We start from the raw sequence: 288,358 nt of genomic DNA, 5'->3' as shown, positions 1-288,358 counted from the left end.
CGACGTTTTGCCGTTGGCATTTGTAACTACAAGCGGCGGTCAGTCGACAAATTGCTGGTGGCTTCTGACATTAGAGTTGTAAGGTTACAGACTTGGTTGGTTGTTTGCTAGACGAAAAGTGATTCCGGTTAGAAAGAAAAAAAATCGTTAAAGGCGTGAAGAAAAGGTTACATAAAAAGGCGTAAATTGGCGATTTCAGGTTAAACGCTTGCAAAACAAATTCCATAGACATGCGTGCATACATACATATATGTATAAGTAGATATATACGCATAAGTATATATGTATGTGTATCGGAAAGCGTAGAGCGAAGCGAAGTCTGGTAAAAAACGGCGAAGGCCACTGCTAAAACTACGATTTGAATGCCTTTGTTGCGCGTAAAGGGCTAAGTAAAGGAGTTTTCGGAGGAAGTAGTTGCGGCATAAAAGGGGAAAATGTGCAATTTTTAGTATTGCAAAAAATCTGAAAGGATTTTTCTTGCTTTTGTTTCGTTCGATTTTTTACTTTTACTTAGTCGTCTATTTCGCTGGAAGAGTTATGAAATTTTACGTAAACGCTTATAATCGCTCCGAAGGATGTTGGCGCATATTGGGCGAATGGTTTCTAGGCAAGATTTTTATTACCTACTATCTTTGCCTAAAAAATTATCCTTCGAAGTTGTTGATTGTATGTATGTGAAATTGACGATTGGTAAACTGGGATGCCTGGTGTTTTTACTTGGAATTTGTATTAGGCTTTTGTCGATAAGTTAACTTCTTACTGAGTACCCTTTACATAACATTGCATAAAATCCGGAGAAAGGAGTAAAAAGAAATATTAGTGATGCTTATGTTTTCTGCGAAGGAAAGTCTTTGCTTTGTAGTATTTCTGGTATCTTAAACAACAACAATGCAATTTTTGCGAAAGTGACAAATGACTTCCTGATGCAAGTTTGCTTAATTTCCTCAAGAATAGTTCATTCAACTGGAATTGGCGCTTATTGAAAATTAATATTCGTAAAATTTTGCGACTGTTTTTAAAATAACTAAATTTTTACTAAACCTGCGGAAGTTTGTAACCCTTTGTGTGCCATATCGACAGAAAAAAGTCAGTCAATCGGAAGAGACTCTGATGATTACGAAGATGGGGGAGGTGGTGGTGAAGGGATGATAGATTAAAAAAATAAAAAAAAATAAATAATTGGCGCGTACACTTCTGTTAGGTGTTTGGCCGAGCTCCTCCTCCTATTTGTGGTGTGCGTCTTGATGTTGTTCCACAAATGGAGGGACCTACAGTTTCAAGCCGACTCCGAACGGCAGATATTTTTATGAGGAGCTTTTTCATGGCAGAAATACACTCGGAGGTTTGCCATTGCCTGCCGAGGGGCGACCGCTATTAGAAAAATGTTTTTATTAATTTTGCCTTCACCGAGATTCGAACTAACGACCTCTCGGTGAATTCCGAATGGTAATCACGCACCAACCCATTCGGCTACGGCGGCCGCGGATGATAGATTAAGCTATTTTAAAATCATTAAGGGGTTAGGGGTAGTCAGTATTTCAAAAAATTGGATTTATTTTTTCCCCCATTTTTTTAAAGTATAATATTTTAAAAATATTGTCTGAACATTTGAAGTGAATCCGACAAATACTTTTCAAGTTATTCAACAATTAATAAAAGGCGCTCGGGCACTCCGGAGCAGATAACAAAACTTTCAATGCGGTTTTCTCAAAACTATATTTTTTGAACTGGTGATCACCGTAACTTAAAAACTGCTCTTTAGATTTCAATAAAATTTATACTGCTTTTGAAAAACATAAAAACACGTGCCTGAACGAAGGATTTTTTTTTTTAATTTCGATTTTTTTAAACAATTAATTGTCGTTTTTTCTAGAAAATCAGAAAAATATTGCCTGAGGCCGCCATATTGCTAATTTTGAAAAAAAGCTTTGACCAGGAACAAAATAATAAAACTAATTTCTTTTGTCCGATTGATTTTAGATGAATCTCCAAGGACTTGTGATGATCACCGCAAGGCACTTCTGGAGAAACGGGCTCAGCACAAACAGAGACAACTTTTACAATTATTAATTTTTTTTTTTTTTTGAAATTTTGCTAAAGTCAAGTCGAAAGATGATTTATCATTGCTATATTTTTATTTTTGTAAAATAAAGCAATTGACTAGCAAACAAAAAATAATGAAAATCAGCATTTTTTCGGGACTACCCCTAACCCTTTTTTAAGTTAGTGCGTTGAAAGTTACATCCCTAGCTGACTTCCACTGAAAGCTTGGGCGCATTTTGTCCAGTGGAAGCAAAGTAATTGCATCCAAAGTATCAGTATGTTTGTGTCATCGGTACAAAAATGAGTTTCGAACAGAGAGCTAATATGAAATTTTGTTTTAAAATCGGTAAAACGTTTACCGAAACATTTGAATTGATGAAAAAAGTTTATGGCGATGATTGTCTATCTCCTGCTAGAGTTCATGAGTGGTTTACACGTTTCAGAGATGGTTGTGAGGGGACATAAATGACAATGAACATACGGGTCGCCCAAAATCAGTAATCACCGAAAACTCCATCGAAATTGTTCGTAAATTTAACCACAATGAATCGAAATCATCGTTGAAATTCATGGAATTGGAGTTGAATATCTCCAAAACATCGATTTATCGCATTTTAACTGATCATTTGGGCTTACGAGAGGTCTGTGCACGTCTCATTCCGCACAAGTTAACTGAGCACCAAAAATTGCTCAGAATTCAACATTAGAAATACCTCATTAAAGAGGCGAGAAAGGACGAGAACTTCCTTTACATCATTGGAACTGGTGATGAATCGTAGTGTTTCCATCATGAACCTGAAACTAAGCGTCAAAGTGCCGAATGGAAGGCCCCAGAGGAGCCAACACCCAAAAATCGCGTTTGGCGAAGTCAAAAATCAAGTCGATGCTCATTTGTTTTTACATATCCAAGAAAATTGTCCACAAGGAGTTCATGTCAACGGACAAAACCGTCAATGCAATTTTCTATCTTGGCGTTTTGAAGCGTTTGTTGCATCGCATTCGTCGAACTCGCGCTGAATACCGCGAAGGAGGAGTCTGGCGCTTATTGCATGATAATGCACCACCTCATCGATCCACTCTTGTGGCTGAATTTTTGACTAGAAATCGCATTTTAACCATCAATCACTCACCGTATCGCCTGATTTGGCTCCTGTGATTTCTACCTATTCGGAAAATTGCATTTGGTCATGAAAGGAAAACGTTTTGCGTCCATAGAGGCTATCCAAAAGGCTTCTACCGACATCCTGAAGGACATTCCGGATTCCGGTCAAAGACCTTAAACACTATTTCGAAAAGCTTTCAGATCGCACAAAACAGTGTACCGAGGCCAGAGTGGAGTATTTTGAATAAATAAACTCGAAGTTATCAGAACAAATCTCCTGTTATTTCTATTTTAGCTCAGTCTTGTTTATTTTAGGCTTCACCTTGTATGATACACACATAAGCTGTTCCACCTTATCATACGCTCAATCGTGTCGTTTAGCTACATTTAGACGAGTAGATGGTGTATTATGATATCGCATATTCAGCCACATATATATACATACATATATAAGTATGTACATAAGTATATATGTATATATGTATGTATGGATGTATGTATGTACCCACGGCATTCCAAAATCAATGAACACACATTGAATTCCTGCCACTGACTCTGAGTTTTATTGGCTTCGCTGCTGGTTCACTAAAATAGCAATATTCGCAAAATTGAAAAGCCTCGACAGCGAAATGACATTAATTACACATGCACCCCCACCCGCCATCATTCACACATCTATTCTCACCTCTCACCATTATTTGCAGGACAAACGAAAAAGGGCAGCGAAAACTGGTGCACATTCTATGCGTTTTCGTAGTGCTAAGAAGTTATAGGAGCAGCGTAAATTGATTGTATTTTGCGGTTTTAAGTAGCGCCCGATTGTGAACTGCAAACGGTGAGTGGCATGCCAGTGCGGAGCGGGTGCTGTGTGCGCGTACGTGTATATCAATTTATTTTCGAAATCACAAAGCATTAATTTCAATCAATTAATTTGCCATACACAACCACATACATACATATGCGTATATTGACGTACATACAATTGTCGCTGTAGATTAGCGCGATTGCTTGGCACCCCTTTGTGCGCGTAGATACAAATCCGTTGATTTAACCCTTGGTAAATTGGCATTGTTGGACTCTTCGTGTTGTAGCTTATATTGCACTAACTGTTGTTGTTGTTATTATTTGTATTGTCGCACTGGTGTTGTGGGTGTCATTGTTATTATGCAGCAATTTACGCGATTAAATACTGAAAATTGTCGAGGTTAATTGGGCATTTCATTGTTTTGTTTTGTTTTGCTTTTTTTCGCATTTCTTTTTTGGTTTATAATTGAATTGTTTGAAATGTATTATTGCCACAATGATGCCAATAATGTTAAGTGTGGTAATTACTGCTCTGGTGTGTGGCTGATGAGATGACGCCAGGTGTTCAATTGACCGATATATCTGTGGGCATACGAGGTGCTGTGTAGAGGATATAGAGCGGTACAGATAGCAAACGTCCTTCTTGCAATGCAGTTAACTGTGCAGTTACTGCTTGACAAAGTATTTGGATGGTAGGAGATCCATATAATCTATAGAATCTATTGAAAGGCATCATTGCCAAAAATATTTATTTATTAAAAAAAAAAAAAAAATTATTGCATAAATACATAAAACGCAGCATTAACATCTTGGCCTACATCCGCATTCAAAATTGTTTGAGGTGCTTCTTATTAATTAATTGACCTTTTTAATCCCTTTCGTAAATGTTCCATTCCCAAAATAAAATTTGTAAAGGCAAATCAACTACACGGTGAAGTTCAAAATAAATGAGACTGAGCTAAAATAGAAACGTTGATAACTTCGAGTATACTTATTCAAAACAGTCCCCTCTGCCTCGATACCCTGTTTTGCGCGATCTGAAAGCTTTTCGAAAGAGAGTTTCAAGCCTTTTAGATGACTTCTACGAACGCAAAACGTTTTCCTTTCATGGCCAAATGAAATTATCTGAGTAGATAAAAGTCACAGGGAGCCATATCAAGCGAATGCGGTGAGTGATTGATGGTTAAAATGCGATTTCTAATCAAAAAATTAATAACAAGAGTGGATCAATGAGGTGGTGCATTATCATGCAATAAGCGCCATACTCCTCCTTCGAGGGATTCAGGGCGAATTCGACAAATGCGATGCAACAAACGCTTCAAAACGCCAAGACAGAAAATTGCATTGATGGTTTGGCCCGTTGGCACAAACTCCTTGTGGACAATTCCCTTGGAATCGAAAAATCAAATGATCAAAATCTTGATTTTTGACTTCTCCAAATGCGATTTTTTGGGTGGTGGCTCGTCTGCGGCCCTCCATTCGTCACTTTGACGTTTAGATTCAGGTTCATGTTGGAAGCACCAAGTTTTATCACCAGTTACAATGTTGTAAAGGAAGTTTTAGTCTTTTCTCGCCTCTTTAATGTCTTTCGAATGTTGACTTCTAAGCAATTTTTGGTCCTCAGTTAACTTGTGCGGAATGAAACGTGCACAGACCTCTCGTAAGCCCAAATGATCAGTTAAAATGCGATAAATCGATGTTTTGGAGATATTCAACTCCAATTCCATGAATTTCAACGATGATTTCGGTTCATTTTTTGATAAATTTACGAACAATTTCGACGGAGTTTTCGGTGATTACTGATTTTGGGCGGCCCGTATGTTCATTGTCCTTTATGTCCCCACAACCATCTCTGAAACGTGTAAACCATTCATGAACTCTGGCACGAGATAGACAATCATCGCCATAAACTTTTTTCATCAATTGAAATATTTCGGTATACGATTTACCGATTTTAAAACAAAATGTGATATTAGCTCCTTGTTCGAAAGTTATTTTTATACCGATGACACAAACATACTGACACTTTAGACGCAATAACTTTGCTTCCACTGAACCGAATATCACTGGAAGTGAGCTAGGGATGTGACTTCCAACGCACTCACTCATTAAAAAGATGGTGCCATCAAAAACATTTCTATGACACCAGTATTGTTTATTTTGGACTTCAGCTTGTACATATATGCCTAAGGAAGGAACGCATTTGCCTTCATTGAACTCCCAACGGTATACTTTCGGAGGTTTGTCATTGCCTGCCGAGGGGCGGCTCCTATTAGAAAACGCTTTTTCTTAATTTTGTTGTTTCGCGGAGATTCGATGCACCAACCCATTCGGCTACAGCGGCCGCCGACCAAAAAGTGATACGCCATATTTTATTAAAAATAAGTTAAAATGATTTTAACTATGTTAAAAATTAAAAAAAAAAAAACAAATATATTTCTCTGGTTTTTTTTTTGAAGTTTGTAATTTAAAATATCTAATATGTGATAATTTAGATAAATGCATAAATTTATTTTTTATCATTGAATTTATTAAAAAGATAAATTGGTGTTTTTCGTTTAAGTCTCCTCTTATTGAATTTTTCTTCAGCAGGAAGCTTTTTCATCGTCGGATTTATGTGCGTCCGAATTCTGCTTATACGTCTTCTGCTCGCGGTTTGTATTGCTTCGTCAACTGTGTCGATGTTTAAGTCGTGGTGAATACCAGCGTTTGGCTTTTGTCCTTCTTCACCTGATCTTTCCAACGCAGAGGAGGCCTTCCTCATGCTCTGTTACCACCAGCTGGTACCGCATCGAATACTTTTAGAGCCGGGGTGTTTGACGACGTAATCTAACCAGCGGAGCCGCTGGATCTTTATGCGCTGCGCTATGTCTACGTTGTCGTAAAGCTCATACAGCTCATTGTTCCATCGCCTACGATACTCGCCGTCGCTAACGTGCAAAGGTCCACAAAACTTCCAGTGTTTTTTTCTCCAAAGGAGGCCTTATCGGATGTCGCCATCATCCAAGCTTCTGCGCCATACGGTAGGACAGGCATGTTGAGAGCCTTATAAGGCGATACATATGTATGTATGTATACGAGTATGTGACTCTTCTTATTTTCCTCCTGACTCGTGCAAAGTTCTCGCTTACATCCGGTGCTAAAAGCCATCTGCCTCTGCATTTGCGGAAACAAACAACTATTCCACAAATATACACTCATATATGTGCGTATGTATGTATGTACATATATACAGACTACTTACAAACTACAACACACTTGAATGACTTAGATACTTATTTAAAGTAAAACATCGAATTACAACAAATTAATAGCAAAATGAATGCTAATGCAATTTTACTTAATTGCCCAACTTCTTAGTTCGCATACTAAGATCTGCGGCGTCCATGGGACAAGATCAAAGTGACGACTTAATTGAGCGATCACTTAACAGCTCGACGCCGATCAGTAACAAGACCACAAATTTAAACATTTCGAAAAATGTATTTACATACAAGTTTACACGCAATTACATGCCTACTGTGGCAATGAGGCAACTATAACAAGACCACTCACAAACAGCCGTCAACATATTAGATCGTACTTCCCCTCATAAAGGCATACTTATGTAAATAGAATTTATAGCAGCCGCATGATATGCCACTGATCATTGCCACTGCTGCTGGAGCGTTCTGTCTCTGTGTGTTTATTATTGTTGCATTGGCCTGCTAATTGGTTCTTAAGTAGATACGGAACCGACGTTGACGTTGTGTGGCGACATTCATGAACTGCGGCCACGCACACACACGCACCCAAAAGCCATCCTGTAGCGAAGCCAGTATAGCTGGCGAACTAGCATCTCAAGTGGTTTCCGATGGCTTTGTAAACAGACGACTACTTGACTAATTTTTATGTGCCACAAACTCACAAGTGGCGGCTATGGGGCATCGCTTTTGTGTGGCACTATAGTAGCTGTGTGGCTGGCGCTACGGAAGTATTTTACATATTTCTGTGTGTGGGCAAGCATTTCCACTTACACACACAAGCCGCAATATTTCATGTTTATGAATAATGCATTGGCTGCAAAATAAATGCTTTTAATGCACTAAATGGAATAATTAAAATGCATGAGCCATTTTTATTTGATTTTGTTTGTCGAATTAAGAGACGAAATATGTCATTATTGGCAGTTGAAAGCAGAGGACGTCATTTGAAAATTGAAAGATGCTCTTATTTAGTGTTTTGAGGACTCCTCGTACACTATATGTGTATGTATGTATGTTTCATTTATGCCGAAGGAAAGACTTTCCTGTCATGTGACAACTTTACAATAAAATCTTGCGCGCATTTTGACAACCCCCTCTGTCTCAAATGCAGTTCAGGCAGCCGAAGCCAAGCGTGGTAAATACAAACCAACATCCAAAGGAGAGCAAAACAAATCCGAGTTGATTTAATTTCTACAACAGCAACGAGTTTCCAAAAAAAATCCAAACAGGGCGTAGGCAATAATAAGAATTTACGTAGGTATTGAAGACTATAACTTAGTAGCTTTTGAGCAAGGCTGGACATATTTGTTGAGCAGTTATTTTTTATAAACAGAAATTAGTAGGTATTAACTGGTCATAACTAATAAGTTCTCGTGCCTTGACTTCATAATAGGTTGAACAGGTTGATTTGTAGTCACGTATAGACCAGTTCGGTCCATAGCGATTGACTTCATAATCGATTGCATAGGAAAACATCTATGTACTATTGCTATTGAAACCAAACTAGTAAACTCCTGTAAGGAGGAGATCAAATATCTTGGGTGAGCAGGTAGGATTTCTCTAATCTGGGTTCCAGGACATAGGAACATAGAGAGAAATGAAATTGCAGATGATCTTGCCAGGAAGGGGACTGAATTGGCCTCGAGCTTTCCTAGCCGGTCATCTGCACCCCCTGACAGTTGTTAAAGGGGAACTGCATAAATTATATCTCAGGAAAGCGCAGAAAAGGTGGAGCTCCATTCCTTTCTGTGCTATTTCGAAAACGCTTTGGCACCAATACGATATACGAAGGACTCAGAAAGTTCTTTGGACTCGTCACCATTCAATTTCCAAACTCGTAGCTGTGTTTACCGGTCATTGGACGATCGGTATACACGCGTAAAAGCTTTTTTTACAATTTAGCCCCCATTGCAGAAGCTGTGGGGACCTTTCAGAGAAGGAGCCTATTGAGCACTTTCTCTCTAAATATCCGGGTTTGACAGCAAGACGATTAAGGTTACCGGGTGCTTCTTTCTTCAACAGCCTGGGGCAGTACGCCAACCTAAATCCCATTAATTTTCTCCATTACATAAATAAGCACAGAACCGTGTGCGATGGAAGAGTCTTGTCGAGGCCCTATGCTCCCGAGAGGAGTGAACAAGGAAAAAAAACATAAATAACTCTGGCTGACTGTAGATATCTGAATTTTGGAGGTCTCATAATGGTATCAAGCCGGCGCTTTAGTGCCAGACCGGTACTTGAAGCGTTTCACTTACCTACCAAAGCTTCATAAAAAAATTTTGAGAGGCTTCAACGCTATTATCAAATATTTACAGCTGTTGGGTCACTGCCAAAAATCTATTTTCTAATCTAAAAAAAAAGGAAAAGGGGAACTACATTCTTTATTATATCAGGGTTTCCTCCACAACGTTAACTGTTTTCAAACAGAAGAAACTTATTCATGGAACTTTGCAACAAACTCTGTGCTGAGACATGTTTGATAGTTTCACATTGGAATTTGAGTGTTAAGTAAAATCTAATATATGTACTGTAGGGACCCCCCACCCTTCACTTTTCCGAGCTCGGGAAATTTATCAGGCTGGAAAGAGGTCTTAGCCGTTACTTTATGCACAAATAATAACTCCCAAATAGTCACAAACTGGAGGGTATCCGACAAGAAATCCTTTTCGGACCATAGTTGGATTCTCTTCGATATGAATCTCAAGCTGGAGAAGCCGAACCGATATAGAAACCCTAGAAAAAAAAAGAAAAACCATAACGTCAATTTTAAGACTTAGAAGAGAAAGTAAGAGCTTTCGAAGCTTCGTTGACGAAAGGGCCTGAAGCTTCATGTCCTGCCGCATATGGCAAAACAACCTCCTCAGAAAAATGACAAGAGAAATCTTCAACATCTGCTAAAAACACAAGTGCGCAAAACCCTACCAAGATTGCCTTAGGGAATACAAGAAAGTAATCAAAGGAGCTCAGACAGAAGCTTGGAGACATTTTTGTAGCTCCATCGAGTTAACCAAAGATACGGCCAGACTAGGTAAGCTTTTATCCAAAGAGCACTCCTGTCCTTCTTTGTTGAGGAAAGATAACGGAGAGAGAAATAGAATTGCTTAGTCATTGGCTTGATATGAGTTCCCGGTCATAGTGGTCCGGGAGCCAGGGGTCATTTTGACCTCATCATTTTCTGCCGACTAATTTTAACACTGAAGGCAGACGCCATCCAATGGATGACGAAACAAACCGATAGCGCAATCCATTCATTCATAATACCTGTTATTGGAGAACCCTTTAGTTATAAAAGCGAACTTCAATGGACATAAAAAAGTTATCAATTTCATCAGGAAAAAATGCAATCAAATCTCCAGCAGTTATTTTTTCTACATGCAAAGGAGTGCCTCAAAGCATATGCGGCCTTTTTGCTGACAGATAACGCATATTTTTTATGATATACTTTCAGCACTCAAGATGATTTTCCGATGAAACCAGGAACTTCAATGCTCTAAACGTTATTATCACTCACTCGATATGGAAAAAATAATTAAAAGTGAATTTGTATGTAAATACAAAATTGTTATATCCTTATTGAGACTCCATTTATGAACTATGTTTGAGTATTTCTTCGCTTTTTTCCAGAAATAAGTAAAGTGCTCATCGTGCGCTCAGGCCAACTTATGGTGTACAGCGATGAGGCCCACTTTTGGCTTAATGGCTACGTCATAAATAAGCAAAATTGCCGTATTTGTACTGAAGAGTAGCCTGAAGCCATTCAAGAACAGCCATTACAGCCATTGAAAGCAACAGTTTGGTGTGGCCTATGGGCTGGAAGAAACATCGACATATATTTCTTCAAAGACGGCCATAAAAATCGTTAAGGGGACAATTTTTGAATTGAATTGAATTTTGAATTTTTGAAAAAAAAAAAATTTTTTTTCATAAAATGTTAATATAATCCTTTAAGAATATGTAAAAAATATTGTAGAACGTAAATTAAAGTATTTCTTATATTATATTATAGCTCGTCAACCGTGACGACTCTATTCTTTGCGTTCGAGCGCTGGGCGAGGTATAGTTATTTCAAACTTTAGACGCATTTTTCTCAAAACTATATTTTTCAAATTGGCGTACACGATAACTCGAAAAGTTATAGACCTATATCCCTGAAATTTTGCACACGTTTTTTTTATGATATTACATTCTATGTGAATTTACAATTCGAAAATATTTCAAAAAAATATTTTTTTCGAAGCAAAAATAGTAGGAAACTTCGCGCTTTTTTTTTTGAAGCATTTTATTTCGCGAATTTTTTTTTTAATTTTTTAATTCATATAGAAATTAATAAAATAATAAAAAAAAAACGTTTGGTCTTTTGTATTCAGGTCACTGACGCCGATGCTACAATGCTCTCCGATTCAGAAGCCCCGCTGCGACTTTACTGAAAGAATTGAGTGTACATCCGCCGTTTTAAATGATTAAAATAAAAAAAAAAAAATATTTAATTTTAATGTATAAATAAACGAGTGACGAATACAATTTTTACTTATGCCAACGTTTTGCCAATAAAAAAAATACACATTGCATGGTGAGATAAACATTTATCAGCGATTCAACACGCCAACAAACGATTCGTTTGCAAACAACGACAATCGTTTTTCAAAAAAAAACTTCCCGACACGCTTCAACATTACCTTGTTCCAGAATACAGCCCTTTGGCACACCCCTTTCGCTCTGTTCACTTTAGTAAACGCACCTATACATAGACACATCAAATTTTTCATACATCCAATGTCCTAGAATGGAATTTTGAGAATTCATAAGCCTCCTTTAATTCTTTCAAGTCATGGTCGTAACGTTTGAGAAAAGTAATCTCTTTGCAAGGTAAACATATAAACAAATACAAACAAACAGATAAACAGATACACGAAAATCCCATTTAATATTTAAGTTTTGAGTTAACTTTATGCACCGATTAGCCGAGCTAAACGCAGTTAAGCCGCTCAATGGCCCTCATGCCTCATACCTCGCAGATCGCTCGCTCCAGCTAAGAGTGCAAAAGCATATGCAAATTCGATTATTCTTCTTCAGACGTTCATAATAGTCATGAATCCTGCGATTAAGAGCGCATTATCCTTACAATGGAACTCACCCCTTTCTTTTAACCAAACATACACTGGAGTTATTTCGAACGGCCATGACGATTACTAACATGGATTTAATCCTTTCGTTTGCCACTCGTCATGAATTTCCGTATACCTAAATAACTGCGAAGTATACAGGGTGGTCCATATAGTGGTTATATTTCTAATAATATGTTATTTTGACGGTAACAACGCTTTCCCGCTAAAAATCTTGTCAGAAAGTCAGCATCATCTCGCCGTGAAACGAAATATTGCAAAGTCAATGTTGTGTAGCCCTAAATGGCGCCTATATTGAAAAGTAATCAAAATCGTATTTTCTGACGAAGTAACTTCTCAGCACGGCGACTAACAAGCAAAACTTTTGAATCTGAAAATCGAAATCTGAATCGAAAACCCGTCACGTAAGAGAGAATATATGACAAAAGCCGAAGCCTTGGCAGGTCGTTAATAGCTGAAGAGCGCAAAGAAATCAGATACGAGAGTCTATCTAAATGGCAAAGACGCCGGGATATAACAACCAAAGGGAGATGGACACACCGACTCATTAGCAATGTGCAGGCATGGGTCGATAGAAAACATGGTAATGTCGACTTTTATATGACGCAGTTCCTGACAGGACATAGTTGTTTTAAAGAATACCTCCACAAGTATGGCCACGATGATGGAGTTATATGCTCATTTTGTGCCAAGGCTAATGAAAATGCGGAGCATATTTTTTTCCATTGCCAAAGATATAGTAAAGAACGACAGTTTTTGGAGAACCAAATAGCAGAACCAATAACACCGGACAATGTTGTTCCACACATGCTACAATCAAAAGAAGTATTGGATTGTATCAAAAAACTGTCAGCGTTCGTACTCAATGATTTGAGACAAATGGAGAGAAGGCGAAAAAGCGAAAGCATAGCACTAAATAGCTGAAATTCCATAGTAGTAGATGTAGTAACTTTGCCTGTAGTAGTAGATTTAGTAACTTACGGTTGTGCTGTAGGACCACTTTCTAGATAAATTTATTTGGATATAGGTAAACTGACGATACCAGACATAGAAACTTACCTTTCTGTGGAATGGACAGAGACATGGGGGGTGGGGGAGTACTGCTATGAGAGGGGTGGCTCTCTCATCAGATGACCTAATCAGTGGGTGGTAACAAGCAGATGCTACCTTCGACGGATTGCATCAGGACAATAACGGACGTTGAGTTTACTGCTCCAACCGCCTCCCGACGAATACTTAACGGTTGTACCGGGGGGATCGGTACTTGGAAGGTAGGAGGTTTAGTTCGGGTTAAAGTCCCACACTGACGGGGTTAGGCTTTCGATGCTTCCTCCTCGTACAAAAAAAAAAAAACAAAAAAAGATTAAAAATTCGGTGCGGATTTTGAATGTTGGCAACACTGACCCATTTTGCTTTCAAAATGTCGCCTTTTCGGTTAACGGTGAGCACTACGTGGCCTCAAATTGAGGGGATGAACTTGTACGATCTTTGGTTTCCTCAGCATGGCGCGCCAGGTCACATTTGATGTTTTGCGCCCCAAATTCGGTAAACGTGTCATCAGCCGTTTGGCAATGCCACGTGGTAACCTCGGAACTGTTCGTTAGGATGCCGCGAAGCACCGATGTTAAGCCATTCCTAAGATGGAGTCAGAAATCGCCACCAAGGTCTTGCAAAACTGGGTTAACAGAATGCGCTACAGTGAAGCCAGCTGAGGCAGCTACATGAATAAAATCATGTTTCATAAATAATGGGAATATTTGCTCCAAAAAACTAATAATAAAAAATACCAAGCAAATTTTATTTTTGTTCCCTTTTTGATTTAAAAAAAAAAAAACTGTATGGACCGCCCTGTACATGTAAAGGCCTAAATTAGCACAGACAGATGCTGGAACTGATCGTTTCATTTGAAATGCATCCTTCACGCTCACCAACGCTGCAAAATGTATGTCGTATATTTGTTGGCAGCATGTAGAAGGGGTAACGCCCACGTGGACGCGCCCACACGCCTCTGGTCGACCGATCATTTTCAATATTTGCTAATCCGTTTATCCCGAAAATGAAGTCAAACATTTAGAAGGATTAGTAGTTGGCAATTTTCGCAAAAGGCTAAACAAAGCCAACACCACAGCACGCCATGGAAAAGGGGTAGGCGCACGCAAAGGATTGAGCGTGTTGAGCAGTTTATTGAGCCTTTGGCCGCAGTAAATGAGCGTCTAGTTTTGCTCGCATTTGCAAGTGCACGAAGCGTGGAAGAAATTCGCATGTCCAACAATACAATTGATAGGGTTACTAATTTTTCAGCTACTTGTCGTTCAGTTGTTCGGATTGTTCGGACGGCTCGGTCGCAGCGGCATTGTTCAAGCGTAAGGATGTGGTGATGTCTTTGCCGATTCGTATAAGAAAGGGTGCACGAGTATTGTGGACAAGGTTGATGGTAGTGGCAAAGGTCGATGAGAACATGGAATTGCGAGAAATATTCAAGTTATTTGATTCTGGGAAGCTATTTGATGCGATTATTGAGTTAATGCTCAGCTGTGTTTGGGAAATTTAATTGAATCGAAGGTAGAAATTAATTAAGAGTGGAGATGTATAAATTGTCAGATATTCATTTACAAATGTTTATGGTTTCATGTGACGAAGAAATTTATAAGAAAATTTTCACTGTTAAAAATAAATAAAAAGGTGGTTGATATAAGTGGGCGTTTTTTAGTTTTTTTTAACCCTTTATTATTGTCTCTATTTCAACTTAAAATATTTAAAATTTTTCTTTCTTTTTGGGTTTCAATAGTATTTAGAAGCCAATACCACTATATATGTACAGTGATTTAAAAAATGAACTCGTTATTTAATTATATATTTATTCATTCTTATTCATAAAATTGTGACACAATTTAAATCTGCAGGTCAGTTGGTCGTTCGCGCTTAAGTCTCCTCGTCTCGGTTTCCTCTTTTAGTTGGAAGTTGCCGAATTTCCCTGTTAGAATGTTCTAGTAGTCGATTTGTGTGTCTTAAGCTGTTGTTGCGTATCTCTTCATGGACTGTTTTTACTTTAAGGTCTCGATGGTTATTATAGAAGTACATATCTTATTTTGCATTTGTTGTAGAATTTTTATATTTGTACTGCTCGCAGTTCCCCAAAACTCTGAGCCATATTTCCATATGGGTGTTATAATTACTTTGTATATTAGTATCTGATTTTCTAGTGAGAGCGTTGAATTTTTCCCCAAAAGCCAATGAAGTTATTTAAACCTAGTCTTGATTTCGCGTCGTTTTTGTCCAATGTGTAACTTCAAGTTAAGTTTATTGTCTATAATCATACCCAAGTAGTTTGCCCTTGTGTCGTGGTGGATTTGTTTATTCTTTATGAATATTGGATTGCATTGTTTTTTTCTCTTGTTAGTGTATGTGACGTGGGCGGTTTTATCTTCGTTGTCAAGTATTTCCTGAAGTTTATAAGCAGCCGTTCTTGGATCTTTGTCTGTTGCTATCAGAGAGTTCTTAGTTGCCGGTGTATGGATATCAGCTGTATAAAGAAGGTAAAGAAGCGGCCCAAGGACAGTACCTTCCGGCACACCTGCTTCCATTGTTAGTATATCAGAATACTTACCTTTGAATTTTACATACAATTGTCTTCCAGTTATATAACTTTTCCATAATTTGTAGTAGTCTGTTGGTAAATAAGTTAGGAGTTTTTGTAGAATTCCTGCGTGCCATACTGTGTCAAACGTGCCATACTGTGTCACACGTTCGTTTTTTATCGATGTCCTCAAAAATGTTGTTTGTAACTCTGTGAACTTGCTGGATGGTGGAATGTTTTTGCCTGAATCGGAATTGGTGGCAAGGTATTATTTTGTCCTTTTGTATAATGGGATCGATTCTGTCAAAAATTAACTTTTCAAAAATTTTTGATAATACTGCCAGTAGACTTATAGGTCTGAACGAAGTTACTTGCGTAGAATCTTTGCATGGTTTTGGCATTGCAATAATTTGAGCAATTTTCCATACTTTTGGGAAATATATCAAGTTCAATATTTGATTGAACAAGTTCCTTATATAGATAAGCCCCTTCTCTGGGTGTTTTCTTAAAATTTTTCCAGTTATTAGGTCGTATCCTGGCGACTTCTTAGGATTAGTTCTCTTACATATGCATTGTTTTATTTCTGCTAATGTAACATTTTTTGGTTTGCATGGATCTTTTTTTCCGTGGGTCGGGGAAAGGTTTACATTAGGCGTATTGTTGGTGAAAGTATTTTTGAAGTGTTTTGCGAGAACTTCAGCCTTGTCAAGATTTGTTTTAGTCGAGCCATCAAATTTTCTGATAAGTAGTTTGTATAAAATTTTATTTTCGTTTATTTTGTTTGCAGCTTTCCATAGTGAATAGTTTCATAGTGGCGTTCATCATTTTGTCATTAAAATAGGCTATCGCACTATCGATTTTGTCAAAGGTCTTTAAGCTTATTTTATTGTTAAGTTAACGAATGACTATTTCTCTAAATGTATCCCAGCAAGTTTTTTTGTTATATATGTTTCTATTCGAGGATTCCGTCGTATATGAGCTCTGATATATCACTATTATTGGGGAATGGTCAGATGACAATTCAATTAATGATTTAATTGACTATCTTCATCAGAGAACGTTAAATATAGAGAATTCTCACGAGCTACGAATAGTGTGAATTGTCAAAAATGAAGTGAAACCGCGAACACTATTTCACCTCGCTTAACTCGACAGCGGGGAAGTTCTTAACAGGGCTGATTACAGTGAATTATGTACAAGTACATTGGCTCTGCTCAGTTTTTGGTTTCTGTATGAAATCAAATTGACGAATGCCGACGGCATTTTGCAAGGCATTTGCTTGTGCATTTTTATGTTCCCTTGGTAAACGAAAATTTATTCAATTTGTATTTTCAAACAAAGGTGATGAAGAAAAAATGATTGAATTTATTATATGCGCCAAATCAAATCAAAGTAACTTTAATATTTTGATTTAATTTAAAAAAATACATTATAAAACGGCCTCTCACATTTTGGTATGTAAAAACTAAACAAATTTGATGAAAATTTTTACTAATTTTTTGAGTCGAAATTAATTCATAGCATACAAGTGTTTTGGTATATCGACATATGTATTTACATTTGAACATGCATTTATTTGTTCCTTTGGCAAACCAAATCTTTTTCAATTTACATTTTATTACAGGGAATAATAATATACATACATTTGTATGTATGCATTTTCTAGATAGTATAAAACTTTAAAATAAATAAAGGAAAACTTCAAAGAAACGTATTTGCATATATGGGACAACTAAATTCAATTGCATCTTTATTAAATATGTATATGTTGCACGCATATGTGTGCACTGAAGCAACATGACCTACCTCACGAGCATCGCCTTATATTTCATGTAAATAACCTAATGATCAAATTCCTGCCTCACAAATGCTAAAACAAATTTCTTTTGAATACTCATGTACATATTTATATGTGCGTATGTACACTTGGTGCCCATATCCCTTCAAACAAATCAAAAAATTCTGTATACAAAACGCTTCCTTACCAGGCACACAGGAAGATGGCATATGCAAATATAAATATTGAATTCAAGCAAAACAATGCTTATTAATATATAGAGTGAGAGCCCGCGACGCCCAGACCTTCGTTAAATTATAAAAGTTGGAAATTTTTCTATATACGTCTCCTATACAGGTATAAGCAAACCCAGATTATTAAACCTGGGTCGCGGTGGCTTTGGCAGGTAACAGGTAGTAAAGGTGAGTAAAATTGAGTGTCAAATTTGTAATAGTATAAAGCTTAGTTTTTATACATTTCAACTTACAATCATATCAGAAACTGCCTCGTCCATTGGCGGACACTTAGGGCGGAAACAACCCCTCCCCAGACACCCTAACATTCTAATTATTTATAAATCTACTTTCGTCATAGTATAAAATCTAATTTTTATATATGTTATTCAGAGATCTATAAAAATATTGTTTTCACAATCCCCAGACAGTTTTGATGGTTTCCCTATCTTCCCAGACATAATGAAGTCCACTCCAGGCGTGAGCGCGATGAATATATATGTACATTGGTGCGAGTGAAATAGCGCGATTGGTCTACGGCGATCTTTTTCTGCGCATCAGCTGTCTTATACTCTGTATAATACTCCGTATTGTATATTATTGTAGTGTGAACTGTTATACGTACAGCAAGCGTTTAATAATTTATTTGCAAAATTTATTATAAAATAAGTGGTCTAGTTGTGATAAAGTGTTGTCATGGAAACGGAGGAACCGGAAAAAAACAAATTAAGTTGTTTTATTTGTAAGAAAAGTGAGGGGAAATTAATATTGCTTTCTGAAGAGACATTAAAGAAGTGCCGAACTGTTTTGAAAGTCAGAAAAAAACACAACCTTAAATATGCGAATGTTATTTTGCCTGATGAATATACAGATGGAGGTTATCACCGGGAATGCCATAAAACATTCACAGGCGTTAATAAACAGTACTACAATTCGGAGCCTGCAGATTTAAAAAAGAAAAAAAGAGTAAACAAAGAGTCGATTAGTGTAGACAATTTATCTCCAGATACACCGATAGTACCTGAGTTCACTACCGAACTCGCAACAAAATCTCCAACATCATCAGAACAAAATTTATATTCTGAATTGATAAAGCTCCAGTGATGATTCGACCATTTGGATGCTGACGGGTACTGGAAACAATGTGAGGTACGTGAATCTAACAAAGATACACGCCCAGTTAGGAGAATCCATTTGCCGAAGCTTGCCTGGTTTCCACGCAATAACAGGGTGCGATTACAATCCGGCATTATTTAGAAAGGGAAAACTAAGACCTTACAAACTATTAAAAAAAAAACGATGAATTCCAAAAAGCTTTTATAAAGTTCGGCGAAAATAAGTTAATAGAGGACAGCAGTGAACAGAAGAACATTTTCAATAGTATTCAGAAATATATATGCAGTGTATATAATGTTCGGAATGCAATTGATGTCAATTCTGCTCGAGTTCAGATGTTTATAGACTCATACAAAGTTTCCGACATTAATGAGGCTTTCAATCGAAAAAAATTGAGAAACTTTGATGCTAGCAGTTTACCACCTTGTGAAAATGAGCTACTACAGCATTTTTTACGAGCTAATTATATTTGTACGATTTGGAACAAAATTTATATTCTGAATTGATGTGAAATCTACTTCACATAAACCTGAAAATAATGGCTGGGTACTGGAAAATGATCAATACCATTTTAAATGGTTTGAAGGAGATCAGCTACCTACTTATGTCAGTGATTCTCTACAAACTTTGTCAGGTATGTTATAATGTTCACTGTTTATGAAGAAATTATCAACCATTCATAATTATTCTAACTTGCTTTAATTATTACAGAAGCTGATGAAGACGATGACATTCATGAGGACAAATCCGCAGAATGGAGTAGCGGTGATGAAGATAATCGAGATACCGACGAGGACGATGAAGTTGATTAAATATTTTTTTTGATTTAATAATAATGTTTGACACATTATATTTTTACTTTGTATTGTAATGGCTATAATTATAAATATAATTGAAATCTTTTTCGATTGGTTCAATTACGATCTAAATTATTCTCTCTCCTTACAGTAAAACTAACATGCATACAAATTTATCTTCTTAACTTTAAACTTCTAGAATTTTACCATCAGCTGTCGATTTTTCGTATTTTTTTCTGCACAATACTAGAAAAAATTTTCGATTGATATTTACAACTTTCGTAGATCTCCACTTGACTCAATAAAAATCGCATTATTGTATTGTTGATTTAATAATTTGTTAATATGAAAATTTTTCTGCCTTCTCCTTTAAAAATTTACTATTTTTATCTGTTATAAATGTATATAATGAATTTTCTTGATAAATTTAGAGAACAGATCGCACTATTTCACTCGCGCCAACGTACATATATATTCATCGCGCTCACGCCTGGAGTGGACTTCATTATGTCTGGGAAGATAGGGGAACCATCGAAACTGTCTGGGGATTGTGAAAACATTATTTTTATAGATCTCTGAATAACATATATAAAAATTAGATTTTATACTATGACGAAAGTAGATTTATAAATAATTAGAATGTTAGGGTGTCTGGGGAGGGGTTGTTTCCGCCCTAAGTGTCCGCCAATGGACGAGGCAGTTTCTGATATGATTGTAAGTTGAAATGTATAAAAACTAAGCTGTATACTATTACAAATTTGACACTCAATTTTACTCACCTTTACTACCTGTTACCTGCCAAAGCCACCGCGACCCAGGTTTAATAATCTGGGTTTGCTTATACCTGTATAGGAGACGTATATAGAAAAATTTCCAACTTTTATAATTTAACGAAGGTCTGGGCGTCGCGGGCTCTTAGTCTAATACATATATGCACGTACATACAACCGCACACACAGGGCATTCGCTTTATTCCTCAAAATGCGTATGTCGTTCAAAGCTAAAATTCTATGCCTAGCGACTACAAGAACAAAATGCAGTCATAGACGCAGGCGTAGCGGCCATCATTCTAGTTGCCATAGCGCTGAACAGTCGCGGCGGCGCCGAACAGTTTCAACTATTGTACTGTGCAACAAAAACTCATCTTCAAAAAATTCATTGATAAATTCGAGCTCATAGTTCTAAGAGCAAGAACTTTCATTCATAAAACGAGCCGCCCATATGCCAATTTTCTCGACAATTCGAAAATAGTCAATATTGGAATATTTCGCGTAGAATTATTTGCCAATATTTGATAAATCCTCAATTTTTGTCAAGTCGAGTGCCCGCGGCATCGTACATATGTATGCAAAAATATATGTATGTAAATATGTCTTTCTAAATGCTCGACAGCCGCAGCTGCTGTGCGTCAAGTGCGCGCATGAGCATACAGTATAAGTATGTTAACTGATAGTAGGCAAATAGTTAATTAGTAGATTACTTTACGTATGTAGTTTTTCAATTGATAAAAAGTGCACAAAACATATGCATATATCTGCAGTTAGAAACTTACTCTGAAATCAGAGCATTTGAAGATGCCTGTAACATTTCAAGCTTACTGTACATACAATGCTGTGCCAATGAATGTGCGCTGCGCCTATGAATGCGCGCTGGATTTCTTGAGAAGTTTTACCGTTTTATCTTGTGCTGTGGCTGGTGAGCATACATACACACAGCATATACATATGCGCAAATGTATATAAATTCACAAATTTACATTTGCATATGCCATCTTCCTGTGCGCCTGGTAATGAATCGTTTTCTATAGAGGATTTTGATTCAGTTGGAAGGGATTCAACAAAGTTTTACAGACACCAGACAGACAGACATAACATATGTACATAATTTGGATGATTTGGAGAAATTCAAATATATAGGTCATATTAAAAAGCTACCTAGCATTCTTTGCTTCTAATCACCAACAAATTCTTATCGACTGCTGCTAAATTTACATAATTCAGCCCCTTACTGTTAATTTTTGTTGAAAAATGTGTCTGTGGTGAAATTGTCTTCGCGAGACGAGTACCCCTCGAAAATGAACACTTTCCTGTCATTAAGACTTCTCTATATTTAACGTTCTCTGTCTTCATGGTTAACGTTTTTAGTTATAAAAAAGGCGATCAGATCTGGAATTTTTTTTGATCAGTTCCGGTCGCCACTAGTAAATTATGTCCTTTAAAGTGGGTGTTAGACATTAAAATAGAAGGTCTTATTTGTCTCTGTTGCAGCATTATTTAATGACAACCCATTCTCTCAGACCATGAAAAAGGAACTTTTTTGTTTGGAATATTTTTGCAAATTTAAATTACCTTATTTTAGTATAGCTTTTTAAGAAAATACACAAAAATATATTTTCTTCAAAAAAAAAAAACCATGGAGTGTCCAATACTTTCAGGGCCGGAACTTTTGCATCCATTCGACCGATGTGACATAACAGGTATTTAAAATATTTGTTTTTGCATTTTTTTGTTGCCAATGAAAGTATAGAATCTAAAGAATATTGTGTAAAAATTTCAAGTTGATCGCAGCAAAGTTGATAAAGTTACTAGTACCTGATCGTCCCTCGCTCTAGGGCGGGTTTCTACAGCCGCAAAACTTTAAAGTTTTTCTGAGACTTCTTATTTTTGCAGTCCGTGTACGCTGTAACGCAAAATCTACTAGACCAGTCGTTTTGAAATTTTGCAAAATAGTCCTTCAAATAATGCACCAGGAATTCATGGGAGGGCCTTATTTTCTTTTTAATAAAAAAACGAAAAAAATCAATCCCGAGATACCTCGACAAACATATATATGTAGTACAGGTATCCCTTGTATAACGCGGTCTTATACAACGCGGTTTCGATATACCGCGATTTGGAAAAATTAGGTTTCAGTACAACGCGAAATTTAGGCTTATATAAAGCGAAGGGGAAAATACATAATTATAAAATCTGGTAACACTAATTTGCGTAGCACATATTTATAATATGTAATGTATTTTTAATGTAAACCGGGAATTACCCTTTTTTGCCTTCACAACATGTGTGAGTATACCAGGCATACTTACGGCATATATATTTGTACTCTTCTTGCTCATTAATATTTATTATATTATCAGTACAGTGTGAACTTTTGTGGGTATCAGGTGTTTAATAAGGAAACAATTTTTCTTTTTAGAAATTTAATACATTTAAGTATCAGCATAAGTTATAATATATTTGTGATCGAAGATAGGTATGTATGTAAATTTCACTCTGAAGCGCATACGAGAGGGTTTAAGTTTGGTTGAGAAAATGAAATCTTTCTTTACAACTAATGATCCTTCGCTGGAGAGATCCAGCAAAATAATAAGGGAAATAGATATTAATCTAGCACCTTATTACGAAATTGAAAAGGAGCTTAAAAAAACCACCCACCAAAAACTGATAACAGATTTTGCAATTATAAAACCAGTAGAAGAACCACAAGGTCCCACAACTAGTTTCTTATCCAATAGCGAAAACTATGTTGAAGAAATATCTTCTGATGAAGCTATTGCTCCCCCAAAACGCCCACGTGCAAAAATCTTTGAAGACAGTGAAACAGATTAATTACCATATGAAGTTTGAAGAACAACAATAAAGTTTTTAATAAACCTTTAATTTGTTTTAGTTTGTTTTTAAATTTTTTAATGTTCACATAATTATTTAAATTTTGTTTTTTGAATTTGGAAATATGTATGTACATATGTATTATTATTCACATCTTGTGTTTTTAATTGTATTGTATAAGAAAGTCTGAACTTTGGTATTGAGTTGAAATATATGTGCATCTGCTATTTTGTATGTATTTTATTTAAAAAAACCTATTGGAACATAACCCCCAATTTTATATGAAAACTGTGCTTTAGATAACGCGGAATTACATAACGCGCAATTCTTCTGGAACGTAACTATCGCGTTATACGAGGGATACCTGTATATATATATATATATTTTTTTTTTTTTTGCTGCAGATGATTTAGTTGCCAGTTATGATGTACGACGCAAATTGGCTGTGAAGATTCACGGTTACTTCAAGCGCGCGGAGGCATTTTGCCGAGCGTAAACACGAAAAAAGAAAATCAGTAATGGAATTCAAACGTAGTAGTGTGATTGCATTATATTTGGCGGGAAAATCACAGCCACCGATTGTTCTTCAGCTCGAGCACCTTAAAATAAATAAAGTTTCTGTTTATCGCACCATTACTCGTTACAATGACGCTGGTAGTATCGCGAAACGTCATGGAGGTGGCCATCAAAAGACTGCAACGTCACGTGAAATGGTTCAAAAAGTGAAGAAGCGACTTGAGCGAAATCCCCGAGCCTCGACGAATTGCCTATCAAATGGCGAAAGAACTGAAAATATCTGACCGTATCATCCGCCGCATACTGAAAAATGATCTAAAAGTCAGGCCTTACAAGATCTAAAAGGTGCATGATCTCACACCAAAGCAGGAACAAGTCAGACTTGAGAGAGCGAAGGAGTTGCTTCACTTGGCTGAAAGCGGTCAATTTCCGAACATTGAGTTTTCTGACGAGAAAATTTTTCAAATTGAGCAATTCGTAAACTCCCAAAACGATAGGATTTATTTAACCGATTTGACGAGAATTTGATTGGCCAACAGGAGGCAGCACCCGCCACAGGTAATGGTTGGGCCGTTGTAAACGCAGATGGGCACTCTCCAAACGTTTTCATTGAGCCTGGAGTCAAGATAAATGCGAAATATAATATTATCGGGAAAGTTTTCTGGAGGTTACTTTGAAGCAGTGGTCAGACAAGCATTTCGGTGGCAGGCCATAGACGTTTCAACAGGACTCGGCACCGTCTCACAAAGCTCAAGTGAACCAAGAATAGCTAAAAAACAATGTTGGGAACTTCATAACGTCCACACAATGGCTCTCAAATTCACCAGGCGTGAGTCCGATGGTTATTCTCCTTGGGTCATTTGGGAGAGCAAAGTCCGAACTAAAAGATTCACCAGTCTCGAGGTGCTGAAAAAAGCCATGATCCGCGAATGGGCCAAAATACCTGCAAGTCACATTCGGGCAGCTTGCGATTCGTTTCTGGACCGTCTCAAGCCCATAGTTAAGGCGAAAGGTGGTCATATCAAGCAAAAGTAAATTGATTCTTAATTTTGTATTATTTTCACACATTTAATAAAAGTGATTTCCCAAACTAAATGTATGGGATTTTTAATTGGTTACACTTCGAGTGCCGGACCCTACATTTGTTGTTTTGAAACTTATTTGTTTTGTTATTATGGCGAAGTCGTACATTTTTCATTTGTTGGAGTATGTTGTATTTGATGTTGTTGCAGTTGATCTTCGTGAATTTTCATGTTCTGTCCAATTTTTCTATCTTGCAGCTGTGTAATCAGTGGAAAGCTCTTCTACTAATTGAAATAAGAACTGTTTTTGTTGTATAATATTTGTATTCCTGGCGTTACTTTGTTTGGAGCGGACATTTACTGTATATTTTCTGCACATTTGATCCGCCATATCACCTAAAAATTTTATTTTGTTATAAAAATGAATAGAGTCCAGTAACACTTGGGAGTCGGGAGTGGAGCATGGCTACATGATGACTTGCAAAAATGGTATACAGACGGATTCAAATGCTCCAGGGGATAGGAGCAGGAATAGTGGGACCGAGAGCACAAGAATTTTCAAATTGTACAGATACTAGAATTTTCTATTCGCGGTTTTTCGCTGTAATGGAAACATAGTGGAAATCGTTTCCAAATGAGGGTTCGAAAAATTGAAATACTTCCGAACAGTCAATCAGTCCTCAAAGACTTAAATAACTTTACGTTCAATCCAAAAGTCCTTATAGAGTGTAACAGTGCACTCAACAAAGTGGGGGCACTTAGTCTGGCTCCCCTGATTTGGTTACCGAAGGACACAAAGGGAACGAGAAGGCAGACTTTTAAGCCAGAAAAGGGGCCGAAGGGGCATTTATCGGCTTTAGCAATAACAACCAAAAACAGGAAACCAAAAAGTGGGCTCAAATAAAAACCAAGGAATGCTGGAACGGTACAAACGGCCTTAATCACTTCAAAAAGTTCCTGAACTTTAATACCAACGGAGCAAAATCTGCTCTAAGGCTAGACAAAAAGGACCTCAGATTACTCTGCCCTGTTATGAAGAGGAGTCCGTGGAGCACTTAAATACCAATTGTGAAGCATTAGGTCACTGGAGATACAGAATCCTGTGCTCGTATCTTAGACTAGATTTGTGGGAGGTTGGACAAGTCCAGGCACTCAGTCAGGAGACCATTATACTACACCCGGATATATTTCAGTAGAAATAATAGAGAGATAGGAAAGATAAAATGTGGGTAGTAAGACGGAAAAATTAGTCTGAGGTCACTCTTCCACAAATCCCTTCGAATCATTTATGAATCTTAACAGATCCGGAAGAGGAAGAGTATGAACTTTATCCGTACTCAGTATATCGCAACCCAATATCCTAAGTCTGATATGCTCACCACAGACGTTTTGCCCTGTGACTACACCCACCAGTACTCCCAGGTCCTTTCTGCTGAGTTTTAGGAGAAAGGTCGCTATTTTTCTGTTTGGTTCTTTCACAAAGCACTTGGCTACTTTGCACAAATTCAACCCAGACCAACGTCCTCTATGGACAGACCTCATAAAGTCGTCAATCCATAGTAGAAAGGGTTCAGGGCCTAGTGGCATACTTGCAAAGCCTTCATTGAACATTTTATCAGCTAACTCGTTACTTGTAATACCAATTGTCTAGGCACCCAAATAAGACTAACTTTGTTGTGTTTTGCAACACTGTTCAGTTTTGTCTTGCATTCACCGACTAACTTCGAAAAGCACGGTGGGTTAGCAAAGGCTTTCAGTGCAACTTGACTGTCACTACAAAGTCCAATACTGCTACCCCGCCACTTTTTCTCAATTATCCTGTATGCCACGTTCAAGATGGCATAGACTTCCGTAAGGAATACCGTGGACATCTGTCCTGTTGCATAGGAGTGTTTAGTGTCTTCGGCTAAGTTCGCATCTAAGGCTCGTATCTACTAGAGGATGAAGACTTGTAAAGGCTCCCCCCTAAGAAGCTGGTTCGATTCCTCGAAATACTAAATAATTGAAATTAAGCACTTAGGGGTGCACAATAGATCAGTTTGGACGCAGTGCATAAAGGTTTTAGCCTAACCCGTGCAACCACTCCCATTACCATTGTCACGTTCAGAGATATCAATTGAAACTTTTAGGAGATGAAGGATTGAAATGGGGAGACGCAGGATTGAACCAAACGCTTCCAAACTTTTTTAGAACTCCAACTTTGACAAATGACTTTTTGTGTAGGTAAAAAAAATATCAATACGATCAGAATAAAGATACATAAATACATACATACATACATATATTATAGTGACCTTCATTTTCCCAGCCAAGTGTATATATCTGCATGAGAATGTATTTAGTATTGTATAGAAAATTAGGTTCATAATGGATTGAGCCATCGTCAAAACAGCTGATTGTTATTTGCGTTTTTTTTTGTAACTAAAATATTCCCAAAACCTTAGAGACCTGTACACAAAAGTTACCGAGCTAATAGCCTGCGAGATTTGCGCGAAGCAAACACTTACTTAAACTATTCAAGAAATTAACAATCAATGACCGTCTAAAATGAAATTTCTTACAAAATTCACAACAAACATAAATTCATAATAAAGCAGAAGTATAACCTCTACTAAGTACATTCATATGCACACACACACACACACACACTTACATAGCCGTTTAGTAGTTTATTGAGGTTTTCCTTCGGCATTCACGCTTTGAATGCTCACTCAGGCTCGTAAATTTGTAAAGCCTACTGCATAATTCCCAATAAATGGGTAACAAAATTGTTGACTACGCAACAACAACAAATGTACGTAGAGAATTCGAAAAACTCGCACATTAAAGTTGCAGTTCGCGGTTACTAACCACCGTAGAAAATCACCAACTGTACAGGGACCCTGGTCAGCGCAAACAAGTCCTGTTCTCGAGTCCAGACTTATGAATTTGAAGGTTTAGCGTTGCTGTTTGGTGCTCTTGGCATCTTCATGTGCATGTAATGACCTGCATTCATGTGGCTGCCACGGCGCTGCACCAGGGCCGGATTATCCATAAGGCAGTGTAAGCAATTGAAAAGGGGCGCCGCGCGCTGAGTAAAAAAAAAATCGATTGAAAATGTTTCAGTGAGTGTCCTTAGAAAAAGACAGCTTCCAAGATGTTTAAAGCGATTTTGTTTTTGGAAAAGTTAGAAGAGTTAATACTTAAACATATTGCAAAGGGTGATCAATTTAGAGGTATCGGACTTAAATTGAAGTAAAACAACGAAAATTCAAATTGATTGGGCAATTTTTGGTACAAAGGGTGTCTTTTATATTTCGGGATTAGAGAACAAAAACAAATTTTATTCATCGAAAATCACTTTATTGTTTTTCAAAATATTCTCCATGAAGATCTATACGCTTTTGCATGCGTTTGAACCAATTGTCGAAGCACTTTTGCCACTCTGAATGAGGTACCTCCACAACCGCTTCTTCAGGTGTCGGAAAACGTTGGCCTTTTTACGTACGGGAATAAAAAGAAGTCATTCGGTGCCAAGTCAGGACTATAAGGCGGATGACCCATTAACTCGATGTTTTGGGTGCTCAAAAATGCAGTTGTTTGAGCCGATGTGAGAGAGCTCGCATTGTCCTGGTGAAGAGTGATCCGAAGTGCTTCATGCGATCCTTGGAAGGCTTCGTGCGCGAACAACTTTTGTTGGATTTGGCTCATCTTGAAACACCCATACAGTCGACTGCTGTTTACTTTCGGGCTCATACGCGTAAATCCATGATTCATCACCTGTCACGATGTCATAGACGTGTTTCGAAGCCCCGCGATCGTATTTTTTTAACATTTCCTTCGACCGATCGACACGAGCCTTTTTTTGAGCGATTGACAAACGTGTGGGATCCAACGCGAACAAATTTTTTTGATAGTCAAATATTTATGCAATATTGAATGTATGCTGGTCCCACTAATGTCTAAGATTGTCTCAATCTCACTGAACTACGACCACGATTGAATTCATCATACCATAGATAAACACTGGTCCTTGATGGAGCTTCATCGCCAAAAAATGAATTAAGTTCATCCATGCAATGTTGCTGAGTTAATCCACGTCGAAAGTTGTAAAAAATAATCGCTCGAAAATGTTCACGATTTAATTCCATTTTTGGACCGAGATGAATCCTTTAAGTTACTGTAAACAACACAAATAGCGCTGGTATTTCAAAACGTTTTGAGTACGTAAAAGCCAAAAAATGTCAAACTTTGCGATACAGCTGTCAGTTGCCAGATTGCAACACCAGGGTTGCCAAATCCCGAAATATAAAAGGCACCCATGGTAATGGTTGTATGGGTTAGGCTAAGGACTTTATGCACTGCGACCAGATTTATCTATTGAGCGCCCCTAATTACTTAATTATTTAGTATACCGAGGAATCGAACCAGCTTCTTAGGAGGGAGCAATTGTAGGTTCTGAGGTTCCTGTGGCCTAATGCCTCACAGTTGGTGATTAAGTGTTCCATAGACCTCTCTTCATCACAGCAGAATCTGCAAAATCTATTGTATTAAAGTGTCAAAGTGACCTGTAAGTGCTCCACAGAGTAATCTTTTGTCGAGGTTTGGAGTAGGTTTTACTCTGTTGGTATTAAAGTTCAGGAACTTTTTGAAGTCATAAAAGTCGTTTGTGCCGTTCCAGTATTCCTTGGTTTTTATTTGGATCTATTTTTCGTTTTCCTCTTTTAGGTTGTTTTTGTTAAAGCCAATAAATGCCCCTTCGGCCTCTTTTCTGGCATAAAAGACTGTCTTCTCGTTTCCTTCGTGTCCCTCCTGTCCTGGTACCTAAATCAGTGAGTCCTGATTATGAGTGGCCGGTTTGTTGAGTGCATTTTTACACTATATTAGGACTTTTGACTTGAATGTGCAGCTATTCAAGGCTTTGAGAACCGATTGGCTGTCTGAAAGTATTTTAATTATTACTTTCTCGACTCGACTTTCTCCACTGTTTCCATTATGGCGAAGAGCTCCGCATAGAAAATCTTGGTATCCGTACTTAGTGTTAGGGATTTGTGTGCTTTAGGCCCCAGTATTCATGCTCCTACTCCTTGGAGCGTTTCGGGTCCAGCTGTATACCATTTTTGTGCGTCATCAGTCAGCCATGTTGGATTGGTGTTCCACTCTTCCCTAGACGGAAAGCAATCTTTATTATTTTATTATTTTTGTCTAGAACCATTCAGGACATTTATTTTTTAAAGATACGCCGCCTTGATGGAACCTTTTAAATGTTGGCCGTAACTGCGTCATAATTCAGGCATCCTTAAACACCAATTTTGAATGACTCGCTGAAGGACTTCGGTTGGTATCCCGTGAATAACTTTAGTAATGTTGGCTTCCAATGCTTCAATCGAAGCTGATTTACTCACAAAGCATTTAGACTTTACATACCCCCACACAAAGGAGTGATATCACACGAACTTGGTGGCCAATCCACTGGTTCCAGACGTGAGATAAATTGCTCAGCGAAGCGACGACGCAGTAAAACCATGGTTTCACAGGCTGTATGGCAGGTAGCGCCGCCTTGATAGAACCATGTTGGAAACGTTGTGGAGATCACGGGCTCCAATTTCTGGCATCAAAGAGTCCTTTATCATGCGGCGACTCGCCACTCACTATTATATTGGCACCAGCTCGTCTTCGAAGAAATATGGACCGACGATTCTTCCAGTCGCTGCTTTTCAACGGATGTAATGGCTGTTCTTGAATGACTTCGGGTTGCTCTTTGGCTCAAATACGACAATTTTGCTTATTAACGTATCCATTAAGCCAAAAATGGGCCTCATCGCTGTACAGCATTAATTGGTTCGAGCGCGCGATGAACACTTTTCAGAGAGCGTCGATTTTCGTAATACAATTTTACGATTTGTAAACGTTGTTGAGGCGTAAATCTTTCCATGATGAAATGAATAAAAAATTATGTACATATTTAGTTTCGTAGTAGTCACGCGTGATCTGTCAAAAAAGCGCTATTGGAAAAAGTACCTACAATCTGATCGCCCTTTACACATACTCGTATATAGCGGTTACACCCTTTATTGGTTATTTTGCCGAGCTCCTCCACCTATTTGTGGTGTGCGTTTTGATGGGATTCCACAAAATGGAGGAACTTATAGTTTTAAGTCGGTTGTATGGTTTTTCATGAAGAGTTTTTTCGTGAAAAAAATACACTATTAGAAACAACTTTTGGTGCTTCATGCACGGAGCTTCGAACATGTGCACTTGCGAGCGATAGTCACGCACCAACGCATTCGGTTAAGAGGGACAATATGGTGATTAATTTTGCGCCCCCTTGTACTCACATGTGTGAGAGAATGGCACTCAGGCTCAAAAGCCCATTGTATTTGACGTTCTGGAAAGCCAAAGGGTGTGAGTCAAGGATGAAAGATGAGAAATGACAGAGAGAAAGAGATAGGAAATAATAGAGAGAGGTACCTTATGATCAGAAAGTACCGGGATTGTTTAAATAAAACAAAACAGAGTTAAATTTCAGGAAAATTTATTTTATCTCCTTCAAAATATGACCCGTCTGAAGCAACACCCATGGGCCAACATTTAACCCAGTCCTCCATGCACCCCTGGTAGGCCGACGAAGGAATGGAGTTCAGCTCCTTCGTCGCATTCTCTTTGAAATCTCCTTCCACGAAGTGGTAACTTCAGCTTGGGAAACAAAAAGAAGTCGCACGGGGCCATATCAGGTGAATACGGTACTTGCACGATGGTATTTAGTTGGGTTTTGGTCAAATAATCCAGCACAATTTGGGCTCGGTGCGATGGCGCGTTATCATCATGCAAAATCAAAGAATTGTTTGCCCACATTTCCGGCCGTTTGCGATGTACAGCATCTCTCAAACGCTTCAAAACGGATAAATAATATTCTTTATTGACTGTCTGGCCCGATGGAAGGTACTCATGGTGCACTACGTCTTGGCAATCGAAGAAAACAGTCAACATCATCTTCCCGGTTATTTTCGATCATTGGGTACCGAGATATCTAGTCCTGCAAAAATTGTCCAGATTCTTTGGCCAATATGCAAATATCCTTCAGTTTGAGAGAACGAATTTTACTGATTCTCATGGCATCGGAGCCCAAAATTCGTAGTCTTGCCCTAGCAAAGGCAGAACACTCACAGAGAAAGTGCTCAGTGCCATACGCCTCCTCTAAACAAGACCGGCAAATCGAGTCATCAATGATTCCTATGTTGGTCATATGCTGACCCCATGGATTGTGTCCTGTAATAATACCGACTATCAATCGAACGTCTCTCCTTCCAAGTTTTATGGTAGTAAAGATAAATTTTAAGGGCCGATGTTGAATGGAACCACACCTAAACGTCAAATTTTTTTCTGCATTTGATTTGACATTTTTCAATTTCAGACTAACTCAATTTGAACCGTGGAAAGATAAACAATCGAGCAATGGTCAGAGTGGTGGCAGGAAATGACAACAGGCAATGACCAATTTCACCTCAGTGGATTTCGTCAATAAGCAGAATTGGCGCATTTGGGCGAATGATAATCCAAGAGTGATTGCCGAAAAACCAATGCACCCACAAAGAGTGACTGTTTGGTGCGGTTTATGGGCCGGCGGCATCAATGGGCCGTATTTTTTTTTTTCCAAAATGAGGCCGGTCAGGCAGTTACTGTGAATAGTGTTCGCTATCGTGAGATGATAACGAACTTTTTATGGGCCCAATTGGAAGATATGGATGTGGACGATATGTGGTTTCAACAGGACGTAGCCACTTGTCACACAGCTAACGAAACAATGGCTCTTTTGCGCGAAAAATTTGATGGCCGAATAATCTCACGTTGCGGCGATGTCAGTTGGCCGCCAAGATCATGTGATTTGACACCGTTGGACTTCTTTCTTTGGGGTTATTTAAAAGAAAAGGTGTACGTCGATAAGCCAGCAACAATTCAAGAGCTAAGGGATGAGATAATTCGGCACATTAACGGCATAGAACCTGAATTATGCCTCAGCGTCATCGAAAATTTGGACCATCGGATGGAGGTGTGCCGCCGAGGCCGCGGTGGCCATTTGGCCAATATTTTATTCTATATATAATTGAGCCATACCAATATTATCATAATAAAGAGAAATGATCATAATTTCCTAAAAACAATGTTTTTTATTTAAAATCAATACCGTCCTTTGAAACTTAACCACCCTTTAGAAAGTTTGACAGTTTTCTGTTCGGACTTGTCACAAAACACTTTGCAGTTCTGCAGCGTTCCAGATCGGACCATCGCTTTTTATGTAAATTGCATACATAGTCGCTGAACCAGTTTATAATTCCTGTATAACTGATTCCGATTTTTGGCTTTTATCCCTGTCGGGTAACCGCTGATCTGCAGCAATCCAATGATTGGGCAATCCATTGGCAATTACTTACTTATTTTACTACGCTTTGCTTACGTAAGCTTGCAGTTTTAACTCAAATTCACTAGTAGCACTTTGTAAATCAAATATTCTTAAATTTAAAGGGTATCTTTTATTGATTACACAGGCCAACAACCAAAAAACTTTTTCGATAATTTTAACTAAGGTTTTAAGGTTTCTTTATGCTGAAAACGAATATGACCTTGAAAATGCTCCAGCACGTCAGGATTTTTGGCAATTTGAGGTTAAAAAGTCAAAAAATGCAGATTTTGGCCATTTTTTTAATTTTTTTTGGGCAAGGTAAAGTTTTTTTTTAATTTTCAATAACGGCATCACAAAGTACTAGTCTTCAGCTTTAAAATCCATTTTATTAAATATTTTTACGATTAATATAAAAAAAGTTATTCTATTTTGAATTGGAGACTTTTAGAAATGCAAGTTCAACCTTTCCAACTCTCTAACGCCCCTGTAAAGGGAGAATTCAAAATAATATAACTTTTTTTATATTAATCACAAAAATATTTTTAAAAATGGATTTTAAAGCTAAAGAGTAGTACTTTGCGATGCCGTTATGGAAAATTAAAAAAAAAAATTTACCTTGCTCAAAAAAAAAATTTAAAAAATGGCCAAAATCTGCATTTTTTGACTATTTAACCTCAAATTGCCAAAAATCCTGATGTGCTGGAGCATTTTCAAGGTCATATTCGTTGTCAGCATAAAAAAACCTTCAAGAAACACCCATAGCCGTTTTAAAAGCTGTAAAAAAGCGAGATTTTGTTGGCCTGTGTTATCTTTATTTTGAATTGTGCTGTGTACATTTTTAATTAATTGATTCCTGTTTTATGTAATAAAAATGTTTTAGAATTAGTAACCCAGTGTCTTACTAAGGGAGCTGACTTGTCAAAGTTGTTTTTAGAGTTGTTTAATGAGCAACCTTTGAATCATCGCATTTTATTGCATTTTATAAAACAAAAATATGCACGCTTTCCTTTCATTTGTTTTACTATTTGGAGTCATGGCTTACCCTGGGGATCCAGTAAAAAAATAGCATAAATATGAATGCAATTGAGCTGTGGTAGAAAAAATTAAGAGGCCCCTAGCATTGCATTGGCCAAGTAGCCCGACATGATTAATCCACTCCTGCGCCATACTAACAACACACACACAATGTGCAGCAACAACAACCAAGACAAAACATTGCAAGCCCTCAAACGCGCAGTAAAACTATGCAGAAGGTTAATAGGTTGTGTACTAAAGTGATTTTCAACAACATACCAAACTACGTAAATTTGAAGAATGAAGATTTTTTTCTGGAATTGTATGTGCCACTAGCATCTTTGCGACGCGTATCTTCGTTTCGCACGTGTTTAAACGACCAGGCGTGGGTAGAATGAATGTTATTTTGACGAGCCACTGTCTTTATTCCCCCGGCTGACGACCGGCTTGTTTGATGATACCCAGGTATGGCCATTTGGTAGCAATGAGGCCATTTACACATTTCTGGTTATAAAGTCGTTAATTCGATTCACACAAATTAATCGCAATTTGCTAGCGTTTGTTTGTGAATATTTTCACATTCGTAGCAGCATCTGCACTTTGTGCGCGCCTGTGTATGTATGTATGTATGCATGTACTCGTATCTAAGAATACTATGCAATTTGCATGTGGCTATAGAGTAATTAAGAATTAAATGGAAATCGGATATATTTGGAGGAGCCCGCATTGCAGTGGTGCGCATAACCAGGAGCATACACCCGTTAATTGCGGGTGCCGCCTGCTGATTCTCGAAATTCCTAAAGAGTTAACACAAATGACAAGAAGACGTGACATCTTTTTATAGTCGATTTTTGCTGGAATTTATTTGGTTTTCACACACTGGCTGCATGTTTTATCTACAGCTTCGAGTATTCGTTTCGTTAGGGAGTGTGAAGCGACAGAGACGGTGACTACTAATTTTTCCGCAGTTTTTTCACAAGTTGCTTAGGGCGGGAGCGGCCGTTGATTCTGCCTTAAAATATTTTGGAAACAATGTGAAGCAAACTTTAAACAGCCTAAATTACTTTGGGACATAATTCTGTATTTTTTTCAAGTACTGTAAAGAAAAGCTTTATGTTGTGTTTTCAATGAAACAACTCTTTTTATTATGTGTGCAACAAAGCTCTCGCATTTTTTTTATGAAAATACAACTTTATTCTGTAAAAAATGATTACAAGTGAATCATTGAAAGGTTTGCCCATCGCTGGCTACTACTTTTTCCCACCTTTCTGGTAGATCTCGTATGCCGTCGCGGTAAAACTTTTCATCTTTCGAGGCTATCCACGGATGAAGCCATTGTTTGATGTCTTCATATGAATGGAACTGCTGGTCAGCTAGACCATGTGTCATTGATCGGAACAGGTGATAATCGGACGGCGCAATATCTGGAGAATAAGGCGGGTAGGGTAGGATTTCCCATTTCAGTGTTTCCAGGTAGGTTTTAAAGGGTTTGACAACGTGAGGCCGAGCGTTGTCATGCTGTAGAATCACTTTTTCGTGCCTCTCCGCGTATACGCCCACTTCTCGCGCAGTGCTCGACTCAATCGCATCAATTGAAGTCGATACCGATCCACAGTGATGGTTTCGCTTGGTTTTAACAGTTCATAATAAATAACATCAACATCCCACCAAATACATAGCATAACCTACGCAGCGTGAATATTCGGCCGAGGCGACGACGTAGAAGCATGACCGGGCAGTCTCTTTATTTTCTTTGGATTGCTGTAATGACTTTTTCATCACCCGTCAGGTTGCGATGAAAAAACCCCTTCCTTTTTTGCCGCTGGAGCAGTTGTTCACAGGCGAGAAAACGACCAGGAACCCAATTCCCCTGTTTCTGAATCACACCCAAAGCATGCAATCGCTTGGAAATGGATTGGCGGGTAACTCCTAATACTGAAGCAAGCTGTTCTTGCGTATGCAATACCTCCAATTCAGCATCTTCGAAGGTTTTTGGCCTTCCTTCACGCGGACGGTCGTCAACATTAAAATCACCATCTTTGAAGCGACGGAACCGGAATCAATCTCGGCACGTTGTTTCACTTAAAGCAGCATCTCCATAAACTTTTTGTATCTCTCGATCTGCTTCAGCCGCCGTTTTTTCCGCATGAAAGAGGAAAATCAACACTTCTCGCAAATGACGATTATTCGGCACAAAATCAAACATTTTCACAAAACCAAAAGTATATGATACCAAAACAAAATCGCTAAAGTGTCGGTTCTATAAGAAAAACACAATTTTATGGTTTGATATGCAGTATTCAGTATAGTCTCCCTGAGTATTATCAATACACTTGTTCCAACGAGATTCCAATTTATGAATTCCATCCCTGAAGTGAGTATCTGGAAGGGCTGTAAAATACGCTTCGACAGCTGTAATGACCTGATCATTTGATGAAAACCGCTTTCCACGCATGCGTTTTTTTAGGTCTGGAAACAGATGAAAGTCGCTAGGATGCGAATCTGTTGAATATGGGATTTAGCCATTGTCAAATTGCTCTTGTGACACCGTGGTTTGCCCTGATGAAAAATATTTTTTTTTTTTTTGCAAAATGGGTATTTTTTCACGATTTTTTTTCTTCAGTTGGTCTAAAAAGTTATAATAATATTCAGAATTTATGGTTTTACCTCTTTCAAGTAATCCATAAACGCAATTTCTTTCGCTTGCCAAAAAACTGATGTTAACCCCTTGAGTGGAAATGACGGTCCTCGCCCGTTAAGATTCTCTGTACTAAATTCGAATTTGACGGGCGTTGCCCGCAGTATATTTTAATGCTTAAAATCATATGAAATTCTTTAACTTGTAAAAATAAAAATATTATTGTTGTTGCACAAGGTCTTTTTTATATTCTAGCTAAATTGTCCTTAATAAATGGTGCTTAAGTTTCAAGGGCCGATGTTGATTTTGAATAAAATACAATTTTTTTAAGAAATTATTATCGTTTCTCTTTATTATGATTATATTGGTATAACTCAATTACGAATGGAACAAAATGTCGGCCAAATGGCCACCGTGGCTTCGGCGGCACACCTCTATCCGATGGTCCAAATTTTCGATGACGCTGAGGCATAATTGAGGTTCTATGCCGTTAATGTGCCGAATTATCTCATCCTTTAGCTCTTGAATTGTTGCTGGTTTATCGACGTACACCCTTTCTTTCAAATAACCTCAAAGAAAGAAGTCCAACGGTGTCGTTGACGTTTAGGTGTGGTTCACATTCAACATTGGCCCTTGAAATTTAACCACCCTTTATAGATAATGGTTTTAAGAGTTTTTTTTTTTTAATAAATCGATGATAATTCCACTCATAGAACTGCGCTGAATTTAATTGTGTGCACGCGTACTATTCTTCAAGATTTAATCGTGAGGCAAGAGGTTAATACCTTCTTGGCAAATTTCTGGTCACGAACTCGTTCCGGAGACGAAGAACCAGCCTCTTGTTTTGATTTATAATCGTGATGATAGACTCAAGTCTCATCCAATAGTGATGAATCGGCGCACAAAAACAATTTTACCTTTTCGAAAACGCTCTAAATTTTGCTGAGAAAGTCACATTCGAATGTGTTTTTTTCTTCCAATATTAGCGAATGCGGCACCCATTGTGCACACAGCTTTCTGAAACCCAATACTTCAGTCAAAATATTGTTTACACTGCCCAATGTGGTGCCTAGAGTTTCTACAAAATCTCTGTGAAACACTCGACAATTTTCCAATACGAATATCCTGTATTTTTTCCAATATCCTGTATTTTTTTTTCGATTTTCTTCACGTGGTTCGTCTTCTAGGCTTGTTCGTCGAGTTTTAAATTCAGCGACCCATCTTTTACTAATTGATGGCGAAAAGTCCTCACACTATTTCAACATTCGTTCACTAATTTCCTTTGCTCTTAAAACTTCCAAAAATAAAAATTCAATCACTGCACGATACATGATTTTTTCCACTTTAGAAAATACTGTGACAAGTCGATACTAAATGGCCTCGAACCACAAAACTTATTGACCAACCTACTACAACCTTACAAATCTCAGTATTTTCAATACAAATGGTTATATTAAGGCAATATTATTAAAAAACAGTGGTCACAGAATTTATTCTTACACTCACGCACGATTTATACAAAAGAACAAAATTTGGATATATTCGTAAAAAATAATATTTGTATTCAATATTTAAGGAACAAAAACTTCCAAATTTATTTCTGGAGTTAGAGAATTTAAGGCAATAACGAAATAGGGCACAATTTTAGGCAAAACTATTATTCGTACATTCCCACATAAAGAATATTTTATTAAAAAAATAATAGAAAAAACGAGTGTCTAGTACTTTGTTGGGCCGCCTTTAGCTTTAAGGGGGAACGCCACTGTGAAGGGTAAAAAAATAGTCGAATTTTGGGAATTTTGTTTTGTAAGAAGGACTGATTATTCGAGGATCGGACAAAAAGCAATTTATTATATACTAGCAAACCCGGCCCCCTTCGCTGGGCACACTAAAATAGAATAGATATGGTTTAGAACAGAAAATATATGGTTTTCATATTATTTATTTCTTTATTCTTTATTCAAGCGCTTTGGCATAAACAATATTTTTTGTTTTTCTATTTGTTTTTGAGTAAATATAAAATATGAATTGAAAATCAGGAAAAAAGAAGATTGTTTTTAAATTGCAAATCAACGCATATGAATAACTAAGAAACAATCGTCTTTTTTCCTGATCATCCATGAATTTTTCGTTTCAATTTATATGTTTTAGTAAGCATTGGAGCTTTTTTAACCATTATCCATTTATATTTTTCAAAAAAAAAAACGCAAAAAAAATTTTTTTCCATGAACACATAATTTCATTCGGATTTCACATTAAATTCTCAAATTTTGTAAGAAATTATTCACTGTTCCAAAATCCACTCCAAAAAAATTCACAAACAATTTTTACATGTTGCACTTACGTTTTTTCCTTATGGCATCCAAATCAGAAAGAAATATTGACACATTGTAACTCACACTGTCAATTTGACAGTTCAGTTCCGCCCCAAGCGTTAAAAAAGTAAGCGACATTATGGCTGGTTCAAAAGAACGCTGTACCCGTTGCCACTGCTCCGAATTACAACCAAACTTTACGAAACCCATTTTCAATACTTACTTAACAATGTGCATAAGTTTGGTTTAATTCGGTGCAAAGACACGGCGGGTCCACATTTTGGCATATATTTCGAGACCCTAGTCATCAATAGGTATGAAAATTACCCCGTATTAAAGCACTTATCAACAGCTTTCATTTTATACCCATATTGTACATACACAACCAAAGGTTACCCGGTCCACGTTTTGACCTATATCTCGAGACCCCAGTCACGGAGCGGCATGAAAAATACTCTGTACTAAAGCATTCACCAACAGCTTTCATTTGATACCCATATTGTACATACACATCCGAAGGTTACCCGGGTCCACGTTTTGACCTATATCTCGAGCCCTATCCACCAATAGGTATCCAAACTATACGGAAACTATTTTCAATACCTTCTTAACAATGTGTGTAAGTTTGGTTTAATTCGGTGCAGACACGGCCGGTTAGCGAACACACACAAAAAGTTGACTTTATTTTATATATAAGATTTTTTTCAGTTTGTGTCCGAAAAATCCAAATATCTTACGGAACCCTATCTTTTTCCAAAATAAAATGTAATCCATGTTACTCTTGGATAATGTAGTTTTCGAATGGTGAAAGAATTTTTAAAATCGGGCCAGTAGTTTTTGAGCCTATTCGTTACAAACAAACAAACAAACAAACAAACAAACAAACAAAGTTTTCCTCTTTATAATATTAGTATAGATGTATTAAACTATGTTGATTTAAATTATTATTAAAAAATATTGAAAATTGACAAATTTATGTAAATAAACGTAACGAGTTAAAAAAAATGACGTCATCTGGTGGCAGCGATACAGCAAAGAATAATCATCTGAAATTAGAAACCCAAAAATTGTATTATTCTACACAATAGTGGCTATCGTAGTACGTAGCCCTTTGTTTTTTTTTTTTTTTGTTTTTGACAAAATGGTGGGGATTTGAATTTCGATGTGTGTTTTTCACCATTTCTTTGATTTTCAACAGGCCCAAAAAAATATTTATTTTCAAAATTTCGAAAATCGGCTGTGTACAACGATAGCCGATGCGATAACAAAATTAAATTTTTGAAAAAAGCAAATTAAAATTGGTACATTAGTCTTCGAGAAATCGTTGCCACCGTATCAAAAAAAAAAGAAGATGTTTCGAGAAAAACGCGGTTGAAATAAAGCTTCGTATCGCAAGCGCTACGGTGCCGAACCGAGAGGCGCTCACTTAAGTGCACATAGAATCGGGAATAAAGCGAATTTCGCTTTAAAATTTTTACCACATTTTCCTGAGTAGTTATACTAACAATTTATGCAAAAAAACAAAAATCGATTTGTTTGAATTTTCACAGTGGCGTTCCCCCTTAATAACTGCTTTCAAACCTCGATGCATACTTTACCAATACCTTGGTTTCATTAGCTGGAATTTTCTCCCACTCAACACTTAAAGCGCTGTCTTTAATGACGCCTTCGATTTTATTTTGTGCTTTCTGATTCTGCTTTCGAAGAGCCCAAAGACATACTCAATGGGGTTCAGATCTGGTGATTGAGTTGGAGTTTTAAGCTGCTTACGGTGGTAAATAAGCCATTCTTGCAAGAGGTAAGATGAGTGTTTTTGGTAATTGTCTTGTTGGAACTAGAACCCTTTAACATCCAGTCCAAGTTTAACGACACTGTCATGGATATTATTCTTCAAAATGTTTAAATACAGATGTTTGTCCATTTTATTATCAATAAAAACCATTTTTCCTACTCCATATGCAGCTATGCACCCCTAAACTACTACATTTCCTCCTCCATGCTTAACGATAGGAATACGTTTTTTTTTCATTCCGTTCTGTATTTTCTTTTCGGCAAACTTTTGGAGGCCCATCTGATCCGAAAACATTAAATTTCGACTCATCACTGAATAGGATGGATTCCCAAAAATAATCTGGCTCTCTGGCGCTGGAATCAGCTATATAAATGCATTTGGCGAGCTCCAATCTTTTCTTTCTGTTAATATCTGAAATTTAGGGCTTGCGGCGTGCCGCTCTGCTATGTTAACCAGCGTTTTGTAGACAATTAGGGACTGTTTATGGGCTTACTTTTTTATGCAAAGACTCTTGAATATTTCGGCATAGTATCGTGGAGGTTATTTTGGGATTTTTGCGCGACTGATGCTACTATGTTGTGTTCCTAACGTGAAGTCGATATTTTTCGCCTTCCGGCCTGGTGGTGATTAGCTTCCAATTTACCAGTATTAACGTAATTTACCAATTTTTTGGCCGATTTCGCGCAGAGACTTGTTTTCCAAGTACAATTTAATAACCGTTTTACGCATTCGGATTTTGTTACAGCAACAATATCATGAGCTGAGTGTGTACAAATAAATATTTTGCAACATTTTGCTACGTCTGCCTGCTTTTCTTGGAACCCTTCAGTATAAGTTGAAAGAACGGGGGTTTTGTTTGCGGCAATTCATTAGGAATGTAACAATCTTTCAGTGACCCAGAAGAAATATATTGTCACAGCAAATATTTTGCGTAAAGCTAAAGCTTTTTACGTACTACGCAGGATGTGCGAATGAATTGTTTGACCACTGAAAATACATAGGCACTTAGTGCTAATTTCAGAACTGGTTAAAATTACGATAAATCTAATGGTGCATTAATTTACCCTTTACCATTTTTCTTTATTTATAAGAAATATTTAAACGTTGACACCTCTTATCCGCCTCCATTGCCATACGTTACTATGTATATTAAGAATTCTGCGAACCGTACGAAGAATGAAAAGAAGTGGGCAGTTCCTCACATTATTTTCACAGCTCGCAGAATATTGAATACAGAATTTTGTAAAGTAGAATTTTGATAATTTTGCAGTATAGAATTTCCAAATATTTTTTTGTTTCTTGAGATGCTGGGCAACAGGAAAAACGCGCGCAAATTCTACTAGAAAGTTCGACTGCTTACAAAAGATTTTAAGACCGGGGCGTTTTCCCGAAGGAACCTTCCGCTTCCCGACCTTGACGAGGTAAGAATAGGGATAATGCGGCTAAAGAACAACAAAGTTAACGGACTGCCGGCTGAGCTATTCAAACATGGCAGCGAGGAGCTGGTAAGGTGCATGCTTCTATGCAAAATATGGTCGGATGAAAGCACGCCTGTCGATTGGAATTTAAGTGTGCTCTGCCCAATTCATAAGAAAGGTGATTCTGCAATCTATGCTAATTACTGCGGGGTTAATCTTCTAAGTATCGCCTATAAGGTTCTATGGAGCGTATTGTGTGAAAGGCTGAAGCCCACCATCAACCAACTGGTTGATAAGGTCCAATCATGGCTTTAGACCTGGAAAGACCACCATTGAGCAAATATTCACAATACGCCAAGCCTTGGTTTTCATGGGGTTTTCCCAAGACTTGAAGAATCTTTTTGGCGATTTTAAAGCTGCATTCGACAGAACGAAAGGAGTTGCCTATAAGCGGCGATGCATAAATTTGGTATCTCCACAAAACTACTACGACTATGCAAGATGACGTTGCTCAATACCACTAGCGCCGTCAGAATTGGGATGGACTTCTCCGCGCCGTTTGATACTAAACGAGGTTTCAGACAGGGCGACTCGCTGTCGTGTGACTTCCTTAACCTGATGTTGGAGAGATTCGTGTAAGCCGCAGAACTTATAAGAGCGTACAATTGTTCGGCCTTAACATCCACGCAGCTAGTTCTGCCTTTTCCAAAGTGAATAAAGGAGCAAGGCCATTTACCGATAAATTATTTTCTTTACATATTTGTTCACTTTAAATATTTGAATAACACGTTTTAAGTATTTTTATTTATTTTATTTATTTCTCCAAAGAATTCCTATAAGTTTTTCATGAAAAATTGTTAAAGCCGTGTTTCATTAGAAATCAATAACGCCGATTTCACGAATTTACAAATTTTGGGCAAATTTCGTGACTACGTCGGAATTGATATTAGAATTTTTTCTGACCTTGCCACGTCAGGATCTCCGCAATTAAAAATAAACTTGTACCTTGTACCTACCTTGGGTACAACTTTTAATCGGGGAAAAAACTGACCTCAAAGGAGGCTTATGAAAATGGGATGGTCAGGGAGTTTTCACCAATAAGGACGAGGTTTTCTGCAATCATGAAATTATCAAATTCAATTCAAAGAACCTGCTCGTATATTATAAAAAGAAGCGGCGCATATTTCTTTCAAATTCTGGGGTGACCACTATTTGACACAATTTTTTCATTTGGTGCACGGGGATTCGAACCTACGCCCTTCCGAGTGGTAGCGATGCACCAACGCAATCGGCTACGCCGGTCTAATATAATATACATACATACTAAATAAATAAGCTAACATCTTTCCTCATTTCCATTTCATTTTCATATCCATTTGATATTTTAGAGCACCGACTTTCTTCAATTCGTCCGGGTTATGCGATTTCTATCGATTATTCAATATTTCTAGTTTTCTTGAATAAAATTAACAAACAAGCGAACATTTCTACGCACTTTCAGACAGAAATAAAAATTTAAAACGAATGAGAAAATCTGTCTAGCATTTGCCTTTCCATTGTGACTTCCTTTTTAAGAACTAAAAATTGCAAAAAATTCTCTAAGTAAGTAAATACCTAGTTTTCAACCACGCATATCTTTTTGCTGTACTAACAGCAGTCACCTTTTTTACTAAGCGAGGTCAATTGCCAGAAGCATTTTTTCTTCGAACAAAGTTCCAGGAAAATGACAAAAAACAAAATGTCACATTGAAACGAAAGCAGGACAACCAGGATAACTATAACTATGACCGCAGCGCTCGACATGGGTAATATAAGTAGGTTTTTTCTTCTTCACCAGCCACTACAGCAACGCCATTTTTTTATTGTGCTAAAAAACTAGTTAACTTAGCGGAGCGGCATTTCCCAGTAGCCAGCAACGCCGTTGGCAATGGTGAATTGGTAAAGTCCGGCGAAAAACGGCTTTGTTGTTACTTTGCGTAGATAAAATGTGAATAGTTTCATTCGCAGAAATGGCCATAAAGAATCGTCGCGGTGCTAAAAAAATTAGAAGTGCTCATGGCGTGCAAATGCAAACAAAACCTCAAAGAAAAAGAGATACACAAAACTGATTTCGTTTTTTAGAATTTGGTGTAACCTCAGAGTCAATGAAGGTACGTAGCTAAAAAAAACTAAAAAAAAAAATAAAACAAAAAACTAAAAAATACAAAATACAACAAATATTGCAATGTGCGCATTTTACGCTGAGTTATTTTTTTAACAACCGCGATTAATTTGCCGCATAAGGAAGCTAGGAAGAAAGCAGTTTATGTGTGTGTGTGTGTGTGTGTGTGTGCACAAAAACCGACCTTCCACCAATTGTGTTCGTAAGTTTCGTCTTAAAATGTTAAAAATGGCAGAAGGTCAACACAGCAAAAAACACAGAAATAAATAAATAACTACAACTTAAGTATGAATAAAAAAAGGTAAACGTAGATTTGATGGATTTGTTGAGAGCTGTTGAGAGTTGTCTTTCTGCGCTGTGACACCAAACGGAGGATGTGGCATGCAGTAGATGTCCGTGAGTCAAACCGCAATAAAAATCAATATCGGCTGGAATTTTTCACAATCGGTGGCATGCAGGCACCGGAACATGCTAAGGGTCACAATTCTCTCTCTCTTTGGATACGCCACACCAGTTTTTTAACAAAGCGTTTTTTGTTCTTTGTTTTTTCAAAATCATTATTGAAAGTTAAGCAGTTTACTAAGTCAATGTGAATTAAATGTATACAAAATATTGAACTTTTTTCCGTAAATTTTTCGAGCGAAACTATTTTATAGGCACAATAGCTGATGCGCGGCATGTGAGCGGCCGAAAACGGAAAAATATACTAGGAAGCAGCAAACTGTTTCGGTACAATCGTATATGTGCGCGCATATGTGCAAGGTACAGTTGGTGGAATCCGTATTCGTACACTGACTACGTTTTTGCAATGAAACTATGTATGAATACGGGAGGATGGTTCCACATGTAAAAGTCCACGCAAATGGGGAAAGTTACTGATCGCCATTCACTTGGGAGTGGCCACGACGATTCTTCTGCATATGGTTCAAGTAGCTCACAACTCCCGGGATTAGCCCAAGTATCCTCCGGGTAGCTTCCGAACATCCGTTCGGGAGTGAGCTAACGTGAGAAGGCGAAACATTCCAGGATAGCTGATTGTGCGCTGGGTTTGGCATCCGCCACTGTGTTTTAGATGTACGTACGATAGCCGCTTATGCGATTTTGGTCGAGTTTAAAACGTGCTAACCGGCGTCAGTTGGACACACCAAGTGTAGCCAAGTTCTTCTCCACCTGATCTTTCAAACGCAGAGAAGGCCTTCCTCTTCCTCTGCTAACATCAGCTGGTACCACATCGAATACTCTCAGAGCCGGAGCTTTTGAATCCATTCGGACGACATAACCCAGCCAACGAAGTCGCTGGATCTTTATTTGCTGCGCTACGTCTATACCGTCGTAAAGCTCATTCAGCTCCATCGCTTGCGATATTCGCCGTTGCCAACATGCAAAGGTCTAAAAATCTTCCGTAAAATCTTTCTCTCAAACACTCCAAGCAAGGCCTCATCGGATATTATCATCGTACACACTTTTGCGCTATACGTTAGGACGGGCATGACGACAGACTTGTAGAGTGTTAGCTTTGATCATCGAGAGAGAATTTTACTACTCAATTGCCTACTAAGTCCAAAGTAGTATTTGTTGGCAAGAAAGATTCTATGTTGGATTTTAAAAATAAAAATAAACGAAGTATCTTACAACCTCGAAATCATAACTGTCAACAGTGACGTGGGCACCGATACGCGAGTGCGTCGACTGTTTGTTTGATGACAAGAAGAACTTCGTTTTGTCATCGTTTACCACCAGACCCATTTGCTTGGCTTCTTTAACCAATTTGAAAATGGCAGAACTACGTTCTCATAAAAAATTGTGCCTAAGCGATTAAGTTCTGCTGCTCGTACGATCCTCTCCAACATCAGGTTAAAGACGTCACACGACAGCGAGTCACCCGGCCACAGTGATAAGGTCCAATAAGTTGGTTGATGGTGGGTTTCAGTCTTTCACACAATACGCTCGCTAGAATCGTATACGCGAACTATAGAAAACTAATCCCGCGGTAATTGGCACAGAAGGCAGGATCACTCTTCTTATGGATTGGACAGAGCACACTTAAATTACAATCGACAGCTCCTCGCCACCGTGTTTGAATAGCTCAGCCGGTAGTTCGTCGGCTCCCACGGTTTCGTTGTTCATTAGCCGAGTTATCGCTATTCTCACCTGGTCATGGTCAAATAGCGGAAGGACAGTCCCGTCGTCACCGATTGGGGTATCGGGATATTCATATTTTCTTTGGCATGCCACTATTTAGCAAGTACGAAAGTGTTTCCTCCATAATGAAGCCTCTGTCTGTGTCCTTACAGGAGAACACCCCAGTCTTGAAACCTTCCGCCAGTGGCCAAACTTTCTAGTAGAATTTTAAAAGCGTTTTTCTTTTGAACAAAGAACAATAACTAGGGGAATGCGAACCTGCCAGCTAACGCACTTGTGTGAATACCTACCTTAATCCTGCTTCTAGAAATTGCAAGATATCTGTTTTAGATTGGGCGCTCTGTGAGACAGGTAAGTCAAATATTATATATTGAACCTGATTCGGAAATATGTTACACAGCTGAGTCGAGGGCTGCGGATGGCAGGACTGGTGCGGCGCCTTGGGGATGAAGATTATTTCATGCAAATGTTGACCGCGACTGCGCTTCAAATGGTCCATCCGCTTAGTCCAATTTTGGCATACTCTTTCCAATGTTTCGGCCGGTATCTCACATATAAATGCTTTAATGTTGTCTTCCTATGCGACAATTGAAGCAGGCTTGTCTGAATAGACATGAGCTTTAACATAGCCCCACAAAAAATAATCTAAAGGCGTTATATCGCACGATCTGGGTGGCCACTTGACAGGTCCCGAACGTGAAATAAAATGTTCACCGAACTTGCCTCTCAACAAGTCCATTATTACGCGTGCTGTGTGGCATGTGGCGCCGTCTTGCTGAAACCACATGCCATGCAAGTCAAGCTCTTGCATTTTGGGCAAAAAAAAAGTTGGATATCACTTCGCGGCAGCGCTCACCATTCACAGTTACGTTACGATTCGCAGCATCTTTGAAGAAGTACGGTCTAATGATGCTTCCAGCCCATAAACCGCACCAAACTGTGACCTTTTCTGGATACATTGGTAGCTCTTACAATTTTTCTGGCTGATCTTCACTCCAAAATCGACAATTCTGCTTATTTACGTACCCATTGATTCAAAAATGAGCTTCGTCGCTGAACACAATTTTTCGATAAAAAAGTGGATCTTCGGCCAACTTTCCAAAAGTCCATTCTCCAAAAATTCTGCGTTGCGGTAGGTCGTTCGACTTCAATTCTTGCACCAGCTGTATTTTGAAAGGCTTCACACCTAAATCCTTTCGCAAAATTTTCCACGTTGCTGAGTAACAGAGGCCCAATTGCTGCGAACGGCGACGAATCGATAATTGATGGTCATCATTAACACTGGCCGATACAGATGCGATATTTTCTTCAGTTCGCACTCTACGTAAGCGCGTTGGTGGTTTGATGTCCAATAAATTTAGTCACAATGGCTCAAATAGCCGCTTCAGTGGGTGGATTAAACTGACCATCAAATGGAAGAAGCGCGCGATAAACTTTCTTAACAGAACACGCATTTTTATAATGAAATACAATGATTTGCAAGCGTTGTTCGTTTGTAAGACGATTCATGGTTAAATTATAGGCCAAACTGAAGATGTTTGACAGTGAAACAAAACACGAAACGTGCGTCAGCTGTTTAAACCAACTGTTTAAAAAAATAATAGCTAAAAAATCACCCGTTATATGCCCCTCCATTTGTGGACCAACATCAAGAGGCTCGGCCAAACATCTAACAGAAGTGTACGCGCTAATTTTTTTTTATGGTATTGACGTCAAGTGACCATCGCAAAGTCTTCTAGCAAAAATTACTTTCATATAAGAAAGTGATGAAGGATGCATGAAAAAAATTCAGAAAAATTGTTCGTACTAATACGAATTTTATAAACTGTATTGGCTTAGGAAGAAACTACCTAGCAGACATTTACTCATACCAACAACAACCACTCTTGCCCGTATATACTTAAATATTTTATATACAAGTTATTTACAATGCTTGTGTGCGACGCATGCGCTCAAATAGAGCTCCACTGCTGCCTTATGTCCCTTGCCTGTTTCTTCCCAAACCAACTGCGATTGCCGTGACTGACTGTCCGCCTGGTTGACTATATGATATATATATAGCCCTGCTGCTGTCTACTACTGCGGGCTTTTGGGAAAATGGTAGCAATCAACGCTTTTACCACACCATTGATTGCCGCAATCATTTTATTTTCATTAGTTTGCCGCATACCAAACACTTTTAACAGCATCGCCAACTTGGTCGAACAATGGGTTCGCTTTCAGTTGGAGCAGTAGCGACTGTAGCTGCTCTTTTTCACTATATTATTCATTGCTTGTCCATATGTGGGAATACATAAATATGTATGTGCACAATACTCTAGTATTTATATGCGTTGTGCTCATTTTTATTGCATTCGAATTTACGAAATTTAACAACATTCGTTTGCCTTCAACTTTGTACAGCGGATCATTTCAAATGACTGTGAAAAGTTTATCAACTGTCCATTTTTGAATTTCATGCACCGCAAAGCGAAGCTACGCGGGACTATTCATTATCTTCGACATTTACATGTGTCCAGTGTGTCAATTAAATGTCAAAATAACCCTCAAAAGCAACTTCTCTCGCGTGGCTAGACAGGCATTCAAATTTAACTAATCGTTCATAGCAATTTGCCATTTGTCAAGCTACTGAATGCTGAAAACTCACCACTGCCCACTCAATCTGTTAAGCCCATGTGCCATAACACATGTTCATATGGAAATTTCTGTATCAGGATTACCTCATCACTTTATATGAAAATCTACTGCCATATACACCAGCGCCCCTTCGTCACATTTGCATCGCCATTTTGCCTCCTTTTATTACTGTTCGTTGTTCATTGTGCCGCCACAGTCCATTGTTGATTGTTTTTACTATTAACTCCGATTGCCTTTTCCGCGCTTATTAGTTGGCCTTTTGTCTGCCATACTTTTGACTTGCTTCAATTTCCAACGCCAGCCCATTCATTGTCTTATCACATTTGTCCGGCTACCCCTCTTTTGCTCTCCAGCCGATTAGCCAGCAGCGCTCTCATAAATAAAACGACGTAAGCGTTCACATGTTACACACGTTCCATCACACACAAACACACACACACAGGCACATGTGTGCGTCTGTACATTTCGCAGCCAATTTATTCGTACAATTTTTGCACAATTTTCATCCAATTTTATTTTGATGATCAGCGATTATCAGCATTTAGCATCTAACAGTGAACATTCATTAGATTTCGTTCCACCAGCTGAGATTCAGTCGAGAGCCGAGGGCAGAGTGAGAGCCAACCCTAATAACAATAAAATGTTGTTCCCCTAATTTGATTTTGCCGACGATGATTCGATAATTCGTTTCGCTCGTCCGTTAAATTTTATCATACGAAATTATCGCAATGCTATGCGAGTTTTTGGTAATTCAGTTCATACTTATATTTGTATGTGTGTATGTATGTGCATAGATACAATGTCCCATTTGAATATTAGCAATGCCCCAGTTAATTTGAGTTGAATTCTTTTTTGTGAGTGGTCTCTGCGTACGAAGTTGTGGAGATTTTACATTTATTTTTCTTTATTATGCCTGCACTGATGGCTAACTGCGTTCCCACGAACACGACTTCGGCGATCAGTTGTTGTAGGTGTGAAAATTAAGCTATGGGTGCTTTCAGTGAAATTTTCACGATATTCAGTGGTACAAAGATTGTTACTCATCCAGCTCCCTTATATGGTTGGAAAAATTAAATATTATACATATATACGTATATACATACACACACATTTTTAGTATTTAATTATATTCCTATATGTGTGTAGATTTGAGATCTATCTAATTTTCTATAATAAGAACTTTCGTTTCGCAAAATTAGTTAAGGTAATGTAGTAAATAATCGTAATAATACTCTGCATTCCCTTATTAAGTCTCGCTTTCGCTCTTGTTTGTTCGGTACAAATTTTAAACTAACTCTGCGATGAATTTGATAATGATGAATTTGATAACATTTCAATACGAGATAAGAATTAGTCATCTAGGTGGTGCTGCGTTGATTTTCGACAATTTCTCAATGTCTTCAGCAAAAAAAAAATTTTCAAAAATCAATACGGGTTTTGATCGACTTGGAACTTCAACTTTATTGTTCTTTACTTATTTTTATATCATTATTCTTCTTACTCTATCTTCGACATTTGACTTCAATCTGAGTTTTCTGTCTAATATTAGTCCTAACAGTTCATCACAAAATGAAAGTGCCGGTTATATGTAACAGCATAAAGAAATCGACATACATATAGACACAGGCGTAAATATACTAAAAGCTCAGTATGCCCGTCCGATAGCTTGAGCAAAAAGTATTATATTCCCATGAAACTTAGTACAAGGTAATTTGGTATTGAAAATGGGGGAAATCAGTTAATAAATACGCCCACCTGCCATATAACGGTAATCAATTAATATTAAAATGATATCTCTGTTAAAAATTAAGCAAGTAGTAAGTCATATATAGTACAAATGATGAGCCAAAATAAAAAAACATAAATGAAAAAGACTCCAGTAAAATTTTGAAAAATAGTCGGTGGGCGCGCCCATTTTAATGCGTTTAACGACTTTGAGAGCCAACGTAAATACATATCATTGCGATCGATGTAAAAACACGCCCACTTTTTATATGCTAAGACTAGATTTCTTTCGTCCGGCTGATTTAATTTAAAAACTTTTTTCATTTTAAAAATTAACAACTACCCAAAATTAATGTTGCTGAAATTTGCATAGAAATCTAAGGTTTGGTTCAGACCGAATGTAGCATTTCCTTACTGTTTTGTCGCATGCACTTCTAGTTACCCATTTTACGGCTCGCAATTTCGACCGGAATCAGAATGCTCGGAGCATTGTTTAAAAGTAAGAGTATACCTATGTGGCAAAGTATTTGGCGGCATCAGTCCTAATAGATTTAAGAATGAGAATTTTCCTAAAATCGTAGCGAAAGGTAATGACCAAATCTTTTTCTATTTTTTACTACTTTTAGTTTGTTTTGAAAAGGTCAACCTAATATTCATCTTTTTATAATGCCTTTTTGCTCTATCTTAATCTCTGGCAGTCACCCCTCGGCAGGCAAAGTCAAACCTCCGAGCGGATTTCTGCCATGGAAAAACACCTCATAAAAAACCATCTGCCATTCGGAGTCAGCTCAAAACTGTAGATCCCTAAATGCCAAAGAAGCTTCTCTCTAACCCGAATTCTAACACTAGATAATCAATTATCTGTTGTGCCAGTAATGAATGAACACTTTTGAATGGGACCGACTGAGTTTCTAGGCATTTTTCTAGAAAACATATTCTTGCTTTTATTAAAAGTGATAAAGACCAGTTTATATATAGATTTCATATATAAGATACGCATACATATATATTTATATATAAATATATTAAATATTACGAGTATGCACACTCTGAACAGTCACAAACAAGAAATAGACTATTCTATTCCTAGACTTACCTTCCAAGCTCTTCAAGACAAGTATCCCGTCAAGAAGGGAGTGCCAGACACCAAGGCCATGGAGAAGGGGGGAATTAAATTTTTATACAGATGGTTCCAAGCTAGACGATAAAGTTGGCTATGGAGTATTTTCGAAGGAATTAGGACTGGAACTATCCGTTCGACTACCAGACTACTGCAGCGTCTATCAGGCAGAGGTTCTAGCTATACAAGTAGTGGCTACATATCTAAATACGCATGCCGTACCAAAAAAATATATTCACGGATAGCCAAGCGGCCATTGAATCAATGAATGCGGCTGTACTAAGATCGAAGGTTGCACAGGAACGCCGTGCAGCCCTAAATGATATTAGCGACGTATTCAAGATCAGCCTTATTTGGGTTCCGGGACACAGAGATATTGACGGAAACTGTAGAGCTGATGAGCTAGGCAGAAAAAGTACTGCTCTTCAACTGTTCCGTGATAAAAGTACCATTGCAAAACCTTTGGCCACGAGTAAACTAATAATAAAAAAAAACATTACCCAAGAGGCCAATAGATCATGGAGAGATGAAGATACATGCGTAACAGCTAGGCTACTATGGACGCAAATTAACAAGAAAAGAACAAAGGAATTGCTTAGTCTCTCAAGAGATAAAATCTCGAAGATCGTGGCTTGTCATTGGCTATTTGACCGGTCATTGGCTATTTGGCAGGCATTCCTTGAGACTAGGAGTTTTCTCCCATGAATATTGCAGAAGTTGCAGAGATGAGGAATCATCCACTATGAGTTGCTCCATCCTGCTCGAACGATTGATTCTACACTTTACTGTCAACAACTGATGAGATTGAAGCAAGCAATCGAAAAAAAAACGGCCAGAACTGATCAGCAGAAAGGGCGTCGTCTTCCATCAGGACAACGCTAGGCCACACACATCTTTGATGACTCTGCAAAAACTGGGAGAGCTTGGCTGGGAAGTTTTGATGCATCCACCATATAGCGCTGACCTTGCACCATCGGACTACCATTTGTTTTGGTCAATGCAGAACTCCCTTAATGGAGTGAAGTTGGCTTCAAAAGAAGCCTGTGAAAATTACTTGTCGCAGTTTTTCGCCGAGAAACCACAAAAGTTTTACACTGATGGAATAATATCTCTAGAAGAAAAATGGCAAAAGGTGGTCGACCAAAATGGCACATATTTGGTTTAATAAAGTTCATTATAAATATAAAAAAATGAGTTAAAGTTTGATTAGAAATGCGAAAAGACTTTTTCGACTACCCAATATAATATATATACAAGCACACCCCTGATGGCGATTAATTTCAAAAATATTTATTTCAACATTTCCTCATTCCAATCAATCAATCCCAAAAACATAAAGCTTAGTAGCAGCTGCTCTGGCATGGTAAATCATCAGTTTTATGATCATCGAATTTACGAAACAGTTTAATAAAACACCTACAAAAACGACACACCAACAGACAAACTAAAAGCAAACAGCAAAAAAGAAAAAAAAAAAAGAAAAATTAAATCAAAAATCAGAACATTATTATCAATTAGTTATTCAACTCTAATTTTAGCATCTTTATTGAGGCAATTGACGAACAGCGTTCAGTTATGACACCTACGCTCTTCACTGTTATTCGTATTCATGGGAATTCGCTGGCACTGGCCTCTGATCGTCTACCGGCTGATGATCGGCAAATGCCGCTTGCGCCTTTAAGTTCTCAGGCCTCATCACTGGTCTTTACAAGTCATTGGCGACTCATCGGGCGGTGGTGGATAAGTGTTTGCCAGTGCAACTGCCGCTGCCGCCGCCTGGGCTGTTGCTGCTGCTTGAAATAATGTGATGTGGTGTGGTGGTGGAGACTAATTTTATGATTGCGTGATAGTCAAACAAAATTAAATTTTATTGGGGCCTGATGTGAGATTATGAGTTGCTTTTTAGTCGCACCATGAAAACCACTGTGAGTATCTTTGTAGAAATTTAATGACTCAACGTGGACAAACGATGGACTTTATTGATGGACTGACTGATGAATGCTTTGAGGTGTGAGTTATTGCGGTGGAGTAAAAAGGATTTTTTCAACTGCTTTCATATTTTTTTAAATAGTGAATTAGCACTTTGGTGCGCATCTTTTGTTTGTATGCATGTATGTGTGTGTGTGCGTGTATTTATGTGCGCAAGCCTCCTTCCTATACAATGCTTGTACAAATTTATTTGTGTCTATTTATTGTATTTGCGGCATTTTTAGCATACAATTCATCATTTGTTTCTAGTTTCTCGATTTTTGTTGTTTCTTTATGTAGTTTCCAGTTATGTCAGTTAATGTACCGCACAGACGAAGTTTTTTGTTCCCAGTTTAAGTGATTTTGTATAGATGTTAAGCAATTCATTAAGGGTCATAAACTTTGTGAAATACTCCACCAGTAATACAAAAAACCGAGGTAGAGAAAATTCCAAAAACAACTGAAGCTAAAATGGGCATTAAGTGATTATGAAAAGCCAGTAAAAAATATACGCAGCAGTATAGAAATCGGCAAAGGGTTTGAACATTTTTAAAGGTGTCAAATCGCTTAATTGAAACATTCTTCGAAAGATGTTTTATGGCGCGAAAACAAGTACAGATGTTACTACTTTCTGTTACGATGATACGCGCAGCTTTACTTAAACAAAAAATATTAAAACTTATGATTTTTATTGCAGAGGTTACGATTTACTTTTGAGCGAAGTAAGATCCATCGAAACCGCTGGATCTTTATTCGCTGCGCTATATCTATGACGTCGTATAGTTCATACAGCTCAAAGAGAGATTCCCTTTTTAACTTTCTTTAGATCTACGCGACCTCCGAAGTAATCTGAGTAGATCTTGTAGTGCCAAGGAGCCAAAGTGGTCGCTTCTTAACACATCAGTTCCAGAAATCTATAGCCTGATTCGAGCGAAGGCGGGGCAGACGCACAGAAAGTGGTCAGCCGTCTCATCCTCTTCTCCACATGCTGGACAGAGTGCACTGTCTTAGATGCCCACCTTTCCATCTGCCTATAGAAAGTGGCCCATCATCAGTCCAACCAGCTGCCTACAGTCCCTTCTGCTTGATGACAGGCGGATCTGCGACAGTCGGTCGGGCATGACAGGTAACATCAGTTTTGTCCATCTGCAGCGTCTTTCAGTCTGCCAAACTCGCTTGTGGGTTAGAGTAACCAGTTTGCTACCCGTGGCTTTGATGGCTGCAGGAGGGAGTAGCAGAACGGGCTCCGGGCAAAGTTGGTGTAGTTATCTCTTCCGGCAAGCAATGGCAAACCTCCCAGTGTATTTCTGCCATGGAAAAGCTCCTCATAAAAAATATCTGCCGTTCGGAGTCGGCTTGAAACTGTAGGTCCCTCCATTTGTGGAACAACATCAAGACGCACACCACAAATAGGAGGAGGAGCTCGGCCAAACACCCAAAAAGAGTGTACGCGCCAATTATATGTATATAGTTATCTCTTCCAACCTTTGGGATGAAGACGACCTTCACCATCCTCCAAGAGCGTGGTAAGATTTTCTTCAAGGCTGCTTTCACGGACTCAATCTAGTCTGGGCAACTTGGGGCGGCCTCATCCACCACAGATCTGGCAACGTACCAGTCATGCCAAAAAGGTGTAGCAGCTCTGACAACCGCCTCTATCAATAAGGGCTGTTGTCGGCTGACGCTTATCTGATTACCAGGAAAGTGAGATTCCATCAGCAAGCTGAGTGTGTCATTTTGCCACTCCGTGAAGGAGCCATCAGATTTCCTAAGTGACCCTAGCTTTGCAGTTCGCTCCCATTTCAGGATCCTAACCAATTTCGCCGTGTCACTCAGATATTCAATACCGCTGCATAATTCCCTATAGGAGGCTCTTTTCGATTCCCGAATAAGCCTCCTGTAGTTCTTCTGAACATCACGGTGTCGCTCCCACTCCTCAGCAAGGTAAGTCTTGAGGGCCTGGTTTAGAAGTTTTCTTGACTCACGCCTCAACATCTGGAGTTCTCGATTCCACAAAGGTGACTCAAAAAAATCAAACCGCAGTTGCTTGTGCCTAGCTGCATGGCCCGTCGTCTGGTTGATATTTCTTCGTTTCTCAGCAACATAGGTAGCCATAAACGCGATATTCTCGGCCGAACGACCAGTCTAGTAGCGGCCACGTCCTGCAAAGTCTCGTGCGTTTCCAGTTTTTTCGAGTCAAATAGATAAGCGCCAAAGCCTTTGCCTTGTTGGTGCGACACGATGAGGAAATCGACATCAATATTCATGCTGACCAAACACCACCTACCGATTATTGATCAAAAAGTCGGCAGAGTTATTCCACGCTCTTGCGGAGCATAGCGCCGCATTTTTTGTCTGTTTGCTTACTACAGATGTCTAGTTCACAAGTGTCAAATATGACTGAAGTACAACGCCAGCGGGTAATTAATTTTGTAGTAGTTAATATTCCCGTACAAGTGGATCTTTCGAAGGATTTCAACAGTGAATTTGCTTAAGGCAGCTCTAAATACTAGGGAGAGAGTTTACCTATGCCTCAAAGGGATACACTCACTAAAAACAAAAACTTTTTAACAGAATCGCCTGAAAGTTTAATATGGCTACCGCCAACATCAATGGTTATCGCCCGTACTAGAATCGTATTATTATTTCAATTATTTCGTATTATTTTGATTAAAAAGTGAAAAACGATTTTTAGAGTGTCAAACTCAAAACCGCGCCATTTTGTCAAATGTTTTTTTTTTATTCTAGTAGCGGGACATAGCTACAGTCATACTGATTAATAATTTGTTTGCTTTGTGTTACAGATAAATAGAAAAGCCAAAATGGACAACACCGTTCAGGTCCGATTTTTCGGGAGGGTCAACTTCAACGCCATTTTTAAAATATTAAAATTACAAAAAAAAAAATATTTTGTTTTTCAATTTTTTATGTAAGAAGAATAAAAAGCTTAAAAAATTTTGAATATCGTATTTCCCTAAATTTTCGAGCTCTAGACCACCGGGACCCCTTAACACGTTGGCTGCCACGTCACACGTTTTCATGTGACACGTAAATGTTACCCTGAGGCCACGTCACACATTTTTGTACATTTTAATATGGAATTTTACATAGAATTTGGATTATCTGGCCTGTGATGAACATTTTGGTGTATTTCCCATGGCCGTTGTGTATTTGTTGTAAATTAAAATTTGTCTTTTTATTAATTCTTTTAATAATTAATTCATTTATGAATAAAACAAATACAAAAATATATATGTATGTAAATTCAAATGGAAATCAGTAGAAAAACAATCAACTTAAAATTAAAAATTCAATTTTTTAATGGAGATCAGTGCAAAAATTAATTTTTCTGGTGGGAATATTTAGGAAAACTTTCTACACATAGTTGCGGTTTATTGGGCAGTAGGTGGTGGTCCTTTTCAAGCTCTTTCTGGCTGTTACTCTATCAGCAGATTTTTTTGACATGGCATAACACAATACACAAGCACGCCTTATTGTTTTTCCGTTGTCGTCCTTTCTTTTTTCTATAAAATGTTTTCCTTTTGTTATGGGTTCTGGAGACATGAAGTCCAACAAAGCATTTGAAGTCTCCTGCCGGAACTTGGTTATTGAAATTTGTTTGTTTGTAGCCTTTTTATATATTATAAAGGCATTTACGACAGACATTCCTAGTAACAGTTCAAAAGCCACTTTGCGGTACCACTTAACACGTCTTCTGAGAGTGGTGGCGTAGGCGGTCATTTGATCGGATATATGTATCAACACCTAATTTGGCTTTGTTGTAATCAATAACAGCAAGAGATTTTTCAAAAGCTCGTTGCCTTCGATTCCTGGTGGAAAACTAAGTAATATAAACCAAAAATATCAAATACAACTCAAACCCTACAAAAAATTACTGTCGCACATTTTCGTGCGACGTGGCCCCACAACATGTTTTATGATCTCCCAGGCCATGTCGGACGAAAATGTGCGACACAAAAAAACCATTATAACTACAAAATTAGCGACCAAAATAAAGTCGCGAGTAGTTAAAACTTATTTTTAGGCACTTAAAAACAAAAAAGAACATAAATAAGTTGTTGGCCTCAGGTGACCAAAATTGTTAAATGACATTGATACTGAACGATCAAAATTCTAAAAAGGCTTTGGCAGCTAACGTGTTAAGATAACATGTCGTGCGTTCCAGGCGTTATGGATTTCAGCACTTCATTCAGCAAGCAAATCCCATGACTGAGTAAGCGCTGAAGGCCACAGCGTCTAGAACGCGTGGTATGGAGTGCCAGCTTTAACTCTTTCACTCTTCGATGTGACACTTACTTTTAATGTAACTCCCTTTCATTATCTACGGTGGCTGCCAAACATCCATACTTGCATACTTTGCATAGTTGATTAGCGAACACATCTGTTAGCTGTTAAACAAATAAATAATTTAATAATTTTCGCATTACACTTACTTATAGATGTCAACACCTTCCTTGCAATGCACCCCACTTTCAACTACCAGCAACTGCAAGTGAGCACATTCACACACACACAAAAGAATCCCGTCCACCCTTCCGGCAATTCGCCTCGTCAGCCTACCGCCACATCCTTCTTGCATGGCAATAATAAATATAAACAAACAAAGCAAAAAAAAAGTTCAAAGCGAAAATGAATAAACGCACATCATTTAGTAATAAACTTCTGCTACCTTTTTGCCATATTTGTTTAACTGGTTGTGTTAGTGAGCTCCTTTCCCGTGGCGCATAATCCCACATGATTAATTATCGCAATCTGATTTGGAAGTTACATATCAGCAACTTGTCGGTTGGTAATCTCTGCTAAGCTTAACAAGCTCATCCAAACACATGCTACCGCCTATAGCAATACAATTTACAACAATGTTTTTGACTTTTTTATATCCTGCCAGCAGCGCACAGCGGTCAACCAACCACCACAGGCACTGCTTTCACTGCGCGAAGAAAACGTGTGTGGATGTGTGTTTGTATGTATGGGGCCACCGCCTTTTTATCTTTAAAAATTAATTGTCATAACATTTGTTACGCTGCTATCCTTTTTTATTACATTTTGATATTGTCGTGGTAATTGCTATTGTTGTTGTCATCGTCGTCGTTGCATGATTGCTGTTTCTTTTTTTTTTTCAAATTACCGACAAGCAATTCAATTTTCACACTTTTCAAGTTGCTCACGGAGCGCCTGAATTGTATCTGTTGTTCCCGCGGGATTTCCCACCACCACACCAGCGACATCCTCACCTCAATTTCCCCTGAAACACTTCCTCTGCCTCAACGCCTTATCTCTATTATTAAGTAATAAAATTCTGCCACTTGTACCCTTAGCGAGAAGGGGGTGCAAGTTATACGCCACTAGTGTTGGTGAAAAAATGAGCAGACCATTTTTTATGGTACTCAACCTGTCAAAACAAAATTTGATTGAGCGTATACACAAACAACACCACCACACAAGCCCTTATATGCACACAAAGCTGGACGATAAATATGCACTCACTGCACTCAATTAGCTGCTTGACTCTCTGACGCTGAGCAGCTCTGATATTCTTATACTTACATGTGGTATGTGTGGATGTATCCCCGAGTACCAGTCCCTTTGTTGTGAAAGACTTAATTCATATATGTGCATGCATACGTACATATACACACGTGTATATTTACATATTTATTAGAGACAAATGCTGAAGCACTCCCACCCTTTGCCAACGTAACTTCAGCTCTTTTAGTTTTTTATCGCATGATGCTGGCAATTTAGTTTGTCATTTTGTATTATAATATGTAAGTATGTGTGTCTGTATACATGCTTATGTGTAAGTACGTGTTGATAATGATTCTGTAAGTTGAAGTTGTTGTTTGGTAATGTGTATTCATGGATTGAATTAACTTGTGGAAATCATATGCCAGGAATGAGTTTTCAGGAAAACAGCCAACACCCTATTTTTGGGCTAATTCATTATTTTTGAAAATAGTGGAAAATTTATATTACATAATTTACACAAAATACTCATTATTAAAAACTGAAAACAAAAACATTACTACATACAGCCATGGCTAGAGAAATAATGCACCTATAGTTTTCTTCTATTTATTTTATTCTTATTTCGTAGAAGATTCACTGATATTCGCACATACAGGACTCCCGACCATGATGAGGAGAGAATACCAATAACGCGGCTAAAGAACAACAAAGCCGCGGGAGCTGACGGACTACCGGCTGAGCTTCTCAAACCTGGCGGCGAGGAGCTGGCAAGGTGCATGCATCAGCTTCTATGCAAAATATGGTCGGATGAAAGCACGCCTGCCGATTGTAATTTAAGTGTGCTCTGCCCAGTCCACAATAAGGGTGATCCTGAATTCTATGCCAATTACCGCGTGATTATATATACTATATATAATTGGCGCGTACACTCTTTTTGGGTGTTTGGCCGAGCTCCTCCTCCTATTTGTGGTGTGCGTCTTGATGTTGTTCCACAAATGGAGGGACATACAGTTTTAAGCCGACTCCGAACGGCAGATATTTTTATGAGAAGCTTTTTCATGGCACAAATACACTCGGAGGTTTCCATTGCCTGCCGAGGGGCGACCGCTATTAGAAAAATGTTTTTCTTAATTTTGGTGTTTCATCGAGATTCGAACCGACGTTCTCTCTGTGAATTGCGAATGGTATTCACGCACCAACCCATTCGGCGACGGCGGCCGACGGATTAGCCTTCTAAATATCGCCTATATCAAAATCGTGGTTAGCGACTACAATGTCAGAGTGGACAAGGAACCGATATTTGGTGGCAGAGTCAGAAAATTCAGTCTAGAAGACGTAACATGCGCTAACAGAGTGATGCTGATCGACTTGGATTCGGAACATCAAGAACGATAAAATATTTACAAGATTACGACCATCAGATAGGCCGCGACGTGACACTGGTGCAGTTGCATGAAAGCAATGTGAGATTGCAAGCAAGAATGCAAGATGAAGAACAAATTCTACAAACAGCACTCGAATAAATTGTGATGTCACACACCCACCAATTCTGCCAAACTCACTGAGAACGGAATAGCGGTACGAGATGGGCGCCACTTTTATATTTTCAACATCGTGAAATTGAGCGTTGTTAAATTTTTTGAAAAAATGATTAGCGAGCGTATTGTGTGAAAGGCGGAAGACCTTCAACAACCAAATGATTGTTTTTGTCGATTTCAAAACTGCATTCGACAATTCGAAAAGGAGTTACCTGTATGCCGCCGTTGTCTGAATTTGGTATCTCTGCAAAAATAATACGGCTATACAAAATGGCGTTGCTCAATACCAGCAGTACCGTCAGAATTGGGAAGGCCCCCTCTCCGAGCCGTTTGATACCAAACGAGATTTCAGATAGGGTGGCTCTCTGTTGTATGACTTCTTTAACCTGATGCTGGAAAAGATCGTGCAAGCCGCAGAACATAATCGCTTAAGCACAATTTTTTATAAGAGCGTACAAAAACGGTAGTTCTGCCTTTTGCAAACTGGATAAAGAAGCAAAGCAAATAGGTCAGGTGGTGAACGAGGACAAAACGAAGTACCTCCTGTCATCAAACAAAAAGTCGGCGCAATCGCGTATCGGCGCCCACGTCACTGTTGACAGTTATGATTTCGAGGTTGTAAAAGACTTCGTTTATTTAGGAGCCAGCATTTACAGCGATAATAATGTCAGCCTTGAAATCCAACTTAGAATTTTTCTTGCCAACATGTGCAAGGCAAATGAGTAGTAAAGTCCTCTCTCGACGAACAAAACTAACACTCTACAAGGCTCTCATCATGCCCGTCCTAACGCATGGCGCGGAAGCTTGGACGATGATAACATCCGATGGGGCGTCCCTGGGAGTGTTTGAGAGAAAGATTAGAAGATTTTTGGACCTGTACACGTTAGCGACCGCGAGTATCGTAGGCGATGAAACGATGCGCTGGATGAGCTTTACAACGTCATAGACATAGCGACTTCGTTGGCTGTGTCTTGTCATTCGAGTTGATACAAACGCTCCGGATGAAAAAAGTGGTAGCCCGAACAAATACTTCGAATGGTAGTTCTTGAACATTCGCATTTAATTAGCTGTTCAAAAACTTCAATACTATTTTCCTAGCTTAAGATTTGAGCGTTCCAGTAAATGACTATAAAGTTATATACCTATGAAATGAGGTTTTCAGCTATTAGTCCATAGATGTCGCTAGGAGTATTTTTAAACCTTCCCAAATGTATTGTTTTTTTCGACTGTCATCTGTCAACAATATTTAGTTCATTGTTTGTTACGTTTCATACAATAATGCATTTTTGGCGCTCTTAAAAATGTCGAATTTCGTGCCTTCAAACTACAATACGATTTGCGGACATCGTGAAACCACTTGTGAAATGCTGCTCTCCCGGTTCAAAAGGAAGTCTTTTTTGCATCGAATTGTTACGGGTGATGAAAGATGAGTGCATTTCTCCATTCCCAAGCGTAAACGATCGTATAGTGCGCCCGGCCACAAGCCAAAAACAACGGCCAAACCAAATCGGGTGGTATGATTTGGTACGAGCTATTAAAACCAGGTGAAACAACAGTTGACGGTGCACACTACCAACGACAATTGACCGATTTGAACAGCGCTATACACCGAAAACGCCCAGAATATGCCGATCGGCGTCACAAAGTAATTTTTTTTGATGACAATGCACCGCCATATCGAACAAGAGCGACCCGTGAATTGGTGGAGACGTACGATTTGGAACCGCTGGTGCATGCGGTTTACTCACCAGACTTGGCGCCTTCCGATTATCATTTGTTTGCATCGATGGGTCACGCACTTTCCGAGCAGCTCTTCAATTCTCACGAAGAAGCCAAAAAATGGCTTGATGATTGGTTTGCGGCCAAAGACGGCCAATTTTTTTGGCGCGGCATCCACAAATTGTCTGACAGATGGGAAAAATACGTCGCTAGCGATGGCTATTATTTTGAAGATTAAATTTGTAACCATTTTTAGTTAATAAACGTTTGAAATTCAAAAAAGAGTCTCATTTCATAGGTATACATTTTATCATATCATCACTGGAAATTCTCTTCAATAAGTTTTCTAAACCAAGCAGGTTTTTACAGTACTTACCCTGACTAACTTTATGTATAAAAGATTTTATGATAAAACATAATGAACGGGAATGTATTGTGAAAGTGCATTAAAACCATACTTTTTGTATGAGATTTTGGTTTTGAATGGCGCGTCCACTTCTGTTAGCTGTTAGCTGAGCTCCTCCTCCTATTTGTGGCTTGCTTCGTGATGTTTTTCTACAAATGAAGGGACCTACTGTTTTAAGTCGACTTTGAACGCCGGATATTTTTTTTTGTGTGAGGAACTTTTTTATGACAGAAATAGAGTGCAATTGCCTGCTGAGGGGCGATTGCTATTAGGAAAGATTTTTTCCATCATTTGGGGTTTCATGACCGGCGTGCACCGAAACCGTGCACTACCGAATAGCAGTCATGTACCAACTCTTTGGTCTACGTCGGCGGCTTAGTATGTCAATGAAATGAAGTTCGCAATAAAATTTTACAACAGAAAAAATATGTACAGAAATACAAACCACTTTATCCTTTTTATATATACGTGCATATGTCCCCCACTTTACAGATGCACACACTTACATATGTGCGCCGCATTTAAATTCTAAAACATACATCTCACATTTCTTCCGAAGTTATCATTTTGCCAATCAAATGTACAAAAATAAATTTGACTTTCTGCCACATAGCCAAACATTTAATACAAAAAATAGGAAAATAAAATAAGTAGATTGTTTTGATTTCTGTTATTATCTTTACTAAGTCGAAAATACACATTCACACACACACACACTACCCAACTGCGTGTGTTCGCTAGGCAGCGGAGTGAAGCAATAAAGCAACGAGGACATTTTATGGATTATGATTTTATGATATCTCTATTATGACAATTGGCAGAGGCAAAAGATGCAAACAGATGCGAAAGAGGCAAGACACAAAAAACCAACTGAAAATAGAGAGACTGGCGACAATTGTGATGAAGAATGAAAAATAGTTTTTCTTAAGGCTGAAAAATCACACAGAAGAAAAGCTTAACCCATATCAGGCAGCAAAGCAGGTTATGTATTTCTATTTGAATCTTGGTCAGGAGTGGGATAAGCTAGTAAACTTTAAAGAATGCATGAATTTTTAGCAGAAATCAGTGATGGCATGAAATGGAGAGAAGAAAATCTCGAAATAAATTTTTCCTGTTTTGTACAAAATTTGAAAATATCCATAGCACTCAAAAATGAAATGGACTAAACTAAACTTTTCTGACTGTGCGACCAAACATCCGTTCCTTGTCCACTCTGGCATTGAAGTCGCTAACCACGATTTTGGTGTGCATTCCAGGCACTCATAGACCCAGTCTTTGATCGCGTCATCCTTCATTTGCGTCGCAGTAAGGCACAAATCAAAGATCTGTGTGAGAATCTCGCTTTAATGCAGATTATTGCTATATGCTCGATCACCGGCGTGAATAAAGCGACGAAGTCTTCTCCCATCATAAATCCGCCACCGAATTTACGCTTCTTTTGAGCTCCTAGCGTAGGAGACGCCGTAAGGCCTCACTTTCTTCATACTTTACCTCATTTATCACAAGCTGTGGATGGTGGTGATGCCAACCTCTGCTCTTAAAACACACAATCCAAGCAGACAGAGATAAATACCTCATTTGGAGACTGAACGTTCCAGGAACATATCCTCAAGTCAGTGTTCTTATACCGTTTTTATTATTTATTATTTTATTAGCAAGTACAGGACTCAGACACAATTAAATCCATTGTACTGCTCTCAGATTCCCTTTTAATTTTCTTTAAATCTACCCGATCTCCGAAGAAATCTAAGTAGATTTTGTGGTGCCAAGGAGCCAAGGGGGTCGCTTCTTAACACATCAGTGCCAAAGACCTCAAATCTGATTCGAGCGAAGTGGTCCGCTGTCTCATCCTCCTCTCCACTTGCTGGGCAGAGTGTCTTTCTGAGATGCCTACCATTTTCATGTGCTTCTCCCATGGAAAGTGGCCCATCAACAGTCCAACCAACTGCCTACGGTCCCTTCTGCTTAATGACAGGAGGATCAATCGGTCGGACAGGACAGGTAACATCAGCTTACTCGTAGTCCACCTGCACCGTAGTCAGCCTGCCAAGCTCGCTTGTGGGTTGAAGAAACTCGATTGCTAACCTTGGCTTTGGTGGCTGGAGAAGGGAGTGGCAGAACGGACTCCGAACCAAAGAAGTTGACCGCAGAGATCATTCTAGTCAGAGATCTCGTTACCCGCGATACTCACGTGCCCCGGGACCCATATAAACATCAGAATATTATGCCAATCGACATAGTTTAGCCTGGATTTACAGGACTCGACTACCCCTGATGTGGTTGGGGAGCTGTCTAAAGCCACCGTTTGCCACAGTTCTAAACAAAGGAGGGGCGTCTAATCTGCTTATGCTTTGTAAATCTGTATCTTTCCACTTTCATCCCATTATGCTGTATAAAGTAAATAATCGACTGCAAACAAATTAATAGCCAATAATCGATTGGTGTGTAAGCAATTAAAGAAAAGTAATTTTTAACAATTAACTGTTTAAATTTCTCATTTGCCGTAGGAAGCTGTGATATGTAATTAAGTGAACTGCATATCTCTGACCGCTGGGGTCCATTCGAGGCACACGTAATGATCAAGCTGTGTAAGCTGACACGTGGCAGTCGAAACAGAATCAATATTTGATTTGTTTGTATGAATACCCACAGATATACATACGTACATATATGTATGATTGTCCTTGATATTTCAATGTATGCATAATTTTGCAACGATCGCCAAAACAGCTTGCTTTACTTACATTTTACCCTTGAATCAGAGAAGCCTATCCACGGCCATGCGTCTTAGGCCAACAGCGGAGGAGCAGTAATTTGTCGCTCTCATGCAGTGCATGTCAGCATGGACCGTGTGGATGGGTCTGGCTACATATATAGTTATTAAAGTTATAGAAAGGAGCCACAGAATGTTGAAAATTTGAGTATGCAATACAATACTCTTTGTGTGATCCCCTTTAAAGATGATGAATCAATAAAAGTCATCAATAATCGGTTATTTGATTAATTTGTAACGTAAATGCAAAGTGGTACTATTGATATTTTTCTATTATTTATTTGGTGCCCACCGTATCCGAATTGGCTTGTGCGTGATTTCTATTAGGTAGGGCAAGCTTTCAAAACCCACTGTGCGAATGAAATCATACCTGTCAAACAGAATCTTTTTTGTTGCAATTAGGAATACTTTGGTAGTCCCAAAGGTTCCGTGTGGAGTTGCCTGTCTCCCATCGGACGTGCCCCCAGGTGGCGGATAGGGGAACGCTCAGCAGATATGCAGAGTAGGTGGGAAATGAAATACCCCTCGCGGACCAAAACAGGCAACCCAAAAATTATAGAAGCGTCTGACTCATATTCAGCGGCTCTCTGGTCAGCGTCTGTTCTCCACGTAAGGAACGGCTGTACTAATCGCTAAACGCGAACAACGGCTGGGGCTTTGAATCTCTGCAGGTCTCACAAAGCGCTCAAAGCGCGTAGTCTTCAGTGACCACGTAGGTTGGGTTGAGATGGCTCCCCATTAGTTACGGCTTGAAGTCTGGCTCTGAACTCTAGACCCCATAAGAGCCAAAGTCAACCCTCGCATGGCCTCCCTGTTTACATGGATAACACTGTGCGACAGTGAAATTATACTTTTATGGAGACCTAGTTCAACTTGTAGGTATAGTAAAACTAAGAAAAATGGTATAGGAGAAATTTCCAATAGACCCCCAAAATCTCATTTTATGGCCATAAAACCGTTTTTCAGTAGGTTGATGTGAAAAATAACTCCTAACTTCGCCAATTTCCATCCGATTTCGAATTTGCTTTTTTAGTTCGAAAGACAAAAACAAGCCTTTTTGACAGTGTGTTGACATTTTTTCTGAAATGACAACTGACGGGACTGTAGACGGAAGTATTTGGAATTTTTATATTTTTTCTCTATTTTTTCAACTTTGACATCATTTTTACGATATTATCCGATATTGAGGATTTTTTTCAGTACCCTATTGTTATAGTAAATTTAATTTTGCGTCAAATGAGCTATATTTGACTGTAATTGAATTAAAATTAATAGAGTTGTGAGAGTTTTAAGATTTTATTTTTTTTTTACTAATTTGGTATGTAGGTATAGCTTACGCTAAATGGGAATAAGGACGTGTTTTGATGCGTTAGTATAGATACGTAATATTTATTGGAGTGTATATGTATACATAAGAGTACGCTGTACTGCATACAACAGAACTGGTTAGAACTTACGAAAATATCTGACATATTATAGTACTTTTTTTTTCAATAGAAATATGAAAAAGCTCACACTGTACATTGATTAACAAAAGAAGTTTGTTATTATAATTTAACCTTATTAAAACGTCAAAGTTTTATTGTTTGTTTCATTGAAATTTCAGAGATCTAAATCAAAACGTTGCCAGAAAAGTCGAATTTCTCAATATTCTCCGATGATGTGGCATCATCAGCCTTATCATAAACCAGATGATTGTTATTTTTATAAAACGGACGTAAACGGTCATCATTACAAAACTCGAAAGCACATAAAGTATGCTGATGTTGCAACTCATTGCTGATGATGATCAAACTGATAACAATAAACCTGATGATGAAGAGTACTTTCCGTCTGGTTCTAAGTCTTCAGAACGACACATTGTATCAAATTCAGATTTTCAGGATCTTTCTTGTGATTTACTTCTATCGGGAAGACAATCTGAAACGCTCGCTTCTCGATTTAAACAATGGAATTTAGTTGATGACGACTTAAGATGAATGATGATGATCGAATTTCTTACAGAGAAGTATTCAAAACTGATGAAGAGAATGACAAATGTATCGTACCATACTAAACTCCAAAGGGCCGTTTCCAATGCATTTTTAAGTTTGGAACCAGTTCCGTTGTGTACTGCACCGTACCGCGCCGTACAGTGCTGAACTGCACAATACTCCAATAAATATTATGTGTTTATAATGACACTTCTTATCATTTTCATGCTTCGAAACGCATACCAAATCTCGTAGTAAAAAAAAAGAAAAAATCTTAAAACCCACACAACTCTATTAATTTTAATTCAATTCCAGTCAAATATAGCTCATTCGACGCAAAATTAAATTTACTATAACAATAGTAATACTGAAAAAAATCCTCAATATCGGATAATATCGTAAAAATGATGTCAAAGTTGAAAAAATAGAGAAAAAATATAAAAATTCCAAATACTTCCGTCTACAGTCTCGTCAGTTGTCATTTCAGAAAAAATGTCAACACACTGTCAAAAAGGCTTGTTTTTGTTCTTTCGAACTAAAAAAGCAAATTCGAAATCGGATGGAAATTGGCGAAGTTAGGAGTTATTTTTCACATCAACCTACTGAAAAACGGTTTTATGGCCATAAAATGAGATTTTGGGGGTGTATTGGAAATTTCTCCTATACCATTTTTTTTAGTTTTTCTATAGCCACAAGTTGTGCTAGGTCTCCATAAAAGTATATTTAATTTTTTTTTTTTGTCACACTGTGTAACATGAACAAATTTAATACAAACAAAAACTCAAAAACCATCAATGATGGAACGCATGTACCTGATGTAAACAGAAATGTTCACTCGCCGACAGGTGAAGCTGCAAACGCATTTAAGAGGAGCTCTGTGATTAGTGACTATAGAGAATACATGTTTGGCGAGTTACCCATGCCCACCGGTAGCCAGCGTCGCGGAAACAGAATAGCAGCGCAATCAAGTAGTATCATTGGTGCCTTGGTCGGGACGCCAACATCAAATCTCGGCAAAAGTGATTCTACAGAACAGCCACAACAGAAAGAAAAACAGAAGACGAACAATGAAGTGCAAGGCATTGCCACAGCGCCCAAACCAAATCAATTGTATGAGCTTGTCGAACGCTTAGGCAATGAGATAGTCCCAAAGGTAGCGTTCTTGGTCATATCTTGTTTATACTTTTCATTAATGTCGTTTTCCCTTGTTTCAAGTAATCGAAATATTTACTCTAGCAGACGATTTGAAACTTTTGCGTAGAATCTTCTCTCTATCGGATACATTCACATTACAGGAAGACTTGAAAGCTCTGAATGACTGGGCTCTGCAAAACAAACTATGCCTTAATACTAGTAAGTGTTATCACATAACGTTTCAAAACGGACTTGCCATGAGTCCCCTTCCCTCAATTTATTATGTTTCAAATACAACTCTTGCCTCAGTTAATTGAATTTTGTAATCTTGGTGTTATTTTTGATTCGTCTTTTATGTTCATTTTCCATATTAACTTGATTATTTCGAAGGCATATGCCAGCTTAGCTGTTTTGGGACGCTATGCTAGTGACTCAAAGACTCTTTCACTAGAAAAATCGTACATGGTTTGATTGAAAAGTAATGAGCCTAATTTTTTTAAGCAGATTTATTAAACCTTTTGGCTTATACAACTAATATTCTTCAAAATAGGATCCTCGAACGTCAATACACCGCTGGTAGCGGTCCTTCCACTGCAAGAAACATTTTTTAAACTCATCCGCCGGAATCGCGTTCAATTCGGTTGTCACAGTTTTTTGGATCGTCTCGATGGAGTCAAAACGCCTCCCCTTCAACTTTGTTTTCAGGCGCGGGAACAAGAAGAAGTCCGGAGGGGACAGGTCTGAGCTGTAGGGAGGGTGGGGAAGCAACGAAACACCCATCTTGGCCAATGCAGGGTGCAGAGGAAGGCGGTGTGCGCCGGCGCATTGTCGTGATGAAGGGTCCAATTGTTGACGAGGTCGGGCTGAACCCGGGCGACGCGGTTTTTCAGCCGAAGGAGCAATTCTTTGTAAAATGCCGCTATTACAGTGCTTTCTGGAGGTACGAACTGTTTAGCTTTACGCAAAGTTTGATCGAGTAACGTTGCTCCAACGATCGCTGCATTTTCGCCACTACAAAATCCTAACACACTTTTAAAACAGATTTCACGCGCGGAGCGATGTTGACTGCACCGCTGTTGCCAGCGAACTGGGACCGGTTTCTAGTGGAAGGTCCAACGATCATTTTCCACCACCAGCCGATTCGGTTGATCGCTTGACAGACGCTCCGCGCGGGAAGGCTCATTACTTTTCAATCAAACCCTGTATATTAGTCTGTTCGAAGTTGGAGTATGCCTCCGTCATCGGGAATCCAATGTATTCCTCATATTATCTTAATATTGAAAAATGTTCAATGCAAGTTTGTACGCTTTGCTCTTTTTTTTTGGTGGGTGAGATAGGGTTCAAAATACCTTCGCGCTTACTGCGACCTTCGTCTATTGCGTCGCCACTAAAACGATCCCCCCTCTCTTTCTGGGAAGACACCCTTCCCGGAACTGTTTCTATATTACTTCGGGAGGGCCCAGAACGGCATCCATAAACGACCAATTCCATTCACCCACTTCTGGGTCCACTATGTATATTTGTAGCCAGCTTTCGTGCTATAGGCGCGACTTCTTGTGCCTCTATCTGTGCGGCTTTGCTTTGCTGCACTGTGTTGAGGTCAATCTTTTTTTTTCGTAGTACGTTCTCGATGTATTTCTTTACCGCGTTCCAGCTGTCCTCACGTTCGAGCATTTTGATCAGTATGTTGCTCGACGCGATGTCGCCAATTTGCTCCCTTAGGGCATATCTATCCGCGAGCCAACTGTCACAACTAAAAAAGGGGTGTTTTTAGCGTCATCGTTCAGCGCTTCGCAGTATATGCACTTGGAATCGGTTACGGGCATCTGCCCGCTGATCACAAAAATTGATGCGCCTGAGACAGTGCGGTAGGCTGAGGCAACTCTGAGTGCCGCTGTACGTTGCACAGCCTCCACTGCATCGCGCTTGGCTATGCAGTTTAGCGCATTTCCCATACTTCGCTGCCGTACGGGAGAATTGAGTTCATGGGCGCCATGATTATTCTTCTTTTGCTCTGTGGGCCCACCGATGTTTGCCATTAATCTACTTAGCTTTCCCGTGACCTTTGCTGCTTTGGTAGTCGCATGCCATATTTGGGCCCAGTCAAGTTGAATACCTAAGTATTTCACTACTTTTTAGGTCACCAGGGACGTGTCGCCTATTTACGTACTGACCTCGAGTGGCATGTGACCTCTGTCATAAGGATGACTTCGGTTTTATGTTTGGCGAGTTACAGTCCGTGGTCCTCAAGCCATATTTTCGTCCTTATCATAACTTGGTTCAGGTTCCTTCTAGCGTCCTCAGTGTCCCGAGCTGGTATGAGCGCCGCTATATCGACCACGTATCCCACTAGATATGTATCTTCTGTCTTTTCTATGCTCAATATCTCGTCGTAGCTCAGATTCCAGAGATCGGGGCCGAGAATAGATACTTGAGCTGCGCTAGACGTTATCGCTTTTGTTTGTTTTATGGCCATTTGGTGTGTCGTGTAACAGTTCACGCTCACTCAGGGAGCTCTGGAGAATATTTAGTACGTATGCAAGTATTCGAAACCTTTCTCGTAGCGCCTTTAAAATGTCTATCCATGGTAGACTGTTAAAGGCGTTTCGTACACCAATCGTTGTCAGGACGATGATGCAGTTAGGATAGTGGCGTCTGTGTTGAGCGCAGCTTACCACCTCCTCTATTGTACCATGGGTTGATTTTCCGCGTCGGAAACCATATTGTCTTGCTGGCAAACCTCCTGCTCTCTCAACAGACTCTACAAGCCTGCGATGTATGAGTTTCTCAAGCGATTTCCCGGCGCTGTCCAGCATGCAAAGCGGACGCCAGGCTGACGGTTGCCCTGGGTCGCCCTTACCCTTACTGATCTGCGAGAGTTTCTGTATTTCTCACAGCTTGGGGAGGTTGCTTTGAACATCTTTGAGCATTGGACCAGCACCTTAAGTTTTAAACTTTGTGCAAGTAAAAAAAAATCCACGAATTTTCATAAACATTTCAAACTTTTTAATCATAACCTTGAAAGTGGCTCCAAATTCGAGTTGATTTTGCACAAATTTTTTTCTTGTGTGTCGGTATTAGGTATTTTACCCATATAAAAAATGTTGAGCACTCATTGCAGTTACGGAGAAAATGTAGAAAAATATGCGATGATGGATAAAATGCCATTAGCAAAAAGGGAAACAAAATTTTGCACAATTCGACGCCTTTCTACAACCACTTCAAACTTGCACTTACCAAATTTCAATGGGTTATAGCCATTCCTGGGTCCTTGACTTGAAACCCGCAAGGAACGAGAATTTGGCAAAGGACTATCCGCAATGGAACTGGAAAATCGTTTAATGAACTGAGATTTATGTCTATAAATACAAAAGTTTGGAAAACTTTTGTTGAAACCTTAAGCTCCTAAAGGAGTATGGAATAATAATAATAAAAGCCATAGCTGTGCCCCTTTGTTCCTCCCTGGAACCATAGGAAATAATAATAATAATAATATTAAACCACATATTCGAAATTCTTCTGAAAATTCTTTAAAAAAGCTTTCACTTTTGATAGAAATTTGCGGAATTTTTCAACTTGTATCTGCATGGTTTTTGTAGTAGAATGAAATATATTTTCATTAAAAAAAATTATTAAAATTAAACCTTGTCAATAAGTCCCTGTCAATAAGTCCATACTAGAAGACCGCCATTGTTCTCCTTCGTCATTGACTAACAGATCGAGCTGGACAGATAGCTTCATTAACGCCCATTTGTAGTTATTGTCGCCACTTAATGGCTTGGCTTAATCAAACCTGAATTGTTTTAAACGGATTACGCGACATTAGCGCTTTCTTAGGTAAGCGAAAATTAATCACGAACTGCCTTTGCCGATCTGAGGAATATCACGGGCAAAGTGAGATAGAAGATTTAAGTTTAGAAGAAGATTTATGTGATTTACTTGTTCTTTGTTGGTTTATTAGGAGTTCATTTTTTTGTGTTCGAAAAAGAGAAAAGATTTTTGGAAACTTTGTAATAAAATTCATAAATTCATTTAAATTAGTGCTAAAATATTTGCAGGTAAAGTTTGAAAATAGAAATCACGAAGAAGATTTAAGCAACCTAAGTCGCTTTGTACCGCCTCTGTCGATGTGAGCTTCTGCCGCAAAAACGTTGCGAAAATCAAAAAAATGGTATGTAATTAACGTTTTTTCTGAAGATTATGAAAAAAAAATTTTTGATTAAGAATTTAGGAGGTAGACCCGCTTTGGAGGTACAACCGCTCAAGGTTGACAATATTTCCACACGCACAAAAATCTGTATTTTTCTTCGTTTTTGCCATCTTTGTATCAGGTCAGTCCATAAGTTTACCCATAATTTCACTTTTGTACGGTTTTTGTATACAAAAAACTATTCGCGGAATATAACGGAACTGTTTATATTTTCTTTGATATATTGTACATTCAACAAGAGATTTTAATCGCTTAATTTAAAAAATAAAATGGAATCTTCGAACGCGTATAAGAGGCATATTTTGTATTTTTTTTATAAAAGTGGTAAAAATGCAACAACTGCTGCTGCAGAAATAAACACTCTTCACGGAGAGGATACCGTGAGTGTAAGGACTGCGCAAACGTGGTTTTCAAAATTCCGAAGTGGTAACTGGGGCGTTGAGGATGCCCCATGCGCTGGTCGTCCTGAAGTCTTTAACTCCGACGCCTTGCTCGAACTCATGGAAGTTGAGCCAAATTTGACAGTCGATATGATAGCTCAGAGGTTAAATTCATCGCATGGAACAGTTCACAGGCACCTGGTTCAGTTGGGAAAGGTTTCAAAGCTGGGAAAATGGGTTCCGCATAGACTTTCCGTCGCCAACCTTCGGCAGAGAGTGAATGTGTGTTCTCAACTGCTGCAACGGCTTGAAAATGAAAGTTTTTTGAACCGTATCGTTACTGGTGATGAAAAATGGTTCCTTTACAATAATCCTGTTAGCAAACGCCAATGGTTAGATAAAGATGAAACACCAGAACCGACTCCTAGAGATGGCCTTCACCCTAAGAAGATTTTTCTGTCTATTTGGTGGAATTTGGCCGGTATTGTTTATTATAAACAAGCTAATCCGCTATCAAACCTGAATGAGGCACTTAACAAAAATCTACCGTCTTTAGTAAATAGAGGCAAAGTTTTGTTTCACCACGACAACGCAAGACCTCATACCGCAAGGCAAACATTAGGCAAGCTGAACGAGCTCGGATGGGAGCTAATGCCGCATCCACCATACTCTCCGGATATTGCACCTTGTGATTATCACCTTTTCCATGGACTTCAATCCCATATAGTAACAAGAACTACTCCTCAAAAGAAGCTACAAAAAGGGATATCGAAGCGTATTTTAGTTCCAAGGGCAAACAATTTTTTGAGCAGGGAATTAAAAATTTGCCTAAACGTTGGGAAGACATTGTAAGTAACGAAGGAAAATATATTATTGATTAATAAATACTTTAAACATCTTTTTTATTAATTTTAAAACCACCTTTATAAACGCACGAACTTATGGACTGACCTGATATTTCCTGAGGCCGCCATATTGTTAATTTTCAAAAAAAAAAAGCTTCGATCAGGCACAAAAATAACTAATTTCTCTTGCCCGATTGGTATGGGATGTTGTTGTTGTTGTTGAGGTGGTTGAACATTTCTGAACTGAAATGTGCCTAATTAGTGACCAGCACCGTTTTACTACCACTATCTCGTGTGATGATGATGATGTTTTTTTTTTTTTTTTTTTTTTTCTTTATTAATTTTTTTTTTTTTGTTTTTTTTTTTTCGTTTTCAAGTCAGATCCATTTAGTGAGGTCCAAGTATAGCAGCAAATCCTTTATCTCGATGTCTGAGATCTCCTTAATTTGCTGTAGGAAAGGCTTACCGAAGGATCTGAGTCGTGCCCTGACTACTCCCGGACATTCACATAAATAGTGGAAAAAACTTTCCTTCGCCCCTTCCACTTGACAGCTTCTACAGATAGGATTGAAGGGTAGATTGAGTTTAGCTGCATGATCCCCTACTTTCCAATGTCCTGTAAGAGTTGCAGGGATGCGTGAAATGTTTGGCCGAAAACATCCTAGCAGGTCATTTGTCCTTTGGATTTTGTATGACGGCCATGTGTTTTTTGTTGTAATACATGTAGGTATTTGCTTCCATCTTCTTTCGGCTAAAGCATAATAGTGTAAAGCAATGGATGCTTTTAATGTGTTCAGTGGGGTGGAGACTGCCACCGCCTCTGCTATGTCTAGTGTCGAACCCTTTCTTGCTAGCTCATCCGCTATCTCATTGCCCCGTTCCTATGACCGGGAACCCATATCAGAGTAATTTCAAGCCAAAGGCTGAGCAGTTTCTACACTCTACACTGTAGGGCCAGTTTGGATGAAATGTAGTTGGAGTCTAAGGCCTTAATAGCTGCTTGACTGTCCGAGAAGAAAGCTACTCTTGCACCAACTTCCTTGTAGAGTTCTAGGGATTTGCATGCTTCTCTGATCGCTAAAAGTTCTGCCTGGAACACGGTGGCATAATCAGGAAGACGAATTGATTGAGATAGGTTGAGTGGCTCCGAATGGAAGCCATCTGAATCTCCAAGGACTTGTGATGATCACCGCAAGGGACTTCTGGGGAAACGGGCTCCACACAAACAGCAATAACTTTTATAATTTTTAATTTTTTTTTTTTGAAATTTTGCCCAAGTCTAGTCGAAACTTGATGTATTAATGATATGTTTTTATTTTTGTAAAATAAAGCAATTCTAGCGTCAATTTGTCTGAATTTGAATTATTGAAATAAAAGATCAGAAAATTAAACCAGTAAGTGCGTAAACGGTTCTGGTAAATCTGATGAACCGATTGCATTTAAGCAAAATTAGTGCATCAGCTTGATGTCAGCATTTAGGTCAATCTGCCGCCATGGGCTACGGTGAAGGAAAACAAGTGAAAAGTTGCTCAAAACTCTTTCTGCACTATAAAGTTTAGTTTATGGTTTTAATACGTTAACATTGTCCTTAAGTCGTTGATGTTTTTTGTTTTTTGTTTGAGAAAAGTGATGTTTAGTTTCCTTCTTAACACACAATTTCATAATTTCAAAAGGCAATGGAAATTCGCTGATAAAAGGATGCCTATAAATAAAGCGTTTTTCAGTAAGAGCGCTTGAACTTTTTTTTTTGAATAAAACTCAAACGGTTTGACTTTTTTAACTAATTTTTTTTTTATTATCGAGTTTGAACATATACATTTAAGTATGAAATTCGATTTCTTTTGTATGACCACCGCGTGCACGTTTTACGAAGTCCAATCGTTGAACCCAATTTTCGACCATTCTTTTGCATAAATCGGCCGAAATTCCAGCAATTTCGCGTTCAATATTGGCTCTGAGCTCACAAATCGTCGCCGGCTTGTTACTGTAGGCCAATGACTTCACATAACCCCAAACAAAATAGTCTAGAGGGGCGTCAAATCACACGAGCGCGGCGGCCATTCGACCGGTCCATTTCTGGAAATAATGCGCTCATCGAACTTACTCTTCAACAAATCAATTGTAGCATGTGCTGTGTGGCTTGTGGCCCCGTCCTGTTGAAACCACATGTCGTCTAAGTCCATACCATTCAATTGCGGCCAAAAATAATCGTTTATCATGTCGCGGTATCGATTTCCATTCACAGTAACGTGGCGATCGTTCTCGTCAACGAAAAAATATGGGCCAATTACGCCGCCGGCATGTAAACCGTACCAAACAGTGATTTTTTCGGGATGCAACGGTGCCTCGTGAATCACGTATGGATTGCTTTCTGCCCAGTAACGCATATTTTGCTTGTTGACAAAGCCATTGAGCCAAAAGTGAGCTTCATCACTGAAGATGAACACACTGAAGAAGAGCAACACTGAAGAAGAGCAACAGAACGATTATTTTCATAAAAAATTTCCACGATTTGCAATCGTTGCTCAAAAGTGTAGCGTTCCATGATGAAATGTATACTAATGAAGTTTACAAATGACAAGCGAAAAATAAAAAATATTGCGTCGTTCGCCGTCCCTATCGGAAAAAAGTTGAAGCGCACCTATTGAAAAACGCTTTAATTCTATTTTTTAATTTATTTTTTTTATTTTTTAGCGGCAGGCCAATCACCCACCCTGTCAGAAATGAAATACATTAGCGAAGCCAACGCAAGAAAAGTCTTGTCGAGGCCCTATGCTCCCGAGCGGAGTAACAAGGAAAAAAAATAAAAAATAAAATAAAATAAATAATTTCCAATAGCTTTTTAAAAAGTTTTCCTTTCGAGTAAAAGACATATTTTTTATAAATGACATGAAAACCATTTTAATAAATTTTCTTTCGTCTTTCACAGACACATACGCACATTCACATCTACAATATTACAATTTTACTTACATATATACAATTTCTCTAGCTTAAAATTAATAATAATTTTACAATACAATAACTAAGTGCATTATTTACAGCCATTTAATACTAAACTACGATAATTTTTGGAGTAACTTTTTTTTGTTTTTAATTTCTTGGTATTGCGGATTATATTTTTATACCAGCGCACTTGTGTTCCAGCGCTAGATATACACCAAAATGCTCAGAATTGTAAGAGAAGACGATTGGTCAGGTGTTACCGCAAATATACTATATAAATATGAATTTATATATGTATTCCTATCCTTCCGTTAAGGAGCAAAGGGCCGTACAATAACTCGAGCAAAAATTAATATATTTCAATCAAGCTTAGCGCACGCTTTACTCTATGTTCAAAATATGTAGTTTAACATTCCATATAACAGTAATTTTCAAAAAAGAAAAAAACCTTATACTTCCTTCTAAACAAAATTACACAAATTTAGCACAAACAACGAACCTAAGAAAGCACCTGGACACTAGTAAAATTATGAAAAATAGGCGGTGCCGCATTTACTCTCGACCCCATTGAAGCCCAACTTAAATATTAGTGAGTTCAAATAAAAACCACGCCCACTTTTTACATATTAACACTAATAGGCCTGTCACAATGCGTCCGTTGCGCTCGTTGCGGCAACGAAATTGGCTGTGCGCAAAATAGATTATTTGCTACGTGTTACTCGATGTACAGGGCCTTCGATTCAAATTGAGATAATCTATTTCGCGCTCATATATTTGCCCATTTTGTCAAGCCAATAAATCACCAATCATATGTCTGATGTTAGAAGATATAACTGCCATTGCCCATGGGGTTTCTGGCCCAAATTAATTATCACTAAGATGTGCGCGGTGGCTTATAAAGTTCGCTTCGAAGCGAACTTAGCCTTCCACACTTGCTTGGTTTAACTTTGTTTGTCGCTTTCTGTGTCGCCATAAATAATGTTTGAATTTTTCTGCTTTTAATTTTTTCCATAACTCATTATTTTATTTAAATTTCTTCTCATAAATAAATTACTAGTTCACTAAATAGTGTGGCTCAATTAAAACACTAATAACACTTAATGCCAGAATTGACTTTTCACACACAGCTTCACAATTCGGCTACATAAAACATACGTATAATATCACAGCACTTTTTATGCTTTCTCAGATGGTTGGCTTTTAGCCCAGAGCTGCCCACCATCCTTCAAGTTTTCTATACACATGTGGTCACATAATTAAGTCACTTTATCTTTTGACAATTTTTGGAAATTTGTTAAATTTTTATGAATTTTGTATAAACTACGGAACTTTGTTTTATGAGGTTTTTTGCTGTACAGTGAACTAAATTGTTTTTTCTTTTTTTCAAATTAACGAAAAGAAATTTAGCATGAGAACTATTGCGCTTATTGTTTAAAGTTAAAGTGTCTAAATTATGTGAGCACATACATCCACCCATCCCTCTTAAAACTCGAGTTCAACTTAGTTTAAGTTTCCGTTTTGTAGGGCTTGAATAACTTTGGTTTAGGCTCTGCGATAATGGTTTGCGTGGGCGAGAGCGAACTTGCAGAACGTTTGAGACTATTATTATTGCTGGTCATCAAAAGACCATCCGACTGTGTGGGGCTGCGGTGGTGATTCATTTCATTGATGCTGCTGGTGGGCAGCGTTGGCGTTGTCATGGCGCTTTCGCTGCGGTACAAAGTGTTAGCCGTCCTGGTGTTGCTCTCAAGTGCTACGCCAATAAATTCAGCACCACTGCTGCCGCTGGTGGCTGGAATTGCGACGGTGGCTGGTGGCGAGCGATCAAACACTTTGGTGTGGTCCGAGCCGTCGGGACTCAGCGAAAGTGTAGAGGAGTGTGGCGAAGCGGACGATTGCAAATCAAATGGCGGTGTGTGTTGCTTTGAAGGTATGGCCACCAATGGCGCATAGCTCTGATGTGGCGCCATTGCAGCGTTCAACATGCTAGGATATCCAGCGGCAGTGGCTGCAGCCAAGGGACCATTATGCATAACGGCAGCAACTGCTGGAGCGGACGTGTGTGCTGGTATGCCGTGGTGATGTGGTTGCATTGGTGGCGGCACGGGACGCACGGGCAATTGATAGGGGTTATAGCGGTAGGGCGCGTAATGACTTGCCATTGGCATGACAGATGCGGCTAGCATAGGATTCGCACCTGGCGGCGGATAGGTCGGATAGGTTATGCCTACACTGTTGGCGGCGGCTTGTAGTAGCGAGGCGGCGAATGCGGGATCAGAGTAGACGGCGGCGTAGGGCCATGCGACGGCAATGCGTTGGCGCTTGTCTTTCATGCGTCGATTTTGAAACCAAACTTTGATTGTTGACTCGGGCAGGTTAAGTAGTGAGGCCAATTCGCAACGACGTGGACGGGAGACATAATTCTCTTTAAAGAACTCCTTTTCAAGACGTGTAAGTTGATCGCGTGTGAAAGCGGTGCGGTATCGTCGTACCGAAGGATCTGAAGGAATTTCGCCACTACTCGTGCGACCATTGCTCAGTGACGTATCGGGGCTGGAGTGGCATTCTATAAATTAAAAGAAAAAAAATTTGTTATATTGCTGCAGGTGATAATATTTTGAAATATTTTCTATGAAGAATTTTATTTCTTGTCCACGCGAACTTACCATTTGGTGATGGTGGCGGAGTCGATGATTTCGCGTACTGCGTGGCAATTAAATCCACCACTAACGGCTTTTGATCGGCGTTGTCGTGATGATGTGACGCATGGTGCGCGTCCATATTGTAAGGTCTATAGCCTTGCATATTTTCGCTATGCAATTTAAGAGACTTCTGAAAAATAATTCCGATTCGGTAAAAGTTAAGTGCTGCTTAAGGCATTCGATGCGTTTTTTCGTTTGTGTATTTTCCGTTTTCGCGTAGTAACGTGCGCTAAAACTTTCACTATGTTTACTTGAGCTCAAATGAAACTAACTGAGTCAATGCAGTGCCTTTTATAGCTACTCGGAGAGCAACACCAAGAAGTATGTACTTATGTACATACATATGTAGGTATACATTTCAAGCCAGATGCTCACTATTTGGCATGCGGGCGTTTTTACTCGTAAAACACAACAATGGCCGCAATAACCACACTATAGCAACAAAATTTACAGAATGTACCTCTATTGGTCACATTTATGTAGCAGACAAGCGCATACATACATGCATATACATACGTACAATATATAATACAAAAGCAAAGCCAGCACCAAAAAGAGAGTAAAGTAGCACAAAAGAATAGCGGCGCAGACAAATTACGCTGGCAGAGGTAAGTATGGTAAGTATTTTTAGTGCGTCAATGTGTTGACTTTGCGGTTTGCCATGGTATTTTTTTTGCGCTGCCGGGTGGATGATAATGCGACGATGACGGCAATTACGATTTTCCGAACAATTTTGATGAGCAAATTACCGAAGGCAAGCCGTGTGGGACATGAGTAAAATGTGATAATAATAAAATGGAGAATTTCAAAAACAAACTGGTTACTAATATTGAGATATAATTTAGATTTAACATGAAATTGAAAAAGGGATGTTAGGTAATTTACTAGAACTAAACTTAATTAAGTTGCTTAATAGCATTAAATATTAAAAAATAGAAAAGAGAGAGAATCGACACTGCGTACATAGACGCGCATTGCAGCATCTGGGGTAAATGTGCACTCCCAAAATAGAGTTGCCGCACTTTCATTTGTTGATGCCCTGCAAATTGCTAATTCATGTTTTCGAAGTTTCTTTGAAATTAAGGCTTTGGAATAGCAAGAATAGCCACGAATAAGAGCAGAGTTTTGGTTTTGTTTACTGCCAATCTTTTTTCAGAGCTCACCAATTGTAAATATTTATCAATAGGGCACCCGAAAAGTAAAGATAGAGTTTTTAATACAATTTCAAGCATGTTAATGACATTTGTTAAAGCCAAAAATTTCCAAATTCATTTTCATTCAATTTTGCTATTTTAAGTGATAACTGAAAAGTACAGAATTCAGAAAAAAATTGTCTTAACATTGTTACTGATTTGCTGAATACTTCCAGGAAAACATGAATATTAATATTAACTTCAAACAAAGGCTCCCTTTTCAAACATGAAAGTACAGACAGACAATAGAAATCTAAATGTTTACTAGTTGTGCTCGCCGAAATTGCAGTGGTCTTGAACCTTTTTCCATTTTTATATATTTGGCGCAGGCAACAGCTCTACTAATTACCTCATTATTTGTAAAACATATTTCCTTTGATTTTTCCAGTGTCGCTAGTCTGTGTCTTCAATAACTTCAATCCTTTGTGGTTGTCGCATTATCACGCGCCTACCTGCAAAAATTCGCGAAAATGTAAAAAGATTCGAAAACAATAAATCACCGGCGAGTAAAACCGTACCAATAAAAATTTAGATTTCAAATAGTTCATATAAAAAGAGAACATAAATGTTAATCTCTTATTGATTCCTGAAAATATCCAGGTTGTTTGTATCTAAGCGCTGTTGCTGCTAGCTCAATATTTAGCTCAAATAAAACTCTGAAGCAGAAATATTCCTCTGTTAGTTTGAGTTTCTACTTACATTTACAGCCGTAGCCGATTGGATTGGTGCGTTGCTACCATTCGGGAGTGCATAGGCTCGAATCTCTGTGCATGAAACACCAAATTATAGAAACAGTTTTTCCTAAAAGCGGTCGCCTCTAGGCAGGCAATGACAAACCGCCGAGTGTATTTCTGCTATGAAAAAACTCCTCGTAAAAAAAGCATTCGCCGTTCGGAGTCGGCTTTTTTTTAAATAAAAAGTTAGAGCATCCATAAACTATAAAAAAGACCATTTGAAAGTATTTTCGAACATACAACCTATGAACACTACATTATTTTTTCAGTTATGTTTTCATTATAACCCTGCAAAAACGCATAAAAAATGCATCTAACAAAGTAAGAACGAACACTGCTCTAGTAGCAGCTAAGGGAGTGGTAGTAGCGCAACAGAAATAACTTTTTTCTATCATTTTGGTGTTTAATGCGCGGATATTAAAACCTGCGCACTTCCGAATTGTACCACGCAGCAACTCATTCGTATACGGGGCCACTTGATATTGCAGGTTTAAATAACAAAAACACATAGTGAATCTCATCTGCAGCTTGAAGTGGTTAATCCAAATATAATTAGCCGCTTTTGGTCGTCATCCTCTAATCCGAAACCCTTTTTTCGTTTCTTCCGCCTGTTTGGTTAGATTCTGAATTTTGATTATTTCTCCAAGCCTCTGCCGTGAGGCATACGTATGTTATGTTCATGTCTGTTATGTGAATCAAAACTATTTGCTGTTTGCAGCAACAATATGAATATTTTTTTTTTTATATTGGATAATTGAATTATTTCTCTGTTTTAAAACTTTTTTAAGAAATTATAATATATATTACTTTTTTATTGCTTTTATGTTGTAAGAATATGAATTAAAAAAGAAAATATTTTTTTTTTTGCAAAAATTATTTTTTTTTTATAAATTTATTTTTTGCAAAAGAATTTTTTAATTTTAATTTAGAATATGTGTTGCCACCATAATTTTGATTACCCTATTTAGAAAATCTTTTTTTTTGCAAGAATTATTTTTTTTTTGTAAATTTTGTTTTTTGTTTGCAAAGAATTATTTTTTGTTTTAATTTTTTTTTTTTTTTGTAAAAGAATTTTTTAATTTTAATTTAGAACATGTTTTGGCACCAATAGCTCATATTTTATGGAAATTTGTTTATTACACCAGTGGAAGTATTGTCGAAAGGTCCTTGAGATAAGTTATAATAAATAAGTTGTAATGACACTTACAAATTAAAGCCATTTCACTGATATACATAGGGATACGACAAGACAACGATCCCAAGCATACGTCTGGTATTGCAAAAACTTGGCTTATCTGGAACTGCCCACATGCAGTACAGACACCTGCACAGAGTCCAGATCTCAACGTTATTGAGAAATTATGGTGAGTGCTGGAAAATAAAATAAGAAACCACAATATTTCGAATGCTTCTGATCTGAAACGGACACTACAGGAAGAATGGGATAAAATTAGTTCCGATTATACAGTAAAACTTGTAGGATCTATGAATTCCCGATTAAAAGATACACTGAATCTATCCGCTTTGTATTACCCCTACTAAGTATTAACATTTATCTTGAAATCGAAATATTAATGTGTTTATGTTTTTTGAATACTTTTAATTTAGTGCTTTTAATTTAGGCTGTGACCTCAAAACTGTAACTGAATTATTTTAATTTGCCTATCTTTTTTATGAAGAAACATTTTTTGTTTTATTTTTGTTATTAAATTAAACATGTTATTTAACAATAAAAAAATGTATATAAGATTTTTTTCTGTAATGGAAATACCACAAAATATATTTGATATTTTAATAATTTTTTTTTGGCTGCATCAAATAAGCTGTGAGTCACTATACATAGAAATTTGGGTCCCTACTCTTTTTTGCAGATAATTTTTCGCATTAGAAATGTGCTCAGAAGTTTGTTATTGTTTGCCGAGGGGCGAACATAATTAGAAAAATAATATATATTTTTTTTTATAATTGGCTTCGGACTCGGACTCACCAAACGGTATTCATGTATAAGCCCATTCGGCTGTGGCGATCGCTTTATTGATTAAAAGAGGAAAATGATCGCTCATGCAATTCATGCAACTACGTATAAATATGTATCTAGACATTTTCTACGAAGGTAAGGAAGTTTTAATATGATTATATTTGGCTGAGAGAGCCGACATACTGGCCTACAGATATAAAAAAATAACCAGATTTAATTGATTTATGTACTCGTACTATATTGTTAAAAATATTCCCCAAACCCATCTGACCATTACGTGATGTTTGGAGCTATCGTCGGATCATTCACCACTTCTAATGGCAATTCTTGGAACTCTACGCCAACAAACTTTTACAGGACTATATAATAATAAAACAGGCTGGAATTATTTTCGACAAAGTGTGGAAGCACAATTGACTATATATATTACACTAAAAACGGAAAACGAAATTGACTCAGCAATAGCTTTTTGCAACGATATCGATTCCCTTTCGACACCAACTATAAAAATTCAACAAAAAAAATCTATTCCAATACATATCACACAAAAAATTCAACAAAAAGGAAACTCCGTGAAAAGTGCCGAAGATAAGGCAAAACTTAACAAATCAACAACTGAATTAAAAACTTTATTAAAACAACACCAAGATAAAAAGCTTGAGAATTACATTCATAACTTGGGGGCCATGGCAGTTAACAATTATTATCTATGGAAAGCAACTAAAAACTTAGTCAAAGTAGTTCCACATAAACCTCCCATCAAAACACAACACGAAACTTGGGCAAAGACCAATAAAGAGAAGGCAAACACACTAGCTGAACACTTTAAAACAATATTCTCAAACGAAAAAGACAATCAGCACATTGAGAAAGAAAATGAAAATGACAACCTCAGCTGAAATCAGATATCATTTGAAAAATCTGAACAGTCATAAAGCACCGGGCCACGATCAAATAAATGGTTAAATACTAAAAGAACTGCCTAATGTAGCAATTACCTAAGTATATACGACAAATATTTAACAGCATATTAAGGACACAATGCTTCCCACGCCTCTGGAAAGTTGCACAAATAACGGCAATCTCCAAACCTGGTAAAAATGCATCAGAAACGACATCATATCGTCCCATCAGTCTCTTGTCCATTCTTTCAAAAGGGTTTGAAAAAATATTCTTTGCCAGATTAGACAAAATTCTGATAGAAAAAAATATAATAGCAAGCCATCAATTTGAATTTAGACGACAGCATTCAACTGTACAACAAGCCCACAGAGTTATAAACAAAATACTAAATGATATGGATAATAAAATATTCGGCATATCTATCTACCTGGATATTGCAAAAGCTTTTGACAGGGTGTGGCATAAAGGCCTACTGCATAAGCTAAGCAAAATAATACCACAGAATCATTTCAGCAAAAGTTACCTGGAAAACCGACATTTTTTTTATAAAATTTGGAGACGAATGCTCAAGTATGATGCAAATGACAGCAGGTGTACTTCAAGGTAGTGTCCTAGGGCCTTTATTGTGCCTGATATTTACAGCAGATATACCGATCCCAACAACAAAAAATTGCATGATAGCCACATTCGCGAATGACACGGTTTTAATGGCATCGGATAAAATAGAAAAAAACGCGTCTGACATTCTTCAACAAACAATAAATAACATGGTTCGATAATAGAAGTCAACAAAGATAAAACGATACAAGTAATATATACAAACAGAAAGCCTAAGAAACACAAACTAACTAACAAAAAAAACAATGAAATAAAAATCCTAGTGCAAAGTACATATCTTGGTATAACTATAGATGAAAAACTAAATTGGAAACGACATATAAGAAAACATATTAGAAAACAAACGAAATGAAATCAAAAACAAGTTCAGACAACTATGTATACTGGCTGCTGGCTAAAAATTCACAACCAAGCCTTAATAACAAAGTAGTGATATTAAAATCTAGAAATCTGGGACACAGCAAAAAAAAACCAATATCAAAATAATTCAAAGGACCCAATCTAAAATACTTCGAACAATAACAAAAGCAGGCTGGTATATACCAAACGACGTGATCCACATCGACCTCAATATCGAGACAATAGATGACACAATTAGAAAATACAGCATTACGCATATCCAACTACTAATAAATCATCAAAATGAACAAATGCGCAAACTACCACAAATATTATCAGGATACCATAAGAACAGAACAGCAAAAACCAAACAGGTACGAGTGTAAAGATTAAAATTTGTTTCATTAATTTTTTTACAAATTATAGCACATGAGCATTTCGATGAGGACTCCAATCTGCAATCGCTATGGACCTAATTGGGCTCTGCGTGGCTTCGACCAGCCAGTATAACCTAACCTAACATTTTGAATTTTTCCTTTTTTGCTTTTGAATGTTCAATTTTTTATAGTATAGCGTAAAACTATAGCGCATTTTCTAACAGAAACGAAAATACAAGCTTCAAAGCTTAAGCAAATTTAAGAAATATTTTTCAAATTTTTCAGCGCAGTTCGACGGGTTTTACTAAGAATTTTTATACAAATTTTTGGTGTGCTGTTTTAAAGTACAGGTATATTCAATAATTCTTTCCAGGACATTTTTTTTTTATAAGGAGGAAATGCGTTACACCGTCAAGCGGGAAATAATGTGAAAAATTCATCGCATCTTTTAGCAATTTCAAAATTGCACTTATTTACACTAAAATTTAATAGCCTATAAAACTATACACCAAAAACCTTTTAGAATTTCTAATTAGAAATAGTAGAATTGCGATGAAAACTTTGTCGAATATTTTTTTTTTAAATTTTTTTTTTTTGAGTTTTGTGGCATTTTTCTAAGTTTTGTGAAAAATGGGAAAATTAACTTTGTATGGTTTTTGTTTGTTAATGCCCTGCGCTTTTATACAAAAATAACGAGATGTATAAGTAAATTACTTTCGACTTGGTTTTCGAACGGGTATTTTTCCTAGAATGCTTAGCGGATGTGTCTTGTTTTGCGTCATTATTTTGCATATTCCTCCAAACGGGCATCGTAAAATGTTACACAAACAACTACAAAGTGATACAAAATAAGTTTCATGAAATGTGTGTTGAAGGTTTATATTATTTAATTCTTTTTCTGCGCAAATTGCCCAATTTGTTCATATTTATTTTCTTGAGTTCGGTTAAAATTTCCACGTATTGTTTAAATTAAAATGATTCAAATTGACATTTTGCGAATTTATTTTCGCATTTTATGCATTTTTTTAAAATCACATAGCACTGCACTAAATGCACCAACAACTACACTGCCTTTAATTCCTGTTTTCGTTATTGATGCGATATTAAATGCGCAAATATTTTTAAATCATTTTAAATCACACTCAAAAGCATTTTCCCCGGCAAAGTGAAAAATTAATAACGATTTGCGATCACTTTAATCAATATAATAAAAGCGTGACTTGCACGAATAGAAGTCAAAGAGAAATTAGAGTTCCAGCTGCAGCGAATTTGGCACGGCTGCATTTACGCAGTGTTGGGTGGCGGCGAGCTGATCAAGTGACGAATATTAATTTTAAAAATGTATTTTAACAAGTGCGACATTTTTGCGGGAATACATATATTTTTGTAAAACATAGTTCGATTAAGGAGACAGATACCTGTAAAATTTCGAAAAAAAACAATTTTTTTTTTGTTTCATAAAATATTAATATAATCCTCCTAAAAACTTTTAGAACGTAAATTTAAGTATTTCTTATATTATAGATGGTCAACCGTGACGACTCTTTTCTTTGCGTTCGAGCGCTGGGAGAGGTTGAATTTTCATGTATTCAAACTTTAGATGCGTTTTTCTCAAAACTATATTTTTCGAATTCGTACACGATAACTCGAAAAGTTATTGACCGATCTCCCTGAAATTTTGCACACATCTTTTTTATGATATTACTTTTTATGTGAATTTACAATTTTTCGTAGGAAAATTCGCCACAAAATTCATTTTTTTAAGCGTTTTATTCCGCGAATTTTTCCATCAAGAACAACGTAATCATTTCAGCGCCGCTTTAACGTTTCAGTACCATTTTTAAAGAACGATTTATCATTTCTCTCAAAATAGGCCCCAATTTCAACGATAACCTCTTCATTCTAGCGAAATTTCATATCGGCGAGCATATTTCAGGACTGCACAGTCTGCAACAGTCTTTTTTTTTTGTCGGAACAACTAGCAAGTGCAGCACTCAGACACAATTAAGCCCATTGTACTGCACTTGGATTCTTTTTTAATTTTCTTTAAATCTACCCGATCTCCAAAGAAAACTGAGTAGGTGCCAAGAAGTCAAGATGGTCGCTTCTTAAGACATCAGTGCCAAAGACCTCAAACCTGATTCGAGCGAAGGTGGGGCAGACACATAGGAAGTGGTCCGCCGATTCATCCCCTTCTTCACAAGCTGGTGAGAGTGCACTTTCTAAGATGCCTCTTTTCCATGTGCTTTGACCATAGCAAGTAGACCGTTATCAGTGCAACCAGCCGCCTACAGTCCCATCTGCTTAGTGACAGGAGGAACTGCAACAGTCGGTCGGACATGACAGGTAACATCACTTTAGTCTAGACCCGACTACAATGACGTGCACATGCATCACCATCTACCGCAAGAGGTGTATTAGTCAAACAATGAATTTTACCTACGAATACGTAAATAAGTTGAGCTTCACCTAACGGACTTTTTTCCGCTGATTTTCCTTTTATCTCTGATTGTTCCCTTTGCTTGTTCTCTTTGTGAAGAAAAGCCAAACTGAAAATACAGTTGCAGTCTAAGCGATAAGCGATCCGCGCTCTCATCGCGCTCTAAGAACCAAAAGCTACACAGTTACAGGGTTTGATTGAAAAGTAATGAACTTTCCGCGCGGAGCGTCTGCCAAGCGATCAACCGAATCGGCTGGTGGGGGAAAAAGATCGTTGGACCTTCGTGAAAGCTGTTTTAAAAGTGTGTTAGGATTTTGCAGTAGCGAAAATGCAGCGATCGTTGGAGCAACGTTACTCGATCAAATTTTGCGTAAAGCTAAACAGTTTGTACCTCCAGGAAGCACTGTAAACGCGGAATTTTACAAAGAAGTGCTCCTTCGGCTGAAAAAAACACGTCGCCCGGGTTCGGCCCGACCTCGTCAACAATTGGACCCTTCATCACGACAATGCGCCGGCACACACCGCCTTCCTCTGCACCCTGCATTGGCTAAGATGGGGGTTTCGTTGCTTCCCCACCCTCCCTACAGTCCAGACCTGTCCCATCCGGACTTCTTCTTGTTCCCGCGCCTGAAAAGAAAGCTGAAGGGGAGGCGTTTCGACTCCATCGAGCCGATCCAAAAAACTGTGACAGCCGAATTGAACGCGATTCCGGCGGATGAGTTTAAAAAGTGTTTCCTGCAGTGGAAGGACCGCTACCAGCGGTGTATTGACGCTCAAGGGTCCTATTTTGAAGAATATTAGTTGCATAAGTCAAAAAGTTTAATAAAACTGCTTAAAAAAATAAGGCTCATTACTTTTCAATCAAACCCTGTAAGATTAAGAGAATAAATTGTACTGCAGACATATCTGGAGCTTTCGAAAATTTAACAACCGCTTTAACAAAATTTCAAGCAAAAATTTGTAAAAGCTAGCGCAGTTGCAAAAAATGGCAAAGCCTTCATTTGTTTAGACTAGTGGTCTAATCTCTGCGTTGGAAAGATCAGGCGGAGAAGGGCTTGACTTCACTTGGTGTGTCCAACTGGCGCCGGTTACCACGAGAAATAAACAACTGGAGCGCTTTTTCAAACTCGGCCAAAATTGCGTAAGCGGTTATCGCGCCAATTAAGAAAAATAAGAAGAAGTGGTCTAATCTCACTACTTGTTAACGGTGCCTCTATTTACATATTTTTCTCTTTACTGGTTGTTCAATAAGTTTTGCGGTTCGATAAGAAAAACACAATTTTATAGTTTGAAATACTCTTCATAATGACGTATTTGTCCGCCAAACCAACTGTGGACTTAATTAAAAATATTTGACACTAGCAGTTTCTGACTCGGCAGCAAAAGAATAGTGGAAAATAACATCAGGCAAATGACCACCACGACCACGCTTACAGGACAATATCCCTTTCATGAAATTTTCCATAACCGAATTGTAAAGTGGCTGCCCTATGTCCTCGATAGCCTCACGAATTCCATCTTTGAGGTCTTCACTCGACCCTGGGTGGTTGGCGTAGACCTTCTCTTTCACGTGGCGCCAAAGAAAAAAGTTACAAGGTGTTAAATCACAAGATCTCGGTGCCCAATTGGGATCACCTCTTCGAGAGATAACACGGTCCGGAAACTTTTCCCGTAAAAGAACAGTGGTTTCGTTGCTTGTGTGGCACGTAGCGCCGTCTTGTTGAAAAGAAACGTTGACCGGATCAATACCATCCAATTCCGGCCATAAAAAATCGTTAATCATCTCCCGATAGCGCAATCCATTCACCTGTAACACCTGTTATTGGAAAACCCTTTAGTTGATAGATCAAACACGGCTTGCAATACTGATCGAATTGACTGACCACCAGACTCCCATCATTTATATCAGTTAGTTACACCTTTTTGTATATAAATATTTCAAAAACTATATATAAAAAATTAAAATGAATCATTAAAACAATATTTAAGGTATACATTCATGTAACCCCAGTTGTTAAATTATAAAGTCGATCAAATAATGGCTCCTACTCTTAGCCGGTAAATATTTGGTTTCGCTGCATATTACTGTATATGACGTTATTTCATTATTTCATCTACTTTTTTCATTTAATATTCCTTAGTCAAAGCTTACCCACCAATATGAAAACCTTGACGCCAAAATACTTGGTTACCCTAAGCAAATCTACTGAGCATGAGAGAGCAGTCACTTGTACAGCACAGCTACGCACATAAACATTTCTGCCATTCCATGCGCGTTGGTAGAGTAAAATTTTCCTGTTTCGCTCCAGGGCCGCATTTATGTACGAATGGATGTGTGCAGTGTTATATACAAATTTCGTATTCATAGCGATGAACGAATCTTTTGTTTCGCTTAGCCATAAATGGTAAGCAACATTGGAGCAACCGAGATGGGAAGAAACCTTTAATAATTGGATTTTATCTGTTTCATCAAGAATGATATGGCATAATGTGCGTTCAGCGTTGCAGCAGCGTATAGAGGGGTGGTGAGTGCAGGAAATAGCTCAATTTGTATAATAGCGTATACTGTGTGTGTGTGTGTGTATGTGTGAGTGTGATTCATAGAGTGGGTGGCTGGTTGATGAGAAACGGGAATTATCATGGTGGTTGGTATGTAGACTCGGCTAGTGGATACGATTGTATGTACACTACACAAGTACATACATGCACATGTATACATGTAGGTGTATGTAGGTACTTTTGATATTGCAGTTGTTTTCTTCAAAGCACCAGTCATTTTTTGTGCATTACCTTCACGCCGCTCTCTTCTCTTGTGCAACTATAAGGTGATACTTTTATTTTTACTATTATTTACTATTTTGTTTTTCATTTTATGTACCTTCAATATATGCTTATGTATCTAATGCATATATATTTCCATACCCCCTAGTTCTTCCATCAACGCTTGACCGTCTTTTTTCTTGCAGCTTCGTCTTCATTAGCGGTATTAGTTGGCTCGTTTTATTTTTACTGCATTTATGTGTTTATTTCTCAACGCTCAGCAGTGGTTGATGGCAGTGGTGGCTTGACGGTGCGGTTTATAGTCAGCTGCTCCATTTTATCATAGCTTCCTTACTCTAGCAATGCTGCCCGCTAAGCACTAAGTAACACTGCCATAACAGCGTTTTTGTGTACGTCCAGCCCCACGCATGGCTGCTCCTCAATACTGTTCATATCCCTCGTTTGGGCCACGTTAGCAGCATATTATTTGCTCTTTTATAATGTCTTAATATTTGTGTGTTTCTCTTTAATGGGCATTCTCATAGTCATACCCCATTTTTAAAATGATTACAGTGAAACCTGAATTGAGGGAGCTTGAAGGTGGAGAGACAGAATTCATGGCGAAACTTGGCAACGGCAACGGCAACATCTACTCAACTAATAAATAACTTTATCTCGTTGATAAAGTTTTTGGCCCCATATTGCCGCAATGTGGATGCTGTTGTTATTGGGGTTCTTTTTTTTTTGTTTGTTTGTTTGGGGTAGGGGTTGCTGTTATTTGGCATTTTATACATTCATTAACCACCAAGCGATTTATTGTTGCCATCATATCGTTGTAATTTTATGGTTTTGTTATTTTTTATTGCTGGCTGTTTTCCAGCTATATACTTAATTTGTTTGTGTCATTATTTTTGCATGCAAGTGTTTATACCTGAATGCATTTACCACTGCTGGCATATAAATAAATAAAACTGAAGTTTGTGCTTCTGATTTTGGATTGAGTATTAAGCTGAGAATATTCATATACTGTGAGCGTCAAAATAAAGTGTACAAAGCATTTTGTTATAATATGGATTTTATATCAGTCTTTTATAACAAAACAATATACTTTAATTTCATGTTTTTTAAATTAGTATTACATTCTCTACTTAATACTAGAAAACAACAAAATATAAATTACAACAACAAAAGTTTTAAAACAAAAACAAAATTTAGTTCATATTTTACGCGTCAAAATAAAGTGTACAGCATACATAAGTAGCATTTTAGCGATACCGTTATAAAAAAATACCGTTATGTTTGGTTGTTTACTTCCTTTTTCGTTGCATTTAAACTTTTTTCATATTGTATTTTATTTGGTTGCTATCGGCAGAGTGAAAAGTTTTTGTCTACAATAATGGGTAAATAAACTTCGACTGATATTAGAGAACTGGTACTAAAGCTTCGCAATGAAGGTAAAACCTTTCGTGAAATTGGATCTATTGTCAACAGGAGCCATAATACTGTGAAAAAAAATAGTTGACAAATACAAAGGTTCGGCAAAGCAGAAAATGTGCACCTGGGCGTCCAAAAGTTTTAAATGAGAGTGAAGTAATGTCTATATCGCATGATGTGAAGAAAAATCTCTTTAAAAGTATGATCAAAATATCACAAGAAGTTTCAAATGCATCAGACACTAGCGTAAGTCCCAGCACAATACGTCGAGCGTTGCATAGCCCATTTGCGTGCATGGCCGTTTCCCACGAAAAAACCGCTAAAATCGACAGTTAGTAAAAAAACAGTCTTGATTATGCAAAAAAATACCAAAAGCGGGATGTTTCTTTCTGGAAAATGTCCTGTTTAGCGATGAAAGTAAGGCCGAGGTATTTGAGCAGAAAAAGCCGGTTAAAGTCTGGAGAACCAAAAATAGGGAGTATGCCGACAAAAATTTAATAACCAGAGTTAAACACGGTGGGGGTTCGGTGATGGTGTGGGGATGTATGGCGGCAAGCGGAGTTGGCAATTTGGTTTTTATTGAAAGTACCATGAACAAAACAGATTATCTGAATATTTTTCAAAATAATTTGCTAACCAGTGTGCAGAAAATAGACCTGCAGGGATCTTGGATCTTTCAAAATAGTAAAAGAATGGCTGCTTTATCCTATCCTAAGACATTGGATCATCCTCCACAGTCACCGGACTTAAACCCTATTGAACATTTGTAGGAGCATTTAGACCGCCAAATCCCGAAAAGGATAATCACCAATATGGATATGCTGAAACTCGTTATAAAGGAAGAGTGGGATAAAATTTCATCTGACGTGACAAAAAAACTAGTTTAGTCGATGCGCCGAAGACTGTCTTCCGTTATCAAAGCAAAAGGGAAATCAATAAAATACTAAATCGATATCATTTTTGTAAAATATATCTCTGTACACTTTATTTTGACGACCACAGTACATACTTACATACATTTGTATAGTCGAATGGAGAAAATATCTCTTTGACATACACAAAATTTTACTACGCTAATATACTCATATTTCATTATGACCACACTTATGATGCACTGACACTACTAAGTTGGGCGATATTTTACTGGCAAACTACAAATCTGCATTTATACGTATGTATGTGCATATGTATGCTCGTATAAAAAGTAATTCATTTAATGCGCCTACTACGAAACCTTGGATACAATTAAACATACCTGCTACAAATAATCGTATGTGACAATCTATTATTCAGCGCGTTTTATGCGATGGTATTTATTAGAAAAAAATATTTAGAAAAAATAGTAATTTTTTAACACCGAATGTTAAGAGCACATAAACCATTTTTATGACTACCCAAATTCAGGTATCATTCAATTAAATTTTATTTGAGCAAATGACTGATGGATGGTAATGTAAGATTGAACCTATTACACCTTATACATTTTTATACATAGATAATACTACCTATTTTAATTATTTCATTCGAGTTGGATTTTCAAATTTGGAAATTTTAATTTTCGTACGCTAGATCTGCTGGTTCGCCTTCTGTGCGACGGCTCAAGGACGGCGCGCTCAGAAACAATAGCTTGCGCAGGCATACTCGTTTAACTTATTGCATGCAGCTTAGAACATATGTATGTATGGATATTCTTAGAAATACCAAATGGTGCCTAATGCCTGCTAATAATTTGCATTCATAACGAAGTAATTTGCGGCTTAAATATTTTTGCGGGCGTGGCTGTGAAAGTAGAAATGAGTAGATTCCAGCAATCAAATATGAAAGAAAGCGCATATAATGCGAGCTAACCGCCATTTAGGAAGAGGAATTAAACAAACTGCACATTGCCATTCAAAGTAAATATATTAAATATGCATCAGTTGATGGATGCATCGCGATGGATAGGTCACACATTGAGAAAACACCAGATAGCATCACGAGAATGGCACTGGACTGGAACTCGCAAGGGAGCAGAGGTCGCGGTCGACCAAAAAACACTTGGGGAAGCTCGATGCTGCGCGAACTAGCAGATGCCGACATTTCATGGGACGCTGCAAAAACAACAGCACAGAACCGTGTACGATGGAAGAGTCTTGTCGAGGTCCTATACTCCCTAGAAGATTGAAGAAGAAGAAAAAAATATCACTAAACTGGAGACGGTGCAAAGAACTGCATGCATTGGCAATATTGCTGCATGTAGAACTTGCCCAAGTAGTGCAGTGAATGTTGTTTTACACTTACTTTCCTATCGATTTGTACGTTATCTCCATCGCTGCTCAAAGTGCAATCAGGTTAAAGAAGGTTAGCATCTGGAGGCAATATCTCAAGGGGCATGTTAGCATTTTTGGCCAATTAACACTGTATTACTCTGAACTTCGGGCAGCTCTCCATCCGCAAACTGAAGTTCAAGGGTCGTGCTAGGGGAATCTTTCCAACCAGGCAGGATTCGAACGAGAGAAAAATCTGCACTGAAGCTAGTAGCTCTATCTTCACCGACGGCTCCAAAATGGAAACGAGAGTCGGAGCAGGGGTTTTCTCTGAATCAGCCAATTTATCTATCTCCTTAAAATTGCCGAATACTGCTAGCGTTTTTCAGGCAGAAGTCTTTGCGACCCTGCAGACATGCAAAATGATTAGGGAACGCGGAAGCGAGGGAGATATTAACATTTTCTCCGACAGTCAAGCCGCGATCAAGGCTCTGACGACGCCATGGTGTAGAACGAAACTAGTAAACTTCTGTAAGGAGGAGATCAAATCTCTTGGGTGTGCAGGTAACATTTCTCTAATCTGGATTCCAGGACATAGGAAGAAAGAGGGAAATGAAATTGCTGATGAGCTTGCCAGGAAGGGGACTAAATTGGCCTCAGAGACCTCCTACCTGGCCTTCGACATCCCCCTAACAGTTGTTAAAATGGAACTGCACAAATTATTTCTCAGGAAAGCGCAGAAAAGATGGAGCTCCACTTCTTCGTGAGCTATTTCGAAAACTCTGTAGCCCCAGCACAATAGACGGAGTACTCAGACAGTCCTGTGGACTCCACGGCATTCAGTTCCCAAACTCTTAGCTATGTTTACCGGTCATTGAACAATCGGCACACACGCGGAAATATTAGATTTACCCTTTAACCCTCATTACAGAAGATGTGGGTAGCTTTCATAGAAGAAGGCTGTTGAGCACTTTCTCTCCGGGTTCGACAGCTGGATGATTAAGGTGCTCCTTTCTGCAACAGTCTGAAGCAGTGCGCCAGCGTAAATGCCTTCACTCTTCTCCATTCCATCAACAGCTCTGGCTGGCTGTAGATATCTGCCTGTTGGAGGTCTCATAATGGTATCAAAAGCGCGCTTTAGTGCTACTTCGGGAGTACCAGAATGGTACCAGTACCAGAAAGTTTCCTCTTTTCACAAGTTGCGGGAAAAACTGAGTAGAATAGCAATAATAAAAGCAGTTCGAAAAGCGAAGAACACGAAACTTGCTGAGGCTCTACAACATTTCATAAGAATATCGGCTGGGCATTGGGCTATGGATCCGCACTGGACGGAGTGCCATGTAGTTATTTCCGTAGGAGCTGCAGGACATGAGAATACCGGCTGGACATTGGACTATGGATCCGCATTGGATGGAGGGCCATATACACAGCTGCAGAGTTGAAGAGATAGAGTACTCAGTACTTAGTACTTCCTGAGCGAATTATTTTTATATATATATTCCTTCTGGCAACGGGTAGGTCGGGGACGCTCGAGCGAACTTCTAAGGTTAACAAAGCCGCAGCTCTCGAATTTAGTAGGTATCCTTACCGGACATTAGCCGTTAGGTGTACATACGGTGAGACTTGGGATTGCTTCAAGTCCTTTCAGCAGAAGCTACCAGGAGGATGAGGTGAAATCATCTCAGCACTTTCTTATTAGCTGTTCTGCTCTCGTCGGGCAAAGATTTAGACATCTGGGCTCACACTTTTTTACTATATCTGCAGATATTGCAGGTTTAAATATCACACAACTGGTGAATGAGCTCATCAGAAGCTTGAGGCGGTCACTACAAACGCAATTAGCCACTGCTGGTTGTCATCTTCTAATCCAAAGTGCCCTCTTCCTTTTTCCACCTGTTTGATTATTTTTCTTCACAACGGACGAGTTTTGATTGGGCATTGGCAGCCATTTATCCTATCCTATCCCTCACGGCTGGCGGCCGCCGTAGCCGAATGGGTTGGTGAGTGACTACCATTCGGAATCCAGAGAGAAAATAGGTTCGAATCTCGGTGAAAGATCAAAATAAAGAAAAAGTTTTTTCTAATAGCGGTTGCCCCCGGCAGGCAATAGCAAACCTACGAGTGTATTTCTGCCATGAAAAAGCACCTTATTAAAATATTTGCCGTTCGGAGTCGGCTTAAAACTGTAGGTACCTCCATTTGTGGCACAACATCAAGATGCACGCCACAAATAGAAGGAGGAGCTCGGCCAAGCACACAAAAAGGGTGTAAGCGCCAATTATATATATGTATATATATATCCCTCCCGGCTATCCGTTCTTTGAGAATCTGTAGACTTTAGGCGCAGTTTTGCTGAAGGAGCTGATTAGATGCGCCAAGAAGCGAGATGGTTAAGGGACCTTTGCAACTTGGCTCTATGCCCACCGAGTGAAGTATTTTCAAGCACAGCCCAACAGCCTAACCTAACCTAACCTTCTCATTCACCGCATTATCCACGTCCCTGACTGTTGCTTTGCGCATAATTATAATGCTGGCAGATTAGTTGCAGGTAAATGGCCTGGTAATGCGGTGGAAGCTAATTAAACAACAATGGCAGATTCACATTTCACACTTTCCTTTGCCAAACAGTAAAGGCAACCAACGAAAATATATTGAACTATATAGCTGGGCATACATAAATATGTTTGTATAGCAAAATGAAGGGTGTCTTTCCCTTTCCCTGCCCGACTGTCAGTGCCTGTTTATTTACCCAAATGGATTCTCAAAATTTCACTACATACTTTGCTTACTTGGCTTAAGTGAAGATATGCAAATGCTCTAATAAACTGCACAACAATAAGGTCAGCCATCAGCGAGTTCGTCGAAATACAAAAACAAAGTCCTAATTCAGAATAATGCAGCTAAAATTTCCTCTTTACTGTTCATTTGTTCGAGCTGCCCAAAGCGACCTCGCATCTTCGGTTGGGTTGAGCTGTACTCTGTCAAGAATCATACGCTCGAGTTAAGTTGAGTTGAGTTATCTACGTTAATCCGTTAGCGTAAACATTGGCATAATTGGTTAATTTTCTAGTTACGCTTCGTTGTGCGTATGTTGTGCATGCAACAATTGCAACAATCGCCACAATTGCACCAATTTCACTTTCTGTATTGAGTTTTATTGCAGCATCTTGAACAATCAGTGCCACCAACCGCCTTCGACAATGGCGAGCCTTTGACAATGTTGGCGAGTGTTTGCGTTGAAAGCAACGACACGCTGTGCCCGCAAACCGATTTGCCGATTAGAGTTAAGAGTGAAATGGTTTTTCACTTCAATTTCGAGGGAATTTGCTATTTAGCATTTAGTTAACCTTTTCCGCATCAACTAGCTATGTAAAAGAGGTTACACAGCATTACCATTTCTCCCGCCGCATACAAGAGCAACCGATTTCTCTGAACTGATTTTAGTGCGACTAGTAGACATTTTTCAACAATTCCAGCGATTTGCCTTGAACGTATCAATTTTGTTACCGTCGTCATCGTCATTAACAACGCAATCGCCAGTCAGGCCTAAGGTTGTCAGCCTAATTTGCATACTAAATACGTATTTGACTCAACATACGGCAAATTTAGGCAACAAATGGGCTAAAGGCAGTGCAGAGTTAAGCGTTTTAGCATCTTCTACGCATCGATAAATTTGGCATTTCGGTCATGTCTCGCATTGTGCATTTACTCCCGTTTTGACTTGTCGTTGAATTGTACTTTTTTTTTGTTTTTCTCTATTTGAATGCATGACTTTCAGCCGGCAAAATGGCGCAGAAGTTAAGTGAATGCAATTTGTTACGTCAGATTATTACTCGCATTATTACGAAACAGCTAAATATTTTGTCACCTTATGACCTAATTATGCCTAACATTCATGCGCCACAATGCGTTTTGCTTTACCGAATTAGAGCAGCTACTTGCTCTGGAATTTCACTTATTAATGAGCTACTTGAAAATGTCCTTTGAATGGAACAAAATGTTTACTTTTTGTGCATCTACTCAATAAATTAAACGCGCACTGCGATTACGTGCATTCAGTTGGCCCAATAAACGAAATTTAGTTATTAAATTTGTTTAAAGACACAAATGGTTAGGGGTAAGGAAAGCAGAAGTTGCTTTATATGCCTGCAAACGTATGCTTGGAAGAAGATGGGGTCTTCAACCTTAGCATAGATTATGGTTGTATAATGCGGTTATACGATCAATTTTATCGTGTGGTTCGGTAGTTTGGTGGAAAGCTCTAGGGAGAGAGTACAATACCAAATTACTCGACAGAATACAAAGATCAACCTGTGCAATAACGGTCAGTGTAATCAGATCATGACCTAGGGAGGCTCTCAATGCACTAACACACTTTATTCCAAGAGACCTACATATAAATAAGGCGGCAACCATGAGTGCATTTAGGTTAAATGAAGCGGGTCGCTGGAAAGAAAAAACTTAGGGTTATGCGACAAGCACAGTTAACCTCGGTGAGGACTGACTACATTGTCCCGACGGTAACATTCAAAAGGAATTTTGCCACTCTCTTTCTATCTAAGGAGGAGTGAAATCAGGGATTCTCACTAAACAACTTCGATACCAGTCTAAACAGATGGCTATAAAATGTTTTGTGATGTTGGAGCTGGTATATATTCTCAGATACTTAAAATTTAAAAATCTGTGCGTCTTCCTAATACCAGCAATGTCTTCCAGGCGGAAGTACTGGCAAATGGGGAAGTTTGTAGGCTACTAATCGCAGATTTCTCTTTTAAGGGCAATATCGCTATTCTTTCGGATAGCCAAGCTGCAATCCAGGCACTGGATTCGGCTAAAACAACCTCTAAAGTGGTGGAGCAAAGTAGGAATGCCTTACCACCTTGAGGGAAAACCATAAAGTAACCTTAATTTGAGTCCTGGGACTTCGAAGCATTGAAGGTAACGAAAAAGTCGATGAACTGGCAAGAGGGGGATCTGCCATGAATAATGCTCTTGCAGAATCGGTATTCACACCATTAGGTGCAGTCAAGAATATAATTTCCCAAAAATACCTCCGAATCGCAGATTGTAGATGGAGAGACCTACAACCTCAAGCAATCGTCGACATTGATAAACATGCAACGACGGGACGACGGGACGCCTGTAGAATAACGGCAGTCATAACTGGCTTCTGGTCTATCGGAGAACAAACCGCCAAAATCGGCATCCCTCACAACACATACTGTCATAGTTATAAACAACCGGAGAAAAAGGAAACAATCTTCCATTTCCACTGTGAATGCCCTGCCCTATGAAAGGACAGAGTGCTAACCCTGGGCCAACCGCTGTTCGAGAGTCTCGGGCAACTGTCTGGCTTAGAGGTCAACAACCTAATAAGGTCCCTAAACCGCACAGACTGGATATAGCCTTGCTGTAAATAACTGTTAAACAAGTTGGTAACGAGGATGTGGCAACAAAATGGTGCCGAAGCGCTAGTTGGATTCTGGATGAATCAGCACTCTAACCAACCAAGGGGTTACGGGTAGTCAGAGGCCCGAAAAATGATGATTTTCAATCATTTTTTTTTTGCTAGTCAATTGCTTTATTTTACAAAAATAAAAACATAGCATTAATACATCATTTTTCGACTTAACTTTAGCAAAATTTCAAAACAAAAATTAATAAAAATTGAGTGATGACAATTTTTATTTTGTTCTCTGGGCGCTTCATTGCTGGTCTGTTTGTACGCTACAGCTGTCTAGTTCACCAGTGTCAAATACGAATAACGTATGCAAAAATTATAAATCTACCGATTGTGTGAATAATTTTGCGCCACCTTGCATATCAAGGTAATGATGGTGAACTTTAAATTGCATGAAATTTCTATAAGATTTTCAGTGGTTTCGTCTACTAATTCTCAGTGCTTGTATGAGATATATGTAGATATGTACTATACATATGCAGCCTCGAAATTCATATCATTGCTGCATATTGAGAATTTCAATTTTTTTTTTTAGCCAAAAGCATGAAGAAAGAAATTTTTTAATTTTGAATTAACCTTTGGATGAACCCCAGAATCCCACGCCTAAAAGGAAGCCCCAAATTAGATTTTTAGATTTAGATTTATTGGAGGTTTGTACTTTCGATCGCAGGGCCTTTTGTGTCCTCTATTCATCACAGTAACTCCTACAGACCCAGTTCTCTTATTAAACTTAAAATGAAACTGGGTTAAACTGAGCGTATGAGCATTTCTTCTGACCGCAAATGGCCAAGATGACTCAACCTTCTCCGCGCTAAAGCGCTACTTTTAAGGAGAAGTTGCTTTGGAGTCTCCTGGGATTGGTCACAGAAACGGCACGAGTCAGTGGACCATATCCTGCTCATGTACAGATGACTATACAGTCTGCAATAGCCTGTGAGAATACCCGTGAGCGTTCTCAGTTTATCTTTGGGGAGAGCTATGAGTTGCTTGAATCTACTTTGATTACACCCCGCAGTAAGGACTTCGTCTGACGTAGCCCCATAATTTGGCGCCAACTCACGTCTTTTAGTCTAAGCTCTTCACTCCTGAGCTTCGCTTTGATGATGTGCTGTCCTATAGCAAGGAAGAGCTCGGATCCTATTAATGACGAAGCCGCAGCCACTCTTCCCAATGCGTTCGCTACGTTGTTCCCAGTTATACCCCTGTGTGTCCTGGAATCCAAATTAGCCGGATGCGATAGTGCGTACCTAGCAGATTTAGTTTCTCGATACACTCAAGAACAAGTGAGAACTTAAACACACAGAATGACAAAATATGTAGTGCCGCCTGCCAGTCGCTCAGAATGACGATTCGTTCATTCGGAAAGTTCCTATCTAAGTTAATCTCTACACACAGACAAATCGAATACACCTGCGCTTGGAGGATGCTTGGAAAACTAAACATTGGCCCTTGCTTAGGTGCTCTACAATATAAGAGGTTAGAATGTCTCTCGGGGTTGGTGCTTCAGAGCTTAATTAGATTCGCAGGCTTATTACAAGAAGTCTACTACAACGAAACGTAAGGGTCAAACTCTATCTGGTGTCACGAAGGACCAATAGGTCTATGTGATGACTTTCAGTCAGCCAGGTCAACCTAACCTAACCTAACCATTTGGAAAAGGGCTTACATTAAAATTTTACTAAAGCCAAGCAAATTCGAAACTAATGAGCTAGGATCTTACCGCCCCATAGGACTCCTTCCCGTGTTCGGAAAGCTGTTAGAGAAACTCTTTACAAAACGTCTTATATATCATGCTGAGTTGAATCAATTATGGTCTCCAAAACAATATGGTTTCAAAGAGCAGACCTCAACTTTGGATGCTTTGCACAACGCAGTTGAAACTATTGAGAAGGAGAAGCGGGAAAAGCGGCAGGTCATTTGTGTGTCTGTAGACATTAAAGGTGCGTTTGATCACGCTTGGTGGCCGGCGCTCTTAAATCAGCTAGAACGAATGCAAACTCCGTCTAATATTTACAGGCTTATTACCAATTACCTTACAGATCGCTGCGCTTCACTAAACTACGCCGACGCCACTGCAACAAAAGCAACAAATAGAGGCTGTATCCAAGGGTCGGTATGTGGTCTAATTTTTTGGAACATTGTCATAGATGAGCTTATTTCTATGCCGCTGCCTGAAGGGTGTAAAATTCAGGCTTTCGCAGATGACATCCTTTTAATAGTCAGCGCCAAAACTGTAAAAGAACTGCAATTTTACGCCAACGATGCTCTGCGCCTAATATATAATTAGAGAGAGAATGTGAAGTTGACTTTTAGCGACACCAAGACATATGCTATGGCATTTAAAAGTAATGCTAAACAAGCTGAACTATTTTTAAATGGCAATCGACTAATCTTCGTCAAAGAAATGAAGTACCTGGGTGTAATAATAGACGATCGACTGAGATTCACCAACCGAGTATATAAAAACTTATGCCGATATGTTAGACCCACATGGGGTGTACACGCGGAAAACATTATCACAATTTATAAACAAGTTGGGAAGCCAACTATAACGTACGCTGCAAGTATATGGGGCAATGCCATACAGTTTAATTATATTCGCCGTCTTCTCCGCTCGTTCCAAAGAAATTTTGCTATACGAGCAACCAGAGGCTTTCATATAGTTTCGGCCAATTCCGCTCTGGCGCTTGCAGGGTTCACGCCGCTGCATCTGAAGATAAAAGAAATTATGCAAATTGAAAGTGTCAAACTATCTGGAGTATATAATGAAACATTAAACGTTATGCTTGAACAACGTACTGCACCAAAAAATCAACTACATCCTTCCGAGCGTCAGTCTATACGTTTTGAAAGTATAGTATCACAACAGGAAGCTGACAATATTATCGACGCAAATGCGACCCACATCTATACCGATGGAAGCAAGTTTGAAACAGGCGCTTGTGGAGCAGCTTTTGTCGTTCATAAACAAGATGACGACTGGACGTCACGTAAATTTAAATTACATGACATATGTACTGTCTTCCAGGCTGAAGCTCTAGCAATTGACGTTACACTGAAGTGGGCTCAGAAAGAATTGAAAACGGAAAAACTAGTCATATATAGCAACAGTCGCTCTTGTTTGGAAGCTATGCAAAATCGGAGCAATCCTAATCCCTTAATAGCATCAATTCATCAGCACCTGCACCTTCTTCGCCAAGGACACAGAATTGACTTTTACTGGGTCAAATCTCACATCGGTATTGAAGGAAACGAACAGGCAGATGAGCAGGCAAAAGAAGCTGCAAATCAAGGAGTTGATCGAGTATACACTGCATTTCCTTTAAGCTACGCTATACGGCAAATTCGTCTTAAAATATTCGAGTTATGGCAACAGGAGTATGCCGACGATACCGCTGGCTCCATTACGATGACTTTCTTCCCAATTCTTGAAGATACGCAACTATACCGACAACTCTTTGGGATATCATTCGAATTGACACAGCTGTTTACTGGCCATGGTTTCAATAAGGCATACTTGAAGCGATTCAAAATCATTGACGAAGACTGGTGCCCGTGTGACCAACTCACTGTGCAAAGTATGCATCATCTTTTGCACGACTGCCCACGCTTTAACAATGCACGACAGAGACACGAAACATTCTGTGCACAATATGATATTCCAGCAGTTAATATTAAACAAATTTCAAAGTATCCTACTTTGATAACATCATTCAATGATTTTGTCAAAAAAATTATCGATAATTTAAAAAACTTCAATACTTCAAACAATCCTACCTCATGACTAAATCATAAAAGTAATGTAGTATAATAACTAATAAACTGCTTGTATCCAATCGCAGGCATTTTATTTCAGTTAGCTTTGTTAAACTATAAAATGTAATCGAAAATATTTCTAATCTATCTGAATGTCATACTGCACACACATATGTATAAAAATATTTGCACTAAAATACAAATTAATTGAAATAATAAACTACTCGAAACGCAGTAAGCGCGTAGAGACCAAGGAAAAAAAAAACCATTGGCGCCTATGCCTTCTGCTGTCTTCGAGCTATCTGTGTACCAGTGCAGTGTACACTCCTGGAGTTTACTTTCCAGTGCAAAGCCACAAATAATTCCCTATATCACAAAGCAAACCTTCTAGTTTTCATGGATCAATAAACTTTCATACTTGATTTCTTAACTATTTCGCTATTATACATTCATATTACTGACATGAGAGAAATGATTTCTAAGTGTGCACACACATTTTTTATTTGATTTTTTTAAACACACACTTATAGAGTTTTCAACAAATTAACCAAAACCAAACTCCGATAATTATTTGCCCTTATTCCCATCATTTCGGCTGCCCTACCTAATTATACGCTAATTCTCCATTAGCAACCGTTTTTTATTCGTTCATCAGCACTCAGTAAAAAAAAAACACAAATACCATAAAACGTGCACCTCCTCATCATTGGTCATTATTTCATTGTGTTTTATTTTTTTTCCATTCATTCAAATTTTTCCTTCAACACTACGCCTGCTCTCATTTTTTGCTTGCCCACAACGTCATAATTTCACTATTGTACGACTAACAAAAAAGAGCACAAAAAACTCATCCAATTTTTAAATATGTCGTTTATCTTTTTTACGCTCAATTGTCGCGAGCGTCGAATGACTAGCAGCCAACAAATGGAAAAGAAAAAAGTGTAACAAAAAACAAGTCAGTGCCTCATTATTGGTGCGAACGCGCACCAAATTGTGCCTAAAAATTGGATCGTTGTTCTCATTTGTTCATTCTCCGCTTTAGCGCGACTGCGCAGCCAACAACGTTTCTGGTAGTATGAAGGTCATGTCAAGCTGCGTTGCACTTCTGTGCATAAGGCGATGCTGTCAACGCTGTTTTTATACCCAAATTCATAACATATTTTTTGTTTTGTTTTCCGTGTTTGTTGTGCTACTTTTGTGTTTTATTGGTGCAATTTTCGTAGTCATAAATTTTTGTGAAAAACCTCGAGTACTACAGAACCTTCGGGGAAAAGGAAAGCACAAATAAAAAAGAAAGTAGAAATTTTGTTGGAGTGTTTTCAAAAAGGTAATCATAAGAAGGCGAGTAGCAAGCAGTGTACCATTTAACACCACTACTACAATTGGAATTATTCTTCGCTGGCCATTTAGCGACAGCAGCCATTGATCGTTCCAGTTCGTTATGAATGTAGAGCAGTTTTTTGTGTGGGTACACAACAATTTTTTTTTTTTGCCTATCGTCCTTGGCCTTCTTTTTGTCGCTAAACTGCCCTTATTTTTGTGAGCATCGTTCTCCTCTGAGTTTCGTTTAGTCTTTTTTGTGTTACGATTTTCATGCAAATTTTTAACGTTTAGCGTTTTGTGTTCGATCGGTCAGTGGATATTCGGTGAAACTCGCCTGCCGTGCTATGCACCGCGGCGGAACCGAACTAAATCATGAAACTAGAGCAAGATTTTTTTTTATAAAGCACACACAAAAATCCTCTTCGCCCTGAATGCATATTTGTACACATATGTAGTAGATGTATGTATGCATGTGCATTAGGGCGGGTCAATTTGTATGGAACTATTTTTCTCGACATCGTAGCAGATTTCGATTCTACATGAAATTATAAGGAACAAAGTTTATTAGAGCGCAGCTATCAAGTCAGTTTCAAACCCCGCAAATTTTAAGAGAAGTTGCGCCTCTGCTCACATAATTAAGTCGCTTAATCTTTTTACAATATTCGCAATATTTTTCAAGCTTAATATAATATTTGCCGTTAATTTTTGATAAAATATGATTCATTGCATGTCCAAAAACTTTATTGAAGTTCCGCAGTTTGTGCGAAATTCACAAAAATTTAACAAATTTCGAAAAATCATTTCAAATATTTGATTCGAGTTTTAGAAAACTTCTGGGTATATATATATATATATATAATTGGCGTGTACACCCTTTTTGGGTGTTTGGCCGAGCTTCTCCTCCTATTTGTGGCTTGCATCTTGATGTTGTTTCACAAATGGAGGGACCTACAGTTTCAAGCCGACTCCGAACGGTAAATATTTTCATGGCAGAAATACACTCGGAGGTTTGCCATTGCCTGCCGAGGGACGACTGATATTAGAAAAATGTTTTTCTTAATTTGGTATTTCACCGAGTTTCGAACCGACGTTCTCTCTGTGAATTCCGAATGGTAATCACGCACCAACCCTTTCGGCTACGGCGGGCGCTTCTGGGTATGAAGTATAAAATCGCTTAATGTTCCCGTTGATTTTTGTCAAAGTTTTTTGGATTTTGCAAATTATATAGAGCATTCTCTTCCATAAAAACCACATAACATCTGCAGAAGCATCCGACAATTGTGGTCGACTCTCAATATAAGCACATAGAATCCCTGCTAAGTCAAAATAAACAGTACACTGATTGCTGTTATTTATAACGGAACAGGATCTTATAGGCAATCACACTCAGAGGCCTCCTAAATAAAGAAGAGAAAGAAAGGATCTATCCCCTTCTGTGCCACTGCCCTGCATAGTGCCCAGACAAAGATTTACTTCTTTAGGTAGACAATGTTTTTATAAGTTAGAAGATATCAGCACTGTGGAAATTAAGAATCTTCTAAAATGTTTGTAAAGTTCAAATTGGCTTTAGGGAGATCAGGACAAGTTCCCAATGCAGCAGATCAACACAGTGAGCACAGTAGAATTCTCATTAGCCGTTACCAATATAGGCGAAGACGGAGACAAATTAACCAAGAGATGCTGTTCAGTTATTGCAGTGTTGCCTTTGTTGGAGTCTTTGTTTTTAGAGAGTTGATGTTTAGTTTTTGTAGTCAAATGCTTGGAACACTCATTGAGCGACACTATGATAGACGAAGATGGAGACAAATTAACCAAGAGATGCTGTTCAGTTATTGCAGTATTGCTTGTTGTTGCTGTCTTTGTTTTTAGAGAGTTGATGTTTAGTTTTTGTAGTCAAATACTTGCTGTTATCTTTCTTAGCTGCACTGGTATTCGTTTATTTATTTGCATAGTTAGCAACAATACTGCGTAGACCTATAATTTCCGAAGTGAACGAAGAGATGACCGCATTATTATTATTGTTTATTGCGCATAGAGGGCGAATTTCCGCAAACAAAAGCTATCACACTTTTGAGATAACTGAGAATTAACACTACTCAGAACATTGGCCACAGTAAGTATTTGCACATTTTCGGAGCGCAGAGCATTCAAAGTTTTAGCAATATCAAGTACCGTTATATGTTGACTAATGGATTTATCACTTGAATTGTCACTAAGCTCCAAGTTTTTATTAGCAACAGAGACAGCAATAGGGGGCGGAGAACGAATAGATGTTCGACGCTCAAGTGGACAGGAAGTACAATGGTATGGTTTATTTGATGCGAGCATAAAAAATCAAAATCAGCCCAGGGCATGTTAAAACATTTCAAATGAAATATCTATGCAGATCATTGCACTTTGCACACAACACTTTTGGTTGATTGCGATCAACTTTTTGACCGCAAGCACACGGCATTCTGAATATGATTTAAATATTCCGTTTTTATTCGTTAAATAAGTTTGCTAGGATTAATTTCCAAAATACAGTCGCTGTATCAAAGCGGGAAATAGAAGCGAATTTAATTAATATTGGCGGATTCACTAGGAAATAAGCACCAAAACACGTCCGTATACTGCAATATTCACTACTTTTTCTTTAAGTAAAATCTAGGTATAATGTAAAAAATAAATTATTCGTACCAAAAAATCAATCAAGTACAAAATTATAATAAAAAAATAGCATTCATTAAGTACTAAGTAAATGTTAATCTCAATAATAATTTCGTATTAATAGGACTATGAATAAGTTCGTGCGGTTTTACAACAGATGGCGTAACTTGATTATTATTCCATCGATCCACATTTCCAAACATTCATTGGAGAGCTACTGTCGTAAGGCACAAACGTCAGTATAAGTTTTTTATTTGAAGCGTAAACAACAATATTTTTACCACACTTGAAAATGTCGAATTTCGTGCCAAATAATGTGTTTTTGCGGGGAATTCTTCTTCATTATTTTAATATGAAGAAAAAAGCAGCCGAAAGTCATCGTATCTTGGTGGAAGTTTATGGTGAGCATGCTCTATCTGAGCGAACGTGCCAGAAGTGGTTTGCACGCTTTAAAAGTGGTGATTTTGGCTTGGAAGACGAAGAACGCGAGGGTGCGCCGCCAAAGTTCATGGATACCGAATTGGAGGAATTGCTCGATCAAGATCCGGCTCAAACGCAAGAAGAGGTTGCAAAAACTTTGGGAGTTGATCAATCAACCATTTCCAAACGTTTAAAAGCCATGGGAATGATCCGAAAGGTAGGCCATTGGGTGCCGTATGAATTGAAGCCAAGAGACGTTGAACGCCGTTTTATGGCATGCGAACAACTGCTTCAACGGCACAAAAGAAAGGGTTTTTTGCATCGAATTGTGACTGGCGATGAAAAGTGGGTCCATTACGACAATCCAAAACGTCGGGCAACGTATGGATACCCTGGCCATGCTTCAACATCGACGTCGGCGCAGAATATTCATGGCCTGAAGGTTATGCTGTGTATCTGGTGGGACCAACTGGGTGTTGTGTATTATGAGCTACTGAAACCGAATGAAACGATTACGGGGGATGTCTACCGACGACAATTGATGCGTTTGAGCCGAGCACTGCGAGAAAAACGGCCGCAATACGCCGATAGACACGACAAAGTTATTTTGCAACATGACAATGCTCGGCCACATGTTGCACAAGTGGTCAAAACATACTTAGAAACGCTCAAATGGGATGTCCTACCCCACCCGCCGTATAGTCCAGACCTTGCGCCATCCGATTACTATCTCTTCCGATCGATGCAACATGGCCTGGCTGACCAGCACTTCCGTAATTACGATGAAGTCAAAAAATGGATCGATTCGTGGATTGCGGCAAAACCGACCGAATTTTTCACAAAGGGAATCCGTGAATTGCCAGAAAGATGGGAAAAAGTAGTAGTAAGCGATGGACAATATTTTGAATATTAAATTTGTAACCATTTTACGTCAATAAAGTTTCAAAATCGAAAAAAACCGCACGAACTTATTCATAGTCCTATTAATTAAAAAGCACCTCTGGCGTGCTCGAAAATGACTTTCGAACTATGCGCTAGTGGAATTTCTTCTAATAGTTTTATGTATAATCCGAATCTACTAGAAAAAAAATTTGCCCTCCCTAATGTACATACATACATGTTCTTATACATACATATTACATTTTCTGTCTTCCAATTTTTCACAGTTTTCAAAGAACGCCTGAAATTGCTCTGATTTTTTATGCCACACAAACGAAACAATGAATGTTGTTTTGGGTATTGTCTTCGCGCCGTGCGTTATCTGACCCAAGCTTATTATCGCTGTTAATTGAGCGTAAAATATGGAAAATATTCGGCCATAAATGTCAGAGGTCATTACGTAATACGAATGAGAATTTTTGCAAAAATTTGCATGCAACTAATTTTTTCGCTTGGTTTGTTAGGTTTTCTTTGAATGGTAATTTCGTCACATTTATTTACTCGATACGCTCCTTTGTATATCTCTTCCAAGAATTTTCATGAAATTACGCAACAGGAATGATGGTATTTTTTTGCATGACCCTATTTAGCGATGGAATAAGATAACATACCTTATCATACAATATTTTTTTATTTTTTATTAAATTATTATTATTACTAAGTGGACACCTGAATACCGGCAAACTTTGTAAAACTCCTTAGATGCTTTCCATTTCAATTCAACCGGGCTATGCGGGATATGTTCTTCGATTTCGATGTAACTCAAATATGTTGCTGTCTGGTCAAAATAATAAGACACGTATTTTTTTGTTTGCCTGAAAAAATTTTTTTTCAAGATTTATCAGCAATTTTGTTGTTCGGCTCAAAATCGATTTTTTTAATTACATAAGAAATTTTTTTTTTTAAATACTCATAACTTAGTCAAAAACGAACCGATTTTAATGATTCTGGGTTCAAAATGATCGTCATTACTTGCACTTCATGTACAAACAATAGCAAAAAAGTAGTTGAAAATTTTTTATTTTGCAAACAACAAAAAGAGCGAAACTGGTTTTTACTCAAAAATTCATTACTCATTCATTACATTATGAAAATAATAAGTTTTCTGACAGGTCACTTGACAGGTTCCTTGAATTATCATCTCCCAGAAACTTGCATTAGGAATGAGACAGAGTGTAGTCTCTGTCTGGAGGATGATGAAACCACAGTGCATACTTTCTACAACTGTATTGCCTTGGAAAAGTTAAAACTGCACATCTTTCATAGAGATCCAATGAATCCGAAAGAAATCAAGATTACTTTTGCAGCAGATATTCTGAAATTTGAACGCAAATCGGAAAATTTACTGAAACAATTTACCTTTGGCTGAAACTGGGAATATTTAGGTTCAATAGAACCTGTCGACGTTTGTTACATTTTTCTCTGGCGTGTAGCGCTAACGCCGAATCGTTGAGATCTGTGGCAAGTCGCCGTTTTCGGGCAAAACCAGAAATATTCTAGATTGAGCGGACCGAATGAAGACGAGCTTTGGTTCTTTTGCCAAAAATTTCAATTTCCCGGATTTTCTAGCACAATTCGCAATTAATTTTCCCGAAATTTTTTTTGCAACGGTTAAGGGTAAAGTGAGCCATTTTGTACTGCGGCTATACGACACCGAGTTTTTGCTACTTTTTTGAGCGCGTAATGCCTGCTAGTAGTGGCCGCCGTAGCCGAATGGGTTGGTGCGTGATTACCATTCGGAATTCACAGAGAGGTCGTTGGTTCGAATCTCGGTGAAAGCAAAATTAATAAAAACATTTTTCTAATAGCGGTCGCCACTCGGCAGGCAATGGCAAGCCTCCGAGTGTATTTCTGCCATGAAAAAGCTCCTCATAAAAATATCTGCCGTTCGGAGTCGGCTTGAAACTGTAGGTCCCTCCATTTGTGGAACAACATCCAGACGCACACCACAAATAGGAGGAGGAGCTCGGCCAAACACCTAACAGAAGTGTACGCGCCAATTATTATTATTATTAATGCCTGCTAGTGTCCAAGTAAAACGTGATTTAAAATACAGAAAGGCATTGGTTCTAACAATTCAAGGTGGGCGACATTACCATCAGCGCCATTATATTGTATTATAGTTAGCTTCAGTGTCAATGATTCATTTCTTCTGTTCTTTTTGGTACGGAAATGTTTTGGTAGTTATTAGGTGCGCAACTAAGTTCCCGCTGTTTGTCAATAGATGCCACCAGCAGTATGTGCTAGTCGATTCTAACATAACCTAAACGTCATAAACCAAGCTTAGACATATGGTAAACAAACTGCTTCCACACATTAGTGGTTTTGTGTTGGTATCTTATGCTTTTGGTTTTGCGAAAAAGTCTGATTTTGTGCCGAATAATCGTCATTTGTGGGATGTGTTGATTTTCCTCTTTCATTCGAAAAAAACGGCGGCTGAGGCGCATCGAGAGCTACAAAAAGTTAATGGAGATGCTGCTTTAAGTGAAACTACGTGCCAAGATTGGTTCCGTCGCTTCAAAGACAGTGATTTTAATGTTGACGACCGTCCGCATAAAGGAAGGCCAAAAACCTTCGAAGACGGTGAATTGGAGGCATTGCTCAATGAGGATCCGTGTCAAACGCGAGAAGAGCTTATTTCAGTATTAGGAGTTGCCCGCTAATCCATTTCCAAGCGATTACATGCTTTGGGAATGATTCAGAAACAGAGGACTTGGGTTCCTTATGAGTTAAAACCAAGGGATGTTGAACGTCGATTTTCCGCCTGTGAACAACCACGCCAGCGGAAAAAAAGGAAGGGTTTTCTTCATCGCATCGCGACGGGTGATGAAAAATGGATTCATTACAGCAATCCAAAGAAAAGAAAGTCATGGGGACTGCCCAGTCATGCTTCTACGTCGTCGCCTTGGCCGAATATTCAGGCTGCGAAGGTCACGCTATGTATTTGGTGGGACCAAATTGGTGTTATTTATTATGAACTATTAAAACCAAGCGAAACCATCACTGGGGATCGGTATTGACTTCAATTGATGCGATTGAGCCGAGCACTGCGCGAGAAGCGGCCGCAATACGCGAAGGGGCATGAAAAAGTGATTCTACAGCATGACAACGCTCGGCCTCACATTGCCAAACCCGTTAAAACCTACCTGGAAACACTGAAATGGAAAATCTTACCCCACCCGACATATTCTCCAGATACTGCGTCATCCGATTATCTAGCTGACCAGCAGTTCCATTCATATGAAGGCATCAAAAAATGGCTTGTTCCGTGGATAGCCACAAAAGATGAACAGTTTTACCGCAACGATTTACGAGATCTACCAAAAAGATGGGAAAAGGTAGTAGCCAGCGATGGGCAATACTTTCAATGATTCACTTGTAACCATTTTCTCAGAATAAAGTTGCATTTTCGGATTAAAGAAGTTCAGAAAAACCTAGAGTCTCAAATTCCACAAGACATTTGTATGATGAACATAACAAGAACGTTTTCGGAAGCACTAATTCGTAATTAGCGATGGCGAAAGCCGCTAGGAAACGAATTTCAAGTACTACCGATAAACTTTAACACTTCTTCTGCCATATTAGAACTATTTTGAATTTTCAAACTCTGATGCCAGATTTGGAATCATCAGTAATCGTTTTTCTTTTGCAGTAATTTTATTAATTTTTTTTTCTCAAATAGTCGATAGGACCCTTTTAACTGTATATTAGTTTTACTAATTTTCGATACCGAAATTGAACTTCAATCAGAGATGAATATAAATAATATTTAAAATCTATATAAAAAGTATAAAATATATTATTTGCTTACATATCGACCACCCTAACCGAATCGGTTTGCGCGGAGTACTATTTGTTAGGGCCCAGATTCGAAACTCACCGTACTCATGAAACATCAAATGATAGAAAAGGATATTTCTCATAGCGGTCGCTCCTCGGCAGCAAAACTCACTGAGTTTTCTGTCATGAAAAAGCTCCTTATAAAAAAAATTGGGGAGCTCTGCCAACATCCAACAAATGATATGCGCACAAATTACATATATAAAATATACACATACACACATATCGGTGCGGAGAACTTGGCTACGGTGGTGTTATCGATTGCATTACGAAAACAAGGGGACAGTTTGTAAGACAACAAGCACAGTTGGAAATCCGCAAAAAATGGCTTGAAGTAGCCGGCAGTTCACCACATTGACGAATTTTATCAAAGTGTAACTTGTGCATTTGAAATAAACTTGGCACTCACAATGATCCCTATGCACGCCAAGGGGAATAAATTAACCGTAACAACAACAAAGGAGCAAGCAAAAATATCATGCCGTTAGTTGGGTCGAAACAACACAGCAGGATGTACCATAATATTTTGGTTTATGACTTCTGTATGACGCTATACACACACACACACACAACATGAACAGAAATAGGGAAATAGAAAGAGAAGGCAAGCGATCTAGCGGCCAAGTTGGCAGCAAAGTGATGCGCCGATCGGCCAATCGCTACGACTACCGACAGTAAATGAAACGAATTGGAGTACAACAACAACTAGCAGAGGGGCACAAGGAGAATTGTGAATAATGACAAGAACAGAACGAAGAACATTTAGTTGGCAAATAATTTGGCATGCACCTTGGGAGGGGAACAAAAGACTGCCGAACCAACGCAGGCAGCTTAACGATGGCCATGGCGGTTGTGGTGGCGGCTACTCGAGCAACAGGATATGCTGCTGCTGAATTTTTTGTGGCTAAAAAAATATTGTATATATATATTTTTTTCACTTAGTATTCAAGCACTTTTTTGTAATGCTTCATTTGCATCACCTACACAAACCTGCACGCACGAATAAGTCAAACCGAGGTTCGGTATTTATTCTAATATACATGTATGTATGTATGTACATATGTATGTATGATTTGATGTAGATACATATCTATCTAGGTAGTCACCAATTCGCATTATGTTAGCGTAAATTAAGTCGTTACGCTCAACCTTGCCGACCTGCACCCGCAAGTCTTCTTCACTCTGCTGCCCTGTTGAGGCGGTTTAGGCGTTGCTGCTGGAGCAATCTTATTTGGAACGTAGGAGGTGTTGTATTTGTCAACATTTATACGCTACCCGTTCGTTACGCAGCCGCAGGCTATGAAATGCAGAAAAAGTGTCCGAACTGTGGGCACGTCATGGAAGCGACATGATATTGAGTTACAATTTGCCAGCCGGGTATGTTTGCTGACCAACCAGCAGTGCACGGCAGTAGTGGCAGTGCCAGCAGCATGTCCATTTTCTTTGCACCAACCGCAAATATTCTCATCTAATGTCTAATGCACTGCTGGAGCCTCGAATGTACCACCCGCATATGCCAAATATCTTTCTGTTTATATGAATGCGCCTGTGTATGGACGTTTATGGTTTGATGCAGAGCGGCAATAAACTGGAATAAACGCACATAAAAAGGCATGAGGATGTGTTAATTTCAAGAAAACATGGAGTAAATTAAAAGCAGTCAACGAGCTGTATGATTTGAGAGATAATAGAGTCAGTATTCGCATACACTTAACAGCAAAATTATAAAATTGGGTCTGCAAAGGATGTGTATAGCTATGAAGCGGTGAGTGGTCAATAATGTTAGGGGCTGCAGCTACTAATAGTCAAACATTGTTTGCAGTAAAGGAGGAAGAAATTTATAATTCTCCAATTTGGGCAAGTGGGTAGTTATCATTTTGCAATTAGAGAAACGTTATGATTATGATTAAGGAGCAGACATTTGCATAGTAGCTTGGGATCGGTCAGATGCCATTCTTCCGCTCTCAATTACCGATTTTAGTGAAGTATTCTTAAGGCAACAACATTCCTTTGGAGGAGAACTGGAGGAGAATTAAAGGACTGATCGGACTTTGCAGGGTCCTTCATAAATAGATACAGCTGAAAGCCGTTCTTTGCCTTTAGCACCTGGGGTATGGATTTATTTGAGAAAATAATTGCATGTGGAACGTATTTAATTTTTGGTTGTTTGGAGTAGTAAAAGCAGTACATTTTACGTAAAAATTGATTTATTTTTATATTACATTACATAATATTACAAATATGATATTTATAGTATTAAAATGACTTCAGGTATTTAGGATTGCAAAACTAAAACACGTCGTCCGCTTCTAGGCCAAACAAGTGCGTGATGTGTCAGACGTCACATGTGCCAAAGGCGCTCTAAGCAGCATTTTGCTAAATAGGCGTGTTCTTTTTAAAACAGCCCAGAAGCTGGTTGTGCACTATGTTAAAATGATTACAAATAACAAAAGTGCAAAACGTCGAATGGAACTCGTTTTTTATGACAACTACGGAACACATTTTAAGAACTATGATTTAAGAGCATACATCTGATGTGTCCGATTTCTAAATGGGAAAGTTGAACGATTGATTGATGTCCTCATAATCACATCGGACTTACGGCTGCCCTAAGGAGGAACGAAAATTCGATGACTTTTTTTTTTTTTTGATCGGAAAGAAATTCTTACGCGAAGTATTTTAATTCACAGCGGTGCTCAAGTATCGCTTTGCAGTCCACATAGAAGCGAAATACAGTCACTCACGCCTTATTTGAAACAGATCCTATTTTTTGTAAAGTGCCCTATATTTCACAATATTTTGCGAAAATGGAAAAATGGAATTGCAGATATTTTATTTATTTGTGCCCATTAATTTCATTGTAATGCACAAAAGAAAATGATACGGTTAAAAAAATTAAATATTTTCTGTTTTTTAAAATTTAAGGTATTTAGTACTTTGTTGGGTATCTTTTACTATCAATTACAACTTTGAGTCTACGTGACTTGGAATCAATCAATTTTTTTTGTATTCTGGACTAATTTCTTATTAACCAATGACACGATAATATCAGCTATTAAGACGTTGACGGCAGGATATTCGGTAAGATAAATATGTTTGAACGGTGAAATTCGCGGTCACCACCTGAAACTTCTGTTTTAACAGAGCTCTTTTAACATAGTGAATGGTGTATGGAAGGCGTAAATGTGCGGTTACCACTCCAGCGGCAGCAAACCCAAAAGTAAGCCGCAGTGGAAACGTTATATTACCCTCTCGAAACTAAGAATACATTTATATTGAGTCCAAATGAGTATTCTAAAATGAGTCATTTAAAAGTGTTTCCCAAGGCGAATCCATACAAGGTGATGGTAGTAGTTAGTATAAAATTTACATGTACTTATTTTTCTGTTTTCGATTTATTGGACTGAATGTCTACTGATTCCTAATACCCTGTATAGATTCGACTTCGTGAGCCTATTATCAAAGATCACGACACTGTAACGGTCAGTCTAAAATGGTAGAATACAAGATCGCGTCTTCCGAAATCGACGTCTTCCGACGTCAGCTTTGCAGACAAACAAACTAAAGGGAGAAAATTAGGTATTCGTAAAGAGGTCGTAAGAGCCCATGAATACACAAGCAAAAGCTTGGGGAATTTCTTGTTTGTGAAGAAGAAGAGTAGGTGAAAGCAATGGAAACAACCAAGCACAAGAAAATATACGTACACACACACAGTTTCTTCCCACGGCGTCTTTCGCATAAAAACCCAAACAAACTACATTTGGAGGCTTAATATTAGTTTGTGCTTTCACAATTTAACACACGGCACTTCGCTTTCATTAGTTTGTTTATTTAAAATCTCACCAATCACACCAAGGCGGATTTAGTATAGGTGACAGCAACCACATATAAGTAAAACCCTATATGTATGTACAAGCATCAAGTCAAAATACAATACAATACGAATGTAAACATACCAATACATACAAACAAAGCATATCATTTTGACGTAAGCCATACCTACGGTGAAAAATTCAGCTGGGTGAATGCTGCCACCTATAATAAATCCACCATGAATCACACTATTACCAAGGCATTCGCTGAATTTTCTTCCTCCTTCTGTTTGTTTTGTTCGTTTGTATTGTATTGCGAAGGGAGCTGACGTCAGGCTTGACAAAATCGCGAAAAATAAAGTAACGGTTTTTTAATGGCACCACCTTCGATACTCAATTCGCCTTGGTACAGAACCATAAGTAGGAACACTCTCAGCTGATTGTCAAAAAATGCAAACAGCTGAGATCATCTGATTCCCTAACGCTCTTTTCTGTAACATGGTTGCATAAAAAATGGTTAAATTTCATAGAAAATCTTTTAAAAAAATCTTAAAAAAATGTGATACAAATTTAGATATTTTTCAGTAAAAGGCATTATTATGGCTAAGAAATATATTAAAAGTATTTATTATTGTAAATTTTTAAGTCAAAGATATTACTATAAATTTTTTGTTTTTAACGATATTCTATAGTTTTTAATGTTGCCATAAAAATTCTAATTTGGCATAGCAGCCTCACAAATACGCCCAAGCACTCTCACTATTACACACCTATATATAGATGCCTGGCAAACTCACGCCTAGGGGTCCCGTCAAAATAATAGGAAGATGAAACTCAATGGCAATGAGCTCCCCGCAGGAGAGACGGCCGAAGGATGATTCTATGAACGAATTAAGCGCACATCTACTTGATGCTTCGCTTAATATACTAAAATCATACGTGTCAACCTTAACGTCGGCGTGGACAAAGAGGGGAAATGTGCTCTGAAAGTCGAAAAAGTCAGCATTCACTAGAAAACCGAGACTGGCGAAATTTTGAAATAGACGTGCATTAAAACTGCGCTCTATAGATCGAAAAGAAACTAAATTGGTGGTGCAGTGATAGGCGGATAGCATGGCGCGTCTTGGATGGTGTACTACGCGGAGGCCAAACATCCATTTAGATCATTATCTTGTGGCTTCCAACCCCTATATAAAATAACGAATCCAACAGTTTTTTATATGGAAAAAATGCTGAACACCGTCTGGGGAATAAATTATTAAATTCAACCGGAACATTGACCCCTTTCAAAGTGGCGCTTCATTATAGTAAAATTTAATGGGCTATAAAACTGAATGCCCAATGTTTTCTTTCTGATCTGCGAACTCCCCCATACTGTATGCAGCCGCCCGAATGCCACCCTTACTTTGTTTAGCCTGCAGTTGACATCTTCATCTACTCCACCATCTGCCGCGATGATGCAGCCGAGGTAGCAGAAGCTTTCGATGAATTCCACCGGGTATCCGTCAACCAATATCTGCCTTGCGTTATTGTGGTTAACTCTCATAGCCTTGGTCTTGGCTAAGTTGACCTCCAGTCCAACAGTGCGTGCCAGCGCGACTAGTTTGTCCACCTTCGCTTGCATGTCAGAGAGTTTCGGAGCGAGGAGGCAGATGTCATCGGCGAAGTCCAGGTCCTCAAGATGTCTGGTGAAACTCCATACGATGCCTTCTTTGTGTCAGGGTCAGTTGGTTCATGAAGTCATCAAGGACGATGGGGAAGAGAAGGGGCGACAGGGGACAACCTTGACTTACGCCTGCGTTGTTAGTGAATGGATCGCTGATATCGCCTTTGTGAGGCACTGCCAATTCGGAGTTCTCATAGAAGACTTTGATGACGCGGATTATCTTGGCGGGAACTCCATTTCTACTGAGTGGCAGCCATATTGCGTCTCGTTTGATAGTGTCGTACGCCTTCTTGAAGTTTACGAACAGTTTGTATAGCGGGGAACACCTTTCAATTGATTGTTCTAATATAATCCGAAGTAAGTTGGCTTGGTCAACACAGCTTCGGTGAGGGCGAAAACCAGCTTGTTCGTCTCTTAAGAGACGTTCGATATATTTGAGCCTGCTTTGCATGATCACGACTACAATTTTGTAGATGGTGTTAAGTAAGGTTATTCCTCGTCAGTTGCCGCAGTCACACGGCTCGCCTTTCTTGGGCGGCTTCACTATGATGCCTTTTGTTCAGGACGGAGGCGACTTTTCATTGCTACAGACAGCGGTGATGTGGGGATGAAGAATTTCCGCTGATATTTACGGTTCGGCAGTCATTAGTTCAGCCTGTACGCCATTTTCGCCCGCAGCCTTGTTGAGCTTCAGCTTCTTAATTGCAACCTTAATCTCCGCTAGGCTGGAGCAGGGTGTTGTTATTTTATTGCTGGTTGTTGTTGTGCTGCCCATTTCAAAGCTAGGTATACTGCTAAGAGCAATGCTGCTACTTGCTTCAAAGTGTTTCTTCCATCTGCGGAACTGGTCACCATTGGAAGTCAGCAAAGCACCATTCAGATCTGTTGTTGTTGTTGCTGTAGCAGCATAAACATTTCCCCTATCTATATACGGGGAATGCTGCTGGAGTGACAGTCCTTGGCCGGATATAAGTCGGGGTCGTTTCGGTAACGTAAAACCGACTGTCGTGGAAACGACCATTCAGATCTCTGATCGGCTGGTTGCTTACTCCGCTGGTTGGTTAGGCGGCCAATTTGTTTATTTAAATAAAATTCGTATGAAAACATAATAAATACAAATAAAAACTACATTTTCATAGCACTAAAACGGTTCTTAAAGCATTCGGCTGGGAAATTTGAAATTTATTTTTTTCCAGGCAGCAGCCGAACTCAATACTTGATTTGTCCGTCTATGACGAAGTTATTACTAGAAATTTACCATAAAAATTGTATTTGTATATTTTTAAGATTAATAGATTTTATTGGCAACAGCGTTAACTGAATACATGTTAGATTATTCAAAGTTATTCGCTCAGCGAGTTGTAATAAAAAAAAAACACGTCTAATATTTAATTCTACGGTTAGGCGTTGCTCAAGCGAAATACAAGAACAAATATTATTTGCACTTTAATACTAACCGCAAGCGATAATTAAACTCATTTTTATACTGGCGTCAGTTTGGCTGTTGGTTCCAATAATGCCCATAAACCGGCTGCAGATGAAATGGCACCCAACAATCCAATTGTGCGCGGTGAAAGTTTTGTATAGCCCAGCCCCGTAAGTGGAATAAACAGATCACATAGGTTTTTTATCGTATCTACAGCCACATCCTTGTGTATCAAAATTAACGCAAACGAATGTAATGCTAATCGATTAAAGTCACGCAGTGAAGTGACCCTTAAGGGTGATTTTGAATCACTTACGCGGGTTATACCACTTTTAACGCTTGCCTTACGCAAGTCGAGCAATCGAAATATTTCATACACATCACGACATAAATTCATTATGATCGACAGCAACCAATACTTGTTCGCAAATTTACCCCAACGCTTCGAGTTTATATCCTTGAAGAGACCAGTGCGCGCTAGCCACATGAAATGATCGGCAAGCAGAAACAAAGATTGCGATAACTTGCTCAACGTCAGTGTGACACGTATCGTTAAATCCGGATAGTGTATAGTACGCAGCGAAGAATAGAATATGTCAACACAGCGTCCGAAACGTAGTACTGGAGAGTTAGGTAAATATTAGCTTGTTATCATAACTTCTATTCTGTGATTTTTACTCACGTTTTCGGAATGTGCTGAGTATGTACTCCACTGTTTTGAAGCTGTCGGCCAATGCTGGACTCATATCGGCGTTCTCCAATAAGTCCCATAATGCGCGTGAAGTATATTGGATAAGGCTAAATTGAAGCAAGTGCACAATGGGCTTTTAAATCTCTCATTGCGTCGAATTAAATCGATCTTACCGAGCAACCTTGTCACGGCCTGCTGTCTGGCTATTCAACTGCACCCATTTGTCCAAATTCATTGTTTCACTGTCTTCTTTGTATGGCTGCACATATAGACTACGGAAAAGATTTTATTTCAATAAATACTCGTAATGCTCTTCGTAGTAAGTTCAAGGTTCAACAACAGATGTAAACAAAAACGCTATCGGAAATAGATTAAAGTCAAATATTTGTTTAGCTTACCTATCACCTGTTACGTTTTTGTTGTTTTGTGTCAAATGTGACGGAATATCGGTATGGTGAAAAAGGGAAACAGTTGTTCTATGTGCAGGGTGATATTGAAAATAAAAACGAGTAATACCATTCGCGTTGAAACTTATTATTAAAATATCTAATGCAATAATTACTTCATGAACAAAAAGATATTGTTATTGTATATTTGCTTGACATTTATGTTATATTTTATAAAATGTGAGAAGTTTATATATTATAAGGTAAAAAATACCGTATAGTGCCATCTATATGTTGTATTTTACCAACACACTTTTGGTACCTTGTACAGGGTGACGCGTATATCTTTTCCAAATTCACCATCTCGCATAATTGTTGTATGTACGCGTTGATTTATTTGCTAAATTCCCGTGGTATGGGATCCGACACCAGATAATTTCATGCATAGAACTAGAAAACGACTATTTCAAACAGTTTGGCGGCAGGGGCGGCTTCGATTAGTAATCATTAGGACAATTCAAAATTTGTAGGCCAACGTTGGCTATATGAGTGTATTTGCATGTCGAGGATGATAATAAAGTGATTAATATGTAAATATTGGATTTGAACAATGGCCCAAAATAATGTAGCAATTAAGTTTGTCCTTTTTAAATAAATTAACTAATTTTTATTATTGGTATTGATAGAAAAGGAAAACATAAGATTAAAAATTGTCCAACAAACCTCAATTCTCATGTAAAAAGTAAAGTTTAAATTGCTCATTTTCTTACAAACTAAAAAAGTTTTTCGGCAATTTTGCCATCGAAATTTCCCTAATCCGCCTAAACTAAGAGAATTAAGTCTAGTTGTCTATCTGCATTAGTTGCACTTAATTCCTGGAATAATTTTGAATTAAGTAGTTAATCCCTATTATCGCCACTGTCTGTTGTTGTTGTAGCAGTAATACAAGCCCTGACAGTATAGTGTATATCCACCGGTCGTCTTCGTCTGGCTCATTTAACGATAGGCCCAGGAAACTTGCTGCTTCGACAGGTTGGGTCCAGAGGGAGAGGCCGGTTAGATGAGTAGGTTTTAAGGGGAATGTGAAAAGGTGGTTACTGTCGTGCGAGGGGTCTTCACATGCACGACATATGTTTGGTATGTCGGGGTCAATTCCGGATAAGTAGGAATTTAACCTGCTACAATATCCAGAACGTAATTGTGACAGTGTTACGCGGGACTCACGGGGAAGCTGGAGCTCTTCATCTGCTATAGGTGCTGGTTGCACTCCGATTACGGCATTCGACGGATGGGATCTTGTGAAGGTGGGAACGGTCTCCCGGTGAATGCCGTTTAATGTATGTCTAAACACTGTCTGGTCTGTTCTAGATGTCTGTTCGTTTTGTGGTGAATCTCGTCGACGTAATTGAGGAGGTGTCTCTTGACGTGCCTGGGAGGCGGCTCTGGCTCAAGCAGGTGTCTGGAACCTGCGGTAGCACCCTAACAGGAACTGCTTGCTGAGCAGTTTGTTGTGCTCCATTACAGGGAACATCTGTGCCTCATTGTGAAGGTGTTGAAAGGGGGACATCAGGAGGCAACCCGACGCTGTGCGAATAACAGTGTTTTGGCAAGTCTGGAGCTTTATCCACTGCGTGTAACTAGTTCCAGGCGACCAGACAGGCGCAGCATAGTTTAGAACCGGCCGTCCTATTGCCTTAAATGGCGATAGCAACAATTCTTTGTCTTTGTCCCAAGTGCTGCTGGCAAACGATTTGAGGACCTTAGGGGCAATTTGGACTTTAGTGGCAATTGCGGTTGTGTGCGAAGATAAGGAGAGCAAACTGTCAAAGGTTATACCCAAAATTTAGGGAATGTTTACAGTCGGAATTGGTGTGTCATCGACTTTTACCTTAAAAGTCAGTTTGACCTCCTTTGTCCAGGTGGTAAAGAGGGTCGCCGTGGACTTAGTGGGGCCCTGTCTAGTGAACCGCCACTGTCTGTCTAAGCTATTGATCTCATTTGCCTTTGAAACTTGCCAAGTAGTGATGCCATATTAGCAAACGTACCTAGCAAACGTTTCGATACCTCGTTTCGACACCTTCATTTAAGTCACTGGCAAGCCAAAGCTGTTTTTTTTTTTAATTTTTCCATTGGACCAACCATTCAAATTTGTGTAAAACCTTAAACAGCACAACAAAACAAAACAAACATTATTAACTTTGCTTTTTGATCTCTTTATCTAATTTTTTTAAGAATTTATTCCATTTATATTGGATTATTCTTTTTTGTGTTGGTTTGACACCACCTAAGGCATTTATAAGTGAAGGGTCAAAGCATAATTTTCTCTTCCATCGCTCTTGGCTCTACAAAATTCGCTAGCTTTCTATGCCATTTATACTTCAAGTCTAGGTTGGGTGAATTACATCTTATGCACCCTGTACAAACTAAGAGTCTTTTACCTTTCCAGTCCTATGGAGTTTGAGAAACATGATGATATACAATGAGACAGCACTTAGTGAGATCGAGTGGTAGGTCCTGTTGAAAATTTCTGAGCGTTTGCGCGTTGGCGAAGGCGATAATTGCATCTGATGGTAGTATAAGACTTACTGCGGCAAAATTAAATTCAAGAAAAACTATTTTCTTTTTATTTAAAATTTTTAACTGCGCTTTAGAACTTTTAAATTTGCATATTTTTTTAGTAAAACCTCCGTTGGTAGCCCTTGAAATCACTTCTGAACTGTATTTTTCTCTTACTAAAAAGATTGCATATAATTAAAATTATGAATATCAATGTGTTCGTGAATACATACAAAAATGAACATGAATACGTATTCAAATAAAATGCAATTATTAGTATCTGCGCACATTTGCTATAACCCCACCAATTCGTACCCCGACGATTTCTTCTCATATTGCAAAAATTATGAACACACCACACCACCGTTGCAAAATTATAAACACACCACATTTTTATAAATACATGGACGTGTTTGGACATCTACTCATCTAGCGAAATTCAGGCAAGAAATTGCCTAAGAAAATATGTATTTTTCATAGTTTTAGTTCAATTTTTGGTTTATTTAACTAATATAAAAAATGCATAATAGTTAAAAATACAGTTATTCCGCTTCCCCGAGCGGCAATATACGAGGTGTGTTCAAAAAATAAGGTGAATTTTCAAATTTCGCGGGCTACTTACATTCGACTTTCAATTACAGTGCACTCGCGATAACTCGAACTAATTAAAACAGGCGCTGTTCGATTTATCGAATTTGTTCGACTTATCAATTGAGTGTGCTATGTTAAAAAAACAGTCATTGATATCGATTTTTCGATCGATTGTTGAAAATAGAAGCCAGTAGAAAATTTCTGGAGTATAGTTTCGTTATACGAATTACATTTTGGTCCATTGGCTGGATCAATGGTGTCACATTCGGCGGCATAAACATAGTTAAAATTAAACCATCCTCGGACTTTAATTCGATTCCGTTGGGATGTGATGGGGCATTATCAATTAGAAGAAGAGCCTTCTCAGGTAGTCCCCCATCTTTCAAATATTTTCTCACCTAATATTTAGGTAAGTCATTTAACTTGGTTAAAAAAATTGTTTTAATGAATCTGGATTTTACCTGCGGCACGAATTATGAAACCAGTCTTTGAAAATCGCCGAAGTCATCCAGGCTGATTTGGAATTTTTGTAATATACTCCACCGGACAGTTAAAATTTTTGAAAACACGAGGATTTCTTGCTTTGTCAATAACGAGAAGTTTAAGCTTATGGTTGCCGGTAGCGTTAGTGCAAGCCATAAATTGCCTTATCTTTCTTTTTTATAAGACTTATGGTGGACTTGGCTACCCCATATTCCTTCGCTAGAGAAGTAACACTACGCCCACGTTTAATTTTGTTAAGGACTTCAGCCCTCTCTTTTAATGTTAAACACTTCAACCTTTTACGATCCATTACTCACGTGCACTGATACACTACAAATGACAAATTTAAAGCAATTTGGTCAATGCAAGATGTTGTTCCCAGAAAACTAACGGGATATTAACGCCGAAATATTCATATGGACAATACACTTCTTCTTCTTCTTAATTGGCGCTATAACCGCTTACGCGATTTTGGCCGAGTTTAGCAAAGCGCGCCAGTCGTTTCTTTCTCGTGCTAACCGGCGCCAGTTGGACACACCAAGTGAAGCCAAGTCCTTCTCCACCTGATCTTTCCAACGCAGAGGAGGCCGCCCCCTTCCTCTGCTACCACCAGCTGGTACCGCATCGAATACTTTCAAAGCCGGAGCGTTTGCATCCATTCGGACGACATGACCCAGCCAACGTAGCCGCTGGATCTTTATTCGCTGCGCTATGTCTATGTCGTCGTAAAGCTCATACAGCTCATCGTTCCCTCGTCTGCGATATTCGCCATTGCCAACGTGCAAAGGTCCAAAAATCTTACGCAGAATCTTTCTCTCGAACACTCCAAGCGTCGCTTCATCGGATGTTGTCATCGTCCACGCTTCTGCGCCATACGTTAGGACGGGCATGATGAGAGTCTTGTAGAGTGTGAGTTTCGTTCGTCGAGAGAGGACTTTACTGCTCAGTTGCCTACTTAGTCCAAAGTAGCACTTGTTGGCAAGAGAGATTCTACGTTGGATTTCAAGGCTGACATTGTTATCGGTGTTAATGCTGGTTCCTAAATAGACGAAGTCTTTTACAACCTCGAAATTATAACTGTCTACAGTGACGTGGGTGCCGATACGCGAGTGCGCCGACTGTTTGTTTGAAGACAGGAGGTACTTCGTTTTGTCCTCGTTCACCACCAGACCCATTCGCTTTGCCTCTTTGTCCAGTTTGGAGAAGGCAGAACTAACAGCGCGGTTGTTAAGGCCGATGATGTCAATATCATCGGCATACGCCAACAATTGTACGCTCTTATAAAAAATTGTGCCTGAGCGATTAAGTTCTGCGGCTCGTACGATGCTCTCCAACATCAGGTTAAAGAAGTCACACGACAGCGAGTCACCCTGTCTGAAACCTCGTTTGGTATCAAACGGCTCGGAGAGGTCCTTCCCAATTCTGACGGCGCTGCTGGTGTTGAGCAACGTCATCTTACATAGCCGTATTAGTTTTGCGGGGATACCAAATTCAGACATCGCGGCATACAGGTAACTCCTTTCCGTACTGTCGAATGCAGCTTTGAAGTCGACGAAAAGATGGTGTGTGTCGATTCTCCTTTCATGGGTCTTTTCCAAGATTTGGCGTGTTGAGAATATTTGGTCGATGGTAGACCTTCCAGGTCTGAAGCCACACTGATAAGGCCCAATCAGTTGGTTGACGGTGGGATTCAGCCTTTCACACAATACGCTCGCTAGAACCTTATAGGCGATATTTAGAAGACTAATCCCGCGGTAATTGGCACAAATTGCAGGATCGCCCTTCTTATGGATTGGGCAGAGTACACTTAAATTCCAATCGGCAGGCATGCTTTCATCCGACCATATTTTGCATAGAAGCTGATGCATGCACCTTACCAGCTCCTCGCCGCCATGTTTGAATAGCTCACCCGGCAGTCCGTCGGCGCCCGCGGCTTTGTTGTTCTTTAGCCGCGTTATCGCTATTCTCACCTCGTCATGATCGGGCAGCGGAACGACAATTCCGTCGTCAACGATTGGGGTATCGGGATCTTCACTTTCTCGGTGACATGCGCAGCTGTCACTGTTTAATAAGTTCGAGAAGTGTTCCCTCCATAATTTAAGATTGCTCTGTACGTCAGTCACCAGTTCGCCGTCTTTGTTCTTACAGGAAAACGCCCCGGTCTTAAAACCTTCTGTAAGCCGCCGAACTTTCTGGTAGAATTTTCGGGCGTTGTTCCTGTTGGCCAGCATCTCAAGCTCTTCGCACTCACGTATTTCGGCCTCTCGTTTCTTCTTTCGGATAATACGTCTCTCTTCCTTTTTCAGCTCTCTGTAGCGATCCCACATGGCTCGCGTTGCGCCCGATCGCAGCGTGGCTCTATAGGCGGCATCCTTTCTTTCTGCGGCAGCATGACATTCCTCGTCGTACCAATTGTTTTTTCGGGCTCGCCGGAATCCGATTTCTTCTTCGGCGGCGGTACGTAGAGAACGAGAAATGTTGCTCCATTGTTCGTGGATGCCGGTTTGTTGGGCAGTACTCTCTGAGAACAGGAGTGAGAGTCGAGTGGCGAATCTTCTGGCTGTCTGTTGTGATTGCAGCTTTTCGATGTCGAACATTCTTTGCGTAGGTAGATGCACGTTTTTTGCTGCACAGAGGCGTGTGCGCAGTTTGGCTGCAACAAGGTAGTGATCCGAGTCGATGTTGGGTCCTCGGATCGTACGTACATCTAATACACTAGAAGCGTGTCTTCCATCTATCACAACATGATCGATCTGGTTTCGTGTTTTTCGATCAGGAGACAGCCAGGTGGCTTGGTGAATCTTCTTATGCTGGAATCTGGTGCTGCAGACTACCATGTTTCGGGCCCCGGCGAAGTCGATCAGCCTCTGTCCGTTACCGGATGTTTCGTTGTGCAGGCTGAATTTTCCGACTGTGGGACCAAAAATTCCCTCCTTGCCCACCCTGGCGTTGAAGTCGCCAAGCACGATTTTTATGTCGTGGCGGGGGCAGCGCTCATAGGAGCGTTCCAGGCGCTCATAGAAAGAATCTTTGGTCGCATCGTCCTTCTCTTCCGTCGGGGCGTGGGCGCAAATTAGCGATATGTTAAAAAAACGGGCTTTGATGCGGATTGTTGCGAGACGCTCGTCCACTGGAGTGAACGACAGTACTTGGCGACGAAGTCTCTCTCCCACAACAAATCCGACACCGAATTTGCGCTCCTTTACATGGCAGCTGTAGTAGACGTCGCAAGGTCCTATGGTTTTCTTACCTTGCCCCGTCCATCGCATCTCTTGGATGGCAGTGATGTCAGCCTTTACTCTCACGAGGACATCAACCAGCCGGGCAGAGGCACCTTCCCCATTAAGGGACCGGACATTCCAGGTGCATGCCCTCAAATCATATTCCTTATTTCGTTTGCAGGGGTCGTCATCAGCATAGGGAGGTCTCATCCGAGGCTTTTTCAAACTTTTCATTGGGGGGGGGGGGGGGGGGGGATTTTTAAGTGGCGGGTCCCAAACCCAACGCACAACCAGCTATCCTGGAATGTTTCGCCTTCACAATACACTAGTATACATATAATTTATATACATATACTATTACATATGTATGTATGTACAAAATGTACATGTTTGAAAAGAATGTACACACATAATTTAAATTTGTTTTTTTGTTCGAGTTATAGCGCTTTTTTATTGTTCGAGTTACAAAGAAGTCAATAGGGGGAAAAATGTGTTCGAGTTAGCACGTCGTTCGACTTAGCGGCTATTCGAGTTACCGCGAGTGCACTGTATTATTATTTTTTTTTATGTTGGTACACGCGTCTCGAAGATATTTTCACGGTTTTTGTAATATTTAGTTTTCATGTTTAGTTTGCTTGTGAGAAGCATAAATGTGTTATGCGTGTTCGCCGATTTTCTGCTATAAAAAAAATTAATTCATCAAAGAAGTCGCATCAAATTTTGTACAAAAAATGGAATTAAGAGCTCAAAAACAATTGAAATGTTGACAGTGTTATACGGTGAGAGTACTCTGAGTTAAAAAAAATGTTAACAATTGGTACGAGCTTTTCATAAAAGGTCGAGAAAGTGTGAATGACGACGCTCGCTCTGAACGCCCCAGCACATAAACAATCGATAAAAATGTTGAGAAAGTGAAGAAAATTGTTATGGAGAATCGTCGAATCACAATTAGAGAAGTTGCTGAGGATGTCGGCTTATCGGTTGGACCATGCCACGCAATTTTTTCGGAAAATTTGGGCATGAAGCGTGTGCCAGCGAAGTTCTTTCCGGAATTGCTGAATTGTTGAATGACGTCAACGATGATCCTGATTTGCTTAATAGGGTCATAACTGATGACAAATCATGGGCATATGGTTATGATATTGAAACCAGAGCCCACTCGTCTCAAAGGAAGAGTCCTGGAGAGCCAAGACCAAGAAAAGCGCGCCAAGTTCGATCAAATGTCAAGGTTTTGCTCACTGTTTTATTCGATTACCATGGCGTAGTTCATCAGGAGTTCGTAAATAAGGAGTATTATCTTGAAGTTATGCGCCGTTTGCGTGAAACAATACGAAGAAATGCCCAGAATTGTAGAAAAAATGCACGGTTTTTGCTCACTCATCTTTGCTTATTAGAGATTATTTGGCCAAAAACAACACCGTTGCCATGCCTCAGCCACCGTATTCACCAGATTTGGACCCTGCAACTTTTTCATATTCCCAAGATTGAAAAGACTCATGAAAGGACGGCGTTTTGCGACGAATGAGGAGATAAAAACCGAATATTTGAGAGAGCTCGAGGACATACCAAAAAGTGCATATCAGAACTGCTGCGAGGATTGGAAAATACGCTAGGACAAGTGTATTATATCTAAGGGGACTACTTTGAAGGAGATAAAATGGAAATTGATGAAGAAATAAATATGTTTTGAGAAAAATTAGGTTAGGTTGACTAGGCTGGCTGAAAGCCAACTCATAGCCATAGTCGACACAGTCAGCCATGCCACGCTACTAGATGACATTTTACAGTCAAGGGCTGAAGAGTTGGACCGCGAACTACCTGAGTGGTCGTTATTCGTTTGTGCTATTTCGAGACCAAATCTCAAAACAGAGAAAAATAAAGCAAGGAGTTCCGCAGAGTGGAATCGCAACAAGGTCCTCAAATCGCTTGCTGGCAGCTCTTGGGGCAAAAACAAAGAAATGTCGCTATCGACTTTCAAGGCAATAGGCCGGCCGGTTCTAAGCTATACTCCGCCTGTCTGGTCGCCTGGAGCCAGTGATTCGCAGTGGATGAAGCTACAGACCTGCCATAAGGACCGCGACAGGATGTCTTCTGATGTCCCCAATACAACATCTTCATGACGAAGTCCATATGCTACCTGTGAAGGAGCATAATAAACTGCTCAGCTGGCAGTTCCTGCTAGGGTGTTACCGCAGGTCTCACCCATGAAGACACCTGCTTGAGCTTGAGCCACCTCTGGGGCATGTCAGGAGACACCTCCTTAATTACGCGGACAAGATCCAGGACAAAACAGACCGACAACTACTGAATCGAACAGACGAAGAGCTCCAACTTACCCGACAGTGCTGCGTAATCTTGGCACAAGTACGTTCTGGATACTGTAACAGGTTAAACTCCTACTTATCCAGAATCGACCCTGACATACCAAACATATGTCGTGCATATGAAGGCACCTCGCACGACACTAACCACATTTCCCTCAAAACCCACTCATCTAACACCCCTCTCCCTCTGGACCCAACCTGTCGAAACAGCAAGTTTCCTGGGCCTACCGTTAGATGAGCTAAACAAAGGTGATTACATTGCACTGACAGGGCAAAGTTACTGCTACAATAACAACATTGGTCCTTAGTGGTACAATATGGAGCTTGACTCTTACGTTTCCTTGTAGTAGGCTTCTTGTAATAAGCCTGCGTATTTGCGAATATAAGTAAGCCCTGAAGCTCTAACCCCGAGAGGCATTCTAACCTCTCATATTGTAGAGCTCCTAGATTGTGGCCTTTCAGTATACCTACGATAGTTCCGCTTACCTTCCTTTCTAGTCAGGGCTAGTACGAATCTGGTGCATTTATTTGCATTCTGAGAAAAATGAAAAGTCACCTTATTTTTTGAGCACACCTCGTATAGGTATGAAGTAACAGTGGTTAGGGCAAGTATATGTACATATCGAAGGGCCCAGCTCATATTTCTGTTACTTCACAAGAGTTGGAAAAAATTAAATGCAAAATGCAGTTTTTTTTCATGCTTGCATAACTTTAAGTTTCCATAGTAATCCAATAGTTTGCTATTGAATGAGAGTTCAAGGTGTAAAATCCGTTAAAAGCTTGATTTGGTAAAAATATATGTTAAGGGGGGAGCCTGGTTTATGAGCTCTAAAAATTGCATCTCTTTGCGATTTTTTTTTTTTAAGGAAAAAATTAATTTAGCACTGCAAATTTTTTTCTATCTTTTAATGAACATTTAAAAAGTATAAAAAATGTTTGTACTGGTTAAAATAAGTTGAAAAAAAATGTTTAACATAGAAATTAGTAGAGCGCTGCAACGCTGGAGTTTCCAACTGGCGTACAAGATACAGCTCGTAATTATTATCTAAAGCAAAAAAATTAAAATGGATTTCTAATTATCATTATTTTTTATTCTAGATGAGCTAAGAAAACTGAGAGAAATTCCAAAATTTCAACTTTTTGGAGGTTTTAAAGAAAAAAAATGCCTTTCTATAAAAAAAAAAATCTTTTCAACTTGGTATAAAAATCTTGAAAAATTTTTTTTATCTATTTTGTTAGTTCAAATAGAAGAGAATTTAATACTGAAGGGAACAAGCTATGATTCATTTCAAAAGGTTCATTAGTTTTTTTCATTCATGTACGCCAATTCAAAGAAATCATAAAAATGAAAAGTCGAGAAAAGAAGATAAAGTTTGTACTATAGCTGTCCGGTCACAGCGTAACTACCTAACGCTCGCCTACCTTTGGCTTTGTATCTACGGAAATATGGAGAATTAGGCTCAGTAACTTTGTGTGAATATTCTGAAATATATTAGGAATCGCTTAAAACGAAAAAAAAAAAATGACTTTTTTTGACCTTATAAACCGGGGGGAGCCTGGTTAAGGCCTTTATAATATTAAGGTAACCAACCGCATGCGCTCACTGATTTACTCTCCACAGAAGATTTCTTTTTTCAATGACCACCAAACACTCAATTCATTGTGCAGCTTTATTGCATGTCAAATGAAATCAATTTGCCTTCGATTGCGCAACAGTTTTTAAAACGTTTCGATTGGATTGAATTCTATTTTTCTTTCTGCTTTATATAGCAATAAATTTAACCACAAAGCATTGCCAATATGAACGTTATCGTAAAGCTTTTACGGCAAATTATTTTTGCAATGACGAAGTAACCTAACCACATTTACACCTGCAACACACAGACATCCGCCAACGAACGCACTCTACTTACCATTCACCACTGTCACCAACACTCCCCGCTCTCACACCATCGCACTCACCACCGGCAAGCGAATAGATGCTCTTGGTGGTGAGGTTTTCAACGTTAAAAGCCACTGACAAAAAAAAAGACAAAAAGTGCCGCTAATCAAATTAACTCTTTGTGAAAGTGTTGTGAGCGACCCAGGCACTTTGTGGATTATGAAAAAGGAAGGTCAGTTCAACTTAACGAAAAATGTACGACATGAAGTTAAGGGTACGATGAAGTGCCAGTGTCAGAAGCAGCAGCAGCAGTAGCAAAGACTTGGAAGGCGCCAGTAGCCGCCAGCAATTACAATTTTAGACAACCTAACCGAAAAGACCAGCACAAGAAATTTGTCGGCAACAACAATAACTGCAATAGTGAGATGGCGTTACGAGTATTTGGCAAATATTTCGGACAAGGTGGTGGCGGGTGTCGCCGGAAATACTTTGATGTATTGTCACTTTTCGGCTTGGGTATATTACACTTTCGTCGCAAATGTTGCACAAAAGCGCCACGGAATGCACGAAAATAATAAGGAAATGAGATTTTTGAGTACGAAACTAAATGTCCAATGGGTTCGAGGAGTTTAATTTATATTACAACAGCAAATGAATGGAATGAAAGGAATTGGCGTTTATTCAAACTGGGAAACTTTGTGCTCACTTCTTGAACTTGTTCACCTTAAACCTTTTTGTCTTTTACAGTAATCGGATACTATTTACATAAATAATCAAAACGACAATTCGTCACTGCTTTTGACTAGGCAGCAACGCCCATAGCCACTTAAAGATGTGCAATGCTTAAAATTGATTAATTTACTTATTTTGTATTGGAATGGAGTTTAAAGAAACAAAAATTTTGTCCCCGTAGCCATTCGGGCAATTCAATTCTTTTATACGAGCGTACAATCATCGGTACATCATCGGCCTTAACAGACGCGCTGTCCGTTCTGCCTTTTCCAAAGTGGATAAGAAAGAAAAGCGAATGGGTCTGGTGTTGAACGAGGACAAAATGAAGTACCTTCTGTCACCAAATAAACAGTCGGGCACTCGCGTATCGGCACCCACGACACTATTGACAATTCTAATTTCGAGGTTGTAAGAGACTTCGTATATTTAGGAACCAGCATTAACACCTATAATAATGTCAGCCTGGAAATCCAACGTAGAATCTCTTTTGCCAACAGATGCTAACTTGGACTAAGTAGGCAACTGAGCAGTAAAGTCCTCTCTCGACGAACAAAACTAACACTCTACAAGGCTCTCATCATGCCCGTCCTAACGTATGGCGCAGAAGCTTGGACGATGACAACACCCTATGAGGGGTCCCTTAGAGTGTTTGAGAGAAAAATTTTACGGAAGATTTTCAGACCTTTACACGTTGGGGACGGCGAGTATCGCAGGCAACGGAACATTGAGCTCTTTGAGCTTAACGACGATATAGACATAGACGCAGTGAATATAGTTCCAGCGGCTACGCTGGTTGGGTCATATCGGCCGAATGCATACAAACGCTCTGGCTCGTGGTAGCAGAGGAGAGGAAGAAGGGAAGAGGAAGGCCTCCTCTGCGTAGGAAAGATCAGATAGAAAAGGAGTTGACTTCACTTGGTGTGTTCAACTGGCGCCGGTTAGCACGAGAAAGAAACAAATGGCGCGCTTTGTTAAACTCGGCCAAAATCGCGTAAGCAGTTGTCGCGCCAATTAAGAAGAAGAGAGAAGCCATTTGGGCTTGTGGAGCTATATAAGAAATCGGCCATTGGCCAACAACGACAAGCCCTTTAAAGAGAAGCTCGGTTAAAGGCATACCAAAGAATGTGCATAGGCTATACTGCGACAGCCAAGCGGCAATAAGGGCCCTGGGCTCGATTATGGTGCACTCGAAACTGTTTGTGGAATGCCTGACTTCGCTTTCGATCGCATCCGAATTCTTCAATATAAGGCTCATCTGGGTACCTGGTCATAGCGACATTGCAGGAAACTGCGAAGCAGATGTGCTGCATATACAGGGAACCTGTAAGGTAATTAGTTCGCGAAACGAGAGGATTGGGATCCCGTTGACTACCTACAAACTTGTAAAGTCGGGAAATATTTTTAGCCACGAGTAGGTTGATAGCACTAGCAGGATCTTCTGAGGTCAGCAAATTCTCACACCCGACATTGGGCACGAGGTATACTTGCTGTGAGATTCCGTATTATTTCGAGTCCTTTTTGCATCAGTTGTATGGAGGTTGAGATGGAACCATCTCAGCACTTTCTGCTTAGCAATATTTAATTGGCTTGGCTCTCATCTCTTTGCTACGCCTGCCGATATAGCAGGCATTGATGTTAAAAACCAGATGAACTTCGTCAGTAGTACAAAGCGAGCAACACCACCGTAAATCAGTCATTATTCGGCTTCAACAAGTCATCATTCGTCTTCAACAAGTACACATCCCCCATACCCGACCATACATTTGGAAATGGCCAAAAAATTGGAAACACAAAAAAAGCGTACGAGTAACCTTGATTTGATTAATTTTGCTCGTTAGAAGCATCAATAATTTTAAATTTTCGATTTTTGGGTCACTGCATTTATTACAGCTGCTGTCCCACCGGGAAATTAGTCGGAGAATAATTGACTTCTCTCTCAATTGCATCCGAATACTTCGGATAGCTGCGGATACTTAGGCTAATTTGGGTTCCCGTTCACAGTGGCATAAAGGGAAACTGCTGGTATGATGAGCTGGCTACACAGGGGACCCTGGAGACGGTTTCACTGCAAAACGAGAGGGTTGGGAATCCTGTAGTATACTCCTGGAAAGATCAGCCAGGTATTAACTCAGCGAGAGTTGGACTAATGCGCAAACGTGCAAAGTCGTGAGATCCTTCTGATCACGGGTAGATCGAGGGTGCTCGAGTGAACTTCTAAGACTAAAAAAGGCGCAGCTTTCGAATTTAGTAGATATCCTTACCAAACATTGCCTGTTAGAAGTACATGCGGTAAGACTTGGGATTGATTCAAGTCCTTTCTGCAGAAGCTGTCGGGAGGAGGAGCGGCCCTGCTCTCGTCGGGCAAACCTGCAAGTTTAAATATTACACATCCGGTGAAATTCATTAGTAGCTTCAAGCGGTTAATAAGAAAGGAACTTAGCCATTGTTGGTCATTAATCTCTAATCCAAAGCCCATTCTTCATTTTTCCAACTGACGAATTTAGATTATTTGTCCAAGAGGACCTCTCACAAGGGCAGCCATTTTTCCTATCCTATCTTATCCCACCCGGAGTGGTTGCGTTGAAGTTGACTTTTTAATTTCCTGTATAACTTTCCAATTTCACCAACACTCCACAATACAGGGCCGGACTCTCTATTTGGGAGTTAGCGAATTGCTCAATTTGAAAAATTTTCTCATCAGAAAGCACAACGTCCGGAAATTGACCGCTTTCGGCCAAACGAATCAACTTCTTCGCTCTCTCAAGTCTGACTTGTTGCCTTTTTGGTGTGAAATCATGCGTCTTTTGGATCTTTCAAGGCTTGACTTTCAGATCATTTTTCAGTATGTGGCGGATGCTACGGTCAGATATTTTCAGTTCTTTCGCCATTTGATTGGCACTTCATCGGGGATTTTGCTCAAGTTGCTTCTTCACTTTCTGAACCATTTCATGTGACGTTGCAGTCTTCTGCAATTCTGCAATTCTCTCTGAATTCCGAATGATAATCACGCACCAACCCATTCGGTTATGGCAGCCTTCCACATTTTACTCCTTACAATTATTTACGCAGTACTATATTTCAATTTCAACCATAAGACTTTGAAGTTAAATTTTGAGTCATTAATGTTCAACACAGGTAGTGTAAAGACCTTTAACAATGTATCACATTTCAATTTTTCGTTTCCTCGTTCACCTAAAACGCCAATAAGTACTCGTAATTATTGAAACACTACGCATTTCATCTGCTCAGGTCATGAATCATCTTGCGCTGGCATTAAAAAACTTATGAACTTTATTCAGTTCGACAAAAACATTTGCATCCAAATGCCATAACACTCGTAGCCTCTTAGCACATAAATTCCTCCCACACGCAGCACGTACACAAGAGATACTTTTAATATATGTAAGCCTCAAATTGATAACGTAAATTATATGATTATGTGCGTGTATTTATTATAACTTTGACACCTGAGCAGTGTACCTGGGCAGAGTACGAGTATAAGTCATGGCGATGTATGTCGTAATCAAATTAGGGTGAAAAATAATGAAAACTAACGGTCACAAGTGACACCCGATGAAAACGATAAGAAGCCCATAAAATCAAAGAATTTGAATGGGCCAACTGGTGCAGGTGACATCTCACACATACGAGTGAGACTACTCGTACATATGCATTTATGTGGGTAAGTGGCCAGAAAAAACACTCACACTCATAAAAATCTGCACAATTTACCTATTTGCCGAACACAATAAAGAAGGCACTAAAGAGCGTCGTAACAACAATGCAAAGAAGTTCGCTGTAAGAAGTGGTCGCATTCTAATGAATTCGGTACTGAACAACTACTAGTTAGTTTTCTGAGAATTTTGACTTGTCTGCAATTTTTCAATAGTTCAAAACTAATGTTTGAATCGACTAAAAACAAATAGAATGGACTAATTACATATATTTTCTGAGAGGATGGGGTATTCAAGCGACGCTGGGTGGAGAGTTCTGTACTGGACTCTAAACAGTGCTAGATGCAGGATGCGCACGGTATTTGAGCACAACTTGAGTGTAAAACTAATTAGCTTTTATTTTGAACAAAATTTAATGAAACTTCAAGAATTTTATGCACAACCCTAACTTATTATATACAGGGTGCGCCATCTTTTATGTCGGTATGAAAACATTGAATAACTTTGAAAAAAAACTCATTTGTATAAATGAGGTATTTTTATTGGGTTTGGTTATATACAATTTATTAAAATTATTTTTTTAATACAATATTAATAAAATGGCCACCTTTATTAGCAATCACAAACTGCGATCTTTTTTCTGCGTTTGTCCTCACCTTGTCAAGCATTTTCAGGTTTTATAGCGATTTCGGCACGACGCCTTAAGCTGGTCAATAGTCTGCGGCTTGTTGGCGTAAACCTTACTTTTCAGATAACCCCACAAAAAGAAGTCCGGGGGGGTTAAAACAGGTGATTTGGAGGGCCAGTCGATGTCGCCTCTTTTTGACACTAGACGTCCTGGGAATTTTCGTTGGAAAAATTCAATTGTTGCATTCGCAGTGTGGCATGGCAACAGCCAACATCCATCGATATCGGTTTCCATCGACCGTTTCGTTTTCTCGGTAAAAATATGGCCCATTGATGGTTTTGGCGCAAATGCTGGCCCAAGTATTTACTTTCCGGCCATGCAATGGCATTTCATGGAACTCGTGTGGATTTTCAGTTCCCCAAATGCAGCTACCAGAAAGGTTAAAATGTGCCTCGTCAGTCATTAAAATTTGCCTTAAAAATTTGGGTTCAGCGTCAACCATTCGAGCGACTGTTTGGCCGTATTCCAAGCGACGTGAATGGTCTGTCGGCAATATTCTTTGTGCCAATTGCACTTTATACGGAAACAAATTTAAATCATCCTTTACAATGCGCCACATTGTGGTTTCACTGACGCCAAAATGCTTAGCGCAACGACGATACGACACTGTTGACTCCTGGGCAACGCTCTACCTCACTGCTTCAACAAGTTCATTGGAACGTCTTAGTCGTTGATGAACGGCATGTTGACGATCTCCTACTATCCCGTGCTCAGAAAAAGTCGACACCAAACGACGAATAGTATTGTCAGACGGTGTCTGTTTGCCGCGATACTTTTTGCGATATGCGCGTTGAGTTAGAACAATAGAACGACTATTTTCGATGTATAGCGTCACTATTTCAGCGCGTTGTTTCGGCGTAAAGCGATCCATGGTTGAAATTGTACTGAAAATGTATAATGAAGTCGACCAATGACAAAGTTATTCAACGTTTACATACCGTCATAAAAGATGGAGCGCCCTGTATCTATAAAATTGTTTAATAAAATTTCCATTAGCTGCAAATGGACCCTCCTCAACCCGGATCCGCAAACGATTGCATGCCCTAATCAAATGTTCCTTATTCATATTGACCATAATGGCATTAATTACAGCCTTCAAAGAAAAAATAGTTATATGACGATGCTTATTAGTTTCAAGCTCAACTACGCTGCATAGGTAGTAATCCAAGGGATTAAGGTTTGGGAAGTTAAGCGGCCATAACTTTGGTGTTCTTAGTCGCTTCAAGGTATTAAATTTTGTTTAGAAACAGTTTTGAACGGATAACTCGGTGTTCTCGTATTTACTCCGACATATACTGGAGATCTTTATAGACAACTCGACGCATAAGACCCTCAAAAGCATTAAGCTCCCTCATAAGAAGCCGATCATTGATTTTTAAGGGTTCTCGTCAATGATCGTTTGCGCATATTGAATAAATTCTGCTGATCGGAGAGTGGCAGAAGGTACTCCGTGTTTTTGCGTCAAATTCTGCATTGTCGACGAATGTTTCTAATTAACGACGGGCCTTTTGAACGAATGAACGGCGCACTTAAGGAAATTAGTGATTTGTAAATCGGTGTGATTTGCGCATATAACGACGATAACTCCATTCCTCTTCATTTTTTTTTTTTTTGGAAGGAGGTTGAAATCAAAATGTCAGAAACATCTCAGATGCCTTCACACCAATGGTATGTAAGGCATGCTCCCACTAATACAATAACAATCCTCTACCTCGACTAATTCTACCTTGGGACCACAAAAGTCTAACTTCTGGGTAGAGCCGAAAAAACAACAGGTACCTGCGTCCAGATTCCTCTCCTGCAGGCATATGAAGGCTATACACCGTCGATAGTCACAATTACTCCCACTGTGTTTATAGGGGTTCTATGTAAAGTAAAGTGGACATCGGAAAAGTTGCAGTAGTCTTGTCGTCTGCACGCTATTGCATTGAGTGTTTCACTCAAGCGTCTGTGCTTATCGTTGGCTCGTCAGAAACTGTCCGCCTTCTCTGTTGCTGCATCACTTTGCGTTCCCAATCAATATGGCGAAATCGCGTCATGATCTTACCTGCGAACGTTTGCGCTGCCTCCCACTTACCGCTGGTTGCGCACATATCTCTTATGAGGATGCTGGAGGATGGTTGATGACCCAGGCCTTGTTCTAGGATAGCTCGTTCCTCTCTAAAGCGGTCGCAATAAAACATGGCGTGTTCTGCGTTTTCGTCAGTATTCGGGCAGTTTGGACAGAAAGGACTGTCTGCCAGCTTAAAACGGTGCAGGTATTCCTGAAAAACAGCCATGTCCGCTGAGCAACTGCAAAAGGTGATAGTCGGTGTCTCCATGTTTTCTTATTAGCCACTCGTCAACACGTAGTATGAGTTTGTAGGTTCAACGTCCGCTTTGTAACTCATCCCATCAATACTGCCACCGGCCTATTGTCAGCTGTCGCTCCGCTGCTCTTTCTCCTGGTGTGGGCCGCGCTCCTTGCCCGTTATAGAGCCAAAATATTTCATCTGCTAAGAGGTTTAGAGGTATATTTCTAGCTATTACGCAGATTGTATCATCTATACGCGCAAGCTACACGCAGCGCGCCTTGCCTGCATGTCTGGGTAACTTGCCGTAGATTCCACTTTTTAGTCCCCGCCCAGATAGGTGCTGCATAAAAAATTATAGTCAGCAACCAATAACAGTAGTCGTCTGCGATTTCCCTGGGGCTCTCCTAGATTAGGGAGAAGCCGCGTCAGGGCAGAAGCCGCCTTGGAACTTACATTTATTAAGTTACCTGAAACAAAGTCTTGTGTCGATCCAGAAGTCTTGTGTTTCTTCATTTCTTGAGTTAAGTTGTAGAGCAAAACGGCAAAAATATTGCTTTCGGGAAGTTATAGCCACATATATTCAGGGTGAATTCCAAAATAAATAAGACTGAGCTAAAATAGAAACGACAGGAGCTTTGTTCTGATAACTTAGAGTTCATTTATTCAAAATAGTCCCCTCTGGCCTCGATACGCTGTTTTGCGCGATCTAAGAGCTTTTCGAAAGAGTGTTTCAAATCATTGACCGGAATGTCCTTCAGGATGTCGGTACAAGTCTTTTGGATAACCTCTACGGGCGCAAAACGTTTCCTCTCATAGCCATATGCAATTTTCCGAGTAGTTAGAAGTCACAGGGAGCCATATCAGGCGAATACGGTGAGTGATTGTTGGTTAAAATGCGATTTCTAGTCAAAAAATCAGTCACAAGAATGGATCGATGAGATGGTGCATTATCTCGCAACAAGCGCCAGCTTCCTCCTTCGCGGTATTCAGGGCGAATTCGATGCAACAAACGCTTCAAAACGCCAAGATAGAAAATTGCATTCACGGTTTGGTCCATTGGCATGGACTCCTTGTGGACAATTACCTTGGAATCGTAAAAAACAAATGGGCATCGACTTGATTCATGTCTTCTCCAAAAGCGATTTTTTGAGTGATGGCTCGTCTGGGGCCTTCCATTCGGCACTTTCACGCTTCGTTTCAGGTGCATGTTAGAAACACCATCTTCAATCACAAGTTACAATGTTGTAAAGGAAGTTCTCGTCCTTTCTCGCCTTTTTAATGAGGTCTTTCGACTGTTGAATTCTGAGCAATTTTAGGTCCTCAGTTAACTTGTGCGGAACGAAACAAGCACAGACATTTCGTAAGCCCAAATGATCAGTTAAAATGCGATGTTGTTGTTGTTGTTGTTGAGGTGGTTGAACATTTCCACTGAAATGCTCCTAATTAGTGACCAGCACCAGTTTACTACAACTATCTCGTGTGAAGATGTGTTTTTGTTTTTTTTTTGTTTCCAAGTCAGATCCATTTAGTGAGGTCAAAGTATAGCAGCAAACCCTTTATTTCGATGTCTGAGATCTCATTAATTTGCTGTAGGAAAGGCTTACCGAAGGATCGGAGTCGTGCCCTGACTAGTCCCGGACATTCACATAAATAGTGGAAAAGACTTTCCTTCGCCCCTTCCGTTTGACAGCTTCTACAGATAGGATTGAAGGGTAGATTGAGTCTAGCTGCATGATCCCCTACTTTCCAATATCCTGTAAGGGTTGCAGTGATTCGTGAAATGTTTGGCCGAGAATCTTCTTTCGGCTAAAGAATGATAGTGTGAAGCAATGGATGATTTTAGTGTGTTTAGTGGGGTGGAGACTGCCACCGCCTCTGCTATGTCTAGTGTCGATAAATCGATAAAGATATTTTTGTTCAATCTATCTGATGTCGTTTTGACTTTTCTTCAGTTGATTAAGATCCAGTCCCTACAAACTAATCCGAAAAGCACTAGTTGAAAAAACAAACAATAAAACAAACTTTCCTATTACAAGTTTCCCTCTTCTATTCATACCCATATACCCCATACTCGCTGTATGTTTCTAAATGTGTGTGTGTATGTAGTTTTTGGTGTATGCCAGTCGGATAAACACCTCCATGGGGAGCGAGCAGAGGTGAGGGTGCGAAGTCGCACTTTTAATCGTGCCGCCTCGAAGCTAATTTCTGTGCATTTTGTGTCCTCTTTTGATGTTACATCGCGTACAAAACAATTGGGGAGTTTTTCGAAAATGCGACGATAAAAACTCAATTCCATAAGCTTTGAGTACAATGGCACGCACATGTGCACATCTAAACGAAAAACTAATCAGCGACAATATCAACGACAATGACAGCGATGATAGCAATTGTAACAACTATACTCCTACAACAACAGTGTCACAAAAAAGTCAACGTGCTTGAAAAAAGCGATAGTAGTAAAATTTACTACAATATTTCACGATTGCGATGAGATGTAAAAACATTTCGTTGCTTGTGCTCTGGCTCGGTATATTCACATGCAACAAGCCAAACAAAAATTACACCTCCACCACGAGGCAAGCACATCCACCCACCCACCATCGAGTCATAAGGCATTTGACTGGCCAACAGGTGTGATCCAACAGAGGCTACTTTCACTCAACAGTCCCATTAGCAACGCTGTGCGCTTGAATATCTCATGCTATCTATGGCGGCACACACATACACACGCAATTATATGCGTATTTGTCAGCAATTTGTGTTCGCATGTGTGCGCAGTGAAGTTGCAAGCGCACTAAGCGCACAGCTATGGCCGCAGCATATAAAAGCAACGACGCTTTTGCTTTCGGTTCTCAGTTGTAGTTGACATTTAGGCGTTGGACATTGGCGCTCAACCTGACTTTGAAACATTTGTGTTTAAGCGGATTTTTCGCAAGTTTTTATTTTTGTTTAACTGCTGGCTAGGACGTGATAAAGTCTACAAATTTTAAAGTTCTGAACATTTGCTTACTTGTGTGTTGGTTAGTGAGAGAGTACTGCAGAATGTGGCTGTTAAAGCCCGCCATTTAACAAGAGCTCAGATTATTTGATTTTGCACATTTCGAAATGTTTGCAACATTTGTTTGTTGTAGTCGCTGGAGAAGGGTGGGCAACAGTTGCAGCGGCAGCATGTTTACTTTGTGGCCGTTCAAGTGGACGTTGCTGTTGTTGGTCATGTTTCTCATGAACAAAGGTATGTATGAAATGCAATATTGAACTTATTTGTTGGGCGGTTGAATGCGGTTTTTAACGCGTTCGAAAATGTGTAATTCAAAGAGTAAACAAAAGCGAAAAATTTAAGAGCCATATTAAAAAAAAAAAGCTTTCATAAAATTTACATAGTTTAATTTTTAAAGTGCTGGTGCTGTGAAGCGCCGGGATTATGTGCTGCAATAAAGTTTTTGAGAATACATAAGTTGCCGGTAAGAATATCAGAGGCAGACGAATGGCGGATAACTGGGACCTAAGCCCAAGATCTATTCATCCCCTTAGTATTAAAATAGCCTATACATTTTTTGATGTTTTGAGAAAATGAATTTCAAACTTTTTGTCGAAAGTAGCTCTCACTCAAATCTCGTTATGTCTGTAAATATTTATTATTTTTTGACTGACGTTTTGACCCGCTTTGTGGAACTAGAATTTGACAAAATTTTGACCACATATAAAATCGACGATGGAGAATCCAAAAATTCAAAAACAAAATAATAGCCTATGAGCACATAGGCTATTGTTATACTAAGGGGACGTATTGTCATATTCAACAATGACTCAGTGCTAAACGAAAGTGGGGAGTAGTGAGATTCACTAAAAAAAACAAAAACAAAAAAGGAGGGATATACGCTCTTGGAATTTATATGGTAATCAAACTACTGTTAAATTTCTTATATGAAACATATGAAAAAACTGTAAACCGGTAAACCGCGTCGCGAACAAACTGGCAGGTATAGGATCGAATGGCTGTCGGCGAACACTGCCCAAAATACGGGAAAGGCAAGAACTAGCTTATAAAGGGTGGGCCATATAGCGTTTGCTTTTTGAGCCACCTATTTTTTTGAGAATGGTAACACAAATGACATGTCAAATGTGTTCATAATTTACTTAAAGGTTTGACATTTACGAAATGGGACGCTATACGCTTGAACAAAATTGGGAAATATTGTAAACGATTTCCAAAGTGGTGAGTCTTCTTCTTCTTTTCTGATTTTCACATCGGTAGCTACGTCAATAAGCAAAATTGTCGGATTTGGGGCTCAGAAAATCCAGACGTTACTGTAGAGAAGCAAATGCATCCCCAACGAGTCACTGTTTGGTGCGGTTTTTGGTTTGGCGGCATCATCGGGCCATTTTTTTTCGAAAATGAGCGAGGAGCTGCAGTTACAGTAAATGGCGAGCGTTACCGTGACATGCTCAACGAGTTGTTTCCAAAAATTGAAGAGGATGACATGGACGACATTTGGTTTCAACAGAACGGTGCAACTTGTCACACTGCCAAAGTTACTCTCGAACTTTTGGCTATCGTTTTTGAAAACCGAATAATCAGCCGAAATTCCACCTCGGAGCTGTGATTTAAGCCCGTTGGACTATTTTTTGTGGGGAGCCGTTAAGGACAAATGCTATGCGAACCATCCAGAGACGATTGATGCTTTAAAACACGAATTCGAAGTTGCCATTCATGAAATTGGAGCCCAAACAATCGAAAATGTGCATAAAAATTGGGTTTATCGAATGGCCTGCTGTAAAGCCAGTCGTGGCAGTCATTTGAACGATATTATTTTAGATTCATAAATGATAATGTTCAATGTTCAAAGTAAAAAAAAAAAGTTTAAAAAAATATTGACTTATTTTTTTTTATAGCCGATTCAAAATGCAAATTTTACATGGCCCGCCCTATAGTAGATTAGATTAGATTAGATTTGTGGGGGGTTGGACAAGTCCAAGCACTCAGTCAGTAGACCATTGTACTACACCCAGATAGATTTCAGTAGAAAAAATAGAGATAGGAAAGATAAAATGGCAAAACAAAAAAATTAGTTTGAGGTCACTCTTCCACAAATCATTGGATTCATTGATGAATCTTAAGAGATTCGAAAGAGGAAGGGTATGCACTTTATCCATACTCAGTATGTCGTAATCCAATATCCTAAGCCCGATTCTGGAAAACGCCGGACAGGTACAGAGAAAATGTTCTGCAGTGTCGTCATCCTCAAGACAGGATAGGCACATCGGGTGGTCGATGAGCCTCATGACAGCCATTTGCTGACCACAGGCGTTATGCCGTGTGATTACACCCACCAGTACTCTCAGGTACTTTCTACAGAGTTTTAGGAGAAAGGTGGCTATTTTCCTGTTTGGTTCTTTCACAAAGCACTTAGCTACTCTGCACGAGTTTAACCCAGATCAACGTCTTCTATGCGTAGATCTCATGAAGTCGTCAATCCATAGTTGAATCGATGCAGAATTGACTCCTAGGAAGGGTGCAGGGTCTAGTGGCATACTTGCAGAGCCTTATTAGCCAGTTTATCAGCTAACTCTTTCCCTGTAATGCCACAATGTCCAGGCACCCAAATAAGACTAACTTTGTTGTGTTTTGCAACCCTGTTAAGTTTTGTCTTACATTCACCGACTAATTTCGAAGAGCAGCGTGGGTTAGCAAGGGTTAGTTTTGAGAAAAACGCATTTAAAGTTTTGCTATCTGCTCCGGAGCGCCCAAGCGCCATTTGTTAATTGTTGAAAAACTCGAAAAGTATTTGTCGAATTCACTTCAAATTTTCACACAATATTTTTAAGACACAATATACTTTAAGCAAATGCAAAATAAAAAAAAAATAATTTTTTTGAAAATTCTGACTACCCCTTACCCCATAAATGGCCGATCTGAAGATTTTTTGCAAATAAAATTTTATTTTTGTAGAACATTTCTCAAATCTCCCTGAAGGAGTCGTTTTGATCAATGTTTTGAAAAAGACATAAAAACACATTACATGCCATAATTTTTTTTTTCATTTTTTCCGCCAATTCACGGCTGGTTTGACGACCCTTCTTCTTCAAGAGGAATTTGGATTCAGAAGGTCTTCCGCTGCGGGACATGTCATCGACGTCAACGTTGTCATTTTTGAACTTTGCAAACTATTTCTGTGCTGCAGACTCGCCTATGACACCTTCTCTGTACACGTTGCAAATGTTCCGGGTTGCTTTGGCAGCTTTTTGACCTCGATGAAAAGCAAAGAAGAGCAGGAGTCGAAAATGTTGCTTTTGCCTCCTGGGTATTCCATTTCTAAGCCTCAAAACTAATAAAAAATTAAATAACTCAAAAATACAATTAACATTGTTTTCTAGTGCAGAAGGGGTTCTACCGAATGAATGTTAACCCTTTGCCAAACAGCAAACAAATCATTGAGAAATAAAAGAAAACGCTATGAACTTAGTCCTCAACCCAATATTAGTGCCTGTCTATAAGTAATAAGTATTTTTTGGAAAATATTACCTTCAACCTGAGCTGGCATCATTGTGTTTACAAAATGACTCCTGCACTAAGTAATAAATGTGTTTTAAATTCTCATTCAATATTCAATCTCAATGGTGCTAAAGTGTAAGAAAATCACTCATACGCCTAGTCGGCCAAGAGAAATCACTGACATCAAAAGGCCACTTAGTAAAACTGAATGATGCTCAAAAATTTTAATTTTAGTTTATCGATCAACATACGAAAATAAGAAACTAAGTTTCAAATTTTCAATGCTGTTTTAACATTTGTTTGCTGAGCGATAGATGTCAAAATTAGCTTTGCAACTTACTTTATGTACCAAAGACAATTTAATAGTAATTATAATTTATTATTTTTTGAATACGCTCACACGAATTTGATATTAGCCTAGATATACCTCACTTTCTTCCAAATCGTCCAAATTATGACGGTTAACTAAATTAAACTATTTTCGGTCAGAAAAACGACCGATCGCTAATCATATAAAGGAGTATCAGTATGAGCAGTCCGCGCCACAGTAGTAGCCTTCCGCAAACAGGTGCTTTAATGCATTTAAATATTATAAATCTGTGTGTGTTTTTGAGTTGCTTAAAATGTTTTACACTGGAAATGGTATATTGCACTGTTGCTAGGCTTGAATTATTTTATTTCTACAGCCTATTTCTGAAAATTAAACGCTGCATTTCTGTTGGAACCGCAGCAAATCGAGAAAATTAGTGACACTGAAGAAGGAATTTTGTTGCTGTCTTCAAGTGCAATCTTTTTGATAAAAATGCATAGAGAACCCGAAAATTTTTCGCGGCCCTTTTTCCTTTCAGAATATATGCGAATGAATATCGAGACGCTTGATTACATTTCATTCAAAATTGAAGGAAAATCAAGGCGCATTCATTAAAGGTGGTGGCACTAGACCAACAACAATGATCTTTAGGTTTGATTTGGCAAAGTATTGGGAAACTAGAAAACAAATAATGAATTCGCCTTGTTTCATTCTGAGCCGATAGCCATGTGGACACAGCGAAAGGAAAAAAAACAAATCAGCTGATTTACCAACACCACCTTTAATAGAAATAATTTGCCTTAAGGACAAATATGACACAATTGTCAAATTGTACCAAAAGCAATATTTATTTATTTCTAATAAACATAAATGTAAGAACTCAACAAGGCAAATCTTTTAAAGGGGATAGCAGTAGTTGTTTTTTTTTTCCTTTCATCATGCACATTCAGATGTCAGCACAAAATTAAATTGCGAATGGTATTATTTACCTTAAATTTTGTATTTTGCAAATTGAACTTTTGTAATGAATATAAATTCAATTCATTTTATGTTGTAAATAAATACAATAATAAGAAAGTGCGCAATCTGCTTTATATAAATAAATCACATCTTTGTTTTCTATTTCACTTGACCTTCTAATGTACAAAATGATGTGGTTTGCCTAGTGCTACCACCTTTAATGAAATCGCCTTGGAACTAAAAAGTAGCTAAATTCAAAACTACAGTAATGATAAAGAAAATGCGAAATCAAGGCGAAACTATACAAAGTCATATCGATTCTATAAATAACACTTGGGCTGAAAAGTCCCGGGCCTTACACATAGATGGCACTAGTTTTGTTGTATTCACCTCTTTTTCAGTTAGTACTAACCTTAAAAAGACAGCTGTTAAAATTTCATGATATTCTATTCATTAGTTCGTGAATTATTGTTCTAAGAGTGACGCTACTTTTGTTATTTTCAAGGCAATCGATCAACAAGAATTTCGTGTTTTAATTTTACACTGCTTTTGTTGGGGGAAAATACCGTTCAAGCGAAGTAATGACTAGAAAAGTGTTATGGGGATTTCGCTTCATCAAAAAACAACTTTAAAACGATGGTTTGCTGACTTCAAACGTGGTCGTAGAGACGACGTTTACTGACATCGTAAAGTTATCAAAAGAACCCGTTGGCTTTTTATTGCATACGCATTTGACAAAGAGAAAGCTGGGTGTGCAAGCACACGACTTCTGTAGAAGTTGTCTTGATGAGGAAGAGGCAGATACAATCTTGCACCTTGTGCATCATTGTCCTGCACTATCCAGACGGAGATTTACTATTCTAGGCAGACAATTTTTTAACGACTTGGAAGATTTCAGTTCTGCAGAAATAGGAGATATTCTAAAATTTTTGAAAAGCACACACTGGTTTTAGGATAAATAGGGAAAGCTTCCCACGCGGCATCACAATGGACTATGAGCCTAAGTGTGTCCCACAGGACAACCGCTCCAACTTAACCTAACCTAAGAAACTCCGCTCGAATGAAGAGATTATCGCTGAAACTGAGGTCTATTTTGAGGCAAAAGATAAATCGTTCTTCAAAAGTGGTATTGACATGTTAGAGCAACGCTGGAATGATTGTGTTGTTCTTGGTGGAAATTACGTTGATGAATAAAGCCAAGTTTGAACAAACAAAACGTGTCTTGCTTTTTGCCCATGTGTTACAACTCATATCGATTGGATAATAAATAAAGTCTCTAGAGAGTAGAAGGTCTATACTTTCACTGTCTCTTGTTGTTAGTGCAATTCAAGGAGAAGTCGATTGTTCATCCCTATTACATGGCATTCACTTTCATATCCCTACTAGATCTCTACGCAGAACTTACTCATTTCATCTTCAATTGCTTAACACAAATTATGCGTGTAATGCTCCTATTGCCCGGAATCTGAGGGAATTCATTGAGATCTCTAGTTCTATTCCGCTTGACTTTTCGATGCCAAAGAATGAATTTTATAAACTTCTGAACTCTTTTTTAATTTATTAATTTAACTGTCTGTATGTAGTAATTTCAGCTCATATTAGTTCCAAGTGATCTATAAAAACTGTAATTATGCTTAAGACTTCAAATCAACAAAAACGAAAAAATAGGGCTGCTTTTGTAAATAAGCAAATGGCCAGTAAATCGATGTCCAATTACTTTTTTAGTTTTGTTTGTTTATTTGAGTCAAATAGTAAATTACACACATACATACATTACATTTCTGATCTAGAAAATAAATAACAAAAAATAGAGTAATGTTCTTATAATTTTTTTCCACCAATAATTGAATCTAAGCCATTATTATTGGCAAACAAGTTTTTATTCCACAGCCCTAATGAGTCGTTGGACTACTACAAAAACGCGATTACAAGTTCTTAAAATTATTTTTATCGATCACTGAGTAAGTCGTAAATTAATGTTTTTATGTGAGTTCACACAAAAAAATTTGACACCTACTCTCTAGCAACAATATCTTTCATATATATACTTTTTGGTAAGGCAAATGAAGATAAATAGGGGACCATAGAAACTATGCATTTAAAAACCGCTTTGCCTGAAACAAATTTTCAGAAGCTTTTTCCATCTTCTTCTCAATTGTCGCGATAACTGCTTACGCGATTTTGGACGAGTTTAACAAAGCGCGCCATTCGTTTCTTTCTCGTGCTAAGTTGGACACACCAAGTGAAGCCAACGCCTACTCCATCTGATCTTTCCAACGCAGAGGAGGCCTTCCCCTCCCCTCCTTCCTCTCCTCTGCTACTACCAGCTGATACCGCCAACGTAGTCGCTATATTTTTATTCGCTGCACTATGTCTATGTAGTCGTAAAGCTCATACAACTCATTCTTCCATCACCTGCGATACTCGCCGTTGCCAACGAGCAAAGGTCTAAAAATCTTCCGCAAAATCGTTCTCTCAAATATTCCAAGCGTCGCTTCATCGGATGTTGTCATTGCCAAGCTTCTGCGCCATACGTTAGGACGGTCATGATGAGACCCTTATAAAGTGTTAGTTTTGTTAGTAAAGAAAGGACTTTACTACTCAGTTGCCCACTTAGGCCACAGTAGCACTTGTTGGCAAGAGAGATTCTTCGTTGGATTTCAAGGCTGCTGACATTATTATCGATGTTGATTTTGGTTTCTAGATAAACGAAGTCTCTTACAACCTCGAAAACATAACTGTCAGCAGTGACGTGGGTGCCGATAGCCGACTGTTTATTTGATGCCAGGAAGTTCTTCGTTTTGTCCTCGTTCACCACCAGACCCATTCGCTTTGCTTTTTTGTGCAGTGACTGCACAACGGACCAGTAGCCCTGAAGTGTGACGAAAATTCACGGAAATCAAATTTTAAAATTGTTGAAATGAATTGCGCTATCGAGAGATGATTAACGATTTTTTATGGCCGGAATTGGATGGTATTGATCCGGTCAACGCTTATTCTCAACAAGACGGCGCTACGTGCCACACAAGCAACGAAACCATTGATATTTTACGGGAGAAGTTTCCGGACCGAGTTATCTCTCGAAGAGGTGATCACAATTGGCCACCGAGATCTTGTGATTTAACACCTTGTGACTTTTTTCTTTGGGGCCATGTGAAAGAGAAGAATAACGCCAACAACCAACAGCCCAGGGTCGATTCAAGACCTCAAAGATGGAATTCGTGAGCCTATCGAGGATATAGGGCAGCCACTTTGCAATTCGGTTATGGAAAATTTCATGAAAAGGATAGTCCTGTAAGCCTGGTCATGGTGGTCATTTGCCTGATGTTATTTTCCACTATTAACGGCATACCTTCCTCTCTAAAATGAAATAAACATCCGATCATTTATATTAAAAAATAGCATTTTTCTTTGAATATCAAAATAACACCTCTTGTTGAAAAACCCTTATTTAATGCCTTATTAATTACATATAGATTATAAGTATATTAGCGATTGTTCTTTTATGAAATATTTTTTATAAAACCTACTTATGCATACCTATACTAAAAATGCCCATTTCAGTTAGAAAAAAAAACGCCTACAACCGTCGTTCCTGCGGAAAAAATGACATTCACAATGACGGTTGGGCATCAAAAGGGACTTTGTTTTTTTTTAAGCCTCCCAACAACTGATTTGTATTAATAACTGATGATTTATAGCCCGCAATTATTCATGTGCTATAATAAAATTTTTATTTCATACGGAAGTGATGTTTTAAACTAAATGTGAAATGTTTTTTTTTTACTTACTATATTGTCTGTGTATGTATGTACCTTTGTGTGTTATATATATTTATATACATATGCACATATGCATGTTTATTTAGTGGGAGCAATGATGGTCATAGTTGCACTGGGTTTAACATATTTTTAATTTAATATTTAATCATTCATCCTTTTTTAATTAAAATTGGCGTGAATTGATGACCACCTCAATTGCAAAATATGAAAAGTAAAATTTAGTATGTTGACATACGAGGATAGGTTAAAAATTAAACGAGTTTGGCAGGAAAGAGTAACGTTTCAGTTAAACTGAACTCATTTCTCCACACACTTTCCTTTGAGTTCACTACGCTGGAGCCTAACGATTCCCATTTTGCTGATGCCTTCCATATAATACAATTTATCGAAATCCACAAAATAGCTTATCTCTAGGCGTCTTCGGTCGCTACTCCTCTGCTCGCTTTGTTGAGGCTCTACACGCTTAACAAGAAATTGGTATGTAAAGGCAACAACAACGTTATTTAGTAAACGTTATTAGTAAACTTACACAACTCCAGCCAATTTTTTGAAGTGAAAACTTCTTTAGAATCATTGGGAGTGATTTGAGACTCGATGAAACGAAAAAGCGACACCAAAAAGAAGAAGAAAAAAGATATACGTATATATATGTATGTATAGAAAATGCTTCATTACCAGGCACACAGAAGGATGGCATAAGCAAATTTAAATTTGTGAATTTATATATGTATGTATATATGCGGATATATGTATATATGTTGTGTGTATGTACATATGTGCCTCGCGACAGCAAAACATACGGTAAAATTTCTCAAGAAATCCAGCGCGCATTCATAGGCACAGTACATTTGCATGTACAGTAGGGCGGGTCGATTTAAAAATCGCTCATTGCTCTATGAAAATCGTATTCTAGGGATCAAAATAAGAAACTTTGCCGAAGGAACCATACCTCTAAAACGAATTCTGATGTCCCCCAATTTCAAAATATCACCATTTTTGGCCTTTACATGAAAAAATCAGCTAAATGGCTATGTTTTTGAAGTGAAAACTTCTTTAGAATCGTTGGGAGTGATTTGAGAAAAAGTGAAACGAAAAAAGCGACACTCTTGGCTACGAATATTACATATACACGTAGCGACGAACTAAATAACTTTTAGGCCAGCGCCGACAGCATGGCGCGATAGCCGAACGGCTAGCAATGTGAGCTTCCGATCCAAAATCCTTGGTTCGAATCACAAGAAAAAAAAATTTTTTATACAGTTATTTTATTTTTTTATTTTATGATATGTTTATGAGGAGCTTTTTTTCATGGCAGAAATACACTCGGTGTTTTGCCATTGCCTGCTGAGGGGTGAGCGCTATTAGAAAAATAGTTTTCCTTAATTTTGCTGTTTTCACCGAGATTCGAACCTACGCTCTCTCTGTGAATTCTGAATAGTAGTCACGCACCAACCCATTCGGCTACGGCGTTTGTTTAATTTTACTGATGCAAAAATGAGGAAAAATATATGAATAAAGTTTGCTTACTGTTTACACATTTTCCAAAGGTGGCGGAGAACCAAAAAAAAGGTCGATTTTCAAACAAATACGAGTGCATATGTGTAATTGTGTTAGAGTTTCGGTCACGCCCCAGCAAAACCTGCGTGCATATGTGTTTGTAACATTCAAAAAAATGTAATTGTGTTAGAGTTTCGGTCACGCAGGTTTTGCTGGGGACGCTCATAATAGCAACCGCGTGTGTATTTTTATATTCGTAAATATTTTCATTTTTAAATATTTACCGCAATTATGCCGAAAAATAATGCAGAAAAGTGTCGTGAATATCGACAGAAAAAAAAATCAATAAATAGCATCACGGAATTCATTCACGAAAATTTAATAAAGTATACACCAGAAGTATCGCGGATACTTAGAAAAGATTACAATAAAGTTCCAATGATTTTAAGTGGCGATTTTAACGTAAATTTTGCATTGGACACAGCGGTTCCTTTAATTGGCGTTCTCAATACAACATTCAATTTAAAAATGTGTAACAATCGCACTGAATCGACAACACGATCAAAAACAACCATTGACGCGGTATTTCAAAGACATGTTGACAACATCGAAACCAAAGCATTTGTATCATATTTTAGCTATCATGAGCCACTCGTATCATTTGTTGAAATTGAAAACATTGAGGATGAATACTAATAAAATGAAGAAAATAAAATATGAACTTAATAGCAATATTATAATGAACCTATAATTATCTTGCTCCTAATGCTGATTTCGTCTTATTCTCAGTTTGTTTTACGGAAGGTTTCACTTCTATCGCGTCTAACCGTTAGACTGGTGTTTTTTTTTCTTTATTTTTATTTATTTATAATATTATCTATTTTTTCTCTTAAGAAATTTATTTAGTCAGAACATATGTAAATGAATGAATGTGAGTTATAGAAAAGAAACTAAAAAGTTCGACCCATATTGGGGGACATCAGAAATCGTTTTAGAGGTATGTTTCCTTTGGCAAAATTTCTTATTCTGATCCCTAGAATATGATTTTCACAGATCAATGGGCGATTTTTTTGCCTTCCCACAAATCGACCCGGCCTAATGTACAGTAACCTTGAACAGGCAGCTGCGGTTGTCGAGCATTTAGAAACATATATTTACATACATATATGGGTGCAAACATATTTACGGAGCCGCGGGCACTCGACTTGACAAAAATTGAATATTGGCAAATAATTCTACGCGAAATATTCCAATATTGACTATTTTCGAATTGTCGAGAAAATTAGCATATGGGCGGCTCGTTTTATGAATGAAAGTACTTGCTCTTAGAACTATGAGCTCGAATTTATAAATCAATTTTTTGATGATGAGTTTTTGTTGCACAGTACAATAGTTGAAACTGTTCGGCGCCGCCGCGACTGTTCAGCGCTATGGCAACTAGGATGATGACCGCTACGCCTGCGCCTATTAATGCATTTTGTTCTTGTAGTCGCTAGGCATAGAATTTTAGCTTTGGACGACATACGCATTTACAGGAATAAAGTGAGTGGCCTGTGTGTGCGGTTGTATGTAGATGCATATGTGTATATTAATAAGCATTGTTTTGCTGGAAGTTCAGAACACAAATATGTATGTACGTACATAGGCTAGGCCATAGTATAGCATGCATACATATGTATAAAAAATTCAAACCAAGCGTCCTACGAATGTTTGCGTGTATGTTAGTACGTCTGTGTATTATACGCGTTACGACGCTCATAATAGCAACCGCGTGTGCTGTATTGCGTCCGTATTTTTATATTCGTAAATATTTTCATTTTTAAATATTTACCGCAATTATGCCGAAAAATAATGCAGAAAAGTATCGTGAATTTCGACAGAAAAAAAAACAAAAAGAAAATAAAACTAAAAAAAAATACCAGTCTAACGGTTAGACGCGATAGAAGTGAAACCTTCCGTAAAACAAACTGAGAGAGAATGAGACGAAAGCAGCATTAGGAGCGGGATAATTATACGTTCATTATAATATTGCTATAAAGTTCATATTTTATTTTCTTCATTTTATTATTATTCATCCTCAATGTTTTCAATTTCAACAAATGATACGAGTGGCTTATGATAGCTAAAATATGATACAAATGCTTTGGTTTCGATGTTGTCAACATGTCTTTGAAATACCGCGTCAATTGTTGTTTTTGATCTCATTCTCTCTCAGTTTGTTTTACGGAAGGTTTCACTTCTATCGCGTCTAACCGTTAGACTGGTATTTTTTTTTCTGTCATTAGGCAAGATTATGCGACCTCCAACAGGCAAATATCTACAGCCAGCCAGAGAAGTTGTTGTAATGGAGAAGGTTGATGGCGCTGGCGTACGGTAAGGCTGTCTTTTGTCTCCTTTCTTATTTTTAATTGTTATTGAAGATATACTAAAAAGCTGTATTGAGGGGAAAATAAAAGGTATTTACTGAAACTTCTATGAACACCTCGAAGACATCTCTCCGTCAAACACACCGACATGCAGAACAAAATTGATGATCTGTCCTCAACCTCATTGAATGCAGGGCTAAAAATAAGTCAAGAGAAAACGAAAGCCATGAAAATTCGATCCACTAGCAGCCGCCCACCCGTTCCTCTTAAATGGTGATCAAATTGAGAACGTTGGCACCTTTACCTACTTGGGTAGTATCATTGCCGCTGAAAACAGTGCGAAACTATACGTTTTCGCCAGAACAAATAAAGCGAACGGTGCCTATGCACAGCTCCGAGCTATCTGGTCTGCGAGCATCCTCAGCGTACATAAAAAATTGCGGATCTTTAAGACAAATATACCATCAGTACCGATCGGAAACCTGGCTCACAAATAATAGGATCGAAAACAAAATTCAAAGCTGAATAGATGTTTACTCAGGATATTGAAGATCTGGTGGCCCAACACCATAAGTAACGACGATATTTAGTATAGGAGGTGCAAAATCTAACATGCTAAAACTGCGAAAGTGAAGGTGGATTGGGCATACGCTTCGCAAGGACGCAAATGAAATATGTCATCAAGCACTGGATTGGAATCCACAAGGTGCTCACAAGGTTGGCCGTCCAAAAATATCTTGAAGGAGAACTGTCCAGAAGGAAGTTGAAACGACAGGAAAAACTTGGAGCGAAATCAAGCTTCTTGCAAAAAATAGAATCAGATGGAGGTGTTTCACTGATGCCCTATGCTCCAGTGGGAGAAACCGATGATGATGATGGGACAGTCATCGAAGAAAGGAGCGCCCAGTGACCTCAATCGGCCAAAACCGGACATTTACAGAGAAAGTGCTCAACAGTCTTTTGCTCTGAAAAGTCCCCACAGTTTTTGCAATGGGTAATCCTAGCGTATGTCGATCATCCAGTGACCAGTAAACACAGCTACGAATTTGGAAATTGAATGGCGAGGAGTCCCTAGGACTTTCTGAGTCCTCCGTCTATACTGGGGCCGTACTAGGGCCAAAAGCTATTCGAAATAGCACATGAATAAATGGAATTCCATCCTTTCAGCGCTTTTCTGAGAAATAAAGTTGTACAGCCACGGGTATCAGATCTCTGCGACCAATTCAGTCGACCCCTTCCTGGCAAATTCATCAGCTATTTCATTTCCTTCTATGTTCCTATGTCCTGGAACCAAGAGCAGAGAAATGTTACCTGCACACCCAAGAGATTTAATCTCCTCCTTACAGGAGTGGACTAGTTTGTGTCTGCACCATGGACACCGGCGCCTTGATAGCGGCTTGACTATCGGAAAAAATGTTAATATACGAGTATCCCTCTTTACCACGTTTCCTAATCATTTTGCATACCTACCGGGCCGCGAGGTCTCAAAAATTAGGGTTTGGGGTTACTTTTACAAAAGTTACTGGGGCTTTAGAAATATTCGGCTAGATTTCGGTGCGGCTTTGGCTAAAATGAGCCGAAGTTCGGCTCAATTCGGTTCGGCCTTAAAAACCAATGTGATCTCGTTCTCTAATATTTTGAGAATTTTTATCAGTGAATATTTTTTTTTTTTTTTTTAAGAATTTGAAAAGGCTTATTTATTGCGCATCTCATAAACAAAAAAAAATCGAATATAACTTTTTTCGGCATTTTGTCTTTTCAAAACAGGCGCGTTTACAAAACGGCGACAAAAAATTGAAAATTGTGTATAAAAAAATTCCTTTGCTCTACAAACAGAGAATAATTGTGATCAAGCAACTAAAATTTCAAGTCAATCGGTGAGTATTTCCTCGATTTGTGAATTCGGCCGACGTGAAAAATACATCTTCAGAAAAGCGTGCTTAAAACTTTCTGTACGGAATCCTTTGGACTGAGAGAGGCTGTGCCAATATTTAAAATATAATTTTTAGGAATTTGTTCTACTTTAATCTTATGAGTTTCTCTTTTTTAATACATCAGGGCATCTTTGTTTAATTTCTTTAATTGAACCAACCTTTTAAATTTTATGCGCTGATTGAGAAAAGCATCAGGTCAGCCCATAAGCTCATGGGTTTTTTAAAGGTGGTTTTAAAATTAATAAAAAAGATGTTTAAAGTATTTATTAATCAGTAATATATTTTCCTTCATTATTTACAATGTCTTCCCAACGTTTGGGCAAATTTTTAATTCCCTGCTCAAAAAATTGTTTGTCCTTGGAGCCAAAATACGCTTCGATATCCCTTTTTATAGCTTCTTTTGAGGAGTAGTTCATGTTACTCATATGGGATTGAAGTCCACGGAAAAGGGGATAATCACAAGGTGCAATATCCCGAGAGTATCCACCATTAGTTCCCATCCGAGCTCGTTCAGCTTGCCTAATATTTGCCTTGCGGTATGAGCTCTTGTGTTGTCGTGGCGAAACAAAACTTTGCGTCTATTCACTAAAGAGATCGATTTTTGTTAAGTGCATCATTCAGGTTTGATAGCTGATGGGAATCATAATCAGCAGTTATCGTCTGGTTTGGTTCCAGAAGTTCATAATAAACAATACCGGCCATATCCCACCAAATAGGCAGTAGAATCTTCTTGGGGCGAAGGCCATCTCTAGGGCTCGGTTCTGGTGTTTCATCTTTATCTAACCATTGGCGTTTGTGAACAGGATTATTGTAAAGGACCCATTTTTCATCACCAGTAACGATGCGGTTCAAAAAACGAATTTTCAAGCCGTTGCAGCAGCTGAGAACACACATTCACTCTCTGCTGAAGGTTGACGACGGAAAGTCTATGCGGAGCCCATTTTCCCAGCTTTGAAACCTTTCCCAACTGAACCAGGTGCCTGTGAACTGTTCCATGCGATGAATTTAACCTCTGAGCCATCATATAGACTGTCAAATTTGGCTCAGCTTCCACGAGTTCGAGCAAGGCGTCGGAGTTAAAGACGGCCAGCGCGCGGGGCATCCTCTACGTCGCAGTTACCACTTCGGAATTTTGAAAACCACTTTTGCGCAGTCCTTACACTCACGGTATCTTCTCCTTGAACAATGTTTATTTCTGCAGCAGCAGTTGTTGCATTTTTACCACTTTTATAAAAAAATACGAAATATGCCTCTTATACGCGTTAGAAGATTCCATCTTGTCTTTTGACAACACGTGCTTCTATCCGCGATTAAATCACTTGTTGAATGCCCAATATATCACAGAAAATATAAATAGTTCCGTTATATTCCGCGAATAATTTTTTATATGCAAAAATCGTACAAAAGTGAAATTATGAGTAAAATACGCACGAACTTATTTTTTTTTTTTTGGCGGTGAGGTTGGGTTAAAAATGCCTTCGCACCATATAGTAACCGTCGCTACTACGTGTGTGGTGATTCCACTAAAAATATCCCTCCTCTTCTCTTGGATTTTTCCCTCCACCCCGGGACTCCTTCCGCATTGCTTCGAGGTAGAGGGCCAAGACGGCGATCTAAGAAGGACACTTACTTACTCACCCTTCGTCCAGGGTCGCCTGTTTTGAGAAACCTTGAGCATATGCTCTTCAGCATAACTTTCCATTTCGCGCTTCTTTTTTCGGATAATATCCTCCACAAAATTTTTGACGGCATTCCATTTTTCTTCGTCTGTCATCATTTTCTCGATAATTTCTTCAGGTGTAAATACACCAATAGCTTGTTGCAGGCCTGTTCTCTCTACGTTCCACCTCTCGCATTTAAAGAAGGTGTGCTCCGCATCATCATACTCAGTATCTCCACATATGCAGTTTGGTTGGCTCACTTTCCCCATTCGCCAAAAATACTTGCGAAAGGACCCATGTCCGGACAAAAACTGTGTGAGGTAATAGTTAACCTCACCGTGCTTTCTTTCTACCCACTTTTTTAGATCGGGTATTAGTCTCGCTGTGCATCTACCGCACCGTTCAGAGTTTCATCTTGCCTGCCAAAGTGTGAGCGTTTGAACTCTAATATCGGAGAAGCGTGGTACTGGGATTCCTGTGTTTGCGCTCTTGGGCTAGAATATCTATAGGGATGGTTCCGCTGATAACTAACACCGCTGCTTCAGATACTGTTCTGTATGACGAAGCCACTCTGAGAGCGCAGGTGCGTTGTACAGATTGCAGAATTTTCCGCCGGCATTGCACCCTTAGCGAATCTGGCCATATTTCGCATCCGTATAAGATAATCGAGTTCGTCGTGTCCATTAAAAGTTTTCGCTTGTTCTGCGTTGGACCTCCAAGGTTTGCCATGAGCTTACTTAACATGCCGCTTACTTTGGCAGCTCTTGTGGCAGCATGGTTTATATGCGCCCAGTTGGTTAGCCTTGTGTCTAATTGTACTCCAAGGTACTTGACCACTCTTTTTGTTGATAAAGTGGCATCGAGTACTTGAATATCTACTTCTAATGGGATACGTCTGTTCGTTAGAAGGATTAGCTCTGTTTTCTCTGTGGCCAGCTTTAATCCACGGTCTTCTAGCCATGTCTGAACTCGGATCATCACCTGATTTAACTTCCTTTTGGCTTCGTCAGTGTTTCGGGCGATTATTACAGCTGCAATGTCATCTGCGTATCCCACTAAATGCACATCCTCAGGCATCTCTATTCGAAGGGTTTCATCGTAGCTTATATTCCAGAGTTCAGGTCCGAGTATTGATTCTTCGGCCGCACCTGCTGTTATTTGTTTGGTCTTACACCCTTCTCGCATTTCGTATAAGAGCACGCGATTGCTTAGATAGCTGCGAATAATCTTCAATAGATTATTCGGGATCTTGAATTTTACCTTTAAAGTTTCAATTACGTCGTCCCAACTTAAACTGTTGAAATCATTTCTAATATCCAGTGTGGCTAGTAATACTAAGGGTTTGGAGTATCGATTACCTGCCAGGGCATGTTCTACGCTAGCTATTACATCTTGGATGGCTCCTAAGGTAGATCTGCCACTTCTAAAACCATGCTGCCTGTCGGAGAGGTCGCCGCTGTTCTCTACGGCTTCGCTAAGCCTATGCTTTATCAGTTTCTCAAAGAGTTTTCCTGCGCTATCCAGCATACATAACGGTCTATAAGCGAACGCTAATGTTGGGTCTCCCTTTTCCTTACTGATTAGTACTAGTTTTTGTTTTTTCCATATTTCTGGAAAAATTCCTTCTTTTAGGCATGCGTTGTATATCTTTAGCAGCAAAAAAGGGCGTTCGATTGCCAATAGTTTCAGTATTTCTGCAACTATGCCATCAGGTCCCATCCTAATGTTGGGTCTCCCTTTTCCTTACTGATTAGTACTAGTTTTTGTTTTTTCCATATTTCTGGAAAAATTCCTTCTTTTAGGCATGCGTTGTATATCTTTAGCAGCAAAAAAGGGCGTTCGATTGCCAATAGTTTCAGTATTTCTGCAACTATGCCATCAGGTCCTGGCGCTTTATTGTATTTCATTGCTTTTGCAGCATCCATAAGTTCTTCTTCTGTAAATGGGACAGGTTCCGTTGTTTCGTACTCGAGTTCTTCCCTCTCAGCACAGTGTGTTGGGAAGTGTGTGTCAACTATTTTGCTTACCATTTTGATTTCCATATCAGCAGCAGGGGGTTTGGCCTCTAGCTTCATAACGATTTTGTAGCCCAACCCCCATGGGTTATTGTTTAGATCGTTTCGTAGCTCTTCCCATTTGTCTTTTTTGCTTTGGCTTATAGCTTTCCTCAATTCTTTTCTGCTCTTTTTGTATTCTTCGGATTCCGTTATCGTAATTTTAAATTACTTGGTACATTTTACCTGTACACACCAATATTAGTATTATGTATTATTATTATTATTATGAAAGAGCCCAGATTCCCCTCTCTAAGCTGACTATACCACCAACTAATCAACTAAATTTAATTGTTATTTTTCGTTTCATTTTTCCGTAATCATTAAGCCTTTTCCTCCCCGGTTGTTCATATAAAATAATTAAAATATTTGCACATTTAAAATTTTGACACATTCTTGTTTTGTTTACTTTTCCGCTGACACTCCTACGCATTATTTTATGCACTCTCCTATTTAAGTATTTATGTGCATACTTACATACACACACACACATACGAGTATGTGGGTGGCATAATGACTCTGCGAGTTGGGTGGATTACTCAATACACCGCCTTTACCTATCGCATTGTCCGAGTAATTAATTTTTGTGACTGCAATTAATTTTAAAAAGAAAATAATATTTTGTGAGGCATTTGCCACATTTATTCCCCTTCAATTAATTATCGAATTGTTGGAATATAAAGGAGAATAAGAACTAAACATCGCCTTATTGAATTTGTACGGCACTTGCTGATAAGAGAGTAAAATTCTGGTTCTATTGTATTCCAAAAATAGTTTTATAATTTATGTGTGCATGGGGAAACTTTTCGTGATAACGATTTAAGCGAAATCGGCTGTTAGCTTCAAATAAAATTCATTGTTTGCATAAACATTGTGAAAAAAAGCCATGTAACTGTACATCTACACACATGCGTATGTATGTACGAGTATGCGTGTTTGTAGGAGTATGAATTTATATCGTCATTGTATTAACGTTTTAACATAATTATATGCATTCTTACGAGGTAGGGCTGAAAATAAATCGGCCTAGTATAGAAAACACATTAAATGTTTTTCAGTCTTCGTCAACTATTTCTTTTGCTTAAAGATAATTGATGAAAATGTGTTGAAAATGTTTCTGGTACCTACTAATGTGCTTTCGGGAGGCTTTTTATAAAGACGAATGGCACAAAAAATGTTTAGTTTTGCTAAAACGAATGTTGAGACCAAATATCGGTGTTAACTATGAAATGTTGTGCACCTAAAAATAAAACACGGATGGTAGATTATGTTTGAAGACGTGCCACTAGGACGTCCCCGTGAGATTATCACCAAATTTATAAATGGATGTCGATAAAATCGCAGAAATAAACGAAGTTGACCGGCTTGTTAGTAGTCGTAGCATCGCCCCGGAGCTAAAGATCGACGATAAAAAAGGTTTCCACCATTTGCGCTAAGGTTTTACGCAAAAATAATGGATTTATTTTTCCCCAAACTAATATACACTTACCAGAAAAAGTATCCGTGACACTACCAAGACTTCGGAAAGAACAGGGGATTGAGGTGGCAGTTGAGAAACTCAGAGCTGCCTTAGTTGAATGTTTTGCGTCAGCCTGTCCAATTCGACCTCTCCTTTATCGGACTCCCGTTCCGTGGTGGAATCGAGAGCTCAGAACATTGAGGCGTGAGTCGAGAAAACTTCTAAACTGGGGCCTCAAGACTAATCTTACTGAGGACTGGGAGAGATACCGTCATGTGAAGGAGCTTCTTTTAGGGAATTCTGCGGTGGTATTGAATCTCTGAGTGACACGGCGAAATTGGTTTGGATCCTGAAAAGGGATCCAACCGCAAAGCTGGGGTCACTTAGGAAATCTGATGGCTCCTTCACGGAGAAGCAAAGTGAGGCATTCAGTTTGCTGATGGACCCTCACTTTCCAGGCAATTAGATAAGCATTGGCCATCAACAGCCCTTAACGAAAGATGCTGCTGTCAGAGCTGCTACACCTTCTCGGCGTGACTGGCACGTTGCCAGATCTGTGGTGAATGAAGCCGCCATTCGATTAGCCATCGAATCTTTTGGCGGCTACAAGTCCCCCGCACCAGATGACATTTATCTTGCCATGCCGAAGGAAGGCATAAAGTGGGTGACTGCAGCCCTGCCCACTCTCGTGGGGGGGTGGTGAGGGTCGGTTTCATCCATATTTTGGTAGAAATTTCTACACCAGCATGACCTCTTTCATGCTGAAAAGTATCGAACGGCTAGTGCAGTTGCATATGCGTCAGAGGTCGCTGATTCTCTCCATTTCAGCATCCCTATCAAAGCGGAAAGTCCTGCGAATCGGCACTGCCAAACCTTGTTGCTAGGATAGAGCAGGCCATCGACAGGAGGGACTACGCTATGGGCATCTTTTTGGATTTAGAGGGGCTTTTTGATAATGCCACTTTCGACAGTATGTGCAGCTCTCCCAGTAGACATGGTGTAGACCGGGTGCTGCTGAATTGGATTCGTTCAATGCTAGCCAAAACAATCGTCACGGTGTGGGCGGAGGGGGATCTGCTGGTGTCGTCCGGGGTAAATAGAAGCTGCCCCCAAGGTGCTGTGCTGTCTCCATTGCTCTGGTGCATAGTGATCAATCCTCTACACACCACCTTAAATGATGCTGGAGTCTACACACAAGCATATGCGGACGACGTTGCTTATTTGTTAACAGGCCCTTCGCCTAGGAACATCTGTAGAAAAGTGCAGAAAACTCTGGATATGATTGACACAAAGAGCTGTGCGAATGGGCTATCGGCAAACCCCACCAAAACTGGTATTGTCCTCTTTACCAGAAGAAGAAAGCCTGATGGAATCGGTCTGCCTAAGCTAAAATGAGTCACAATCCAGCTATCCAAGGAAATTAAATATCTTGGAGTAATCCTCGACAGTAAGCTCCTATGGAAATCACACGTTGAAAAAAAGACATCCAAAGCACTGACAGCTTTCTGGCAGTGCAAAGGTGTCTTTGGGAAAACGTGGGGTATTTGTCCTAGCAAGGTCTTATGGATCTACCCGGCTATGATAAGACCTATTATCACCTATGCATCAGTGATCTGGATGAGTAGACTCTCTCTCGTGGAAATCAGGAGGTCCTTATCGAGACTACAACGCACTGTGACCATCTGTTGCACCGGAGCTTTTCCAACTACTTCAGGCTCAGCATTAGATGCTCTGATTGGTCTACCACCACTTGATGCTTTCATCCAAGGGGAGGCCTTGAAGGCCATCTGCAGGCTGAAACACAATGCGAACTGGTACGGTCCCTGTCCGGCATTGGAAAACCGAGAAGGCATGGTCTTCGATCCAACGATTCTCTCCATGCCCCTTGACTCCTCCTCTTGATGGCAAGTCTTACTAGAAAAGAGATACAAAGTAGTGCTGCCAGAGGCTCAGTTGTGGTCAAACTCTGAAAAAGAGCCCGGCAAACACTGTTTTCGCATTTTTACTGATGACTCCAGGACCGAGCACGGCTCCGGCTCTGGGGTCTACGTGGAATTCAGCAGGACAAAACTGCTCTTTGCTCTTGAATGCTGTTGAATGCTGAACTTTGTTGTGGAAAACAGATGGAGAGCAGATCTATATGTGTCTGCAGTGACAGCCAAGCTGCGCTCATGACCTTAGACAGCCCCCCAACCACTTCAAGGGTAGTCGAGTACTGTAAATCCATGCTGAACTATTTCGGAATACATAATATCCTGATGCTAACATGGTTCCTGGGACACGTGGGTATCGCGGGTAACGAGATGTCTGACTCTTTAGCCAGAATGGGCTCTGACGCAAACTTCCTTGGCCCGGAGCCCGTTCTGCCACTCCCTTCTGCAGCCATCAAACCCAAGGTTAGCAAATGGGTTACTCTAACCCACAAGCAAGCTTGGCAGGCTGAGAGAGGCTACAGATGGACAAAACTGATGTTACCTGTCATGTCGGACCGACTGTCGCAGTTTCTCGTGTCACTAAGCAGAGGGGACTGTAGGCGGCTGGTTGGACTGATGACGGTTGACTTTCTATGGGCAAGGCACATGGAAAAGGCGAGCATCTCAGAAAGTGCACTCTGCCCAGCTTGTGAAGAGGAGGATGAGACGGCGGACCACTTTCTGTGCGTCTGCCCGCCCTTCCCTCGAATCAGGCTTAGGTTTTGGTACTGATGTGCTAGGAAGCGACCACCTTGGCTCCTTGGTATCACAAGATCTACTCAGATTTCTTCGGAGATTGGGTAGATTTAAAGAAAATTAAAAGGGAATCCAAGTGTAGTACAATGGATTTAATATTGTCTGAGTCCTGTACTTGCTAGTTGTCTCGACAAAAATAAATAAGCAGGCATACCTAATTTTTTCTCGATTTAACATATTCCCGCTCCATAAAATGGACTCAACACAAAAAAGTCGATCCAAATCATTCCATATTTAATAACTTTAATTGCAACTTTTTCATTGGCTGTTTTATGTTTTCCACTTTGTTAATTACTAATACTTTCTCTTTTCATTGAAATCTTGTTTGCAGTGGCAGCCAAATGGCCACCTGACACACAGTCGCGCTTCTATCCGCAACATTGGCCTCGCCATTACTTTGACGACTTTGCATTTGATTCACGCAGTTTTGGAAATGAAAAATCTATCGACGGAAACGGAAATGCTTTATTTGGCAAAGCAATCGCTGACGAAATAGCGTTGCCCGATTTGTTACAAGCAAACGATGTTGAAGTTCCTGCCGATGAAAGGCGTCAGCGGCAAATGCAATGGCTGGGTAGTTGGTTATTTGGACAAAGACAAAAGCAAACGAAACAACAACCATATTTACAAGGGCAACTCCAACAACCGTCACAACCACAAAACCAACAACAGCAATCAAATCTAAACGGTTTGCGTATGCATGACGCAGATATAGTCATCTACAAGAAATCACCTGAAATTGTGCCGGGTGATGAAGCGAAGCTCGCGCTTGAAACTGAGGCAAGTGAGAATGACGTCGCTTATGCAAAAACGGTAGAGGAGAATTCAGAGAAGCAGAATATGCCGCTGGACATAGTATCGGATTATGATTACAAAAGTGATATGGATTCAGCTAGCGAACGTTTCAACACCCAGCAGCCGCCACCTTCCAAACGCGACCCTTACGCGCGCCGCAATCGTAATTACGACTATGCTTACATACCCTACACAGCGTACCAGCACGATCGGGAGCAAGAACTTAGCGAAGCAAAGAAATTGGCTTTCAAGCGGAATAAAACCGGCAATAGCGATCAACGCAATTTCCTACCCTCTATTAGTGCTGGTGAGTGAACGTACAAGCAGAGCGTTGAAAGAGCTTTACGCATGCGCGCAGTTAACGCAACAGCTAATACGCGTTACTCGAGTACGTCTTGAATTGCCCCAAAATTTCTTTGTTCACTTTCCATTTCAGGCGCCATGACACACCTGGGCAACTTCTTTACGGATCTTTCAAAGAATGTGCACTACAATGAGAAATCACAACCGTTAGGCCATGAGGACGCGAAACTACTTGAAGGGCAACATCCCCTACGACAGCTGCACGAGAAGATAGCTGGTGAACATGAGGCAAATGCAGGTTGGTAGATTGAACAAATTAATTTAGGTAGCGTTTAAATTAAATTACGTCTTCCATTTTCCACTCCACATTTAGAGTTTCTGCACGCAATACGCACATATCGGCCTTCTCAGAAGATACGCTCGTTGGTGGCGATGAATCCGCGTGGCTATCATGGCGCACAATTCATTGATCCCAATTATATGTGGGTTGGTTTGGGTAAATAGCAGTACGCGTGGCGGCGTTGTGGTAGCTGGCATTGTGCCGTAGATCCACCCAGTTGGCATCGAGGAAGAGAATGAGGTTCTCAAATGCCCTGCTCTCCTTCTCACTCCTCATCCTCAACCACACCCCACCACATCGCGTTTTAAATGTTACAACGAAACTCAGTGGATGCAAACAAAGAGCGTATAAAGATGAGGTGTAGTTTCCGGCTCATGCCGATAATAAAATTCAGCTAGGAAATTTCAACACACAAAAACTAAATTTTTCATTAAATTTATTCTAAGACCGCATCCATATAGCGCAAATACTGTCTTGTGTTTTTGTGTTGTTCATGACTTTTACACAGGGCCACGCCTACTGTAGAGAGGAATTGCGGAATGCCGATATTGTAAACGAAGAACGAAAACACAACGCGCGCACGAGCAACTCGGCGCTCCTCAACTTTGCTCATCGCACTTTCCCTAATGTGTTACGAGTTGAAGCACTCAAGCAACGCCAGTTGCCCTATATGAAGGCGGTCTAATTAGTCCGCATTGGTTTTTAAGTGGTGAAATTTACTAGCAGTGTTTTGCAGCTTCTTGCCTTTGTACGTTTTTTGTTGCAAGGATGTATGTAAATTAGAATGAAAAAATATGTTTGTGATTATGATTTGTTTATGGTATGTATTTTCGTATCAATTTTTTTATAGGAGTTTTTTTTTTTAATATAAATGTAATATCCACGGTATCTAGTCAACTGATGTGTGTATGCTCCTGCCCCCCATCTAACATTTAGCCCTCATTAAATATGTTCTTGTAATGTGTGTTTTATTCATAAGCAACCGTTATCCTAATAATATACAACCACATATATATAAATATATTTATTAGCTGTAAATGGCAAAAAATATAAAACAACAAAACTGTTATTTTTGAAGTGTAAAGATGCAATGCAAATAAATGCGTTTAATATTCTAAAAAAATTTCACATTTATATACAAGCGATGATGTAGGAAGTGCAGCAATTGAAACGGGAAAGTCGAAAATAATATTCAAACGAAAATGTTTATAAAAAACAATTAATAAGATACCAATTGAACATAAAAGGTAAGTTTTATAAAAAAAATAGTATTAAGTAGGTCCAGTAGTGCGATTCACTAACTTTTAACGATCCAACAATCGTTATTTTTGTCTACAGGATCCGGCACTCGAAGTGTAACCAAATTCAGACCGCTCGGGTAGCTGATGCACAGGCATCAGCTGTCTGTTAGTTGGCTAAATGACAGTCCAGAGTATTGTTTACAAACGCGCGGAAGAATTTTGCCGAGAGTAAGTGCGATTGCATTATATTTGGCTGAAAAATTACAACCAGCGATTGTTCGTGAGCTCAAGCATCTTAAAGTAAATAGAGTTTTTGTTTAATTAAACAAAAAAAAAATTGTGTAATTTACTATTGAATTTTAAAAATTTTGGAAAATTATGTAGTTTTAAAAGTTTTTTGTAATATTTTTGAAATTTAAGAATTTTTCAAAAGCTTTTAATTATAACAAAACTTAATTTTTCTGATCAGTGTCAGGTTTAGAAATTTAATTAAAAAAAAAACATTTAAATAGGTAAAAAATTTGGAAAATTATCTAGTTTTAAAAACATCCTTGTTACATTTTTCAATTTTTTTTTTTTATTACAAGATTTTTAAAAATACTTTCCCATTTAAAATTTTTTAAAAAGCTTTTAATTTAAAACAAATTTTCAATATTTTTACTGATCAGTGTTCTGTTCCTCAAATTGGTTTTCAACCAGACGAGGAACCATAATGCAATATGGAAATACTGCTCTAACTTAATCCTGGTGAGAACGCTCGCTAGGTTGGGTGTTGAGAAAATTTGTGAAAGCTATATAAAGCTAATGAAAGCTTTTTAAAGCTTATGAAAGCTTCTTCCATATATAACAAAAAATTTGTAAAGTAATCGTGAGACAAAAAAATAGCCAAACTCAACTTACTCTTCTTTTTTTGGTGGTGCGATAACCGCTTACTGAAAGATGATTTCAAAGTCAAGCCGTACAAGATCCAAAAGGCGCATGATCTCACACCAAAGCAGCAACAAGTCAGACTTGAGAGAGCGAAGGAGTTGCTTCGCTTGACCGAAAGCGGACAATTTCCGAACACTATGTTTTCTGACGATTTTCAAATTGAGCAATTCGTTAACTCCCAAAACGATAGGGTTTATTTGACCGACCGTTCATACGAGGATTTGAGTCATCGATTGACTACCAGGAAGCAGCACCCGCCACAGGTATTGCTTTGGGCCGCTGTAACCGCAGATGGCCACTCTCCAATCGTTTTCATCGAGCCTGGCGTCAAGGTAAATACAAAATATCATCGGGAAAGTATTCCGTAGGTTGCTTTAAAGCCGGGGGCAGACAAAAATTTCGGTGGCAGACCATAGATGTTTCAACAGGACCCGGCACTGTCTCACAAAGCTCGAGTGAACCAAGAATGGCTACAATACAACGTTCCGAACTTCATAACGTCCACAAAAATGGCAAATTTACCAGACGCGAATCCGATGGATTATTTTCTTTGGACCATTTTGGAGAGGAAGGTCCGAACTAAAAGATTCACTTATCTCGAGACACTGAAAAAAGCCATTGTCCGCAAGTGGGTTAAAATATCTGCAAGTCACATTCGGGCAACTTGCGATTCGTTTCTCAACCTCCTCAAGGCCATAGACAAGGCAAAAGGTGGTCATATCGAGCAAAAAAAAATGTTGTATTATTTTCACACATTTTTTACTTTGAATTGAATAAAAGTAATTTTCCAAACTAAATGTATGGCCTTTTTAATTAGTTTCACTTCAAGCGCCGGACCCTGTAACCTGGACCGAACTACGGATGAGTACAACAAGAACAACGAAGAACTATTTCGACGAATAAAGGCTAACATACCGAACGATTTAGAAAGTATTTAGTTTATGTGAATGGTGAAGTTGAGCTTGGAGTCAAAATAAACACCCACGTCTTTTCATTTACTAATCGTCTTTAGCGGCGAGTTTGAGATGTAGTAGGATGTTGGAACAATACTAAAATCTTCCGCATACGAAGTATAGTGGATTGTCGATTACCTTGCCTATTAATAAGATAGGAATTTAACCACTTAAGAAATTGAGTGGGAAAGCCCAAAACCCTCATGTTTAGAGATACCCTATCAAAAGCCTTAGAAAAAACTGTATGCATCTATTTGGAAACCCCTTTGAAAGGTGTCCAAACAATCCTCCGTAAAGGCAGCTAAATTCGTTAGCCTAGATCTATCCGGAACAAACCTATTTTGATTGGGATATAACAAATGTTTCACGGCAAAGTATATTTTGTCTTTGACTATACTTATGTATATACTCAAATCTTTTAGAAACTATAGTGAGCTTGGAAATCGGACTATAATTTTCAATAGTATTTTTAGGCGTAATAAAAGTTAATTTTCAGTCTTCAAGGAAGTTTACAGCTGCGATCACGTGATTCCAAAACGCTTTTTTCTAATATGGTTGCATAAAAAATAATTAAATTTCTTAGAAAATCTTATCGAAAAGTCTAAAAAATGTCTTTTAAATTTAGATATAAAAAAATATTATCAAAGCTAAGAATACATTAAAAGTATTTGTTATTGTAAATTCTCCAAGTCATAGATATTATTTTAAACCATATTTATTTTTTATCGATATTCTATTGTTTTTAATGTTGCCATGAAATTCTAATTTGACATAGCCACCACTACGCTCATGCAAAAAGAAAAAGCACTTACACCATCTCACATTTAGGTGCCTATGAAAAAAGGGAAGAGGAAGAGTGTTTCTACTTATAATTTTGCAAGGTGGTATCGGTAAATCAGCTGACTTATTTTTTTTTCTTTCGCCGTGTCCATGTGGCTGTCAGCCACAATGAAACCAGGCCAAGGCGAATTTATTACAGGTGACAGCAAACACATATAAGTAAAACCCTACATGCTGCGTTTGGTGCAAGCATCACGTCAAAATCAGCAAGCAAATGTAAACATGCGAATGTAAACATACCAATACATACAAACAAAGCATATCATTTTGACGTAAGCCATACCTACGGCAAAAAATTCAGCTGGGTGAATGCTGTCACCTTAATAAATCCACCTTGAACCAGGCGAATTCATTCTTTGTTTTCTACTTTGACAATCAAACGTAAAAAACTTTGTTGTTGGTCTAGTGCCTTTAATGAATACGCCTTGTTATTTTCTACTGTGTTCGTTTCTTCTGGAGACATCGATCTCGCCATCTGGTGTCAAGGCGAATTCATGCTTTTTTTTGTATCTCATTAGAGCGGTATCGGCAGAATTGTCAGTCGATTTGGAAACATTGGCGTTTTTTATATGTTTGTGGTAAATCTTGAATAGCTTTTACTTGAAACAATATGAAAAATACAGTAAAAATGGCATCGGGAAGTTAAAAATTATGTAGAATACAACATTTTTATTCACCTTCTTTCAGAAAATAAAATGCGGTACTTCACCTTCACGCTTATTTTAAAAGTCATAAAACTTAAAATCACAATATTCACCAAGACATTCCTTAAATATTCATAAACATCTAACCTCGTTCCTTTTGATTGTTTATTAGTAGCACTGACGTCTTCACTTGTCGAAATGCCGAAAAATAAAGTATGTGTTTTCAAGAGGCGCCACCTTCTTTATTCTCTGCATTTTATCATGCTTGACGTAGCGGTACACAAATAAAATTAAATCCACACAAGATGACTTCCATACAACAGCTCAGCTGGTTTTTCTTGCGAGTTCATGGTTTGAATTTCAACGTGCTTTGTTTCTTTGTTGTTGCCTCATTGACGTTGTGACATTCAAACCATTCATTAATTTTCTCTGATGCCATTTTGATGTCATGATGATGATAATGATATCATCCTGTTATACTCGATTGCAATGTATCGCTGTGGAATTTTAAAAATACATCCAAATAGCATACAGGACTGAGTTCATTGGATTTTGCAAGAAACCTTTACGGTACTTCAAGAACTTGAAATGAATTTAAGCGAAGCCAGAAAACCCAAGGCGTATCTATCAAAGGTGGTATCGGTAAATCAGCTGATTTGGTTTTTTCTTTCGCCGTGTCCATGTGGCTGTCAGCACAGAATGAAACAAGGCGAATTCATTCTTTGTTTTCTACTTTGCCGTGACAATCAAGCATGCAAAATATGTTTATTGGTCTAGTGCCACCACCTTTAATGAATTTGCCTTGAGAAAACCACTCTGTCTAATATAACGCACCTAATGTTAAAATTATTTACATAAATGTTCCTGGATGTGCGTTCATGTGACAATGCATGTAAAAAACTAAATTGCAACCATCAACAGTATTAAGATTTTCGCCACCGCACGTGAAGAGGACCTTCATTGATGGCATTGAAATTTTGAAATTTATTTATGGAAAAACTTTAATAGGTTCACTACAATTCGACATTTCCATTACTTAATTTGCTAAAATAAAAATTCCCTTTCAAATACTCCCATATTGAACAAATCGAATTTTTTTTTTTGTTATTTGCCGCTTTGTTTTATGGAATTACCTTTTATGTATTACCTTTTGGATGATCTCCTCCTTCTTAGAGGGATTTTTGAATTTACCTTAATTTGTCCGAAACTCGGAAAGAACTTCATGGCTTGTTTCGCGAATTAAAAAATTACCCTCTAGTCAATTTTCTAGACTTTGATGAATGAGGAAGTTGCAAGTTTTTACTCGATAAATTTTTACTTACAACTGATCGCAAAGTAAATATAAACATGAATTCAAATTTTCGAATTGCAATTGCTAATGGAATGTTCTTCAGCAGCGATGATGAAATGGAACAAATTATTGTGAGGAAAGCTGAAATCAGTTGATTCCAAGGCGCATTTATTAAAGGTGGTGGCACTAGACCAACAACAATGTTTTGTACGTTTGATTGTCACGGCAAAGTATTGGAAAAGTAGAAAACAAAAAATTAATTCGCCTTGTTTTATTCTGTGCTGACAGCCACATGGACACAGCGAAAAAAAAAAACAAATCAGCTGATTTACCACCGCCTCCTTTAATAGATTCGCCTTGTGTGATTCCAAATCTCGTTATTTCGCATTTTATTTGCTTTATTTTTGCTTTAATTTAACACAAGGTAGCTCAAGTGAAATTTTTTTTTAACTTTTGTGATATTTCTGTCAACAATTTAATCAGCTGTTCGTAAAACTTGCAAATTGTTACTGATAATTGTTACATGTACTTTTTTGATATTTTTCTCTTTGAGAGAATTCTCGGACATTAAGTTACTGGCAAGTTACTGGATAATTTTTATATGAACAATAGGTCTGTCATATATCATACCCTATCGAATATCATTTCTTTTATAATACTTTCACACATAAGTACATAGATGATCTACTTTTTCGTGCTTAACTCCCAATCCGTAACTCCCAATCCGTAACGTCAAAGTAAAAACTAAATAAAATGGATGCCGACAAAGAAAACAGGTTTGTAGACATACAACTTTCGATAGATATTATCAACTATGCATTCATATAACAGAGAAAGCCGTGTGTCTATAAACGCTTTGTCCTCTTATTACTTATTATAAAATGCAATATCGTATTTCGCATGCGTATTACTGCCATAATTGTTTGAAATCGCAGTAAACGTCATTTACAGATTTCCTCCAACTGTTTATTACTAGCAGCCAAATGCGCAATTAAATTAACTATTCCTTCTTCTTGTATTTTCTTCATATCGTTAATAATAATTAAACAAATCAAAAACACCGACATATTCTACCAAAGCAATTTCTATGTAGAAAAACCTTTCAAGAATTGACAGCTGATTATCAATTATTGCAGGTAATCTGCCATAAGTGGTAGACTAATTTTGTGGATTTATTGCTAATTACTGCATATGTGAACGTACTTTTACTCTTTTGGTGTGCAATCAGCTGTTAATTACCGGAAATATTTTTTAATTTCTCTCGCGATGTGGCAGCACCTTTTCCGTAGCAAGGAAAAATGGTAAGAGCTGAATTCAAAAGTTGACCGCGCATTCGTTTCAAAATGGCCAATCCTGCAAGAAGTGAAGTTAATGAATTAACAAATGAACAAAATAACTTAAATGATGTTGCACTGAACAATTTAGAGATATCAAATGAATCGATGCATAAAAATAATAGTGATGATAAGAGTGCCAATACCACAAAGGCTGAAGAGAACAAAATGAAAGATGCAGGTACAAACAATGGGCCAACTGCTAAAACAACAACAACAGCAGCTGTGTCAACTGAACCTGCGACTAAATATGATGAAGCCAGCTGTCCAGAGAACGTTCAGCTGAGTGTGGGGAAGACCATGCGCGAATACCCGTTCAAATACAAGAAAACCAATAATGGGTGAGTTCGTCTTACCAAATACAAGAAAATGGTATACTTATAACTTCAACGCTTTACAGCAATATATTGACTGTTTATCATACGGTGAAAGAAGGAAATACATGGAACACCATACCTATAACTGCATGTAGCTTCGGTGAGCATTGCACACTCATGGTTGCTATCGATGAGCGGTAGGTACAACTGCTGTTCATAAACATCGTGTTTTAATTTTAGCTTTTCCTTATTACAGTGGAAATATTTTCGGTTTCGACATGTTACACAAACGCTACTGGCAGATAACTGCAGTTATAGCAAAAGCTTGTGTTATAACGCCTTGGTTGGAATTTAACGCATATCTCGTAGGCACAAAATTGGGTCAATTGTTCCTCTTAGACTTAGGTAATTGCATTAAGGTATTTCTTTTATAAATTATAAATATAAATACAATTATATTTCTTGCAGATAAATCTGTTGTGAAAAAGGCGCTACCTTTGGCCAAGGTACCAATTAAAGCCATATCATTTCTGGGACACCCTTTACAAAATCACCGTCTAGTGCTCGTGCAAGCCGGTCACGAAGCAGTACTTATTAATTTGAAAAAATTCACAGTATTACATAAATTAAAATTCGATGATGCGAAAGCTAAATTGAAATTTGCCTGTTATTTGCCACGCACAGAGCAAATTTTCACTTTGCTAAAGAATAACTGCATTAATGTGTGGTCAAAAGTCACCTTAAAGTCCTTGCGTATCTTTAATCCTATAAAAATGCGCGATCGTAAACTACACATGAAAGGTACTGCAGCTTTAACATCAGATATTGCTATTTGTGATGATTATGAAACTATAGGCAACGTTTATCCGGACTCGAAAAAAGTTGATGATTCTAAAGGTTTAGTTATTGGCTTTTGTTACCATTCCGGAAACGGTTTAATATGCCTTTCTACACTAGACAAATATTTATTGATAATCAACATGTACACTTTTGAGTTGCAACACATTTGCCGATTGCGCGATACTGTTATAGGCGAATGTGTCTTTCTGCCACATGCCAAGGACATACTCATATGTGGGGTGACGAACGATTTTGGACAGGTGGTGATTATAGATTGTCGCAAAAAGGATAGCAAATTAAGAATACAGGCGGGACAGGCAGAGCATCTTACAGTATCGAATGATGGCAAACTATTAACGATAATTAATCGCAATGGAGTGGTTAACATTTGGTCTGTTGCTAAAATTTACGAATCGCTTAAATCGCAAGAAGAATGCGTGCAGCTATTACAGGTTGCTTTCAAGCAGAATTGCCCAATACCAATTGGCCCAGCGGAAAATGCGAAAGCCGCACGTGCAGCAGAAAGGAGATGCATCGATAAAGATGTTAGAAAATTGCTCTCCCGTGATCGACTGTTGAACATACTGCACGAATATCGTTGGTTCCCACTGAAATATCGCACGCTAATATGGTGCGCACTGCTGCAATTGCCTTATAATCGGCGCGCATTTCACAACCTCTTAAAATTGGGCATACCGCCAATGGTGAAACAACGTGCGCAACACCTAAAGATGCGCAATGAAACACTGAAGCGTGCACTGGTGCGCGTATGGTCCTGCTTGGCGCGTTGGTGTCCGGTTTTTGCGCATAGCAAATTTTTGCCCGAACTAATATTTCCATTCGTTAAGTTACTGCCACGCAACGCGCTTGTCGTTTTCGAGATTTGTGCCACGCTAATAATGAATCATTTTCAATTGTGTTTCGAATTTCATCCCTTGGAACCCAATAACTATTTAGGGTTGTGTGAGAATATTTTGCAGCACTACGCGCCTGAACTGTGCACATTTTATGCAAGCATGCACGTGGGACCGGAGCACTACGCATGGCCGCTACTATATACATGCTTCTCCGAGGTATTTCTCGAAAAGCAATGGCTCTATTTGTGGGACAACATATTGGGAGCAGCTTCGTATTTTCCCATTTTCATTGCTGTGTCATTCAATATGCAAATGTGCGAGGAAACTATGTACTTGACGGACAAGCCAACGATAGTCGACTGCTTTCGCGGGCCATGCACATTGGACGCATGCATGGTGGTGAAAAATGCGTGTGTGTTGATGGCCAAATGCCCGCCAACCTTGCATCCAAAGCGCTACATGAAAGAGTTTGTAGGCTTGCCAAGAAATGTGTATCCGAAATTCTTGAATTATCCGCGTGAATGGCTGGCCAAACACGAGGAAGATATAGAAGCTGTACAAAAGGAACAACGCACCATTGATGCGCGCATACGACAATTGGAATTGGAAGAAATCAAACTGATGCAGCGACTAGAGAGTGGCTTGCGCAATGAGGAGCATGCGAATCAAATGAAAAGTGAGTGCTGATTTGGGCGTGAACTTAAATTTTTATGGATATTTTATGAATATTTTTATTATTTTATTCCAGAAATGGAAAAGCTGTACCAGGACTCACTCAAACGAGAGGAGGAACGTTTAGCTTGTCAGCGCAAAGTGTTGATGCTGTACCAAAAAGAAGTGCGCAACCGCAAAGCTGAAGTAGCGGCTCAAATGCAGGAGTCGGAGCAACGTCAGCAAGCGCTAAAAATGGAAAAAGATCTGGAACTGCTAATGCAGAGTATAGAGTGTGAAGTAAGTGTATTTTTTTTTTCGTATAAAATATTTATAAGCATACAAATATGCTGCTTTACCTTCATATTCAGCGTACACGCAACGATGCTGATTTGCTTATCGCCGAGGAGGAGATACGCAATCAAGATATAGAATTATATCTGCAAAAGTGTTTAAAAGCGCCACGGCACTCTTCACTGCGCGTCAAATATCACGACGATATGCTGAGATTATGCGAGGAACGTCGCTTACTTAAGCAGCAACTGCATGAGGTGATAAGATTATAGAAAAAAATCGAGAATCGAGAACTAACTTTTTAGCAACTTTTTTTTTTCAGATATCAAACTTGGAAAAACCAGCACTGAATGCGCCCAGCTCAGCCGACAAGTCCAAGTTAGACACTATAGAGGAGAAAATCGAAGAAATACAGCGGGAATTCAATGAAATACTCAATAGTAAATGACAGCCATTAGTGCACGGGCACAAATTTCGACATGATCTCATCAAGTGGTGTATAGTATAGCGTAAAAATAGATTTTTTACATTTAGTTATAAGCTTTATAATGCCAGATATTGTCATAAGAGTTAAGATTTATATGCGTTCATGAAACAGTTGCGAATGAAATGAACTTTTCAACGACGAGCACGTTTTTTCTGATCAAGTACAGATCAGACACATGCGCCTAACAGAACACGGCAGTCGGTTCTACGTAAACGGAATGACCTGGCAATTATATCCGGCCAAGGACTGTCTATGCTGCTGCATCCCCGTATATGTATAGTGAATGTTCATGCTGTTACAACAACAACGCGGCTAATAATTACTGCGAGTATTGAGCCTACAATACCCTACCAATATTATGCCTACCTGCCTTATATTTGAGCAAGTACCTTTTCTTCAGTTCTTGCCGAAATAGTGTATTGATAGAAAAAATACATGTAGCACTAGCGTATCACCCATATGGCAAATATGCCGAAAATGCAAAACGTACATTCTTTTACAATTGTATACCTGCCAATGTATACTCTAATCTGAGCAAGGGCATTATCATAGCATAGTAATTATACAGGGTGTGATTGAAAAGTAATGAGCCTTATTTTTTTAAGCAGTTTTATTAAACCTTTTGGCTTATACAACTAATATTCTTCAAAATAGGACCCTTGAGCGTCAATACACCGCTGGTAGCGGTCCTTCCACTGCAGGGAACATTTTTTAAATTCATCCGCCGGAATCGCGTTCAATTCGGCTGTCACAGTTTTTTGGCTCGTGTGCCTCTCCGCACTCTCTCTCTCTTGCCCTCAGGATCGTACTCAAAGCACCAGGTTTCATCTCCTGTGATACAATTGTCTAAAGTATTATCCTGTTCGTCACTTTCCAATACTTCACGACTCTTTTCCGCACGCAATTGCTTTTGTTCATCAGTCAAAACCTTTGGAACCTATTTGGCACACACTTTGCGCATTTCAAGTGTTCCGGTCACGATTTCCCGCACATTGTAATAAGTTAAATTTAACTCTGCACTGATCTCACGTAGACTAGCGCGACGGTCATTGTTCAAAAATTCACGAACCCGGTTCACATCTTCGTCTGTTTGCGTCGTCGAAGGCCTTCCAGATCGCTGTTCGTCTTCGACGTCCTCCCGGCCTTCCTTGAACGACTTATGCCACCGTTTTACCTGGGCACTGGACAGAGATTGGTCCCCGTAAGCGTCCTTGAGTAGCCCAATGGTTTCGGTGCTCGTTTTGTTTGGCTTTACGCAAAATTGATCGAGTAACGTTGCTCCAACGATCTCTGCATTTTCGCCACTGCAAAATCATAACACACTTTTAAAACAGCTTTCACGCGCGGAGCGATGTTGACTGCACCGCTGTTGCCAGCGAATTGGGACCGGTTTCTGATGGAAGGTCCAACGATCATTTTCCCCCCAATACCCGATTCGGTTGATCGCTTGGCAGACGCTCCGCGCGGGAAGGCTCATTACTTTTCAATCAAACCCTGTAGTTAAAATATGCCCATGTAAATGTGCGCCTTTCCACGTGTATTACCTTAGTGCAAATAGTTGATTAAAATATAACGACAAACAGTTATTTAATATGAAATGTCATATGGTCTAGTTAGTTTTATGTATGTGAATTTATTTCCTAAATAATTTAGTATTATTAGTAAATTTTTACTGTTCAATCATTATGTCTATTGCCTACGAATAAAAAACCTTATAGTCAACGCACTTTGTGCTAATACAACTCCCAGAAATTCATTCTAGTTTTTTCAGAAAATTGCGCGTTTCATAAACACTTTAACTGTTTGTTAAAAACTCCACTTTGATGTGGCTACAGGTAAAACAACATTTATTTCTTCTCCACTCTATAGGTGATTGGCTGCATTAGTGATGGTTGTCCGCCAGCTGGCACCACCATTGTGGGTATATTCATTACCAGATGCAGCGTTGAAGGTGGTATTTGCACCTGCGCCGGTACACTTTGTAATTTGCCTGCAAATAAGCACACAAATAAAATATAATTTAAAAAAAATTTGTTTCACCGCAAACAACCGATAACCAACCGTTTGTTGATTGCAGAAACTGCTGTTGCTGACTTTTGCCCAACTCCTCCTCCAGATGTTTGATGTGCGAGCGCAACTTTTCGTTTTCAGCCTGCAATTCGCTGTTGCGACGTCGCAGATCCTTGTGTTCATTGCGCATTTTATTGCGATAACGTGTCGCTGCCGCACGTCTACGCACTATAGAATCCTCGTCATATTTGCCTGCGCATGTGGCTGCGCCGCGCACACGTCGACTGTTGCCCTTTATCGGTTGTAATGGCGCAGCCGCGTGGTGCGTCTTGTTGCTAAGACTCAATATTGCTTTCAAACGTTCTTTGATAGGCAGTTGGGAGGTGGGCGTAAGACTGGCACTGCTCGGCTCGTGTGCCGGTTGTGACGGCATTTGCTGACTCTGTGCCGTTGTGGCGGCCGCGGAGATACGCGTGGTGGCAAGTTGTGTGGCGGGAGTTTTTGTGGCTAATGGTGGCAGTGGCGTTGCATTTACGGATTTTTTCGCAGTCGCGCTTATTGTAGTGGTTGCACTTGTAGTTGCGCTAACTGTTGGCGCCGGTGCCAACTTTGGCATTATGAAAGGCTTAACGGTTTGTATCGGTATCGCGCTGGTCGCTAAGCTACCTAGCGGTTTGGCCTCTAAATTACTACCCAGCATTTTGTTGCCACTATTTCCTGGGAAAGTTAGAGTTATTATCTGCGGCTGTACCAACTGTATGGCTGTTGTTGGTAGTTGTACATATGGCAGGCATGGTTCGCTCAAAACGTCAGCTGCTGGCTTCTCGGCAATCGTGCGATACTTGTAAAACTTGCCATACTCTCCCGCAGATGTTGTCGAACTGTTTGAATTCTGCCGCGACGTGCCAATTTTGTAAGTATTAGCTGCCGCGTTAAGCAGCTCATCAACGATCGGCACGTCCAGCGTCACGGTTGTTGAGGAGGGGCTCTCCAGTGGTTTGGAGAGCATTTCACAACTCTCTATCGCCTCCAGTGGGGGATACACTTGGGGCGTGTGTAAGGAATTCTCATCGGCGTGCGCTTCTACAGAGTCAAGTTGCCGCACTGGAGTCTGCCCATTATTTTGCTCGCAGGCTCGACGAAAAGTCTCCTCAAAGGGATTTACATGGCGTAGATCTTCAAAGAGTCCAACTTCTTCGCAATTGCGTATGAGGCGGGTGGGTGTTGGCGTCTGGTCAGCTGTGTGGCGATTTCAAAAACTGCTTTAGTTATGCATTTTTTAGCGCGAATTTACGTAATTTTCCCTCACTGTTCGCTATCAAGTACTTACAGCCAGCAAAAAGATTTTCGGATTTCTGATCATTCAGGCTCAAATCCAACATCATGTCATGCTTCTTCTCACGTTCACAATCGCTGCCACAATCGAACACCTTATTGCCAGACAACTCCATTTTCTTGCTAGCCGATGACGTCCTAAACGAGTTGCAAGTTGTGTGTTTTTCCTTTATTTCCTTGTGGAATTTCCTGCAAAAATTGCTGCTTTGTTTTTATTCACTTTTTATTATTGTTTTCTTTTTACAATGTTTTCTCAGTTAGTGACGCTAAAAATTTTCAACAAAAGTATTCGGTTCGTACAATATTTTGTACAGCTATTTGTGGGTAATCAGGTAATCGGTTTCTTAATATTAGTTTCTCTGAAGCCCACTTCTCAACTTCATGTCAACGTGTTCACGAAAAAACTGAGATTGTGTTGGTGATATACGAAAAAAGTCAACGCAGCCAACGCTCACGTTACTTTGGGCCGGCTGATTGGACGATTGTGTGAATACGTGTGAAATGAGCAAGTCGAACGCCCGATGGCGTGACTACCGAAGTTATGGTGCTCGCACTCACCAAAGTAAACGTACCCACGTATCAGCTGACAAGATGGAACTAAGAGAGCCCGAATTTTGCTTCGGATGGACAAACCTTATAATTTATTATCCTTGATTCTTATACTACAAGAAACAATCTACCAAAATTTGCTATGATGCGTCATAGAATTGGCTTTGGTTTCCAATAGAGTAACTTCGTGTCTAGCAACAGCACTTTTCGAAGACTTCAATATAAGGGTTTGGAAATGGTAATTTTTTGATTAGATATACATAAATGTAATGTTGCTAGAGAAAGGCTTAAATATAGAGTTGTAGTGTTCCGTAAGTAGTGCCGACGGTAGAAAAATCATTCATTAACACAACAAAAAATGTATCAAAAATGAAAAGGGAACCCTGTAGCTGTAAGAGAACCCAGCACAGTATTTATTAGATTTGTGGAATTGATCTGTTTTGTAGCGTTGTATGAGAGCCAAAGGTTAGCGATCTTTGCTGTGTGTTTTTTGGGTCATTATCTTGTTGGAACTAAAACGTTTTTGATAGAGCAAAGATTTTCGGCACGTTGTTTCAAATTCCTTCTTAAAATGTTCAAAGCACTAGAGCACACAAATCCCTTAGTACAGAGACCACGATTTTCCATGTGGAGCTCTTCGCCATAATGGAAACAGTGGAAATCATATCCAAAAGAGTGTTCGAGAAATTAAAAATTAAAATACTTTCAGACAGCCAATCTGTTCTCAAAGCCTGGAATACCTTCACATTCAAGTCAAAAGCCCTAATAGAGTGTAACAATGCACTCAACAAACGAGAAGGCGAACTTTTATACAAAAAAAGGGGCAGACCAACCCCATTTGTCGGCTTTAACAAAATTAATATAAAAGAGGAGATCAAAAAATGGATCCAAACTAAAGTCAGGGAACGGCACAAGCGGCCTTAATCACTCCAAAAAGCTTTTGAACTTCAACGCCAACCGAGCAAAAATCTGCTCTAACCCTAGATAAAAAGGGCCTCAGATTACTCTGTGGAGCATTTACAGGTCACTTTACCTGTAATAAACATATAAGGGGACAGAGATACCTGTAAAATTTCGAAAATATTTTTTTTTCATAAAATGTTAATATAATCCTTTAATGTCAAAAAATTTTAAGAACGTAAATTTAAGTATTCTTTATACAATATTATACTATAGATCGTCAACCGTGACGACTCTAATCTTTGCGTTCGAGCGCTGGGAGAGGTATAGTTACGTTGCCGACTTTAGACGCGTCCAAACTATATTTTTCGAATTGGCTAACACGATAACTCGAAAAGTTATTGACCGATCTCCCTGAAATTTTGAACACATAATTTTTATTATATAGCCTTCTATGTGTTTAAAATTTTCGAAAATTTTTCGAAAAAATAATTTTTTCGAAACAAAAATAGTAGGAAAATTCGCCGCAAAATTAATTTTTTTTTTAAGCATTTTATTCCGCGAATTTTTTTTTCCATTTATTGTTAATTCATATAGAAATTATGACATTAATAAACAAAATAATTTTTTTTTGTTTTTGTATTCAGGTCACTTTACCTGTAATAAACATAAACAAGGGCCGATGCTACAATGCCCGCCGATTGAGAAGCCCCACCATTCGCCATTTTAAATGATTCAAATAAAAAAAAATTTATATTATTTTAATGTATAAATAAACTTTATGCCAATTTTGGAAAAAATATATTGGCTTCTTCATTTTAAATAATTTTTATGAAAATCAGGGAAAATATGGCCGTTTACAGGTATCTGTCCCCTTAATACAATAGGGTTATATGAAGGGTTAACTTGCATGACATGTGGTTTCAGCAAGACGGTGCCACATGCCACACAGCATGCGTAACAATGGACTTGTTGGGAGGCGAGTTCGATGAACATTTTATTTCACGTTCGGGACCTGTCAATTGGCCACCCAGCCTTTAAATTATTTTTTGTGGGGCTATGTTAAAGCTCATGTCTATTCAGACAAGCCTGCTTCAATTAACGCATTGGAAGACAACATTAAACCATTTATATGTGAGATACCGGCCGAAACATTGGAAAGAGTATGCCAAAATTGGACTAAGCGGATGGACCATTTGGAGCGCAGTCGCGGTCAACATTTGCATGAAACAATCTTCAAACATTAAATTATATGGACTGTGCTATCGATTTAAATAAAAATTTCATGCATTTTTCTGAATTTGACGTAAGTTTTTTTGAAAAACTTTCCTATAGCTCTTAAAAAATCACCCTTTAGTACAAGATTATGCAGATTCTGCTGTGATGAAGAGGAGTCTATGGAACACTTAATCACCAACTGTGAGGCATTAGGCCATAGGAGACATAGAGTCCTGGGCTCGTACCTAATAGAGGAGGAAGACCTACAATTGCTCTCTCCTAAGGAGCTGGTTCGATTCCTCGGTATACTAAATAATTATAAATAAGTAATTAGGGCGCACAATACATCAATCTGGTCGCAGTGCATAAAGGCTTTAGCCTAACCCTACAACCCTTACCGAATATTTTACAAGACTTACAGCATTATTGAAATAAGACAACGCTTGCTTTACTTAACAAATCTTTGATTTTATTGTTTCTTCTCTATCTAATTATGGTATAATTATATGTACGTGTTATAACTATTCACTTATCAACTAGCTGTTAAACATCCTTCACTTGTTTCCTAGAAAACGAACAAAAAAAAAACAAAAAACAATGCAGTAAGCAGTTGTAAATTCATACTAATTTTTACGCTCTTCAATATTCGATATTGAATTGTATTATTTAATGCTTTCGCTACTTCTCATTCATTCTTAATATACGATGCAATTTACAATTAATTCATGCTTAGATTTCTAAACATTTTCTGCTGCTAAAAGTATCAGTTTTTTTTTGTTTGTTTGTTTGTTTGACATTTGTTACTTTAGTGCTTTTAAAATATTGTGACATTAAATTTCATTTAAGTTAAAACCGGCATCTCATTATTGTATATTTAGTGTGAATTCTTGTATATTTCCGATTAATTAGTTTATATATATACTGGATACAAAAAAAAAAAAAAAAATATATATTTACAAAAGTTATATTATAAAAATGTATGTATGTATGTATGTTTGTGATGTTCTTAGTGTGACTGTTATAGCATTAATTAAAGTTAAAAATTCAATTCAATGTCAATGGCAACACATAATTTATAGAGGTACTAAGAGGCTTATTAAATACTTTAAATGTTTACTCAAACATGATTAACACAGCAGATAGCCCGCGTGCAGAAGAACTAACACAAATTCACAAATTAAATGGCGGCTTTCATTAACTTTATTTGTGTTTTTTTGTAAGGGTCTTAAAAAAGACTATGATGAACATATCCGTTTACACTACTACTTAATTATTATGGTACTATTTAAATTAGTTTATGCTTATATCTGTGCAACTAGTCGATTAGATAAAAAAAAATGGATTAAAGCAAATTGGTACATTCCAAAAACAACATAAAATTCTTCCAACTGCAATACACTGAAAAGTAGTTTGAATATACAATTAAATGCTCAACGCAACCACATATTTTTCATATGTAAAAAAAAAAAAAAAACGTATATAAAAAAAATTATATAAAAGAAAAATTATATAAAAAAAAAATTATATAAAACAAAATTATATAAAAAAAAATTATTGTATATAAAAAAAAAATTATATAAAAAAAAAAATTATACAAAACCAATATTTTAGAAAATTGTTAACCTTCTTTAAAAACATCTCTAGAGTGGCTTGCATGCAATTTCTATACAATTATAGATTACTTATGAAATAACATGATTTTTAGGTCAGACATTTTTATATAGCGACAACGGACTTGGCTTACGGATATCTGTAACCACGTAATTTGTGCTAAACCTAAAATTTCTTTACAATTTTAATGTACTCGTGCAGCTGTGCGATTAAACTATTTTATATACGTGTTGGTATACATTTCAGTTTTTTTACAGATAAGTGAGTTATGTTTCAGATTGGGTTTATGGGCTACACTTTAATGCAATTACGGTGAGCTATTTTTGATTACATAATCAAGTATCTCGGTGGCTTAAATTAATGCTGACTGGCAATTTGTGAAATGCACTAAATAATAACATTTTGTTGGCTTTAGTTTTTAACATACATACATAATTGATTTTTTTGAATTTAGGATCAGTAAAATAAGCTAAACTCAATCAAAAAACGCATTGGATTTGGTGAAGCGTAAAAATTACAATATTTAGTAAATTATACTACTGTTAAATCGCACAGCCTCCGTCATATGCCTCAGGAATTACTGATGATTTTGCAGCAATGAATGCGAAATATCTTTTCTCCTTACATCTCTTACAACACAGTTTATTGTCCACCAACTAATGTTCACTTTCCGTCGATTACTCTATTACTTTTTAATCAAATAAATTTGTAAAAAAAAAATTAATGAAAATCTGGTAGTGCACTTTACACAAGGCGAATCTATTAAAGGAGGTGTTGGTAAATCAGCTTAGTTGTTTTTTTTTCGCCGTGTCCATGTGGCCGTCAGCTCAGCATGAAACAAGGCGAATTGATTATTTGTTTTCTAATTTCTCAATACTTTGCTTTCACAATCAAACGTACAGAACAGTGCTGTTGATCTAGTGCCACCACCTTTAACGAATTCGTCTTGACTTTACACCATTATTTGAACTTAAAAACTAAAAACATAAACAAACTCAGCAGAGACATGACGACGATGTAAATGAAATATTTAAACAATTCCTGCGGCATATTTGTTGCCACAATGTTTTCGGTATTGTTTCTGTTGTTGTTTAGCGCCGCTTCGTGTGCCATTTCTAAGCAGTTTTTGATCTCATCATTGACTTGACACCAAACGCTACCGCGCTGCTTGCTCAGTTGAATCTGGCACACTGGCCTCCTCTCACTTCTTCGACGACAAATAGTTCATGTACTTGACAGTTTGACGTGCATTGCGCACCAGTTCGCTGTTATCATTTTTCGCGTTTCGTGCATTGCTGTCGGGCTGATCGTGCACGCTATGCGTATCTTCCCAGCGATCTTGCTGTTGTTGCGCATGTCGGCCAAAGTTGCGATTACGTTGACGCCTATCAAATGTGCTCGACGCTTCGCTGGCCAAGCTGCTCTGGCTACTATAACGCGCGTTAAAATTACGTGTGCGCTGCTGGTGTTGTTGATTTTGCCTATGCATTGAAGGACTCTGACTGCGACGATAGGACGAAGCATTATTAGCACCATCATCTGCGTCTGCATCGTCAAAGTGGCGTGATTTGCTTGGACGTGGTAGAGTGCGTGCACGCGATGAACTGCGACTATTCGATTCGGGCCCGTTGGAGCGGTATGATGAGTTCTCATCGTGGTATGAGTTGTTCATTACGTTGTTGCGTGATTGACGCCACGAGTTGCTATGTATGTTGTTGTCTTTTTGTTGTTGCTTTTGGAAGCGCGGCGGTTTGTCATAGTTGTGACGATTATTGAAATGGTGATTGCCACGGCGGTAATTGTTGCCGCGCTCATAGTTACTGATATAGGAGCGCTCACTGCGATCATCTGCATGCTGCGACTGCCGATCCCAGTTCGAATTTGCGATAGAATTGAAATTACTACCACTACGCTCCATCTTCTCCTGTGAGTGTCGTAAACGATCGTTGATGCTGTACAAACGAATGCTGCCACCGTCGCTCCGCACACTGTGATCATCATCGAAACTGGCACTGTAGCGACGTTGTTGGTTATGCTGTGGCTTATCGCCGCTTTGGAACTCGTTTTCACGATTGAAACGCGGCGCACGCCAGCGAGGTAGTGGTTTGGTTTGATCCTGCTCTTCACGCTGTTGTTTTTGTTGCTCATCATGTGCGCCCTCCCTATGAGCAAAATAAGTAAAATGTAATATTTCGCAAAGCAAATAATCATAGCGCAAACTAGCAGCAAAAAGTAACAGTTGGAGTGACAGCAGCAAAGCAATAAAGGAATTGAAATTAGAAGAAATTTAACAAAAGAATCTTAAAATCATTTTCCACAGTGGATTTCACTCACAAAATGCAAGAAAATTACGTGTTTGGACATTTTATGTAAGGAATAGGGACGTGGCAGAGCGCTGTGAAAAAGGAGGAGGTGAAAATCGCCAAAATTGACTGACTCTGACTCCGCACTTTACTTTTTATACTAAAAACAAAATAGTCAGCTGTCACTAAACAAAGTATCAAGAACGCCCCAAACGCTCGCTACATGTGAACCTAACAGGGAGAAGAGAGAGGACAGCGACGGGTTGCCTCCTGATGTCCCCTCTTTAACATCTTCACAACGTAGCACAGATGCTCCCTGTAATGGAGCACAACAATAAACTGCTCAGCAAGCAGTTCTTGTTGGGGTGCTACCGCAGGTTTCACCCATGCAGAGACCTGCTTGAGCCAGAGTCGCCTCCCAGGCACGTCAGGAGACACCTCCTCAATTACGTCGACGAGATGCAGGACAAAACGAACATACATCTACTGCACTAGACAGTGTTTAGACAGACAATAAACGACATTCATCGGGAGTCCATCACCACCTTCCTAAGCTCCCGACCACCGAATGCCGTAATCGGAGTCCAACCATCACCTACAGCAGATGAAGAGCTCCAGCTTCCCCGTGAGACCCGCGTAACACTGCCACAATTATGTTCTGGTTATTGTAGCAGGTTAAATTCCTAATTATCCAGAATTGACCCCGACATACGAAACATATGTCCGGCATGTGAAGGCCCCCCGCAAGACACTAACCACCTTTTCACATGCCCCTTAAAACCTACTCATCTAACACCCCTCTCCCTCTGGACCCAACCTGTCGAAACAGCAAGTTTCCTGCGCCTACCTTTAGATGAGATGAAGACGACCGGTAGATATACACTATACCGGCAGGGCTTGTATTACTGCTATAACAACAGAAAGCTGAAGCCCAACACTTAAAAAGCTTACTAGTGGATATTTCAACCGAACCGAAAAATCTGTGGGTAGTTTGGATGTGTCCGAACTCATGAAACTAATGCATGGCTTAATAGACGAAAAGCTGCAGGACAAAGCCACAAAAGTCTAAGATTGACGACCTGTCGGAGGAAGTTAATGCGTTAGCAGTAGAAAAAAAGACACTGAAGGAAGAAATAAATAAAATAAAAACAGAGAAGGCGAATAACCGGAAAGAGCTTCAGAGGTTTGACGAAAAACTCAACACCTTTAACTTGAATTACTAAACTTTGTTGGGAAAGGTTTGGCATAGAAACATGATCCATTTGTAGTGCAAGAGTGCTGTATAAGGATTCTTATTAATGCTATGTTTTTATTTTTGTAAAATAAAGCAATTGACTAGAACAAAAAAAAAATATTATTGAAAATCATTATTTTTTCGGGCCTCTGACTACCCCTAACCCCTTGAGCACTCATTAAGTCTGAATAATAATATTTTGTGCGTACTGTAGTTTTAGTCATTTTTACATTTTATAACAAAACTTTTAGTAATTTTTACATTTTATAAAAAAAACTTTTTAACCTGAAACCTTTAAATTAAAAATGAAGAAAAATGCGCCATCGTCTGCTTATTTTAAATTATTTCGACTAACACTGACTAACTGTTATAGTCGAACGTTCTATTAGTTATAAGCACCCATTGCATATATAATATATAATTAGTCTCCTACAGTACCAGGCACAACAAAGCGTCAGAAGAGCACACACTTAACATCACCACTACCCAACTACAATCGAAATTAAGTTTTTTTTTGTTTTCTCGCGCCTTCGCCTTGGCCAAAAAAAACTTTACCATTCCCACCTGCGAAGCAATCAACAAAACAGCAACTGTCAACATTGCACCACACAGCTCGCGGTCAAACATCTCCTCCAATGCCTGGTACTCCACAGAATTAGATAATTCCCCTTAAACAATCACAACCCAATCAACCTACCGAAAACTCCCACAACTCAAAACATCAATGCCATGTGTAACTACATTCGAGCCATCAACGTTAAGATATAATCTCCTATTTTTACATTATCGACACAGACAATAGCCCTGGTATCTAGCGCTCTAACCTAACTATCTAGCGCTATAATCTAAAAATAAAAATGAATTATCTCTTGAAAATACAGAATATAAGAACTCACTAACTAATCATCGTGCAAAGGGATTAAAATTAGTTACTTTGTAACGTTTACCTGTATTTTTTCTTACCCTTCATAGCCATCGTGTGCTTGGTGTTTAAGCGGACGTGGTGAATTGCGTGGTTTTTGCGAACGCCTAGCATTGCGGCTCAAGCTATCATCGTCATTGTACCGACTATTACCGCTGGCACTCAATTTGCCGCGTCCATTGCTCAAGCGGCCTTGTACTTCATTTTCAGCCCCACCATCTGCACCATCTTTACCATCCTTTAAGTCTTGTTCGTAGCTGTTAAAATCATTGCCAAATTCACTTTCATAGAGCGAATCTTCGCACACCTGTTCACTCCATTTCTTTGTTGATGGTTGTGATTCGTATGAATCATTTGCTGTATTTTCACTACCACCATTTTCATATACACCGCTTGCTTGCGCCTCGTTTGGAGCACTGCAATTTTGATCTTGCGGTGAATAGTTATTTAAGGTAGTCAACGATTGTTGTGTCTGTAGTTGCAATGGTGTTATGGGTTGCTGCTGCTGCTGCTGCAACAACTGCAACTGCTGCGGTGATTGTTGTGCCATCACTGGCATATACACTGGTAGGGCGGCTTGCGGTGACGCACCAGCATTGATATTGTTATTGCCGTCGTCTTCAACATCTTGAACCAAATATTTCGTGTACATCTGTTCTAACTGTGCCCCCAAATTAGTAAAATTACTATAGTATAGATCGAGCGTCATCAGGAGTAACGCCTTAACGGTCGCACTAAGCGTGGGTTGCTCAATTAAATTACGCCTTATGTGGTAGAGAAGTTGTGTCAATTCGTTTTTATGTTTAACCCGAATTATATCACCGTTTAGGGTGATTTGTGATAGTATCAATTTGGCCAATCTCACATCGATGGGTTCCAATGCGCTAACTTCGCGTATGAGTAGGGATAGCAAAGATTCGCCTAAGATAGTTATAGGCGATTGATCGGCCAGGCGTACACGGTTGTAATATTCACCCAATAATGTGATGGAATTGTACAGCCGTTCTTTATCGTGGACGCGGTATGTATCGGCATTCAGGTAATTCGTCTCGAGCACCTTTAGCATCGCACTACGTATTTTGATGTCTTTCATTGCCAATTGGTCAAAGTTATGCGACGAGAAGAGCATAGCAAATTTCAATGCCATTTCGCCATCGCCGAGAGCTTTGCCATTAATATAGTCCATGCATTCACTGGGAATGAAAAGAAAAAGTAAAATTAATGCATATCCTATTGTAAAACTAAATAAAAAAAAAAAATCAGGAAATAATAAAATATGTTAATTTTCCGCGGAAAAGGCCCAGACCTAACATATAAACGGCAATAGTTTTATTGCATTTACCTCTTTTTCAGTTAGTACTTACTTTAAAAAGACAGCTGATAAAATTTCATAATATTCTATTCATTAGTTCGTGAGTTATTGTGCTAAGAGTGGCGCTATTTTTGTTATTTTCAAAACAATGGATAAAATAAAATCGTGTTTTAATTTCCAATAAAACGATTGTTTGCAAAATTCAAACATGGTCGTAGAGACACCGATGATGCACGACGTAGTGGACATTCAAATGAGGCTATAACACCAGAAAACATCAAAAAAATCGCGCACCACAACATCCTTTTGAGTGATCGAAAAGTGAAGTTACGTGAGTTCAATAACATCGTAAAGATATTTAGAGTACAGAAAGTGTTGGATTTATATTGCATGGGCAATTTGATTATGAAAAAGTTCTGTTGTTGTTGTCGTTGTAGCAGCAACTTTGCTCTGTCAGTGTAGTGTAACCACAGGTCCTCTTCGGCTAGCTCATCTAACGGTAGGCCCAGGAAACTAGCTGTTTCGACAGGTTGGGTCAGAGGGAGAGGGGTGTTAGATGAGTTGGTTTTAGGGGGCATGTGAAGAGCTGGTTAGTGTTGTGCGGGGTACGTTCACATGCCGGACATGTGTTAGGAATGTCGGGGTCGATTCTGGATATGTAGGAGTTTAACCTGCTGCAGTATCCAGAACGTAGTTGTGCCAGTGTTATACGAGTCTCACGGGGAAGCTGGAGCTCTTCTGGTTGGACTCCGATTACGGCATTCACAGGACGGGAGTTCATGAAGGTGGTGACGGTCTCCCGGTGGATGTCGTTTATTGACTGTCTAAATACTGTTCGGTCCAGTAGGTTGCAGTCAGTTTTGTCCTGGATTTCGTCAGCGTAGTCTAAAAGGTGTCTCCTGACGTGCCTGGGAGGCGGCTCAGGCTCAAGCAGGTGTCTGCAGGGGTGAAACCTGCGGTAACATCCAAGCAGGAACTGCTTGCTGAGCAGTTTGTTATGCTCCATTACAGGGAGCATTTGTGCCTCTTTACGCAGGTGTTGAATGGGGGACATCAGGAGGCAACCGGTCGCTGTCCGAATGGCGGTATTTTGACATGTCAGTAGCTTTACCCACTGCGTGTCACTAATTCCAGGCGACCAGACAGGCGCAGCATAGTTCAGAACCGGCCGACCAATTGCTTAAATGTCGAAAGTTCAACAGTTCTTTGTCTTTACCCCAAGTGCTGCCGGCAAGCGATTTGAGGACCTTGTTGCGATTTTGGACTTTAGTGGCAATTGCGGTTGTGTGCGCAAAGAAGGAGTGCAAGCTGTCAAAGGTTACACCCAAAATTTTGGGGTTGTTTACCGTTGGAATTGGTGTGTCGTCGACTTTTACCTTAAGGGACAGCTTGACCTCCTTTGTCCAGGTGGTAAAGAGGGTCGTTGTGGACTTGGTGGGGGAAAGTTGGAGATTCCTCGCAGTGAAAAAGCGAGAAAGGTCGGTGAGGTAGTTGTTCACTTTGGAATACAGGCCATCAATGTCATTGCCCGACGCCATTATCGTGCAGCCGTCAGCGTATGAGATCAGGGAAGCTCCCGCTGGTGGTTGGGGGAGCTTCGAGAAGTAGAAGTTGAACAGCAAGGGAGAAAGGACACCACCCTGCGGTACACCTTGCTTAATCTTCCTCTGCTTTGATGTTTGATCTCGAAAAATCACTGGCGAGTGCCGACCGCTCAGGTAGTTTGCGGACTACCTCTTCAGCCCTGGCGGGAGTGTCGACTGATAAATATCATCTAGTAGCGTGGAATGGCTGACTGTGTCGAAAGCCTTCTTCAGGTCCAAAGCTACTAGGACAGTCCTCTCGCAGGGGCGGTTTTGGTTAAGCCCGTTGTTTATTTGCGCGTTTATGGCGGTGAGTGCAGTGGTGGTGCTATGCACTCGTAAAAAAATACGGTACACTAGACAGGGCTAGTATACTGGGGCGGCAGCCCTTGGTCGGGAAAGAAAACCCGAGTCATTCCGGTAACGTAGAACCGGCTGCCATGGGACTATGCACTCGTCGGAAACCGTGCTGATGTGGGGCTGGGGCCAGGTGTTTCGTGAAGAGTGGGAGTAGGAGGGCTTCAAGTGTCTTCACTACTGGGGAAAGGAGAGTTATCGGCCGATAAGATTCCCATTGGTTGGCGGGTTTCCCAGGTTTCAGTAGTTTGACCACTCTCCCTGCTTTGCACTTGTCAGGGATGATGAGAGTGGCCAGGGACAGATTGAAGACCCTTGTGAGGAATCCTACTCCCAGAGGTCCCAGATGCTTCAGCATCAGCGCGTTTAGTCCGTCAGGGCCAATTGCTTTTGATAATTTCGATTTATTGATGGCCCCCTGAACCTCATCACCGGAGAAAGTAAGTGGCGCACTGTCGTTCGTCAGTTTGTGCAGCCTTCTGGTAGCACGACGTTTGGTTCTGTCGATCGGAGGATGCAGTATAAAAAGCCGGCTAAAATAGCTCGCGCATCTCTTCGGGTCCGACGAAGTGCAACCGTTGAAGGTGATAGCCACCTTGTCGTTGTGCTTTGTCGGGTTCGACAGGGGCCTAACGGTGGGCCAGAGCTTACTCACCCCGGAGGTGAGGTTACAGGTCTTCAGGTGCTCAACCCATTTAGTCCATTCCCATGGCAGCCAGTTCTACGTTACCGGAATGTTTCCGGTTTTTCCCGACCAAGGGCTGCCGCCCCAGTATACTAGCCCTGTCTAGTGAACCGTGATTATCACCCTCCCATTCTCTGCTTCGAAAGGAATTTCTTAATGAAAATCCCTTCTAGACGGACGGATCTAAAATGGTCACCGGTGTAAGATCAGGGTTATATTGCGAAGAGCTTTATATCAGTGAATCCTTGAAACTACCGGATCAGAGTAGTGTTTTTCAAGCGGAAATAAACGCTATTCATGAAGCCTTAAAATGGTTAGAGATAAACAGAATATTATCAACCGATATCTGCATTCTATCAGACAGCCAAGCTGCCCTACGGGCACTGGATGCATTCCAAATATGTAACATCAAGGAGTGTCTTACATTCTCGCCAATCTCTTAATGAGATGGCCAAACAATATCGTATTATCTTATGCTGGGTTCCAGGCCACAGAAATATACCAGGGAACTGTAGGGCTGACCAACTTGCAAGAGAAGGTACCTGTATGCCAAACATAAGTAATTTTATGGGGGTACCTCTCTCTGTACTCAGTTCTGTAAATCAAAGATGGATTAGTGCCAATACCTAGGCAAACAAGGGCAAAAATTGAATTTACCTTTGTCCAAGAGTATTATAAATTTGAGTAGACTTCAAATTAGGACCTTAGAAAGGGAAATTAGCTCAGCCCCTGCGGCTCACAACGGACCTATTTCGTGGTCTAAGTGGCATCGCTGTCTCTATGTGCGATGCGGCTTCCAAACGTAACCTAACATGAATTGAACTTCGAATTGACCAACATTCGCGTACCCTGCGTAACTGTCGAGTATACCCCGATCCGCAATCGGGGTCGTGTCCGATGGAAGACAACCAACTCTGCACGCCTTCATTGATTGCTTGAAATTACTTGAATATATCGGTCTCAATGTCCCTAACAGAGTCTTGCGCATCTTCCCGTCGTTTTATATTATTTCGGCTAGAGTAAATTGTGTTCAAGCTCCGATATGGGCTCTTATTAAATTTAATAAAATCTCATAAATGTTAAGTATTGAAGTTTCTATTAATAGGCATTCATTCATTTAAACGTTTAATTGAATTTGTGTATTCATTGCGTGTTTTCTTCTTTTTTCCCTATTAACTTTATTGTAGTCTGTACGATTTTTTTTAAGTATCTCCGCAAATTTATGTACTCTATTTTGTGCAATTGTAATAGCATAGACTTAATAAATTTTAAAATTGACATTGAATATATACAGCCATGGTCATATAAATGGCACATTTATGCCCGAATTCTGTAAGCAGTCTCAAGTCACTAATTGAGACTTTTCGTGGTGAAATTTGATTTTGAGACTAGTTGCAATTCAGTAAGCAATCTCACGTCATTAGTCTAAAAAAAAAGTCATTAATTAGTGATCTACTTCTGAGCAGCTCACAAAACGAAAAATAATTATTTTATACAATATATACAGTAGGTTCTGTTTTTATGCGGCTTTTTTTTTATGCGGTTTTGAAATAGTGCGGTTTTTTTTTTAAATTACAAAATGCATGTCGACCTATCGGGAATTGTACATATAAACAAGATTCTAAACCAGCTCAGCAAAAACTCATCACAGATTACATCAGAAATGCTAACCCTACAAGTATGGAACCGCCTGCATAACTTTCTAGATCAGACGTGTACATTTCCTAAAGTGACGAAAGTGATTTTACGCCAAATCCTAAACGAACGCGCAACATGTGGGTATTGTCTGATTCTATTTCTGACTTAAATTTATTTTTCGATTCTGACGTTTCTTAAATAAAGATATAATTTTCAAAAATACAATATTTCGTTTATGCGATTTTATTTAATTATTTCAGATTTATGCGGTTTTAGCATTTGAAACGTATCTATAGTTTTACTATAGAACTGGTAGCTTTTTTTAGGCTGTTTCTTGCGGAACGTATCTACCGCATAAAAACAGAACCTACTGTATTGCAAAAAAAGCGTGTATTTATTGACGTTTTAGAAATATGCGTAGACGGATTCCGGCAAGTTTATGCAGCACGGAAGACAAATTCCTTCTGGAAGAAGACGTTTTCAGTTTTTTTAGATTCCCGAAATCCTTCTGCTAGGAACTTATTCAAGATCTCAAACCACTTGACAAGTTTGAGCGGAATTCCCAGCTCGTTCATTTCAACGGAATGTATATAGAGATGCAATTCAAAATTTATCGATTATTAATTTTGTTTGTCTCAATTGAATTGTTGATAAACCGATTCAGGTAAAAGGTTTATAAAACAGAAATTAAAAACGTTATTTTGTATGAGCTTAGTAATATTCATATTCTTTATGTTTTTGATGAAGAATTTCGCTTGATAAATGAGTTTAAAAAATTCCATTACATATGGAATCGATAAGTGAATTTTCGCTCAACTTTTTGACTATCTCTAGCCGATACGTGCCATCAGCTGACTGTCTCTATTTATTTTCACCATGATATTTGGTGAAATTCTTGTGACTTTCCCTTACTGAATAGCAAAATCGTCTTAAGTCACAAAAAGAGTCACTAATTTATAATCTCAATTTTAGTGACTTGAGATGAGATTCGCTTACAGAATTCGGGCATTAGACTTTGAAAGCAAAGAGTTGGTTATGTTTTGAAATAATTATTTTTATTGGGGAAAAAAGCAACATAAAAAATAAAAAAAACTTCTTTACTTCCACTTTAAAACAAAAAAATGGTCAAAAAGAATTTCAGTTGTGATTTAATTTACGAGAAGTTTGATAATTCACGAAACCTCCAGGACACATAAATAGCACATCCTAAAAAATTCCAAATAAAAGCAAAAATAGTAAACAAATCAGATAATTAAGTAATAATATTGTTTTACCAGATTAGTATTTTGTACTATATCCACCGTTTTTGATTACTTCTTCAAGCCGTCGCTCCATGCTTTCTACAAGTTTGTGGCATCTTTCCTTTGGAATCGAGTACTAAGCCTCCTCAATTGCGGCCCACAAATCATCAAAATATTTAAAATTTTTGTTAGCGATTTTGACCTTAGCGCCATTCCAGAAATTTTCTATTGGATTGAGATCAGGGCTCTGCGCCGGCTAATCCAGTACATTCATTTTTTCTCTTCTGAGCCATTGTTTTTGCTTCACTGTATTTGCAGTATGCTTTGAATCATTGTCCTGCATAAATGTCCAATTTAATGGCATAAACTCAAACAGAAATGGCACCATTTTATTCTGAAGTATATCCAGATACTGAAATCTAACCATTTTACCAACCACGCGAACAATCGGCCCAACACCATGCCAGGAAAAAATTCCCCAAACCATGATGCCTCCGCCGCCCTGTTTAATCGTCGCTTTTGTGAACCTAGGACTTAGTGCTTGATTTATTGGACGACGTACAAAAGTTTTCCCAATCTATTTATTTTGGTTTCGTCGGTCCAAAGTACGTTTCTCCAAAACTGAATAGATTTGTCTTTGTGGGCTTTTGCAAAGGCAAGTTGGTTTTTGATATGTCTTTCTGAGAGGAGTGGCTTTTTTCCTACTTATGTGGCCAAACAGCTGGGTCGCCTTCTTACAAGCTTTCTGTACACCTGCAGACCAGAATCTTGGTCTATTTCAAGCATTATTTGCCGCGCCGACTTAAAAGGATCTGCTTTGCTCTTGCGTATTGTCGCTCTATCCACATTAACATCAGTTTTTCGCGGCTTTGGTTTTCTTTCCGTTTTTTGGCTTAGATAGGATGAATCTTTCTTGACTAAATTAAGAGCATTGTAAACTATTTTTCGAGAGCACATCATCATTTCAGCTATTTCTGCATAGCTTTTTCCGTTTTCACGCATGCACTCAATATAAGAGCTTATTTCTTCGGCTTTCCACGTCGCATTTTTAGTAATTACTTAAAAATTTTATTTAAGAAACAAAAAATGATACTAAAAATCGCTGAAACAATATTAAAGTTTTACTCTCCGCTGCACAAGTTAAAATGTGCTATTTTTGTGTCCACTTCACAACAGCAATAAGCATAAATAAAATAGAACGCAAAAAATTCCATCGAAAAAAAAACAACGATAAATTTCTCGTATAAATGTAAGCTTAATAACGGTAATAAATGTAAACAAAGAAATGTATTTGATCAAAGCAGAGTTCGTACTAAAAATTTAACAGATAAGGTTCACATTTGTGCTATTTATCTGTCCATGGCTGTATGTATTTATAGGCCAACTTGCGACCCAATTTTCTACGGTATGAAGGAATAACAGCGCCAAGGCGAATCTATTAAAGGTGGTGTTGGTAAATCAGCTGGTTTGTTTTTTTTTCTTTCGCTGTGTCCATGTGGCTGTCAGCACAGAACATAAAACAAGACGAATAAATTTTTTGTTTTCTACTTTTCCCAATACTTTGCCGTGACAATCAAACGTACAAAACATTGTTGTTGGTCTAGTGCCACCACCTTTAATAAATGCGCCTTTAACAGCGCCCAACACATTCACTATGTTATCAAAAATTCACTTCCCCTGAAACACGTCTACTCTAAACAGTTATAAAAAAAAAAGAAATATTTGACAGAAGTACTCCGATTTTATAAGGTAATGGTAAAAGTTGGTGTCAACGAGGTACGATTTTTTAATTTTTTTTTCGAATTTTCTACACAAATGTTTAGACATAGAAGCTTGCACACATGTGTATCGAAATCGTTACCAATTACCCAATTGCATGCAATTCAAACGACGAATCTTAATCAAAAAGCTTCTATAATTATTGTGTTTATAAATTTCAAATATCTGAGGTCAATGCACCACTACTGTTCGCTTGCAAAATTAGTCATATTTAGTTGAAAAAATAGAAGCAAACCATTCATAACGAAGAATATACCAAGCGGCACAGATATGGATTCAACCGTTCATATATTCATATGTGTGTGTGTGTGCACATATGCATGCTTGTATGTACATAAACAAGCAATTAAATAAATAATTTTGTATCTTGAACTTCGATTGTGGGCTGCAGAAACAACAACTGCATATCCATATGAACTCACAGCCGTTAAAAGCTCACAATACATTTTGTGGAAGGTCAAGCGGAACATCTAGTTATATTTTTAAAGTTCAGTGACAAGTGAAATAAAAATTATGCACTCTTCAAACTTTTTTGATGTGCGACGAAATGGATACTACGTATATATACATATACTGCACCAAGTTTTTTCCGAATATATAAAATATTTGATCAAATATGTATGTATTTCAATTATGTGACATATTTTTACTACCTACTCATGTAGTACCAACCTAGCACCAAGCTTCTATTGGGTTTCGTGCCTTAAACGATTTTATAACAATGGACTATCGCGAATATGCAACTAACGTCCATAACTACTGTTATCGCATTTTTATGTGTCCCAGAGCGAAAGCTGTGCGGCTGCGGCAAAACGACTGCTTGGACGCGATTCGTTCAAGCGGACTTCACAAAGCACAACTTTAAAGCATTCAGTTATTAAAATCGCATTAGTTACATACGTTAAATAAAGTACTCGTACATATACATATATAGTTCTTATTTGTTGCTTTACAAAAAAAACAAAACACCGAATTGGCAAATGCCTGGCTTGACGTTCGAAATCATTGCCGCGCCGCAAATGCAAATCTACATACTCATACATTTGTACATACTACACACACATGTATATGTACATATATTTTCTTAAAGTCAGTAACGTCAGTCTTTTATGACATGCACACTTACACTGCTTTTACCGTCCACTAAGAGCCTACTTACCATAACATGTTTTCATCGTGCACTAGCGCGCAAAAATCGGAACGGATCGCCTTCATCTTATGATTCATTCTAATTCCGTCGTCCTGCAGATCGAGACCTCGTATCATTTCGATAAGATGATCATATGAGCAAGCGCCTGCTGGCAAATTAAGCGCTGTATTTATATTAGGTGTCTGGAGGAAATTGCAAACATCGCTCAGGTTGCTCACCGCAACTCCAGCACTGGCCCCACCGATGGTAGCACCATCAATTCCAACCGCATTTATGTTGCTACTGACGCCATTTCTGCTAAAATGGCCCGGCGCATTGTTATTGGCCATTGTTGCTAGCAATATTTCCTCTATTGCCTCAACAGCACAATGCTTTCGTAAATGTTGGTCTATCTATTTTCTTACCGCTGTAATATTGAGTATTGTAATGAGACGCGTTGTCCAGTAATTACTGCGTGCCCACTTCCTTCAATTGCTCTAGTCTACAAATTTACACAATTTCTTATTATTTTAGCTTGTGTGCAAGTAAAGCGGTCAACTCTAATATAAATGGCCGAAAGCGAAATAATGCGAATTGAAGCGACGAACAAAGCACCGATACGGGAATACGGGAATACGGGAGCACGGGCAAGCAGCTAGGCCGCAGCGAAGATATCAAGCAAGCAGGCAATACAAATATATGGCCGAAATGGCGCTATTCAAACCAATCTGCCGTGTCAGTGTCCTGACTCCTTCTTCAAACTCTCCGTTCTCAACTTAACCACAAATTATTCAATTACTAAATATGTTTATATACACAATTTCTTGAAAAATAAAAATATCTAATTAGCACTGCGTCTCGTGGAAATGCGTTTTTCGCTCGCGCTTTTTGAAGAAATGAAAAGTTGAAAGGAAATCTTCAAGAAATATGCATAATGAAAGAAAAGTAAAACTGTCAAATAATACCGAATGAATATGGTTGCCACTAAGAAATTTTTTTTCTCCCAAGAGTTATTTCAAAAACCTAGCAAAATTGTTTAGATTTTTTTATTTAAAAAACGAGATTAGAAGATATTTAAAAAGAATTTATTTAAAAAGTATATTTATTGCGCTGCTGCATATAAATGAAAATATTTCTATATTTTTTGTATTGTTAAAAGTGAATAATATATTATACAAAAACACAAGCTATCAGATCATTTATAATATATACGCGGACGTGTATATACAATGGTCAAAAGAAACAAAAACAACTCCCTATTTAGCACCGTCGTACGCGAAATCGGTATCTGGGAAAACATAGTTAGTTCAAACATCAATTTTTCTAAATTAATTCCGCCGGAGCTTAAAATGAACTCCAGTCGAATCACATAAGTAGACAAAATAAAAATCCTCGTAGTAAGCGTAGTTTTCAGCAAAAATTATAAATGGAACATCCACGTCTCACATATGAAAAATCCCTAATACCTAGGATCAACTTAATCCGGTACTTAGCAGGAAGAAGCTATGCACATATCATTACGTTTACGCATCTGGTAAAATATACTGTGATATATTTCTAGTCCAAAAACTACTTTATGAGAATAAAACTAGAAATTGTTCTGCCTTCGTACCATAGGAATTGAAAACTACCGACTTTGGTTGAAAAAATCGAGTACGGTAACACTCGAACTGACATATCGCCATTGAGGTTACAGTGCCTCTCAAATGGTTATTGCAAGTGCGTTCGAATCAAACAATTTAATTCCAATACATATTCCAATTAGCAACAATTTCATTATAAAAGTTTTGTTCCTTTCTTTTCGTAGATAATTATGTTCTTCGTTTATTAATAAAGTTTCTATCGCTAAATTGAAAGGTCGCAAATAGTTTTTAACGTGAGGTAGTGAATATTTTATTTACAGTTAGATGACATTCCGATTGCTGAAGACTCTGGCTCTTTTTCGGTAGTTTGTTTTGATATTTTATTACTTCCTTTTCCGCCTAATTTGACAGCTCATTAAAATCAGCGGGAAACAGACTAACTATAAAAACATTTTTAAGTGTGGCAATACTAAGCATTATTCAGTTAATTTTTCATTCGTCACGCGAGCAATGCATGCATTTTTATTAACAATATATTTAAGTTAATGTTAATATATACTGAGTTTTTGTGTGAAAATATGGTTTAAATATATTACCTTGTGTAAAGATAAAGTGAAGTTTCACCCCTAAGTGCGTTAACTTTCGCGTATTTAGTGATTGAAAAGTGTAACAATATAAAATAATTTTTTGCGTTATTCACATTTGAATGAAGAACAAAATCATTTTACCCCTTCAGATTTTCAATATGCATCGATTGGGGGTATATAATCACCCAACTTTCCTCTGATACGATGACGAATTTTCCATTTACTTGAACGACGTATTAACTGAGTGTGTTACGTACTGTCGAAACAGCAGGTAAGAATTTGTTCGAGCTCTCAAATTGAATTACATATTATTGGTTATGGGAAAAAGCTCTTCAATAAGGGCTGACTGCATTGATTTGAACAGATGGTAATCTGAAGGTGCAATGTCTGGGGATTACAGCGGGTGGGGCAAGATTTCCTAATTCAGTCACTCTAAATATTTCTGGACCGATTTAGCAACGTGTGGCCTGGCGATGTCATGCAGCAAAATCAGTTTGTCATGCCTACCGTCCCATTCAGACCGCTTTTCTTTGAGAGCTCGATTCAAACGCATTAGTTGCAGTCGGTAACGATCGCCAGTGATGGTTTAAGGAGTTCATAATAGATGACACCCTTCTGATCAAACCAAATGCACAACATAACCTTTAAAGCGTGGATACTTTTTTCGCTGTCGATGTCGACCTTGTTCACCTGGCAGGCTCCAACTTTTTTGACGCTTAGAGTTATCATAATACCGTTCAAGAAGCATCTCACACGTCACCAAACTTCTCTCGATATCCTTCTCCTTCAATTGATGTGGCACCCAATTACTTGCTTTCTGGACCACTCCCATCGCGTGCAAACGTTTACCGACGATTGATCTGTCAACATCCAACTCTTTAGATATATCATCAAGGGTTTGGCATGCGTCTTCATCCAATAAATGTTGTAATTGAGTATCTTCGAATTTTTTGGTGCCCCTTCGCGATCTTCATCAGTCACATCGAAATTGCCACTTTGGAAGCGTCGAAACCACTCTTTTTAAGTTGTATTTGATGGAGCGTGGTTACCGTAAATATTAATCAATATACGACACGTTTTAGCTGTACTTTTCTTTAAAAGGTAATAATGAAGCATGACTATGTTTTTTTTCGGGACGAACTTAGACATTTTTGACGTCAGATAAAAAATGATATTTATGCTTCAAACGAATGTCAACTACTGCGATCGAGACCTCACATACACACTTTCAGCTATTAGGGTGATATCTGCGTTACCTCAATACGAAGATGATTTTCTATCCATTAATTTATATCAGAGGGTATACATTCTTCTGTTTCATGTTGGTTTAACCTCCACGGATTTAGAGGTAGTGATATTTTTCTTTAATGACGAAAAGTAACTTGTTGCATTTATGCCTTTTATTTGATTATGAGTAAATACATATGCACGTGGCAATTACAAATCAAAAGAGAAATGAATAAAACAAAAGTGAATGTACCGCATTCGAGTACGCCTGTGCATTTGCTTTGTTGTTGTGCGGGTATGCTAGACATTTTTGTTTGTTTATGCTAATGTTATCATGGATTATTGTCGAAGCCAGTTTGCCGGTTTGAATAAAAAAACAGGAAAATGTGCATACAAATTGTTGGAAACGCTTATCATAGATGTTTTAAGGATTAAAAAACAAAGCACAAAAACAAAAAAAAAACAGCGAAAGACATAAAATACACATGACAACATATTTAGTTATCTCAAGTAGATGCGTTACCTCTGCAATAAAAATCTCATTTCATTTTATTTGATAAAAAAGATTAACATAACAAGCATTTAAAAATACATAGTACATATTTACGTGCGATAAGGCACTGAAATATACGAGTACGACTACATAAATACATACGCGTGTGAAGATTGAAATGCATATGCGGGCGTATAAAATCTGTAAATCGGCTACAAATTGTTTAATATTAGTTGGTTGCCATAACATATTTGATTACTACAATAGATCCCTTTCTTTTGTTTTTCGTTTTTTTTTTTCATGTAACTAACAACGACAGTACTCACTTATTCGTACTTAAGTACTAAAGTTAAAATTTATGTGTGTATGTAAGTAAGTATGTATGTATGACGAATTGTAAAATAGTGTCCTCCGTTAAATTACACATTAAATTTACTGATGATTATGCAACGAGTTCATATAAATATATTTTATTTTATCTTTTTTTTTTCAATATCAATTTTCCGCATCGTCGGATACTGCATTAAACGCACGCGAGTAACAGCAATGGTGGCCAATATCCGCCTGCTGGCTGTTGGCAATTAACCTATGAAATGGTTGAGTAGTCCAAAATGTCTGCAACAGTCAAACCAGTTGTTGTTCTTCTTAAAAAATTGCCTAATTACATTTGATTTTCTCATTTCCCCCGTTGTATATATGTATGTGTATGTGTATGCATGTAAACAAACACTATGGTTTTAACGGCTCTTCTCTGTGGGAACTGGTCAGCAGGAACATTTACTTTTACCACTCGATGTCGTTTGTTCTCCGGAATTATTTAGATTAAATTTATCGCTGTCAGCCAGATCGGCGTCGCTGATCAATCGGTCATTGAGTAAAATCTGAAAAATTGAACGATTAATTGAAAAACTGTAGTTATAAAGGCAACATCAATGCCGCTGTGTTTACCTTGTTCACCAAAGCCCTTGCGGCCTCATCTATGTTTATATTTTCCTTGGCTGATGTTTCATACCATCCGGCGAAACCGTTCTCCTGCACATACTCATCCATTTTCTCTGGCGATGTCACTATGCCCTGTTTTTCCTGATCGCACTGTGGGGAAAGTGGAAAGTGCCAAAGATTTATTAAAATAGAAATTAAATAAATTATAGCAATTGTAACACGTACACATTGTTGTTAAATATCATCAATAAGTTTTCAAAAAAAAACAAAAAACATCAGACATTTTGATTTAGTATTCCGAAAAAAAGAATTTCACGCTTCAAACTCAGCTTGCAATAAAATTGCCCTGCTGCAATTATATTATTAAAGAAAAAGTAGGTACAGTTTGCATAGCAGGTACATTGGCGGCTGCCGTAGCCAAATGGCTTGGTGCGTGACTACTATTCGGGAGTGTCTAGTTTCGAATATCCGTGCATGAACATCAAATAATAGAAACAGTTTTGTCTAATAGCGGTCGCCCCTCGGCAGGTATTGGCAATCCTGAGAGTATATTTCTGCCACTTAACAAGTTTTACAGAATACCCTGACTGAGCACGACGGGAGAAATGCGAACCTGTCCCACAGCGGCTTTAGGAATGGTCACTGGACTCATTCCACTTGTAGCCAAAGGGACAGCAATCAGTGCAGCTCTAAGACTTCCTAATCTTTTCCATCTCAAAAAAGGCAAACAGGCCGTGTAAGGATTCTGGGTTCAATCCTGAACTCTCCTTGCCTGACAGTTCACGACAAGATGGAAAGGAAACTAGAATTCTCCAAGAAATTCAAAGTGGTCATTAGTGACCGCTCAGCGTGGAGAAGCAATGAAATATTCTTAATACAGGGCGCGCAGGAGTGCCCAAAATGGAGGACGGTAGTGCCGGGGCTGGAATTGTCGGACCACATTTCAAAAAAGCAACTGCAATGGGAAAAATCACTTCCATTTTCCAGAGGGAGGTCCACGTCTTAGAGCTGTGTACCAGAGAATGTCTACGGAGAGGCACGCGCGGTATCAATATTAACATTCTCTCTGACAGCCAAGCAGCTCTAAAATCGCTGGATAACTTCTCATTCCAATCAAGGTTGGTCTGGCAATGTTTTAAAATCCCCAACACCCTAGCATCCAGAAACTTTGTTGTCTTGATGTGGGTTCCGGGACATGAAGGGCACGAAGGGAATGAAATTGCGGACAGTTTAGCGAAAAAGGAGGCAAACACTTCCTTCATCGGTTCTGAACCTTTCTGCGGGCAGGAAAAACGAGGCCTAATCGATTACTGGAGAGCCCAATCGGGCGTGCGGCAATCGAAAAGACTCATAAATCCAGAACGGATAAAGGCAGAAGCAATCCTTAACCTAAGCAGAAAGGATATAAACTTTACACTAAACTATTAACGGGACACTGTAAACTTAATTATCACATGAAAAAGATAAGGGCGAAAGAAAACGTATCCTGTAGACTCTGCAAAGAGGCACAAGAAACAGCAGAAAACGTTCTATGCGAATGCCCAGCAGTGGTACGACGCAGCTTAAATTACTTGGGAAATGGGGCTATAGATCCAAACCTCCTGGTAGAAATTAAGTCTACAGCAGTTTTAGGATTTATTAACAGCCTAACAGCTCAATTTTCGAGAATGTTTGTTCACCGCACAATCATTAGTTTTTCCCAAACGTCTGAAGTGACAGACAGAAAAACAGTGGCCGTACTCGCGTGGTTCGAACCAAAGCAGTCATAAAAGCCGTTCGAGACAGAACTCGCAGAAATGCTCTAAGAAAGCAGAAAATCATGTCAAGAGAAATGAATGTATCGACCAGATCCATGAGAAGACTAATTAAAGATGATCGCCACATGAAAGCCTTCCGTAGCTCAAGTGGCCATCTTTTGAAAACGCGCTTGAAGAAAATTAGACTCAACAGATGTAAACAGCTTCTGCGGTGGCACGCTGTTCACGGCCATGAAAATATTATTATCACATATGAGAAAATGTTCACTGTTGAAGAAGTGAAAAAATCTATGCTAAAACTTCTGAAGACCCAAAAAATGTTGTTCCAAGTGTTCAGCGTGACCACCATCCAGCTTCCGTAATGGTTTGGTAGGGAGTGTCTTGTAAAGGCGTTACATCACTTCATTTCTGAGAAAAAAGGGGTTAAGACCGTGGCAAAAGTGAGCCAAAAGGATGTCTTAGAAGACGTGGTGCAGCAGTTGAGCAGTGCTCTCTTCAATGGAGAGGGTTGGATCTCCCAGCAAGATTGCGCGCCAGCCCATAAGCCAAAAACCAGCCAGCAGTTGCTTAAACACAAAGTTACTGGGTTCATAGCCGCAGAGGATTGGACGTCTAGAAGTTCAAATCTGTATCCATTGGGCTACAGTTTGTGGTCAGAGTTGGAAAGCATGGCCACAGAAATTTGGAGAGTCTCAAACAATTTCAATATCCATGGAAACCGTGCGTGCTGCAATAGCTGAATGGCCCAATTGTTTGAAAGCTCGTGTAAAACCAAATGGCGAGCATTTCGAATGAAAATGCATTTTTCTTTTAATATTTACATGATTAAATAGAACTAACTTCATTATAAAAAATTTAATAATTGCATATCTATAACGGACGTAACTTGTAACGGAACTTATGACAGGATTAGGTAGGTAGGTGAAATGGTCTGGCACTTCTCAAGTAGCACTAAAGCGTCGTTTTGATGCCATTATGAGACCTCCCACAGGCAGATGTCTACAGCCAAACAGAACTGTTGTTGTACCGAAGAAGATAAGATTTATGGGATTTAGGTTGTCGCACTGCCCCAGGCTGTCGAAGAAAGGAGCGCCCAGTGATCTTAATCGTCTAGCTGCCAAACCCGGACATTTACAGAGAAAGTGATCAACAGTCTCCTTCTCTGAAAGGTCCTCACAGCTTCTGCAATGGAGGTTAAATGGTAAATCTAGCTTTTCCGCGTGTGTGCCGATCATCCAGTGACCGGAAAACACAGTTATGAGTTAAGAGATTGAATGGCGAGGAGTCCAAAGGACTTTCTGAGTCATCCGTATATTGTACTGGGGCAGGACTAAGAATATATATTTGTTTGGGGGAAAAGAAATTCATTCTTTTTGCGTAAAATTTTTGCTTAATTGGGTTAAAACTGGTTTATAGTCGATCTTTAGCTCTGGGGCGATGCTACGACTACTAACATTTCGGTCAACTTCGATTATTTCTTTTATATTAACGACATTGACAATTTCTTTAACATCAAAAATGCCTGAACGGAAAAATTGTCGTGACGAAACCAGAATTGCACGTAATTAGCTGTTACAGCATCGGCATTTTCGCCTTTATGAAAGAAAAACTGTAAAATGTAACGAAGTTTCTCTTTGTTGACTTGCATTTTTAACATCCTGTAACTTTCAACTCAATGGACAAACAAAAAAAAACAGCAAAAGATATTTTTTAGTATGAAATGTCAACTTGACAACGAGCATAAACTTTAAATAGTTTGATCGATATTTTTCGAAATATCGATCACTATTGTCATCTACCGAGAAAGTAATGGATTTATTTTTCCCCAAACCAATGTACTCGTATGCTGACAGGTCATAATCCATTGGCTGTACATGCGTACAAGATAGGGATTGATAATACGGACAAATGTAGTGAGGATGTGGAGGAAACTTTAGACCACCTTCTGTGCATTTGTCCGGCATTATTAAAAACGCGTTTAACGTCTCAAAAGCGGATCTCCCAGCTCTGCTTAGATTCGCCAAAAGCGTTGACATCCTACGTGATGTCTACTTTCAGTATTCAGTCGGACTCCACCTGGTATCACTAGAGACAAAAAGGTCTCTGCCTGGTTTAATGCCAACCTGGCTAACCTAACCTAACCTAATATACTCGTATATAAATATACTTCCCCATAAATCATTCATTTGGATTGGCATTCACTATATCAAACACATTGGCGTACCTTATTGGCTAACAGTATGCAAGGTATAGGACTGCCATCTGGTAGTTGAACTTTGGAATCCAAATCCTCTTTCCATTTACTCACACATTCGAATGTACCACTACGTGTTACATCGAATACAATGAAGGCTCCAACGGCTTCCTTATAATAGACACGTGTCATATTGCCGAAACGCTCCTGGCCGGCTATGTCCCAAAGTTGCAAACGGACGGTTGTGTTTGCATCCCAATGTAGTACTTTCAATGCGAAATCTACACCGATTGTGGCACGATAATTCTGACTGAAGAACTGATGCACGTAGCGTTTGATAAAGGACGTTTTGCCAGTACCCAATTCGCCGATGACTAGAATTTTGTACAGATGCTCACGCTTTTCTGCATTCGCGGAGGTCATAATTGTCTGTAAGTATAAAGCAAACGTATGACGATGTAAGTGTGTATGTAGTTTAAAATGTTATCTTAAAAATTGCAGTGTACTTTTATTTTAAAGAAGCTAAAACGCCTAAAAGTTGACCAAAATTTCGAATGTCTGCAACACTGACTCAGCGCATTCGGAATGGGAAATCTTGGTTCAGCTGCTTGATGAAAAAAATTTCCGATCAGACCCAAACACTATTCGAGTATGTAGGTATGTATATGATTTTATTTCTATAAAAATAACAAGTCTAATTTAATCTTCTTCTCTCTTATGGCATAATATATGCACATATGTAGATATGTATTTGCAACTAAGCTTTTAATCTCCGGTCTTGCATTGTATTACCGTCAATAAGGCTTCTTTGATGAAATTATCTTTCACACTTCATTTCTTACCAATTAATTTGCATATTTGCTTTGACGCATTAATACCTTCCTCCTCATTCGGGGTGGTATTGCATAATTTTTTGTAGGCTTATAGTGGGGTTGGACAATCAATCTTGATGACATCCATTCTAATGGACTTTTTTATTGGTACGGGAATAAGTTTCCGCCCTCGTAAAAGAGGTGTCGCTGCTGATACCATTTATGTGTTCGCTCTAGTAATATACTGGTGATTTGAAGGTGTGTATGTAAGGTCTCGATCGTAGTAGTTGACATTCGTTTGAAACATAAAGATCCTTTTTTATCTGGCGTCAAAAATGTCAAACTTTCCCGAAAAAACAACATTTGCGGGCAGTCATGCTTCATTATTACCATTTACCGACAATTATTGGATGAAGATGCATGCCGAACCTTTGATGAATGTCTAAAGAGTTGGATGTTGACAGATCAACCGTCGGCAAACATTTGCACGCGATGGGAATGGTCCGCAAAGCAGAATGGTCTGCTTCTTAAACGGCAAAAAAGAAAAGGTTTTCTGCATCGCATCGTCACTGGCGATGAAAAATGGATCTATTATGATAACCCTAAGCGTCGAAAAAGTTGGAGCCTGCCAGGTAAACCAGGCCCATGTACAGCGAAAAAACAAATATTCATGCTTCAAAGGTTATGTTGTACATCTGGTGGGATCAGAAGGGTGTCATCTATTATAAACTCCTTAAACCATCTGAAACCATCATTGGCGACTGCAGCTAATGCGTTCGCATCGAGCTCTCAAAGAAAAGCGCCCGGAATGGGACGGTAGACATGACAAACTGATTTTGCTGCATGGCACCGCCAGACCACACGTTGCTAAATCGGTCCAGAAATATTTAGAGGGACTGAAATGGGAAATCTTGCCCACCCGCTGTATTCCCCAAACATTGCACCTTCGGATTACCAGATTACCATCTGTTCCGATCAAAGCAGTCAGCCCTTATTGAAGAGCGGTTGACTTCTTACGAGAGCATCGAAAACTGACTCAATGAATGGATCAAGTCAAAAGAACTCGAATTTCTCGTCAGAGGAACCTGCATGCTGCCTAATATACATATAGGTGGAGTGAAGTGGAGTAGATTCAAATAAACCCTCACCAACTGCACAAGTAAAATGGAATTTGTCACAAAAATTTCAGGCAGTGGTCGCAATGTTACTTCGAGCAATCAAACCTATCAGATGGAACTATGTACCTCCATTTTGTTCGCACATTTTCGTACAGCTCGGGTAAATGAGTAACAACGAGTACTCGCACACCTTTTCGTTACTTATTACTTGAAAATTCTCGAGCGTCATGCTAAAGGGGTTTCCAACAAGAGGTGTTATTTTGATATTCAAAGAAAAATGCTATTTTTTAATATAAATTATCGGATGTTTATTTCAATATAAAGATGAAGGTATGCCGTTAATAGAGGAAAATAACATCAGACAAATGACCACCACGACCACGCTTACAGGACAATATCCTTTTCATGAAATTTTACATAATCGAATTGCAAAGTGGCCGGCTTGTGTCCTCGATAGCCTCATGAATTCCATCTTTGCGGTCTTGAATCGACCCTGGACAGTTGGTGTAGACCTTCTCTTTCAGGTGGCCCCAAAGAAAAAAGTCACAAGGTGTTAAATCAAAAGCTCTCGGTGGCCAATTGTGATCACCTCTTCGAGAGATAACACGGTCCGGAAACTTTTCCCGTAAAAGAACAATGGTTTTATTGCTTGTGTGTCACGTAGCGCCGTCTTGTTGATAATAAACGCTGTCCAGATCAATACCATCCAATTCCGGCCATAAAAAATCGTTAATCATCTCTCGATACTGCAATCCATTCACCAATAACACCTGTTATTGGAAAACCCTTTACTATAGCGAGCTTTTTCGAGTAATTCGAGCAATACTTTTGATAATTTTAATTTTGTTTTTTAATTTTAAAATACTCTAAAATTGTGACCAAATATTTGAGCAATTGAGCAATGAACGAGTTTCGGAGTAGTATCGAGCTACTCGCACTGGTCAATACTCGGGTATCTGGAGCTCTACTTGCTACCAGTTTGCTTTGCAGTTCAAGTAGTTTGCTAGCTATCGTTTTCCAATGCTAGCAACTAAGAGCATTTACCTGGCGATGCCTTAGGTTAGATTAGGTTAGGTTGGTATGGTTGCCCAGGGAATGGGCACACTTGGACGAAGAAAGATTCGTCCTTTGTGATACCGTTATGAAGGGGTAAGGCGGGAGAGATAGACCGATGGGATACAGGGAGAGGGCGGGGAGAGGTGGTGCTGGGATGGTTAGGAGCGTGCGGATTACGAACGATGACTATGTTTGCGTCGACCGCTTTGTGCTGCTGATGAAATTCATCAGATTTTTAATGTCAGCGCCAGCTATATCAGCAGGCGTGGCAAAGAAGTAGGAGCCAAGATTCCTAGATCTTAGCCCCGCCAGAGCAGGGCAGCTAAGGAGAAGGTGCTGAGATGATTCCACCTCATCCTCCATACATCCAGCGCAAAAAGGACTCGAGGTGATTCCAAGTCTCACAGCATGCATTCCTCGCGCATTGTATCCTATGAGAGAATCCACGATATTAGAGAGCTGATATTTTGTCAGCCTCAGAAGCTCGCCCGAGCGCCTCCGGTCCACACGTGGCCAGAAGGATTTCGCGACCTTACACGTTTGTGTATTTGCCCAGGAGCAGACCGCAGGTAGTCGGGGGGATCCCAATTCTCTCCCTTCGCGGGGAAATCACCTCACATGTCCCTTGTTTGGCCAGCTCATCCGCCTCACAGTTTCCAGCAAAGTCGCTGTGACCAGGAACCCAGATGAGGCTGATGTCAAAGAATTCGGACGCAGTCGAAAGCGAGGTCAAGCATTTCTTGACCAATTCCAAATGCACCGTCATAGACCCGAGGGCCCTTATTGCCGCTTGGCTGTCGGAGTAAATATTTACTTTCTTGACCGTTAATACGCATTTGAGCAGCCAATCAGCTGCCTCCTTGATTGCGGCTACCTCTGCCTGGAACACACTGCAGTGGTCCGGTAGCCTGAATTTGAGTCTGATGGAGAGCTCCTCGCAGAAGACTCCTCCGCCAACCTTTCCTTCCAACTTCGATCCGTCCGTGAACAAGTTCACCAGGCCCTGCCCCCAAGTCTAGCCCTCCGTCCACTCTTCCCTTGACGGAATATGGAAATGAGAATCAACGGCATCATGCGAACTAGAACAAGTAAGTTAGCCTTTGCATCAGTGTTACACCAGTTGATGAAGTATAACAAACAAAAGTGAATGATTGACCATTTATATTCGTCTAATCTTCATTTCGTACACCTTTAACGTTTGAAACATTCTTAGTTATATCAATAGAAAATATTTGATTTATTTTCAGATCGAATTGATCAATTCACAACTGGTCCAAACCTAGTTACAATCGAACTAGTATGAATTTTTTTTGTCAGCTCATGACCTAGAATACGTATTTACTAAGTTTGGCTATGCTCTGTAAGTGGCGTTTGGCGTTATGTGAAGGTAAATATTGGATCGGGGTATAAGTTCATAGCGTTTTTATATTTCTTTTATTTTACAACGATTTGTTTGCTGTTTGGCAAAGGGTTAGTATTCGATCGACAAAACTGTTTCTGCTCTACAAAACTATGTTAATTGTATTTTTGAGTTATTTAGTTTTTTATTAGTTTTGAGGCTTAGAAATGGAATACCCAGGAGGTAAAAATCAACATTTTCGACACCTGCTCTTATTTGCTTTTCATCGAGGTCAAAAAGCTGCCGAAGCAGTCCGGGACATTTGCAACGAGTATGGAGAAGGTGTCATAGGCGAGTCTACAGCACGGAAATAGTTTCCAAAGTTCAAAAATGGCAACTTTGACATCGATGACACGTCCTGCAGCGGAAGGTCTTCTGATTTCGATGAAGTACGTCTAAAATCACTTTTGAAGGAGCGGAGGAACGGTCACCAAACCAGTCGTGAATTGGCGGAAAAAACTGAGAGCATAAAACGATTCTCAATCACCTTCATTCAATGAGATTTACCGAAAAATTTTGAGCCCGGGTGCTTCACGAGCTCAACGAATGACACAAAGAAAGTCGTCTTCAAATTACTTCTCAGCATCTCGCCTGCCGTCGTGCAGCACGCGGTCATAAGCAGCGCTTTTTGCACCGAATTGTCACGGGAGAAGAGAAATGGTACCTACACATCAAAATCAAGCACAGAAAGGAGTGGGTGGCTTAAAGAGAGATACGCCAAAGCCAAGAGTCAAGACGGATCTTCATCCAAAGAAGATAATGATATGTGTTTGGTGGGATTGGGAGAGCATGGTGCACCAGGAAGTGCTCGAAAAGAATGCCCAGCTACATCGTGTGTATGAGGCTATTCGACTGAAAACACCTGATCGACATGGTCAAACTACACTCCTTCACGACAACGTCAGGACTCACGTTGCACAAGTCGTCAAAGTCGCACTCCAAGAGCTTGGGAGGTCCTTCAGCATCCGCCGTATCTCCGGACCCTGCACCGACCGATTACCATATTTTCCGCTCCCTGTCAAACCATATGAAAGGCGTTATATTCGATAACAAATAGATCCTTAAAAACTGGCTCAACAACTTTTTTGACACCAGACCAAGCGATTTTTGGCTGAACGGCATCAACAAATGGATCAAGAGGTGGGAAGAGGTTATAAGCAGTAACGGCGAGTATATAACTGATTAACTTATCGATATAATTATTGTTTTTTGTTTAAATAAAAGCCTTCGCTAAAAACGCTACGAGCCCATTCCCCAGCCCAATAGATATGTCAGAACTGTGTTATGTGAGCCCATCTGTCGCATATTCATTCATGTCATCTTTTCGTTGTAGCAAAGCCTGATATTAGCGACTGCTTTTGCTTGCTTTCTCGAGTTTTTTTAAACAAGCAAAATTGAACACCCAATCGCAAAATTTATAATTTTTGCAAGAGGCGTCGTACACCAGTTATATTTGAACCTGTAAACTTGACAGTTGTAGTGTACAAAAAGATAAGCAATGGAGCGCGTAAAAGCCGAAAATAAAGATTATCACATCTTCAAAATTTTTTTATTTAGTAAAAAATGATTCAAAAACAAAATTGGATGATTAATTTTGCGCCACTTGTACAATATTGTTATCCACCTACACGTGACCTACAAATTACGATGAAATTTTATTGCACAGTCGGACTTGGTTAATTCTAAAATGTACTTATTGCCTCATTGAAATCCCCTAGGGATTATGTAATATTAGACGAACATAATGCCGAGTACTTGGAGTAAATCTGTTCAGACGTAAAATGTCAGTGAATTATTCTCCACTTTACCAAACAATTTCCATGAATCTGGCTTTGTTAATTCACTTAATAGACACTTCTATTAGACGGACGCACAATTGTCCCCTTGGGCGGACATTTTTTTCTATAAAAAGTCTTCCTATAAGCCCGATCTTGAACGGACACCTCTTTTGAGTGAACAAAAGCTGACTGATATTGAGAATATCTATGTACGAGTATATTGCATCCTTTATTAGGTTCTAGACAAAACTTTTGCTCCAGTCAGTTGTGGCTTACTGTGTCCTACGAACGGCAGATGGTTCTTATGAGAAGTTTTGCCATGGCAGAAATAAAATCGGAGGTTTGTTATAGTCGCCGAGGTTAGGTTGGGTTAAATGGCTGCCCTAGCTTGGGGTCCATTTGAACAAATATTCAAAATTCGTCCGTTGTGATGCCATACAGGGGAAAGGAGAAGGAAAGGAAGAAGGAGCCTTGGGATTAGAGGATGATGACCATGCACTTACGACGACGGCGACGGTGGCTGATTTACGTTCGTAATTAGCCGCAATAAGCTACTTAGGAACTTCACCAGATGTGTGATATTTCCGCAGGCGAAGCCCAGATGTGAGCCCAGATGTTGAAATCTTTGCCAGACGAGAGCAGCGCAGCTGAGAAGAAGGTGTCGAGATTATTCCACCTCGTCCTCAAGACAGCTTCTGCAGAACACGGACTTGAGGCAATCCCAAGTCTCACCGCATGGACACTTAACGGACAATGTCCGGTAGGGATACCCACCGAATTCGGGAGCTGGGGCTTTGTTAGCCTTAGGAGCTCTCTCGAGCGCCGAGGAGCGATTATACATTTTTTATAATTTGATATTTTATGCCCACAGCGTGTTTCAAGCCCGGTAGTCTGACACAAAATCCTAACGGCTATGGCGGCCGTGCCTGCATTACAGTTTAAAAGACATTCACTTGAGATTATCACACTGCATTTGAATAAAATCGTACAAATACTGGCAGCAGGAAATGATCCGACTGAATGTTTAACGTTTTGTAAAATCTCTCACTTAAAATATTACAAATGTAGGTAAAGAATTTCAGACCAACTTTTTAATTGTATATACTCGTATGTGAGTCACTTGGTTTAGTATCCATTTATTTATGTGCCTTTAATGAATCATTCCATTTTTTCACTTAAAACCAGACAGGAATCTTTATTTAAAATGTCTTTTCTATTTAACTTAAATTCCAATTAACTGTTTTATGCCACCAACTATTGCTACACTTTAACCCCTTCCACTACCGCTGAATCTAAAAATTTGAAGCAAATTTGAGATGCCATTCAAATCTAAACACGCCTCTGCTGTTGGGTGAATAATGACTGCAGTAAATGAATCAAAGCATGTAAAAATGAATCAAAAAAAAAAAAGAAAACGCGAATTATAAGAGAGAGGTCAAAAGCAAACGAGCCCTAAGCCATTCGCCTCCATGACAAACGATGACCACGAATTACCAGCGCAACGAAAATTATGCGACAGGAAAGTTAGAAAAAAGCCGTACACTTGCAGGGTTTCTTCAAATGCAAAGCGAGAATAATAAAAAAAATGGATTTTGTAGCAACTGTTGCGCTCTTGCGAAATCACTGTTAGGGTTGTTTACCAACACTAGTCGTCTACGCACTGCTCCCACAATGGCTAATTTTTATGTTGTTTTGTAAATAGTTTAACCAGCTTACCGGTTCCATTTCCTGTTCCATGGTTAAATCGCCAAAAGCCGGCATCTGATTATCGCCTGAATCGTATTCGGAATCCACTGAATACTCGCTAGCTAATGCTTGATTATAGTCTACGGTATTGTGCCTTTGCAAGATGCTCTCGAATTCTGCGTCAAAGGTTGTCGGTTGGGCTACGTAGCGTATACGGCGACGACTGGCGTCACTGTGCGAGTCGCTACTAATATTCGAATCGTAGGAACTTTGATCGTGCAAAGGATTATCGAAGGAAGTGCCTTGAGGACGCACCACGCTGCCAACAGCAAAGCGTACAGTTGGCTGTAAGGGTGGACCGTGCGTTTTTTCTTCTTGATCAAAATCGTTTCTTAACGCACGTCCTGGCAAATTGGGATTGCGTATATTGTTGCCCGAGTAATCACTTGGTTGTGCACTTTCCGCCGAAGAAACGACGTCGTCTGCACCACTGCTGCTCGCTGTAGTAACTGATTCGTCAGCAATGAACAACAATGCTTCTGACTTGTCCGCGTAAACGTCGTTGTATACGTCTGGGTCCGGAAAAATGACTTTACTCGATGATGGGTGACGGGTATGTGACGATGATTGAGTTTCTGGTGTGGCAAGCGGTGTACTTGCAAATGATCGTACTGCTGGGGGCGGAGTGTACGAAGGTGGTTGCTGGTAATCCGATAGTGATGCATTCGATTGCAGCGATTGTGGAGGCGATGCGGTATCGTCCACCAAGAGTTGTGGTGCGACAAGCAATTTTTGTTGCTGATGCTGCTTAGGGTGGTGTTCGCTTTGTTGCAATTGATTATTCGTATTATTGAAAGATGCGTGAGACTCCAATTGAAATTGTATCTGCTTTTGTATTGCCTCCAATGTGCCAGCCGATTCGTCTGCTTTGCTAGGCGCGTCTGGTGAAACGTAGGTAGCGTTGGTTGGCTTCGTGTGGTTTTCTTCAACTGTAGTTACATCCGCAATTAACGTTGCTTTATTTGAAAACTGTTCTGATATTGGCGTTGGGGTGGCCAGTTTTGATGCTGCGTTATTTTGCGTTATGCGACTTGCTATCTTTGTGGTAGCCGACGCAGACGCCTTTGATGCAGCTATTGCTTCAGTGTTTGCCACTGCGGCAGTTATTGTTGTTGTGCTCGGTTTGGGGAAGCGATGGCCACGTTGCAGTGGATTTTGCATCAACTCTGTGTCGGCTTTTCTTGATTTTGTTGTTGCACCGCTGCTGCTGGTGCTGGTTACGGTGGTAGCGCTGCCCGTGCTAAGAGAGCTAGACGCGCGGTTAGACGCACTTCTACTGGAGGCTGGAGCAATTGGATTTTTACCGCTATTTGCGCGCTGCCTTTTGCTAGCAACGGTTGCTGCTATACTAACTGCTCCAAAACTTGTCGTACGCTGTTCGCGCCCTAGTGACGGCGAAGTAAGTGCGGCCGATGAGCGAGTGTTGGTTTTGCGTATGGCGCCGGTGCTGGCCGGCGTTAGATTTGCTATTGGAGGCTGCGCGGTAGTAGCTACCCGACTCGGTTTGGCAGGAGCGCGTTCGCGTGGCGGTGTATCGCGTGTACTCTGAGTGATAACGAACTTCTCGTCGGTAGTAACGGTCGTTGTTCGTGTTGTTTTTTGTACTGTTGCAGCTGTGTGTTTTTGTGTAGACGTTGTTGGTATAGTGCTGCCGCTGCTGGTGGTAGCAGTTGTCTTTATTATGGTCACTGCCGCTTCTTTTATTGCACTCTTCTTAGTTTTAGGCTTCTTCTTCTTCGTTGACGCACCTGGTGCGGGCGATGTGACGGGGGAGCTATCTTCCGCTAACGTTGCAGGCGTTGTAGGTACCTCGTCGCCTCCGCTTTCATAACCACTTGGCTGCGCTTTATCTTCAATAGGTATCAAATAATCCGTTATGCTGGATGAGCGCGTTGCTGCTGTGCCATTTGTTTCAGTCAACTGTTGTTGTTCGTCAACTTCGTAGTCTTCCAACTTGCGCACTATAGATTGCTGAGAATCACTGAGTGATATTTTCACTTTACGTTTTAAACTTTCTTCAACTTCAACATTAGGCAAATCTCCGTCATCTGCGTCTTCAAATGGTGTTTCTTCCTGACTACCCTGCACTACGTCCCCTTCATCATCTTCGTCAATGCTTTTCTTAGTGCTGCTTTTCGATTTCTTTAAACTGCCCAATAGAAAACGTCTGGCTAACTTACTTTTTTTCTTGGGTTTTGCTTCTGACGACGCGGTTGCATTGGTGTCGGCCGTTTCTTCCCCACCGCTTGAGATTACTGTTTCTGGCGCAGAAACTATTTCTATAGATGCACCGCCAGCTAACGAACTTTCCGTAGAAGTGTCTTTAGATGTGGTACGTTTTTTCCTGCCCGAAAGCTTACGCAGTGCTGAAGTGAAACGTGAACGTGCCTTACTTTTCCGACGCGTTTCAGGATCTGATTGAGCACATTCAATATTGCTACTTCTAACTTTCCCGGCTGCACTCGTAAGATCAATAAGAACGGTGGAATCCGTTCTTTCTAATTCGCTCGAAGGCGTCGTTGATCCAACTTTTGCTAAATCCAAATCATCTGTAGGAGTTTCTAGTTGAGATTCAACGTTTTGCATATTACAAATGCTCCTGGTATGCCGTTCACTTGTCGGTCAAATATTGCGCGCACCTGCCAGCTAGGTCTGCCGCAAATCCACAAAAACTGGGCAACAAATATTATTTCAATTCGATGCTTTCTACGGTTCCACCAACACACATAACCAACGCACCTAAGCGGTTTGTGCAGTATTGGGTGCCACTATATTTTCGTTAAACCACCTTTAAAATTTTCTTCTCTAGCAAGTTTTGCTTGAACAAACCTTTGAAAGCTGTATTTGTAGGGTTTCTTAAATTTCATACGTATATTTTGCAAATATCTTCAGTACAAATGGAAAATACTTTTCTGAATTTTTACTAATCATATCCACCACGTACGATTCACGTATAAACACTTTTCACACCCACAATACTGTATCCTTAAAACTTCACTCTACAATCAATCAGCACATCCTTAAAGAGAGCTTGTTGACTAATCGGCGTGCAGCACTTGTTAATTATACTGCATCATTTTCACCGTTCACCGGATTTTAGTCGCTTGTGCCAGCAATCTCAGTCAACCACCATACGAATTCGCACTGAAAATGTTGTGTTGTTCTGTTGGCTTTTATAAAGTTTTTCCAATTGTTTAGAGCAAGTGTAGCGGCGGGTTGCGCTAACATAAGTATGATGTGCCCGCTAGCCGTCAGCGTAAACCAACCGCAAAATGTTGCAGGTGCCGGTTGGGGGGTTGATGGGTGAACTAATTCAACGACAGCAGCAAGAAGCGGGTGGTTTTCATTTCAACACTTGCATCTATGTATCTGTCAGCAGTCTTTAAACTGTTCAGTTGCATGCTTGAATACTACTACTTAGAGTACACGGTAAAAAAGTGACAGTTTAGACCACTTCAAAGTGTTCGCCGCTTGTGTTAGGCGACATATTTTGCAACTTTGAACTTTTGACAATAAATTTATGTTTGATTAGGTTATTCGATTCTTACATGGCGTGCCATTAATCAAAGGTATTTATGAAGCGCTTCTACTCCCATTTCCAGTGTGCGACTCCGCAAATGAAATACCCTAATTTTATGGCGTTTTCAAACGGACTTTTTTTTTAATGGAGGTATGTTTTATAAGCCTCAGCCGCTGTAGCCGAATGAGTTGGTGTGTGACTACCATTCGAAATTCAGAGAGAGAGGTTCGAATCTCGGAGAAACACCAAAATTAAGAAGAACATTTTTCTAATAGCGGTCGCCCCTCGGCAGGCAATGGCAAACCTCCGAGTGTATTTCTGCCATGAAAAAACTCTTTATTAAAAAAATATATGCCGTTGGGAGCCGGCTCGAAACTGTAGGCCCCTCCTTTTGTGGAGCAACATTAAGACGCACACACAAAAAGGAGGAGAACCTCGGCCAAACACCCGAAAAAGGGCGTATAAGGTATATACCTATATAGGTATATTAGGGCGGGTCGATTTAAAAATCGTTCATTGCTCTGTGAAAATCGTATTCTAGGGATCAAAATGAGAAATTTTGCCGAAGGAACCACACCTCTAAAACGAATTCTGATGTCCCCCAATTTGGGTCGAACGAAAAATCCCACTTTGACCCATTTGGAGTGCTCCAATCGAGTCCAAATGTATGACCGACCCCCACTAACTTTGAACGGCCGATCCACCCATGCCAGTGGCACACCCCCTGGAACTCCCCTTGGGGGCTCCCCATACAATCATTTCAAAATATCCCCATTTTTGGCCTTTACATGAGAAAAGAAACTAAAAAGTAAAATTGGGGGACATCAGAATTCGTTTTAAAGGTATGGTTCCTTCGGCAAAATTTCTCATTTTGATCCTTAGAATATGATTTTCACAGAGCAATGGGCGATTTTTTTGCCTCCCCACAAATCGACCCGGCCTAATACATATATATATGTTTTATAGAAAGCGGAGCTTTTTCATTGCCTGCCTAGAAGCCACCAGTGTCAGAAAGTACCCATTAATCTTTAATGTGTGCAGTGGTTGCATTAGCTCACAACAAAAAAAAAACCAAAAAAACCAGGAACCAGAATATCCAATTCCTATGCAAATTTGGTCGTGGAGTCCGAAAATCTACATGATTTATTTTTCTGTCATGTAATTTTCGACGCATCGCAGAATAACGGTTTTGAAAAAAAAGTAGATCGGTTAAAGATCATAAAAATGTACACATAATAATATCTGTAGAATTTATTAACCGTTATGTCAAACTAAGAGTAATGAGATTTGCGTTCTCTCTTTCCTACACGATTTTTCACTAAAGGGGTTGTATATACAGACTCTTTCTCACCGATAAATATTTTTTTATAAACAATTTAAGGCCGAAATTTTTGTCGAAAATCAATTTTTTTTTGTTGAGGAACCGCGTCTAAAGTGGTGGGGCAAAGTAGGAATAGCCTCACCACCTTCAGTGAAAACCATAAAGTAACTTTAATTTGGGTCCCGGGACATCGGAACATAGAAGATAACGAAAAGGCCGATGAACTGGCAAGAGGGGGATCTGCCATGAATAACCTTCTTGCAGTACCGATATTCACACCATTAGGTGCAGTCAAAAATTCAATTTCCCTAAAATACCTTCGAATAGCAGATTGTAGATGGAGAGACCAGACGAAATGCAAAATCAGCAGGACGTTATGGCCCACCTACAACCTCAAGCAATCGTCGACATTAATAAGCATGAAAGGACGAGACGCCTGTAGACTAACGGCAGTGATAACTGGCTTTTGGTCTATCGGAAAACAAGCATCCAAAATGGGTATCCCTCACAACACATACTGTAACAGTTGTAAACAACCAGAGAAAAAGGAAACAAACCTCCATTTCCTCTGTGTATGCCCTGCCTTATGGAAGGACAGAATGTTAACACTGAGCAAACCGCTGTTCGAGAGTCTTGAGCAACTGTCTGGCTTAGACGTCAACAGCCTAATAAGGTTCCTAAACCGCACAGACTGGATATAGTCTTGCCGTAAATAACTGTTAAACAAGTTGGTAACGAGGATGTGGCAAAAAAATGGTGCGGGAGCGCCTAAGGAGGAAGCTGGCGCTTATTGCATGATAATCCATCATCTCATCGATCCACTCTTGTGGCTGTGGTTTTGACTAGAAATCGCATTTTAACCATCAATAACTCACCGTATTCGCCTGATATGACTCCCTGTGACCTCTACCTATTCGGAAAACTGCGTTTGACCATGAAAGGAAAATGTTTTGCGTCCGTAGAGGCCATCCAAAAGACTTGTACCGACATCCTGAAGGGCTTTCAGGTCACTGATCCGAAACACTCTTTCGAAAAGCTTTTAGATCGCGCAAAATAGTGTATCGAGGCCAGAGGGGACTATTTCGAATAAATAAACTCGGAAGTTATCAGAACAAAGCTCCTGCCATTTCTATTTTAGCTCAGTCTTGTTTATTTTGCACCTCACCTTGTATATTAAACTAAAAAATAGATAAATAATTGGCGCGTGGGGTGCGTCTGGATGCTGTTCGACAAATGCAGGGACTTACAGTTTTAAGCCGACTTTCATGGCAGAAATACACTCGGAGGCTTACAATTGCCTGCCTAGAGGCGACCGCTATTAAAAAAACTTGTTCTTCATTTTCTTCGCCCAGAAACTCAAGATCGACCATAAAACAGCTTTAAACCATTTGCGCAAAAATTTAACGTAAAAATAATGGATTTATTGTTTTAAAAATTACACTTTTTTTATAAACAAATTGATCAAAACAATATTTTTAGTGATAACTAACAGAAAATTTGAGATACATGTAAAGGCCAATATGTTAAAAAATATCCCTGTAAAATTTTAGGTTGATATCTTGATTACTTTTTGAGTTATATTATATTCGAGAAGAACGCGGTTAAAGTTTTCCTTCTCATTCACCTTTCGTTCGACGCTCATCACTTTACTGGCTTTATAGGCACTTTTTAGACTTTCCATTAAGCTGAAAACATTGCAAAGATATTCTTTAGCTGGCCCCCTTAAATACCCACGCGTGGTACTGCCTACGGCTTACGGGTTGCTTATAGTACCCAGGTTGCAAACCAAAAAGTTTTGAGAATGAAAACGAGAACAAAATGATATTGTTCTAAAGGAAAAAAAGATTAAAAAAGGAAAATGGCATGATAAACAGAGCTTGTTCTAGTTTTTTAGATGCTACCGCACATTTGCCGCGCAATTAGCGTGCGTGGAATTTTTTCCAGTGTACTCGTATGCTAAGTTATAGAACTGAATAGTAAACATACATATTTAATATATTATATTATTTTTAATGAACAAACGAAATGTTGTCTTATTAAATGGGAATTTAGCACATATTAAAATACCAGTGTATTTAAGTATCTAAATTAAGGGATTCCCTTGCATGCCATTGAATACGAGTTGAGGTGAAATAGAAATCTGAGTTCCGCTCATTTTTCCTGCACCTTTTCATCAGCTTATTCCTCTTTCCACAAATATTTGCATATGCAGGTATGTATATACATATCTATATATATATATCTACATATATATATACATATATGCATATTCCATATATACATTTGTATACTTGCCACATAATACCTCTGTACATACGCGCAGACTCTGAATAGTAAATTTGGTTGAGCTTCTGAACTGTAGTAATTGGCGCTATTCCGAGTGTCATTGATTTGTTTAGAATTGTTCGAAACATGTGCAAGGGATAGGACGTAATATGCATAGCAAAAATATTTATTTATCAAAAGAGTCTATTTAGAATGCTTATCACTGATTTCATATAAATTTTGTATGTATATACTTTGCTTCAAAGTGCCGTCTTATTATTGGAAATAATTGACTGCTTTGTATTAACTCGGGCAATCAATGAAAATTCCATTAGAACACTTTTTTTTTTTTTTGACAAAAACATTTAAGGTCAACCAAGCAATGCGATGGGTGTGAATATGCAACTGATTGCACACGTACGATAGTGGAGCACATGAAATGAAATTTTGTTGACATATTCATATTATTTTATAATTCTAAATTACTTGAGATTGTACGTAATACATAATATATGCATAATTATGCATATACACAAACATACATAGCTCGCACGTGTTCAGGGCGAATAACTCAAGAGGGATGTTGAATTTGTAAAGCTGCCCATGGAGAAAACTTGAAGCATTTGAAGCGATTTTCTGGTTGAAAATCGGCTGTGAGCTTTCAGTATGCCCTTGGGGGAACCTGTTATCCCTATAGGGCGCGTCCCCAGGTGGTGGATAGGGGAACGCCTCCCAGATATGGAAGGTAGGAGAGTAGGTCTCCCGCGAACCACACAGGTCGAAGACGTAAACTTCGTTAAAAAAACTCCCTCAACCCAAGGTGTAACGCGACCCGTGCCTATTGGGTGGGTTTGGCAGCCGGGGGATAAAACTAGGCTGTCTTTTAACGGAGCCCTCCTGACACCAGGCCGCCTCAGGTTGTAACGGTGGACTTACCATGGTATGGGGCGCTGCCATGGCGGACTGTTTATTTCCCCTAAATCCTCATTGGTCACCGCACATGGCGACATGTGCAGCCTTCTGGAAGGGCAGGTGACCGTACGAAACAGAATGAACGAACAAAATAAACAAAAAAATTCGGATAAGGTTACAAAGAAGACGGACAAACGGACGGACACAGACCCAAAACGAACGGATAAACGGACGCACCCATTGACACACCCTCCAGCCAAGAGACGGTTGATGGCAAAGCTGTGGGCCACAGCACGCCATCAACCTCTAATCAACCATCCACATCCGCTGATGTCAAGGGGCAAAAGCGCCAAAACGTTAAAAAAGGCCCGTCCAGGTATAAGCTTTACCAGAGGTCTCTGACTATTCTCGGAAGAATAAATAAAAATGAGGCTGAAGGTAAAACTCATCCAAAGGACGCGGCCGATAAGGCAAGGTGCCAAAAGGTGGTCGATGAGTACCTGGCGTTCCAGGCCACCCAGAAGGCAGAAGCCGTGAAACGCAATCGTTCGCAGGACGAAAGCGACAAACCAACGAAGAAGCACAAAGTGTCGGTTCACACTGCTTCAATACCAAAACCAACCAAACGCTCATTTAATGAGGTGGCACGGGATCACCTGCAAATAGCGTTGGTTGATGAAATAACAAACCGTGGTAAACCTGTATCGGATAAGTGGTCCGAAATCGAGGCACGGCTGTCCCGCATTGTCGTCGATCATGTCATGGCAAACCCGGAGGGTCATGTGCCCGGATTTGATTCAATGGAGGTGGTCCGCGGATACAGGGTGATCAAGTGCGATGATCAACTCTCCCTTAACTTCCTGCAAACAGTTGTGGGCAAGATCCAGAGCGACTGGGAAGGTTTGAGGCTCAAACTAATCCCGGCCAGCGAAATCCCAATGACCAAGGGCTCGCATCTGGATCCCGAACATGGAATTCGAAGCTAAGCAACTTATTCCATACTTGCAGGCACACAACCGCACTGTTCCGATGGATGACTGGAGCATCATCAAAGCGGAGGCTCCGCAAAAGAACAGTGTGTCCTTCGTTCTCCAAATATCGGAGGAGAGTATAGAGCCACTGGGAAAAGTGGACAATAAACTTCGGTTCGGCGTCAGGAAAACGCAACTGAAGATATTCCGATCTGCAAATCCGGAGGATGAACAGGACGAGGTTGACGGCGCCAACGAGTTGCTCACGGGCATGCAACTTGACGACGCCGCATCTACCAAAAACGATGGCGTTAATAAGCAGCACCCGGGAGTGCAGCTTGGCGACGCCGTCAAATTGTAAAGCGACCAGCAGCATGGGTCTCAAGGCTGTCCAAATAAACCTGCAGAACTCGCGGACTGCAACGGACAACCTTTTCTACAAACGGACTGAAGGTAACTCCAGATCTTGTATTGTAGCTAAGAAACATTTGAACATATTTTTAATCTCATCATATTGTTCACAGGATGTGACGGCTGTGGAGGTAGAAGCCGCTGACGGTGTCGGCATCATACTGGCTTCCATCTACATGGCACATGATCGGCCAGCACCACCCGAGGAGGCTAGTCGGCTTGTGTGTGAAGCCAGAAACAAGAACCTGCTGCTCGGATGCGATGCCAACGCGAGGCATGCGTTGTGGGGAAGCTCCGAGACAAACGACCGAGGTGAGTCTTTATATAATTTTATTATTAATACTAACTTATCGGTATGTAACAGGGGTAACACTCCCACTTTCACCTTTCCTAGTACGGAGTACTTCAGAGGATGGGAGGAAGTGATTGATGTTACTCTACTGTCTGAAAATAGCTTAGTAAGGGTAGATACTTGGAGGGTATCCAATAAAAGGTCCTTTTCTGATCATAGTTGGATCCTCTACGATTTGGATCTTAAGGTAGATCCACCCCTACCGTATCGAAATCCTTTAAGAACCAACTGGAAGAGGTTCAAAAATGCAGTAAACAAGAGGATAGGAGGGACTCCTATCCCTCAAATCACTCTCACGGAAAGCCTTGAGAGTAGGGTCATAACACTGGAAAAGGCATTTAGTAGGGCCTACAAAACGTCCTGCCCCATAAAATTTAGCAAAAAAACTCACCCTCCTTGGTGGAGTAGTGAGCTCTTAAAACTAAGGGAAAAATCTAGATCAACGTTTAACCTCAGCTACTCGACGGGAAATTGGGAATTGTATAGAGAAAGTCGGAGACAGTACAAGAAGGCAATCAGGGCCGCCAAAAAAGAGAGCTGGAGGGAATTTTGTTCGTCAATCGAATCCACTAGGGATTTCGCTAGGCTTAGCCGGGTTCTTTCCAAAGACCACTCTATGGCTTCTTGGGTCAAGAAACCTGATGGAACTTGGACTGCTACAACAGAAGAATCGGTAGAGCTTCTGCTAAACACGCATTTTCCGGGATGCAGCGCTTACGAAAGTGAGAGGGGAAACATTAGGCGGATCCAAAATAATCCACAGCATCTTGCAAATGAAAGTATTACCAAAGAAAAAGTTGCATGGGCAATCAAATCTTTCTCACCCTTTAAATCTCCGTGGCCAGATGGGATCATTCCAAAGATGTTACAGGAAACCTTGGATTGTATCCTACCATGGCTAGAGGAAATTTTTAAAGCGTGTTTAAACTTAGGCCATATTCCAGATAGCTGGAAACTAGTCAAGGTCGTCTTCATACCAAAAGTAGGTAGAAGAGGACATGAATCAGCGAAAGACTTCAGGCCAATCAGTCTTTCGTCTTTCCTGTAAAAAACTTTTGAAAGACTTTTGGATACGCACCTCAGAAGCTCTTTGGAGAGCTCTGGTATATCAACTGCACAACACGCATACCTTAAAGGCAAATCTACGGAGACGGCGCTTCACGAGGTTATCGGAACAATAGAGGGCTCTCTAGAGAGCAAACATTATACCATGGCGGCATTCTTGGATATCGAAGGCGCCTTTAACAATGTTAGCACAGATGCCATCCAACGGGCGTTGATAGACCTGGAGGTGGACAGTTGTATTAGTAACTGGGTCATCTCCATGCTAGAAACGAGGATCACCAAAGCTAATATGGGTAATATCAACATAACCAAGAAGGTCCACGGGGGCACTCCACAAGGGGGAGTATTATCTCCACTTCTTTGGCTATGTGTGATCAGCAAAATCTTAACAAAACTTGACGGAGGTGGGGTAAAAGTGGTGGCGTACGCTGATGATGTGGTGTTAATGGTGTCAGGACTGTGTCCAAATACGATCAGTGGGATCATCCAAAGGGCGTTAGGCGAGCTTAACTCTTGGGCCACAGGATGTGGGCTAAGTTTAAACCCGCGCAAAACAGAACTTATGCTTTTTACCACCAGATACAAGGTACCAACTTTTACCCTACCAAATATCAACGGACAAACTCTGGCTTTATCAACCAGTGCAAAGTACTTAGGGGTAATTTTGGACTCCAAACTTAGCTGGAAGTTAAACGTCGAAGAACGGGTAAGGAAAGCAGAAATTGCTTTATATGCCTGCAAACGTATGCTTGGAAGAAGTTGGGGTCTTCAACCTAAGCATACATTATGGCTCTATAAGGCGGTTATACGACCCATTTTATCGTATGGTTCGGTAGTTTAGTGGAAAGCTCTAGGGAGAGAGTACAATACCAAATTACTCGGCAGAGAACAAAGATCAGCCTGTGCAATAACGGTCGGTGCAATCAGATCATGTCCTAGAGAGGCTCTCAATGCACTGACACACGTTATTCCAATAGACCTACATATAAAGAAGACGGCAACCATGAGTGCATTTAGGTTAAATGAAGCGGGTCGCTGGAAAAGAAAAACTTATGGTCACGCTAGTCTATTATTGCGACAAACTCAGTTAACCTCGGTGAGGACTGACTACATCGTCCCGATGGTAACGTTCAACAGGAATTTTGCCACACTCTTTCCATCTAAAAAAGAATGGAATAAGGGATTCTCTCTAAACAACTTCGATACCACAGTCTATACAGATGGCAGTAAAATGGACTGTGGTGTTGGAGCTGGTATATATTCTCATAGACTTGGAATTGAAAAATCTGTGCGCCTCCCCAATACCAGCAGCGTCTTCCAAGCGGAAGTACTAGCAATTGGGGAAGCCTGTAGGTTACTAATCGCAGATTTCTCTTTTAAGGGCAATATCGCTATTCTTTCGGATAGCCAAGCCGCAATCCAGGCGCTGGACGCGACTATAACAACCTCTAAAGTGGTGGAGCAAAGTAGGAATAGCCTCACCAACTTGAGTGAAAACCATAGAGTAACCTTGATTTGGGTCCCGGGACACCGGAACATTGAAGGTAACGAAAAAGCTGATGAACTGGCAAGAGGGGGATCTGCCATGAATAGCGCTCTTGCAGTACCAGTATTCACTCCACTGGGTGCGGTCAAGAACGCAATTTCCCTAAAATACCTTCGAATTGCAGATTGTAGATGGAGAGACCAGACGAAATGCAAAATCAGCAGAACGTTATGGTCCACCTACAACCTCAAGCAATCGTTGACATTAATAAACATGAAACGACGGGACACCTGCAGACTTACGGCAGTCATAACTGGCTTCTGGTCTATCGGAGAACAAGCCGCCAAAATGGGCCTAATAAGGTTCCTAAACCGCACAGACTGGATATAGTCCTGCTGCAAATAACTGTTAAACAATTTGGTAACGAGGATGTGGCAACAAAATGGTGCGGAAGCGCTAGTTGGATTCTGGATGAATCACCACTCTAACCAACCAACCAATGCGTCCATAAGTAACTAAATTTTTTTTTTTTAATTGGAATATTGAGTTGGGGAATAAGTTCATGGCGTTTTTACATATCCTTTTATTTTCCAATGATTTGTTTGCTGTTTGGCAAAGTGTTAGTATTCATTCGATGGAACTCTTTCTGATGAAATTCATCAGGTTTTTAATATCAATGCCAGCTATATCAGCAGGCGAGAGAGCCAAGATGCCCAAATCTTTCGCAGGGCAGTTAAGGAGAAAGTCCTGAGATGAGTCCATTATTTTTGATTTCATTTATTATTTTTGAGTCATTTAATTTTTTATTAGTTTTGAAATGGAAAGCCCAGAAAGCAAATATTGGGTAGTCGAAAAAGTCTTTTCGTATTTTGTCAATAGATGTCGTTGGAGTCATCTATCTCCAGTGCTACCAATCACATTGTGTCATGTCATATGGTGTTAGAAAGGTGACATTTTAAGCTTCATTTAACCAAAAACAAAATTAAATTCGGAGAAGTTGAAAAAAAGTTATAGCTGTTCAAAAATTAGTGAAAATAATGAAGAAATTCGCAAGCCACGCAAGCCACCAATGAAAATTGTGAAGTTTACGGAGACGATGCAGTATCAGTTCGTGTAGCAAAACATGGTTCGCTCGCTTCCGCTCTGGAATTTTCGATGTGAAAGATGCACATCGCTCCGGTCGACCTATCGTTGAAAAAGTCGATGAAATTATGGAAAAGATTGTTCAGGACCGTCGCATAAGCTGCCATGACACCGTCAAGGCACTAAACATTCATCATCAAACGGTTTTGAACCATTTAAAAAAGGCTGGTTACAAAAAGAAGCTCGATGTTTGGGTACCACATGAATTATCTGTGAAAAATTTAATGGATCGGAGACGAAAAGTGAATCAAATACGACAATAATGTGCGAAAAAGATCATGATGCAAGGGTGGTGAAGCTCAACAAATGGTCGCATAGCATGGATTGACGTCTCGAAAGGTTATGCTGTGTGTTTGGTGGGATTGGAAAGGAATCATCCACTATGAGCTGCTCCAGCCTGCTCGAACGATTGATTCTACACTTTTCTGTCAACAACTGATGAGATTGAAGCAAGCAATCGAAAAACAACGGCCAGAACTAATCAGCAGAAAAGGCGTCGTCTTCCATCAGGACAACGCTAGGCCACACACATCTTTGATGACTTGGCAAAAACTGAACTCCCTTAATGGAGTGAAGTTGGCTTCAAGAGAAGCCTGTGAAAATTACTTGTCGCAGTTTTTCGCCGAGAAACCACAAAAGTTTTACACTGATGGAATAATGTGTCTAGAAGAAAAATGGCAAAAGGTGGTCGACCAAAATGGTACATATTTGGTTTAATAAAGTTCATTATAAATATAAAAAAAAAATGAGTTGAAGTTTGATTAGAAATACGAAAAGACTTTTTCGACTACCTTATATCATAACTTTCGACACCTGCTCTTCTTTGATTTTCATCGAGGTCAAAAAGCTGCCCAAACAGACCGGGAAATTTGCAACGTATTTGGAGAAAGTGTCATGGGCAAGTCAACAGCACACAATTTGTTTGCAAAGTTCAAAAATGGCGACTTTGACGTCGATGACACGTTCCGCAGTGAAAGGCCTTCTAAATTCGATGAAGTACGTCTCCAATCACTTTTGAAGCAGAACAGTCGCCAAACCAGTCGTGAATTGGCGGAAAAAATGAACTGCGAGCATAAAACGATTCTCAATCACCTTCATTCAATGGGATTTACCGAGAAATTGGGAGCCTGGGTGTCTCACGAGCTCAACGAAAAGAAAACAAAGAAAGTCGTCTTCAAATTGCTTCTCAGCATCTCGCCCGCCATCGAGCAACACGCGGTCATAAACAGCGCTTTTTATACCGAATCGTCACGGGAGATGAGAAATGGTGCCTATACAAATATGAAACAAAGAAACGAGTGAGTGGCTCCAAGAGATACGCCAAAGCCGAGAATCTAGAGGGATCTTAATCCAAAGACGAGATCATGATATGTGCTTCTTAGGTCTGGAAGGGCATGGTGCATTGGGAAATGCTCGAAAAGAATGCCACGGTCAATAAGGAGCTCTACATTGCCCTGCTAAACCGCGTGAATGTGGCTCTTCGACTGAAAAAACCTGATTGATATGGTTAAACCATACTCCTTCACGACAATGCTAGGCTCGATGTTGCACAAGTAGTCAAAGCCGTACTCCAAGAGCTCGAATGTCAAACCATACGACGTGCGTTACCTTCGACAACAAAAAGGTCTTTAAAACTGGCTCAACAATTTCTTTGACTCCAGAGTCAAGTATATCAATAGAATTTTGTTTCTCGTCTTTTCATTCGAGTCATTCGAGCTTTTTGATTCGAGTCTCTTCTAGTCCCACTGCGAATTATGTGGAGCTTACCAGCTAATCGCTGCAAACCTTGTTGAGTAATAGCGCGTCCTCGAGGTTCTTTTGTTTTCAATACATGAAAGTCATCTAGTAACTGATCGACCAATTCTTTTATAAATTTGTAATGTGTAAAGTGCGTTTTCGTTATTTTCTTTTTGAACGGATTTATATTGAATGTAGGAATTGGTAGCACATTCTTCAAAGCCCCAGAAGAAAAGTTTTCGTAATAGTTATGCAATAAAAATAATAAAATGGCTTTTGGCGGCAATTAGGCGACATGACCATATATGCGCCATTGGACCAGCTAAGTCCAAGTGTCATGTCGCCTATAAGGCGCTAGTGGACCGTTAAGAGTTAAAGTTTTTAATGAAGTAGAGGGTGGGCTAGATACAAAATTATTTTCGAATGACACCGAAATCGCACACCTGAATAAGTCCAATACATTTGCAGAAAGTGACAGTTTAATGTGAATTTTGCGTAGATTTTGGCCCATTTTTCTAATACGTAAACAACATGTCCGTAAACGGTAAGCGCTAAATCACCTTGTAAATGTTATGTGTTAAAGAAATAGGTTTAGTGCAGAGATCGACAACTTTTATAGTCGGAAGAGTCAGAAATTACAATTTATAAATATCAAAGTTTTTAATTTATTCCACTGAGGAAACATTTTTTAAACTCATCCGCCGGAATCGCGTTCAATTCGGCTGTCACAGTTTTTTGGATCGCCTCGATGGAGTCGAAACGCCTCCCCTTCAGCTTTCTTTTCAGGCGCGGGAACAAGAAGAAGTCCGGAGGGGACAGGTCCGGGCTGTAGGGAGAGTGGGGAAGCAGCGGAACCCCCATCTTGGCCAATGCAGAGGTGCAGATTAAGGCGGTGTGCGCCGGTGCATTGTCGTGATGAAGGGTCCATTTGTTGACGAGGTCGGGCCGAACCCAGGCCACGCGGTTTTTCAGCCGAAGGAGCACTTCTTTGTAAAATACCGCTTTTACAGTGCACTCCTTGTGGACGATTCCTTGAGAGTCGAAAACGATGATCAGCATGATTTTGACCTTGGATTTCGACACGCGCCTCCCGACCTTCCTTGAACGACTTGTGCCACCGTTTTACCTAGGCACTGGACAGAGATTGGTCCCCGTAAGCCTCCTTGAGTAGCCCAATGGTTTCAGTACTCGTTTTGTTTAGCTTTACGCAAAATTTGATCAAGTAACGTTGCTCCAACGATCACTGCATTTTCGCCACTGAAAAATCCTAACACACTTTTAAAACAGCTTTCACGCGCGGAGCGATGTTGACTGCACCGCTGGTTGCCAGCAAACTTGGACCGGTTTCTGATGGAAGGGGAAGGTCCAACGATCATTTTCCCCCACCAGCCGATTCGGTTGATCGCTTGGCAGACGCTCCGCGCGGGAAGGCTCATTACTTTTCAGTCAAACCCTGTATTTGTATACGAAGTGTTTTTTACAACAAATTGTTCAATAAAACCGAAAATAATTGTTTAATTATCAAAATTTATTTCGTCGTCTTCAAAATAGGCTCCATTCGAAGCAAAGCACATATCCCAACGATTAGTACAGTCATCAGAGCACCTTTGAAACGCGTTTGAAGCGATCTTCTTCAGCTCCTTCAGCGAATTCTCCTTAATGGCCTCTATCGACTCAAAGCGGCGTCCGCGGAGTGGAAATTTAAGTTTTGGGAAAAGTAAAAAGTCCCAGGGGGCTAAATCCGGCTTTCCGATGATATTTGTCGATTTGTCGAGTTTTTGGTCAACAAACTGTTCACATTATGAGCCTTGTGAGACAGTGCGTTATCATGGTGCAAAATCCACGAGTTTTCTTTCCACAAATTGGGCCATTTCCTACGCACATTCTCTCTCTCTCTCTCTCAAACGTCGCATAACTTCCAAATGATATTCTTTATTTACCTTAGAGCCATTTGGAACGAATTCCGAGTGCACAACGCCATGATAATCAAAGAAAACGAGTAGCATGACTTTCACTCTTGACCGACTTTGACGTGATTTTTTGGGTTTCGGCTCATGTGGATAGCCGCCTATTGACTGGCTTGCATGTCAAACTCATATACCCACGTCTCATCACCTGTTACGATGCGCTGGATAAACGTTGGGTCCGAATTCACTTGCTCAAGCATGTCTTCAGCCACCTTCTTGATGAATTTTTTGAAAGGGATTCAACTCTCTTGGAACGAGTCTAGCAGCCACGCGTCTCATGCCCAATTAATGGTGTAAAATGTTGCACAAAATAATAAAACTAATTTCTCTTGTCCGATTGATTTTATATGATTCTCCAAGGACTTGTGATGATCACCGCAAGGGACTTCTGGAGAAACGGAAATTTTTGAAATTTTGCTAAAATCAAGTCGACACATGATATATTAATGCTATGTTTTTATTTTTGTAAAATAAAGCAATTAACTACCAAATTATTGAAAATCATCATTTTTTCGGGCCTCTGACTACCCCTATCGCCTTAATTTGTCACATTCGAATGAGTTTTTGTTCCATTCTTAGCGACTGCGGTACCCATTGTGCACACAGCTTTCTGAATCTCAATACTTTAGTAAAAGCTTTGCTTATATTACCCATTGAGATGCCTAGGGTGTCTGCTAAATCTTTTTCAGCCACTTGACGACTTTCCAATACGATATCCCGAACTTTTTTCAACGATTTCTGGTGTTGTTGTGGTTTTTGGACGTCCTTGACGTGGATCGTCTTCAAGGCTGTGCTAATTGATGACGAACAGTCCTTATACACATTTAATAATTTGTTTCATTAATTTCCTTTGTTTTTAAACCTTCCAAAAGTAAAGACTCAATCGCCGCACAATTCTTGATTTTTTCCATTGTAGAAAATACTGTGACACGTCGATCCTAAATGGTGTGTAATCAAAGAATGAATTGACAAATTGGAATGAAAATGAAAAAAAAATTAGGCTAGCAGTAGCGCCCTTTCTAATAGAACAATCCAGTATTCGCCACTTGCTAACGCTTGGCGAATCGAAGAGGCCTTATATCTCTGAGCGTAAAGTCGTTTTCTATTATTTATGGTCACTCAAGCTGATTTGTAGGATACTATTAAACAAGGACGTGACAAAGTTAGAACTAATTGTCCAATCCAGTAGTTCCAAACTAAGGAAAAACGACTAGATACCGACTGATCACATAAAGGTGGAAAGCACTTTTTGAGTATTGAGCGCTAAGCTGCACTGTGCTGAGTTCAGCCACGACTTGGGCCAATTGGTGTAGGGTACAAATATACCTTAATAGAGTCGTATGTAAGGTATACAAATACAAATACATATGTACACACTTATATGCGGTTTAAATAACTGTAAAACTACTTCTCTCTGCTGAAATCAAATCCTAATAAGGCCTGCACACGCCCATTATTACTACTTGGCAGCAGCAGGCAAACATTGTAATGCGGAATTACTGCAACTTACTTAGGCACACACACGCTCACACACACACGTATGTATGCACGTTTATGCATACTCGTACTATAATAACATAAGTAAGTATGTACATATGATACGTGAAATGTAACCGATCATTGACGCAGAAAGGGCTGCAACAAAAAACAAACAACAAGCCGCGTTATTATGGCTTCCTTACTAAGATAACAACTAATGTTAGTTAATATGAGCTCATGCAATATTTCCGATCACTTTTAGTCGCTATGAATCTATGCAGATATGTGTGTATGCGTGCACTTCTCAGCCCACCTACATACCTACATACACGTCGCATCTCATGTGCATACATGAACATACATACATATGTACGTATGTATCGTAGCATCGCAATTATAATCCATGATGATGAGCATTTGGAATTTTTGCCGGATGATTGACAAGTGAGGTTGGAAAAATGGAGAAACGTATGAATGTATTCTCTATAACTAAATTTTATTATTGTAGATTGTTTTCAGTTTTCGTTGCGATTTCCAAATACCATATATGTACATATGTAAGTAGATCAATATCGCCACGATTAGAACTTCATGGCCTAAGTCAAGATAACGCTTGGAAAACAAAATAATCAACTTATGTAAGTATGAATTTAGTAACGCATGATTGAATGCGGTCAATCCGAGCCATCTGTTGTTGTTGTTGTTCTAGCAGCATAAACATTCGCCATACACGTACGGAGAATGCTGCTGGAGTGACAGTCCTTGGCTGGCTATAATTGCCAGGTCATTCCGGTAACGTGGAACCATCTATCGTTTTCGTGACATCCAAAGTCCCTTGCGAAATATCAGGTCAGTCCATAAGTTCGTGCGTATTTTACCCATAATTTCACTTTTGTACGATTTTTGCATACAAAAAATTATTCGCGGAATATAACGGAACTATTTATATTTTCTTTGATACTCTATGGGCAAAAAGTAAGGAGAATTTATTTGTAAACTTCGCGGGATTAAAATATCGCTCTAGTTATTTTGTTATTTTTTCATGAGTTGGCAGCACTGTTAATAACATCTGGGCCAACTTTCATGTGAATGTTATTATCAGTAATATATTTACGCTTGTGTTTACCAAACGACCAAGAGTGCATTTTTCGATTTTTACAATGTCTGATTTGATTGAGCAGAGAAGTGCCATCAAATTTTGTTTGCGGAATGAAATTTCGGCTGCGGAAACGTTTAGCATGTTGCCGAAGGCATTTGGTGATTCGACCATGTCGCAGAAAAATGTTTATAAGTGGTACAAAGACTTCAAAGAGGGTCGAGAACGTGTTGATGACTTGGAGCGCTCCGGACGACCATCGAAGTCAACAGATGACCAACACGTCAATAAAGTGAAGGAGTTAGTGCTCCAAAATCGTCGGTTGACTGTTAAAGACCTAACTGATATGATCGGAATATCAGAAGGATCAGTGAAAACCATTTTGAGAGACCATTTGGGCCTACGAAAAGTCAAATCTCGTTTGGTACCGAAAACTCTCAATTTCTTGGCAAAAAAGTCGTCGCGTTGATGTGTGTGAAACAATGGCCCTTATTATGAGCAACATTCGATCTTCGACTATAGTCGAAAGTGCTGATCGAACGAATTTTCATTTGGTATTATGGTGCTCATTCGTTGAAGAATAGGACTATTGTGAATTTCGATCGCTCGATGCATTTACAATAGATAATTTTTCTCAGCTGATACAGCAAATCAAAATAAAAGAAAAACCGATTGTGTTGAAATTCTTTGCTAACAACAATTTTAAAAGTTAAAAAAAAGTATTTTTTGTGAAAATGGAGTACAACGGAGTTGTGGTTCGACGATTCAACGCTCGATGAAAGATTAGTGGAACTAGCTAGATGTAGAAAACAGTTGAGAGGCGCATCCAACCCCCTTGAAATGGCTTCCCAAGTTTAGTATTTTCAAAATGTGTTGACGTACATAATATTACAGAAATTTCCTTACAGTTTTTTAAAGAACTTTAGATTATCTAAAGAGCCGTTTATGAACCTACTGTCCAGTACAAAAAACCAGTTGCAGCAGTGCACCCGAGCCAAGAGCTCTTCACTATTCTTCAAAAAAAGCAAAACAAATTATTAATGTGTGTGCAGCTTTGCACAACATTTGCTTGTTTTATAATGTTCAACTTCCGGATGAAGAGTTATCCGATGAGACCCTCAACGATGATGCTGAAGATATTGAAGTGGAGCCAAATAACGGAGAAGCAGAAAACATAAGAAATGAAATTCTTAGAATATTATAGAAAAATCTAAAAAGTATTAAATAGAAACCTTTACGCCACAGTTTCTGTTTTATTTTTGTTATAAATTTTCTTTATTCAATTATTCGTCATTCGAAAAAAATATGTATTTCAGTTCCTCTACGTATTTCAGCCCATACCTGCCAAGGGAAAATAATAAAAAAATAAAAATGTATTTCTATAAACATCACAAAAAAAAACATTATTAACCTTAATCCATTTTGCTGCCGTTCTAACTGGTGGTCCCAAGCAATTCAGCTCCGTTGTAAATTCCTCGCAAAATATTAACATATATTAACATATTCCTGCATAATATTAACAAAATTAGTATATATTTATTATTTGGTTACTATAAAACAATAAATAATCGCAAACAACTTACATTTTAACAAGTTTTCCCACAATACGCTACACAATCGAAAGCAAAATTGCATTCGACTCTAAATTCGGTATACAACGAAAATTTCGACAGCGTTGCACCGCTCATAATACCAAATTGACATTCGATTTTCGATCTTCGACAACCAACGAATATCGAAGATCGAACGCAACTCATAATAGGGGCCAATGCTTTCAGACTATCAGGACAAGCTCAAATGCATCATTACGGGAGATGAGACTTGGATTTATGCTTACGACCCTGAAATAACCGACCAATCAAGCGAATATTGTGCTAAAGGCGAGGCCAGACCGAAAAGAGCACGTCAAAGTCGTTCAAAAATAAAGGCCATGATGACAGTTTTTTTCGATTTTCATGGTGTGGTGCACTAGGAATTCCTTCCACCTGGCCAAACTGTTAATAAGGAATATTATTTGAGCGTTATGCGTCGTTTACGTGAAGCAATTCATCTAAAAAGACCAGAATTATGGGCCAACAACTCTTGGTTTTTGCATCATGATCTTCGTGACCATTTCGCCAAAAATTCCACGCATATCGTTCCGCAACCACCGTATTCGCCTGATTTGGCTCCGTGTGACTTCTGGCTATTCCCAAAACTCAAGAGACCACTCCGGGGAACGCGTTTCGAGTTGATTGAGGAGATAAAAGCTGAATCGAAGAAGGTGCTGATGGCTATACCAGAAATGGACTATTTGGCATGTTTCGGGGATTGGAAAAATCGTTGGCATAAGTGCATTTCGTCGAGAGGGGATTATTTTGAAGGAGATGAAATTGATTTACAAGAATAAATAAAGATTTTTCATTTTACAACCAAATTCACCTTACTTTTTGCCCACAGCATTCAACAAGTGATGTTGTTAAAAAATAAAATGGAATCTTCGAACGCGTACAAGAGGCATATTTTGTATTCTTTTTATAAAAGTGGTAAAATGCAACAACTGCTGCTGCAGAAATAAACACTGTTCACGGAGAGAATACCGTTAGTATAAGGACTGCGCAATAGTGGTCTTCAAAATTCCGAAGTCCGCTGGTCGTCCTGAACTCTTTAACTCCGACGCCTTGCTCGAACCCGTGGAAGCTGAGCCGAATTTGACAGTCGATATGATAGCTCAGAGGTTAAATTCATCGCATGGAACAGTTCACAGGCACCTGGTTCAGTTGGGAAAGGTTTGAAAGCTGGGAAAATGGGTTCCGCATAGACTTTCCGTCCGCAACCTTCAGTAGAGAGTGAATGTGTGTTCTCAGCTGCTGCAACGGCTTTACAATAATCCTGTTCGCAAACACCAATGGTTAGATGAAGATGAAACACCAGAACCGACCCCTAGAGATGACCTTCACCCCAAGAAGATTCTCCTGTCTGAACTTCTGGAATCAAACCAGACGATAACTGCTGATTATGATTCCCATCAGCTATCAAGCCTGAATGAGGAGGCACTTAAAAAATCGACCGTCTTTAGTGAATACGACACGCAAGACCTCATACCGTAAGGCAAACATTAGGCAAGCTGAACGAGCTCGGATGGGAGCTAATGCCGCATCCACTATACTCTCCGGTACTCTCCGGATATTGCACCTTGTGATTATAACCTTTTCCGTGGACTTCAATCCCATATGAGTAACAAAACAATTTTTGGGCAGGAAAAATTTGCCTAATCGTTGGGAAGACATTGTAAATAATGAAGGGAAACATATTATTGATTAATAAATACTTTAAACATATTTTTTATTAATTTTAAAACCACCTTTAAAAAACGCACGAACTTATGGACTGACCTGATACTTTTCTCCAAAGCAAAAAATATAATTACACAGAAAAGAAAGCGCCTATTCATCAGGCAAATATTGGATGGCAACTAAGTAATTGCGGATTTTTTTAGAAAATCAAAGACAATTTTTTCATGGAACTAAAAACTTTAATGTAATGTATTGTCCATTTTGATCAATGACCTTTTGCCAGCTTTCAGGCAGCATCATAATCCCACCTTCATACAACTTCTTGTATTTATTAGCAAAAAACTGCATGAGGTACGATGTGACATCATTATCATTATTGAAATTTTTACCATTCAAGGAGTTTTGTAAAGATCGAAACAAAAAGTAATCAGACGGTGCAAGGTCAGGACTACATGGTGGATGCGGCAAAACATCCCAACTAAGCTCCAATAATTTTTGCCGAGTGGCCAAAGATGTGTGTGGCCTTGCATTGTCATGATGGAATACAATTTCTTTTCGATGTGTCAATTCGGGCCGCTTTTCTTCACTTTCATTGTTTAATTTCGTTAGTTGTTCAATGATGACATCAGAATTGATTGTTCGGTTAGGTGGTAAGAGTTCAAAGTAGACAATTCCTGTGTAATCCCACCAAACTGATAACAAAACCATCTTTTGATGAATATCAGCTTTTGATGTTGTTTGAGTTGGTGCACCTGGCCTGCTCCACGATCTTTTCCGCTTGATATTGTTGTAAACAACGCATTTTCCATCGCCAGTTAGTAGTCGTTTTAAAAATGGATAATTTTCCTTACGTTTCTTTAGCAAATCGCAGCTGTTAATGCCTTTCTTTCAGTTCGTGAGGAACCCATGTGTCGAGTTTTTCAACATAGCCCAGTGGTTTTAAGTGATTTTCAATGCGTCAATGTCAAAAACCTTTTTTTACTGATTGACAGCTGAATTGCCAACTATCGAATAACAAAATGTGTTTTATATTTGTACTAAGTCTGCAAACCTAAAAATTCAACTGTTGCCATCTATGAGTGAAATCCGCAATTACTTAGTTTCCAACCCAATATAATTACAAAGTAAACAAGCGCTTATTTATCAGGCAAATATTATATTCATTGAAATAGATTTTTTGTACCTAAGAGATGGCAAATCAACGAGGCAAATTATGTATAAAGGGTTTTCCAACAAGAGGTGTTATTTTGATATTCAAAGAAAAATGCTATTTTTTAATATAAAAAATGGAAAATAACATAAGGCAAATGACCACCACGACCACGCTTACAGGACAATATCCTTTTCATGAAATTTTCCATAACCGAATTACAAAGTGGCTGCCCTACGTCCTCGATAGCCTCACGAATTCCATCTTTGAGGTCTTGAATCGACCCTGGGTTTTAGACCTTCTCTTTCACGTGGCCCCAAAGAAAAAAGTCACGAGGTGTTAAATCACAAAATCTCGGTGGGCAATTGTGATCACCTCTTCGAGAGATAACACGGTCCGGAAACTTTTCCCGTAAAAGATCAATGGTTTCGTGGCTTGTGTGGCACGTAGCGCCGTCTTATTGAAAATAAACGTTGTCCAGATCAATGCCATCCAATTCCGGCCATAAAAAATCGTTAATTATTTCTCGATAGCGCAATCGATTCACCAATAACACCTGTTATTGGAAAACCCTACACCAACAACTAGGCCTTTTCACCTTTTCCACAGCTGCCATTGGCGCTCAAATTCAATTCACACCAATAAGACATCTACTTATAATGGACATCAAAGCAATCAATCAACTGCTAATCTGGCATAAACGCACCGACTACAGCGGCCGCCGGCACGTGGCCTGGAATATTATCAGATCAGATGAGGTTGCACTCAGATGTCTCTGAAATATTATGCTTGATTTTTTTGTTCTGTTTTCATTACGTTTTTTAGTCTTTGGCATTTATTTATGGATCGCAATATACGTTAAATGCTCCCCACCACGACTCCTGTAGCAACGCAGGATACGCATATCAAAATGTTCGATTTCTTTGTGGCATATTTCAGGTTGTACATCCTTCTCCGTCATAACGCGTATGATCTCGTTCTTCAACTCTGCAAGTGTATCGAGTTTATTATAGATGTAAAGACCATATTTTTCAGGTAGCCACAAATAAAAAAGTCAATTGGTGTCAAATCACAAGATCTCTGCGGCCATTTGACCTCGTTGGCTCGTGAGATAATGGCGTCCTGAGAGTTTTTTTTGCATTAGAGCCATTGTTGCATGCGCTGTGTGGCAAGTGACACCGTCCAGCTGCAATCATATATGTATTATCCTAATCCATGTCATTTTATTTAGACCATGAAAAAGTTTGTTAATTGGTTTATTTTTTGACGTGATAACGTCTTATAATTCGATTTAACAGGCTGCACGCACGAAAAAATGTGTCGTTACCTTGCTCATTAGTGTTACCTTGCTCATATGTAGTTACCTTGCTCATTAGTGTTACCTTGCTCTTTAGTGTTACCTTGCTCATTAGTGTTACCTTGCTCATTAGTGTTACCTTGCTCATATGTAGTTACCTTGCTCATTGCATTGAATGAACTGCAAATTCTTTCACCATTCGAAAGCTACATCCTCCACGAGTAACATGGATTATATTTTATTTTGGAAATAGGGCTCGAGATATGGGTCAAAACGTGGACCCGGGTAACCCTCGGATGTGTATGTACAATATGGGTATCAAATGGAAGCTGTTGGTGAATGCTTTAGTTCAGAGTATTTTTCATGCCGCTCCGTGACTAGGGTCTCGAGATAGAGACCAAAACGTGGACCCTAGAATGTGTTTGTACAATATGGATATCAAATTGAAGCTGTTGGTGAATGCTTTAGTACAGAGTATTTCTCATGCCGCTCCGTGACTGGGGTCTCGAGATATAGGTCAAAACGTGGACCCGGGTAACCTTTGGCTGTGTATGTACAATATGGGTATCAAATGAAAGCTGTTGATAAGTGCTTTAATACGGGGTAATTTTCATACCTATTGATGACTAGGGTCTCGAAATATATGCCAAAACGTGGACCCACCGTGTCTTTGAACCGAATTAAACCAAACTTACACACATTGTTAAGTAGGTATTGAAGATGATTTCCGTATAGTTTGAATACCTATTGGTAGATAGGGTCTCAAGATATAGGTCAAAACGTGGACCCGGGTAACCTTCGGACGTGTATGTACAATATGGGTATCAAATGAAAGCTGTTGGTGAATGCTTTAGTACAGAGTATTTTTCATGCCGCTCCGTGACTGGGGTGTCGAGATATAGGTCAAAACGTGGACCCGGGTAACCTTTGGTTGTGTATGTACAATATGGGTATCAAATGAAAGCTGTTGCTAAGTGCTTTAATACGGGGTAATTTGTTATGTTATGTTATTTTATGTTATGTTATGTTATGTTATGTTATGTTATGTTATGTTATGTTATATTATGTTATGTTATGTTATGTTATGTTATGTCATGTTATGTTATGTTATGTTATGTTATGTTATGTTATGTTATGTTATGTTATGTTAATTTATGTTATGTTATGTTATGTTATGTTATGTTTTGTTATGTTATGTTATGTTATGTTATGTTATGTTATGTTATGTTATGTTAAAGTATATTATGTTGTGTTAATGTTAACTCATTCTCTATATCCATACAAAATATCTATCAAACAAATAAAATTAAAATTTTCTTTTGAAAAATGCAACCATTCAATCAGTATTTTCTTATGACGTTATCACGTTAAACTATCGTCAGTAAACCGACTTTACAGACAACCTCTTTTTTTTTTTTTTGGTTTCGTCGAGGCATTTTTTCCGTTCAGGCATTTTTGATGTTAAGAAAACTGTCGAAAAAGTCGCTAAAATCACAGAAATAATCGAAGTTGAGTTACATGTTAGTAGTCGTAACATCGCCCAGCAGCCGACCAGATCGACCCTTAAACAATTTTGAACTATAATAGTAACTATACATTTATAGTTGTTTTATAATATTTGTTTATCTTATTAATTTATTCTCGTTTCTAATTTTTTTTTATTTATTATTATCTGATAATGCTAAATAAGGGTGGGATTAAAGTAGTAGCATACGCCGACGACTTGGTCTTGATGGTATCGGGACCGTTTCCCCCAGCCATGGCTGAGAGTTTGGAAAGATCACTGGCTGTACTCAGTCGCTGGGCTGCCACCGCCCTTTCGACTTCCCAAATTAAACAACCACGTTCTCCCGCTCGCATCGGAAGTTAGGTATCTTGGAGTGATACTTGACTCCAAACTCCATTAGAAACTACACATTGAAAATCGGGTACAGAAGGCCAGTATAGCCTTCTACTCCTGCAAATCAGTGTTCGGTAAAAAATGGGGACTCAAGGTACAGGTCGTGCTGTGGATGTACAACGCAGTGGTTTTGCCAATTTTAATGTATGGATGCCTGGTTTGGTGGGAAGCTCTTCGGGAGGGCTAGAGTTTGAGGGTCGTAATAGGGCAATCTTTCCAAATAGGCAAGATTGGATCGGGGGGAAAATCTGCACCGAAGCTTGCACCTCTGAATTTACTGATGGTTCCAAGATGGAATCGGGAGTCGGAGCAGGGGTTTTCTCTAAATCAGCCAATTTATCTATTTCCTGTAAGCTGCCGAACACTGCAAGTGTTTTTCAGGGAGAAGTCTTTGCGATCCTGAAAGCATGCAAAATGCTTAGAGAACGCGGGAACGAGGGAGATCTTAACATTTTCTTCAATAGTCAAGCCGGGACCAAACTAGTCCACTCCTGAGAGGAAGAGATCAAATATCTTGGGTGTGCAGGTAGCATTTCTCTAATCTGGGTTCCAGGACATAGGAACATAGAGGGAAATTAAGATGCTGATAAGCTTGCCAGTACGGGGACTGAATTGGCCTCAGAGACCTCCTACCCGAGCTTCGGCATCTCCCTGACAGTTGTTAAAGGGGAATTGCACAAATTATTTCTCACGAAAGCGCAGGAGCTCCATTTCTTCATGTGCTATTTCGAAAACCCTTTGGTCCCAATTCAATGTACGAAGGATTCAGAAAGTCCTTTGGACTCCTCGCCACTCAATTTCCAAATTTGTAGCTGTGTTCCCTGATCACTGGACGATCGGCACTCACGCGGAAAAGCTAGAGTTACCATTTAACCACCATTGCAGAAGCTGTGGGGACCTTTCAGAGAACGAAACTATTTAGTACTTTCTCTGTAAATGTCCGGGTTTGGCAGTTAGACGATTAAGATCACTGGGTGCTTCTTTCTTTGACAGCCTGGGGCAGTGCGCCAACTTAAATCTCATCAATCTTCTCCATTATATCAACAGATCTGGCTGACTGTAGATATCTGACTGTTGGAGGTCTCATAATGGTATCAAAACGGCGCTTCAGTGCTACTTGAGGAGTGCCAGACTGGCACTTCAACCATTTCACTTACATATCTGCGATTATTTTATTTTTTCTTTTTCTTTACCTCTCTGAAGTGCACATCGATCGGTAATTGCATCATTTTCCTCCTTCAAACCAGATGTGTAATAAAACATTTGTATGTATGTGTAAGTTCGTAAACAAGGGTTCTAAAAATATTTTCCAACGTTGTAACCCAAGACTTATTACGAATTCCTTTACAAATATGCCTATTTCCATAGCTAGCCCATTGCTCTCGCTATCACAATTTACTTCCACACACACATTCATATATATGTGCATCGCTAAGCTCACCACAATGACCCAATCATTTAGTTATTCCAACTCGAGTTACATCAATCAATAGGTAAGAGACCAGTAAATTTATTACTAAATGTGGTGAAGAAAAACCGCATCAATGCATAGAAATATTAAATTTCACCAGTTACTACATAACTTCTATTCTCTTCATTACTTATTACGAAATAATTTGCTAGTTCAGAGACATTCGGGTGTAAGTATTTTTTTAATATTTTGCAAATATGCGTACATAGAAGGACATCTCATAAATACAATAGTATTTCGCATTTGAAGTTTATTTATTCAAAAACTTTGCACAATAAAATTTTATTATACAAGAATTAGCTTAGCTAGTCATTTTTGCAGCACTCAAGGCCAAAAAGTAGATGCTTATCTTGTCTCGACAAAGAGGCGTCAAATGGATATACTTAAGCTGGTTATGGTAAAATTGGAAGCAAAGTAAGAAAGTACCATATTTTTCACCACTATTATATGTACGTGCTCGCACCACCACAGCTGCCCGCAGTCGTCAAATAGTTAGTTACCGATTGTTGATTTTCGGATCTGATATGAGATGTACCATCCATTAATGTATAAAGAGCAACATAAAAATGTAGATATATTTACATAAATACACACACATGCAGGTATACTACAGACATGCAGAGGGCGTAGATTGCCCACCCTCCAACCTACTAAATAGTTTTGAACTGTGTAACTTGCTGCTCATTTGCTTTTCAACTAAAATATTTCGGTGGCATTTTCAAAATGGGGATATCCTTTGTTAGCGCATGCATCAGTATTATGCAACAAACGAACTAGAGGCTGACCTCTGCTCAGCATGACACCAGTCAAAAAACTAGTTCACTATGGACATAAAACAGTCTAGTCCTATTTGGGTCAAAATTCAGCAGTTTGGGTCCAGTTGTAAAAGTAAATAAAAAAATATGTTAATATGAATTTTTATTATTATTGATTGGCTGTTTGTGCACTGTGGCCTGAAGAGAGGGGGCTCTCCAGTAATCGATTAGGCCTCGTTGTTCCTGCTCAGGCAGAAGGGCTGTTATTTACCGCGTAGAAAGGTTCAGGACCTATGAAGGGATTGTTGCCCTTTTTCTCTAAAGTGTCCGCAGTTTCATTCGCTTCGCTCCGTAGACATTCTGTGGCACACAGCTCTAAAGCGTTGCAGTTGCTTTTTTGAAATTTGGTTCGACAATTCCAGCCCCGGCACTACCGTCTTCCATTTTGGATCCATCAGTAAACGGCACATGTGCGCCCTGTTTTAAGGATATTTCATGGTTTCTCGACGTTGAGCGGAGTTTCCTTTCCGTCTTGTCGTGAAGTGTCAGTCACGGAGAGTTCAGGATTGAACGCAGAATCCTTACATGTACTGTAAGATTGCCTTCTTTGAGAAGGAATAGATTAGGAAGCCTTAGCGCTGCACTGACTGCCGACCCTTTGGCTACAAGATAGAGTGGAATGAGTTCAGTGACCATTCCAAAAGCCGCAGTGGGGCAGGTTCGCATTGCTCCCGTTACGCTCAGACAGGCTATTCTGTATACCTTGTTAAGAGTTATCTGAGTCTTAGTTTGGTCTACATTTTTGCCACAATACCAGAGAGGCATAGGTGATCATTGGCAATATTATTGTCTTACTACTGTGGGCAAAAAGTAAGCTGAATTTGGTTGTAAACGAAAAATCTTTATTTATTCTTGTAAATCAATTTCATCCCCTTCAAAATAATCCCCTCTCGATGAAATACACTTATGCCAACGATTTTTCCAATCCCCGAAACGTGCCAAATAGTCCATTTCCGGTATAGCCATCAGCACCTTCTTCGATTCAGCTTTTATCTCCTCAATCGACTCGAAACGCGTTCCCCGGAGTGGTCTCTTGAGTTTTGGGAATAGCCAGAAGTCACACGGAGCCAAATCAGGCGAATACGGTGGTTGCGGAACGATATGCGTGGAATTTTTGGCGAAATGGTCACGAAGAACGAGTGCAGTATGAGACGGTGCATTATCGCGATGCAAAAACCAAGAGTAGTTGGCCCATAATTCTGGTCTTTTGGCACTCCCCAAGTAGCACCGAAGTGCCATTTTGATACCACTTTGAGACCTCCCACAGGCAGATATCTATAGCCAAACAGTACTGTTGTTGTAACGAAGATTGATGGGATTTAGGTTGGCACACTGCCCAAGGCTATCGAAGAAAGGTGCATCGAATGATCTTAATCGTCGACCTGCCAAAACTGAACATTCACAGAAAAAATGCTCAACAGTCTTTTTCTCTGAAAGGTCCCCACAGTTTTTGCAAATGGGGGTTATATGGTAACCCTAGCTTTGATATCCTCTTTACAGGAGTTTATTAGTTTGGTTCTGCACCATGTCGTTGTCAGAGCTTAATCGCGGCTTGACTATCAGAGAAACTTTTAATATCTCCCTCGCTTCCACGTTCCCTAAGCATTTTGCATGCCTGCAGGATCGCAAAGACTTCTGCCTGAAAAACACTAGCAGTATTCCGCAATTTTAAGGAAATAGATAAATTGGCTTATTTAGAGAAAACCCCTGCTCCGACTCCAGATTCCATGTTAGAGCCGACACTGAAGACAGAGGTGCGAGTTTCGATGCAGGTTTTCTTCTCGATTCAATCCTGCCTATTTGGAAAGATTGCTCTAGCACGACCACGATCATGCGGATAGAGAGATCTGTTCAAAGGTCGGAGAAATACGGTGTTAAATGCCCGAAAATGCGCCCATGTCCCTTAAGAGATTGCCTTCAGAGGCCAACCTCCTTTAACCTGATTGTACTTTGAGCTGCGATGGAAATAATGTAAAAGTAGTTGGGTAGTAAGTGCTTAACGACATTCAGGGCAGCACTGGGGCAAGCTTTACACGCACCGTTGACGCCAATACATGTGAATACCTATATTCCAAGAATTTTATTCATGCCAGATCCCCTTCTTGCCAGTTTAGAGCTCTACTTACGATAGATTTGGAATTTTGCACGTACATGTTAAGTTCAATTTTCAGTTCAATTTCAAGCTCCATCAACATTTGCATTCTTTCCTCTAATCCTCATTGTGTGTATCCTTGACGTTTGAAGCATTCTTATTAAATAGTAGAAGAATATTTTAGTATTTTTCATTCACCCCGAATTGGTCTATTTGCTACTGGTGCAATTGTATTCACTATCGAACTAGTATGACTTCTTCCATCAGATACCCAGTCAATGAACGAGAAGGTTTGCTGAGCAGTTTGACTCCGCAGTGTGGAGAAAATGAAACTTAACAAATATACACAGCTCGAGGGTAATAAATTTTCACACACTTGCTAGCATACAAGCAAACTTTTAGCACGAATACAAATATACAGAGGCATTAAAGGCGAGAAATTTTCCTTTCAGTTTTAGGATAAAGGCTCTTGACTTAGTTTTCGGTGAAAACAACAAACTGAAGTTCTGATATAAAATAAATATCAAAATAATTATTCTGCATACATATATTCATATGTATATATTATATATGTGTGTACGTATACGCAATATACTCGTACAACGCGAATGTAACCGCATTTCTTTGGCAATAGGAAAGTGTGTGTACGCCTTGAATCCCCCCAAGAAGTGCCCTAGTTTTGTAAGAGGTAGGCGCTGGCTTGTTTATCGCGCTGATGGCCATCTAAAGATTGGCTTCATCAAAGTTTTGAAATGCATACCATATTTACCTTTGCACTCCATTCAAATCGAATGTGGGCTAAGCAAGAGAATTTACCAGTTTATAAGCATAGCTACATCCACTTACCACTTGGTGTGCGCATACATAGGTACATACTTATGTGCATATAAATCTTGACATGTTAGAATGCTTTACTCTTAGAGAGCTAAAATGCGGTTTAAGGCAAACCAGAACTATATTAACAAAACCAAAGGTGTTTCTTCAAGGGATGTAGAATTATAAATCTAAATGAAGCATAAAAATGTTAAGGATTAGATTCGTGACAAAAACGATTTCTAAAGGGTGGTTAAGTTTTAAGGGCCGGTGTTAGTTTGGAATAAAATGCAATTTTTTTAAGAAATTATTGTAATTTCTCTTTATTATGATAATATTGGCATGGCTCAATTACGTATGGAGCAAAATATTAGCCAAATAGCCGCCGCGGCTTCGGCGGCACACCTCCATCCGATGGTCCAAATTTTCGATGACGCTGAAGTATAATTGAGGTTTTATGCCGTTAATGTCCCGAATTATCTCATCCTTTAGCTCTTGAATTGTTGCTGGCTTATCGACGTACACCTTTTCTTTCAAATAACCACAAAGAAAGAAGTTCAACGGTGTCAAATCACATGATCTTGGCGGTCAATTGACATCGTCGCGATGTGACATTATTCGGCCATCAAATTTTTCGCGCAAAAGAGCCATTTTTTCGTTAGCTGTGTGACAAGTGGCTCCGTCCTGTTGAAACCACATATCGTACACATCCATACCTTCCAATTCGGGCCATAAAAAGTTCGTTATCATCTCACTATAGCGAACACTATTCAGAGTAACTGCCTGACCGGCCTCATTTTGGAAAAAATACGGCCCAATGATGCCGCCGGCCCATAAACCGCACCAAACAGTCACTCTTTGTGGGTGCATTGGTTTTTCGGCAATCACTCTTGGATTATCATTCGCCCAAATGCGGCAATTCTGCTTACTGACGGATCCATTCAGGTGAAAATGTGATGAGATGATTTTCTTCGAAAATTGGCCATTCACTGTTGCCATTTCCTGCCACCATTCTGACCACTGACGACGCTTTAAATGGTCAAGAGGCTTTAGTTCTTGAGTCAATTGCACCTTGTAAGCGTGTAAATGCAAGTCTTTATGTATAATGTTATTCAACGACGAGCGTGAGAGGTGCAATTGTTGGCCACGACGACGAGTTGAGGTGGACGGCTCTTCAACCACACTATCGCGAACAGCAGCAATATTTTCTGCAGTACGAGCTGTATGAGCATGCACTGGTGTTTTCACATCTCCTACAGACCCGGTTCGCTCAAACTTTTGCACAAATTTTTCCGATTGTACGCAAATTTGGACGATTAAATTGACCGTAAAATTAACGAAGTGCGCGATATGCATTTTGATTTGTACGCCCGTTTTCCTAACAAGCCTGAATAAATTTAACGCGTTGCTCGATTGTATATCTTTCCATGGTTCAAATTGAGTTAGTCTGAAATTGAAAAATGTTAAATGAAATGCAGAAAAAAGCTTCACGTTTAGGTGTGGTTCACATTCAACATCGCCCCTTAAAATTTAACCACCCTTTGGTATATAGCCACCATGAGAGTGTCCGGGTTGTACAAATTTTCGATTGATAAATTTCGAATTTTTGAAATGTCAAATGTGCTTAAAGAACATATTTCTTCAGTCCTATGACTAAATGTCCCCAAATCATGCCGAATTTTTAGTGAATCACAGCAAGACTGTGACTAAAATAAATAAATTAAACTTTTTCTATAATTTTACTGTTTCATGTTTCCGAACGGTAGTCACACACAAACCCGTTCGTCTAAGGCAGTCGCCAAGACTGTGACTAGACAGTCGAATAAGTAGGTTATCAGAAATCAGAGGCTTATTTCAGGAAGTGCAAGGCATTTGCAAAGGAAATGTTGGATAGATCCTAAATCTTTTTTATCTCTACAGCTAATACAGAAATTGTTTCATTGAACTTAGGTAGGTAGGTGGTGGGGTGGCTGTCAGAATGGCACACTTAGACCTATCATAGGTCCATTGGCATTGAAGAAGGCATTGAATACCATGTCAAGAGTGCGGAGCCTCCTTGTCGCTGAGCTTTCACACTCACACAAAAGGTGTCTGACTGTTTCCTCTTCTTCTGTATTAAGGCAGCTTCTGCAGATCTCGAAGTACAGGAATCCTAAACTTCTAGCGTGGCTGGCTATTAGAGAATGACCAGTTAATACCCCTATCATTTTTCTTATAGCTTCTCTGTTAAATCTTAACAAGCTTTTTGTTCGACCGCTGTTCCATTTCGACCATGTCTGTCTGCTTAGTTCGCATGTTGAGAGGTTTTGCCAACTTGTATTTACCTTAGTGATGGTTTCCCTATCTATAAGTAATTCACAAGTTGCTGTTAGAAACTGAACTTAGAAATTTACAGTTATATGACAGCAGTAATCCATTAATATTCCCAAGATAAGGGGTTTTTTTTTTTTGTAGTTTTAGCAAACTCCATGATTTTCATTTCGAAAACGAATACGATGCTCTGTATATCTCCAGATTAGTCCAGCTTCTGTTAGCAGACAGTATATCTTTTTTTGGTTTATTGGTTTTTTTTTGTGTTTTTTATTTATTTGTTACTTGTAAATATAATAAACCCAGTGAAGCTCATATGCTTAGACTTGATTCCCCACTCCTTATCCATGCACTCGCCCGCTTCTGCTTTTTCTGATACATCATTAGAGTAGGATGCAGTTGTTGTTGTATTTGTTGTTGTTGTAGCCGCATAAACATTCGCCATACACGTACGGAGAATGATGCTGGAGTGACAGTCCTTGGCCGGATATAAATCCGGGCCTTTCCGGTAACGTAGAACAGACTGTCGTTGGAACGAGTCGGATCGATTAGAGTGTGACGCTTCCGAATATATTCTAAAGTCGTTAAAAGAATCAACAGCTTATCCATCAAGAAGGTGAGTTTGAAGGAGCGGGGCCCGTTTTGCTTAGGACTGCAACTCAGCTTGAAAAACGCTGCAGTAGTCTGGCATTCTTGAAGCTTTTCTCGGTAAAAGTTGCTAAGAGAACCACCAGATATTGTGCCACTGGCTATTGAATAAAAAATATAATTATTGGCGCGTACATTTTGCATGTTTGGCGGAGCTTCTCCTTGATGTTGTTCCACAAATGGAGGGACCTACAGTTTTAAGCAGACTCCGAACGGTAGTTATGAGCAGCTTTTTCATGGTGGATTGGCGACCGCTATTGAAAAAACTCTCTAAAAAATCGTTGTGTTCGCGAAGAGAACCAAAAAATTATTGTAGATGCAGTTTATGTGACGACAATTTTTTATTACTCACAAAGACAGGTTAAAATTAGAGGTCAGTTTCATCACTTAAAACATATATTGGAAATTTTTGACAATTTTTAACTTTACGAACATTTTTCATTAAAATCTGTGAATTTGAATACGAATTTTTTCAAGTTGTATATGCTTTTCGGGTGTAAGCCTGCCCTATAAAATATCAGACAATACTGATTGGAAGCGCGTTATGATATGCCAAATTTAGCTGGCAGCTTTTTTTTCCTATTTAAAAAGTCTGTATTTACTTTTTTGCGAGATATCGGATTTTAAATTGAAATAAAACAACGAAAATTCAAATTGATCGGGCCATCTTTATTACTTCTGTGTAGAACCATTCATGATATTTATTTTTTTAAGGTAATCCCTTTCAAAAATGGGCCTCATCGCTGAACTCCATAAGTTGGCCTGAGCGCGCGTTTAACATTTTTCGCAGAGCGTCGATTTTCGTAATACAATTTTACGATTTGTAAACGCTGTTGAGACGTAAGTCTTTCCATGATGAAATGTCAATGAATACTGACCAAAAATCATGTATTTAGTTTGTCTGTAGTCACGTGTGATCTGTCAAAAAAACCCTATTGTAGAGAGTACCTCCAATCTGATCACCCTTTACATACATATGAAAATGGTTAGGAAGTAAGGTAAATTGCATAAAAGCACCCTTTCAGTGTTAACACTTGCAATACTCGCCATTATGAATGGCCTCATTTCTTTAAAACTGCCACGCTTGTATGAACCATATTTTGTAGCTGCATATTTATTCAATGAAATGACTAAGAGGTATGAAAAGAATATCAACATTTTTTACTTCCCTTAATGCAGTTTTTTGTGTCAACAGCACATATGTATGTACAAATAAGTATTTGAAAATGGATGTATGTACACACAAATATTGGTTTTGTGCTTCTAAAAATTAACTCGTCCAATTAGAACGAAATATTAAAAGACGTTGTCATCACTTTTCCGTCCTAACGCATGGCGCAGAAGCTTGGACGATAACAATATCCGATGAGGCGTCCCTTGGAGTGTTTGAAAGAAAGATTCAGGGGAAGAATTTTGGAGCGAGTATCGTAGGCGAAGGAACAATGAACTGTATGAGCTTTACGACGAAATAGACATAGCGTAAAGAATAAAAATCCAACAACTTCGTTAGCTGGGTCATGTCGTTCGAATAGAAACAAACGCACCAACGCTCCGACTCTGAAGGTGGTGGTAGCAGAGGAAGAGGAAAGCCTTCTCTGCGTTGGAAAGATCAGGGAAAGGAAGGACTGGCACGCTTTGTTAAGCTTTACCAAATCGCGTAAGTAGTTATCCCGTCAATCAAGAAGAAGAAGAAGTAGTTTTTTAAAAGGTGGCAACCCTATTCAAAAATATATTTAACATACAGATCTTTCATACCACTTTCGTTTCGCACCCATATTTCAGTTAGCTTATTTATTAAATAGAATGAAGAAGTTTTTATAGAAGATGGCAACCCTATTGAAAAATAATTTAAAGTAAAGATCTTTCATGCCTCTTTAGCTTGGCACCCATATGTCAGTTAGCTTATTTATCAAATTGAGTGAAGAAGAAGGTTTTTAATGTGACAACCTATTCAAAAAAATTTAAACTAAAGATCCTTCATACCTCTTTCGGTTGGCACCCATATTTCAGTTAACTTATTTATAGAATTTAATGAAGAAGAAGTTTTTTTTAAAAGGGGGCAACCCTATTCAAAAATATACTTAAAGTAAAGTCAGCTTATTTATCAAATTGAATGAAGAATTTTTTTTAAAGATGGCAACCCTATTGAAAAATAATTTTAAGTAAAGATCTTTCATACCACTTTAGCTTGGCACCCATATGTCAGTTAGCTTATTTATCAAATTGAGTGTAGAAGAAGTTTTTAAATGTGGCAACCCTATTCAAAAAAAAAATTTAACTAAAGATTCTTCATACCACTTCCGCTTGGCACCCATATTTCAGTTAGCTTATTTAAAGAATTTAAGGAAGAAGTTTTATTAAAAGAATTAACAACCCTTTCACACAGGTGACAACCATCTTCGAAAATATTTTCTAAAATAATATTTTTTAAATATTTTCCATTTGCCACCCATATTGAACCATTTTAATTATATATTGCTAATTTTTTTTTTAATGGTGGGAACTTTAATCAAAAATATATGCGAGATACAATTTTTTCTCACATCTATTTCCTTTGACACCCATATTGAGTTCATTTTTCAAACAGTTGGCAAATCTCTTCTGTGGCAACCAGACTGAACGAACGACCCGATGGCAACACTGACAATAAGAGGACAACATAAAAAAACGTAACTGAATAAACGCGACAGTTCGAACAAATCGCCGGCGTGGACAGACGCGTTTTACTTTCACGGAATTATCATGTTTTTCCTAAAATCTAATTTAATTCTGAATTAAATATTATTTACCTAAATAAGAAACTAAAAATAAAATACGTTTTATTGAACCGAATAAAATTATTTGCCGTTATACCCACATCTTCCAAAATATTTTCAAAATTAAACTCTCTTAAAACTTGTTTTTAATCTTTGATTGAACTTATTAAATGAATTTAATTTAAATTTTTAACAGGTGGCAACTCTCTTAAAAAAATAAGTTTTTCACAATGTAGGTCATAAATTATCTGCGTGCAGAATTTGATCTAAATAGTCGTCTTCGCGTAATTGAGTTCCACACATCCTCACTCCCTAACACACAAACATACAAACTTGCATATTCACCCTTTGCAACAGCGCCCTCGGGAATTAAAATGTCTGGCGTGATTTGTGTTGAACATAACCAAAATTTCTTAACAAAATATTCTTAGCGACATACATACAAAATTTGCACACATGCATAGGTAAATAAGAATAATATTAATGTCTATTAAAATACTGCCCGAAGAGTCTGCTTCACTTACAGATTAAGATATCACATTATTTATTTGGGTACATTCAGAAATTTTCGGTGCCGAGTGCACCGAAATACATACGCACACACATATAAGTACATAAATTCCAAGTAAAACTACACTACTTTCCCTGCAATAAAGTTATTCCTTATCTTATATTAACATATCTTCATACATACAGACATATCCATACATACTAATGCTCATAAGCCCACTTGGTGAAATAAAACAAGAAGGCGTTGATGGCTGCTTAAACCATAGCTAACACGCATCGTACGCATTAACGGCTAAATGGAAAGTAAACTGTTCTGTTTTGTCATCTTTTTAAATAAAAATTTCTAGTTTATCAAAACGATTTAAAAATATTTACTAGACACTTTCTAAGTGCAATAATAATCCGTCATGTCAGTATGGAACGACACTTAGCTAGGAGCTTTTTTATGTAAGTATGTACTTCGAGCTTTGCTTTCGTTCTCAATGAAAATCTACTCAACCTAATGATCGTAGTTCTGCTAGAGGAAAAATAAAATAAGAACGGTGACTTAGCAAGTTAGCAACTCTTTGTATTGCCTTTAGCATTTATTGTATTATTACTATGTAAGTACTTAGTTTGATGAACCAGCGGCACAGACATGTTGTTTACGGTAAAAATTATCATTTATTGTTATAAATAAATAGTGCACACGCACTCAATGAAAATATGGGTGAATGCGATATACTAAGTAATAAATGTAGTAAACAGATTTTATATTTTATTCATATATATATATATATATATATATACATACATTCTTGTAGGTATGCATGTATGAGGTGTGCACATATTTACACTCTACTACTTTATAAAAGTACTCATACGAGTATTGTCGCAGGCGCGAAAGAGAATAATCTGGACTCGGACATGTATTTATGTGTTCTGGCAGGTCTGGTTGCAGTTACATACACACCCGTTAGAATGAATATTTAATGTCGGCAATTAAAATATATGTATGTACATACATATTTCTTAATACTAGTAGCTAAGCAGTACTTGGTTATGAAACAAATGTTCGCTTTGTTTGCTATACTCGAGCATACAGTGGCCCTATCAAGAATGATGGAACACAAGATTACGTAGATTTAAGTGAAAAGAACGTTACTATGCCGGGACGCTATATACATACATACATATGTATATTTTTCCTTTAACTCCTATTTGAGCATAGGCCATCATTCGGCTAATTTTCCAGTAAATATCTATTATCAAGCAGCGAAATTCTGACGAATCGCTAACTGATCTCTCAAAGAGAAAAATTAAAAACAATAAATGGTAAAATAGTAAATAGGAAGTGAACTTCTACTGCAGTTTGTTCACAGTTAAAGTAAATTTGTGAAAAAGGTTAGGCTAGTTAAGTTAATCAGTTAGTTGCTTGTTTAATACCAGACACTTGGTGGCCTTAAGGCCCATTGTGATACCTGCATTTGTTGTTCTTCCCCTAACTTAGTTGATTAAACCACTTACATAGATCTTTTTGAGAAGGTAACCAGTCCCTCCAGTGAAACATTTTGCAAATTTCCCTGATACTCAAAGAAATAATTGCCAATATACTGGGCATAGCTTCTGTGAAGGGCAGGACATTCACAGAGTAGGTCCTGTACCAACTCAATTTCATCTTCGTGATCTCCACAACTCCTGCGTAAGTCATTGTGAGGTGCACCCATTCTACTGGCTAGGCTGCCAATAGCGCAGTGACCCCTTATAACACCTGTGAGGACGCTGGCAATTGATCGGTTAAAACCAAGCAGACATTTTGTGCTTTTAAGATTCAGTTTTGGCCAGAGCGCTTTGGAGACCCTGCAGTTAGCAGTTAGAGGCCAACTTCTATTGGTTTCCGTGATTACGCTCACGTCAATTGCAGTGTATAACTCGTTTAGAGGAATGCTTATGTGTTCTACCACTCGCTGAAGGTCCAGTTCAGAGCCTATCCTTACCCATGCTCATCCGCTCTTTCATTTACCTCCACTCCTGATTGGCCGGGAACCCAACAAACTGTGGTGTTGTGTTGTTGAATGAGTGAGAGCGATCTCCTGCATGCTTTAACAGATCAAAACTGATGTGCGTTGAGGCCAGTGCCTTGATCGCCGTTTGATTATCAACAAAAATGGTAAGGTTTGTTGGAGATAAGTCCATCAGTCTTATCGTTTTTGCTGCTTGGTTTATAGCGTAGATCTCAGCTTGGAAGACGCTGCACCAGTCTGGGAGTCTAAATGAGTAATTTATAGATAATTATTTCGAGTAAACTCCTGATCCAGTGCCATTGTCCATCTGTGAGCCATCAGTATAAATATGGTGACTACTATCATCTGATATGACTCTGGTCTACTCATCCTTTCTGTCGGGCAGTCGTATTTGATACTCTCTCTTCAGATCTATCTTGGTACCATATAATCTGTTTTCGTTGCGTCTTGCAAATGTTCGCAGATGGCAGGACTAATGCATGACCGTGCGTGTTTTCTATTAGCATCCCTGCTGCCTTAATCCTGGAAGCAGATTCGGAAGCACCATTGTATTGGGTTGAGGAATAAGTTCATAGCGTTTTTATACTATTTATTCAATTCAAATTTAATTTGCCCAGTATTTGTTCTGCTTGACAGCTTACCGGCAGCTCATTTTCTGCAAGCTTTCTCAGCAGCTAACTGACAGACAGCCTTTCGCTAACCAAACATTAAGAAATCACTTTTTTTAACTATCTGCCGATTATGTTCCGATTAAGCGCTTAATGAGGCATTGACAAAACAGCCCCTGAGAGAATGGTAACGGCGCGAGAAATGTACATCGCTTTCAAGTTAACCTACGACATGTGGATACCTAGACATTCGGGTATACTCGGCATTCAACATGCTGACTATGCTGAAAATCTCGCCTTAAAATCGTGCCTGCACTTTGATAACCCACTTAGTACAACATCAATTAAGTCCATATACTCCAGTCGCTTTAAAGTCTCAGCTGGGCACATTGGTATCTGTTTCAGCATAAATACAAAGAAGTAAATCCCCACGGTTCCGCTATTACACTGCCAACCTCGACTACTACTTGGATGAATTGATGTTTTGTACGATTAAGACTGGGCCCTACCTTTTAACACACCAATACCATTTGACAAAAAGCCCGCAGTCAATGTGCTACTTTTGCCACGCAAACGCTTTAATCACACGTCACGTCCTACAACAGGGTCCGGCACTCGTAGTATAACCAACTTCAGACTGCTCGCGCAGCTGATGCACGGGCAAGAAGCGCCAATCAAATGACGAAAGAACTGAAAATATCTGGCCGTAGCATCCGCCTTACAAGAACCAAAAGGCACATGATCTCACACCAAAGCAGCAACAAGTCAGACTTGAGAGAGCGAAGGAGTTGCTTCGCTTGGCCGAAAGCGGTCATTTTCCGAAAATTATGTTTTCTGACGAGAAAATTTTTCAAATTGATCAATTCGTAAACCCCCAAAACGATAGGTTTTATTTGCCCGACCGTTCCTACAAGAATTTGAGTCATCCATTGACCACCAGGAGGCAACACCCGCCACAAGTAATGGTTTAGGTCATCGAGTCTGGCGTCAAGGTAAATGCGAAATATTATCGAAAAAGTATTATGGAGGTTGCTTTGATGCCGTGGGCAGACAAACATTTCGGTGGCAGACCATGGACTTTTCAACAGGACTCAGCACCGTCTCACAAAGCTCGAGTGAACCAAGAATGGCTAAAAAACAACGTTCCGAACTTCATAACGCCCACACAATGGCTCCCAAGTTTATTCTCTTTGGGCCATTTTGGAGAGCAAGGTCCGAACTAAAAGATTCACCAACCTCGAGGCGCTGATAAAGCCATTGTCTGTGAGTGGGCCAAAATATCTGCAAGTCATATTCGGGCAACTGGCGATTCGTTTCTGGACCGTCTCAAGGCCATAGTCAAGGCAAAAAGTCGTCATATCGAGCAAAAGTAAATTGATTCTTAATTTTGTATTATGTTCTCACATTTTTTACTTTGAATTGAATAAAAGTAATTTTCCAAACTAATTGTATGGCCTTTTTAATTGGTTACACTTAGAGTGCCGGACCCTGTACTATATTATATTGTCCATCTCTCTTCGCTTTCCGAACTGCCACATTTGAGAACGCAGACCCAATCAATATTCTCTCCCCATACCTTTTGAATCAAATGTTATAAAAAAGTCAAATTTTCTTAAGACTATAAATGTTTTTCAACTTATTTGGTCTTATAATTTATGTTTACTTTCATTTGACAAAACCGATAGCCCGGGTAGCTAGTGCATCAAAATAGATCAATCTGTAATTTTAATTATATTTCATTAAATAATTATAATAATAATATGCGTAATCTATGACATAGCGGGTTAATTTATCGAGAGTTATTTATGTGTCCCAAATCATATTGTCTGCAATTATTGTAATTTCTTTGACCTTTACAAAAAAATCGAGTTCGATTTAAAAATACCTAAACAACACAATATTTAATTATAGAAATGTTAACTCTTCATAATCAATCACTGTGCCTTAACACAGAAAACATAGGTAATTAAAGCTTCCAACTTAAAGATAATGACAAGGCGTAAAAATTAAGAAATGTTTAATAAATAGCATTGAAGAGTTGAGCAAAAGTCAGCCCAACAAGCAACAAATGACACACACGGGCGGGCATACGATAATTTTTGTTTTTCGCCAACACTTGTGAAGTGAATCCAACGCGCAACAAAAAACTGCAAGCATAACGTAATAGAAAAGGCTGAAGTGGAAGCAGAATAATCGATTGACATTGGAAATTAGCTATTCTGAAGTGATTATTCACCATTCTTTATAAAAATAACGCACAAGGTCAAAGTTCAATAGTTAGTGGCTCGTCGCGGAGGTGGATGCATATGGAGTGGTGTTTGCAGTTTACAGTGATTTCATAATATAATATAACACACACACTTATAATGTAACACATGTCTGCCCCCTAGCCAAGCCGCTAAATGATCGCATGCAAGCGATTATTGAAGAAATTAAAAATGTGCCTAGCCGCATTAAAGTAGAAAAAAAAGGCTAACACTTTCTCACGAAAGTTGGCACGCCATGTTCGTGGCATAGTTTCTGTCTTCTTTCGTGATGTTAATTGAGATTCGTACAATATGCTTTACACATGCACACACACACACACGTACATATTCACATATGAATATGCACTCATGCATTTTTACATTTGTAATATAATAAAAAGTATGATATAATTTTATTACATGTTTTTACTAGCATGCGACATGGGCTTGACTACTTTGAAAGTGGATGCGAATTACCTTTTTTCAAAATGAATAAAATAATGGATATGGGAATTATGGATTTATTGCTTAAATTTATGTAGGTATGTGCGTTGAAAACAGTAAGAAAAAGTTTGTAAATAATTTGGGCAATACATGGTGAAGTCCAAAATAAACAAGACTGGCGTCATAAAAAAGTTTTTGATGGCGCCATCTCTCTAATGCGTTGGTGCGTTGGAAGTTACATCCCAAGCTGACGTCCACTGAAAGCTTGGCGAATTCGGTTCAGTGGAAGAGAAGTTATTACGTCTAAAGTGTCAGTCTGTTTGTGTCATCGGTACAAAAATGAGTTTCGAACAAAGAGCTAATATCAAATTTTGTTTTAAAATCGGTAAAACGTTTACCGAAACATTTGAATTGATGAAAGAAGTTTATGATGATTGTCTATATGGTGCCAGAGTTCATGAGTGGTTTACACGTTTGTGGATGTTTGTGAGGACATAAATGACAATGAACATACAATACATGAGGCCGCCCAAAATCAGTAATCACCGAAATCCCCAACGAAATTGTTCGCAAATTTATCAAAAATGAACCGAAATCCTCGTTGGCATTCACGGAATCGGTGTTGAATATCTCCATAACATCAATTTATCGCATTTTAACTGATTATTTGCGCTTACGAAAGGTCTGTCCACGTTTCATTCCGCACAAGTTAACTGAGGACCAAAAATTGCTCAGAATTCAACATTCAAAAGAGGCAAGAAAAGACGAGAACTTCCTTTACATCAGTGTAACTGGTGATGAAACGTGGTATTTCTTACATAAACCTGAAACTAATCGTCAAACTGCAGAAAGGAAGGCCCCAGTGGAGAAGTCGCTATTGGAGAAGTCAAAAATCAAGTCGATGATCATTTGTTTTTACGATTCCGATGGAAATGTCCACAAGGAGTCCCTGCCAAAGCACCAAAGCGTCAGTGCAATTTTCTATCTTGGCATTTGGAAGCATTTGTTGCATCGCATTCGTCGAATTCGCCCTGAATACCGCGAAGGAGGAAGCGTATTTCTCGAAAGCGCAATCCATTCACCGTAACTGTTGCTCCAGCAAGGTCCAATGACTCCGCCGGAACAAACAGTCCGCACCAAACAGTCACACGTTGAGGATAGAGAGACTGTTCAACAATAACTCTTGGATTTTCTGAGCCCCAGAATTATGCTTGTTGACGAAGCCACCGAGGTGGAAATGGGCCTCATAACTCAAAATGATTTTTCGATGGAATTCCGGTTCATTTTCATGCATTTCAACGACCCAATCAGCAAAGACACGACGTTGTTGATGATCGGCCGGCTTGAGTTCTTGTGTTAACTGAACTTTATAAGCCTTAAGACCCAAATCTTTATGCAAAATACGGTGGAATGACGTTTGTTGAATGCCTAATTCCAAAGAACGACGAGGAATGGACGAATCTGGGTTTTCTTCAACACTTTCGGCTACAACAGCAATATTTTTGGCTGTTCTTGGGTTTTATTCTTCACATCACTCACTGTCCCAACTGCTCGAATTTTTTCACCAATTTCTGTATTGCGGTCCGACAAGGTGCTTCCCGATGACCCAAAAATGTTCGAGTTTTACGAACCGTCTCTGCCAAATTTTCACCATTTTTATAGTGAATTTTAATAATGTCAATGCGTTGTTTATGCGTATATCGTTCCATTTTTATTAATGGCGTGGTTTCTACTTGTTAAAAAAGTTCAAAAGGGGCCCAAAATAACGGGCTATTCAAAATAACCCCTGTTATTGGAAAACCCTTTATATAAAGTACACAAATCCTGAGTTTAATAAGTGAATTGGGATTGGTTGAGGTACTGTGATGAGTAGAGGGCACAAAAGACCATGAGGTCGAAGTGCAAACCTCATAAAGAATCTAATCTAATCTAATATAAGGGGTTAGGGGGAGTGAGCATTTAAAAAAATTGGACTTTTTTTATCTATTAATAAAACTAATTTCTCTTGGCCGATTGATGTTAGATGAATCTCCAAGGACTTGTGATGACCATCGCAAGGGACTTCTGAAGAAACGGGCTCAACATAAACAGCGATAACTTTTACAATTATTGATTTTTTTTTTTTTTTTGAAATTTTGCTAAAATCCAGTCGAATTATGATGTATTAATGCTATGTTTTTATTTTTGTAAAATAAGGCAATTGACTAGCAAAAACAAAGTTATTGAAAATCATAATTTTTTCGGGCCTCTGACTACCCCTAACCGCCTAAAGCACATAGTTGAAAGTCTTTTATATGGATGAAAATTCCCAATATCGTATGCAAAAAAATTTTAAAAAATCAACGTGATTGGCACTTCGTTATACCAAAATTGGATAGGCTAAAAAACTGCACACCCAGAAGTGTTTTAAAGATTCTGATTTAAAAGTTGCAAATTTTGATAATTTTTTTTTTTTTGAAATTTGTTAAACTTTCATGAACTGTGGAACTTCGATTCATGAGATTTTTTTTATACAATGAACTATACTTTTATAAAAAAATTTAGCATGGAAAATATTACGAATATTGTGAAAAGACTTAATTGCACTTATAGTCGTAATTATAAAATCGTCAACCTGTTTGGGGGTGTGGAAACTGCATTTTTTTCTATTTTTTTTTTTTTTTTCTCGTCTTCATACAAGTTTTATGCCCATTGAATTTGGGTGTAACGAATGCTCGAAACATTTTTATTTTTTTATGGGAGAAAACAGCCGGTATCATAAAGGATTACGACGTGTAACATGATGGTGGATCGCAAGATATGAAACCTCTCACCTCTCGTAGTCAATCTCCTCTTTTCGCCTTCAAGTGGTAATACTGTTAACCGAATGCGGAGATCGAGTAACCAGTTTGCCCGAAAACTGGAAACTTCGATGGAAGCACCCGAAAGGGACTGTCCACTAGGTTAACGCCCTAATATCAGTTTAAAAAAATAATTGTCACGAAGCCTACACAGCCTCGGATAAATGCGCGTGCAGCTTTGGAGGGAAGTGGCTATAAATCGAGATCGATGACAAGAAGCTGTGCAGGAAGCAGTGGTTCACCAAGGACTGTGGCGCTAAGAAGAAAGAGAAGAAAACATCCAAACCCGTTGGCAAAAACAAAATTGTCAAAAATTAATGTGAAGTTTGAGCCACTTGAAGTACACGCTTTCTTATTCCATTTTCAATGGGCTATAAAACTGCATATTCGAAATTTTTCTAAAGCTTCTGATTAAAAAGTATGAAATTTTGATTTTTGATTGAATTTCTTTTTAAATTTGCACAAATTTTTAAACTTCAATTTATTTGGTTTTTCTAACAGAAGAATTTTATTGTTATAAAAAGATTATTAACATTAATTCGTTTACTCACAGTTTAACTGACTAACTGTTTCTGTTTTATTTTTCACATTTACTGCCTTTGGTTTACGGCCTCAACACGAAAATTATTGATTGCCCGATCGGTCATCTGGTTCGACTCTCACTGTGGAATCTTTCCATTTTATATGGGAAGCAAAGAAATTCCTTATTCGATCGGCCTACACATATACACACACATGAGTGCATCTAATTCTATTTTCGGTCAAATTAAACAAATATCATTTTAAACTGAGAGAGCTGATAAATAATTGTATGTAGTACATAAATCTACATGCACTCGTATATTTACATTTTTAAACTAAAGTTGACAAAAGATTGTGTAAGGGTGTCCAAAGACATTGTGCCATAGGAGTACCTCGTCATTTCGTTTTCTATGGCACATTTCACACGTCATTCGAATTGCTGCCAGTCACTGTGTATGCTGCGGAACCAAGCTTTGGGAAATGTTGCGTGCAGAACTGCAGGCACGCAACCGGCTTTGTACGCATTGTAGCGGAAAATGATAAACATTAATGGCAGTAACGAAAGCTTGAAATGAAAATAAACATATGTATAAACTGTTGCAAATTATCGACAAACGAGCTGACAAATGAGGTCTAATGCGATGGAGGAGTTTAGGAGGAAGTAGATGGACAAACAAACAATAAGAAATGCGAACGAAATAAAAGTGCAAAGTTAACAAAGAGAATGCAAACGAAAACATGAAAATGGTGAACGAATTTTTAAAACAAAAATAACAAGTAAGAAAGGCTAAATTCGATCTGGAGCGAACTTTATATACCAGCGCACATTTGAGTAAAATTTAATTTGGGCTGGTGGTTAGTTTTTGGAATCAAACTCATCATAGGCAATGGGAGTTCATGATAACTTGTGTCATCAGAGGAAGAGGCAGAAATTCAGTCTTAAGATGCTGGCCCAGCTGTACTTGCTTAGCTTATCTTTGAAAACTGGTATGGGCCAAATGGCGATTTGAACGCTGTCATAATTCGTAAAAGAAAAAAGGAAACAGGAAACGGAGATGTTAGGTCAAGTTAGAGCTGTCACCATGGGTCTTTTGTGACTGCAACTTCACGTGAAATGGTTCAAAAAGTGAAGAAGCGACTTGAGCGAAATCCCCGACGAAAAATGATCTCAAAGTCAAGCCTCACAAGATCCAAAAGGCGCATGATCTCACACTAAAGCAGCAACAAGTCAGACTTGAGAGAGCGAAGGAGTTGATTCGTTTGGCCGAAAGCGGTCAATTTCCGAACATTGTGTTTTCTCACGAGAAAATTTTTTAAATTGAGCAATCCGGAAACTCCCAAAACGATAAGGTATATTTGACCTACCGTTCATACAAGTATTTAAGTCATCGATTGGCCACCAGGTGGCAGCAACCGGCACAGGTAAAGGTTTGGGCCGCTGTAACCATAGATGGGCGCTCTCCAATCGTTTTCATCGAGCCTGGCTTCAAGGTAAATGCGATATATTATCGGGAAAGTATCCTGGAGGTTGCTTTGAAGCCGTGGACAGACAAACATTTCTGTGGCAAACCATGGACGTTTCAACAGAACTCGGCACCGTCTCACAAAGCTCGAGTGAACCAAGAATTGCCAAAAAACAACGTTTCGAACTTCGTAACATCCACACAGTAGCTCTCAAATTCACCAGACGCGAATCTGATGGTTTATTCTCTTTGGGCCATTTTGGAGCATTGCACGACAAGCTGATCCTGAAACATAGAAATTACTTCTATGGAAAGGCCGGAAGCTCTGCACTTCACCAAGCCGTCAGTGCAGCTGATGACAAATTTACTCCTCTCAGAATAATGCATGAGCTTTCCAGCAGAAACACTACAACAAAAATGGACAAAGTTGAACAATGGTCACGAATACCCATACATGGATACGCCATTACAACGAATTGAAAAGCCCGCATGTCGACGCGATACTTTCGCCTTTATGGCTAACTAATAAAGGACTTTTCGCGGAAACAGAGAATACTATATTTGCTATGCAAGATGAAGTAGTACCCACGCGAAATTATGTAAAGTACGTCATCAGAGAGCCCAATGCTCGGGAAGACATATGTCGTAGATGTGGCGGCCACGGCGAAACTCTAAACCATGTTCTAGCTGGGTGCACTCTATTAACAAAGTCTTTCTACCTTAAACGGCACAACGATGTTGCAAAAATTATACACCTACGACTTGCTCAAATGTACGATTTTCACCCATGAGAAGACACCCTATTACAGATATGTACCACCTAAGGACATGCTTCTCTATTATGACAGAACACTCCTTACGAATACCACAAGAACTCATAATAGACCTGACATATTTGAATAAAAATGACAACACTGCGTTTGTCATAGACATTGGCGTCCCATTGAACAAAAATATTCATAAAACAAAGTCCGAACTAAAAGATTCACCAGTAACCTTCGGGCAGCTTGCGATTCGCTTCTGGACCGTCTCAAGGCCATAGTCAAGGCAAAAGGTGGTAATATCGAGCAAAAGTAAATTGATTCTTAATTTTGTATTATTTTCATATGTACATATATGAATGTCTGCATCTATATTGATTCCTTTATGCCGTTACCTACAACCGTTAAATGAACTAAATTATAATACCCTGGAGCGCAAGTACATGGGTATAAAAATCAAGTTTTTTAAAGATAGAAATTAAAGACACAAACCATTGTAAACAATTTCGTAATTGACTCTGTACTATTAGCGCATGAATGTAATGGTGAAATAGTGTTGCCAACTGCACGTCACAAGTAGCCACACAGAGCAATTAAAATGCAAACAATGTCAGCGCGGAATTAGTGTCACCACAACTACCGAAATTGGTTGGCATTACGCGCCTATTTTGTTTTATGTGGCTACGTACATATTTTTTGTACTTTTTTTATGGACGAATTTCACTTTTATTTGTAGAATTCATTAGGCATTCTTATTTATTAATAAGAAAAATATTTGGCCGTGAAAGCAAGTAAATGAAAGCAAAATCCATATACATACATACATATGTATGTATGTAATTATTTCAAATAAACAAGCAGCAGAAGGCAGAGGCACTGCGAAAGAGAAAAATGTGTCGTTCCCACGACAGTCAGTTCTACGTAACCGGAACGACCTGGAGTTATATTCGGCCAAGGGCTGTCACTTCAGGGGGGAAGTACCTTTAGACGTTTCAAAAAATCGATTTTTTTTTATTGTCTTAACCGATAGGTATATGCTCTAAGAATATTATTGCAAAATTTCAAAAGCCGATCTTGAAAATTATGGAAGATATGCCACTTGAAAGTGGCGCGCGCCGAGCCGACCGAGCGCGCCTGGCGTCAAGGATCCCCGTTGCGCGCGTAATCCGGAATACCGTGTTGTTTTATTTTCCAAGAATTTAGTGTAAAGAATGCGACTTTTCGCATTATTTACACTAAACTTACATTCTTAAAATACTCTTCTCCCTTCCCTTTCTTCTTCACGCATCTTTTTCGTCAGTTTCTCGGGCTAGTTTCAGTGTTGCCTCGACTCTTGGCGAGTAAAGATGTATCCCAAAGGCAAAAAAGACTCCGCGACGCGTAGTTCGATTTCGAGAAAACGTAAATTTTATGGAAATCGATTTACGAAAAACGTTAAGGACGATCCGAATGCAAGTTCTGCTCGAAAAAAAATTACAAGTTCAAGTGCAGAATCTGTGATTGTGAATGTGCTTCACACGTACAGAATAATCGAATTTTTGACAGTTTTTGGCGTGCTCTCGGACATTCTTATCTGCGCAAATTGTAAAAAAGAAGTGAAATTCCCGGAATGTGGACAAAGATGTTTGGGTTTTAAGATTGTTGTTTCATGTTCATGTGGTCGGAGAGAAATAAATTCGGGGCCAACTCTAAATACGGGCTATGAAATCAATAGGAGAATTGTCTTCGTTTTTCGACTACTGGGCATAGGTCGACAAGGAATCAACATTTTTTGTGGCCTGATGGATTTTTGCAAGGGGTTATCGAATACCACGTACAATAGAGTGGTGCAACACATTCACAATGCAGCACAAGCGGCTTTCGAGAGAACCACGAAGGAAGCAGTCCAGCAGGAGAGAAAGAAGAATGTTGAAAACGGAATCCACGAAACTCATTTGAAAGTGTCTGGCGATGGTTCCTGGAAGAAGCGGGGGTTCACGTCTCTCTATGGCGTAACAACGCTCATTGGGCATTATACCGGGAAAGTTGTCGATATGGTGGTAAGAAGCTCCTATTGCCAAGCTTGTACTGCGTGGGCTCCGAAGAAGGGCACAGAAGAATATGAAGACTGGTATGAACAACACGAAGAATTATGTACGAAAAATGACGAAGGTTCAGCAGGAAAGATGGAGGTGGATGCCATCATTGACATGTTCGAAAGGTCGGAAGAAATGCACGGGGTAAAGTATTTAAATTATATCGGCGACGGAGACTCCAAGACTTTCGCGAACATCTTGGAAAGCAATCCGTATGGTGACGACTTTCCGGTAACAAAAAGCGAGTGTGTGGGCCATGTCCAAAAAAGAATGGGCACGCGACTGCGAAATATTAAAAAGACGAACAAACTCGGTGGCAAGGGGCGGTTGACAGATGGTGTAATAAAAAAATTAACAATTTATTACGGCCTGGCAATAAGGAGAAATGCAAATTCTGTGGAGAACATGAGAAAGGCTATAATGTCGACACTGGATCACTATTGTTCGACAGACAAAAAGCCCAGACATGGAAACTGCCCCGCAGGCGAAAACACCTGGTGCGAGTGGCGTAGGGCCGAGGCCACCAAAAGCTTGAAGTCCTACAAGCACTCGCCGCGTCTTATTCCACCCGACGTTGAGACCAGCATTCGTCCCATTTATGATGCTCTCTCAACGAATGATCTCCTCAATAGGTGCTTGGGCGGGAATACACAGAACGCGAACGAGTCATTCAACGCCACGGTGTGGCGCATGACTCCAAAACATCTCAATTCCGGGAAAAAAATTATTGACATTGCCGCGTACATCGCTGCCGGATTGTTTAATGAAGGCTACAGTTCGATTTTGAGGCTAATGGGATCTCTGGACTGCATCATTGGGCATCAGTGCAAGATGTTCGCCGATCAGATGGACGACGTTAGACTGGCGCGCGCAGACCGACGTCACAGCGACTGCACGAAGGAGGCCCGCAGTGCTCGTAGGGAGGCACAACTCGCCGAAAACGAATATTTTGAGGAAGCTGAGGGTTTGCTCTATGAGCCTGGTGGTGCTGATTAGCGTCCAACTTCGGTAAGTTTCCTTTTCCTTGACCGCGAACTTTAAACGGCGTTTTCTCGAAACCATGTTTTTCAAATTGGCGTAAGTGATTACGGAAAAAGTATTGAACCAATTTTCTTCATCAAGGTTTCATTTTAAAGGGCATAAAAAGCTACTCTAGGTAGACTACGGACGAAAAGAAAAAATAATTTTTAGATACTTTTTAACACAAAAATTTTTGAAAATTTTTGCAAAAAAAACCAAAAGTTTTTTTTGAAGCCTCATTTTAATGGTTAATCTTCGAATTTGCTAGAGATTGTAGTCTATCTAGGATAAAAAACCCTCCTGAGTAAAATAATGTTTGATTTTATGATTTCAGATGAAAGTTGCGGTCAGGATCGCTTTCGCCGAATTCGATGTCAGCGGCGACACGATTTACGTGAACCGCCATAACTCAATTAATTGCTTATTTATAATAATGTTAAATACGCTTTTTTCTTCTTGGAGCATTGCCCTAAATATATATCATATTAATTTCATGTGCACTGTTTTCATTTTCCCAAAAATAAATCACGAAAAACTGGTTTTTTCGGCCCTCTAAAGGTACTTCCCCCCTTCAGCAGCATTCCCCATGTGTATATGCGGGGGATGTTTATGCTGCTACTACAACCACAACAACAGAGAAATGTTCTAGTATCATTAGCCGGCCCATGTAACGTTACTACCAAAGAGGACTGAAGAGGTGGTACTCCAATTAGCTGTGTGGTCGTCAGCAATCATCCGTAATATTTCGAGACCACGCAATTAAGCAGTAGAAGATAAAGCACGAATGGCGCCCCTTCGCCCTGTTGTATACCTTCTACATTTGGAAGATCTTCTACCGCTAGAGAGTTTCATAGATCACTTATTGCTTGCTTGGTATTGGCCTCCATCAGTGACATTGATGCCTTGTGTTCAAAAGTAATCAAAATTATCTCCCCGACCTTCACCACTTCTTCACCTAGCACACTCCCATTATAAATCCACGCCGACTCGACAACGTCAGTAAAGGTAACTATAGACCTGTAAATACTCGTATTCAGAACTGTGGCGGGAGGCTTGAACATTATATTCATGGTGAAGCGAGTATGCAGTTTCTTCTTGTTTATTAACGTAATAACCACTCCAGCGATTCTCTGCTGGAAGCGGATAAGCCTCTTAGGCATATCAGAAGGCAACTTTTTAAACTCACTGGCGAAATACAGACTTCACCAAGAGTCCATTAGTACCTTTGCAAATTCGTGCCCACTGAATATCATCATAGGAGTTCAATCACCCAAAAAAGGCAGGCGAAGAGCTTCAGCTACCCCATGATATCCACATTACTCTGGCACAATTACTTTCTGAGTATTGTAACAGGTTGAACTTTTATAGAGTGTAAGTGTCCGACATGGAAAGGTATCTCGTGCGATGATGATTTGTGGTTTCACCGCTCTAGGCAGGGTTTTCTAAGCTACTATGCTAGCCGCAAACAGCTTTTAATGTCTTTAGTATCCTAGTAATACATCCCTTAACCCATAACTTCGAGATGTTTTAGACTTCGTAAAGAAGACTAGACTGTTCTTGGTTTTTAAGCGACCGATTACTTAAGATTTTAAGCTATATGTTCTTCAATGTCTTTTCCAACGTCTCATCATCCTCAAAACAAATTCCGAATTCTGTCACATGTGAAGTGGTTGTCCAGTACGTGTGGAAAGAAGTAGGAGTCAACTCTACTGATTTCCTTTCAAATGTTCCCTTATTTGAGGCCTTTTATCGCACACCAATTCTGACCGCTCTGAATTTAGCCAATTCAGGGAAACCCTACACGTTCAATTAATATCCTGATATTTGAATCGACGAAAAAAATCTATATTTATGTAATACGCTCCGCTTGTAATGTTCCCTACATTTTCAATATCCAAATTAGCTCAGAATTCATCTACGTAATTTCCATCAAGAACAACGCTATCATTCCCACGGCGCTCTAACATTTCAATACCACTTTTGTAGAACGTTTTATCTTTTGCCTCAAAATCAGTTTTAGCCTCGATTTCAGCGATTACCTCTTCATTCGTGCGAAATTTCTTGAATGAATGAAACAGGTTTGCCCTCCGACCTAATGATCTTTTGTGCCCCGCGAAATTTCTTACCGGCGAGCATTTTGTTTAGGTCAGTAGTCGCTTGGAGCCATATATATCTGACGAATACGGTGTATGTGGGAGCAATGCGAAGTTCAATTCATGTAGTTTGTTTTGATGAATCAAAACAGTGAGCAAACGCGGCGCCCACTTTGAACAGAGCTTTCTCATAGTCAAATGCGATATAAAGCCAATACATTCTTGCGATATCTTTACGATCAGTTGACTGGACAAATTGTTGGCATATGTGTATTGCTTCCAATAGAAAGTGCCGGAACTGCACCATAACTTTCACGCTGCAATTTTTACAATAACATAACCTTTCAATGCGTTTAATATAGCACACTTCCTTTCGTTTTCAAGCCTTGAAGTCTTTGATTTTTGCTTTTCCCATTTGCTCTAGTTTTTCATGGTTTTAAATTCATTATAAATTGATTGATAAAAACTTCACGGATATTTGTTGTATTATTGAATAGATACAGGCAAGATGAGAGAAAACAGAAATGGCCATTAGTCACTTTTGACGTAACAGTTATCAGTGATTCCGCAAAAAATTGGCCTTTGATAAAAAAAAGTACATAATTACATACATATAATATGTATGTATGTTTAAGGTTTAAATAAAGCAATCACATGGGAAATTAAGTATTTGGTGAATCATTACCGTCGTGAATGCGAATTACGGTTTAACTATGTGAATATTTTATAAGCGAGTATTTACAAGGGTCACTTTTTTTTAACTTTAATGCTCGAAAATGTATATGTATGTAAAAATATATATAATTGGCGCGTACACCCTTTTTGGGTGTTTGGCCGAGCTCCTCCTCCTATTTGTGGTGTGCGTCTTGATGTTAATCCACAAATGGAGGGACCTACAGTTTCAAGCCGACTCCGAACGGCAGATATTTTATGAGGAGCGTTTTCATGGCAGAAATACACTCGGAGGTTTGCCGTTGGCTGCCAAGGGGCGACCGCTATTAGAAAAATGTTTTTCTTAATTTTGGAGTTTCACCGATATTCGAACCGACGTTCTATGAATTCCGAATGGTAGTCACGCACCAACCCATTCGGCTACGGCGGCCTCTAGATATATAGATTAGTAATATTATATATCAAAATTATCCAGATTTCATTTGTATTAGTGCAAATATTTTTCTCTGATAATCCAATAATTTATGTATGGCACTAATACGTAATGCCATGTTCTCATAATAATGTTCAAATCGTTCAGTATTATTATGCAGGGTCCGGGTCACTATACTTTTTGTCCCACCTCATAGATTAGCACACCAAAACAAAAAAAAAATATTAATTATCACTTTTTTTCTTGTGTTTTATGAAAATGTTGTTGATCCTCTGAAGCAATTGTAGCTAGTCAAATACAGGGCGTCCGATGGCAGAATTAGGAATTAAAAACTAAAGTAAAAAAGAATTAGTAACGATAAAAGTTTATTTCTATAATTGTTACATATAATACAAGTGAGGATCTTGTTTTTTTTTAATTATTTTCTCTAAATGCTGACCGTTACATCCGATAGATGGTCCGACAGATTATGGCCTCTGTACTCCGTGGCAATCGCTGGAGAAATGATGTCGGGATGCCATTAACCTCGCGAATGATATTTTCTTTCAGTGCTGAGATGGACGTTCAGCTTGTTTCATAGACTTTTCAGGTACCCACACGTACAAAAGTACAGGGTCTGGCACTAGAAATGTAACCAACTTCAGACCTCTCGTGCAGCTGATGCATGGGTATCAACTGTCCAGAGTATTGTTTACGAGTGCGAGGAAGCATTTTGCCGAGAGTAAACGCGAAAAACGCGTAATTGGGTGATTGCATTATATTTGAGTGGAAAATCACAACCAGCGATTGTTCGCGAGCTCGAGCACCTTAGGGTAAATAAAGTTTTTGTTTATCGCATTACTCGATACAATGATACTGGTAGCACCGCGAAATGTCATAGAGGTGATCATCAGAAGACTGCAACGTTAGGTGAAGTGGTTCAAAAAGTGAAGAAGCGACTTGATCGAAGTCCCCGACGAAGTGCCAATCAAATGGCGAAAAAACTGAAAATGTCTGACCGTAGCATCCGCAGCATACTGAAAAATGATCTCAAAATCAAGCCTTACAAGATCCAAAAAGTGCATGATGTCACACCAAAGAAGCAACAAGTCAGACTTGAGAGAGTGAAGGAGTTGATTTGCTTGGCCGAAAGCGGTCAATTTCCGAACATTGTGTTTTCTGACGAGAAAATTTTTAAAATTGAGCAATTCAAAAACTCCCAAAACGATAGGGATTATTTGACCGATCGTTTATACGGAACAGCACCTGCCACAGGTAATGGTTTGGGCCGCTGTAACCGCAGATGGGCGCTCTGCAATCGGTTTTATTGAGCCTGGCGTCAAGGTAAATGCGAAATATTATCGGGAAAGTATTCTGGAGGTTGCTTTGAAGCTGTGGGCAAACAAACATTTCGGTGGCAGACCATGGACGTTTCAACAGCACCGTCTCACAAAGCTGGAGTGAACCAAGAATGGCTAAAAAACAACGTTCGGAACTTCATAACGTCCACACACTGGCTCTCAAATTTATCAGACACGAGTCCGATGGATTATTCTCTTTGGGCCGTTTTAGACAGCAAGGTCCGAACTAAAAGATCCACCAGTTTCAAGGCGCTGAAAAAGCCATTGTCAGCGAGTGGGCCAAGATACCTGCAAGTCTCATTCGGGTAGCTTGTGATTCGTTTCTGGACCGTCTCAAGGCCATAGTCAAGGCAAAAGGTGGTCATATCGAGTAAAAGTAAATTGATTCTTAATTTTGTATTATGTTCACACATTTTTTACTTTGAATTGAATAAAAGTAATTTTCCAAACTAAATGTATGGCCTTTTTAAGAAGAAGAAGAAGAAGACCAAAACTTGCTAGTTTGTAAGAATTGTTGCAAATTATTTGCTTCGTCAACAAAACTACAATCAGATACCCTCGTATTTGTTGGAATCTAATCAGTGAAAATTCCAATTGGATATTGAATTGTATTGATAAGGTATTATTCATGAGGGAATATTAAATTTGGATGAGTCATGATTTGTTAGAATTTAAATTGCTACACACATACATATATACCTACAAAGCATACAATGCTTTAAATTGTTCTTATTAATATTATTCTGATTATTTTTATATTATTTTAAAAAAATTTATAAAAATTCGTGTATAAAAACCACAGAAATCCAAGTTTCAAACTTTGTGTAAATTAAAAAGGGAATCAAAAAATGTTCATCAAAATTTCTCACTTAATCAGGATTTGCAGAAAATTTTCGGGTTTGCATTTTTGTAGCTCACTTAATTTTGGTATAACAAAGTGTAAGTCTGAAATGGCTCAAAACTCTCGTTGATTTGCGATCAGTTTTTTTCTTGGTGGTGTTGCGCATTTTCCATCACCGAATGTTCTTCTTTTTTTATATGGAAAAAACCAATAAAATTTTTGAATCACCTGAAATTTGCATTTCAATGGGCTATAAAACTGCATACCCGAAATTTTTCTAAAAATTCTGATTAAAAAGTTTACAATTTTAAAGAAAATTTGTTGAATTTTGTTTCCAAAAATGTATAAAATTTTAAATGAACACAAATAGAAATTAATGTTTGTTATTCCCTGTCCTGTAAAATGTTAAAGTATTGCCTCAAAAAGAAGTCAATTCGATCTTACTTGCAATTGGTGCAATCAGCACAAAAAGTAGTAGGAACTGCATCGTTTTGTCTTTCAAACCATTTCGGTATGCAGACCAAGTCCGATAAATATACTATCACTTATGTGAGAAAAATTTTATTAAACAAGCCTGTGTTTTGTTTAATGATAATACGAGTATTGAACTTACGAAGGCGACTCAATAAGTACCCATGTTTGATGACAGAGCGCGTTCCTTAGGGAATTTGGTGTTAGCATCGCGTGTTGCCATCTATCAAACGACGGCAAAACAAAGTTCACAATGATTGATAGGTTAGTTTGGATCTGGCAGCGATTCGAGTAAGACGTCTTTCGTGATTTTCCCGAATATCGAGGGATCTACAGTTTTAAGCCGACATCGAACGGCAGATGTTTTTTATGAGGAGCTTTTTCTTGGCAAACATACACTCGGAGTTTTGCCATTGCCTGCCGTGGGTCGATCGCTATTGGAAAAACCTTTTCTTTTATCTTTCACCGAGATTTGAACCTACTTTGAGTTCCGAATAGTACTCACGCACCAACTCATTCGGCTACGGCGGTCGCTAGATATTGGTTCAACGAATTTAAACGTGGGCGAACATCCGTTTTTGATGATTCTCGCTGATCGATGAACGAAAGTGCGCGAAGTAACAGAGGTCATTGGTGTGTCAACCGGAATAGATACCGAAATTAATATTTTACATCATAAGTTCGCGACATCAAAAATTTGTCGGTCCGATGGGTCCGCCATTGCTGACGGTGAACAACAAGTGGATGCGACTGTTAACTTCGAAACACTGTTTGGAGCAATTTAAGCGAGATTCAAAGAAATTTTTGCGTTGAGTTGTCACCGTTGATGAAATCAGGATTCATCAGTACACACCAGAAACTAAGCAACAATCAAAACGATGGATTTCTCCCGGTGAATCTGCTCCAAAGAAGACGAAGGAAGTCCCATCGGCCGGAAAGGTCATGACGACGAATTTTTTGGATACGAACGATGTCATCCTCATGGATTTTTTAGAAACAGAAAGAACGATTACTGGACAATACTACAGTGAGTTATTGGACCGCTTTCGCAAAATATTTGGAGGAGACTCAGCTGCATTTGGCGAAAAGAAGGGGCTGTTTCACCACGATAACGCAGCAGCCCATTCATTCGGAGTTGTCGCCGCCAAACTGCATGAATTGCGTTACGAATTGCTGCCTCAACCCTGGTATTCACTCGATCTGGCTCCCTGCGATGTTTTCTTGTTCCCTAAAATGAAGAAATGGCTCGCGGGAAAAAAATTTAGCTCAAACGAGGAAGTCATCGCCGAAACCAAGGCGTATTTTGGAGAGTTCGACAAATCCTTTTTTTTTTTTGGAGTGGTTAAGAAGTGGCCGGAGCGTTGGGAGAAGTGTATCTTTCTAAAATGGAACTATCTTGAAAAAAAAGTGCGTGTAACGTAGTACACATAACAGAAGTGAAACTTTCAAGGCAGACAAAGAAAGAGGGAGAGATCCGAGAGAGATAGAGGGAGAAAGAATATATATCTAAATAAATTCACAACATTTGCAGAGAATACTAATAAAAAGATAACATAATATGTGTAAAAATTTTTAGATCAATAAATTTAAAAGTTTTTTTTAGAAAAAATTCTGGAAAATTCGCTTTTTTTCGGCCTTCTAACTGTATATGACTCCTTAAAAATATCAAATGGCTTTTTTTTGGTCATCACGTTCATAAGAAAGGTGCAACGTGCTAATCTCTTTGTGCTCTGTCGCATATTGAGTGAGTTTTATCATTTTTATTAGTATTATCTGCGCCAAAAAGTAGATAGTGTTATTCCTCACTAGAAATTAGCAACCACAAAGAAAAACTCGGGAAAAATAGCCTAAAGTGTATCTAAGATATAGCTCTCTGCCTCTTTTTCCTCTACGTTATATCTTTTTTCTCTCTCACAGAACGAAAATGCTTAAAACATTGCATGATCTTGAAATTTTACTCTCCATTCTCGCTCGTCCATCGACTCCTAAGAAGTTTCACTTCAAAAATATTTAAAAAAAATGTTATTTTCATTTCTAACACGGGTACTTATTGAACCACCCTCGTACATACATAGGCATGCGTCAGACTTACCCCATTTCGTGTTTGTCCATTATTTCGATTGACAACGGTAAAATTGGTTGGACTACCAATTCCGCCATTTTCTGCTGCTGAACTCATGTTGATCGCTTCGACAGCGTTAAGATCGATTCTACGTTGATCCTTCGGTTGTTTCTGCACCTCAGTGCCGTTATTCGATTTTTCTTCAATCAAAATTTGTTGCGTGTAGACTGGCTCTTCGGTACGCAGAGAAAATGACTGCGACAGTATATAAGTTTTAGAAGTGCTATGATTCTTTCTACCGAAAAGGGGTGATTGTTTTTTACTGAGATTGCCTAAGGCCGCTGCGTCTTCATCCAGTGAAGTATATTCGACAATCGGTGACAACTGATTGTTATTCACAATGTTCTCCTTTTCTAGATCAAATGTTGCGTTACTCGTCGATGTGGAAACAACATCACTCTGAAAACTATCGAAACACAATGTTGAATCTGCAGCACAATTTAGGCAAGCACACAATGGTGTGTGAGGTGTATGAGTTTTCGAGTCACCAAAATTAAAACTCTCGTCGTCTATGCTAGGCGGTTTATAGGGAGCCACTGGTGGTAGTTGAGTCGGTCGATAAGGTGACGAATTTACAGACGACACACCATTTTCAAGGCAAATGCAGTCAGTTAAATCAAACGTTGTGGGTCGTGAATGAACCGCTACACTGCGGATAATCGCGCTGGCCATACAATACAAAGATGGGGAGGTAAATGCGTTCGCAATTGTTAAGCGAATGAGACCGAGTCTATGCGTTTAAAACTTGTTGTTGTGGACGTGTGGACGGCGACGTTGGGCAATTTGCACGTGTTTATACGCACGCAGGCACACCGCAGATCAAATTTGGTTGGTGCTCTTTGGACGGCTGTTATAATCGTTGCGCTGACCAGTAAATATGTAGCTCAATGATTGACACTTTGTTTTATTTATTATGGTCACTCTTGTTTTTAGTAATAATCATACTTTTTATTTATATTTTCTTTAATTAACCCACCTGGTTTTCCGCTTTTCAAAGCTCATACAATTTGTCAATATAATTTCGTATTTTTATAAATAATTTTTTCACTAATGATCATTTTTTTTTTTTTTTTTTTTTGTGTTTTTTCGTTTCTTGTGTCAGTGCAATGCGCCAGCGAATTTATCAATCACTCATGGCTCTCAAGGTCAAAGCACTGTGTTATCTGCTTTCTGCTGCTGGTTATCACAATACTCGCCACAAATGGCTGTCCACACAGCTACATAACTCACAGTTAATTTTTTCTATTGATGTGGTGAACGTTTTCTTAAAATTACTTCGAATTCTGCAATAAAATGAAGTAGGAAAGAAAAATATTTAAAATGTGGAGCAAGACGTAATAAAGCGTTTATGATGAATAAAAATAATGAAGCTGATTAATATTCATTGCGACTTTAAGCCAAAAAACGAACTCTTTTTTAAGTTATGTAAATGGTTATTTGAGTTTCACTAGATATCTTGAGGACCCGGAGTTCGCCGATGACATCTTCCTCCTCTCTCACAAACTCTCTGACATGAAAGTGAACACAGACAAACTTGTCGCCCTGGCACGCACTGTCGGACTGGAGGTCAACATCGCCAAGGCAAAGGCTATGAAAGTTAACCACTATAACACAAGGCAGATATTGATGGACAGATGCCCGATGGAATTCATCGAAAGCTTCTGTTACCTCGGCTGCATCATCATGGCAGATAGTGGAGGAGATGAAGATGTCAACTGCAGGCTAAACAAAGCAAGGGCGGCATTTGGGTGAATGTACACAGTAAGGGGGACTTCGCAAATCTCCAGGCGCACTAAACTACGAATATTCGGCTCATGCGTGAAGTCCGTACTGTTGTACGGAAGCGAAACACGGCTGGCCTCTAACACCATCACACAGAGGATACAAGCCTTCATCAACAAATGCCTCCGCATCATCTGCAGAATATTCTGGCCAAACACCATCAGTAATGACGCACTGTGAAGATTAACGAACGAGGAACGCATCCTTAGGCGAACCAAATTCAGAAAGTGGTGATAGATAGGACACACATTGAGAAAAGCACCAGATAGCATCACGATAATGGCACTGGATTGGAACCCGCAGGGGAGCAGAGGTCGCGGTCGACCAAAAAACATTTGGAGAAGGTCGATGCTGCGCGCACTAACAGATGCCGACATCTCATGGGACGGTGTAAAAACAACAGCACAGAACCGTGTATGATGGAAGAATCTTGTCCCGGCCCTATGCTTCCGAGAGGAGTGAACAAGGAAAAAACAAAAAATGGTTAAATGTTAATTGTTTAGCATTTTTTTAGGTTAGGTTAAGTTGACCTGGCTGGTTGAGAGCCATCACATAGATCTATTGGTCCTTATTGGTACCAGATGGAGCTTGACCCTTACGTTTCCTTGTAGTAGCCTTATTGTAATAAGCCTGCGTCTTTTCCGAATCTAAGTAAGCTCTGAAGCTCTGACCCCGAGAGACGTTCTAACCTCTCATATTGTAGACCTCCTAAACATTTCATTCGGGTTCTAGCTAATGCAGGGCAAGAACATAGAACGTGTTCAAGAGTTTTCCTCTCTTCTAGTTCATTGCAAAATTTGTAGCTATCATTATTTGGAATTCCCATCTAGTGTGCGTGTGCCGCTCACAAATTGTGGCCTCTCAGTATACTTACGATAGTTCTGTTCTCCTTTCTAGACAGGGCTAGTACGAATCTGGCGTACTTATCTGCATTCTGTGTCGGCATTTTTTTTTTTGTTTATCTGGATAGGAGATTAGTAGCGACCGCCGCTATGGGGTTTGTGCGTGACTAACAGTCCGAAGACGTAGATCCGATAAAAAGTTGTTTTTAATAGCAGTTGCCCCTCGCCAGGCAATGACAATCCTCCGAGTGTATTCTGCCATGAAAGTCGGCTTAAAACTGTAAGTCCTTCCATTTATGGAACAACATCAAAACGCACACCACAAATAAGAGGAGGAGGAGCTCGGCCAAACACCTAACAGAAGTGTACGTGCCAATTATTTATTTACTTTTATTCATTAGTAGTACTCGATAATACAAAAAATTGTAATATTGTAGTTTTCTGCTTTTTTCAAGTAAACTTTTGTTAAGGGGGGCCTCAAAGCGAAAGTTCGATGCAAGAGGGGCACTAATTGTATGCTGGAGAAATTTTAAAGTTAAACGAAATTTTACGAAAACTAATGACCTATGAGCATATGATAAAACTTTTTGTAAACAAAAAATGAAAATTTTTTTTTGTAAAAAAAAAATGTTTTTACACTTTAGTCCTTGTGCAGATTTGAAATTTGTAGTTTATAGGCAAAACGTGCGAATATTTATGGTAATTGATTTGGGCAACACAGAAATTTTAGACAAATGTAAACAAACTCAGCTGGTATGTCTTCATCTACCGGTTTTCCGTTCATTGGCTTTTTTGTTTTTTTTTTTTCTTCTCTTTGGGAGAGAATTTTCGCTTACGCTCTACATTTGGATTGATGCCTGGTGATGGCAGTGGTATGAAGCGGCTAAAACCTCCATAAATCAGACATCGTTCGGTCGTCTTCACCAAATACATATACCCCCTTACCACTTCCTCCTCCTTCCTTTCTCCTAGCCTTCTTGTCTCCTTTACAAGGGTATCTCAAAGTACAAATTTGTGATTTTCTCTATGAACCATTTCAACCTAACCTAACCTAGGGCTGCTTGCAACTGGCACACTTATAGAGAAATACGAAAAATAAAACAAATTTTTATTGGCTTTGCTGCACGTTCCCTTCGTTTTAATGACCCCATTTTTTTTCTTGTTCACTCCCCTCGGGATCCCTATGACAAGACTCTTCCATCGTACATGGTTCTGTGCTGTTGCTTTTTTTTTTGCTCCGTCCCATGAGATGTGGGCATCTGCTAGTTCGCGCAGCGACGATATTCTTCAAGCGTTTTTTGGTCAACCGCGACCTCTGCTCCCTTGCCTCTCTGCCTTATCCACTGCCAATTTCTTAGTTTGATTTGAAACTGTTTCCATTGTTTGATGTTCATATACAGTTCTACGCACTCCCGAATGGTAGTCACGCACCAACTCATTCAGCTACGACGGCCTTAATTATTACCATATGTGCAAAATAACATAATTTAACCCTTTGGGGATGAGTGTCGACATATAGTCACCCAAGCCGTTTCACCGTTCCGGACGCGTGCCGGCATATATCTGCCCAAATTAGTTCCCAGCTGTAAGGCCCGCGACGTCTGTCGTTCTGAGCGATAAGATACGGATAAGTATAGTAAAAGAGTCACGTTTTCATTCGAAGACATTAGGGGCCATTAGCGATGAAGTCGTATCTTCCTTATAATATAAACTTACGATGTGAGATGACAGTAGAGTCAGAACGAATTTCAGTTCTCCGATGCAGTCTCTCAGGGTCACTGCCAGAGGAACCAGCAGGCTTTTTATATATTTTATCCTACGCACGATGCCTAAGCGATCTAGAGATGATACGGCACTACTTCGCCAAGTGGAAGTGAAATCCGGGCAATATGGAATCCACTCAGGCATTTAAACATTAGCAGTGACAGCAGTTTGTTTATAATTATTTTTTGATTTTATGAAACATTTTTCTTGTGTTAAATAAAGCCTTAGTTTTTATCACGTTCAAAGTATTTATTTTCTTTACTGCGCACTTCAGTACGCCTCGTCCTCAGCGACGCTCACCCGTCGAGCGGCTCCGTCCCTAAAGGGTTAAATGGCCACCATGAGCATCTCTTCAGCTAAAATCCGCCAAAAAGTCGACTCATGAATGCTTAATTGTTGAGAACGTCCAGAGATCGATGTTAAAGGTTGTTCAGTAACACTTTGCGCTACAACAGGAATTTTCTCAACAGAATGTCCAGTTTTTGTGCTCTGACAGTCCTCTTCCCTTCTCCCCCACAACCAGTTTCTTGAAATATGTTCAAAAATCTTTAAAACTACACTTTGAATTGTGAACTCATTATTTGCCCCATGTCGGACCAAAAAAATCACGCTGAAGTATTCCCATTACCGTTCTCTGTACGTCTTCTTGCCAAATGTTAAAGATGACATAAAAAAGGTAGCGTCTAGGAATTACGTTACTTTCGAAAGACCCTTTATTAGATATACATGAATTTGTGATCTTTGGAGAACAGCTTCAGACGTATACAAAGAATTGAAGTTAACTATTTATTTATTTTTAATCGTTTGCTGTCTTTCAAACACTAAAATTCGAATAAAAATAAATGAGGGCTACAAAAATGTATTGTAGCTGTTGAAATATTTATTTATGATGCAAGAAATGAGGTATGTTTTTTCCTCTCCTGAAATTGGAAAACCTATTGAAACCATGACGATGGTAGTTGACTTACATACGCACATACCCTATGATCAAAAAGTACCGGGTTGGCTGTTTTCTTCGATTGCCAAGGCTTAGTGCACCATGAGCACCTTCCATTGGGCCAGATAGTCAATAAAGAATATAAAGTATCCATTTTGAAGCGTTTGAGAGATGATGTACGTCGCAAACGGCCGGAAATGCGGGCAAACAATTCTTGGATTTTGCATGATGATAACATGCCATCGCACCGAGTCCAAATTGGGCTGGATTATTTGACCAAACACCAAGTAAATACCATCGTGCAAGCACCGTATTCACTTGATATGGCCCCGTGCGACTTCTTTTTGTGTCCCAAGTTGAAGTTACCACTTCGTGAGAATTCAGTTAATAGAGGAGATCAAAGAGAATGCGACGAAGGAGCTGACGGCCATCCCTTCGTCGCCCTACCAGGGGTGCATGGAGGACTGGGTTAAGCATTGGCACATGTGTGTTGCTTCAGACGGGTCATATTTTGAAGGAGATAAAATAAATTTGCCTGAAATTTAACTCTGTTTTGTTTTATTTAAACATTTACGGTACTTTCTGATCGTAGGGTACATAAGTATGTAGGTATGCAAGTGAGCAGAAGTACTTTAAATTTTCGGGAATACAACATAAATAGTATCTAATATACTTAATTGAGTATGCGGACATTTGGTCAATTCTTTGCTTCTACATGCAAAACAATTTCCGTAGAGTTTAATGAACTGGAACTGTGTGTGTTGTTCGTATTTTTTTAATTTTTAAGTTTTTTTTTATTTTTATATGAGAAAAAAACTAAAAAAACATATAATAATAAATAAACAAATGTAAAGCACCGCGATTTTGTGGTGGAAGCAGTAACCAAGAAAAAAATATATTTGCAAATAAGAGTAAGAAAAAACAGAAGCGTGCAAATTGTTTGACTCAACGGAAATTATGCGAAACTGGTTCGAAATACTTCAACAAAAATAATTAAAAACAAAAAAAAAACAGATTAAAGCAAAACAAACGATAAAAACACGAACAAGAACAACAGTACAGTAGAACACCCTCTCAGCCGCCGTCAGAGAGACTTTAACGAAGTGCTGTGCACAAGTGTTAACCACTGGGGCAACTGTAAAGGCAACAACAGCAAAAGCAATCGTAATTAATTTGCTCACGGTGCCTTTGCAATCGCCATTTTAACATTCGAGTATTCACCCACAAAACAATTCGCAAATAACATTTGACGTTTAAGCACCCAAGTACACTGTCAAGAACACTTCTTGTTTGGTTACATGCAAACGCAATTGTATACATACATACGTACCTACACAAGTTTATAAATGCACAGCATTTTTGGCACTAACCGGCTTGATATTTAATGTTATTTTCGCCTCTTCGCCTTCAATTATTGCTTGTCCTTCGATGGCACTGCACATAAACAGTTATTTTGCATTTAACACGCCAACACAAAAAAAATCAATTGATTTCCGTGTACATATTTTTTGCACTCTTTTTTTTTTTTGTTACATTTAAATGATAAACATTTTCATACAATAAACATAAAAACTGAGAAAAAATGCGAATATTGTTTGCAACACCTCAAAACCCGGACATTTACATACGAACAACAATTTGAAAAATATTTCAACCGAAAATCGTACAGCTGCGCCCACGTCCAGCCGCAGTTGTCTCACTTCGCTAACTAATTCGGCAACGTAACAGAGCTGTGACAATGCGTCGTCCATGTCCAATTCAAATGGAGCCATATATACATACATATGCACATACAATGGCTGGTCGTGCCCAACGTCGAATTGCGCCAAGCACAATAGAGCAAGCAGAGACCGGTGCGGCGGCCGGCCTTCTGTCGGTTGTACATCATGTCGGTAGCAATGAGAGAGTAGCAGCAACTCAGCTGACTGGGTACTGCGCCAGCGCCAACAGCAGCGGGCTTGATAACGAATATATAATAATAGTAACTTCGCCATGTAGTATCAGTTACGACCTCCTCGACCGAATGCAAAGAGCAGCTGTTTCGCTGGGTATTGCCCAGTTGGAAATATAATATCTAAATATGTACGTACATACATATGTTTGTATGTATGCACAGGAAAAATTTATTTTTTTTAATTAATTTATTAACGCATATTCCGTTAACAAATTTTCGCAGCAGATCTCTGAAACTTAGGATAAAATGGCTGTTGTTGTTGTTATAGAAGCATAAGCATTCCCTATACATATGCGGGAAATGCTGTTGAAGTGACAGTTCTTGACTGTATAAAATCCGGGTCGTTCCGGTTACCTAAAATCGACTGTCGTGTGAACATAGGATAAAATGGTCTACAGAGCTGCCTAGCACTTTTGCTCTGTTCAAATGAAAAGCTACATAAATTTCAAGTTCCATAGTTTTTTCAATATACTGGTGCAAAAAAATTTCTCACTCGTATTACTACAAGGAGTATTCGACACCTGGTTTTGAAAAAAAAAACGAAAGTTAATTGGCATTTTCCACAATAATGCCGATCTTCATGAGCGGCCATAAAAACACCAGCCCCACAGTTTTCACCTGGGCATTCCCGACGTAGACGATGTATTTTTCCGTTCTCGGCGACCTTATAATAATTTAAAACCTCCAACTTAACCTTCTTCCTCTAATGTTTAATCTTCTTCAGGGTTGAGTAGTTCTTCTTCTTGCGTTTCTTCGCACCACGTTAGGGTTTTTACGAAAATTTGCATGGCTAAATATTTCTAAAAACCCATATACGCAAAAGCCACGATATGAAAGGCTGCGACACCTGCTCACATCGTTTTCAGATGACATCGATACTTCTTGTTTCTTAAGCAAATTTTCTATTAACTCTTTGGTGACGGAACAGCTCGACGGGCGAGCGTCGCTGAGGGTGAGGGGTATTGCAGTACGCAGTAAAGAAAATAAATACGTTGAACGTTATAAAAACTAAGGCTTTATGTAACACAAGAAATTTTTTTCATAAAATCATTATAAACAAACTGCTATCTCTGCTAATTTTGAAATGCCTGAGGCGATTCCTTATTGCCCAGATTTCACTTCCACTTGACGAAGTAATGCTCTCATCTTTCGTCTTATCAGAGTCAAAGTAATATTCGTCAGAACTGCCACTATCTAACGTATCAAATCTAGATCGCTTAGCCTTCGTGCATAGGATAAAATATATAAAAAACCTGCTGGTTCCTCTGGCAGTGACACTGAGAGACTGAATCGAAGAATCGAAGAACTGAAGTTCGTCTGACTCTATCGTCGTCTCACATCGTAAGTTCACATTATAAGGAAGATAAGACTTCATCGCTGTTGGCCCCTAATGTCTTTGAAAAAAAAGTGACTCTTTTACGATACCTATGCGTTTCTTATCGCTCAGAACGACACACATCGTGAGTCTTGCAGCTACGAACTAATTTGGGCGGCTAAATGCCGATACGCGTCCGGAACAGTAAAACGGCTTGAGCGGCTATATGCCGACACTCGTCCCCAAAGGGTTAACTCTCATGCCGAAATATCACTAAATTATATATCTAATCACCCATCACAGCAGGGAAAATATTGAAACTAGAGCAGAAAGACGTACGACTGCGTACAGATATAGGACTCCGGACAGTATACAAGCAAACACTAAACAACATTCATTTGGAAACACTTACCACATTCCTAAACTTCCGACCTCTGCATGCCATCATCGGAGTACAGCCATCACCTATTGCAGACGCACAGATTCAGCTACCCGTCGAGACCGCGCGTAACTTAGCAGATTAAACTCCTACCTATCCGGAATCGACCCCGACATACCAAACATACATATGTCCAGCATGTGAAGACACAGCGCACGACGCTAACCACGTGTCTCATCAAATACACTTATCTAACTCCACCCTCTCTCTCTCTTTCAGGACAAACTGTCGAAACACCACGTTTCCTGGGTCTACCATTGGATGAGTTAGGCGAAGACGACTGGTAACTACATCGCACTGATAAGGTTTAGTAAGCTGTTACAACAGCAACAGTCACTAATGTGTCGAATCAGTTTGTTTACCATATGTCTCAGCTTGGTTCATGACGTATAGGTTATGTTAGAATCGACTAGCACACACTGCTGGCGCCATCTATTGACAAACAGGGGGAACTTAGTTGCGCACCTGAAGATTATCCGAAAATGTTTCGAAAATGAACATCCATAATCAATACCAATTTTTAAAGACGAAGTTTTATTGCTCGACAGCTACTAAACTTGGTAGGAAAAATGTTAGTGATACTACTTCGTGAATGCATTACTCGTATTACATTTATATCTTCAACTCAACTTTTGCTTAAAAAGTTGTATTTCTTAAATTAAGTACAATAAAACCCAAGCAGCAGGGTTGTGATTCCCAAAAAAACATAATATTAATCACCTGATTGCCAAAATATTATTCGTGTCTTTATTTTCGTTAATTTTTCTCCGTTAGTTTCACTGAGCACATAATCGTACAGTTGTGTGCGCATGTATGTGTATGGATATTAGGCATAACATAAGTGGCTCATCAAAAGTTAAAGAGAGTAACTATTGAACAGACCAGCTGGCTGCAGTGGTTAAGTGGCAACCCAAACTCAACCCTTTCACTTTGCGAGTCTTGCACCATTGCATCGGAAATTAGCCAGCAGCGGTGTCTTTAAATGAAACCAGCTGGGTTTTTGGCGCAGCAGTGGCTCAAAGGTATCTGCTTACACAATAACCGTAATACAAGTAAACGAATTTAAGTGCTGTGCATACTATGACCAGATTCGTTGCAACTAACAATGGCAGTATACAGATACATCTGTATATAGGTATATAGGTATGTATATGTACGTAGGTATGTTAGGTTGCATACATCGAAACCCAGTAAATCAATTCGAAATTCATATAATACTTACATGAGCGCCATGAAAATAGTATCGCTTTTTTGTTCAACATACATACGTATGCATATGTACGTATATATTATATGTACTTTAATATATATATATATGCACTAACGTCTAGCTGAGGTTAGGGTGGAAGTGCGCGTGTGTTTAACATCACTTTACATGCCGCATTTTGTGAGCGTTTGTTGTTGGATGCCGTAGTAAGCTCTCTAATTTTTTATCGAGTTTCGTGCATTTACATAGATGTGGGATCTCTTTATATTCTAACATACCCAGTAAGCAATTCATAAAATTTTTTAACAAAAAATTGTCAAATTTGAAATTTCCGGAAAAAATATTATTTAATTTTCATAAAATTTATTACATTTTCTTTCTAACTAATTTTTTATTTTTACTTGAATTAAAAAAAATAAAAAAAAAGTTTCGTATGAAAGTTTTGCTCTTTCTAAAGTATCTTTAATAATAGGTTCACATTTAAGGGGGAACACCAATGTGATTAAAAAAAAAATTTTTTTTTTGAATTTTCTTAAAACAGATATATTCAAAAATATGTAAAAAAAAATTTTACTTAAAATCTTGAAAATTGACGAAGTTATACCCAATACAATAAGTGCAGGTAGTGAGTTACAACGGCCAATGAAAACTTTAAACGCGTTTTTCTCAAAACGACTTTTCTGAACAAGGTGGCCTCGATTTCTCGAAGACTTGTGAACCGATTTTAATTATTTTTTTTTTATATTTTTTTTTTTAATTTTTGTACATGTTTTTGCTACAGTCGTACATAGCCGTTTCTAAAGATTCCAAAAATTATTATTTTTTCAAGCATTTCGAAAACAAAAAAAGGGTAAAAACTCAAACTCATTGTTCAAACCTGCACCATTTTCTCAAAATATAAAAAAAACCGCCACGTACGACGATAGCCATTGATGTATAGATTACGAATTTTTTTGTTTTTTTGCGCCCAGATGATTTTTCACCGCTGTATCATGCCCACAAGGGTGCATCAGTTTTTATGACGTGATTGCATTAATATAAATAAGAATTGTAATTGTTAATATTTTTTAATAAACATTTGTGTCAGTATAGTTGAATATATGTTAAATAAATTATAATTTGTCCGATCATCCCTACTTATAAAAAAAATTGTGAAAATCACTTATTTTTCACGAGTTCACAGTGTTGTTCCCCTTAAGTAGATTATCTATTTTTTCGAGCTTAACTCCCAATCCGTAATTAAAAAGTCAGATTATCCAAATAAAATATCTCTCCCAAAATTCGAGCTTATAAAATAATCTTTGATTATAAAGATAC

General features: G+C 39.1%; 7 protein-coding genes across 13 annotated transcripts; 2 read left to right on the top strand and 5 right to left on the bottom strand.

The window, feature by feature from the left end:
- Positions 1–77,640: 77,640 nt before the first annotated feature.
- LOC128866815 (segmentation protein even-skipped) lies at positions 77,641–87,777 on the bottom strand. Of its 4 annotated transcripts, none has more exons than XM_054107804.1 (4): positions 87,567–87,777; positions 87,246–87,362; positions 80,354–80,519; positions 77,642–80,253 (listed from the first exon to the last, which is right to left on the bottom strand). In XM_054107804.1, exons 2-4 carry the CDS (start codon positions 87,339–87,341, stop codon positions 79,193–79,195), a joined length of 1,323 nt encoding a protein of 440 aa, XP_053963779.1. In that variant the 5' UTR covers positions 87,342–87,362; positions 87,567–87,777; the 3' UTR covers positions 77,642–79,192. The 4 variants fall into 4 exon arrangements, with proteins under 4 accessions (XP_053963782.1, XP_053963779.1, XP_053963780.1 ...); XM_054107805.1 differs by having other exon boundaries at positions 87,603–87,777; XM_054107806.1 differs by having other exon boundaries at positions 87,672–87,737.
- A 32,776-nt stretch (positions 87,778–120,553) lies between these two features.
- Positions 120,554–121,863, bottom strand: LOC128866196 (peroxisomal membrane protein 11B). The gene is made up of 4 exons (XM_054106731.1): positions 121,793–121,863; positions 121,568–121,666; positions 121,386–121,501; positions 120,554–121,324 (listed from the first exon to the last, which is right to left on the bottom strand). The coding sequence occupies exons 2-4, from the start codon at positions 121,627–121,629 to the stop codon at positions 120,759–120,761; spliced, it is 744 nt and encodes a 247-aa protein (XP_053962706.1). The 5' UTR covers positions 121,630–121,666; positions 121,793–121,863; the 3' UTR covers positions 120,554–120,758.
- A 21,236-nt stretch (positions 121,864–143,099) lies between these two features.
- Positions 143,100–168,018, top strand: LOC128867975 (uncharacterized). The gene is made up of 4 exons (XM_054109637.1): positions 143,100–143,457; positions 165,802–166,572; positions 166,702–166,866; positions 166,942–168,018. Exons 1-4 carry the CDS (start codon positions 143,331–143,333, stop codon positions 167,070–167,072), a joined length of 1,194 nt encoding a protein of 397 aa, XP_053965612.1. The 5' UTR covers positions 143,100–143,330; the 3' UTR covers positions 167,073–168,018.
- Positions 168,019–174,077: 6,059 nt separating this feature from the next.
- On the top strand, positions 174,078–179,339 carry LOC128866301 (TBC1 domain family member 31). Its single transcript, XM_054106910.1, has 7 exons — positions 174,078–174,482; positions 174,542–174,655; positions 174,715–174,863; positions 174,927–176,831; positions 176,904–177,106; positions 177,178–177,357; positions 177,423–179,339. Exons 1-7 carry the CDS (start codon positions 174,151–174,153, stop codon positions 177,546–177,548), a joined length of 3,009 nt encoding a protein of 1,002 aa, XP_053962885.1. The 5' UTR covers positions 174,078–174,150; the 3' UTR covers positions 177,549–179,339.
- On the bottom strand, positions 179,196–181,148 carry LOC128866302 (cyclic AMP-dependent transcription factor ATF-2). Its single transcript, XM_054106912.1, has 3 exons — positions 180,928–181,148; positions 179,649–180,836; positions 179,196–179,577 (listed from the first exon to the last, which is right to left on the bottom strand). The coding sequence occupies exons 1-3, from the start codon at positions 181,046–181,048 to the stop codon at positions 179,435–179,437; spliced, it is 1,452 nt and encodes a 483-aa protein (XP_053962887.1). The 5' UTR covers positions 181,049–181,148; the 3' UTR covers positions 179,196–179,434.
- A 5,040-nt stretch (positions 181,149–186,188) lies between these two features.
- Positions 186,189–200,302, bottom strand: LOC128866655 (GATA zinc finger domain-containing protein 14-like). The gene is made up of 3 exons (XM_054107554.1): positions 199,424–200,302; positions 189,711–190,862; positions 186,189–187,372 (listed from the first exon to the last, which is right to left on the bottom strand). Exons 1-3 carry the CDS (start codon positions 199,741–199,743, stop codon positions 186,412–186,414), a joined length of 2,433 nt encoding a protein of 810 aa, XP_053963529.1. The 5' UTR covers positions 199,744–200,302; the 3' UTR covers positions 186,189–186,411.
- Positions 200,303–203,316: 3,014 nt separating this feature from the next.
- On the bottom strand, positions 203,317–283,662 carry LOC128868491 (ras-related protein Rab-32B). Of its 4 annotated transcripts, none has more exons than XM_054110634.1 (5): positions 283,457–283,662; positions 276,772–278,084; positions 208,207–208,605; positions 204,232–204,375; positions 203,317–204,164 (listed from the first exon to the last, which is right to left on the bottom strand). In XM_054110634.1, the coding sequence occupies exons 2-5, from the start codon at positions 277,471–277,473 to the stop codon at positions 204,048–204,050; spliced, it is 1,362 nt and encodes a 453-aa protein (XP_053966609.1). In that variant the 5' UTR covers positions 277,474–278,084; positions 283,457–283,662; the 3' UTR covers positions 203,317–204,047. The 4 variants fall into 4 exon arrangements, with proteins under 4 accessions (XP_053966609.1, XP_053966610.1, XP_053966611.1 ...); XM_054110635.1 differs by having other exon boundaries at positions 283,461–283,662; XM_054110636.1 differs by having other exon boundaries at positions 283,497–283,662.
- Between the last annotated feature and the right edge of the window lie 4,696 nt (positions 283,663–288,358).

This window comes from Anastrepha ludens, chromosome 6 (genome assembly GCF_028408465.1).
Source record: "Anastrepha ludens isolate Willacy chromosome 6, idAnaLude1.1, whole genome shotgun sequence".
Taxonomy (NCBI): domain Eukaryota; kingdom Metazoa; phylum Arthropoda; class Insecta; order Diptera; family Tephritidae; genus Anastrepha; species Anastrepha ludens.
Note: the sequence above shows the minus strand (reverse complement) of the source record. Positions and strands in the feature narration are given on the sequence as shown.

Excerpts from the sequence above, each read along its gene's own strand:
- LOC128866815 (XM_054107804.1), bottom strand. The coding sequence starts at position 87,341 with ATGCCCGTTTGGAGGAATATGCAAAATAATGACGCAAAACAAGACACA. Across the intron at positions 80,520-87,245 it reads GTTCGAAAACCAAGTCGAAA|AAGTCTCTTAAATTGCATAG; the intron begins GTAATTTACTTA and ends ATTATTTTTCAG. Across the intron at positions 80,254-80,353 it reads TCCGCCACCATCACCAAATG|AATGCCACTCCAGCCCCGAT; the intron begins GTAAGTTCGCGT and ends TTTAATTTATAG.
- LOC128866196 (XM_054106731.1), bottom strand. The coding sequence starts at position 121,629 with ATGAATTTGGACAAATGGGTGCAGTTGAATAGCCAGACAGCAGGCCGT. Across the intron at positions 121,502-121,567 it reads GGCCGTGACAAGGTTGCTCG|CCTTATCCAATATACTTCAC; the intron begins GTAAGATCGATT and ends GCTTCAATTTAG. Across the intron at positions 121,325-121,385 it reads ACTCAGCACATTCCGAAAAC|TACTACGTTTCGGACGCTGT; the intron begins GTGAGTAAAAAT and ends CTAACTCTCCAG.
- LOC128867975 (XM_054109637.1), top strand. The coding sequence starts at position 143,331 with ATGTTTGCAACATTTGTTTGTTGTAGTCGCTGGAGAAGGGTGGGCAAC. Across the intron at positions 166,573-166,701 it reads CCTACCCTCTATTAGTGCTG|GCGCCATGACACACCTGGGC; the intron begins GTGAGTGAACGT and ends TTTCCATTTCAG. Across the intron at positions 166,867-166,941 it reads TGAACATGAGGCAAATGCAG|AGTTTCTGCACGCAATACGC; the intron begins GTTGGTAGATTG and ends CTCCACATTTAG.
- LOC128866301 (XM_054106910.1), top strand. The coding sequence starts at position 174,151 with ATGGCCAATCCTGCAAGAAGTGAAGTTAATGAATTAACAAATGAACAA. Across the intron at positions 176,832-176,903 it reads GCATGCGAATCAAATGAAAA|AAATGGAAAAGCTGTACCAG; the intron begins GTGAGTGCTGAT and ends ATTTTATTCCAG. Across the intron at positions 177,107-177,177 it reads TGCAGAGTATAGAGTGTGAA|CGTACACGCAACGATGCTGA; the intron begins GTAAGTGTATTT and ends CTTCATATTCAG.
- LOC128866302 (XM_054106912.1), bottom strand. The coding sequence starts at position 181,048 with ATGGAGTTGTCTGGCAATAAGGTGTTCGATTGTGGCAGCGATTGTGAA. Across the intron at positions 180,837-180,927 it reads CGAAAATCTTTTTGCTGGCT|CTGACCAGACGCCAACACCC; the intron begins GTAAGTACTTGA and ends ATCGCCACACAG. Across the intron at positions 179,578-179,648 it reads GTTTCTGCAATCAACAAACG|GCAAATTACAAAGTGTACCG; the intron begins GTTGGTTATCGG and ends GCTTATTTGCAG.
- LOC128866655 (XM_054107554.1), bottom strand. The coding sequence starts at position 199,743 with ATGGCCAATAACAATGCGCCGGGCCATTTTAGCAGAAATGGCGTCAGT. Across the intron at positions 190,863-199,423 it reads CACGATGAAAACATGTTATG|TGAATGCATGGACTATATTA; the intron begins GTAAGTAGGCTC and ends TTTCATTCCCAG. Across the intron at positions 187,373-189,710 it reads GCACACGATGGCTATGAAGG|GGAGGGCGCACATGATGAGC; the intron begins GTAAGAAAAAAT and ends TTTTGCTCATAG.
- LOC128868491 (XM_054110633.1), bottom strand. The coding sequence starts at position 218,671 with ATGCAAAACGTTGAATCTCAACTAGAAACTCCTACAGATGATTTGGAT. Across the intron at positions 208,606-216,055 it reads TGGAACAGGAAATGGAACCG|ACAATTATGACCTCCGCGAA; the intron begins GTAAGCTGGTTA and ends TTATACTTACAG. Across the intron at positions 204,165-204,231 it reads CAAGGGCTTTGGTGAACAAG|ATTTTACTCAATGACCGATT; the intron begins GTAAACACAGCG and ends TCAATTTTTCAG.